Source organism: Phacochoerus africanus, chromosome 6 (genome assembly GCF_016906955.1).
Source record: "Phacochoerus africanus isolate WHEZ1 chromosome 6, ROS_Pafr_v1, whole genome shotgun sequence".
NCBI lineage: Eukaryota > Metazoa > Chordata > Mammalia > Artiodactyla > Suidae > Phacochoerus > Phacochoerus africanus.
In genome coordinates, this window is record NC_062549.1 from 110,281,091 (window position 1) to 110,564,481 (window position 283,391).

At 52.6% G+C, this 283,391-nt stretch overlaps 5 protein-coding genes and 1 pseudogene across 10 annotated transcripts; 1 reads left to right on the forward strand and 5 right to left on the reverse strand.

Annotated features, from left to right (window-relative positions):
* Nucleotides 1-26,616: 26,616 nt before the first annotated feature.
* KCNC4 (potassium voltage-gated channel subfamily C member 4) lies at nucleotides 26,617-51,018 on the reverse strand. 3 transcript variants are annotated; one of them, XM_047785073.1, is made up of 4 exons: nucleotides 49,241-51,018; nucleotides 36,597-37,533; nucleotides 33,875-34,078; nucleotides 26,617-27,747 (listed from the first exon to the last, which is right to left on the reverse strand). In XM_047785073.1, the coding sequence occupies exons 1-4, from the start codon at nucleotides 49,916-49,918 to the stop codon at nucleotides 27,686-27,688; spliced, it is 1,881 nt and encodes a 626-aa protein (XP_047641029.1). In that variant the 5' UTR covers nucleotides 49,919-51,018; the 3' UTR covers nucleotides 26,617-27,685. The 3 variants fall into 3 exon arrangements, with proteins under 3 accessions (XP_047641029.1, XP_047641030.1, XP_047641028.1); XM_047785074.1 differs by having other exon boundaries at nucleotides 27,682-27,809; XM_047785072.1 differs by lacking the exon at nucleotides 26,617-27,747 and adding an exon at nucleotides 29,514-31,256.
* Nucleotides 51,019-60,144: 9,126 nt separating this feature from the next.
* LOC125129875 (uncharacterized) lies at nucleotides 60,145-62,856 on the reverse strand (annotated as a pseudogene). Its single transcript, XR_007135587.1, has one exon. The product of XR_007135587.1 is annotated as an uncharacterized LOC125129875 (transcript).
* An 814-nt stretch (nucleotides 62,857-63,670) lies between these two features.
* SLC6A17 (solute carrier family 6 member 17) lies at nucleotides 63,671-177,495 on the reverse strand. 2 transcript variants are annotated; one of them, XM_047785076.1, is made up of 14 exons: nucleotides 177,294-177,495; nucleotides 166,803-166,942; nucleotides 149,038-149,168; nucleotides 98,093-98,464; nucleotides 93,278-93,435; nucleotides 91,492-91,618; nucleotides 90,567-90,748; nucleotides 87,930-88,040; nucleotides 70,484-70,725; nucleotides 69,982-70,174; nucleotides 67,860-68,052; nucleotides 67,121-67,280; nucleotides 64,569-64,731; nucleotides 63,671-64,049 (listed from the first exon to the last, which is right to left on the reverse strand). In XM_047785076.1, exons 4-14 carry the CDS (start codon nucleotides 98,376-98,378, stop codon nucleotides 63,681-63,683), a joined length of 2,184 nt encoding a protein of 727 aa, XP_047641032.1. In that variant the 5' UTR covers nucleotides 98,379-98,464; nucleotides 149,038-149,168; nucleotides 166,803-166,942; nucleotides 177,294-177,495; the 3' UTR covers nucleotides 63,671-63,680. The 2 variants fall into 2 exon arrangements, with proteins under 2 accessions (XP_047641032.1, XP_047641031.1); XM_047785075.1 differs by lacking the exons at nucleotides 149,038-149,168; nucleotides 166,803-166,942; nucleotides 177,294-177,495 and adding an exon at nucleotides 114,803-115,209.
* Nucleotides 177,496-187,606: 10,111 nt separating this feature from the next.
* On the forward strand, nucleotides 187,607-197,905 carry ALX3 (ALX homeobox 3). Of its 2 annotated transcripts, XM_047785078.1 has the most exons (4): nucleotides 187,607-187,965; nucleotides 193,128-193,444; nucleotides 196,196-196,324; nucleotides 196,730-197,905. In XM_047785078.1, the coding sequence occupies exons 1-4, from the start codon at nucleotides 187,689-187,691 to the stop codon at nucleotides 197,036-197,038; spliced, it is 1,032 nt and encodes a 343-aa protein (XP_047641034.1). In that variant the 5' UTR covers nucleotides 187,607-187,688; the 3' UTR covers nucleotides 197,039-197,905. The 2 variants fall into 2 exon arrangements, with proteins under 2 accessions (XP_047641034.1, XP_047641035.1); XM_047785079.1 differs by lacking the exon at nucleotides 187,607-187,965 and having other exon boundaries at nucleotides 193,207-193,444; nucleotides 196,196-196,573.
* A 3,823-nt stretch (nucleotides 197,906-201,728) lies between these two features.
* Nucleotides 201,729-221,229, reverse strand: STRIP1 (striatin interacting protein 1). The gene is made up of 21 exons (XM_047785080.1): nucleotides 221,008-221,229; nucleotides 218,209-218,278; nucleotides 217,403-217,477; nucleotides 216,842-216,976; nucleotides 216,637-216,757; nucleotides 215,780-215,848; nucleotides 215,061-215,167; nucleotides 214,830-214,957; nucleotides 213,441-213,623; nucleotides 212,857-213,074; nucleotides 211,466-211,531; nucleotides 211,310-211,373; nucleotides 209,807-209,878; nucleotides 209,253-209,327; nucleotides 208,964-209,061; nucleotides 207,554-207,680; nucleotides 207,256-207,356; nucleotides 206,403-206,469; nucleotides 205,071-205,175; nucleotides 204,321-204,525; nucleotides 201,729-202,684 (listed from the first exon to the last, which is right to left on the reverse strand). Exons 1-21 carry the CDS (start codon nucleotides 221,185-221,187, stop codon nucleotides 202,437-202,439), a joined length of 2,514 nt encoding a protein of 837 aa, XP_047641036.1. The 5' UTR covers nucleotides 221,188-221,229; the 3' UTR covers nucleotides 201,729-202,436.
* Nucleotides 221,230-235,714: 14,485 nt separating this feature from the next.
* Nucleotides 235,715-273,575, reverse strand: AHCYL1 (adenosylhomocysteinase like 1). The gene is given in 17 exon segments (XM_047785081.1): nucleotides 235,715-235,839; nucleotides 236,944-237,022; nucleotides 237,460-237,528; nucleotides 237,930-238,028; nucleotides 238,117-238,211; nucleotides 238,580-238,650; nucleotides 239,020-239,108; nucleotides 239,895-239,958; nucleotides 240,213-240,261; nucleotides 240,264-240,328; nucleotides 241,176-241,282; nucleotides 241,864-241,958; nucleotides 243,100-243,202; nucleotides 243,928-244,028; nucleotides 245,014-245,157; nucleotides 248,106-248,217; nucleotides 273,395-273,575. Coding segments are annotated over 17 exon segments (1,587 nt in total). The 5' UTR covers nucleotides 273,515-273,575.
* Nucleotides 273,576-283,391: the final 9,816 nt, after the last annotated feature.

Genomic DNA, 283,391 nt, shown 5'->3' on the forward strand with positions numbered 1-283,391 from the left:
AAGACAGCACTAGGCATCACATCATTGCTCTAACACCTAAAGTCTGTTCTTTTAGGCAAGTGGGAACATTTTTAAATTATATATTACACGTAATTCTTATATTTTTGTAATTTTAATAGCATGGAGTCAAAAACCTATGGAAACATCTCATTTAAGAGATTTAAAAACAAGTTAGAACAAGCTTCTGTTTCCAATTCTTTTTAAATGTACAGATATGAGATATTTACAGGTATTACAAGCAAAGTTTTGGTCAAAATGGTGTAACAATGGAACATCCAAAACACATTTTCAAGTGCTCTTTCCTTAGCATGAGTTTATTTTTTTGAGACAATAAAGCATCACCTTTATCTTTATGGGACAGATCAAGGGTGCTTATGAAAAAAAAAAATCTGATAGCCATTTGTCACCCCAGAGAAGGGCAATAAAAATGGAACATTTGTTTTCATAAGGAAAACATGGGATTCCTCGGCAAGGTTGGTAACTCTTTGAAGTGCTCTGGAAGATGCTGGGGATGCCTACATGATATGAAAGATCTTCCTGGTCCCTTCATATCCCGCGACAAAGTGAGGTCAAAACTCTATTATATTTTAAAGGCCTTATTTTAATAAAATTCACCTCCATGACCTCACTTAGCGTTTTGCTCATGTCTGGTTTTAACTTCATTGCTGTTGACTAATTGAATATCAAGTGTGTTTCTTCTCTCTTTGCAGCATCACCCCAAGTTCCTCCTTTTAGTGCAGTTAATAATTATTTTACTAACAATTCAATAATAAAATATTCTTAAGAAAGTCATTTGTTCTTCTCCCACATGTCTTTCCTTAGTGGTTCAAAAATCGTTTTTTTCCTGTATTTTTAGTATTTAAACAAAATCTAGTGAATTCCATTAACTGAGAAGATAAACCTCTCTCTCTCTCTCTTTTTTTTTTTTTTTGGCTGTGCCTGCATTATGCGGAATTCTCTAGCTAGGGATTCTGCCGAGCCACCAGGGAACTCCAGAAATCTTTGTAAGGCATACTCTGCCCTGATATTCATTTCTTAAATTTTTTGGCTATGTGTTCTGTGCATCTTCAATAAAGCCTGCTGACAAAAGTTTTGCATTTCTGGAAGTTCCCATTGTGGCTCAGTGGATTAAGAACCTGACATAGTGTCTGTGAGGATGCAGGTTCGAAACCTGGCCTTCCTCAGTGGGTTAAGGATCTTGCATTGCTGCAGGCTGAGGTGTAGGTCACAGATGCAGCTCAGATCTGGTGTTGCCGTGGCTGGGGTGTAGGCCGGCAGCTGCAGCTCCGATTCGACTCCCAGCCTGGGAACATCCCATGCCACAGATGTGGCCCTAAAGAGAAAAAAAAAGAACATTGCATTTTCTGTTGCCATGTTGGTTTGGGGGGGTGGGTAGCGTTTCATTCATTTTTCATGGTAGAAAAAGCCAGAGTTTCCCTAAGGGCATGTGGATGTTTGTGTTTTGCAATCAGTAAGAAAGGCCAAAAGAATCATATGTTTATCATTACATTTAATGAAATTTTGCTAAGTACTGGGGTAAGTATTGTAATAACTTTGAGCATCAATGAAATAATTAAGGAAGTTTATGTTCATGGTCTAGATGCTTAATTTTTAAATATCTCACTAATTGGAAAGCTTTTTGCTATCATTAGTTCATATCTCAAGGCAAAAATTCTTAGGTCAATAACCTTCATTAACAATGATAAATGTCAACCGTATCTCGGGGGTGTATTGCTTCAGATCCAATTAGGTCATCGTTTCTTTTGCCTTGTAATAAGCTAATACAGAGCTTCATCAGGAGGAGAAAGACCATTCAGATATTTTCTTGTTCTTTCTTGATTTGCATTATTGATGCTATCTCTAATCCGGGTTTCTTTGGAGGTATCTTTTAAAGTATTTGCCCATTTTGTGACGATTGCAGGAGGCACTCAAAAGATGATACACTGGAGGCACTCAAATAGGTGGTGACTGAACTGAGAAAAATCTGACCATGATGCAGTCGTTGTTTCCTCCTTACAAACCCTAAGACCTTTCGGATCCCAGAGGGTGGAGACTGGGGCCATTAGTGGGGACAGTGTCCTGCCCTCAGTGGTTTGAAAAGGGGAGGGGGAAGAGTCTCTCCCTGGGTTTGGGAGGATCAAGGGTTTTTTTCCTTTCTTTTTTTCCTTTTAGGGCTGCACCCGTGGCACATGGAGGTTCCCAGGCCAGGGGTCGAATCGGAGCTACAACTGCTAACCTGCACCACAGCCACAGCAACGCAGGATCCCAGTTGTGTCTGCGACCTACACCACAGCTCACAGCAACGCCGCATCCCCAACCCACTGAGAGAGGCCAGGGTTTGAACCTCATGGGTACTAACTAGGTGGATTCGTTTCTGCTGTGCCACAAAGGAACTCCCAAGATCAAGTGTTCGATTCTCAGGGATTATCATCCAAGAAGCCTTTTCCCGGATGCCATCTTCCCTCTTGGGAGGGGCACAAAAAGTCATCGGAACTCAGTTCTTCACTTTCCCACCCAGTGACAGGTACAGATGAGCAAGAGAGGAAGAGCTTGGAGGAGCTGAGGCGCACTCCCAGGGCTGCTGGAAGTTCTGCTGGGAGAATTCAGCCGCAGTTTCCTCCTCTGATAAATGGGGTGATCTGATCCAAGCTGGCTGGGTTTGAACCCCAGAGGAAGTGAGCCTGGGGACAGAACCAAGACAGGAACTGCATTTCGGCTGGCAAGGCTGCGAACGCACAAAAGGGCACAACCCCTGGCAAACTTTAGGAGTGTCAGGGTTACATTTGCCTTCCCGGAACAGAAACCCACGGCTTACCCAGATGGGGCTTTTATTTTTGTCTTATAACAAGAAGTCCGGAGGTAGCTGGTCCAGGAATGTTGCCAGAAAAGTCCTGAAGGACCTCAGAGCACTCCAGCTTTCTTCTCAGGGTCGAGGGGAGCTGCCCCAACCCCAGGCCCCTCCTCCTTCCAGGCAGGGAGAAGGGAGGGTGAGGCCCACGTGCAGCCGTCTCCTCTCGGGCCTTTGCCTTTTATTAAGGGATGGACAGCCTTCCCAGAGACATCTACCTATGTTTTATTATCTGTCCCTGTGTAAATCTGCAAGTGAGCCTGGAGGGCAGGTACTTCAACTGAGCATGGTACCACCTGAGTTCCCCTTGTGGCTCAGCAGTATGACTAACATCCATGAGGATGCAGGTTCGATCCCTGGCCTCGCTCAGTGGGTTAAGGATCCAGTGATGCTGGGACCCCTAGCCTGGGAACCTCCATATGCCACTGATGCAGCCCTAAAAAGAACAATAACGACAACAAAAAACCTGTTACTGGGAGTTCCTGTCAAGGCTCAGTAGTTAACGAACCGGACTAGTGTCTATGAGAATGCCAGTTCAATCCCTGGACCCACTCAGTGGGTTAAGGATTCAGCGTTGCCGGGAGCTATGGTTTAAGTCACAGATGTGGCTCGGATCCCACGTTGCTGTGGCTCTGGTGTAGGTCGGCGGCTGCAGCTCCAATTCGACCCCTGGCCTGGGAACCTCCATATGCCTCGAGTGCAGCCCTAAAAAGACAAAAGACAAAACAAACAAACAAAAAAACCCATTACTGCCCCCAAATAAAATTGGTGTTCATTTAGCAAAGATTGCGGGGAAAATGGAGTTTAGATATGTGAGGAGGGGCTGGGCTGTGTCCTGAGTGAACCACCTGTGCTTCAGCTCCACACAGAATAGAGTGGCTCTTGCTTTTACAGGCCCCTCTTTTCATCATGCCTTGGACAACATATTGCTTTAAAATATTGTTGAGAAGCACCTCCTGGCAAGACAGTCTTGCGGTGGGCTCCCTGTGCGCCCAGTCATGGCCCTGTGCTGGCCAGTGAATCACTCCTGAACTATTTCTGTGGGGGTGGCTGGAGTCAGGATGCCTGCGCTCAGGCTTCAGTTGACTGTGGGGCTCCTCCGTGTCCTTGACCTTCCTTACAAGGTCTGGAAGGGGACAGCTCCAACTCATAAATAACCGGAGCCAACTGCGAGAGGTTGGGCAAAGGCTGCGCCTGGCTGGCGGACTCGCAGTGTCCACCCCTGCTGTTCAGCGGGCTCCAGGGGGGCGTGCAGCCCAGCAGCCCTGGAGGGCATTCGATTTCAGCGTCCAGGAGACTGTGTGTGGGAGGCATCCCTGGACAAGATAGACTGGGGCTGGCAGCGGGGGCGGCTCAGGGCTGGGGGACTCACTTTGCATAAAGCTCTGATTTTCTCCAGCAACTTGGGGGACTTGCCACTTCTACTCCAAGCCCCTTCCAAGGGTCACATCCATAAGGTCTGCAGGCTTTGCTCCAAGGGAATGGAAGTGATATTTTGTTCAAACGCTGTTTTCAGAATTTTTGCTCCAGCCTCCTGAAAGTAGCAAAATAGGTAGTTCTGAGCAGGACTCTGTGTGGGATGATTAGAAGGGGTAGTATTTTTTTTTTCATTGTCAAATAAATATATACACACCACTGAAAATTTAGGAAGTACAGAAAAGTTTTATGAAGCAGGAAACAAAAACCCTTTATAAATCTTAGAACCCATAAGTGGCATGTATACACACACAGATACATGTATATCCATGTATGTATGCATACACACACACACACACACGTACATATACTCTGTGTGTGTGTATAGTAGCCCCATACGGTGCATAGCAAAATTCAGCCTATGGCAGAAATTACAGGTTGCTCCCAATATAATTCTTCCATTCTTCATTCCTACCATAACACCAATGTTATTTGGGATAGCAATGTACCCAGGTAAAATATGACATTTCTTAACCTTCCTTGTAACTAGCAAGTGCTAATGGGTTATAAGTGGAGTTTAGATAGACTTTCAGAAAGACTTCTAAAGGAGAGAGCATGCCCTTTTGTTCCTTTGTTGTCCCCCTTTCCTGCCTGGAATGTGGATGTGATGGCCAGCACTGCAGCAGCCATCTTGGGTGTTTTAGGATTAAATTGTGTGCTAATAGTAGTGATAGAGAAAGGTAGAAGGAACCTGCATGCCTGATGACCTTGTTAAGCTGTCATAGAGTCCTGGAATACCTGCCTCTGGACTTCTTTTATGAAAGAGGATAGACCCTGAGTTTGTTTAAGTCACAGTGATCATACTTCAGTTAATAACAATGAAAGGAAATTCTTTTTTTTTTTTTTTTTTTGTCTATTTGTTATTTCTTGGGCCGCTCCCACGGCATATGGAGGTTCCCAGGCTAGGGGTCTAATCGGACCTGTAGCCACCGGCCTACGCCAGAGCCACAGCAACTCGGGATCCGAGCCGCGTCTGCAACCTACACCACAGCTCACGGCAACGCCGGATCGTTAACCCACTGAGCAAGGGCAGGGACCGGACCCACAACCTCATGGTTCCTAGTCGGATTCGTTAACCACTGCGCCACGACAGGAACTCCAAAAGGAAATTCTTAGCTGACCCAGTGCCTGACACAGAGCATGTGTCCTGTAAACGTTTGAGTCAGCACTGTTTCTCTGGAAAAACTTTCAGCGATGAGAAGAAAAGTGGGCAAAAGAACCCTGGCCCTGCCCTACCACCAACTCCCTGAGTGACCAAGTTTCACACGCTCCCTGGGCCTCAGTTGATCTTCTTTGAAGTTCAAGGGTCAGGCTAAATGCTCTCTAAGAATTTCTTTGGGCTCTTATCCTTCTGAATCTGTGGACTGGGCAGAATTGGGTGCTCTTCTGCTTCTACCTCTTACCAGCTTTGTAACTGTCGGTGGGCCACCCAGCCTATTGGAGCCTTAGATTTTTCATCTCGATTACCCAGCATATCAGGTACATAAGAAATGTTTAGTGAACGAATTAGGAAAGTGAGGACCAGGCTACTTGTCTTGGTTGCCACTCTGTATGATAGAAAGTATAAAATAAGCTAATCCTACACAGTGCCAACAGGAAGAGTGGGTTACTATGATTCATCTGGCTCCAGGACTGGGTTGGCCTGGCCTCCCCCAGCCCCCCACAGAGCTTGGGTTCCATGTATATGGCAGGACTGGCATCTGCTAAAAAATGGTCCTGCCACCTTCCTTCTAAAGCAGCTTCCAGGCTGCTTTTTGGCTGGCCCAAGTCCTTGGGCAAAGGAACAGAGAGAGAGCTAAATCAGTCCTATGGCAGGTGTGAGAAGAAATAGAATCAATATCAATCCCTCCCCGAATAAAGCTCCAGACACAGCATCCTCCATCCCCCGGCTGACCTCTTCTGAGGATACCAGGGACTCTGCCATCATCTGCCTTCAGGAGAGGAAGCTGTGGCCATCCAAGGAGCTCCTTGATTCCCATTGGCCCAGAGAGCTACCTGTGCCGCTATTTCCTGACAGGAAGTTCAGTTGCCCTGGCACTCAATCTCCATGGCAACCCTTGCTTTTGAGACACTGAGTGGAAACTGCTAGTATGAGGAGGCCAGTAGCAGAATACTGATTCGCCAGGGTGTCTGTAACAACGACTGCATCTCAAATACCTTTCCAGATACCCAAAGAGCTAAAAATACATCCAGCCTGGTCTAGGGTTCTCTAGCCAGGCTAAGCATCTTCAAGTGCATCTGTGTTGACCCTGACCTGCTAATATTAGTTTATCTTTGGGGAACTCGGGCTTGGGGGACATGGAGTGGAGCATTGAATGCAGAACTGCAGAGCTCAGGTCTGGGGGTTGGGATACATCAGAGAGAAGAAGGGGGAGAACTGAGGAGGACGTCCTGTGAGGAAAAAGGCAAAGGATTGTGGGGGGTCCACCAGCAGAGCACACTGAAGCCTGTCTTCCTGCAGAACACCAGTGAACTTGCTGGCTCAACTCAGATGATCTGGGCATTTGTTCACTGATTCATTCAACAAACATACCTTAAGTCATATTGTGCCAGGCATGGGGCTTTTAAGTGTGAGTAGGCATGCACAGGTTTCCTGCTTGAAGCAGAGTTTACAGAATGTTTGAAATTGTGATTATCTTGGAAAGTGCAGACACGTTACATGTATACCTGGATGTCTTTCCTGCTCCGCAGTGAGCTTCTTCAGCTGAAGATGATTTTACATATGACCTTGGCAGTGTTCCCAGCATATAGTAGGTGCTGAGCTAATACTGGATCGAATGGGATGGGATGGGACATAATGGCATCGCTGTGGCCTTTGTGGCCTGTTCCACCTCAGGGAGACAGTTCTCTTCCTGGGCCTCCCTGAGGCTCTGGCCTGCACTGCAAGGTGTGCTCAGGCTGTGAGACCCCGTACTGGGGCTGGAGGAGGTGACCGCACTGCTGCCACCTGCTAAGGGAGCTCCGTATGCGTGACAGGCTGAATTAACTCCTGGTCTCCTTGGCAGGCTCTACAGACAGCCGTCCCCTCACCCCAGTTCTTTCCTGTAATGGCTGCACACATCATTCAATTAATTCTGCATTTCCCAGAGCAGGAAGCTGTGCAGAGTTTAGAGCAAGCAGTCTTGCCAGGGCTGCTCTCAAAAGGCAGGTGTCACACCCTCAGCCCCAGTCGCAGCTCCAACAGCAGCCTCTTCCAACAGGCAGAGAAGCCTCAGGTAGAGAAATGGAAAGTGGCCACAACTTGGAGTTCCCTTCATGGTTCAGTGGTTAATGAATCTGACTAGGAACCATGAAGTTGCAGGTTTGATCTCTGGCCTCACTCAGTGGGTTAAGGATCCAGCCTTCTGTGAGCTGTGGGGTAGGTTGCTGACAAGGCTCGGATCCCAAGTTGCTGTGGCTGTGGTGTAGGCCAGCAGCTATAGCTCTGATTAGACCCCTAGCCTGGGAACCTCCAGATGCCGCGGGTGCGGCCCTAAAAAGACAAAAAAAAAAAAAAAAAAAGACAATGGGTCTCCAGATGCTTTAAACAGTAACATACACTCATGTGGAATTTCTTCAGCCCTCACTTTGTCGTTGGCACTGTGCCGGATGACGGGGGCAGAACTTGTAATATTAGAATTGAGAGCTCAGGGCTGTAAGCAAGGGGACAGCTCAGACGATTGGCTGCTGCTCTTTAGGGAAGGCAAGAGGGGACAGGAACAAGGCCTACACCTGGGAAGTAAGCCTTCAGGCCATAAGCAAGTGCCCTTGGGTTTAATAAAAGCGTTGGGAGGTCGGGAAGGAGAGAAAGGGGCAGGCGGGCCTGGCCCAGCGTGTCAGGGAAGGCCTTGCAGAGAAGCCCGGTGAAGCTGGACTGCGAAGCCACTCAGTGCTGGCCTCAGAGGGTTGGCTGAGAGGCTGTGGTGGGAGAGGGCTGCTGGGGGCAGAGAGGGCTGGAGAGCGGAGGAGAGGGCACTGCCCAGCAGGGAGACCAGACGACCAAGGCCGGGCTTGGGCTCTGGTTGCGGGTCAGCAGTTGTTTTCCGTGGACAAGCTTAACTAGCCGGAGTCTCCGTTTCTTTCTTTCTTTTTTTTTTTTTTGCTTTCTAGGGCTGCACTTGCAGCACATAGAGGTTCTCAGGCCAGGGGTCAAATCAGAGCTATAGCTGCCCGCCTACACCACAGCCACAGCAATGCCAGATTTGAGCTGCATCTGGGACCTACCCACAGCTTACAGCAACACCAGATCCTTAAACCACTGAGCAATGCCAGGGATCGAACCCAGAACCTCATGGATACTAGTCGGGCTTGTCAGCCCCTGAGCCACAACGGGAACTCCCTCAGGTCCTTCACTTATGCAGAGTCGATAACAATCTTGCCTGAAACCACCAGTGTGAAGCATCTAAAAGATCCAGGCCGTGGTTCTGCAGTTCAGCAGCTGCCTGGCCCACGCATGCTCACTTCTCTGAACCCCAGACTTCTCATCTTTAGAGAGGAGATTCCACCTCCTCCAAAGGGTGGTATTAGGGCCACAGGAGCCAAGGATGCAAAATATTTGGCACAGAGTAAATGCCCTGAGAACATGAAAATAGGCCAGATCCTCTCCAGGAGGTGGGCCCTGAGAAAGGTTTTAGAGCAGAGAGGAGGGGTTTGAGCTGAGCCCTCTGACCTTTCCCCTGTGACCTGGGAAGAGCACTTGTGAGCACTGCACACACATGCAGGGAGAGCCCAGTGGGGAGCGAAGCCTCTCTCCATCCCCTGCCAGGCTCCAGCCAGTGAGTTAACCAGGCCAGTCACAGCCCCACGGGGCAGACTTTTATCCCCTGAACCAAAATGACCAATTTAATGGCTGTAACCCAGGCAGGGAAGGGATTCAGGGAGGGCTGGCCTCTGGCAGTCACTGTGGGATTGCGGGCTTCATTTCATTTTTGGAAGAAACAAAAATTATTTTGGTGGATTGATTTTCTTGCAGGCACACTGAATCACAGAACCTGCACAGCATTTCCCCGTCACGAAGCCTGAGTCCGCCAAGCACCCCTGCAGAGGCCCAGGAAAGGCAATGGACTCAAGCTGCCTGGGCTACTGGGCCCTGGGCCCCTGGACCAAGAGTGGGGGGCAGTGCAGGGGGCTGCACAACCCCCAGGTGAGGCAGAGCCTGTCCCTACACCCCATCCTTCCTGTGGCCAGTCCTCAGAGAGCTACTGGGATAGCCAGACAGCTCACATCATGGGCTTTCTCTCAAAGTCCCCCTGAAGGGGATGTCCTTTTACCTATGGGGTCAGGAGAGGCAGCCCAGGATGGACAAGCACCCTGGACTCAGGGCAGAAACACCAGTGTCAAATCTCCTTTACTGGAGTTCCCGTTGTGGCTTAGTGGGTTAAGAACCCAACCAGTATCCATGAGGATGGAGGTTTGATCCCTGACCTTGCTCCGTGGGTTAAGCATCTGGCATTGCTATGAGCTGTGGTATAGGTCGCAGACACAGCTTGGATCCTGCGTTGCTGTGGCTGTGGTGTAGGCGGGCAGCTATAGCTCTGATTCGTCCCCTAGCCTGGGAACCTCCATATGCTGGTGGTATGGCCCTAAAAAGAAAAAAAAAAAAAAATCCCCTTTACTGATGAACTAGGGAGTGGCCCACGAGGGCCTTCATCTTTTGCTGTCCTGTTTTCTTTGCCTGCACAATGAGAGGGTGTCCTGCCCTGCTCATCTCATGGGTTGATATGAACACCTTTGGGTTAATGCTGCCTATTATCCTAACACCTGACCAGTAATCATGAATAACCGAGTCATGTAAATGCTTCCTTTCCTCTTGGGCAAATAAGCCCAAATCCTTGCCTCCCAATCAAATTCAAATCCTGTCTCTGTCTTTCTCTCTCTCTCTCTATGACACATTTTCATGTTCCTGGCATGTGGAGCTTGAAGCCCTCTAAACAGACCATCCTCTAAGCCAAGCTGGACTAGTGCACAGTAGGGGGAGTGGGGGGGCTGGAGGTCCTGCAGGGACTCTGCCCTGGGCTTTCCTATCTGCTGGCACTTCCCCTAACCCTCTGGGTGCGGGTAGTTGCCACCCCAGGCACCCGGCTCTTCCTCCCTGAGTGCCCAACGGTTCTCATCCACCTGTCCTGACATCGTCCAGGCCTTGTGTGTGGTCCGATCCTACAAGCGAGGCCAGTGTGTCCTCACCATCCAGGAACTTGGCCTCAGAAGCAGCCATTGGCTCTCCCTGCCGATGGGCTGAGCCTCCCCCACCTCCTCCCAGAGACGCCCCAGGCCCCTCCAAGAGGCCGCAGCTTCTCCTGGCCCCAGGCTGAGTCTGAGCTCACAGCACCTTGGGAGAGGGCCCTACTTTCCTCTTTTCCCTCAGGCTGGAGCAGGGTGCCCAGCTGGGTGCCTCACTCAGAGGAAATGAGTGTCCGCGGGATGCTTGGGTGAATGAAGGAAGGAAGGAATAATTCCGGGAAGGCCTCACAAAGAATTCTCAGCCCTCTGGGAGCTGGTTTTCCTCAGGACCTGAAATCCCTGCCAGCACGGAAAGCCCCTCCTCCCCAACTTGGGCCAACCACGTGGGCACACTTCTCCAAGAGGCTCATTCTATATCGCTTTTCCTGGGAGTTTCCAACCCCAAAACGGCTCAGGCTTGCGCAGTGGTGCCAAATGCGGCACAGAAATTATTCTGAGCAATTCACAGCCTGGTCTTACACAAGTAGTGAAGAAGAGGAGGAGGAGGCTGGCTTTTTCTTTCTTTGTTCCTGTCTTCCCTCCTGTCATTGATTGAGTCACTCATGGAATCATTGATGCAAAAGGCACAGAGCTCCAGGCGCTGGCAGGTGCAGGTGATACAAAGGGACCCTGGGAGCTGTGCCTGGGAGTTTGCGGCCAGGAGGGAGCTTGCTGGCGGCCTGGAGGGAGTGTGTCTGCAAACCAACAGAGCAAAGCACTGGCCGCCTACACCAGGGAGGCCCAGAAGCCCCAGGAAGCCAGGAGGAGGGACCCCTCCTGGGGGTGTGGCTGAGAAGACTTCTGGGTGGAAAAGAGGCTGGAGGAGGGGGTGGGGGCTTAGCCAGTGAATGAGGGCGGTCTGGGGGTGAGGGAGGGGGGAGGGAAGAGAGCAGGGAAAGAGGAGCTGTGTCTGGGAAACTTCTGGATGACTGTTTCATCTGACAGGAGAAAGGGGGGAGTGATGACCCATTCTTCTGTCTGCAACTGATTCCTGCTCCGGCGTTAAAGACACATTAAGGAAAGTGTTAAATGTTAATTAAAGGTGTGACTGAATTAAGGTTTAAGGTGCGGCCTCTCCCTTTGAGGACTGTTTGTTTTCATCACCCGCTGCCTGGGAAGAGTGTGGCTTTGGAATCAATCCGACCTGGGTTCAAAATTTGACCGCAATCACTAGCTATAACCTTGAGCAAGTCATTTAGTTTCTGGAACCTTCACTTTCTATTGAGTGGAGACAAGAATCTCCACGCCATAGGGTTGTTTGGTGGGTTAAATGAGATGTCATATGGGAAGTTCCCATCGTGGCTCAGTGGTTAACGACTAGCACCCATGAGGACGCAGGTTCGATACCTGGCTCACTCAGGGTTAAGGAACCGGCGTTGCTGGGAGCTGTAGTGTAGGTTGCAGACGTGGCTCAGATCCCGTGTGGCTGTGGCTGTGGCCTAGGCTGGCAGCTATGGCTCCGATTTGACTGCGGGTGCTGGCAAAGGGCCTCACTCAGAGCCAGGACAACACAGGTGCTCAGAAATTTTATTTTACCTCAAAAAATTAAATACAGAATTACCACATGACCCAGCAATTCTGCTTCTAGGCGTATATCCAGAAGAACTGAAAGACTCTCAAAGAGATAGTTGTACATTTATTATTCACAAGAGCCAAAAGGTGGAAGCAACCAAGTGTTCATCAACGGATGAACAGAGAAACAAACTGAAGCAAAATGTGAGATACCTCTGAGAGGCGAGAACGGGGTGGAAATATTGAGAGGAAAAAAACCATGCAGCATCATAGCCCCACCCTAAGTACAAGGGAACACGAGGGGTTCCTCGTGGCTCAGCAGTAACGAACCCGACTAGCATCCATGAGGATGCGGATTCAATCCCTTGTCTCTCTCTCAGTGGGTTAAGGATCCGACATTGCCGTGAGCTGTGGTGTAGGTCACGGACGCCGCTCGGATCCCATGTGGCTGTGGTGTAGGCCAGCAGCTGTAGCTCCAATTCAACCCTTAGCCTGGGAACCTGGGAACTTTCACACGCCATGGGTATGGTCCTAAAAAGACAAAGGACAAACAAACAGCCAAACACACATCAAGGTAACACAAAAGGCACTTGGAGCTGCTGGTGGTGCACTGAAGCTTATCCCAACACGACAAAACCCAAACCTAGCTCAACTCCTGACTTAAATGAATGGCCATCAGAAGGAGAGACATGCCCCTTGTGAGTCATAAATACCCTCAATATCTACTGGTTCTATACATATTGTCCAGCATTCAACCAACAAGATGATGGATCCATTCATATCAAAGATAATGTTAATTGCATATGGTGGCAACACACCAATAAAAATAGAGAAATTACATATATACATATATAAATATACACATACACCCATACCCACACATACACATACACCACACACACAAAATGGAATTTTTTTTCAGCCTTAAAAAAGAAGGAAATTATGACACATGCCGTAAGATGGATTGAGGACATTCTGTTAAGATAATCACACAAGGACAAATATTGCATGATTCCACTTACATAAGTTACCTAAAATAGTCAAAATCATGGAGACAGAAAGGAGAATGGTGGTTGCCAGGGCTGTAAGGAGACGGGCACGGGAAGCTGTTGTTTGATGGGCACAGAGTTTCAGTTCGGGATGATGGAAAGTTCTGGCGATGGATACTGGTGATGGTTGTCCAACAACATGCATGTATTCAAAGCCACTGAACTATACTCTTAAAAATAATGGATTGTGGCATTCCACTGTGATGTGGCGGAAACGAGTCTGACTAGTATCCATGAGAACACGGGTTCGATCCCTGGCCTCGCTTTGTAGATTGGGAATCTGGCATTGCTATAAGCTGTGGTGTAGGCCGGCAGCTATAGCTCTGATTTGACCCCCAGCCTGGGAACTTCCATATGCTGCGGGTGCGGCCCTTAAATACATACATACATACATTTTGTTAGGTATATTTTCTTACAATTTAAGAAAGAGAAATGTTGCTTTTATTCCCCTTCTCCAGAGCAGCAGAACCTCTACCAACTTCTTTTTTCTTTGTAAGGGAAGTGGACCAGAGGAGGCTTGGCGTGACATTTGTAACAGGTCACCAACCTGAGCTTGATGCCTAAGTATCGGAGGGATCCAGAGAGCAGGACAGACGAGTCCATATTCTGTGCAGGCAGAGGAGTCCACAGCTCAGGCTGCCTGGAAGGAAGCTGGCTGCAGGCTGGCGCTGGGCAGAGGGCGAGAAGGTGGCTCACGTTCATGGAGTGTCTACTGTGCGCTGGGCAGCATGCTTGGCAGGTGCCAGGCATGCAGACAGGCTTCTGCCCTCATGGAATTCGCCATCCACTTCCACCTCTACCAGCCAGCTGCCTTCCCCACCGTGGAGACAACAGGAGGGTGAAGGGGAAGAGACACAGTTTTGCAACAGTTCGCGTGGACTCCGGGCCCAGAGATTGTTCCAGGGGCCCCTGAAGACCTGGCTCCTGAGGCTAGAAGGGTTATTTGGGGGCGGGGGGTCTTCAGAGGGCTGAGGTTGGCAAGAGTCCAGGCCACGGGGCAGAGAGGGAGGGGAAACCAACCTGGGCACCCTGCTTCCCGCAGCCCCCTGGGTGGCTGGGGCTGGGAGGAGTTCCCCTGGAGCTGATTGGAGGGACTTGCCTTGGCCAGCATCCCCTTGGGAATCACAGGCCCCGAGAATCGAGAATCTTCATGCGGGTCACCCACACAGCTCGAGGTCCTGAAAAGAGGGCTCCTCCTCCCCGCGTGTGGCAGATGGAGACTCACGGCAGAGTGCAGTCAGTCGTTTAAACATAAGGTCCCAATTCCAAGCAGTTGCTTTTTATTAAATCAACATTTATTGAGCCCCTACTTAATACCAGGCATGTTAATAATTCAGTCTCTGCACTTAAACTGCACAGGAGATAAGAGACCTAAGTACAATCTCCAAAAAGTTAAAAGCAAGAGTGTCGTACAGATAGAGTCTGAACATGGGGCAAAGACTTTACTGAACTCATTAGTTAATGAGGGAGACAATAAGATGACAAAGCTGGTTCAGAGAGCACTTAAGGACCTGGGATTTAAAGGAAAGGCACACCAAAAAATATATATTTTTAAGTTAGACACAAACCTGGTAAATATCCTACAGGGCAATAAAAGGAGAATTATCTTTCCTACTGGACAGAAATCATTTGAATCTCTACAGTAAATATCTACAAGTTAACATGTACTTTCACCATTTGAGCCCTTCACTGATAATTGCAGATGACAAGGAGTTCCCTGGTGGTCTAGGGGTTAGGACTCAGCACTTTCACCTCTGCAGTCTGGGTTTGGTTCCTGGTCTGGGAACTAAGATCCCACAACAAGCTGCTGCAGCCAAAAAAAAAAAAAAAAAAAAAAAGCAACGAGAAAGTCAAATGATGAACCTGAACCTATCTTGCAGAGCAGCGCTATTTGATAGTATGTACCATGAGCCATGGGTATAATATAAGTTTTTCTAGCAGCCACATTAGAAATGAAAAACAGCTAGGTAAAATTAATTTTAAGAAAATCCGTTATTTAACCTACCGTGTCCAAGATATTGTCAGTTTGACCTGTCTTTGGCCACCTTTCAAGGGCTCGATAGCTCTGTGTCAATAGCACAGTTCCAGAGAATCAAATAATCTCCCTGCAGGTCTGTTAAACAAAGCTTTAGCATGACACTGATGGAATATATGTAGTCATCCTCTTGTCCTTATCTAAATTTCAGATCATTGTTCCTAACAAACCTACTTAGGTCCCCGTGACCTAGTTGGCACGGGTACAGGAAGGGTGAGTCCAAGCAGTGGCCTTTAAAAGGCAGCCATATAACCATCCAGGCGACAGATGCTCTTGGACAGGTGTATGGGAGCCGTGAGGGCCCAGAGTTCTGCTGGCGGGAGGCGGTGGACCAGAAAAGACTTCACGAAAGATGAGGAGGTTTCCCTCCAAGCGAAAGGAAGAGTATAACCACAAGCAGAACAGCGCCCAAGGTCAAGAACACCTCTGCTTGGCTGTGTGGGTAAGGAGGGCAGGGACAGAGACTCCAAGCTTGTCTGGGACCAGCTGGCCCAAGGTCGTGAGCTCTCATCTCTATCCAACCGGGGACTAGAGAACTTATGTTTACACTGCTAACTACACTGTGCAGTGAGTCTCCACCTGTCCTTTGTGGGGAGGATGCAAACTCTTTCCAGGACCTGGAACATAAGGGTTTTCAGAAAAGAAGGGACATGACCAGACTCGTCTTTTAGGAAGAGCCGTCAAGGAGCTGTTGGCCCCGTGGCTGGTGGAATCTCCTCTAATTCCCTGAGTTCTCGTCACCCCACTTGTGAACGAGGAAGGCATCTGCGTCATGGTTGGTAGCTAAAACTATTTTCTAGGCATCAGGCTCCAGGTGTGATGTCCAAATCCAGAGTGAAGAAAGTATGAGGGAAGCGGGCAAGGATGGAGTAAAGTCTCCCTGGGTCTGAAGAGGGCTGCAAGATGACTTTTATGGGCAGGTGATTTAGTCGCTGATACCCTGGCACAGTCTTCGGAGTCAAGTTAGTACAAGGTAAGAGAAACCTCAGCCTGGAATCAGTTCAGCCACTGGACAAATGAGGCAAGAGAGGGCACGGGCTTGGGCTGTTTTGATTCCCATCATCTGGCAGGAGATAAGAGCCGGCTTTGATTTCTCTTGCCCTTCACAGCTAAGAAGCTCAGAGCACTTGACGGGCATGCTCGAAGATGCTGTCTCTTGCTCCTGCAAGAGGCAGGTCAGACAAGGGCAGGGGATGCTGCCCCAGGCAGAGATGGCACACAGAGCCAAGAACTCGTGAATCTGCTGAAACGTCCTCCTTGGGCCCCCACCTCATCAAGGTCAGAGAAGAGGGACCTCACTTCCTTGACTTATCATTCTACCTGAAGTGCCCAGAACAAGCTACTTTAGGTCAAGAACCTGTGGCTTATAGGAAGGGGCGAGGCAGTGTGGGGAAGGAGAGATTTTAGGATGGGTCTGCAATTGACCTGTCTCTCTCGGGTGGTGTGTATGGGGGTGGGGGTGGGGGCAAGGGGTCTTAAATCAGCTCTTTTTTTTAATGGCTGATGGGCTTCCAAGTGGCCCCTCCAGGAAAGCAGACAGCTCTAGGGCACTGTTTCCACTGGGAGTTATATAATCACCCATGTACAGAACTAACCACCCAGTGGAAACAGGAAAATTCTAATCTAATCTCCTTGGAGATAAGACTTCCTTTGGCTTTTTGCCATGAATCGATCACTAGCTGGGGCTTCGGGTGAATGTCTCCTGATGAAAACTGAAGCCTGGAGCAGCAGAGGGAACTGAATTGGAACTGGGGAAAAGGACCCGGCCCCCAGCCTCGGGTTTAGAAATGAGCTCTACAAAATGTCAAATATTTGGTGAAAGCCAAACCCCAGTCCCATAACCAGCTGTGTTCCAGAATATCAGCTATGGGTTCGGTCCTCTCTGCCACAGTGGGGACCTTCGGCCACTCAGCCCTGCCTCTCCCATCCCCCACCGGGCCTAACCCTCCAGCACCAGCCCCTCGTGGAGATGCCAAGTAAGAGCCTGTGTTCTCTCTCTCCCTGTTTAAGTCTCCTCGAAGGTCCTATAGTGGAGTCTCTGTATTAAATTCAGAAAGAGCCTTAGCATCCAGCCGGGAAAGAAGGGAGCGAGGAAGCAAGGACATTAAGCTTTATGAAATGTTAGTTACTAAGCCAAGCCGTAGAGACGGGAGTTCACTGAACCCTGGGAGAACGGTTAAGGGGGGCAGTATCAGCCCCAAGTTTACAACTGGAGAACCACCCCTCAGCCAAGTCAGGCAATTCGCCAAAGACGGCACAGCCTGTGGAGGATGTGAGCCTGCAGCTCTAGGCCCCAAATTCTGGTCCCTGTTCAGCCTCAAGCAGAGTTGCTCTGAACTCTAGAGAAAACGGCGATGGCGCAAAAGCCCAGAATAAGAAGGACTCCTCGGTCCAGGCAGGGGCTGGGCCAGAGGCCACCTGGCTCCAGCGAGCTTCACAGCCTGTGTTGGCCCAACTTCTAACTTCACAGTTCCTCAAATTGGCAGGGATGGGGTGGGAGGTGGGTGCGAACTCCTCTGAGAATCTGATGAATGAACGCGCTGGATCCCCTCTCTAGAAGATGTCCATTCATAGTCCCCCGATACATACAACCTTGGCTGCAGTTTCAGGGGGGTTCATGAGCCCCGGAAGTTAGCAATTCCTTCTGAAACCCAGAAGTCCCCTGGGGGTTTGGAAGAGCAGAGAGAGAGAAAGCTGGAAACGTGTGCGCTGTGGGGGAGGGGAAGCAGTGAGAGGGGGTGCAGAGGGTGCTCAGGGCAGGACCCGCCCAGGGCAGAGCCTCAGGGAGCCTGGCCGCCTCCCAGGGTGAAATTTATTGGCATCAAGTGAACTCATCAAAAAGGCACGGTGGGGCCCTGGGAGGCCTGAAGGAGGGCAGCCCGCCCTCGCCCACCGGGCCAGCCCTAACCCAACGTGGGTTTTGTTCTAAAAAAGGAAACAGGTTTCTATGACACAGCTCAGATTCCTAAATCTCCACCTGGAAAGTGGATTCCGATCCCTTTCCCTGAAGCCAGCTGTGTCCACAGGGAGAATAAAAAACCCAGAGTGGTCCTGGTCTCAAAGGAACAAAATCTTCCACCTGCCAAGAATAGGGTGGCGTCAGGCTAACGCAGCCGCCACGCCAAACTGTTAAAAATAATAATTACGTCAAGACAACATCCTCAGAAAAGAGCCCCGACTAATCTGGGCCGGGCTAGAATAAACACCTCCTGTTCTGACCTACCTCTGAGGTGAAAGGATCTATTTCTTCCCTGAATTGCGCCCCCAGTTCTGCGCATTCACGTGCTTGCTCAGCAGACACCCAAACAGAGCGTTTGGGGTTTGCCCAGCTGTTCTATTTCCAGGCCGTTCAGCTCTCGGCAGGTGCCGCCGCCCTCCCGGCTCCGTCCCTCCTCCTCCCCCTCCTCCCCGCTCCCTCGACTTCCCTTCCCGCTCTTTCTCCCGCTCCTCCTTCCTGCCCTTCCTCCGCCCCTGTGATCCGCACCCCCTCGCTTCCTCTCCCCTCACCGCCTCCCTGGTGCGCATTCCCAGGGGCTCACAGGTGTGTGTGGAAAAGCCCGGGGCGCAGCTCCTGACCCCCAACTCTGCGGAAGAGAGGAGGAGTGGAAGAGGCACCGCCAGCCCCCCCGGGTGGCCTCGGAGGCGGCCCCCCTGTGCGCTTCTCCCGGCTTTGGGGAGCGAGCACGCAGGTAGCACTGCTTCTGGGTCACCAGGAGGGAAATGGCAGGGCCAGGGAGTCATCTCATGAACATCCATGTCCCCAGACCTGCCTGCATCAGGCAGGACACTGCCCCCATCCCGTCATCCTACAGTGAGTGGCCCTAGCAAGGCGTTTCTGGAAAAGGGTTTCTGGTGCTTTCTGTTGTGGAAGTCAAGTCTGCCACCTGCTTACTCCCCTGGGACCCTTCCCCTACTTATAAATGGGGAAGGACACACCTCGAGTACCATTCACTTACCTGAGGCTGGCGAGCCGTTTCACACCTTCCTCCTCCTGGCAAATGTGCGGGAAATGTATTATCCCCATTTCATGGATGAGAGACTGTGCTCAGAGAGGTTAGGTCATTTGTCCAAAGTTATACAGCTCATAAGCCGCAAGGCCAGAGGCAGCCAGGATTAGCATTCTGAACATGGGCAATAAATCCACGGCAGGGCTGGTGCTGGTGCCAAGGGGTCAGCTCCTACCTGTGGCTGGGCATGGCCCTAGAGCCCCTGGTCGGGTGCCTGGGGCCAGTACCTGGCTGAATGCGTTCAGGTCAAAATCAGGCTGTAAAATCTACTACGTGGGACCTGTGTGCCTCGATTTCTTCATCCATAAAATGGGAGTGATTAAAAGAGCCCTTCCCTCCTGGGTTCGTGCTGAGGATGAATCCACCTACAGGGCTTAGAGCAGTGTTTGGCCCACATAAGCACTCAGTGTTAGCTATTGCTGTGTCAGGAGGCACCAATTCTTTGATTCTGGAGAAACACCCCAGCCCCTGAGAGAAGGTTGGAGGAATGATAAGATAACTTCCATCTCAGGTAGTGCTTTAGAGGATCCACAGCAGTTGCCCACCCACTTTCTCATTTAATTTTCATAACTCCCTTGGATGAGGGCAGGGGAGGTTGAATTCCCATGTGCAGATGTGGCCCTGAAGCCCAGCAATATCCCAGGACTGGACGGGGTCCCCTGTGGAAATAAACCCTTTCCAGCCTCTCTCTCTATGGTCCACTTAGGCAGAAGGACTTGCACATACCTGAGCAACCAGAGAGGCCCTTGGAGAATTAGGGAGGGCCCGAGGCTCATGTGAGAACATGATGAAGGCTGAGGAGGAAGATGGAGAAGAAGCCAGGACATGATCCCCCGGCCCTTCCAAGGGGACTCCGGTGCTAATCCAAGCCATTAATGTCGGGAAGAAAAGGCTCCACTGGTCAGAACCTGGGAAGCTGAAGTGGCGGGGAGGCAGTGGGGAGACTTGGCTGGCACACGGTGCTGGTGGGGAGAGGGAGAGGCCCGACATCCCAGGGAACGGTTCTGGACAAGTTCTGAAATCAGACATGGCCTAGATCAACAGGCGTGAAGGGCAGGAGTCAGCAGTGAGCAGCTAATTCATTCGCTTTCTACTCATTCCTTCCTACCGTCATTCACCATCCAGCTCCTGAGAGCTGAGCAGGACTGGAGAGAAAAGCATTAATAAAGGTAAAGCATCCGTAATAAATGAGTAAACAAGCTACAGGCTGTTCCATGAGAAGGACTGTAACAGAGAGGTGAACAAAGTGCAGTGAGAGCACAAAGGAAGAATCCAAGAAGCAGTCTCAGAGGAGGTGACAGCTGAGTGGACCTTGAGGGATGAATAGGAGTTTGCCAGGAAGAGGAATCAAGTATTGGAATGTGGAAGGAGGGCAAAAAGGAAAGAGAAGCTCTTCTGTCTAGAGGCAACTCCTGTTGCTTAATCACGTTGGAGCTTCCTTTTGTGTTCCATTATGTCTTTTGTTAATCAGAGCCAAGCCAGAATTCCCTGCAGAACTCTGGGCTCTAATTTGACTAGCACAAGGAAGCTCCCGCTCTCTTTCTCCTCTGATCAAAAAAAAATTATCCACTCCACTTGGAGCTCTCCAGTGCTAGGATTTCTTAGAGAACAAGGCTCTCATTTCATAAGTTGAGATGAGGTCTAGTAATCATATATCCTGAGAAATAAAGTATACATGGACTCTAATTTATACTAGAGTATGGATGACTGACACAAGATACTTTCCCATGCATAGATAAGAACATGGAGAGAGGGTGAAGAGAACAGAAGGACCCTGGAAGGATGTGTGTTTGGGGGGGAGGGGAGAGTCTGTGTGTGTCTGTGTGGGTGTGTGTGTCTGTGTGGGTGTTTGAGGATGGGCAGTAAGAGGATAAATAGTGAGTGCCCCTGACAGGGGTAGAGAAGAACCTAGGGAGAGGGATGGAGAAGTCTAGATCAATTGTCCCAGTGGGGTACCCTGAGGCTTGAAGCCTTCTTCCTGCCCCCTGTCCTCACCATCCAGACTCCCTGGGGTCCTGAGAGAAAGGAGGTCCCTAATCTGCCAGGAGGACAGGGTTATCCCTCAGGGAAGGAGGCAGTCCTGAGACACAAGGCTGGATGCAGGCTGGGTATTGGGAAGGAGGCTGGTTCTGTCCTCTTCCTTGGTCCTGCGGCCACCTGGTGCACTGCGAGCTTAGCACAGGCTCACTCCCAGGCCGACCAGCCAGCCAACGGCCTAGGAAGGGTTAAGGATCCCAGGCAGCTCCTACATGTGCTGGCGGTGGCGGTGGCACAGCTCTGCTCTCCATAGCACCTTGGGAACCACCACACCTGGCGGCCCTCCCAGGGGCACCATGGCAACCACCAGTCTGGGAACAGGTCCTCTGGGCCTCCTGGCCTCCTGGGCTCCCCCCATGTCTTCCCGAGGGACAGCTGGCCTGGCCTGGGCCTGGATGGGGAGGTGGGCCACTGCCTCTCTGAGCCCCTCTGGGACCAGGGGCTGAGGGCATGGAAGCACATCTGGTTTTGCTTGTTTCGCTTTGTTTGTGCTGAACTTTTGATCACTGTAATGAGGTGAAAGCAATTGTCCTTGGACCCGGGGCCTAAAGATGGGGAAGTGGGCGGAATGTTTGGGGGACGCTCTGGGGACATCAGGAATGGCGTGTGCCAGCTTGAGGAATCCCAGCCTCTGGTCCCTGCAGAGGTCCCCGTGGGGGTGGGCACCCACAGGGACCCCAGAGTCTGTGAGCTGGACGCTCAGGATGCCCCTGGAGGGGCCCCACTGTCCTTCCCTGAGGCCTGAGCAGGATGAGAGGCTCAGGGCAGGAAAGAGTGGCCAGGAGGGGAGGCCACGCTGGCCAGCCGCCCCCCCCCCCCAAAGTTTCCTTAGCTCTTCTCCAACCTCACCTCCTCCATCCTCCTCGCTCCTCTCCAGCAGCGCCCCACGCCTGCCTCTTCCTCCTCTTCTCCTCCCTCTTCTTCCTTTTCCATCACTTTCCTCATCCCCCCTGCCCCCCGAACATTTCCCTGTGCGCCTACGGAGCAGGCAGTGCCCGGGGGCATCAGCTCCCTGGGGCGGCTCACGGTGGGGGAGGGGACGTCCATAAGCCTCGGATCAGTGGGTAGAAACGGTAAGTTCTGGAAGGAAGAGCTGTGGCAGCTCTCCCCTCAGTCCCTCTCTGCCAGCCTTCAGGATTCTGACAGTTTCTCAGGCAGGAAATGCATCCGGTGAAGAGAAAAGCTTTCCCACTCACACCCCAAGGACTCCCAGGGATGCCCTAGAGGGAAGGTGCCCAAGCCAGCCCCAGACAGCGGCGCGGGGTGGGGGAGGGGGGCACAGAGGACAGAGTTTGGCGCTTATTTACTTTGTGGCGCCAGGCCCACCTCTGCCTCTTCATTCATAAAACATTTATTTCACATGGTGCAGGGCCCCAGGTATATATAGGGAGGCCAGCAAAACACAGTTACCAGGAGTGGTGACAAAGCCAGGAGGAAAACGAGGGGCAGCAGTGACAGAAAACGCAGAGGCCAGGGCGGGGGGGGGGGAATCGGTCACCAAGGAAGTGACACTTAAAGCCAGACCCGGAAGTTCCTGTCGTGGCTCAGCGGGTTACAAAACCGACTTGGATTCATGAGGATGTGGGTTCGAGCCCTGGCCTTGCTCAGTGGGTTAAGGATCCGCTGTTGCCATGAGCTGTGGTGTAGGTTGCAGACATGGCTTGGATCCTGCATTGCTGTGGCTGTGGTGTAGGCCGGCAGCTACAGCTCTGATTAGACCCCTAGCCTGGGAACCTCCATATGCTGCAGGAGCGGCCCTAAAAAGCCAAGAAAAAAAAGAAAAAAAAAAAAAAACAAACCTGAACCCAAACAGGGAGAACTGGGTCAAGTGAAGGGGTAGGTGAGGGGGACACAGCATCCTCGGAGCGTGTATAAACCACTAAAGCCGCTCAAGGTGGAAGAGGCTTTGGGAAAAGTTTGGGGCAGGAATGATTTTCTGAGCTAGGAAGGGGCCTGAAAGGGCAGCAGGGCCTTGAGGGCCTGCCTTACGCTGTTAGGTTGTTTGGTTTTGTTGTCCTTTTAGGCCCAGAGTGATGGACTTCGAGGAAAATCCCGCTGGAATGGAGCTTCTCTGAGTCCTGTTCGAAGTCCTGGGTTCGGGACCTGCCCTGAGCACTGACGGCCCCATGGAAGTCTGAACATCCTCGCACTGGGGAAGCTCTTCCATTTCCACCGTCTCTGGGGGCAGAGCACAAACCCCACACCCCATCATCCAGAGTCTCCCCAAACTCCCAGGATGGGACCTCCACTGCCCACACGGCAGCTCCTTCGTGTTGGCCGTTTTGTTAGGAGGCGTCTCTTTTCCCAAAGGCCTGGAAGGCCCCAAGGCCAGCTGTTAACAGTGTCACCAGGGAGGGCAGTGGGGTTGAGGGAGGGCGACGGTGGTGTCCCTGCTGATTTGGTTCCAAATGCTTTCGATACCATGTGTTAAGCGTGTACCAGCAAAGAAAACAACCGCCAGGTCGGGTTCTTCTTGATCTGAACTCAATCTGCCTCCCTAACACTTCTACCCACTGGTCCCAGGTCTGCTCTCTGGGATCAGAGAATCATCTAAACCCACTTCCCCTCTGATGCCCTTCAAATACCAGAAGGTGGGTGTCGAGTTTCCATCCAGTCTTCTCCAGGCTGAGCTGCTCCTCCTGTAACTCAATTTCCAGACCAGGCCCCTCCCCAGTCCCTCCTCTTCAGAAAATAAAACTCAGGGGGTTGCAGAAGGAAGGAACCAATCTCGCCCCGAGCCGGCTGTTACGTCATGCTAATTAATTCACGAGGTGAGAAGACATCCTTTTCCCTTTTAGGTGATGGGGGGGAGGAGGCAGGAGCAAACCACTTACTTCCTCCAGCCTTGGTTTTCTTACCTAAAAAAGGGGAAAAGAGTACCTTTGCAACGAGGATCAATAGCGATTAAGGAAATGAAAAACGTTAAAAAGCACAAATCTATACCCTCGGTGTGAGGATCTAGAAGCCCTATTCCATTTAGGCAGCAGCTAAGTGTGAGGCGCCCAGAGCCAGATGGCTTGGGTTCAAATCCCAGCTTTACCGCTTAGTGGCTGTGTGACCTTGGAGAAATGACCTGACATTGCTGTGCTGGGGTCGTCTTCTCTGAAATGAAATGAGGACCACACCAAGCTCAGAATGGTGTTTAGGCGCATCAGAGGGGCTGCCTAACGCTGAATAAAGGTGTGCTGTTCGGTATTATCACCTGGACTCTGACTCTTATTCCTTCCCCAAGAGATAAGGGAATTCATAGCACCCACTTGGGTGAGGCCAACAAACCAGCCAGTCATCTGTCATTGGGGTGAGCTCCTCCCCTACCCCAGTATCTGTAGACGATGTTTAGTGTCAGGCACAGGGCTAAGGATGTCACAAGCCTCCCCTCACTGAATTCTCCCAACAACTCCAAGAGGGTGATACCATTATTGCTCCCATTTTACAGAAGAGAAAATAGAGGTTCACACAGGGTTTGTAACCTGTCTAAGGTCACACAGCCGGGAAACGATGGAACCTCAACTCCAGCTCCTCTGCCTGACTCCCAGCGCCCACCTCCACGCCTGCAGCATCCTGCCCTTTGAACCTGCTCCCTAGTTTGGGCTCCGCTCCAGCTTTGAGGACCAGAGGGAGCCGGAGCCTCTCTTCTTGACATCACTGCCTGCTGTTTGCCCGAGGAGGGTGGGGGGAGGGGGCAGGATCTCGCTTCTCTCACTGCACTCTGCCCTCCTGCTCCCTGCCCTCCTCTTTCCCAGGGCCTGAGTGTGTCACCGAGGACCCCAACTGCATCTCTTTGAGTGCCCTCAGGCCCATCCTGACACTGACTACCCCTGCGCTGCTTGCTGGGTTCTCAGCCCCTGACCACGAAATGGTTCCACGTTGATCTACCAAAAAACAACACTGTTTTGGACGTGGGCCCTGATGCATCATATCATTACGGAGCCAGCAGTGCGTCCCATTCCATTATCGCCCGGCCAAGCTTCTCCGAGGCGAGCCTGGCTGCAAATGGCTTTCTCCTGTCTGGGGTGGGGGGGGGCCACCACCCCAACTTGCCCTCCACTGCTGGAGGAGAGATTTTATCTTTAATTGACAACTGGCTGCCTGCCATCGCCTTGCCTCTGCTGGCCCAGGCTCCAAGCCTGATTTTCTGTTATGTTTCAGCAACAGGCTTCCCCTCAGCCCCCCATCTTCCTGCCCCTCGGCCCTGCCATCCTCACCCCCTGCTCCTTGGGGCGCTCCTGTCCTTTCCTGCTATGACTGGACAAGGCAACCTCAGAAATCCGTGCAGAAAAGCTGGCAGTACCAGGAGGCAGGGTGAGGAGGGGGCTACGCTTATTGTGTATCTACTGTGGATGGAAGACACCAAGCTGGGCCTTTACACGCTCTGTCTCTGAGACAGAGGCATCATCACCCCATCCTACAGGCAGGGAAACTGAGGTTCGGGGAAACCAAGTTACCTAGCTAGGAAGTGGCAGATCAAGACTGAGAGTTCCCATTGTGGCTCAGTGGGTTAAGAACCCGACTAGTATCCATAAGGATGCGGGTTCGATCCCTGGCCTCGCTCAGTGGGTTAAGGATCCAGCGTTGCCCTGAGCTGTGGTGCAGGACAGGAGCTGCAACTCTGATTTGACCCCTAGCCTGGGAACCTCAATATGGCACAGGTGAGGCCCTAAAAAGAAAAGAAATCAAAATTTTAAAAATTAAAAAATTAAAAATAAGACTCTGAACTGAGGCCCCTCTGACTCCAAGTTTACGCCTGAAATCAAGCGTAAGGAAAGCAAACATGCACCCAGGCCTGGTTCATCACCCAGAGCCCAGTGCAAAATGAAAACGCAGGGCCTTTCTCAGATAATTGTCAGTACAGCTGAGCATTAGGTCAGTTGTGGGCCCTTCTAAGCGATGGCATAGGTGGCACGGCCCTGAAACCAGCCCCACCCGTGTTCCTGTGTGACTGTGAGGGCAACCATGGCGATCCACCACCCCGATCCTACCTGGGCCCAGGATGTGCTCCCTCCCCAGCCCTAAGCAACCCCAGTTGCGCCTCCAGGCCCTCGTCAGCCTCAGTTTGTCATCCAGTCACCACGATGACTCTGGCATCCCCAGGGCCTTGGCCCACATAGAACTGGTGCGATGTGGGGGAGGAGGGGAGCCCCCCTGCAAAACAGGCAGGAATACAGCGGACGTCAATGAACAAGTCTCTTTTTCCATGTTACAGTGGGGAACAGGTGGCAGCAGTGGCAATCCCTGCCTGGGAGCCCAGGGTCCTGGCTGAGTCCTTTTTGCAGGACCTTGGCCAGATCCCTTTTCCTCTCTGAGCATTTGCCGTCTGGCTCTGAAATGCAGGGCTTGGGCTGCACTGCCCATTTCTGGTGGGGCAGAGTAAGGCTGGGAGTGGGGTGCATTTCTCCGGAGCTGGGGGCTGGGGAGGTCCCCACCGGCACAGAAAGGAGAGGCAGAGGCAGTCGCTCACACAGCAGGTGCATCAGGACGCTCCAGATGTCTTTATTGGGCTTGAGCACAGCATGACAGTCAAAGACGTGCGGACAGGGCGGAGGGGCCCAGCCTAGGCAAGCCTCAGACGCACGAGGGGTCAGCTTTAGAAAAGGACAACCAACACCACGGAGGGGCAGGGCGGGCTGGGAGTGGGGAAGGAGGGCCGAGGCAGGGGCAGAGGCCAAGGTCGAAGGGGGCACCTGGCCTCTGCTATTGCACGCATCCTCTGGCCACCAGCCAGGAAGTACAGTATTGCAACTGGTCTCCGCTTGCCTGCGGCTTCCCCTTCTCGGACCCCTGAGCCAGATGGGCAGACAGACCCCTTCCCTGCCCGTCTGCCCAGCAGCATCTTTGGAAACAAATGGACGAAGGAGACAGAACGGGGGAAAAAAAAAAAAAGAGAGACAAAACACCCCCTCAGTCAAGGACATGGAAGGTGGGGGGAGGAGGAGAAGCTGCAATGGAGCCCCGAAGTCCCCCAACAACTGGGGCAGGGGTGGGAGGTAGAGCCCCAATCTGCGGTGGGATGGGGCTGGTGAAGCAGTGACCCCGAGGGGAGGGTGCAATCCAGCCTTCTGCAGGCCTCTGGCCCACAGGGGAGCCGCTCCCCAAAGGGAGAGTCCAGCCTGGGGCCACCCAGCTGGACTGGCAGTTTGCAGGTGCATTTTACCTGGGACATTCCATAGGTAATGGAATCAGTGAGGGGAAGGGGCTGGGCATGGGGGCTGGGCAAGGGTCCGGGGAGACACAGCCTAACAAAGAAGACAGACCACCAAGAGCACGTGCACGCCACACAATAGTATAGTATGTATGCATATAGATACTATATGTGCATATATAGCTCTTCAATGTACAACAGAACAAGAACATCAGACCCGATGGCTCTGGGCCCTGAGGGTCACATGGGAGGTTTTTCCGTCAGTCCTGTGCAAACAAGGATATCTGAGGCTTTCCCAGCGAAAGAGTCTTGCCTGGATTCCAGAGTTGCCCTAAGCCTCTGGCTTTCTGTCTGTCTGCCTGTCTCTCTCCCGTTGGTGTCGCTTTAAGAGAGGGTGAGGACTTCAGCCTGGGCATAGTTGGACGAGAGGGCGTCTTGGCAGGTCTCTGTGTTTAAAGAGCACAGGTGTGAGACACCGGGACGCACGCTTTCGGCTCAACATTGCCTTCTCGGGGGGAAGGAGTTCAGCCAGAGAGAGGGAGAAACAATGAGACGTTAGAAGGAGGGCGGCTGCCAACCCACAGGCTGTGGGCTAGGAGGTGGGAGCGGAGCTGGAAGGCAGGGGGCCCAGGGGTAAGAGGCCAGAAGAGCAAGGATAGGGAGGAAAGGGGGTGAGCCTTCATCACCCCTCTGCCACCCAGCACTGGGCCCCATGCTGATGTTACGGCTCACCCCCATGCCTGCTCAGGTCAGGAACTCTGGGACCCAGGAGCCCTGGGGGCCTCAAAGCTGCAGTGCGGTGGGAAGAGGGACCACAGCTCTGCAGCTTGGCATGGAGGCCATGAGGGAGGGTCCTGGCAGGGCTCAGAGCCCACAGGCCATCGCGGGGCTGCTGCCTGGCCAGCCTGTGTGCCCTGTGACACAGCTCCATCTGCCGTCACCACCTAGGGCTAGTCCATCATCCCAGAGGGCTGGGGAGCAGAGCTCCTGGGTGTGCTGTCATGTCGGGCCCGGCCCCCTTCCTCAATCTGGCAGGGACAGAGTCCCAGGAGCTGGAGGGTGGCTGCTGCAGGGGAAGGGCAGGGAGGACGCATGCGCCCATCTCAGGAGGGACAGCCGGGAAACCCAGCCCCTCAGCCTCTCCTCCTCAGCCCGCGAGAGCAGTGGCCTGGGTGGGCTTCCCTCCTGCTCCCTTCCCAGCTGGGGCACAGGCCGGGCAGGCAGGAGGCTGCGGTGGGGGCAGAGATTGTGGAAGGTGATGCTCTCTGGCCAGGGCAAAGGAGGCCCTCCTTTCCAGAAAGCTCTGTGAGAGGGCAGCCCTGGGCCTTGGACTGTTGTGCAGCCTCCTCTCTGAGTCCCAGGCAGCCCGGGCTCTGGGCTGATCAGGCACCTTCCCCTCTGGCTCCAGTTCAGGGCCACGCCCCTCAGAAGCCGTTGGGGCTGAGAAGTGACCTCTAGGGGTGTCACCAGCCCTGGTACAAACTGCAGGGGTAACAACTCCTACCTGTGCCACTTCTCTGCTCTACAGGGAGGGGCTTGGCCCCTGCTGCAGGGGAAGGACAGGCTTTTAGAAGCCGCAGTAATGGGTACAGGCCCAAGTCCAGATCCAAGGTAAAGCGAACTGCGCTCTCAGGCTGTGGGTGGGAGGGGCAGCCTTCTCCTGATGGGGGAGGCCCGAGGCCTGGGCAAGCCTGAGGCCTGTGCGGGTAGCCGCCTCCCCGGAGGGGCCTGGTGTTCAGCGGGGCTCCGTAAACCCCAGGACTCGCTGAGCCCCTGCGCAGAGCCCTAAGAGCAGCCGGGGCAGGCAGCGGATCAGCTCTCCCGTTAGCTCGGGCCTGGGTCAACCCTACAGAAGCCAGGGGGGCTGGGGGTGGGGGGGTGAAGGCCCACCTCCCAAGACACCAGGGGCTCCAGCCTGGCACTCCTGCCTCACATCGCCCAGGGACATCTGTGCCCACCATGGGGGTGCCGTGCGCGTGCCCGTTCCTGTGGGAGGGGAGAGGGGAGGAGGCGGTGGTGCCGTGGAAACGGGCTCCTGACAACTTGAGGGCTGCCACAGAAATAGCCGCCTCGGTTCCCTGAACCAGAAAGGCAAATCCGAGGAGAGAACCGCTGTGGTGCCCATGCTAACCCGGCCCCCAGCTCACCGTATCCCCAGGACCCCAGCGCCAGGGAGCCCCGCGGGGGCAGGACCAAACGCATCCTCCCGGGGAAGCTGGGCTCTCAAATGGGGCTGGGGGTGGGGCAGGAGGTGCCCTGGTCTCCGTCCTGCTCCATAGGGCTTCCTTGTCCCTGTGTCCCCTTCTGAGGAGTGGTGACATGGATACCCTTGTATCTTCTCAGCCCTTAGGGACACTTCATTCTGAGAGCGAGCAGGAGGCAGGCCCCCCAGACCACAGCAGGGCTGGGGTAACCCAGTACCCACCTTGGACAGACTTCTCTGGAAAGGACCCTCCTGTGTCTGCCCAAGGCTGAAGGAGACACTGAAATGCCGATGCTCTTGGAACAGGCGTTTCACAGCTGCCCCTCAAGCCCATGACATGATCTGACCTTTCTGCCCAGTTCACCTTTTGGGGTGGCCTCCAGAGTCCCCAGCCTCCTGCTGTCTGGCCATTCCTATCTCTGCCCACCGTGGAAGGCGCAGACATGGGCCTTAGTCACTCCCTCCACAAAGTTGCATAATCTGCCTCTAAAAATTGCCAGGCGCACAGCTCCGCTGTCAGGTCTAATTCCCATCAGGTGAAGCAGGGAAGGTCTCGGTGGAGGTGATTCGGGTTCCTGGGCTGAGGAGGTCCTGGTGGGCCAGGGAGGGCCCCCCTGTGGCTCGGCCACCCCGGGTGTGGCGGGGCGCCCGTGCAGGAGCGGGCGGGGGCAGGATGGCTTCTGTCCCTACACGTCCCCTCAGCTGCCCCAGCCCAGGGTGCACTTCTGCTCACTCAGTGACTCACAAACCTGTTGTGCTCCCGGACTCGTTAGGTAAATGAATACACTTAATTATAGAAATTAGATGAGTCTCCGGTTCTGGCAGTGATAGGAGCGCAGAGGCTGGGTGGGAGCGGCAGGTGACTCAGAGGCAGGGCTGCGAGTTGGAGGGAGCGGGAGAGGAAGAACTGTCGGGAAGCAGAGGAAGCAGCGTGATGAGCGATGCTGCGGCTCGGGGTGCAGATGGGCTGCTGGGCTCTGCTGCCGGGGCCGCTCTGAGAGGAGGGCATCCCCGCGCCTAGGCAGACAATCGTGGGGCTCCGAGTCTAGGAACACCCCCCCGCCCTGTGCCCTGCACCAGGGCTGGAGACCGTCAGGTGGCTCTGCTCCCCGGAAGAGTCAAACCCCCACACACCAGCAGAGACGTCCCAGAGGACGGCCTCATTCCAGGCCGATCTCGGTGTGGGACGGACAGACAGACAGACAGATGTTCAGTGGCAGGCTGTTTGGCCCCTGATGGAAGGGCCCCGAGGAATGGAAATACATTGGCTGTGACGAAGGTGGGACCCTGATGGTGAGGCAGGGCCCAGAGACACAGTCCTCAGGGGTGACGGCACCTTCTGCTCAGGATGGGGGCCAGCGGGGGAGAAGCCCCGGAAGTAATCCCCCCCTTGCTCTCGGGCTCCAGAGATGAGTGTTTGGGGGAGCTGGGTGCTGGGTGCTGAGAGGCTCGGGGGCCTGAGTTCTGCATCCTGCCGGCTCCCGCAGGCCCGGGGAGGGGGGCAGGGGGTGAGGGCTGGAGGCACGCAAGTGTGCCTGTCTGTGCGTGTGCACCCAGGGGTGGGTGCAGAGCCAGGGAGAGGCTATGGGGCTGGGTGTCCAGGGGGTGGGCTGGTGAGGGGGTGGAAGGGGTGGGAGAGCAGGAGCTTTCTTGGAGGGTAGGGTGAGCTGTATCGCGATGCCAGTGGAGACAGCCCCAGACTGGTTCCAGCCGCTCCTGCTATGTTGTTTAGACTCCGGGACTTTTCACAGCCTTGGTGAAGAAAAGGCACATGGGTCAGAGGGGCGCAGCTCCGAGCCTGAGACGCTCCCTGGGATCCATGTTCCGGGGACCCCACAGGGCAGGCAGCCCTGGGGCGGGGTGGCAGGGTCTGATCCACCTGGGAGAGGCTCCCTGACGTTCTCTGATCTCTAGATGGACCCTAAGGGCCCCACACTCAGCAGACCTTTGCCCTGTCCTTGTTCCCAGGTAAATTTCCCTCCAGTTGCACAAAGACCCCACAGCCCTCAGCACCCTTCTCCTTGACCCTTCTTAAGAAGCTCTGAGTTCCCATTGTGGCTCAGTGGTAACGAACCCAGCTAGTGTCCATTAGGATGAGGGTTCAATCCCTGGCCTCGCTCAGTGGGTTAAGGATCCAGCGTTGCTGTAAACTGTATGTATGTTGAAGATGTAGCTTAGTTTCCACGTGGCTGTCACTGTGGCTGTGGTGTAGGCCGGTAGCTGTAGCTCCGATTCAACCCCTAGCCTGGGAACTTTCACATGCCATGGGTGCAGCCCTAAAAAGAAAAGAAAAAAAAAGGAGGAAGAAGTCCTACTTAGCACCCTCACTTGCCTCCCAGGGAGTTCACACTCTGTCACATGGGCACCTACAGGGTCACCTGGGGTCTGTGCTGGTGGCTGGAGGAGGCGTGGGCCCACTCACTCCTGAGCCGGAATGTCGCCTGATCGCAGAGAAGTGCGGCGTGGTCTGGCACGGGGCAGGTTGCCGAGTGCGCACTGGGAGTTTGGCGATGCTAATTGCCACGCTTGCTTAGCAGGGCCTGTTTCCCAGCAACCCACCTGTTCCCTCTCGAAGGTCACTCTAATTGGCTGAGCTACATGCTTGTTGCCAAGAAGCAGTGTGGAGGCATCTTGAAAATAGAGCAGCCGGGCCCCACAAGCACCCAGAGATGCCACGGTGGGACGCAGGCTCCCCTGCCCCACGCAGGCTGCCCCTTGAGCAGGTGCCACCTGCCCTGGTCCCTGCTCTGACTTGCACCTCACAGCCTCCTCTACACCTCACTTCCACTGAACCCTTCACCACCCCGGATGAAAACGTGGCTGCTCAGCACTCAGCCCTGTTTGCTCACATCTTTCATGGGCAGTGGGGATCCCCTCTACCCCACCTTCTATGCCTCCACTTAGTGTGCTCCAGCCCGAGCAGGGTTCCGGGTTTGCACCAGGACACAGCGAGAGCCACAGCGTGTCTGGGGGAGCAAGGGGCAAGAGGGATAGGCACGCCCAGAGCCAAGGACTGGGCTACCTGGGAGCAGGGGCTGACCAGAACACAGGGGAGGGTGTATGTGGCCTGAGCACCATCCATCTGCCACCCTTGAGCTGGGCCTCTGGGCCACCTCCAGGCTCCAGGCAGCTGCTCCTGCTCCTGCCACCCAATAGGACACATGCCCAGCAAAGCAGGACCCATGCCTCTCAAGGCTTGGTTAGGGTCAGGGGGCCCCGGGGAGCCCATGGGGACAGTGGTGCTGAGCAGACCGGGAAAGGGGCCTGGGAAAGTGCCCTAGAGGCTGCCTGGGCTGGGGCCGGCCAGGGGACATCCTTGGGGTGGGGGTGGGAGAGACAGAGGCATCACAGGCTATCCGCCAGCAGCCCCTGCCCCTCCTCCCTCTACCTGGTTTTGCTCTGGAAAGTGATGCGGGGGGCATGTCGGGCTGAAAGAAGGCTGGTTAGGAAGTGGCCTGTGAACCCAGGGAAGAGCTCTTAGGGGTAAAGAGCTGGGAGTTGTTCTGAAACCAGGCAGGCTGTTTAGCGAGCCGAGGTCACAGGGACAGGGCAAAAACAAGACAAAAACGTGATCAGGAGCTGGGCAGAAGGGACTCCTGGTCTTGAGAGTCCTGGTTCTCAGCCGCACTGGTCCCCAGCAGCCCTGCTCTTCCCGGCTAGGAATCCCAGGCTCCCCAGCTGGGCATCTCCGTGGGGCCTGCTGATGGAACTTCAGCCTGCCCTTGAACTCTCCAAGCCCTTCGGAACACACCTCAGTCGGGACCCACTCTCCCTGCCCACCCCCACCGGCTGGTCACCGTCTGGCTCTACCTGGAGAGGACAGTCACGTGCCAGGGGCTTGCGGAGCTGGGCTCCAGGCCCCCCAGGGCAGGAGGGAGGAGGTGGGGCCTGTGCCAGGCTCTCTGAAGACCTCACACCAGCACCCCATTCTCACCCCGACTCCTGAATGATTTTGGCCTCTCCTGGGACTATTTACTCCATCCAAGCTGTGTTTAAGGGAGGCTTAGGAGAGGGCTGCAATGACCTTGTGGAACCAAGCCTGAAGGTCAGGAACCAGAGGAAAAGAAGGCAATAAAATGGACATGGGGGGTGGCCAGAAGCCTGATCTGGGGTCCCCTCACCCTCCAGCACTTGTCTTCCCTGTGGGCACCCGGGCAGGGGGCTCTGTGCACCTCCTGGGCATGGCTCAGGCCTTTCTAACCCAGGGACTGGAAGATTAGGGGACCCATCCTAAAAGCGGGGGCACATCCAAGGCAGAGGAGATGGTGGCCACGGCCTCAGAGGAGAAGGAGACCTCAAGCTCCGTGGGGGACACTGGGGAGACTCAGCTCCGTGGGGGCTCCCCCCATGCCCAGCCTGGGGGGCCATACCTTTCCGGACACTGCCATCGGCGCAGGCATAGTCCCCAGCGCTGAGCAGGAAGCAGGCAGCTGCCTTCTTGTTTCTATCTCGGGTGCCAGAGCGTCGCAGGGCCCGGCGCTCCTCAGGGGTGGGGGCGGAGGCCAGGGGCTGGGTGAGGCCGGCTCCCTCCTCATCTGACAGCACCGCATTGGCATCGCCGTTCTGCTTGGAGTCTAAAGGGTGCAGACAGAGAGGTCCTGTTGTGGCTCAGCAGTAATGAACCTGACTAGTACCCGTGAGGATGTGGGTTCGATCCCTGGCCTTGACCTGTGGGTTAAGGATCTCCAGTGTTGCCGTGAACTGTGGTGTAGGTTGCAGACGAGGCTTGGATCTGGCGTTGCTGTGGCTGTGGTGTAGGCCAGCAGCTGCAGCTCCACTTTGACTCCTAGCCTGGGAACGTCCATATGCTGCGGGTACAGCCCTGAAAAGCAAAAATTAAAGTGGGCAGACAGAAAGGAGGCCACATGAGGGCTGATCTCACACCAAAAGCATCACTCCCCCAACCAAAGGGAGACCGTTGAGAGAGCTGGGGAGTGGGCCTGGTCCTGGGGGCAGGGGACAGGATGCTGGCTTTCCTTCCAGTCTTGGCCTAGAGTCTTGCCTGGAGATGGGGCCACAGATACCCTAGGCAGGGACGCTGCAAGTTAGCCCTGTGAGATTGGCTCAAGTCAGCCCACAGAGCCGGCTTCGTCCTTGGGCCTGGCTCAGGCTGCCTCTGGGATGAGTTTGCATTCCCTGGGACAATGCCTGGCTCGCTGGGGTGAGGGATGGTGCTGCCAGGGCTAAACTGACAGGCTGTGGCTTCCGCAGCTGTCTCCCTGGACCACCTGAAGGCATGTACCCTTGATCACCAGGCATCCAAGCCAGAGTGTCACCTGTGTCTGGGGAGGACCCAGAGAGGTCCTAAGAGGCTTGCCCTGCCAGGCAGGCAGCAGGACAGGTGAAGTTGAGCCCTTGGATCTGGAGAAGGGGGGCTGCTTTGGTTGGAAGGCAGTGACCAGGAAGGCCCTTATTGTGGCCACGCAGTTAGGGTCAGGGTGAGGCATGGCTGATGGGACCATAGGTAAATGTACTTTTCAGAGCCAGCCTGGGTGTATGTGTGTGTGTGCGCACGCGCGCGCGTGTGTGTGTGTGTGCGTGCGCGCACTCGCATATATTTGTCTTTTTAGGGCCGCACCCATGGCATATGGAGGTTCCCAGGCTAGGGGTCAAATCGGAGCTGTAGCTGCTGGCCTAGGCCACAGCCACAGCAATGCCAGATCCAAGCCACATCTGCGACCTACACCACAGCACACAGCAATGCCAGATCCTTAACCCACTGAGTGAGGCCAGGGATTGAACCCACGTCCTCATGGATGGTAGTCAGATTCATTTCCGCTGAGCCAGCATGGGAACTCCTGGGACTTGCACATTTTGATATGAAGTTACCCGCTGAGCCCCAAATGGACCTCAGGGTAGAGCTGAAATTCCCTGGGGCAATGGCTGGGAGATTTATGTTCAGGGATTGGGGAAGGGGGTACCACTTAGGTGGGGGAGAAGAGGGGAGCCTGATGGGTGATGTTCTAGCAAGGTCTCTGGAAGACCTGGGCCCCTGGATGACCCCAGGGAATGAGCGGCTCCGGCCTGAATGCCGGGCGTCCATCACTGCTTAGGACAGCACAGGGGAGTGTCCTAGATAGGGCATGAGAATGAGGATGAGTCCTACTTTGCTTTCAGAGCCGAGCCCAGGCCCACCCCCAGTTCCCCAGTGGCCTGGCATCCAGTGCTCCCCGCTTCCAGGAATCCCATACCTCCCTTAGGAGCCCACCCCGTGCCTAAGAGTTGGGTTCCCACTCTTCAACTTAACTTCACGTTGCTATGAATTAAGCCAATTTGCTTTCACCTCTGGACTCAGGCAGAAGGCAGCTTTCCTGGCGTGGCCTTTCCCATCCTTCAGCCCCTCGGGCCCTGCCGTTCCAGGATGCAGGTACCAGTTTCTTCCAACTGTCTCTTCCCTTCTCCCAACCCTGTCTGGCTACTCCCTCTTGGTTCCCTTCCATCCCATGTGAAATGCAATCCCGGACTAAATCCAGCTTGTGCCAAACAGAAGGCGGCCTCCCACTGCCATTACGTTATCACGTTTATTAGGCTGAGAGACACCAGACTCGAACGTTTGGAAAGAAATGATTCACGTATTGATGTGCCTCAGAAGAACAGCCGCCCAACTCTCTGGCTAATAATGACAGCGCCTGATATTTGTAAAGCATTTTTAACCTCTCGGAGTGCTTTCACATCTGCCACTTGTTGGGGTCTTGGCAAAGTCTTAGGGGTAAGATATGATAATTATTTCTGTTTTACAGGTGAGGGGTCTATGCCCAGAGAAGGTGAGTGACTGGTCTCAGGGCACACAGCACACTGGCCAAGATAAGCCTAGAAACCTGGGCTTCTGATTTACAGCCCCTTGTACTGCCCACAGCTACCTACGTTTGGGAGGATGCTCAATGCACAGAGCCTGACGTTCAGGAAGCTATCGGAGAGCCAGACACTTGAGATGCAGCCGTGATACTGTGCCCTCTGAAAGGCACGCCTTATATTTAGGGAAGCCCAGAGTGGTAGCAGCACAATCCCAAATTCCACGATCTGCTTCCCCTGAGAACCTCCCTGGAGGTCCCTGGAGGAGAGCTGGCTTGCTTTCCCAGCCCCCAAACTCACCTGCCCGCTTCCTCTCAACCAGACCCTCTTCTGGCGCAGGGGGGCTGGCATCACTGTAGGTGCTGTCCCTGGGCGAGGTCTCCTGCGACTTGCAGTAAACGGGCGACTCCAGCTGGGGCGGCCGAGGCACGTGCTTCTTGCGTTTCTTAGGCAGCTTCTGCTTGGCCATGGCCAGGGAGTAGTACATGCCGAAGTTGTTGACAATGACAGGCACAGGCATGGCAATGGTGAGCACGCCAGCCAGCGCACACAGCGCTCCCACCAGCATGCCGGACCACGTCTTGGGGTACATGTCCCCGTAGCCCAGCGTCGTCATGGTGACCACGGCCCACCAGAAGCCGATGGGGATGTTCTTGAAGTCGGTGTGGTCGTTGCCCCGCGGGTCGGAGGGCCGGGCGCCTATGCGCTCTGCGTAGTAGATCATGGTGGCGAAGATGAGCACGCCCAGGGCCAGGAAGATGATGAGCAGCAGGAACTCGTTGGTGCTGGCGCGCAGGGTGTGGCCCAGAACGCGCAGCCCCACAAAGTGGCGCGTGAGCTTGAAGATGCGCAGGATGCGCACGAAGCGCACGACGCGCAGGAAGCCCAGCACGTCACGGGCCGCCTTGGAGGACAGGCCGCTCAGCCCCACTTCCAGGTAGAAGGGGAGGATGGCCACGAAATCGATGATGTTCAGCAGGTTCTTGACAAAGTCCAGCGTGTCGGGGCAGCACACGATGCGCACCAGGAACTCCAGCGTGAACCACAGCACGCACACGCCCTCGATGTAGGTCAGGATGGGCTCCGTCTCCACCTCCCGTCGGAAGCGCACGCTGGTGGTGTTCCCCACTCGGTGGATCTCCGTCACGTTGCGGTCGATGTTGAAGGCCTCGTGGGTCTCCAGGCAGAAGGTGGTGATGGAGACCAGGATGAAGAAGAGAGAGGTGAAGGCCACCACCTATGGGTGGGGAGGAGAGCGAGGGCAGCGGTCAGGGACGGAGGCGCTCTCTACTTGTGGAGGGAGGGGGCACGGGGCACCAGGCCATCTGCCGGGGGTGGGGGGCGGAGGCGGGGGTTGGGAGGTGGGTTTAAGGTCTACAGGCCGGGGCTGGAAGGGCCTCCTTATCCATGTGCTTGCATGCGTTCAGGCAAGACTTCCCAATCCTTGCCGTGATGCACCAAAGTGAGAGGCTGCTCTTGGCTGGAAGGGCCGGAAGAAAGAACTACAGCTGCTTGGCCCTGCCTACTGCCTAGCTTGGCCCACCCCTAACCCAGTCCTGCTTTGAGGCTTCTCGAACTGTGATGGCTGAATACCTCCTCTGGGAACCTTGTTAAAATGCCATTCTGTGGCTGCGCCAGGAGGTCCTGCTGTACAGCACAGGGAACTGTGTTCACGCTCTTGGGATAGAACGTGATGGGGGATGAAATGAGCAAAAGAAAATGTGTGTATATGTATGACTGGGTTGTTTTCCTCTACAGCAGACATTGGCACAACACTGTGAATCAATGACGTGTTAGTTTTTAAAAAAATCCCATGCTGGTTCAGGTCCGGGGCAGGGCCTGTGATTCTGCATTTCTGACAAGCTCTCGGGTTGAGGCTGCTTGTTTACAGACCACACCGGAAGAAACTAGGCTTTTTTTTTTTTTTTTCCTTGACTTTGTAGGGTTGCACCTGCACATAGCGAAGTTCCCAGGCTATGGGTTGAATTGGAACTGTAGCTGCCAGCCGCAGCTACACCAGATCTGAGCCGTGTCTGTGACCTACACCACAGCTCATGGCAAAGCTGGATCCCTAACCCACTGAGAGAGGCCAGGGATCGAACCCACGTCCTCATGGATACTTTGTTTCCGCTGAGCCAGGACAGGAACTCCATGGAGGAACTAGGCTTTAAAGGGAGCTTCCTCAAAGTGAGGACCAGGACCAGCAGCGTCAGCATCACCTGGAAACTAGTCAGAAAGGCACATTCTTGGGCCCCACCCACACCCACTGAATGAGAAATACTGGGGGGAGGGCCCAGTAATATTTCAACAATCTTCTAGGTAATTCTGATACACACTTAATTGTGAGATCCACTGCACTGAGGAATACGTCTAGAGACACAGGGCTGGCTTTCTGCCTATTAAGCTCCTGCCATGACCCACCTCCTCAAGCCCCAAGTTCCTGCCTCTCACCCTAGGATGTCCCGGCCGACTGCCCAGAGAGTAAGCAGCATCTGAATGAAGACAGCGTGTCCCACAGCGGCAGACAGGGTGGTCTGCCCAGAAGAGCCACCCCTCCCCTTCCCAAGAACTGACATTTCCTGGGACGCTGAGCACCAACAAAAAATAAACTGCACCCACTGGGATCAGAGCGTGGCAGCAGCTGATCCAGACAGCTGCTGGGATCTCGGCTAGAATGATGACAGCGGCACTCAGCAGACGAACGGCTGGGTTTAAGTGTCCAATCGTTATGAATGGAGATGAAATGCATGTGTAATAACACCAATTACGGAGCCTTCGTCTGTCATTCGTGAGATGCCATTCACCACTGTCAGGTGGGGTCCACGCCCCCTGCGGCTGCCTGGCCTGCCTGTGGGTGGGGTCTGGCTTCCTCCCGGAGCAGAGGGCTGAGTTAAATAGGTAGATGAGGGAGTTCCCGCCGTGGCGCTGTGGTTAATGAATCCGACTGGGAACCATGAGGTTGCAGGTTCGGTCCCTGGCCTTGCTCAGTGGGTTAAGCATCCAGCGTTGCCGTGAGCTGTGGCGTAGGTCGAAGATGCAGCTTGGACCCCACATTGCTGTGCCTGTGGCATAGGCTGCTGGCTGCAGCTCCAATTCGACCCCTAGCCTGGGAACCTCATATGCTGCAAGAGCGGCCCCAGAAAAAGGCAAAAAAACAACAACAGCCACAAAAAAAATAGGTAGATAAGGGACCTGTGGCCCCATGACCACCTGGCAACCCCCACACCTGCCCCATTCAGACGTCCACCTGGCCATGGCATTGTCCCCTGTCTAACGATACCTCTCAGAGACGCTTCCCTTCCTGGGAATCCACACTGAGAGGGGTGGGGTGGGCACACCTTATTCTTCGTACTGCAGAACACAGTAGAGAATACAGAGGAATCTGGGGAAATGAAGCAGGAAACAGCCCCTTCATAGGGCTTCTGGAGCTGGAGCAACTCTGAGGAGGGAACGTAGGGATTGAGCATTCACCAGCTGTCTATCCTGTGCCTGGCATAAGCACTCCATAGGTGTTATCACCTCCTGTCCTCTCTGTGAGGGCAGGCCTCGCCATCCCATTTTCCAAAGGAGGAACTGAGGATCAGAGAGGTTATATACTTGCCTAAGGTCACACAGCCTGGAAGGGGTGGAAACCAGACCTGAACTCAGCACGGTTCAATTTCGGGGGGCTGGATCTTCTCTCTTCGCATCTCCAGGCAGGGTCAATTCATAGACCCAGGAAAGTCTTGTCTGAGTTGTCAACATTGCTCCAAGCCAGCTCCCTGATGACTGCTATTTCACCCTGAGGAATGTGTGCCTTTGGCTTGGGACCGACATTCAGCACACGCTAAGACTTATTTACACTTGAACTTGGACAGGCTGAGTAGATCCACAGTTGGGAGAAGGAGGGTAGCAGACCACAGACACACTGTCCCACTTGACAGCTTCACCTAGAGCTTCCCCTGCCTGCTTCTCCCCTGTGAAGGTGAATTTCAAGTTCCTTTTCTGGTTTCACTTTTCTTCCCCTGAGAAAAGGGCTGTCAAGACAAGAGAGGCTGATACGGGCATGAGGCAAAGAGCTGCAGCCTATGGGCTCCCCAGAGCCATCCAGAGACCAGCTGGTGGAGGCACCTGTCCAATGGCCATGGTGATGCTGGGAACCCCGAGTCCTAGCACCCCCCGCCCCAGCAGAGAGGGGTTGGGATAAGGAGTGGGGTCAGCATACCCCAGCTCTGCCGGGAAGCTTGGGAAGCAGACCTTGCTCTCTCGGAGGAAAAGTTAGCCAGGAGAGTTGGCCCACCTGGGAGCCCAGGGTGAAGTTAATTAGTGATTTGGAAAAACAAGTTCAGGAAGAGCTGCCAAGGGGCTGAGCAGAAGGTGCTGGGAGGACCAGGGGAGGGGGAGGGCCGGGGTGGGGGGGTGCAGCTGTGGCCCCAGGCCCCGTCTCACCTGCAGGGCCAAGGGGCCTTCCTCAATTCCGCCGCATGGGCTCCTTCTGCAGCAAGCCCAGTGGGTGCAAACCACCCCTCCTGCATTAAGGAACAACCCCCGGAATTCCTGCAGTTCACTCATTTGCTTTTTAAACAGCAACAACAACAACAACAACAAAACAAACATATAACCGGAGATCCCTGGCCAGAGCAGTGGGTTAAGGAGCCGGTGTCACAGCTGCATCTTGGATTTGATCCATGGCCCAGAAACTTCCATATGCCATGGGTGGGGCAAACAAACAAACAAACAAACCAACAAACCTAAAGCACAGAAGCATCCACCATCTCTTCACTTCTCCCCTCAGCTCTACCCTCTCAGAGCATGAGGAGAGGTAAAGGGAAGCCACATGCGCCCCTTCTCAGGGCCACAGAGGCACAAGACAGGGCAAATGACTCGCTCGGGATTAAACTGAAGCCAGGGCTCCTGACTCTCGGTTCAGTTCTTTCCTCTCGGCCCTTCTGATCAAAGAGGTGGGGACCATCCACTGCTCCCTGATGAAACCCTGACGGGGCCTCAGTCTCCCCGCCACCCGCCCACCCGCCCGGCAGGCCCTCAGTCCCCAGGGAGACAGGCCGAGCCATGACAGGGGCAGGGGTCTGTGTTGTGGCACGTTGCCCCAGCTGAGTCCCGAGGTTACAGGTCCCCCTTCAGGGCCCAAACCATCCACCTCTCCGCTACGATAGTCCCCAAACCAAATTACCTTGTAAGCGGTGCTCTTGCTTAGTGCCTTTCGCCAGGGCTTTTCCCTTGGGTGGTAGGGATACGGCTTGCTTTCTCACAACCCTTTTTTTGGGGGGTGGGGCTGCACCCGGGGCATATGGCGGTTCCCAGGCTAGGGGTCGAATCGGAGCTATAGCCACTGGCCTACACCACAGCCACAGCAACGCAGGATCTGAGCTGCGTCTTCGACCTACACCACAGCTCACGGCAACGCCAGATCCTTAACCCACTGAGCGAGGCCAGAGATAGAACCTGTGGCCTCGTGGATGCTAGTCAGATTCATTTCCACTGAGCCACAACGGGAACGCCTCACAACTCTCATTTGAGACACAAAAGCGACCAGGGAGGAGGCAGGAGCTGCAGCAACAGCACCCGGCTTGGAGGTCAAGGCTTCACACCTGAGCTTCCTATTCAGCCCCCACTGGGCCAGCCTGCCCAGCTGGCAGGGCTCCACAGAGCGCTTTCCATCGGCCCCGCCACTCACGGGGCTGCGTGGCCTTGGGGAGCTGAGGCCAAGGGCACAGGAGCGCCAGGGAGCCCTGGAATCAGAAGGCCTGGGTGCCTCTTCCTGGCCCGGCGGTCAACCAGGGAAATGGTGCGCCTTGTGCCTGCTTCCTCGCTACAAAATGGGACAGTACTGGTGCCCCGGGGAGCGGTAATTGTAGGATGAAATGAGCTTCGACACGGCCAGTGCCTGGCGCACAGTAAGCGCTCAATAAACGGTGACAGAGCTGAGGGGCCCTCCGGGAGCACCCGCATGCAGCTTCTGAGGGCGAGCTGGGGCTGGAGCCCAAAATATCACAAAGCCTTTGGTTTTTAGAAGTGAAAGGGAAGAAAGAGGGGGAAAAAAGGGGGGGGGGAGGGGACTTGAAAGGTTATTGAATCCAATTCCCCTTCTGCTGTTTTACAGATGATAAAACTGAGGCCTGGGGAGAAGGGGCTCTGCCTGGTGCCCGTGGCCGAAGCTGTCCGTTCTCTCCCCCGGGTGGGAACACAGGGCATAGATGCTGTGGAAACCCATGTGCACTGGCTGGGCCAGCAGAGCTCCTCGTCTGCCGGCTGGGAGGCCGCGGGAGGGGCTCGCCGCCCTGGACAGCAGCTTCCCAACCTCTTTGAGGCATAGCGCGCGGCGCCTTTGAGCTTCCTGCTCCCTCGGGCCCCTCACACTGTATCCTGCTGGGGACCCAACTGGCCCCAGAGGCTCAGGTGTTCCAGCTGGTGGGCCAGCCCGTGACCAGCCCCCTTCACGGAGCTCATCCTCTGCCCGACCGTGGCCGAAGTGGAGTCACACACTTCTGGGTGCAAGTCGGGCTCTGTTACTGCCCAGGAGACCCTGCGCGAGTTTCTTAACCTCTCTGAGCCCGAGGATCTTTGCTTGTAAAGTGGAAAGCTGAGCACCTACTGTATGCCAGACACTGTTCTGGGTGCTGCGGAACAGTGGGAAACAAAACACTCCTGTCCCTTTGACCTTCCATTCCAGCGGGACCTCTGGTATGGCCGATGGTAGAAAATGTTAGGAAGAAAAATAAAGAGAAAAGGGATTCAGGAGTGTGAGAGTCAGGGAGCCCTTTCAAATAGGGTGGTCAGGCAAGACCTCAATGCCAAGGTGATAGCTAAGAAGAGACCTGAAGGAGCGAGAGAGGGAGCTCTGCGACGATCCAAAGAAACTCCAGAGGGCCCAGGAACAGGCAGTGCAAAGGCCCTGAGGCTACAGCAAGCCTGATGCGCTGAAGGGGTGAGAGTAGTATCGACCTTATAGGGTTGTTTGAAGGATTCAAAGAAATGATATTTGTAAAACTCAGCACAGAGCCTAGAGTGTCTCCGAAAGCTGGCGCAGGCTGGGGTGGGGATTGGGGGTGGGGAGGAGGTGACAGACACCAGTCATTGGGAACTGAATACAATCAGCAGGAGCAGGGGAGGGGAGCCCAGGGAGGAAGGGCCAGGGAGACAGATGGACAGATAAACAGAAGAAGACTCATGCCCAAAAACCTATATTAAGGATGAAGTGTAGGAGAAGAGAAACTCGAGAGCACAGCCAAAGACACTTGCAGAGGAAGATCTGAAGGCTTGGGATGAGGGGCTCAGCCTTCCGGGGAAGTGAGATCCTAGTGCCCAGGCAGCGCTGGCGAGGGAGTGGGCAGCCCTGGGGGCTGAGCTGCAGGAAGGGAGAGGGAGTGTGGCAGGCACTGCATCTCTGCACTGTCCCCGGGCTCCCGGGTCAGGGCCTGTACTAAGAGGTCCAGGTCCCAGCCAAGGGACCCCACCCTAGCCCTGGGCCTTCCCATCCCCAGCCCAGACCCCCTGGCTCCAGTGTCAGAGCCAGCCTCTCCCCCCCCCACCCCCCCCACCCCCGCCCTGCCAAGCCAGCACCCGGGCTGCCTGGAGCCAATGAGTCCCAGCCCCAGGTCACCAAACCAAGAACTTATCCGGCCAAGTGCAATTCCTGGTTCGTGCCTGTCTATCAAAACACCCCTGCCCCTTAGACCTTCCATCCCACACTGGCCTGTCTGAGCTGGCTGGTCCCCTGGCCAGGAAATTCCCTTCTTCCCTACCTCAGCGGGGCTAAGCTAAGCCCTGCCCGCAACGAATATTTATTTATTTATAACCTGCCTCCTTCTAAAAATTACTTAAGGGAGCCAAGTCATTACCGTGCAGGGCCCACCCAGCTTAACTTCTATTTCCTCCTTGACGCTTCCCTGCATACCAACCCCCTCCAAAAAAATAAAATAAAATAAAATAACCTTGTCCCACACAGAGGCGAGATTTATCCCTTCCCTCTCTCACCTCCTACTGAACTTTTTCCTTTTTTTTCTAAGGGCCACACCGCGGCACATAGAAGTTCCCGGGGCCAGGGATGGAAGCCGAGCCATAGCTGCAGCAACGCAAGATCCTTTTAGCCACCGCACAGGACCGGGGAGCGAACCCACACCTCCGCAGCAACCCAAGCCACTGCAGTCAGGTTCTTAACCTGCTGTGCCACAGCGGGAACTCCTGGCCTTCATTTTTTTTTTTTTTTTAAGGCTATTGTCTCACTTCTCACCATCTATTTTGTATTATTGTTACCATCTCTTGTCACCCAGTTGTCCCCGACGGCTACCTAGTCCACCTGACCTGGCTCTCCTTAGGAACAAGGACCATCTCTGAGCGTGTTGCTGTTTCTCGAGGCCAGCCTGGTGTCTGGCACGGAGCAAATGTTCAATACGTGGTTTCTGAATGACTGAAGACAAGGGGACTGCCTGCTCCCTCTCCTGGTCCTAGCGAGCCTGTCACCAGGGGAGGTCATCAGCCTCACCAACTGGGACCAGAGGTGACAAATGGCTCTGGGCTCTCAGGCACCTGGGCTCTCAGACCCAGCAGCTCTCCTGGGTGGGCCACGCCTGCTGCCTGACCGGGACCCCTGCCAGGGGCTGGTAACCTTCACCCAGCCTGAAGACAACCCCAGCAGGGAGCTGGGCCAGGATGGGGCAGGCTGGCTGCCCAACGAGGATGGCGTGAGTGCCCTGTGCCCACATCCCAGGTGGACACGGACCACAGGCGGAAGCCCTGTTCCCAAGGCCCAGCTCGCCTGACTCTTCCGGCCTGCCCGTCCCCCCACTCTCCAAAATAGCCCAAGTTTTTTCATCCCTTCCCCCACTTTGCACCCCACCCCAAACGGTGACAAACAGAAACACCTCATCATCCAGAGACAAGATGTTCAGAGACAAATGTTGGTCTGTTCAGAACCGGGGAGGAAAACAGACAACAAATTGAGGAGGAGGCTAGGAGGCTGCCTGGGGCCTGGGTTTCATCCCTCTGCCTGAGCCAGGGGACCCCTGTCTCTGCTCTTAATCAAGCCTCCTCTCCTTTTGTTCTAAGTCCCAAGGGAAGAAAAGAGGAAGCAAAACCTGGTATGAACAATTCTAGGGAGCAAAGAGACGGGGCTTTAGTCTGGAGGGAGCGTGAAGAAAGGGCTGGGTGGAGGAGAGAAGGGCCCCCCAGCGCCTGAAGTCAGAAGGCTTCTCCAGGTGGAAGCCACCCAGGGTGGCTGAAGCAGCGGGACAAGCACAGATGTAAGCGCATGAGATCCGGGTTTGGGCCCTAGTTCTCCCACCAGTGTTGTGACCTTGAGAAAGCCCCCTCTGCGCCTCAGTTTCCTTCTCTGCAAATGGAGGTTAAGAATCCCTGCCCCACTTGGGTTAGATATTAGGGAAAAAATCGCAGGTGCCAGCACCTGACACATAGCGGATGCCCCATCAATGTGAAAACCCAGCTCCAGCTGCCTTCCTGAGGCCATGGGATCCCGTGGGGTCACCTCCTCTCAGAAGGACCGCATCATGGGAAAACTCCGTCCAGGTACTGATGTCGCCGAAGGAGAAGGACTGTCATCCTTAATAGGGCTGATAACTGGGCTAAAGCCAGCTCAGCCCCTGGGACCTCTGGAGCCTGGGAGTGAGGGGGGTGAGGGTCCTGGGGTCCCAGGCATCAGGCCTCCTGTCTGCCCTCAGAATAGGAGGAAGGCCTGATTCTAGAACTCTGAATGCTGCCCAGACCCAAACCATTCCCCCTCAGTCTGGGAAGCCACCCTCACTGTTGCTAAGCCCTGGCTCTGCCCGGGCCCACGGGCAGAGGGCAGATGGGGACAAGACTGGCCTGGCCCTCGTGCTTGCTCCAAGTTCAGGCTACAGGAACAGAACCACAGCAGCAGCCACCCATGGGCCCCGTCGCAGTGAAGGGAGTGGGGTGAGCACCCAGGCCTGCCCGAAGGAGGATGGCTCTTCGGTCCAGGCTGGTAGCTGGGCAACAGGCTTCCATTGCCTAGTTCACGTTCCGTTCGTATCTGTTTTGCTCCTCGTATAACATGCCACGCAAATGACCAGCTGCTGAGAGTGAAGAGATGCCAGGGCAGCGCGCTGCTCCACTACCCTCACCGGCCCTCAGTGAGCGCCCCAAGCCCATCGCAGTGCTGCAGGCCCCGCTAGGGAGGCAGCGGGGGAGGCCCCGAGGGAGGGAAGGTATGAACACAGCCCCAGGGGACAGCACTGGGGGCGTGTGTATGATTGGGGTAAACAGGGGAGGGAGGGCAAACCCCGGGAACCCCTGCACCTCAGACTCTCAGGCCTGGAGGCATAACCCGAGTAAGCGTCCCTTCTGATGTCCCCAGCTGTCCCTGGGTTTTCTGATGTCATCCACAGGATGTCCAGAAGCTCAGAACACCTCCCAGACCAGAGTAACCAATGAGCTGCCTCAGACACAGCGTTGTTTAGTGGCAAGAACATGTCATGATCTGAGGAGCAAGGGCTGGGGCGTCAGGGAGCCCTGGCTTTGAGTCACAGCCTGCCACTCTCCAGCTGGGTGACCTCAGGCAAGGTGTCTGCCCTCTCACAGCCTCGGTCTATTACCTGGGGATGACACCTCTGCTGTAAGTGTCCTGCGAGGATTTGAGATGAATGCAGAGCATCTACATGGAGAGCTCAATAACAGCAGTCGTTATGCATGTTTTTAAACTTTTGTACTCTCACTCGTGTGTCCTCGGAACAGCTGGAGGCACGCCTTTGCCAGTGCTCCTGAGCAGGAGGCAAGACCCCTTCCGGCATGGGTGCCTCCAGAGCTCCAGCCAGCTGTGCACATCAGCATGAACAACCAGAGGTGGGAAATTCAGGGGCTTCGCGGGCTCTGTTATTAGTTAAGCATCTGTGACGAGACACTTAACACTTAACAGCTCTCACTCTCATTGTGCTTCAATGGGAAGAATTTACCCAGCCCGGCCCCCCAAAATCCTGGCCTCAGCTGAATGGCCCTGGCTGCTGTGATTCCACATCAAGAGGGCCAAGTACCTCGGGCTCTGGGAGGACTTTCGGGGGCTGACCAGGCTCTGAGCTGACCCGCAGAGCCCCCCTGCTGGACCACTCTGCACTGAGTGGAGAAGATACACTCATTGATGGTACAGCCCCTGGGAACCCAAGAGGGAGGAACCTGAGCAGGTGAAAGGTCCTCAGAGACCCCAGAATGCTCAGAAATCAGGCCCCTAACCACCTCCCTGGCTTGCCCCCTTCCCCCCCAGCTCCATCAAGTCAAATCTGTCTCTTCCTCCCTTCACCCCCAACTTCAAAAGAGCCCCAAGGATCTGCACCTTCTCTGCTCTCGTCCTCGCGGCCAAGTGTGGACACTAGCAGGGTTAAGAGAATTGCCTGAGAAGCCCGTGGAGCTCACAGCTGGCCCAGGCCTCCACTGTGCCCTCACCTTCTGAGTTGGTCTCAGGGCTGCAGGGGAAGAAACACAGGCAGCACCCTAGCTTTGCTGTCAGTCCTGAAAAGGGCCCCGGCCCTTCCAGTGGCTGCCCTTGGGAAGGGTACCCAGCGGAGCCCTCTCCTCCTCCCTCCTCTTCCACTCGAGAGATGCATGTGTCCTGGTAGAGCATGGATGCCAGCCTTCCCCCCGCCCCCCCCCCCAACAGCCCCATTTCCCAATCCCCTATCCTCCCCTGGGGGCCAGGCGGGGGGAGTGGAACTTTTCCTTCCATGACTGGGCTGAGGCCCCGCACAGGAGGTGCCAGGGAGGCCGGCAGGGCTCTGAGACTCATTAACATGACGACTTGGGATGTCACTGCTAACTACCTACCAGCGTCCACAGCAGGAGGCGGTCCCCGGACCCAGCACATCTGTCTCCCACACAGACCCCAGCCAGGCTTCAGGCTGCCGGTCATGGGATCAGGCACCCCCCCCCCAACCCCAGGGCCTCTTTTTTGAAGAAGCTAAAGCTGTGCATCAGCGTCTTTTTTCTAGATGCCCAAGCCTTTCTCTCCCACGACCCTCTTCCAGCTAAGGGGTTAGGGGAAGCTGGAGTGACTTGGGGAGGGGGTGGTGGAAAGGGACTAGATCTTGCCTAAGTCGACCTAAATCACTTCTTTCCTCCCCCTCCCCCATACCCCATACACCTATTTCAAGCAGTAACCTGAACCAGGGCTTTCTGGGAAGCCAATTTGTGCTGCAGCAGGAAGAAAGAAGCGGCAACAAATCTGGGCTCATCACCAGGCAGCCTGGGGCTGGCCACTGGCTATGGGAGCCGGAAGGGCCCGGCACATTAGGCTCTTCCTGTCTGACTCTCCCCTCATCCCAGCTGAGGCCAGGATGACCTGGGGATCCAGGAAGCCTCGGGGGCATGGAATGGGGGCAGGCATTTTTATTTATCTCCCTGGGAGAATGAAGGGCTCTCCCCAGCCTGGATGAGAGGCCTGGGTTCTGATTCTCGTTCTGTCTGTTACAGCTGAAGCGCTGAAGTCCCTTTTTCTAGAACTCATCTTTCCCAGCACACGGAGCTGCTGCGGGTGGTGGTGGTGGGGGGGATTTCGATGAGGTGGGACACAAGGAAGCAGCAAAGCCAATGGCCAGCTAGAGCAGGCACTTACACTCTACAGCTTTTCCCCCTAAACCCTGCCTGACCACAGCACAAGGCCTAGTTCCAGCTCTCCGGGCCTTGGGAGGAACAGGGGGTAGGTGTAGAGAAGGTGCAGGTGCAGAAAGAAGGGGGGGGGGGGCGGATGAGCTCGGCTAAGGGCACCGCTCTTGCTGGGATGCTGGGAGGGGATGCCTTAGAGCAAGAGCTGGGATTCGGTCCAAGTAGTAAGTCAAGTGTGTGCTGGCTCCCGATGAAGCTGCAGGGGGTGGGGATGGACGATTCCCCTGGGGTCCCACGGAAGGCAGGGGGAATTGGGAGGGAGGTGGTGGGAAAGTCAGTCAGTCTCGGTCTGAGAGGAGACGCAGGCTCCTGCCACTTACCCTGGCCGCCCGGGAGGAGTAGGGATCCTCGAAGAGCGCCCACATGCGGGGCTGCCAGCCGCGGCAGCCCCCGGACCCGGCGCCGGGGCCCGCGCCTCCCTCGTGGGGCCCTAGGCGCTGCAGGGCCAGCTCCCGCTCCTCGTCGCCGGCCTCGTCGCCGGGCCCCGCGGCCCCGCCGCCTCCGTCCGGGCTCTCGAAGATGTCCAGCGCCTCTTCGGCGTCGCGGTGCTGCCGGTAGGTCATCCAGCAGCAGGGCTCCACGTCGGTCTCGTCGATGCCCCAGAAGGTGAGCTCCTCCTCGAAGAGAGGCCCGCACACGTCGGCGGGGCAGTGCAGCTTGCCGGTGCGGTAGTAGTTGAGCACGTAAGCGAAGACGCCCGGGTGCCGGTCGAAGAAGAACTCGCAGCCCCCGCCGCCGCTGCTGCCGCTGCTGCCTGCGCCGCCGCCATCGGACTCAGGCCGGCCCCCGCCGTCGGGATCGGCCAGCCAGGCGAGGCGGGTGCCCGGTAGGGTGCGCAGGGTGCTGCGGTAGGTCTCATGTCGCGTGCCGCCCACGTTGATGATGATCTTCTCCGACGCCTCGCCCTTGGCCATCTCCTCCTTCAGACATGTTTTGGACGGAGGCTTGTTCCCCGACTTGCGCCCGCGGTAGGAGGAGACACACACCGAGCTGATCATAAGAAGCGCTGCGGGGCTTCGGCTTGGGGCGGCCGCTGCCCTCCAAACACCCTTCCCGAGGAGGCAGCGTCAGACGGGGGAGGGGGAGGAGACGAGGAGGAGGCAGGAGGTGGCGGCGGCCCCCTCTGCGGCTTGGCCCTGCCCCTGCCTCCCCCCCGGGGCGCCGAGCGGGAGGAGTTAGATTTCTCGGGTGCACAGGTGGTTGGGGTTGGGGCAGGCAGAGCTGGGGAGGGAGGCAGAAGGGGGGAAGGAGAGCCGAGGACCCAAACGAGGCGTCCGGGGAGGCAGGGGCAAGCACACACACGCTCCGGGGTTAGGACTGGACACTGGAACGCTCGGGCCCCGGGACACGCCCCCTTCCCCCTCCCCCAGTAGATGGGGAAGCGCACAGTCCCGGCGCACTGGGAGGGTCCAGGGCGCGCGCGCGCTCACACTCACACGGGCCACCCTCCGGCTCCCAGTCCGCGCCGAGCCCCGGGAGAGGCCGGCTTCCCCACGGCGGCGGTGGCGGCGGCAGCGCAGCAGCAACAAGTCCTCCGAGCGGCTGCCGGGGCCGGGCCGACGCTCTCACGGCAGCCGGAGCTCCGCGGGCCCGGGCTGCGCGCGGTCAACACGAGGCGGCGGCGGCGGCATGTGGCCTCTTCCCCCCATTCATAAATCCAGCGCAGGGCACAGATGGCAGGCGGGGCGGAGCGGAGAGCGGCGTTCGGGCGGGCGGGTGCTGCGCAGGGCGAGGCGGCAGAAGGAAAACAAGCGCGCCCGCCAGAGCGAGCCTCGGGTCCTGCGTCCGCGGCTCGGCAGCGGCGGGGAGCTGCGCTGGGCTGGGCGCTGCGCTGCGGGGGCCGCGCCGGGGCGGGGGGGGGCCTCAGACGGGGCGTCCTGCTCGGTGCCAACCCTCGGGGGCGGGGTAGCTCCCGGGAGCAGGGCTCTGGACACTGGCGAAGGAGTCTCCCGCGCGGCGGCCGAGAGGCCAAGGACACCTGCAGGCTTCCTGGGCTGCGCCGAGCGGGAGCCTCAGCGCAGCGCCCCGGCGCCTGGCTCCTGCGATCTGGCGGCGGCGCTGGGAGCCACGCCATCCACGCGTCTGCCCATCTCCGGGCGGGGCGCTGGCCTTGGCCTGCAGCCGGGGGCGGGCGAGAGGTGCCTAGAGGAGGGAGTTGCCTCCACGCCAGCGGGCTGCGGCTCGGGGGCTCTCAGTTTCCCTCCGGCCTTCGCAGCAAACGCCACTCTCCGCTGGCGCCTTTTCCTCCTGGCTCCGCCTCACCCGGGCGCGCCCTTCGCGGGGCGGGGTGGGCGGGGCGCGGCGCTGGGCCGAACAGCTCGATGCAGGGCCCCGGCGGCCGAGCTCTGCCTTTCTCTGCGGAGCCGAGCCAGGCCAGGCGCGTTACCCACCCGCGGCCCGCGCGCCGCTGTCGCGCGCCTCCGCCGCCATCCCCTCCCGCCCCCTTCGGCCCTGCTCCCCGCCTCCCCCACGCCCGCAGCTCCTCCCACTGCAGTCCTTATGACACCGGAGCGCTCACGACCCCTAACCTCTAACCTCCGCCTGCCCTTTCTGGCCGCTCGCCTTGCCCCCTTCCCATCAAGCTGATCACTTTGTTGCGGTTTTCTTGTCGCTGACTGGGGAAGAAAGAGTGGAGAGATGGCTTTGCTAGAAGGAGGCGGCCCCAAACACTGTTAGGGCCTCCTAACCACTCCGTCTCCAGCCTGGCCCCGGATCCCCACGGTCTGGGTGCTTTCGGGCCCTGTCACAGTCACTGAAGCCCTCGCGGTGGAATAAGGGACCCAGCGGCCTTGGCCAGAGAAGGAGCGCCTGGCAAGGGCAGAAGGAAACCCTTGTCCTAGTGCTGTCATGGGTGTGGGTCAGAAGGCCCTGAAAGATCATTAGGTTAAAGGCGTGGTCCTGGGGCACGTAGGTAGTGACCGAGTCCCATCTTGTGGCCCTCTCCAGGCTCTACTTTGTGTCACTCGTTGCAAGTTGACTCTGCCCTTCTTCTGTCTCATCTCCCTTCTCTGACCCTGAGCTCCTCCCGACTGCACCGCTTTTTCATCTTGATAGCTCCCACAGTGCCTGCCTCTGAGAACCTGTTTGCTAAGTGATTGAGAAGCTGCCATACCCCAATCATTAGGCAGCAGCCAGCCTTGACTGGCCTCATCCCAAGAGCAATGTCCAGATTCATTTGTTTTTAAGTCCAGACCTCTTCTACATCTTTAAATTAATCCATTTTTTTCTTTAAAGTTTTAGGCAGCCTCCACATCTGTCCAGATGCCGTGAGAAGGATTATAAAGCAGAAATGCAAGGTGCTTGACACGGCTTTCCCGGACATCAGAACATCATCTGATTTCCAGATCAGTCAATACCTGGCTATACTGGGAGAAAGGAGACGGGGGCCCAGTGCCAGTGTGAGGGATTCTTAGAAGCAAAAGGCTCATCATTGATGAGGTCAGAAAACCAAAGTGACAAGATGATGGTCTGTGATCTGTACGTACATGCAGAAGAGGTGGACAGCATCCTGGACCGGTGTCAGAAACATGTTTGCAGGCCCCCATGTTGTGTCTAGTCGCCTTATCCCTTGGACCTGATGTCTGCATTTCAGAGTTTAGCTGGCTTTGCGTTTGCTGCAGCAAAAAAAAGAATCTCCCAAATGGGATTGGGAAGAGAAGACCCAGGATGGGTCAGAAGCTGGAACGAGGAAGGAAGAACCACCGCAAGGAGAGTTACAAATTGACTGTAATGAATGGCGTTAAAGCGATACCTGCTTTTGTCCTGGCACACTCCCCTGGGGAGCTCTCCCCCACTTTCCAGCCTTTGGTCTGGCTGCACGCGGTCCTTCCGAGGAGAGGGCCAGGTTGATGGGGGAGGGGTGGGAGAGGTGAAAAAACCACCCCAGCATCCCACTCTTAAGTCATTTGTTCCTTCCATAAATATTTCTTGCGTGCCTAAGATGTGCCAGAAGCTGTTCCAGGCTTCGCTGGAAATCAATGACCAAAACTGCCCCTCCAGCCTCACCCTGGTAAATCGCTCCCTGCGTGGTGCTTCCCCGCCGCACGGTTTGTAGAGGATGAGGAGCATGTGGGGAGATGGGTGGAGGAAGAAAGCTGCCTGGGGGGAGGGGGGGGGAAGGCCTGGAGGGGAGGTCAGAAAGCTGGGGTCAGGGGTAGGGGAACCCAGGAAGTCATGGAAAACAGAGGGCCCGCCTGAAAGAGGCAGTGGGGTGAAGGATCACGGGGTGGGAGGGCCCCTGACTCAGGTCACCCACCTACCAGCTTCTGGAGAGGGGAAGTCAACTTTAGGCCAGGGGCCTCCATAGAAGGCCTTACTCCCCGCGGAAGGTTGTATTCTAGAGCTCTGGGCTAACCTGTTCCCCGGGCCTCTCTGGAATTTTCTGGTGGATTCAGTATGCTGCAGTTGGCCTCATAGGGCCTTTTTGCCTCAATTGGTGTGTGTGAGGTCCAGCTATTTCCTCAAAGCTCAGAAACGGGGAGAGAGCCCCCTGGCCAACCTGCCTTGTGACCGCGTACTGCGGATGGGTGGGTGCTGCCCCCTGGTGGTGCTAGGAGACCCTGCTTCCAACCTTACCTTCTGGCTTGTGGTGATGAGAGAGAAAGGGGCTGATGGATTTCCCCCCAGTTCCAGGACCTCGAATCCCTCTCCCATGTGGCCTTGGCCTTTTCCGGTCCTCCGAGACCGTGATAACCGACAGGCTTAAGCACAACCACGAAAACAGTCACAGGTGGAAATTCCCAATGCCATGAGCTTCTCTCCCTTCAGTCTCACCTTTTCTCTACCTTCCTCCCTGGATGCCCAGGTTTCTTCTGGCTGTTGGGAAAGAACGTCTGTCTGGGAGCCAGTTCCTGCTAAAGTGGATTTTCCTCACCAGGAATAAAACTATGGCTAAAGAAAAGGAAAAGAGCAAAGCTTGATCCCAGAGGGGCCCTGCTGGGAGGCTGTCAAGCACCTGTGGCGTTTCCAGAGCCCCTCAAATAAGACCCTTGCTCTCTGAGCACTGAGGCTGATCTGCCCAGTGGGAGGCTTGAGAGCCTGACATCAAAGCCTGTGTCCCCACTGGGCTTGGTGTGGGGCTCGGCCACTTTGGGGTGACAGGGGCCATCCAGTCTCCTCTCCATCTCTTTTCTTTGGACCCTGCTGGTTTTGAGGGGCTCCAAGCCTAGGAGTAGCCCCCCTGGCTGCCAAAGCAAGGCCCTGGCCATTGATATTCACGCTTCTCCCTTTTGATATTCCAGCTCCTGCCAAGGACCAGCCCCTCTTTCCTCAGGTCCAGGTCAAGGAGCCAGCATCCTTCCCCAGCCTTCCCTGCTGCCCAGACTGCTTAATTGAATTGCTTTATCAACCATCACCACGAGGCGGAGGGGAATAGAGCCTTTCCCCTCCTGGAGGGAGGATGGGAGCACAGAAGCTGAAACCTCTGCTTATCACTTCACTTTATCCTGCCTCCCACCCCCACCCCCAGGCACCCTGCGGAGACTTGCAGGCTCCAAATCTAATGCTGAGAGCCTTCCCAGGAGGGATCTGGGAAGAACCCGGACGTAGAGGGCAGCCCTTGGGCCTCGCGGAGGTCAGCTTGAAGGGCTTTTCGTGAGGGCTGAAGGCAGGGCTGGGTTGCTGTGGAAATCCTAGCGAAGGCACATTTGGAGCTCTGGGGGACCTCAAAAGGTGGCCTTTGATGACCCTGCTCTTAAAGGGAAAGGATCAGAAGGGAGTTCCCGTTGTGGCTCTGTGGGTTAGTATCCATGAGGATGCGGCTTTGATCTCTGATCCTGCTCGGTTGGGTTAAGGATCTGGCGTTGCTGTGGCTGTGGTGCAGGCCAGCAGCTGTAGCTCCGATTTGACCCCTAGCCTGTGAACCTCCATATGCCAGGGGTGTGGCCCTAAAAAAGACAAAAAAGAAAAAAGAAAGGACCCGAAGGGTGCAGGCTACAGGCTACAAGCTCAGGCCTCGCCAGGACACAGCCTCATAAACCATGGACCTGAGTGTCAGCTCACAGGCACTTCTCCTCCAGACAGTCCAGGCCTAAGGAGCAGCTGGGAGACTGAGCTGGGCTTGGGGGTGGACCAAGCGTCGAGCATGACATGGGGCCCGTGGAGCCCGTGTAGAACAGTGGTCAAGGGAGTGGCAGGATCGTGGACCCCCAGAGCCCTCTTGCCTCAGGGCTGCTGAGGCGGAGACCCAGCCCAGGGCGGGGAACAAGAACACGTGTGCGCACATGGTTGCTCAGGGCCCAGCTGGCAAGACACCTTGGCACGTGGTGCTTCTCCATCTAGAAAAGTACACATTCCTCCTGCTTGGGCTAAATTCTAGCAAAACTGGTTTATTCCATTAGAGTAGTTAATTAGTCCTGATGGGCCCCGTCCCCTCCAGTGGTGTCCTGGGGGAAGGAACGCAATTGTCTGGAGGGGCAAATTCTAGCTCCTCTTGGATACTCCTGAAGCCCAGCACTCCTTCCCTGCTTGGGTCAGCCCCGGGAAGCCAGGCTGCTGGGACCCAGGGGGCCACAGGGTGCGGCTCCACGGAGTCTTTCTGCCCTGCAGCTGGCACCATGGCTCACCGGGTGTAAGCCTAATAATGCAGCCAGTGGTGGCAACCCTATAACCAAGAATGCAACCCTAATAATGCAAATCATGACTGCTGAGTGACAGACATGGCCCCCTCCCCATTTCCAGGGGTTTCTTACCATGCACGACCGTGTGAGTGAATGCAGCAATGTGCCTGCCAGGGTGAGCACGACAGTGACAGGACGCGCCACGTCAGATTATGACGGCCTCCGCCAGGCTGGGCTTCCCGGCTGGTCCTGCTCTGTGTACTCCCAGTGCTTAGCACAGTTCCAGGCACTCAGAACCCTTGGTTGGAGCTTGACGGATGGGATTAACGAGGCAGCAGGATGAGGGTGGGAGAGGATGGAGCCTTCCCTGTCAGCATCTTGCTGGGCTGGAGGGTGCATTGGATTGGGAGTCAAGAAATCGAGTCTTTGGCCCCAATTTTGCCCCCTGCTTGGTTGACATTCAGGTCCCTTCTAGCCCTTTGACTCCAAGTCCATCATGTATTGTATTTTTTAAAAACGCAGTATGCTTTTCATCTTATTTTTTAGTTTTAATTTTTTTCTTTTAAGGGCCACATCTTTGGCACATAGAAGTTTCTGGAGCTAGGGGTCGAATCGGAGTTGCAGCTGACGAACTATGCCACAGCTACAGCAACACCAGATCCGAGCTGCATCTACGACCTACACCACAGCTCACAGAAACACCGGATCTTTAATGCACTGAGCGAGGCCAGGGATGGAACCTGCACTCACGTTCTTAACCCATTGAGCCACAACGGGAACTCGAAACCATAATACACGAGGCTCTGAGTTTCCCCAACTGTTCTCTGAGGAGTTTGGGCCAGATACTCACTAAAGTTCATATTCTGGCTACCACTGCTGTGCAAACGACTCCAATTAAGTGGTGTAAATCTAGCAAGCATTGTATCGCGCTCAGGATCTTACAGGTCAGGAGGTTAGAAGGGCCTGGTAGACAGGCCTTGTTAGCATGCCTCATGCACCTGCAGGCAGGTGTCGGGTGGGGCTGCGGGCATCAGAAGATCAGCTGGGCTGGATGTTCGCCAGGGTGTGTTTGTGGGGCCGGCAGAGGGTACCAGCTCTTGGCTGGGACCACGGCTGAAGCTGTCAACCGAACACCTGCAGACACACGGCCCCTCTGGCCCAGGCTGGTCTCAGGGTAGTTACACTTCTAATATGTTGGCTGAGTTTCCTCAGAACCGCTCTCCCTAGAACTCCCAGTGGAAGTGGCGTGACCTCTTCTAATCTCGCCTCAGAGGTCACAGAGCATCACGGCCGCCATATTCTGTTGGTCGGGGAGGCCCTTCCTCACCCAGATTCTGGGAAAGGAGCTTAGACTCCACTCCCTTGATGTGTTAAAGAATTGGGGGCCTTAAAAAAAAAAAAAAACCCGACCACATCCCGATGGTCTGTAGAATCCTACTCTGGCCCCAGGCCCTGTGGCTAGAGCTGGCTGTGGCTCGGGGGCTGGTTGTGGGATCGGAGAGACCCCCACACTTTGGCCTTCCCTCTCCTTAAAACGGGGCCTCTTTCTCCTCCTTCCTGGGCTTTTTAATGTTTTAGGCTGAGACCGTCCCTTCTGAATAGCTCTGGGAGAATGACTCTCTGCGAGGGTGAGGGGGCCCCCAGAAGGCAGCAGGCCCCCTGGACTTACTCCCGTTCTAAGAAGGAAGGAAGCTGATATTTAATGAGCAAGTATTAGATGCCAGGATGGAAAGAATTCTCTACTGGCTTCCAGTCGGTTCTCCAGTTCATTTTTCCCTCACAACGTCTCTGTGAGAAGGGACATTCTCCTTCTAGAAAGTAGAGGTGAAACGGGTTCCGGGACTTGCCCCGGGTCATAGGGCTGTGACACAGCCATGACTCAGACCTACCTCATGCCATCTGCTCTGGGCAAACATGCAACAGAAGTCGGCTCCCACGTCCTCCCAGGCGCCCTCCTCCTCCCGTCTGCTCCCTCCGCCCTGGGGCCCCAGCTCAGCCATTCGCCTTCCCAGCACAACTTCCCTGTTTGTGCCCCACTTGGGCGCCGATGCCTGAGGATCCCTGGCCCCCTGGAATAAGCCAGTTACATGGGCAGCCACACATTTTTTTGGTGCCCTTCCCATCACCAAGGGGGGGCCTGTAAGCCCTCGCATTCACTCTGGGCAGATGCTGTGATCCACAGGATATGGCAGAAGTGACGCTGTGTCATTTTCCAGGGCCAGGCCCCTTAAGAAATGGGCCGCGTCCCCCTCCTGTCTCTTGAAACGGTCTCTCTGGGCATCTGGAGCCACCGTGGACCCAGAGGTGAACTGTGCGGGGGCAGTCCAGCTGCGGATGCTCCCCTGGGAACAGTCTAAGGCCAGCCTGCCAGCCGTTCTCACTGATGTGCCTGCCGTTTGAATGTGAGTGTGGCTGCTGTGGACCCTCCAAACCAGCTTATCTGCCAGTTTCATTCCACTGGGTGACCTCAGCACCATTAAAAGAGCCACTCAGACCAGTCCTGCCTGAATTCCTCATCCCTAAAACATAAGCGTTTTTTGTTTTTTTGCCTTTTTTTTTTAAGGGCTGTACCCGAGGCATATGGAGGTTCCCAGGCTAGGGGTCGAACTGGAGCTACAGCTGCCATCCTACACCACAGCCACAGCAATGCAGGATCCAAACCCATCTACACCACAGCTCACACAGCTCAGGGCAAAGCTGGATCCCCAACCTACTGAGCAAGGCCAGGGATCAAACCTGTGTCCTTGTGGATACTAGTCTGATTTCTTTCCGCTGTGCCACAATGGGAACTCCCAAAACATGAGTTTTAATCCTTTAAGCGTAAGTGTAACTTGTTATGTAGGCATTATGTCATTCTATCCACTTTATACCTATCCTACAGATTAAAAAGTTTAAGCTCAGAGGGGTTGCATAACTTGCCCTAGGTCTTTCAGGAAGCAGGAGCCCTAGCTGGCATTTGAACTTGAACTCGAGAAGTCTGACTCCTAAATTCCCTCAAACCCAAGCCTTTGTTATGCTGCTTCTTAGTGGATCTATGTGTCCCTCCTGGCAAGAGGGTTGGCATTTCAACCAAAAACACTGACTTTCAAACAAAGAACTGAATGAATTTTCAAAGAGTGGTATTTTCAGCACCAAGGCATTCCCCTGTTTGAGAGATAATGTGGGGAGCTTTGGAGAGGGAGGGGTTGGGGAGGAGGGGTTCCCTTTTCCAAACTCAAGACAGTAGGCACTGATTATTTATCTTTGTGTAGCCACAGCTGGAACAGAGCCTGTTCATGGTGGATGCTTAATAAATGTTCAAGTGTAAATTAACCCGGAGTTCCCACTGTGGAGCAGCTCGGGTCGCTGCAGATGTGTGGGTTCAATCCCCGGCTTGGTGCAGTAGGTTAAAGGATCCTGTCTTGCTGCAGTTGTGGCATAGGCTGCAGCTGTAGCTTGGATTCAGCCCCTGTCCTGGGAACTTCCATATGTCATAGGTACTGCCATATTAAAAAAAAAAAAAAAAAAAAAGGAAATTAACCCACAGAGGAAGAAATGATAGCGTGGGAGACGCTAGGTGGACCAAGACATGGGTTTTCCTGCCATCTGGTGGCTATTTCTGGAACAGCACTTTCTTCTCTGCTGCCAGAGAAGGAAATGCAAGGTTTCTTGGGGGTCTTTGGCTGGGATTAGGCAGCCTCATTCCAGCATGGAGTGGGTGCTGAGGTCTGTGATTCTTGAGACGTGAGGCAAGAAGGCACGCGTCCCCCACCCACAGCGCATTCCACTGCTCAGAGCCCAGCATTCAGTAGATGCTCAGTTGAAATTTGAGAGAACAGCTCCTGTCAAACCTCATGGTTCATCGTTACCGTCTACTGAAGCTGGCAGGAGCGATCGCTGCCTGGAAGACAGGGCCATGCCCTCAGAACGCACAACGCGGCCGGCTCCCGGTGAACCCGCCTGTCCTCTGCCCTCTCCCACCTCCCTCGCAGGCCTCTGGGCACTGGCACTGCCTCTCCCTGAAGGGTGGTTTCCACCGTCGCGCAGCTGACAGGTCTACATGGCTGTCTTCCCGGCAGAAAGTCAGGGCAGGAATTTCCCCTTCCAGCCTTGTGCATGGACAACAACCTCCATCTCCCATTCCTCTTCCTCGCCCAGAAACCCTCAGGCACCAGTGAACGTCTCACCCGCACAGAGCTGCTGCAACTACCACACGGCTTCGAGGTGGGAAGCCCCGGACTCTGTAAGGCGGGCGGCCGGCATGTGTGCACCGTTAACTCTGCTGGACGATTCCTGGGAACATAAGCCCATGTCCCTCCTTATCCTCAAACGCCACAGCCAGACAGCAGGGCAGCCCCCAGACCCCGACAGCCGTCCTCCCCGGCCCCTCCCATGCAGGCTTTCACCCCAAAGCTGCACTGGGGATCCCCTCTCCCTGATCCAGGGCAGGTCTGAAAGGCAAGAGAGGAAGTTCCCTTTGTGGCTCAGTGATAATGAACCTGACTAGCACCCATGAGGGCTCAGGTTTGATCCCTGGCCTTGCTCAGTGGGTTAAGGATCTGGTGTTGCCGTGACCTGTGGGGTAGGCCGGCAGCTGCAGCTCTGATTCAATTCCTCGCCTGGGAGCCTCCATAGGCTGCGGGTGCGGCCCTAAAAAGACCAAAAAAAGACAAGACAGGCAAGATGGGTTTGGTAAGAACAGACGCTTTATTGTACACCATGGGAGGAAAGAGAGGAAAGAGGGTCTCCAGGGGTGACAATGCCTTGTTCCCTCCCCTGGGCTGAGTGGTCGTGACCCAGGACTCTTGTCTAGTGTGGGGCACGTGGACTGGAATTGTTCTGAGCTGGTGCCAGAACCTAAAGTGACGTCTGCCAGGTGCGCTTGGGTCTGTACAAAGCAGGGCTGGGATGAGCGGGGACCCCGGACCCTCCCCCCTCCCCTCCAGTCACTAGGCTCCAGTGAAGGGGTAGTGGGTCCCCAGGTTCAGGGCTCAGGGAGTCGCGTGCATTCCAACCTGTGCTCTGGCGGGGAGGGGGAGGTGCAGTGAGGATGGGCAGAGGCCCACCCCCTGCCCATCATAACGCGGCAGCCCGCTCAGGCCTGGGCCCATGCGGCTTCCGCCCCCTGCCAGCCACATGGCCCGTGGCAGACTGACTCGGGAGGGCTTCTCCGGGCACTAGAAGAGCAGCAGCCCCCACAGACTTATACTGCTTGAGGGCAAAAGCCAACCTGGCTGGCACCAGCCTGTGTGCCCACCCCATCTGGGCCTCGGCTGCAAGCTGCCTCAGCAGAAAGGGCTCCCTGAGCAAGAAGCTGGTGACGGGCTGGAGGGCAAGCAGAGGCAGGACCAGGGACTCTTTCCGGTACAGCCCTGCCCTGCTCTGCCCTAGGTCCGCTCTGTCCCCTGTGGGCACTGCAAGGACAGCACCAAAGTCATTGGGGTGGAGACCCTGTGCAGGAGCATAGGGGCCTGCCCCTCTGGCCACCTCCTGCTCCTGTGGGGGCTCTGGGTCTGGTCTGACCTGGTCAGATGCCCCACCTGCTCTCGGCCCTGCCCCACTCCCAGGTGGCGTGTGTCAGAGGCACAGGGGAGGGTCAGCTGTTCCCTCTGAACACTGCCAGTGATGTGTCAAGGACACACACAGGACAGGGGCCCTGTGAGCCAATGCCCTCTTGGGGTCTCGTCCTCTTGAGAAACCCAGAGCTTACCCTGGGAGGGAAGAGCTTGTGCCTCCAATGGGCACAGCAAGAGGCTGGCTGGAAAAGAAATTTAAGGACCTCCCCCATGCCCCCAAGACCCCCCTTCCCCGTTTCGGGCAAGCCCGCTGGTGTGAAGGCAATGTGTCACCCGTCAGAAGCGTGTGCCTTTCCCACAGAGGGCACTTCCCACGGGACCCTGCCCTGCGACCTCGCCTGATGGAGCTGAGAGGAGGGGCAGGAGGCGGCGGCGGCGTGGTCTTCAGGGTTGTGGTGAACGCTGGGAAACACAAATTAGCAGCCTACACACACCCACGCCCACGTATGTGCACACACACACACACACGCACGCACACACGCATGCCAAGCTCCAGGCCCTACAGCTAACAGCAGACACAGCAGGACAGGGCCCCGCTCACAGCAGTGGCTACAAGCACTACCCAGCCCGTGAGGACAGAGAAGATGCCCGGCTCAGTCACCCTGTCTCAGGCTGGCAGGCTGGGGCCTGGGCCAGCGACACGCTACAAAATTAAAAATATCTCAAATATACAATGAAAATAGATCTGTACAGCACTGAGGATGAAAATAGTCCACCAGCCACAGTATAATATTGGGTTTGTCATTTACCAGCATTTACACCCACATGTACAGATTGAATATACAATAGAAAGAATACACAGAAGAGTATATTTAGTCCAGTGTCTCTCCCGGCGCCCTGTGCTTCCTGCTGCTATTTCTGCTTGGGATCAGGCACGGGGCCAGGGAGCAGGTGGTGTCAGGTGAGGAGGCCTAAGGGGGGATGTGGTGCCCCCAAAGCTCACATTTTTGGGGAGATGTGGGTCTCCCTCTCCCCTCACACACGCGGGAAGGATGGCTGTGGCTGAGAGGGCTGCAAATGGGAGCACGGGGTGGGGGGACGGGTAAGGGAGGTGCTGGGTGGACTCCAAGGAGGGGGAGGAACCAAGAGACTAAGGGGTGAAGGACGGCGCCCTGGGCCTAGTCTGACTCTCCCAGGCTGAGAGCAGTCAGAGGCACAGAGTGAGTCAGGACCCTCTGTGAAGGGAGCCAGGCCAAGCACTGTGGCCCGCCCTGCCCTGCCCACCACAGCTCTCAGAGATGGAGATTTGCTGTCCCAGCCAGAATTCCTTCCTCCCTCCCATTCATTCATCCATCCTTCCCTCCCTCCATCCATCCTTCCCTCCCTCCATCTATCCATCCATCCACCCATCCATCCATCCATCCTTCCATCTATTGCTCTGCAGACTTCTGATCCCTGGTCAGGTTCTGCTCCTCTGAGTCTATACTCCAAGGGAAGCCCCCTTCTGGGGAAGGGGAAGGTAAGTTGGGTCAGCACGTGTGGGACTGAGCCCCAGGACAGAGGGCTGGCCCGTCCCCTGGCAGCTTGCAGTGTCCACAGCACTGCCCGTGGCCCTCCCTGCCACAGGCCAGGCAGCTTGGGAAAGGCTTCCGAGGTGTCCCCACATGATGTGCACACAGGGGGGCTGTGCTTATACAAGGAGGGGGTGGTGGCCCAAAGGGGCAGTGAAATCATTTCTTTCCCCGGGTGTGAGCCCCTGATGTCCAGGGACCGCTGTTCTGGGGGAGAAGCTGCCACTAGCGAGAAAGTCGGGCCCCAGGCAAGAGGGGAAGGGGTGTGCTTCACAGCTGTGCTCCGAACCATCTGAACTGTGCTGGGAACCATCAGGTGTGCCCTCCGTGTGCTGTGCACCACCCCCCACTCTTGAGGAGGGAGGCAGGGCCGCCACCCAGGGCTCCAGGAGGCAGGTGGAGGGAGAGGGCAGGAGAAGCCCTAAGGGAGGTGGGAGGGGTTCCAGGGCCAGTCATCAACCCCCCAGGCAGGATTTGAGAGCACGCCCCACCCACCCAAGGCAGGGCCAAGGACTTGGGGGTTTCCCCCAGAGCTGGGGCCAGAGGAGCCCCCTCAGCCCCCCCCACCCCTGCGGCCCAGGCTGCTGCTCAAACCAGAGGGCCCCACCTGCCTCACCAAACAGAACTTGGGGACTTGTACAGACGCCGCCCCAAGTCTGAGCCCTGAGTCCTGGCACATCTGACCCACCTCTAAGTCAGGATGAGACACGGCTATCCAACCCACCCCTGTACCTCCCAGCACCACCCCTGCCTGGCAGCACAGACCTAAAGGGCCCTGAGACCGCAGAACTGCAGGTGCCAGGTGCCAGGGAGAAAGGGAGAGCGGAGTGACCCCTAGAGTGGCCCTGTGTTGTGCTGGGAATCGGGATTTCTGGATGGTTCCAGCTACTCAGCTGCAATTTGGTACGAGGCTCTCAGAAGGTTAGCTGCGTTGGGGGCCTAGACTGGGGGCCAGAGCTTCTCCCAGCACCCACTCAGATTGAGGGGGCAGAAATGGGCCGGGACCGGGGTGGGGGATGAGGCAGGGCAGCCCCCTCCCCTTGGGCGGAGGGCCTGGCCCGGAAGGAGAGGCCAGGCTGGGACAGGCGGGCCGGCTGGCGGGGAGCGGGGGACGAGGCAGGCAGGGTGGGGCGGTGGTCACAGCTCTGACTCGGGGGTGCTGGCCAGGAGGTAGCCGCTCCCGTAGCGTCCGTTGGGGTTGCCGCTGGTCTCCAGGGGCGACGTGCTGCCAGGCCCCAGGTAGGAGCGGTGGGTGGGCATGGGGGAGGGCGCCTCGCTGGGCACCTTGCTGAGGATGAAGCGGGTCTCGTCGTTCTCCTCCAGGTTGGAGATATCCTTCATCATACGGCCCTTCTTGTAGGACACGGAGAGGGTGTTGGAGCCGTCGGAGAGCAGGTGGAAGTGCCGCAGGACGAAGCCCACGGGGATGGGCAGCACGGCCAGGACGATGAGCGTGATCAGGAGCGCCATGGCCCAGTTAGGGAAGTACAGGTAGCGCTCAGCAGCCTACGGGGGACAGGGGTGAGGCCCGCTGCCCCGCCTACAGCAGCCTCACCCTCTCAGACGCCAGGGCCACCCCCTCCTGCCCTGCCCACCCACCCCCCAGCCTCTCCCATCCTACCCCTGCCAGCCTGCCTGGCCTCCCCCACCCAGGCACTGGCCCAGGTGGGGGTATCAGGGGCTGCTCCTGAGTTGGCTGGTTTGGTTAAAGGCCTGAACCTCCCGGGATCTCCGTATCTACCCTTGTCAAAAGTTGGACTGGTTCCATCCCACAGACATGGAGAGAAAACGTGGCGTAGGAACACTGGACAAGGACGTTCACCTTTGTGCCACGCGGTGGCCCCATCTGTGTGATCCTAGGAATCCCGCCCCTCTCTCTGGGTTGTGGCAAAGGTTACAGAGCAGGTGTAACCTGTTCGGTGGCAGGGACTGGCACCGAGTAAATGCCCTATAACGTTTCTGTCTATCCCCTAAAGACCTGGGAAGATGCCAGCATCCTGGGGGTTTTGGGCCCCCACCTCTCACCTCCTCCTTGATCCAGGCGCTGTAGCCCGGGGGCGTAACCCCCAGCTGGATGATGCTGGCCGTGGTGAGCACAGCCATGCACAGTGGAGACACGAACTTCCACATGTAGAAATAGAAGCGGTAGGGCCGGAAGCCCAGCATCTCTGTCAGCTCTTGCATGAACCTGCCAGGCACAGGGGAGGGCCCAGAAGTTGTCCCTCCCACTGCTCCTGCATAATAACCCCCAGCCGCTTCCTCCAGGAAGCCTCCACCCACCAGTCCCTCCCTCCCAGGCTCTTCCGTGCTTCATATTCAATACATTATTCTGTGGCCCGGCTCATCTCTGAAAAGGCTCTGCTGTGCTCCCCTAACTTCCTCTTATTATGTCACATCACACTCATCCGGGGATATGATACAGGACGTGCCCTGGGCAGGTGGACAGACTCCGGAGGGCTTCACTGGGCACAGAGCTCTACTCACACTGGCCTGGCTCTAGACTCCCCCTGCTGGAAGAGAAGTAGAAGTGTAGGTGCCTAGCGTCCAAAGGCAGAAAGGCCACCTGACTTGGGATTCTAAGCCCTGGGCATGTGAGTGGAATTCCAGGAGCTTGCAGGCTGTGTACACAAATGGCACTTTTAAAAATCATCTTTGGAGTTCCTGCTGTGGCACAACGGGATCAGTGGCGTCTCTGAAGTGCCAGGACTGGGTGTTGGCTCCCTGGCCAGGCACAGCGCGTTGGGGATACAGAAGTGCTGCCGCTGTGGCAGGGGCTGCAACTGTGGCTCCAGTCTGATTCCTGGCCTATGCACACCATAGGCCAGGAGGAGGCCAAAAAAGAAAAAGCAAAAAAGAAAGAAATCCATAGGGGGAATAAATCATCTTCGGCTCAGTCACACCTAACTGAAATCTTGCATTTCTTTCTATTATAAATGCAAGCAACCGCAGCGGTATAAACAGTATAAACCCCTGACTCTGTAAGGAAGTGATTAAATCACAGACATTCTTCTATCACATCACAAGTGAAATAGCCACAAACGTCATTTATGCTCATCACTCCTTCCAAATTACTGTTATTAGATCTTATAACTTAATGCAGTAAAACTAAAGTACACATATATTAATATATCACAGGTTTGAAACATGATTTTGCTAATTTCCAATATAACTCATTTCCTATATAGTCTTATATATTTTATCGTAGCTTTTTTTTTCTTTTTGGCTTTTTAGGGCCGCATGTGTGGCATATGGAAGTTCCTAGGCTAGGGGTTGAATTGGAGCTGTAGCTGCCAGCCTATGCCACAGCCACAGCCACAGCCACAGCGACGCCAGATCCAAGCTGCGTTTGCAACCTACACCACAGCTCATGGCAACGCTGGATCCTCAACCCACTGAGCAAGGCCAGGGGTTGAACCTGCATCCTCATGGATACTAGTCAGGTTTGTTACTGCTGAGCCACAATGAGAACTCTTACTTTTTTTCTTTTTTGCTTTATGCATTTAAAAATACCATTCTGAGAAGGGGTAGGGGGCTTCACCAGACTGCAGAACCGTAGGAGCCCTTCCAGCAGCATGTTCCAACCCTGGCCGGAGGGCCTGCTTCTTCTCTTCCTGCCCACCCTCTGCATTCTCCTAGGATGGATACAGCCAGGCCCAGCAGAGAGCTTCATTTAAGACATGGTCCAGACCTTGGGGAGGGTCAGGCTGAGCAGGTTAGAGCCCTTGGCCTTGCTGAGTGCATGGGGGGGCTTCCTGGGGACACAGACTTGTCCCTGAATGAGGAATGAGGCCAGGGGTTGACAGTGCCTAGGTCTGCCCAAGACTCAGGCCGTGAGACCCGATCCTTCCATGGTGCTGAAATCTCACCCCGCCCAACTTTTTTTTTTTTTTTTTCCTGTCTTTTAGGGCTGCACCTGCGGCACATGAAGGTTCCCAGGCTAGGGGTCAAATTGGGGCCACAGCAACGCAGGATCCGAGCCCGTCTGTGATCTACACCACAACTCAGGGCAACGTCGGATCCTTAATCCACCGAGCCAGGCCAGGGATCGAACCTGTGTCCTCATGGATACTAGACAGATTTGTTTCCGCTGAGCCACGACAGGAACTCTGTCCCCACCTAACCTTAAACCGAGGCCCCTACCGCACCTGGTCTCACCCTCCCTGTAGCTCACCCTCAAACCGAGAGGCAGGCTACCGAAGTCAAGGAGTTCCCCAAGGGCAGGGGCCACCCACGAAGTGCTTAACAAGCTTCAGAGAATTCTGAAGCGCTGGTAACCAGGAAAGGTGCTATGGACATTTAAGGCTGTTTAGGATGATGCCAGGACCTGAGCCCAGGAGACGTGTGTCCTCAGCCCGGCTCTGTCTCTCACCAGCCCAGTGGCCCCCAGGCAGCTGTGCCCTCTCTCTGAGACTCAGTTTCCCTGAATGATCTGTAAGGGCGCTGGCAGGCTGACCTTCTGGCTGCAGGATCTCCCGCCCCACTCACGAGCAGCCCTGGGCACACGGCGCTCTCCAGAGAGTCGGGATGGGAGGGACCCTTCCTCCTGTCCCCCCCTCTCCCCCACACATCCCCCTTACTTCTTGGTTCCATAGATCCAGGCCACCGCGATGTTCTCAAGGATGACAATGAGGGTGAGCGGCAGGGTGGCCGAGTAGTCATCAAACATGGTGACAAAGTAGTTTCCGGAGCGCTGGACGAACAACAGCCCCACGAAGAATGCAAAGACACAGCAGCCCACTACAGAGAGCCAGGAGGCCGGTGTGGGGGCACAGATGCAGGGTGGGTGGGGCCCAGGGGGGCAGGGGCACCCAGGCCCCTCCCACCCCCACCCCTCCCCACCGCAGGCCTGTAGCCCACCCTCCCGAAGACCCAGCCCTGCACGGGGCGGGGGGTGGGGGCACAGGTGGGGTCCAGATGCTGAGGTTCTGAGCTCCCACTCTACTAGGCAGAGAGCACCCCGGGGCTGGGAGTGACAGGGATGAACAGGATGCCAGGCCAGCCTGGAGGCAGGCCACCCCTGCCAAGACACCTCAGCAGGCCCTCGAGGAGAGAAGCCAATGAACCAAGGCGGCCTAGCTCCCAGGCCAGGTTTGGCACGGACCTGCCAATGGCCTTCTCCCTTTCGGCTCTTGGGTGTCCCTCTCTGGAGCCGGGCTCCAGCTGTGCCCCAGGTTGGGCGGGGGCAGGGGAGCTTTCTAAGTATGGAGTCGTGAAAGACACCGTCGGAACCCCATCTTCCTGAGGTCAAGGCCACCACCTGACCACGGTCCCCCAGGGCAGCCCGCAAGCTCAGAGGGGGCCGCGGGGAGGAGTTACCTGTGAACATCTCCTTGGGCACCTTGAAGGTGTCGATGATGGGCGTGGTGATGCCCGCCATGGTCCCGATCATGCTGCCCAGGCCCAGGTTGATGAGCATCAGGAAGAACATGACCGACCAGAACGGGGAGGCGGGGAAGTGCGTCATGGCCTCGGTGAAGGCAATGAAGGCCAGGCCTGTGCCCTGCACGGACTGAGGGTGGGGGCAGAGGGAGGGGCTCAGCGGCGGCGCCTGGGAGCCCCCCACTTCCTTATCTCTGTCCTCGGCGCTTGAGGAAGAGTGGTTCCCTCTCTCCCGGGGATCCCCGTCCTCACCTAAATCCTCTTGCTGTTGGCCAGTGGGCCTCAAACTTAAGTGGGCATCAGAATACCCCCCAGGGAGCAAAACACTAATTCAGGAGCTCACCTGTAGGGCCTGGAGGCTATGAGCTGTCCAAAGACCCCAGGTGTTCAGAGGAAGAGGCTCGCTTTTAGAAACACACCCGGCTCAAGCCTCTGTCCCTCTACGCAGCGGGGCCACTCCCAGCTCTGAACTCCAGGTTTCCGTGGAGTGGTCTTAGCCTCAGCTGCCCAATGCACTCACATTGCCGACTTTAAAAAAATGTTAGCAGTTTCCACATGGCTCAACGGTAACAAACCCGACTAGTATCCATGAGGATACAGGTTCGATCCCTGGCCTCACTCAGTGGGTCAGGGATCCAGCATTGCCCTGAGCTGTGGTGCAGGCCGGCAGCTGTAGCTCTGATTTGACCCCAACCTGGGAACCTCCATGTGCCATGGGTGCGGTCCTCACAAAAAAGAAAGAAGGAAAGAAAAAAAAAAAAAGCCAATGCCTGGGTCTCTCCCCAGGGACAAGGATTGGCTTGGCCTGGGGGTAAACTGGGTGTCAGGTTTTATCAAGCGCCCCCAGGTGACTGATGGACAGCCAAGGGAGAGAGCCATTGCTTCAATACTCTGACCCCTGCTCATGGGGAACTGACCACTCAATACCGCCGACAGCACTTGTACGCTGCCCTGTGATGTCTGGTGACCGCGAGGGAGCACCTCCCCCAGCCGTGTCAATCTGGATTGTTATCAGGGTTGGATTCTATCAACGCTGCTACCATCCTACTTCTCTCCAGAGGACCAGGCCACGCCTGAGAGAGTGGGGCAGACTCTCAAGGAAGGGGACAGTCCTTTCTGACTGCCAGTCACCTGGAAAAGAAACCTTTCGTGCTTGATCATCTGGGGCAGAGGTCACGGGGTAGGACACGGTCCCTCGGTGTTAGGACAATGCCAGCAGAATGAAGCTGACGTTTAATGAGGCAGGGAAAGCGCCCCCTCCCTGGGGGTCACAAAGAAGGGCAGGCCCTGGCTCCCCTCAGGAGCCCTGGCACCAGCTGGAGCCCAGGACCCAATAGGCGCATCTCTCTGCTACCCCTCCGAACAGACCGGTCACTTTGAAAGTTGCCAGCTGTGCAAACGGGCATAGAAGCAGGGCGTCTGAACTGGGGCCTGCGGGTTCAGGGGCGCCAGGATCACCCTGCCCTACCTGGGGGCTAAGGGGCAATGGGGCAGAGGGAGCGGGGAGGGGCAGAAGCATCCAGGTTTGAACCCCGGCTCCCCGATTTCCTGGCTGTGAGACCTCGAGCAGGCACCCAACGTACAGGCTGCTCGCCCGTACAACAGGAGATAGGATTAATTCTCAGCTCCCGGCGCCATCACGAGAGCCCCAGGGACAGACAGCAGAGGGCAGATGCTAATGGGAACTTTACTTCCTGCGAGCCGTGTCCGGGGCACTGTTCCGAGCGCATTACACGTAGCAGTATGGGTGCTCAGGAAACCCACTGGAGAAATGTGAGAGCTGGCTGTGCTTCCTGGGGTTTCTGGGACATGAGCATGGGCCTCGCTCGTCTTCCCGGAGAAACTCAACCTGTCTTGGAGGCAGGGGTTTGGGCAGCACGTTCCCTCTCGCCCTCTCTGGGCGCCTAGGAGGTCTTGGCTTAACAAGGAACGAAGGCGTCCCTGGCGACTTCTGAGGCCCGCGCCCGAGCTCCGATCCGCCCCCCACCAGCCTGGCTCCGGGCACCGCGCTCCCGCATCTGCCTTCCTGCTCCTTCTGGCAGGACAGGCCGGCCCGCACCTTGTCCAGCTCGTCCTCCAGGAGGCAGGGGTCGAGGCCCAGGGCGGGGAAACGGTCCTCCTTCACGGTCCTGATGACTTTGTACATCTCGGCGTAGTCCCTGGCGCTCAGGTGGGAGAAGTTGACGTGCGGAGGGATGAGGGCTCGGCTCAGGACGTCGGCGTTGAGGTACCCCAGGATCTTCTCGGCGTTCCTGCAGCACGAGGGGGCGGTTAGGGTGAAAAGAGAACACGATTTAAAAAAAAGGAAAACAACAGCAATGACAACAAAAAACCGGAAAGGTCACAAGGCAGGGGTGGGCACCAGGCCGGGAGCTCCTCCCAGGCACCCAGGCCGGACGCCACGGGCCATCGGCAGAGACCTCTCTGAAGCGGTCCCCGTGGTCGGGGGCTGGGGACAGAGCGCTCCTCTGGTCTCCATCCCCCAGCCCGCGTGGAGGGGGCCTCTCCCTGGGGGAAGAGGGTTCGGGAGAAGGACGGACAGGAGGAGAGGGGCCACCTACTCGACCACACACTTCTCGTTCATGATGTTGGCCTTGAAGCCCAGCACGGCGAACACCACGAGGGTGGCCAGCACCGAGGTGAAGAAGTTGATGAAGGACACCAGGGCGGCGTCGAAGTGGCAGTTGTTGTCCTGCTTGTTGTAGCTGGAGAAGGCGATGACGCCCCCGAAGCCCAGCCCCAGGGCGAAGAAGACCTGGGTGGCCGCCTCCCGCCACACCTGGGGGTCCAGCATCTTGTCCAGCTAGGGTGGGGGAGGGGCCGCGGCGGGGGAGACACACAGACAAAGGCTTTACTCACGTGCAGTGACAGTCCCTCCACACCCCCCTGGCGCACCCTCGTGGGCTCCAGAGGCAGTGTGGCTTTGGGGCAGAGGGCTGTGGCTGAGTGACCTGGGCAATTCCCCTAAACCCCTGAGTCTCACATCCCCCGAGCGTACAACGCAGATAATAAGAATATCAGGAATCTGGAGTTCCCGTCGTGGCTGACTAGCATCCATGAGGATGCAGGTTCGATCCCTGGCCTCGCTCAGTGGGTTAAGGATTCGGTGTTGCCGTGAGCTGTGGTGTAGGTCACAGATGGGGCTCGGATCTGGAGTGGCTGTGGTGGCGGTGTAGGTCGGCAGCTACAGCTCCGATTGGACCCCTAGCCTGGGAACCTCCATATGCCACGGGAGCGGCACTAAAAAAAAAAAAGACAAGAGTATCAGGAATCTAAACAATACAGCAAACTAGGGAATATAACAAAAGAGCAGACTCACAGATATAGAGAACAAATTAGTGGTTACCAGTGGGGAGACGGAAGGGGGCAGGGGCCACATAGGGATGACGATTAAGAGGTATAAACCACTACGTATAAAACAAGCTACAAAGGGAGTTCCCACTGTGGCATAGCAAGTTAAGAATCTCACATGGGCGTTCCCATTGCGGCGCAGTGGAAACAAATATGACTAGTATCCATGAGGATGTGGGTTCAATCCCTGGCCTCCCTCAGTGGGTCGGGGATCCAGTGTTGCTGTGAGCTGTGGTATAGGTCACAGATGCGGCTTGGATCCGGTGCAGCTGTGGCAGTTGGCTATGGTGTAAGCTGGTAGCTACAGCTCCAATTCGACCCCTAGTCTGGGAACTTCCAAATCCCATGGGTGTGGCCCTAAAAGCAAAAAAAAAAAAAAAAAAAAAGAATCTGACATTGTCTCTGTGGTGGCATGGGTTTAATCCCTGGCCTGGCATAGCGGGTTAAGGATCCAGAGCTGCTATAGTGGCATACGTCACAGCTGAGGCTCAGATTCAATCCCTGGCCCAGGAACTGCCACACGTCACAGGTGCAGCCAATACATAAATTAATTAATTAGTTAAATAACTTATAAGAATATATTGCACAACACATGGAATAATTTTATAATAACTATAAATGGAGTATAATCTTTAAAAATTGTAAATTACTATAGTGTACACCTGTAACTTACATGATATTACACATCAATTATACTTCTCTTTAAAAAAAAAAGAGTATCGACTTGAGACAACTGTCATGAGGCCTAGGTAAGATAAAATAAATGCCATGTGCTTATGTAATAAGGTCTCTGTCAATTTTAACTGCTTTCATTGCTTACCCTGGAGCTCAGGCCAAGGAACATCTTCAAGGCCATCATGTATGATGTGTGGTGCAAACTCTAGGGAGTGCCATTCACTTAGACTAGAGTGTGAATGGTGCCTTCTGGAGGGGTGCAGTGTAGAGCCTGCACAACAGCACATGACAACCAAGAGCACCAGTGTCTCCCAAATACCTCATCCACCTCAAACCATGAAAAAAGACACCAACTTCTCCCTTCCATCCACCCAAACATCCTCTTCCAAAAAAGAAAGAGACCCAAAGTTCATTCATAGACATCTACATGCTGTAGGTCACAAAAGAATCACCTCTGACCCACTGGACTTGAAGCACAGAATCCAGGCATTTGGACTTCCCATTGTGGCACAGTGGGTTAGGAATCTGACTGCAGTGGCTTGATCCCTGGCCCGGCAGAGTGGGTTAAAGGATCTGGTGTTGCCACAGTTGCAGCGTGGGCAGCAGCTGCGGGTCAGATTCTGTCCCTGGCTCAGGAATTTCCATATGCAAGGGGTATGGCCATAAAATAAAAAATAAAAAACAAAAAAGAACCCAGACACTTCCTGGGGGGGAACCCCTGCCTGACCCTCCATCTGTCCTCAGACCTGACAGGAGCCCGGACCGCCATAGCATCTGGATGGTGTGGGGCAATTTCCAAACGATTTTCATGTCTATTTTCCTTTTACTGTTTGTTCTCAAGGCAAGGACTGTGGCTTGGGCCCAGTGCAGGGTTTGAGAATCAGACAGATCTAGGTCTAAGTCTGATCCGCTCTTTAAACAGCTGAGAAGGCTTAGGCAAGTGATAGTGTCTGCTCAATGAGCCTCAGTTTTCTCACCTGAAAAATGGGAATAATAGTCTGTCCCCCGAAGTGATTGTGAGGATCAAAGGCACCATCACAAGTAATGCCAGGCACGTAGTAGTGCTGAAGCCTGACAAAATGCCTCTGACCTGGTTGGCTTTTTTTCTTTTTCTTTGTCTTTTTTCTTTTCTTTTCTTTTCTGTTTCTTTTTTTTTCTTTTTTTTTCTTTTTTTTTTTTTTGGTGGGAAGGGATTGTCATTTGCATTTTGAAAAAGTAAACGGAGACCCAAAGGTGAAATGACCCCTTCAAAGTAATGGAGCTGGCCGGCTGGGGCCGAGGAGTTACTAAAATGCAGATGGTCTGACACGGGCCGTGGTGCCCTTCTGGCCCCACCTCCCACCTCAGCTGGCCTGTAGCTAAACTCCTCGGACCATTCTCCCCTGGACCTTCTCTGCTGGGGTGGACCCAAGGGACCGCCCTCTGGACAGATGGGGGAGGCAAGGAGCTAACTAGGGAATCCACCCCCTGTGGGCACAAACCCTGCCCTGGCCCGGCCGGCCCTCACTGCCTGCGGGTGGGTAAGTCTCTCCCTTGCATGTACAGTGAAGGGACAGACCTGGGCGTCCATCCGGCTCCAGCTCAGAGGCCCGCCATCCTAACAGCTTCCTGGGCTGTCTGAGCCCCGGAGTCACGTCCCCAGCTGCACAGGCACTGGCGGGCTTGGAGGCTGCAGAGTAAACTTGGGGGGAGGGAGAGGGGGGAGATGGCAGTAGAGCTGTCAGGCTTCAGGTCCTGTACCCGAATGGAGGCCCAGGAGGACGGCCTGCTGGCCAGTCCGTGCGCTCCAGGGGAGAGGAAGGTCCCTCACCCCACATGAAACAGCTAAAGGCATCTGTGGCTCACCAAGAAAGCCCAGAGCCCAGGCCTTAAGGAGCCCAGAGCCCGTCGACATCCAGGAGGAGGTCACACCCTCCCCACCCCCTCCCTCTCGCCATACACTCAATGCGCTGTGACATCGCTGTGGATGTGACATGCAGCCACTCAACCATCAAATCCTGAGCACCTGCTGTGGGGGATGGGGAACCAGGGGGATCAGTAGCGGCCACGGTCCCAGCTCTCATGGAATCCACATTCCAGTTGGAGAGATGGATACTGGTCAAATGACCCCACGAACAGATGCTAAGTTGCACAAACGACAAGGGCTGGGAAGGCCAGGTACCCAGTGCTGGGAGAGCCTGTGCCGGGGATCTGAGTGAGTCAGGAGGCCAGGAGAGGTGTCCCAGAGGAAGGGCTCTTGGAGCTGCCTTCACTAAGGGAAGGGAAGGGCATTCAGGCAGAGGGAACGATGTGTGCAGAGGCCCTGAGGTGGTCCGGAGGTGGACCTCACGTGGGGAGCGATGTGTGAAAAGAAACGATGGAGACTGGGCGGGCTGGAGCGGCGAGGACACGTGGGAGCCACACAGGCGAGGCTGGGAGAGTCAGAGGAATCGGAGCAACAGGCCCACAAAGATGCTGGTCTTGATCTCAAGAAAGCATTTAACCGGGGAAACAACTAAGGCGTGTGAAGATCAGATGTGCATTTCTTTTTTCTCTTCTTTCTTTTATGGCCCGCGGCATATGGAAGTTCTCAGGTTAAGGGTGGAATCGGAGCTATAGCTGCCGGCCTACATCACAGCCACCGATCCGAGCCACATCTGTGAACTACGCCGCAGCTTGCAGCAACGCCAGATCCTTAAGCCACTGATCTGGGCCTGGGATAGAACCACCATCCTCATGGACACTATGTCGGGTTCTTAACCCGCTGAGCCACAACAGGAGCTCCAGGGATGTACATTTCCAGAAGAAACCAGCAGACGCAGCAGACTTTGGAGGAAGCACCTCCTGGGGTCCAGGTGGGAGGTAACGAGGTGCTGCCTAGGGTCAGGGTGGTACAGATGGAGAGACTATAGCAGGAAAGACGGAGATGAGCCTAGTGACAGACCAGAGGTGGCAGCACTAGAGGGGAGACACCAAGGTGATGGCCACATCTCTGGCCAGCAGACCTGAGTGGGTGGAGGTGGAAACAGCAGACAAGGAGCAGGTCTTAATGGGCTGAAACAGGGAAGATCAAAACATCCCTTCTAAAAATGTTGAGTTTAATGTGTCCTAAAAAAGATACAAGCAGATGTTGAGGTGGCAATGAGACAAAGGAGTTCGGAGTTTAGAGGAGAGCGCCGCGCTGCAGGTACGACCTGTGAGCTGCAGGTGTATGGGCCGGGGCTGCAGCTGTGGCTGTGGGTAGAGTGACGAGAAGCAAGAGCCTGGGACCAAGGCAAGATCTGCAAGTTCAAAGCAGGACAGAGGCTATTCCAGGGAGGGAGAGGAGCAGCAGTAGAGGCAGGAGGAAGGGCAGGAGATGGCTGGACCCCGGGGGCCATGGGAAGAAAGCCCGCCAGGGCGGAAGGGGACCCGCGCTACAGAGTAAAAGTTGCTACAGCCACAAGGTCCTGGGTGGGATTAGTCAGGCTGTGAGGGAGCCAAGGGGCCAGCAGATGAGCATGGATGAGGAAAGCTGATCAGCAGAGGGGAAGAAGCGGTGGGCACCCTTGGAGATGAGAGGCTGGGAGCCAAAGGGCAATTATCCGGCCAAGGCTATGAAGTCAATGGACAGGTGCCTTTTGATTTGTGGTCTCATTTTTGTTTTTAATGCAGTGACTTGACAATTGATAAAAGCTTATGAAGGACCTCCCGTCATGGCTCAGAGGTAACAACCTGTCTAGTATCCATGGGGACTCGGGTTCAATCCCTGGCCTCCCTCAGTGGGTTAAGGATCCAGCATTGCTGTGAGCTGCGGTATAGGTTGCAGACGCGGCTCGGATCCTGTGTTGCTGTGGCTGTGGTTAGGCTGGTGGCTGTAGCTCTGATTCAACCCCTAGCCTAGGAACTTTCAAATGCCGTTAAGTGCGGTCTTAAAAAAAAGAAAAAAGAAAAAAGAAGCTGATGGAGGGCAAAGGATCCCGAGGAGGAAAGGAGAGCTGTCTTCCTTAGGGGAGACCCCTGAGCTGTTCATCTGGGAAGGAGGACAGGATGGGGCAGCTGCAGGCAGGGCTGTGTATCCTGTTTCTGTCTCTGTCATCTAAGGCAATTTCCCTCTGGGTGGCTACTGTTTTTCCCTTGAAGCAGGAGATAAAATCGTCAGCTGGGCTGCGGTGCTGAGAGGGGAGGTCAGAGGGTCAGCGAGTGGAAGCGGCTTAAAACGTTCACTGTGGAACATGGGACCAAAACGTGGCCAGAGAAATGGCACAGGGTCCTCCCCCACTGTTGAGGGCCCGCTGGGCTTGCGGTGTCATCTTTACAAAAGTAATACAGACCCACGTCTCCTCAGCTAAAGGCCTCGGGGCCAAACTGGTTTTGGAAATCAGGCTTTGTTCCTAATTTTATTTTAGGAAGGTAATACGGCCCATGTGCCACCTAATTACATAACACCCTGGCGAGGTCTGGGGCAGTACCCTGTAATCAAACGCCTTAGTATTTCTGCAGCAGACCACGAATAGTCCCACCAAACGAATCAATCAAGACTATTTCAATAGCTTCACATCTGTTCAGGTCATTTTGCCGCAAGTGAGTTCCAAGAGAAAGAAAATTTTTGTTGTTATTGTTTTCCAGGGCTATTTGGATTTCGACATTGTGGATAAAGACATAGGGCCTAAACAGGCTCCTCAGAGAAGACTGGAGGTTCTTTTGGAAAGAAAAAAAAAGAGAGAGAGAGAGAGCAAAATAATCATAGTTCCACTGGGAAAGGACTTCTGTACCTCCCTTCTCCTGGGTGGGTTTGGGGTATTTTTAAAAACGATTCTCCCAGACGTTCCAGAAACGGGCGGGTTACTGATGCCTGGAAGGCCGGCTGGCATGCACGGAGGTTCATGGATGCCAATCATCTTTGACGGTCCCTCACTGTCTGCTGGAAAACCTTTCCCCATTCTAGGTTCTGAACAGCCCGCCTACTCTTCAGAAGCCCCAGGGTCTTATACCTCTGGCTTTTGCCCAGGCTGTTGCTCCCTCCGCCTGGAATTCCCTTCCTCCTACTCACTTTCTGGCGAACTCCTATTGATTCCTCAGAGGCCAGCACAAACATCACCTGCCCTTTGAAGCTTTCCCTGACTGCCTCTGGCAGAGCTAGTCACGGTCCTTGGGCTCTCACAGCTCTTGTCAATACAATGCAGGTTTCTGTGCCTGTCTTCCTTTTGACACTGGGTGCTCGTTAGGAGGGGAGCCCATCTCCTGTTCATCTTTGCATGAGCTGTGCCTGCCATTGGGTGAGAAGGGAAGAATCGAGGGCAAGAGTGAGCCGGTCAGACCAAAGCCAGCCTGTATCCTCGAGGTGAGCTCGAGGTGAGCTGAGCAGGGTGGTGAGCTGAGCAGGGTGAGCTGAGCAGGAGCTGTGAAGTCGAAGCAGCCTTTGTTATGCTAAGATGCAATCTTCTAAGACAAGCACATCCTTAGGACTGTAAACTGTGCTTTCTAAACAAGGCTATTTGCACGCTGGCTTCCTTTCCTTCTCTTCTCTTTCTCTTTTAAATGTACTAAGTTCCTTTTTTTTTGTCTTTTGTCTTTTTTGTTGTTGCTGTTGTTGTTGTTGTTGCTATTTCTTGGGCCGCTCCCGCGGCATATGGAGGTTCCCAGGATAGGGGTCGAATCGGAGCTGTAGCCACCGGCCTACGCCAGAGCCACAGCAACGCAGGATCCAAGCCGAGTCTGCAACCTACGCCACAGCTCATGGCAACGCCGGATCGTTAACCCACTGAGCAAGGGCAGGGACTGAGCCCTCAACCTCATGGTTCCTAGTCGGATTCGTTAACCACTGCGCCAAGACGGGAACTCCCTAAGTTCCTTTTTTATCTTCATCAGTCATTACTACAGTTTTTACAAAAGGCTCTGAGCCATCTGTGAGATTATTTTGAAGCAAAATGATGAATCCAAATCTGCCATTAATAAGGCCCCAGGGAAGAGGGCCAAAGCTTGGACTTCGTATGAGTGGTCCTGGAGTGTCCCCCTTCCAGCCTGCAGCAGGGAGGGGCACCCTCGCTGGTGATGCCTTGCTGCCAGGGCTCCTCTGGGGGTAAACAAGGTCAGGCACCTTCAGGACTGAGTGCCCGCAGTCCCTGAATTTATTTGATTGATTGATTGTCTTTTTTAGGGCCACACTTGCAGCATGTGGAAGTTCACAGGCTAGGGGTCGAATCAGAGCTGTAGCCACTGGCCTACACCACAGCCAAAGCAATACAGGATCCAGGCTGTGTCTGCGACCTACACCACAGCTCACCCCAACATGGGATCCTTAACCCACTGAGCAAGGCCAGGAATGGAACCTGAGTCCTAAAGGATGCTAGTCAGGTTCATTACTGCTGTGCCACAACAGGATTTTTTTTTTTTTTCTTGCAGTCCTTGAATTTAAAAGGGGGTCTTTGAGGATTTCAGGGATAATGGTGCGTGATTTCAACAAGGTCCTGATCAGAGTGTCAACAGAGCATGAACCCACGGCCAACCTCAGGAAACCCAGTGTCCTTTCCAGATGTCAGGATGTGACAATGCGACTGCAAGAGAAGAGGTGGGAAACGGGCTTTCCCCACCATTTCAGAGGGGAAACAGGCTTTCCCCTCTGAAAAAGAGCAACGGCTGCCTGACTTTTCCTCGGCACACGGCTGCATCCCTTCCTCGTGCAGGGGGCAAGGTGGTCCACGGTATCTGACTCAGCGCATGAAGATGCATTCTGAGTGGCCAAGGAATGCGCGCCCCTGCTTCTCAGCGCAGACGGGTCGGCAGACACCAGATGGCACTTGACTGCCGGGTTCCCGCTGCCCTAGAACAGTGTCACCTTCATGAGGGACAAGAAGAATAACAGCTAAGGCTCACCACATGCTCTCTGCACCCCGCAACTGGGCTACCACTGCCCCGAATGCCACGATGGAGCTGCGGCCGTTCACCCCGGCTCGAAGCCAAGGACGCTGAGGCTCTGAGAGTCCAAGCGACCTGCCCTCCCACAGCTGAGTGATGAGCCGGGATCTGAACCACACTGTCCAGCTCCAGAGCCCACCGCTGGTGATGAGGCTGGGCTGCCTTGGCGCCGTGTTCAGAAGCCTTCCTCTAACGGGGGGTCATGGAGCCCCACTAACTGCTATACCTGGGCCTTTGGGACTTGCACAGACCCCACTTCTCCTCCCTAAGGGTTAACACACACTCCGGACCCTGCAGCCAGTCTGGCTCACTGGACAGGACCTCTCGCTTGTCTCGACCCCAGAGGCTGTAAAGTGCATGCCCGAAGCCCCCCATAGACCTCAGGCTGTGCCAGGCCCCATTCATGACAAAGACTGGCATGGCTTCCACCTTGACCGATTATAGGGAATGCGGTTATATGGTTTAGAACTCAAAAGGCACGGGGGGGGGGGTGTCCTCCTTTTTCTCACCCCTGTATCCCAGACCCTCAGCGCTTCCCTATGTGTAAACATGGTACCACTGTCTACCCTTCTAGTGTTATCGTATGTGTATACCAGCAATATGGATACACATGCATACATGTAACACACACACACACACACACACACACACACACGCATATCTACGTGTACGTGTGTGTGTGTGTATTCCTTCTTCTTTTTTCCCTACTGTTCACCAGAGATATTGCCCCCAGCAGTGTCACTTCCTCATGCTGAGCTGGGAACCCACTGGGTTCCAAGGCTCCTGGCCAGCTGCCCCCTCTGTCCCTGCTCACTTGCAGCCTCGTCCCCGCAGTCTGCCTAAGGGACCCCCAGGTCAGGGCCAATTTAGCTTGGCTGCTTCAAGATGTCCATGACCCCTGGGGACGCTTCATCTGGACTTCATCCCAGGATGGCTGGGTCTGTCCCCTGCTCTGACTCAAGCCTCTGAACCCCCCCACCCCCCAACCTCGAGCACCCTGCCACCGGGCCATGTCATCAGCCCAATCCCCCACTGCCACCACCCATCTCTGGATGTTCTCTTCACCTTCTTGCTGTGACACAGCGGCTCTCCAGCCCAGGTCCACATTCGAATAGCAGAACTGCTACCACATGGATGCCACACCCAGCGACCTTGATCAATGAGTCGTCCTGGGGCGTGAGCCCTGGTGGTTATTCCTGGTCGTTACAGCTCCGGGGGAGGGGCCTGTTGTGCAGGGAAGGGCTACCCAAAGGGTCCCTGCAGCCAGTCGGGTGAAGGCTATTTTCTCGCACTCTTGGGAGCCCTGGGCCTGGGGGACCGGGTGCTGCCCGCTCTCCGGCCGCTCGCTGCATTCCACTGTGCACCGTCTCTGGCCAACACTACCGCTGCCGTCCTCTGAGTGATTTGAGTACCTCCATCAGGGTCCCCTCCAACAAGCCAGCTCTTGTTCCTCTTCCTCCTCTACTGCTCTTTCTTCCCCCGCCCCCATGGACACGCCATGGCCTTGGGCACAACTGGCAGCTGGGCTCCAACCCCACCTCAATTTTAAGGATCTCATACTCCCAAGCACCTTGCATTTCCAACTCACCTCTTGTTCCTCGACTCCAAAAACTTCTCCTCCCTGCTGAGACCTCCAGTCCTCTGGCCGACCTCCATGTCCCCTTCCCCTCCTTCCCTGCCTGTCCTAATTCCCTGCGTCACTGGCTTAGGCGATGTCCATCCTTTTCATCACACCTTGCTTAAACTCACAGCTCCCCTGCCATCTCTCCTCTGGCATCGATCGATAAATTCCTGACCATGGTTGGACCAACAATGCATCTACTCGGCACCTGCCCCCAAGCAGCATGCAGAACTGGGCACAAAGCACACCTTGGGCCCTGGACACATGGGCCCTCGGACTAGTTAATTACCCTCTCTGTGCTTCGGTTTCCCCATGTGGAAAAGGGCAATGAGAATAATACCTCTATGGTCCTTATGGGCTTGAATGAGTTAATGTACGTAAGGAATGTACAGTGCCTGGTACATAGTAAGCATGGGTCGTTGGAAAACATATGATCGTTTCTTTTTCTTTTTCTTTTTTGCTTTTTAGGGCCTCAGTCGCAGCATGTGGAAATTGCCAGGCTAGGGGTCGACTCGGAGCTGTAGCTGCTGGCCTACACCAACCACAGCCACAGCAACGCGGGATCTGAGCTGCATCTGCGACCTACACCACAGCTCACGGCAATGCCAGATCCTTAACCCACTGAGTGAGGCCAGGGATCGAACCCGCATCCCCATGGATACTAGTCGGACTCATCTCCGCTGAGCCACAGTGGGAACTCCACATGATTGTTTTAAGAGCCTCACCGATTGTGGGGAAGAGCCTGCCTCCAGAGACAGTAAACAGGAAAGACTCCACCGAACGGTGAAGCGTTCGCTGTCACCGCACTGGCAGCCTCCCTTGCACATCCCCCACCCCTCACCTCCAGCTTCCTTTCCGTGGACACGCAGTCCCCCCTCATGCCACACTCACCCCTCCTTAGGCCCCCAACCCCTCCCCCACCACCCGATGACCTATGGCTCATGGCACAGCACAAAACACCCCCATCAGAAGAGAACCCCCACAGAGCGAAGCTCCTTGCCTCTGCTTCTCAACACCCGGCATCTGTGCCGCAGACTGGCCCTGCCCTCCTGCTCCTATGGGGCCAGGGTGTGCTCAGACCAACTCCTCCACCTGGGTGCTGGGTCCCAGCTCCCCTGCTTGTTCAAGGACTTCAGTTCCCTCCTCTCCTACAGCCTCAACTTCCCTCTCTTTTTTGGAATTTTTTCTTTCATGACCACACCCATGGCATATGGAAGTTCCCAGGCCAGGGACTGAATCTGAGCCACAGCTGTAGCCACGCCAGATCCTTTAACCCACTGTGCCAGGTCGGGGATCCAACCTGCACCTGTGCAGTGACTAGAGCCGCTAGAGTCATGTTCTTAACCCACTGTGCCACCGTGGGAACTCCTCTCTTCGGGATTTTTTTTTTTTAAGGGTTCAATTCAATGGCTTTTTGTGTATCATGGTGTTGCACAACTTTCACCACAATTTCAGAACATCTTCATCCCCCCATCACCTATGAACAGTCACTCCCCATTTCTCTCCAACCTCTCTAAGCAACCACTAAATCTGCTACCTGTCTCTACAGATGCGCCTATTCTGAATATTTTATAAAAACAGAGTCACACAACATGTGGTCTTTTGTGACCGGCTTCTTTCCCTCGGCAGAATGCCTTCAAGGTTCATCCGTGATGTAGTATTTCATTCCTTTGTATGGCCAGCTAATAATTCTGCCCTCGTAGGAATACACTGTCTCCCATTTTTCCATTCGTCAGCTGATACTGTCTGAGTTGTGTCCACTTTTGGCTATGAGGAATACTGCCGCCCTGAACACTTGTGCACACGTTTCTGAACATATGTTTTCAGTTCTCTTGGCTGTGCGCCTAGGAGTGGAATTGCTGGGTTATACACTAATGCTGTCTAACCTTTTGAGGAACTGCCAGACTGTTTTCCAAGGTGGCTGCACCCTTTCACATTTGCACAAGCCATGCATGATGGATTATTTCTACCATCATATAAAGCTCTGAAAGAGCACCTCTGATCCCACGACCCTGTCCCATGACCACCCCATTTCCCACTCCTCAACTCCCGCAACGCCAAACTCCTGAAAATCAGTGGTCTCCGTTACTTGTCCCCAGTTCCTTGCCTCTCATTTTCCCTTGACCCTGTTGCTATTAGACTCTATCCCCGGCAGACCACAGAAACGGCTCTTGCTGAAGTACCAGCGACACCCTTGTTGCCAAGCGCATTGGCCATGTCTCAGTCCTTATCACCTGACCTTTGGGCAGCTTTGGACGTGGCTGACCAGCCCCTTCCTTCTTAAAGCACCGACTCCTCGTGGCCTCTGAGAAGGACTTCTCTCCCTGTCTCTGTCTGTCTGTCGCGCTTCTCCTCCGCCCTCATTGGCTGTCTCTCCCCCCACCGCTAAACGCCCAGACCCCAGGGCTCAGTGTTCAGTCCTCTTCTCTGTTTATGTTCACTCTCCAGATGACCGTAACCCGCCCACCACTTCAAATTCTCTGACTCCCAAATTTATACTCGCACCCGACCTCCAGACTCATCTCCCACCCACCTGCTCAGCATCTCCACTGGATCTCTCTCCAACATCTCTGAGCCACCCATGCTGGAAACGGTACTCCCGCTACTCCCCAGCAACCCTCCTCCCTCACCCATCCTCTCCCTCTCCAGAAATGTCCATTTCGCCCTTCTCGTTGCCCAGGCAGAGACGGTCATCCTTGATAGCCCTCTCCCCCTCACACCCCCCGTCCAATCCAGCAGCAAATCCTGCAGACTCTACCTTCTACACAGGACCCCAGTCTGACCACTTCTCATCCCTTCTGCTGACATCACCTGGGCTCCACACAGCCCCCTCTCACCCGGATGAGTTCCAGCACCTGGATGGAGCTTTCCAGCAGGTCTCCTATCTACCCTTGACCCCTCAGATTCTCCATGGCAGCCAGAGCCATCCTCCAAAGACAGAAGGCAGATCAGGTCCCTCCTCTACTCAGAAGTCTCCAATGGCTCCCATTTCACCCCGAGTAAACACCAGAGGCCTTTCCTGGCCTCCAGGACCCTCCTGGTCTGGCTCCCCCGACGGTCCCCTTTCTCCCTTCCCACTCCAGCCACATCAGCCTCCTTGTGGATGCCAGGCAAGTCCGGCCCCAAGGGCTTTTCATTTTTCGTTCCCTCTGTTGGGATGGAACATGCTTCTTCCAAACACGTGCTCCCTCACCTCCTCGGGTGCCACTCAAACGTCCTTTTCTTGGGGAGGTCTTCCTTGGGCACCCTAGCTAAGCAACCCTCTTCCCGGTGTCCTGAATCCTTTCTCTGCTTTATTTTTTCTCTTGGCCAACACCATCCAACAACTCCTTTATCTTATATTTTCTGTCTCCCTTCACCAAAACATAAGCTCCAACACGGCTGGGAAGTTTATCTGCTTTGTTCACTGTTGGGGCCACAGCCGTGCCCAGAACATAACAGGAATTCAGTGAACCTTTGTTGAAAGAAGGAATAAATGAATGATGGTCATTCAGGGGGTTTTAACTCTTTTGCTACTAAGACAAATGCTGTTATGACCCACATTGTGTGCAGATTAAGTTGGTGGTGGGTAAATGCATCTGTAAGAAAAATACCTAGAAGTGGAATTACTGGGCCGAGGAATGATAACAGTTGTAATTTTGATAAACATTCCCTGGAAGTTTGGGTGGTTAGAAAATCTGCTGTAATTTATATTACATGGAGTAAATCACATGATTAATTACATGGTACTCATGCTGACTCTGGTGTTTAGCTGGATGGAAAGAATTATCTGGTGAGAAGTAACCCAAGGAATTCAAGAGGTTCATTAGCTATCAACCTGAGTTCCTGTCCCATCAGAGATGCTAGTGGGTTATCACAGTATCCTGGTGACACTGCATTCATCACGTCCAGTAATTGCTGGAAGGTATGGACGGAAAAGCCAGGTCCTCTAGCTTGGATTATTTCTGATGTTAGAAGATGTGTAGGAGGAGGCATCTTCCAGGTTATTCAATGTATCCATGGAGACGCTATGCTTCTTTCAGGTGGACTCTGAGATGCCCTGGCCAAAAATCTTGGATGCTTCGCCGGCTGCCAAATGGCATGACCTCTGGGAATATCATCTGCATTGTGGTTGATATGAATGGAGCAGTGCACAGGCTGGGCAGCTGTGTGCAGTGACCCTGGCACTCTAAAGCATTACGCTAGAGCACGGACTTGAAATAGCTCCAGGGTTTCCCACATCTCAGCAGTCCTGTGCGGAAACAGTCACAGATCTGCAGCAGCAGTGCTGTGGAGGGACAGGCAGAAGTTTGTGTCTGAACATGGGTCCACGCTTTTTGCAGAGGACTTGAAAGGATATGTAAATAGAAACTTCACCCCGGCCAGCATCCCTGGGCCTCACCTGCCTAAAACAAACCGTGGCACAGGCTGTGAAGGAGATCCCTGATAGAGGGGTTTGTCCTCTGAGGGCCTCAAGCCTCCCCTTCCCTACTCAACACATCTCTCCAGGGTCAAGGGCAGGAGCGGCCCCATGGCACTGCTCAGTGGACAAGGTCTCAAGATGGGTCCCGTAGGCTCTGTCTGAACCTGAACATCACAAGAGCTGCATGGGCCAGGGGCCACATCTGCTGGCTCTCGGTGACCTGGCTCCTCTAGGGCCTTCTGGATTTGAATTCTTTTTTTTCTTTTTTCCTTTTTTTTTTTTTTTTTTTTTGTCTTTTTAGGGCCACACCAAGGGCATATGGCATATTTGACCCCAGGCTAGGGGTCGAATCAGAGCTGTAGCCGCTGGCCTACACCACAGCCACAGCAAGGCCAGATCCTTAACCCACTGAGCAAGGCCAGGGATCAAACCTGTGTCCTCATGGATGTTGGTCAGATTCGTCTCTGCTGAGCCACAATGGGAACTCCGGGATTTGATCTTTTTAAGCTTCACCTCAACAATACTCTGGTCCCCTGCCAGTGCTAAGGTGAAGCACACTGTTTCCTGAACATCCAGGAAAAAGGTCTGGGAAAGGAGCTCCCCTGTCATTCAAAGGGTATACCAACCTTTCTGCATCCATCTGATTGGCAAAAATGGCAGTGTAACAAGTGTGGAGCAACCAGGACTTTCATATGCAACTAGTGGGAATATTAACAGACGCAACCACTTTGGAGAGCAATCCAGCCAACATCCAGTAAAAGCGAGATATCCGTACCCTTCAAGACAACAATTCTACTCGGAAACATACGCGCCTACGGAAACGTGCACATGCAGACCTGGGTCATAATGTTTACTGCAGCATCATTAGTTGTGGCGAGAACTGGAAACAACCAGATGACCATCAACTAGAGAATGAATAAACAAATGTGAGGGTGGTGCTACAGTGGAATACAATACAGCAGTGAAAATGGATGCACCAGTGCGACATATAACAGCAGAGCTAAGTCTCAAAAAAGAATGTTGAGCAAAAATCAAAGCACGTCACAGAAGCTTGCACATAGTGCAATTTATATAACTATCCAAAGTATGCACAGATGCCCTATGTTATTTATGGATACGCATACATGTATTACAAATTTTAAATAAAGCATTAGCAGGCTAAACCCCAATTCAAGATAGTGGTTATTTTAGGGAAGGGAAGGGAATGGGATGAGAGCTGGCTCCATAGGTACTTTTATGGCCTCTGTAATATTTTATTTCCTTAAAAATGTTTATTATATTATTATACATGTGTTTATATGTCTGAGTGGTTTCACTTAAAAAAAATGTCTTAAAGAGTGTCTGAAGCAGGGGGTTCCTGTCGTGGCTCAGCAGTTAACGAACCCGACTAGGATCCATGAGGATGTGGGTTTGATCCCTGGCCTTTCTCAGTGGGTTAAGGATCCAGCATTGCCGTGAGCTGTGGTGTAGGCTGCAGACGTGGCTCGGATCCCACATTGCTGTGGCCGTGGCGTAGGCCAACGGCTGCAGCTCTGATTAGACCTCTAGCCTGGGAACCTCCATATACTGGGGGCGTGGCCCTAAAAAGGGGGGAGAAAAAAGGAGTGCCTGAATCAGAAGGGGAGCAGCTCTGCATGTGCTGGGACTGGCAGCCCCTCTCCTGAATTGGTTCCAGGCTCTGTTAAAACCACCCAGGGGCGCATCCGGAGACCTGTGCGAAGCTCCGCATTTATGAACATCTCCAGAGGATACGATTTCCTCATAAAGTTCAACAAAGCATAACGGAAAGACTCCAGGGAACACACTAGGCTGACCACGATTCTAGAAATACAGTCGAATTCATTCATAAAAACCCTCGGCTTTCTTCTCGTGACGGTTTCCCGCCCACCCCAAAGAAATCGGATTTGCATGTTTCTCTTCTTTGTCAGACATCACATGGTCACCACAACCCTTCTCCAGCCAAGCGGCTCTCGAGTCACACTCACGCCTCCGGGAAATTCACTAAGTCCTTCATAAAACGGGCCTCTCTGATTATTCACCTAGAAACCTCAGATGTCACATCTAAGAACACCGAGGGCCAGCTATGTCCCGCCTGGAGAACACAGATGGTGAGTCCTGCCTGCCGCCACCGCCAGACACCAGGAGCTGTGTGCAGCTGCAGAGCAGGGGGACTGGGAGGGAAAAGGATTCCCAACCCCACAAGATCTGGATTCTTCTCCCTGTATCATTTGTATAAACTTTCCGTGTAAGCGCGTGTGTGTGTGTGTGTGTGTGTGTGTGTGTGTGTGTGTGTGTTCGAGCATGCATATGCATGAGATGGCAGTATTGAGAGCTGAACTTTCCAGCTCACCCACCAGGGTGACCATGGCACTTTGCTCGGGGTTGCCCTGAAGCGCATGCCAACCTGCACCCGAGATTCTCCTATTCCTCAGTGGGCTGGCTCCTGCCAGCTGTGCCCAGTGGTCTGAAGGGCAATAGACAGGCAGGGCCACCGTTAGGAAACTAGGTGTCCATCTTCAGGATGCCTGCGCCCCTGAGGCCACCCTGCGAGCCGAGCACTGCAGTGCTGCTGGACCCTCACTGGGCTACTGAGGGATTACATGAGAGGAGATGCAGGCGGCTTCACGCATGTGGCTTTTATCTTTAATAAGATACTAACCTCATGCCCCTGGTTTGGATACAAGCTGGGATTCCCAGGGATTTTTCTTCTCTTTAGCATCTTCTTGGTGCAATGAATGCCCCTCCCTGCCCCCACACCCCAGCCAAACTTGACTTCTAAGCAGGCCCAGTGCTTTTCCACACCTGCTCATACGATTCCTTTGCATCATCCTACCACTGCCCCTGAAATCCTATCTGCTCCCTAAGGCTCGTTTCAGATGTCATCTGCTCCCCGAAGCTTCTTCAGATTTCACCCACACTGATGTGGGACCGTGAGGGCAGGGCCATGCGCCTTTCCCTCGCCCCTCTCTCCAGTGCCCGACACGGCGCCTGCCACTCAGCAGGTCCTCAGTGGCTGTTGAAGCACGTGAAATGGACAAGGCCCAGGGAGCTGCTGTGCTCCCCAGGAGCCCGAGACCCTTACCTTGGGCGTGAACATGTGGAGGATGCCGTCAATGGCCCCTCGCAGCAGCAGCCCCCGGACCAGGAAGCAGGCCAGCACCACGTAGGGGAAGAGGGAGCTGAAATACATCACCTGCGGAAAGGACAGTGACCCACTGTGTGGCAGAGCCCCCCTGCAGCCGGCACTCCCTCTCTGCTCCCAGCTGGGGTGCACAAGCCTCCTCGGATGGCAGCGGAAAGCAGAGCCCTGGGACCCCTGGCATGGGGCCAAACCCACTGCGCATCTGGCATTGAGCCAAGGCAGAAGCAGGCGCACAGACAAGCTGGAGTCAGCATGGCTGTGCCTAATGCTTCTTTTCTCCTTTCAAGGGCTGGCAGGGCTGGGCCCGCAGCCTCCCCACCCCCAAAGGCCGCCAAGGGGGCCAGGAACCCTTTGCTGGCCCCTCTTCATTTTTTCATGTCACATGCCTGCTTTCCCGTCCCTGCCTCCAGTGGACCCCCAGGGGATCTCCTGTCCTAAGAGCTCCCTTGACAGGAGGCAGCCAGGAGGTTACGGGCATGGCTCCCAGGCAAAGGCATCAGACGAAGGTCCTGCCTCTTGTGATTATAAGTTAGATGCTATTTTCTAGCACATGTCTTTCTTGAACGTTTCTGTATCCCCAGTGTGCCTGGCCCACAGCCTTCCGCAAAGGAGATGCCTACAGAAAGGTGGCTGCAAACAAACCAGGGGGGCTGTTTGGGAAGGAGGCTGTGAAGACTGAAACCGCGTGTGTCCAGAGCCGGACCACCTGGGTTCTGATCCTGGCTTGACCACCTACAGCCATGTGACCTTGGGCTCTTTACTGAACCTCAGGCTGCCTCTGTTTCCTCATCTCTAAAGTGGGCATAATTAGGTATTTGTTTTCATTGCGAACATGATATATTGATTAAAGAAAATTTAGACAGTAGAGTGAAAACTACAAAAAGAAAAAGCTTTCTCTTATTTGTGAATATTTTGATATATTTCTTTTCATCTTTTCAAGGCACAGTTTTATTTGACTCAGATCTTAGGCCCTCCAGAGAAAAAAGTATGAATTGTCAGCCATGTGACTCTATATAAAGCAAACACCCTGTAACCCCTGCTTAAATCAGTTATGGAAAAATATGTAGGCCATAGATACCGCCTTCATTATCTTTCCAGAAAGAGTCTTAAACATTGTCTGCTATCCTCACATAAAGGACATATGCAGTGTGTTTACGGCTTATTTTGTACAACTTGATGTTTCATTTATCTCATATGTAATTGCGTTTTATTCATGTTGGTCACTCTCTTCCATTATGTGGAAATTAAAACAATCATTTTTCCATTTTAATTTGATTAAGGCTTACTACTATGAATGATGCTGAGATGAACATTCTTGTATATGTACATGCTATTCTACTGGATACGAACCTATGAGAAGATTCTCCAGATGAAGGCAGGCTATTTTCTCATTGAGTCCCACTTCATATAGCAGCATTGAATGAGGGTTCCCAGGGCTCCACATCTTTTCTGCACTTTCTATGATCAGACATTTTAAGTCTGTGTGACTCTGATGGGTGTATCATGGCCTTGGTTTGGGTTTGTTTGTTTGTTTATTCTCAATCATGGATCTTATCTGCCATGAATGTCATTTTCATTTTGCTAGCTATATTCTGCTGTTTTTTAACAATTGGGATTTAAAAAAATAATAACAAGATGCTTGTTCAAAAAAATAAAATAAAATAAAATAAAGTGGGCATAGTAATTTCTAACTGCAAATGCACTCACACATGTGGCAGTGCCTGATCAGGGCCCCGAAGTACCAGCGACTATTTTGGCCTTTGGAGGGAGAAGAGGCCGTGGCTGAGACCATGACACCTTTCCAGGGCTTAGCTTCCCTGCTCATCAAATCCAGAGAAGACCCTGGAGCCTAAGACCGACAGTGAGGGTTCTAGTCCCAGCCCTGAGGCTGAGCGGCTTCCTGATCTCAGGAGAGATTTTTTTCCCCCTCTCTGGGCCTCAGTTTCCTCATCTGCGAAATGGGCGGATTGCGCCATAGGATCACAAATGTGGTTTCCAGCCCTGGCAGTCCACAAATCCTGCTATGTGATGAAGAAGAAAGGGCCCTTATGTGAAGAGACTCTGACCTGCTGGGAGAAGGTGGAAGAGGCTCGGCTGGTCTGCACCTTCCAAGGCGGGTACACAGCCGTCCTCAGAGCCCCCAGCACCCGCTGCTCACAGAGCCCACTAACTGTAGAGACAGTGAGCTGTTGGTTTTCATCCAAAATTGTTAGGCCGGCTCTTTTAGGGCTTCTGCTGGGGAAGCAGGATCCAGCCAAATGTCCCAGCTCAGTTCTCCTGGTGTTCCTTCTCTTTCAAGTTTGTGGAACAAGCCTGAGTTATCTGAGCACGGAGGCAGCCGGGGTCAAAGCAATGGTTTTCTGCAAGCCCACCCCTGGCTAGCTGTCCACAGGGAACAGTACTGTGGCTGTGACACTCCCATCGCTTCCTGGGGGCCTGTGTCCTCATCCTGAGCCATCCAGAGGCCAAGGCCACCCAAAGAACCCTGCAGAGGCGACCCCAGAGTCCCCGCCCTCTGCCCACGCTTTTCTGCTGCATCTCCTCCCCCTGCAGGTGTGGGTGCCCCTCGCCACTCACCTTCCCTGAGGACTGGATGCCCTTGACCACGGCCATGCCCACGATGCTCCAGGCCACGAGGAGGCACAGGGTCATCTTCCAGTTGAGGCCCCCGCTCTCCGAGATGGAGTTGGAGATGTCCAAGGCCTCTCGGTACCAGAAGTAGGTAGTGGCTGAGCTCTTCTCACACTCTGGCTCCACCACTGAAACGGCAGCAGAGGCCACAGGGCCTCAGCGGCAGGGCCTATGGGACACCCACCACCATCACCCTCCCCACCCAGGGCAGCCGAGTGTCGGCAGCGGGGACAGAAGCTACTGTTCGGGGTTAGCCAGGAGTTGGCAGGCCCAAGGACTCCTGGGCTCCCAAGGGGCCTGGGAGGCTTCGGGACACTCTGAGCGGACTGAATTCCCACTCAGGTGATCCCTCTGCCCACGTCCATCACAGAGGGCAAGAGGATTAGGTGGCACTGGCCACAGGTTCCTTGAGGAATGTCCTGAGGTCGGAGCTGAAGACCTGGATTCCCATCCTAGACCCTTGGTTGAATCAGTGGCATGACCACGGGACAGTTGTTTCTGGGCCTCAGTTTATCCATCTGTGAAGTGGGATAAATCATCCATCTCTTTATAGACCAGCATGCAAATCAGGGTTGATTCCAGATAGGATGGTGCTAGAGTAACCCTGGATCCTTAACAGTGACTAAACCCAAGTCACAATTTCCAGAACTTCGCCTGCACTCACTATTTCATTCCGTCCCCCTAAGATCTCTGTGGGCTGGGCTGGTAAGAGAAAATGAGGATCAGAGAGGGTACGTGGCTTAGCCAAGGTGACACAGCAAGTCAATGAAACCCCAAATGCGTGCCTTAGCCACTTAGGCTCCTTCGACACCTTCCTGGGACAGAGCCAGCTGGAATCCCCAACTGGGTGCCCCGGAAGAGCCATACTTGCCTGCCACAGTCCCATTCCTGATGACAGGGCACTCACTCCAGGGCAGCGGGTACTGGAAGGACTTGAAGAAGTAGAAGATGCTCCACCCGATGATCACATTATAATACAGCCCGACAAAGAGGCAGACCTGCAGGGAAGGGTCCACGGGGTGGGGGTGGCGTCACGGAGGCTGTGGGCAACTCCACTCCCACCCCCACTCCCCCAACACAGCCTTGAAGGAGGAGGAGGGGTGGGTCGCTGCAGCCGAGGGCCTGCTCCTAATCCACCACTCATCTGCTATTCAGGGAACCCACAAAGGAATGTTTCAGATATTAATGTTCTCTCCTTTAAGCAATAAACTCTTAAAATGTTAATCCTTTCCAGTTTGAAATTCTTCTAAGATGCTTGAAGCACTTCCCCATCATTTCCTGATGACTCAGGATTACAATTCCAGAGCGGCCCTCCGGGACTGGGAGGCACGAACAGCTCTTGCTTCTACAGTAAATGGCCCCAGACTGCTGTGCTTTTTGAGGTTTTGTTGAGGTTTCTTATTGGTTCCCTATGTCCTCTCTCCTCTTGGATGCGACTTGCTCTTTGGTACGGTTAGCAGCCTGCCTCCAGAAAGATGTCACTTCTTATTCCTTGGAAACATGATAACTAACCTCAGTAGAATTGTGTTTAAAATAAGAGCACATGGATTCTGACTGTGGGTCCAAGGGGTTTCTTTGAAAGTAATGTTTTTACCCGCAGGGATCTGCTGCATCCACTGTGGATATCGAGAGATGCCTTCTATGTCCCAGGGCCCGGCTATATGATGCATCAGTGACACCGCTGGGCTATATGATGCATCAGTGACACTTCCTACATCATTTCACCTGAGCCTCGATATGCACGAGCAGACCCTCCTCCAGCACATCTTACGTGGAATATAGAGGGAGAGACAACCACTACCTTTACTTGGATGCTTTCAGCGCCAGGGGGAGACCCCAATTGCACTCATGCATGCACACATGGCCAGCCCCAGCAGAGGGCGCTGCATTCAGCCACGTGGACCTGTGCAGGGGGTGAACGCTCCCAGTCTCTGCTTGAGGCAGATCTGGGCTGGCTCTGCTGCCACACCTGACAGATCCTCAGTCCCTTCCAGAAGCAGACTCCAGTTTTTATCCCAGCCGGGAGCATGAGCAACTGTGAGCTTCGCCCTTAAGGGGGGCGGGGGGGGGGGGCGGTCTCATTTCCTCCCCTAGAGAGCTAAGTGGGGCCTTACCTGCTGCCCCATGGATCAGCCTGGAGCCCTCACAGAGTTCCACATCCAGGCCAGTGAGATCTCCCTGCCTCCCACTGTTTCACAGCCACTCCCTCCCAGGTCGGTCCTCGGCTCCTGTCTGAGTCCTTCTCCAGCGCTGCTCATGCCACAGCAAACTGGCCAGGAAATGCCCTGCCCCAGGGTTGCCTTTACCCAAATAAAATGTTCCTCGACCAAGGAAAAGAGAGACGGGCCTCCCTCACAGAGAACTGATGGGCCGGTAAGCAGAGAGGGCAGCTGGGAGGGTCCACACATCCCCAGGGAACTCTGGCCAAGATGTTCAACCTTGGTAACAGTCCCAAACACTACATCCTGCTTCAGGCAGTGCTGCCAAATTTCAGTTTAGGAAACATGAGGTCCCAAGGCACCAGCTGGATGCAGTTCTCACGATGAGGGTCTCCCTCCCTGCCCTCAACTCCGCCCAGGATTCCGGTCTGATAACCCTATGCCCTGAAGCAGCCCCTCTGCTTCCTGGCTGGTGCCCGCTGCCCGCTCCCGACTCACTATGCAGCTGGAGAAGCCGATGCCGCCCAGGCGGGGGCACACATAGTGCCACACGCCGATGCTGCCGCGGCGGATCCTCTGGCCCACAGCCAGCTCCAGGAAGAAGAGCGGGATCCCAATGATGATCAGCAGCACCAGGTAGGGCACCAGGTAGGCACCTGGGGAGGAGGGAGGGAGGGAGAGACGTCGGAGCGTGTCTGGAGCACAGCAGCCGGAAAAGGGAGGGGTGGCAGCCACGTCCTTCAGCCTCAGCCACACCTCTGATCATCCTCAAACCGTCTCCAGCCCCTGTGCTCCTCTGGAATGGCCTGGCTCACACGTGCGACCTGCCACACGCCAGCCTCCTTCTCCCCCTTGGCTCCCCGGACCTGAGACACTTCAGGAGCATCCGGATATATGTCAACACCTGCCACTTACAAGGCTGGACTCAGAGACACACAGACACCAGTCACATGCAGACAGACACACCCATCTCCCGACGTATCCTGTGCACGCCTGTTCACACCCCCTCCTGCCCAGAGAGGTGGCCCAGAAGGAGTGGCCACTGGCTGCTCACGGGTCCCCCAGAGGCACAAACCCCAGGCTCAGTCTTCCCTCCTCAGAACCAGACGCTGATGCAGCAGACTGGGCAGCTCCAGGGAAGAACAGCCTGGAAGCTCTCCAAGGACAGAGGGGCTGACCAGCATCGCCATTAATCTACAGCTAATTGGGAGGAACGGGAGAGAAATGGAGCAGTTCAGGAAAGCGTAGCCTCGAGGATCATAAAGGATAGAATGGATCTCACTAAAGATTCCAGATGATAAATTAACGTCGTTGTCCCGGGCCTCGCTGCAGACACAATCTCGATTCCAAGTGACAGGGCATTTAGCAGGAGAATTAAAACCATGTCTGGACACAGACGAGTGATCTCCGTGGAGAGCTGTGCCAACCACCTAGTCCTGTGAGCAGTGCTGTCAGCACAGCCCTGCCTGTCTGCTAAAGGTGTCAGAGCCACTCCATCACCAGCACGTTGACGGTCACCCAGCACCCCCAGAGCCAGCCCTGCAAGCTTGGGAGTCTCCGGAAGACCCCCAGCAACACAGCTCTGCCCCCGTAACGTGACATCTCACCAGCTCCCCAATATGTACCGAATCCACCAATGAACCTAGGGGGTTGGGCATCTCCGAGGCACACGACCCAGCACTTGGCAACCGTCAGCCATTACCTGCTCTGTACCAGGCGTGTGCGGAGGGGGATCAGGGCAACAGAAGGCACAGACGCTGTCCCAGGAGGACTGGCGGGACCCTCACGATCACAAGGACCACGTCAGCGCACACGCACACACACGTCACGCACGGCCAACGGAGCACATATGTGCAAAGGGAGGGGTAGGGGGTCCAAGGCGGCTAATCAGGAAAGGCTTCTGGGGAGCAACCCCCGCCCCTGCACCTTATATGACAGCACCTAATTCATTAAACACACAGGTTCACGTGGTCACATGCACAGATAAATTCAATTTTCACTAACGAGCCCAATGCATCATGATCCTAAAAGGAGGAGGGGGCTAAAGGACCCCTGGTCCTGTCTTTCAGCCTAGTTCTGTCTTCTGGCCTCCAGCTCGGGAAGAGGCAAAGGAGAGATGTGATCTGCCGGAAGGCACGGGGACACAGCCTCACTGGTTTCATATTTCACCCGCAAGTCCTCAGGTCGGTCCAGATATGCAGGGAGATGGGTTTCTGGGATAGGATCTTCTGTTAGGGGAAGCCTCTAGGTAAGTGCTGTGGCAAAGACCTGGCCCCACCAGCCACGACTCGGGCCCCAGGGTGCTGACCCGGCTGCAGCCTCTTAACACACCGAGGTCTAGTTAGCCTTGGTGCTCCGGGGGCTGCGCTCTGGGTGAGCAGAGTACTTTTTCACATCAACCTTTACAGAAATTCATTTGGAAATGTACCTTCTTCCACCCTAGAAAATACAACTTGGAACACATCTGGATTTCCTTTGATGTTTCAGCAGTGTTCAGGGGCTTCAGGTCATCAGTCTAAATAGCTCGTGTCAGGAAATTTAGCAGAACATGGCTACAGAAAGCTGGATTTGGGAATCTCACAAGTTCCCTGGATCTCTGATAGCCTGTGTCTTGGTCTGCACTTGGTCTCATTTCTAGCAAACCCCAAGGTTATTCCTGGGCTTTGAAGGACCACCTTGGTCTCAGCCTGTTCAGATGCACACTGAGTGAGGAGTTGAGATCCAGACCCTGGAGCCAGAACCCCTGGGCCTGAATCCTGGCTCTGCCACTTGCTAGCTGTGTGACTTTGGCCAGATTGCTTGATCTCTTTGTGCCACTGTTTTGTCATCTACATAAAGAGGATGAAAATATTAGGTATGGAGTTCCCGCTGTGGCTCAGCAATAACGAATCCAACTAATATCCATGAGGATGTGGGTTTGATCCCTGGCCTCGCTCAGTGGGTTAAGGATCCTGTGTTGCCATGAGCTATGGTGTAGGTCACACAGATGCATCTCAGATCTGGCATTGCTGGCGACTGTAGCTCCAATATGACCCCTAACCTGGGAACGTCCATGTGCCGGGGGGTGCGTCCTTTAAAAAAAAAAAGAATGAAAGAAAAAGAAAATATTAGGTAGACCCATATGAGATTGCTGCTCTCTGATCACTTTTGACTAATGCTAATGGCCATTTCCTATGCTTCACCTGTACACCTACGCACAGGACTGTCCTGACAATTCAATGAATGACCCACCCCGAGTAAGCCCTTGATGACCATGTGCCTTCTCCTCATAAAAATAAAGAGAAAATAAAGCAAACTCAGAAGATGCAGAACAAAGAATCTGTCAGCATCTGGTGGAGCCAGGCAGAATTCCAGAGTTTTCAGACTTAAGCAGTTTAGAGTGGATCACCCAGTGCTCGAAACCAGAGTTTTGACTCTCAGATCATCTCCCTCCTGTAAAGATGTGCCTCCTTCCAAAATAGCATTTCGGATGACTTATCACAAAACCAGGAAAATATAGGAGAGTTCGAGGTAGAGATAAAGCAGGATTCCAGGAATCAGAAAGGATGGAAAATGAAGGTGGGAACGTGGAATGAAGAGCTCAGAGCCCCAGGACCTGTCAGTGCTTCTCTTCTGGGGGTTGTTCGTGATGTCAGGTGACACTGGGAACCGACACACTTTGGCAAGAACGCTGCCCTCGGGGTGGGGGGTGCATGTGTGGTCGGAAGCGGGACTCCGTGATCCAGCACCCAGTGCTCCGGCAGACGGATGATCTCAGCCATAGAAGGAGGAGGTGGGGGTTGCCAGCCAGGGTCCCCAAACACAGTCGTTGTGGGTCCTCTGAGCTCCTGTCAACATCTCAGGGCACTTAAGGGAACCACACGCTTACATCTATCTGTACCTTTGCTCTGGGCTGGTCTTACATCCACTTAGTGACCTGGGCCTGGCCGTGCTATACAGACCGAAAGCTCTGATTGGTCGCTATTTATTGGACGAAGGGCTGGGGGGAGATCTTTCAAAGCTAGGAGAGCATGGAGGGAACAGGTTGCACCCTGGTGGAAAAGATGAAAGCCTCTGCCTTAACTCAGGTGGGCAGCTCACTCCCTGCCCTTCACAGGCAACTGTAAGGACGAGAAGCTTCCGTCCCGACTCTGCCTTCTGGACAGGGAGAGTGTCTGGAGAGAGGGAGGGCTCCTGAATGGGATTCTTCTCTGGGACAGGCTGCACGGAAGAGCCCCACAGAGCAGGGAGGGAAGCGGTGGGGTTAAAATGCCTACAAAGCTGTGGCCATCCCTTCAGGCTGGAGTGTGGCAGTCCCGGGGCACAGGGACTCAGGGACATGAAAGCTCTCTGCTAACTCAAAATCCCATTCCCAAGACCAGAGGTTGCCCAGGTTTGAATCCTGATTTTATCACCAGCTGTGTGATCTTGAGCAAGTGACCGAACCTCTCTGTGCCTCAATGTCACAGTCTCTAAAATGAGGATAATGGAGTTCCCGATGTGGCTCAGTAGATTAAGAACCCAACTAGTATCCATGAGGACACAGGTTCGATCCCTGGCCTTGCTGAGTGGGTTAAGGATTCAGCATTGCCATGAGCTCTGGTGTAGGTTGCAGATGTGGCTCGGACCCCAAGTTGCTGTGGCTGTGGTGTAGGCCGGCAGCTGCAGCTCCGATTCGCCTCCTAACCTGGGAACTTCCCTATGCTCCAGGTGCAGCCCTAAAAAGACAAAAAATAAAAATAAAAAATAAATAAAATAAGGATGATGATCAGTCCTCCTTACTTAAGCTTTGCGGAGGTTTCAATGGTCCAACCACATGAAATTGGTGCTTTGGCTGTTCCAAAACGCTCCCATATGAGCACTTTCATGTATTTCAGCCCAATATCCGGGGAGTGCTTCCCAGCAGTGCCTGCACCTACCTGCATTTAATAATAAGGCCAACAGTTGCTCTTTACTGTGCATCAGATACAGTGGCAAGCATTCTACGTGTAAAGCTCATTAAATTCTCCCAACTATCCTGTGAGGCAGGAATGCCTATTATTCCCATTTTACAGATGCAGAACAGTGAGGCACAGAGAAATCAAGCAAGATCCCAGAGCAGACTGGCAGCACTGAGATTTGAACCCAGGCTGTCCAGGGCCAGAGCCCATGTTCTCGCCATCATGCCTACAGCCCCTTGAGAGCTGTTAGCTAATCCTGGGGAGTCTCACTCTGGAGCCCTGAGCGCCAGCCTACAAGGGCTCCGGTTCTGTCCCACTAGGGGGTGATCCATCTCTCCCCCCAAGCCCGGTGCATTTGCAGGGCCCCGCCTGGGCAAGCAGAGCTCCTTCTTACCTCCTCCATTTTTCTGGCACAGGTAGGGGAACCTCCAGATGTTGCCGAGGCCCACGGAGAAGCCGATCTGGGCCAGAATGTACTGCAGCTTGCTGTTCCAGGCCGGCCTGTCCTCCGCATCCAGCTCCTCCTCCGCCGCCTTCTGCTTGCCACCTGCCTCGCCAGCCACGTTCAGGACACTCTGTTTATAGTCCACAGGCTCCTCAAGGGCCAGCAGGTCAGCCACCGACTCCGTGACATGCTCACTGCTGTGCTCGCGCTGAGTCACCTTGCTGTTCTTCGGCATTGGGCCACCGGGGCGGCGCAGCCCCGCTCCCCAGCACACAGAGAAGGTGGGGCTCGGCTGCTGTCAGCTCCTTCTCATCCAGGGACCTGTGAAGCCAGGCGAGCAGGAGAGGATTAGCTGACCACACCAGAGAGGTGGGGAGCCCAAGATGACACGACCCCGTCAGCTCCCCGCCACACACCGGCTGTGTCATCAGTGGCCTTGAACACGGGGTTTGCCCCCCCACCCCCGCCCATCGCGGTGCCCACTGAGGAGATCAAGGTCTGCAGACTCAGCTTCCCCACTGGCCTTCTTTCTTTCCTTCTTTCTTTTGCTTTTCGTGGCCAAGCCTGCAGCATAAGGAAGCTCCTGGGCCAGGGGTCGAATCGGAGCTGCAGCTGCGACGGCACAGCCATGGCAACTCTGGATCCGAGGTGCATCTGCGACCCACGCTGCAGCCTGCGGCAATGCCAAATCCTTAACCCACTGAGTGAGGCCAGGGATCCAACCCGCATCCTCACAGAGACAACGCTGGGCCTTTAACCCGCTGAGCCACAACGGGAACTCCCCCACTGGCCTTTTTACCTGAGCATCATCAGAAAGGAAAGCCTAATGGGACAGAAGAGGTGACAGCAGACACCAAGCCCAAATAAAGGGTCATCCACGACAACACTGCCCCCTTTCATAACCACGGATCCTAGAATGCTCAACACCATGTGAAGGGCCCCACAGCCTTCCCTGCCCAGGGCAGCGCCAGGTGGGGCCAAGTCCCAGCCCTCTTGTGTCCTCTTTGGTCAAAGCCCCTGGTGGGACCCCGACAAGCCATCATGGGCCTTCTCCTGGGCTTTCTATTCAAAATGCACTTCATGAGCCAGTGACATCATGGGGAGCCTGCTAGAAACACAGACTCTCAGGCCCCTCTCAAGCCACTGAATCATTCTCTGTATTTTTACAGATCTTGCAGTTGATTCAAACGTTTGCGGGAGAATAGAAAGGCCAGGGCGTTAACCATGAAGCCCCTGGGCAGCAGCAACCCCAGGGCCCCTGCATCCCCAGGCAGGAGCACTGGTCAGGCTCCGCTCAGGATTCTGGCACCAAAACCTCAGAAAGGTTTGCTCAGCGCCAACAAATCCTGGGTCATGGCTCAGCGCTGACATTATCTGAAGGCCACTGCAGCCAAGAGCCGGTTCTCTATCCTTCAGTGACAGTTTTACAGCAGATAATGTCTGCACGACGCAGGCGGGGGAGGCAAACCCTCCCCTGCTCCTGCCATTCCCCATCCGTCTTTCACGCTTTCCCTTAAACAAATAAAGCACCAAGAAATGAGTTCTTTGAAGGATCCTCACATTCTGCTATGTTTCAAAGCACCTCCTCATTAAGGGGAGGTTGGAGGATTTAAAATTAAACCACGTACATCCTGGCCTGCAATTGCCCTGCATCCTTCTAGGGATGTAAATTACCCAGCTCTGTAATTACTTTACGGAGGGAATGAGCCGTCTCTCTTCTCCTCGCACGTGCCACCTGAACGCACGGGCAAGGTCCTCGTGCAGCAGAAACGTGCATGGTTGCCCCTCCGGCTGCACTTGACCCAGACCTCCTGGCTGACTCCAGCCAACACTTGACCTTCAAGGGGACCTGGCCAGCCGGATCCTACTACACATGCAATGAAGGCAGGAGGCCTGGCAGATGGGGACAACTGTCCTCCCTGGTCTGCAGGGTTAGCCAGCCCTCCCCCTCCCCAGGCCAGGTCTTGGACCATACAAGCCGATGACACGTCCTTGCCTTCCTCGTCTAAGGGAGACCATGATTCTTTAGTGACTGTGCCCTTCCATCCCAGGCAGAGTGGGGGTCTTGGCCTTTGGAGTGCCTGGGACACAGCCAGCCTTCCTGCACGACCTCAGCTTTCCCTGGAAGACACACAGCTCTCTGTTGGGACTTGGCTTCACAGTGGGTAGGCTGAACGCGCCATTGTGTCCTGGAGGGGGCCCAAGGTGGGACAGTGAGTCTGTGTACCCTCCAGCCCTCAGCACCCACCCCACCCCCACCCCCGGCTGTGTGTGCCCATGCCACACAAGCGAATGGTGCCCCTAGGAGTTGTGCAAGGGAGAGGCCTTCGTTCTTGCCTGGGCTGCTGGCACGAGCTCCTGCCCCTGCCCCAGTGGGCAGGTCCCTGACCCCAGGCTCTCAAAAGAGAGCAAGACCTAAGGCACAGGCAGCGGCTGCCTGTCCAGCTACCCCATCGCTCCTCAGCGTACGGCAAGTGCTTTATTAAAAACGAGAGCTGGGGACAGGGGTCGGGGACTCTCTGACGACTGCAATCACCATCCGGGTACCTCACTCAGAGCCTCTCTGCAGGTACTTGGCCTGCAGCGGGCTTCGAACAGAACAATCTGCAGTGCATTAGGTATGATTTGCTGTTTATCTAGCTGCAACTGGAGAAAACCAAGGGGGATTCCCACAAGTCTGCAGACTTTATCCTGAGGCTGATCAATTAGAGAACACGTGTCCCCATAAACAGATTAGGGAGTGGCAGCTCTGGTCACCCGCATGAGGAAGGGGTGGGGTGGGGGTGAAGACGGCCTCGTTTTAAACCAGGAGGGCTCAAGGGCAAAATGGACACATTCTGGGAAAGCCAGAGAAGGATGCCCACAGCAGCATCACGGAAACCACAGGCATCAGCTCGACACGAGCTTCTTCCTTCTTCCCAAGATGTCACTGATGTGCAAGGACATCCCGCACTGCAGGATGGCTGCCCAGGGCCTCCTGTGCCATCAGGTTTGCAGGAAGCAAAGTGCTGATGCAAACTTGCCGCTGAGGCACTGGGCTGGGCTGCAATCCTGACTGGACCCTTCTGTGCCCATGAATATGCCCATGCAATGTCTAATATTCATATGGAATTAATGACTATGGGATATTAAAGTTCGAGGGATTCTAGGCACATGCTCACTTTATATGTGAGCAACCTGAGGCCCAGAGAGAGGAAGTGAATTGCCCGAAGCCACTGGGTCAGACCCAGCAGGGGGCAGGGACACAGAAAGAAGACAGTTGGCTGTGGTGGCAGAAGGCAGAGGCTTTGGAGTTAGGCAGGCTTGGGTTTGAGAGTTCCCATTCATTCATTCACCCACTCATATCTTCACTGACTCGACATGTATTTTCTGACGGCCTTCTCTGCAGCAGGCTCTGTTCTAGGTGTGAGGAATACAGCAACAAACAGAGTAAGTCCAGTGTTTCCCCTTGCCTGGGGGACTTAACATATTTTTTTTCTTTTTCGGCCGCCCCTAGGCATGTGGAGCTCCTGGGCCAGGGATCAGATCCAAGCCGAAGTTACAACCCACGCCGCAGCTGTGACAACACTGGATCCTTAACCCACTGTGCCAGGCTGGGGATCGAACCTGCATCCTAGTGCTTCAGGGATGCTGCCGATCCTGTTGGGCCACAGCAGGACCTCCCGTATTTTTAAATGAATAAAGGCAAACAACACCAGACTTCCAGGTAGCAGCCACTGTCATTTGGGTCCTTCCTGACTCTGGTCCCTGCACCGGGCACCTTGTACGCATCTGGAGGTTTATTTCTTATGCAAGGACCAGATACTAAAGAAAGAAATAAACATAAAATAGCCAGCGGTGATTTGTGCTATAAAGAGAAATACCATGGCGTGCAGAGCCGGGTGTTTGCAAGCTGCTATTTTATGGCCTGGAAAGGCATCCCGGAGGAGGGGACGTTGGAGCAGCGGCCTTCAGGAAACGTATGTCGACTGCATGAGTGATCGAATGAAGTGGGAGCCCTCGAACCCAGGCCCGACTAACTTCAAAGCCCCTGCCCTCCATCCCTACCACCAACTGTAAGGACGCTGGCTGATGCCCTGAGAAAGGCAGGCAGCCACCTGACTTAGATTATGTGAGCATCAGCCCTCTCGTGGGTGAAAAGTTCTCTGTGATGACAGTTTCTGCCTCCTGGGGAGGCTGCGGAAGGATACGGCGAGCAGGTGCAGGGTGCCAGCAAGGACCCAAATGGCAGTGGCTGCAACCGGACGCCCGGTGTTGTCTGCCTGTATTCATTTAAAGATATGCAAGTCCCCCTATTTATATTTTGTTACATAAATGCCCCGTTTCTCCTCAGGAAAAGCCAGAGTGAGTTTGTGGGATGGGGGCAGGGGCGGGGGATGCGGGGGAGGGCGGAGAGCATTTGGCAACACCACCACGTCAGAGATGCCCTTTTTTTGTTTGCAGGAAGGGGCACCACCCCGAGGCGGGTGGGGCAGCGCCCTGCGAAGTCTGGGCCCATTCACCTCGCCGCGGGCTCTCACAGGCACACTGTAAGGGCCATGCGGTGCCAGGTCCTGGGCCCGGAGAACAGCAATTACTAATAAAAACACGACCTCATAGTGCAGCCTAGCAATATTATGAATCAAACTACAGCTCATGTTTTTAATAATTTGAAACCACTTAAAATCCCGTTGTATACAGTCTCTGGGCACATTATGGGCTAGTGATTCTGCTCTGAAGCCAGACTCAGAACGGCCTGCGCTTGAATCCCAGCTTCCCTCCTTAGGAGCCCCGAAAGCTTCTTCAGCTCACTGTGCTGCTTCCCTCATCATCGGTGAGGAGAGCAGAGCCCACCCCCAGTATCGTGGGGAGGATGGATTGTTCAGGTCTTAGAGGGGGACCGGCTCCCAGCAAGTGTTCACAAATGTCACCTCTTGGCATTCATAGCCCAGCCGGGCAGGGAGGTGGACAGCTGTGCCCCAGGCTGGGACAGTGCACAGCTCACGTCACACAGCTGTCAGCACCCAGGGTTCCCACTCCTGTGCCCTCTGCGTGATTTTAAAGGGCAGGTCAGAGTTCCCGTTGTGGCTCAGCAGGTTAAGAGCCCGACTAGTGGGAGTTCCCCTTGTGGCTCAGCAATAACAAATCAGACTAGTGTCCATGAGGATGTGGGTTCGATCCCTGGCCTCGCTCAGTGGGTTAAGGATCCGGTGTTGTCATGAGCTGTGGCGTAGGTTGCAATACGCAGCTCGGATCTGGTGTTGCCGTGGCTGTGGTGTAGGCTTGCGGCTCCAGTTTGACCCCTAGCCTGGGAACCTCCATATGCTGCAAGTGGGGCTGTTTAAAAAAAAAAAAAAAAGACGCCACAACAGGCTCAATAAAATCACTTTCGAAAACAAAATAAAGGGGCGGTGATAGCAGCGAAGAATCCTCCCACCCAGCGCCCCCCCAGTCCCCTTAAGCCTGGAGTCCCTGTGTGGGGAAAGGTGAGTCTTTGGATGGAGACATGGGAACGCAGTGTGTACCCAGCCAGCAACCCTGAAGCACTGCCAGGACAAGCACTCGGGTGGGGCAGAGTCCTTTCTGGCCCTGCCTCTGCAGGCCCTGGAGCCTGCCGTGATCCAGGCATCTACAGGCTGGCTGGGTGCTGGTCCTGACTAACCACCACCCACCCATCACCCTGATCCCTCTGGACCTCGGCATCCCCATGTGTAATACGAGTTGGTCTAGGTGACGTCCAAGGCCCCCTTCAGGTCTGCATGTATCTATGGAGGGCTCCCCCCTGACGCCCAGACATGGGTGTGAGCAGGATGTGACCTGCCCCAGGCACTAGACACTGCAGGTTCTCAGGCCTGTCAGGCCACCCTCTGCCAGCTGAGAGCCCACAGAGGTGTCGTGATGATGCTGTGACAGCCAGTCCAGCAGGACTCAAATGACCCCCCCCCCCCCGTTGTAGCTGGGTTGTAAAGTTGCTTCCCCGAGCATCAGGTGATGAGTTCCATGGTACTCTCTGCAAGGAATGTCTCAATGACTTAGAGCACGATGCAGAGGGGCTCGAACTCGGAGAAAGATCTGTCACTTAGCAACAGATGCAGCTTACGGCTCAGAATAGCACATGTGAGAGCGCAGGACGGCACGAGTGAGCTGCGAATCTTCTTTAAAAGAGAATGAAAAAATAGTGCGACTAGGAGGCAGACAGGTAAAAATATCTCCCGCCAGAGGGCTGATGGGTCCACAACAAGTGTTCAAGCACAGCCGTCAGCAGTGACCCCAAGCAAATGGGGGTGGCTGCTCACCCTGCCACCGAGGCCAAGCCAGAGGCGGGGCGGGCCCCTCTGAGCACCTGCCTCCTGGGGTCGGTAAGGTTGTACCAAGCAACTCAAGGGACAAGCCCACAGGAGTCATTTATTTTCCAGGTACGATCCCCAGGGGAGTTGGGGGGACAAGCTGCCATCTTGGGGGAAGACCGCCAACGGGACCCTGGTGTGCTGGCTTCACCCGGCCCCACGGGGCGTGCCCAACCCTGTTGCCCTGGCTGGCAGGGCTCTACAGAGAGTGCTGTGTGTCTGCGAATGTGGATTTCCACACGGGGAAGCCAGGAGGGGCCCCAGAAGAGGAGAGCCGTGGGGAAGGCCCCGCTCCCCCGACCACGCGCCAAAGTCCAATGCATCGCTAAGCGGTGGGGAGAAGGACGCGAGGCCGGGCTCCTTCCTCTCAGAGACCTCGGCGGCTTCCTGATCTCCAGGTGACAATCAGTGGTGGCCCCCACCGTCCTGCTCATCACCTCAGAACCTCTGGGCTTCCACTGACCCCAAACGGGCCGGACTATTCTCAGAGACCCAAATTGTCCCATGAATTATTTTGAATTGTCTTCCTGGAAAACTGGCAAACTGCTCCTGGCCTGGACGTGGCGGCCACTCGCCCTGGGTCTCCTCGCCCAGGACACACGGGCAGGGACCCAGCCCCATTCTTGGCCTTTCCCTCCTCCGTCCTCCATCCCCACGTGGCACAGTCATGTCAGCGGGTTCAGATCTGTCCGCTCCCACCCCTCATGCTCCGGCTCAGCCTTCTCTCCATGAGAGGCAGGCAGCCGGCTCCCAGCGCACTTCTCCTCAGGCCATCGGAGGTGGCTTCTTGGATACTACGCACTGTCACTGTCCCACCCTGGCCAACACGTGCAGCTCCTCCTTGGGGCCCCTTCCTCCCCGGCCCAGCCATCACCCCACGTCCTCTGCCCCTGGAGCTTCTGGTCTTTGAAGGTCCAGCTCCAGGCTCACCATCTCACCCGTGACACCTTCTAGAATCCTCTCAGTGAGAATGAATGCCCCTTTCTCACCCTCCTCAGCACGCTCCTTATGAGACTATTTATTTTACACACTTAGCATTTGGCTTTCTGGCATCACTGGGTGCTTACAGGCCTGACTGCTTTTCTAACCACAAGGCTCCCTGAGGGCAGGACCTGGGGGTGCCCAGCACACGGGACGGAACGTGGAATTTACAGATGCTCCGGGGTCACTGCCTGCCTAGCTTCTGAGAACCACCTGCTTCCCAGGTTGAAATCTGAACCACTGCCTTGGCCTGTGAAACAAAGAGGCTGGGAGAAAAGCTAACAGCTCTGACCAGAGAGACGGTAAACCTACCAGAAGTTGCCTGCCCAACCGGGGGCTCTAATCCCGCACAGCCCTGCAGCACATGTGGGGGGACCCCAGGCCTCGGAAGGCAGCTCTCTATCCCTTGCGCATCTGGAAAACAGGGAACAGCGCTCACCTACCAACTGCATCTGGATACCACATGGACAGAAGGAGAGAGAGGAAGAAAAGCTGGCTGAGGAGTTGAACCAACACAACGGTCCCTTCTGACTCCACGTCACAGACTTGCTGGCTTTGTGTTGTGGTCTCCTGCCCTTATTCTAACCGACAGCGTCTTTGCTTCTGCAAGGCTAAATCCTGGGAGACTTTCTACTACATGGGCTCAATAAATAGGTTATAAATGACGAGTGAATCAATAAACTGATGTATCCTGAGCTCCTCAAATTTTCTAGAGCCGTGTCATTTCCCAGCTTCATATCTTCTCCATTTTCTGACAGGATATTCTGATCCCAAGAGCGTCTGATTTCCAAACTCCTAAGATAGGAGTTCCCATTGTGGCTCGGTGGTAACAAATCTGACTAGGCTCCATGAGGATGCGGGTTCAATCCCTGGCCTTGCTCAGTAGGTTGAGCATCCAGGGTGGCCATGAGCTGCAGTGTAGGTTGCAGACACAGCTTGGATCTAGCACTGCAGTGGCTATTGTGTAGGCCGGCAGCTACAGCTCCCATTTGACCCCTAGCCTGGAAACTTCCATAGGCGGCAGCGGTGGCCCTACAAAGACAATAAAACAAAACAAAACAAAACAAATCTAAGGCAAACTAAGAAGTCTAGCCATGTCTCATTGACTTTTTGCCTTTTACAGAGGAGCCATGATCTGGGCCTCCCTTTCTCCACTTGGCAGAGAGGATCCATCTTTATGCCAAGGAATAAACACTGGGTGGGCACAGTCTCTGTGTGGAACATTTCATCGGCTGGCGGACCATTCCAAGCAACAAAGAGGTGAAGGAGCCAGTGGAATCTTCTCAGTCCCTCTCATCTTCCTATTGCATCTGCTGAGCATGTTCTCTGCTGTCAGTATTTTGTTTTCTTAGTCAAGGAAGAAGGCAAGCAGGAAAAGGGGCAGATGGTCCACAGGGGGAGGAACTGGCCCTGGAAAGTGTGGGTGGGGCCCGTGCCAACAAAATCTCTGGGTTCAGTTCTACCAAATCACGTGAGAGTTGGAAACTCATGCCCGGTGGGTCTGAACGTAAGAACCGAACTGCCCCACAGATGCATTGTCTTAGCGCTAGAATTTAGGAGCTGAGGGCGGAGCGGGGTGTCGCATAATAATGACAACAGCAGCACAGGGGTGATGCTTCTTGAGAAACGACTCTGTAGCAGCCATTAGCTCCTTCAACCCCACCAGTGACTGCATGAGGCTGGGACCACTCTTGTCCGCATCATACAAATGAAGAAGTAGAGGCTCAGAGGAATTCATTAGCTATATGTCATTGAACTTAAGACCCTTTGCTGCTGGTACTTTCTTGAACTTAGTGGAAAGGGACAATGGAAGGTTTTCACCCAACTAGGTCACCCATCCACCTGACCACCAGCGCATCTGAGACATTGTTGACTGCACTTCCTGCTTTTAAGATGTGACACCGTGCAAAGTTATGCATCTTGGAATGAATGAAATAAGGCACACAGTCAAGAAGTGGAGGCCTTGAGTCCCAACCACTAATGCAGCCTGACTCCAGCATCCGACTCTCAACTACCACACGCTCCCAGAAAGATCCCGGGTTTGGGAGCCAGGGAACCTGGGTCTGAGGCCTGCGGCCACGTGTTACTCGTGAGTCTTTGGGGAAGTACACAACCTTTCTTGGCTTCTGGACCCGAAAAAAGGATGAGGCGCCAACCTCAAGGGGTTGTCACGAGAATGAAATAACGCAGGGGGCACACCATGAACCCACCCACACGAGCTTCCCCTCCACATGAGAATGCAGAGATATGGGCTCAAGCGGAACAGAGGGGCACCCACCCACGGTCCCACCCTGGGCTGGTATGGAAGAAGCACGTGGGTGCCTGAGGATGCAAGGGGCTGGTGGGGGAGTTTTAGGTTTTTGGCTTTTCTTTTTAGGGCTGCACCCACGGCATATGGAAGTTTCCAGGCCAGGAATTGAATTGGAGCTGCGGCTGCCAGCTTATGCCACAGCCACGGCAACGTGGGATCTGAGCTACTTCTGCGACCTACACCACAGCTCATGGCAACGCCGGATCTTTAACCCACTAAGTAAGGCCAGGGATCAAACCTGCATCCTCATGGATACTAGTCAGGTTCTTAACCCACTGAGCTGTAATGAGAACTCCAGTTTTAGGTTTTAAAGAGAGGGAAACAGAGAACCCCAGTGTGCTAACGTGTAGATGGGCTCCAGACAGAAGATCTATGACATCTGTCCTGATTTGAAAAAAAAATCTTTTAAAAATCAGTCTTGAAAATAAAAAGCCCAGGAGTGGACGAGTAAAGGCCTCACTCCCAGCTTTTCTTATTCACGAGAGGCCCATGGTGGTGACAGATGGGTCCTCGCGGCGTCTGCCCAAATCCTCTGACCTGGATTTTCTTAAACCTACTGTTTTCTCTTGTCTCAGACAGAGACACAAGGCATCAAGGGGGTCCAATTACCTGAGTTACCCACCAGCCCGCCGAAGAGCCCTCGAAAGAAAAGTGATCAGAAAAATTTAATTACAGTCCCAACAGGATGTCTCTTTCCTGAGAACCAGAAACGTGCCTCTTTGCTCACAGCCCTCAGCGCGGCCCTGTGGAGGGTGGGCAGAAAAGCACTCCCACCAGGAACAAGTGGCAGGACACCTGAGATCACAGCAGAGGGTGCGCACGTGTCTGAAGACACATGGTGCTTCCATATGTTATTTATCCCCCCGACAATGCACTCTCATGACACAGACAGAGAAGCCCAAGCTAAGGGAAGGTAACTACCACGTAGGAGATCAACGGGCCGAGAAGCGGAGGAGGGGGGAATGCAAGCTGTGATCTACCAGCCTCGGGAGTCCCTGCTCTATGGGCTTCTCGGTTTGCCCCCAGCGATGACACACGGAGAAGAGAACACGGGTAGGGCACACTGGGGTGACTGGAGGAGGCTTCAGCGCCCTGGGCCACTCGAAGGCTATTTCAGGGATAAAGGCATCATTATTTCTGGGCCCCATGCCACCCACCTGGGGCCCTGGTTAGGAGGTTATCCGATGCACGGCACGGAGTGCGACACGCGTGTATCTCATTCAGCAAGTCGCCAATGGAATGAGTCCTTCTAGCGCTACTCCCCGCCCCCCAGCGGGGTCAGGGGCTCCTTCAGTTGGCTAGGTCCTTTCCCAAAGCTGAAGACTTAATGCAGTTTGGGGAACCTGTCAAGGTGACTCCTTTCAGCTAAAGGAGTCCCCGAACTACCAGCAGGCAGGTTGTCTCAGAGGTGTGCCAGGACCGTGGACAGCAGCCACCAGGGCATTCTGGGAGCCAGCGCAGGGCTGCACAGCATGGGAGCGCACTCGCTCCCCTTCCTGCAGACCCCCAGGAAGAGGGCGTCCATGTCCTCACAGAGTACTCACCTGGAGGCACCTGCTGGAGCCATCCCGCCAGGGGACAGCTCACGTCTCCTGAAAGGCAGTTTGGCAAGCAACACTCCCGACCCGGAGTAGCATTCAAAACCACAGGAGCCCAGAAGCCTTATAATTAAAGAGACAAATACAACCAGCAGGAATTTGGGGTGTGGACCAGTGCATTCTACTGCAAGTGAAATAACAGGGGACAAATGAGTGGTACACAGAATCCAATGGAAATTCTAATTAACCTGGTAATTAGAAACGATGGAATACAGAGAGAGGCAACTTGTTATCTTCAAATGAACAGGGAGTGGGCTCTGGAAGACAGAGTGGCAGCTCTGTGAGACAAATGCAGCTGAAACGATGACCCCAGGGCCTGGGAGCCGAGGTGGTACCTCCTCTGCCCCACGCTCACCCCACCCTCACTCCACAAGAGGCCTCAGAGCAAAAAGTGCTTTTGGTCTCAATTCCTGAGTTGGGGACTCAGGCTACCCAGGCCTCACCTGACCAGAGCTACTCTCTAACAAAATATTCCTGATTTTTTTTTCTTTTTAGGGCTGTACCTGCAGCATATGGAAGTTCCCATACCAGGGGTCGAATCAGAGCTGTAGCCCCAAGCCTACACCACAGCCACAGAAATGCCAGATCCGAGCCGCGTCTGTGACCTACATCTTAGCTCACACCAACACTGGATCCTTAACCCACTGAGCGAGGCCAGGGATCGAACCCACATTCTCACGGATGCTAGGTGGGTTAGTTACCACTGAGCCACAACAGGAACTCCAAAATATTCCTGATTCTAAACATGAGACTAATTTGGCTCAGTAACTCATCCTGTATCTGAACTTATGTCCTTACACGTGAGTTTTCTGTACACAGTGACTATTATATTTTTTAAAATAACTGGATTTATCCAGAGAAGAACAATGTTTTAATTTTTAAAGTTCCTCATAGGGGTGGGGGCTGGGGGGGGGGGGAATTACCCAAAGACTGGATCTCTGCAAAATGACTCTCTGGGGAGCAAGCGTTTCTGGGAAGATTTCTTTATCCGCTGGGGGTGGGGCAGCAGTAACGCTTACATTCCAGTTATCCACCCTCGCTATCAAAAATTTCTCTACTGGGATCAAAGGTAGCTCAGAGATGCCAGGCAGCCTAGGACAGCAGGGCCCATTCCTCCAGGTGATTTCTCAGAGAAGAGAAGAGATGGAGAAGCAGGAGGAGTCAGATGCCAAGTTTCCCAGAACAGCCAAGGACGTAAGTGGCAGAGGCCCAAGACGAGCAGAGCGAGCCCTCCAGGAAGCCCAGGAAGCAAGCAGCAGCCCTCGAGCAGCCATGGGGCAGCTGCTGTAAGTAGCCTTGGGGTGTTGGCACTTTTGCTCTGAGGTCAGGACCTCACCAGAAGCTGCGGCAGGTGCCTGGCACACCCTCTTAGCAGAGAAACCTGACACATCAGAGCTCCCACCAGTGACTGGCTGTCCTTGATTCTGCAGAGGCAGAGATCCGCAGGGCAACCTCCAGTCTGCTCTGATGCCCCCTCCCTGCTCCGAGCACCAACCCCTGACTTGGACAAACTTAAGGAAGTGAAGGTGGGAGAAGTCAGGACGAGAAAGAGAGACCCAACAGTAAGGCACCACGGTGGAGCCTGGGATCTACTTCGGGATTCCAGCCACCCTGGAACCACTAGTATTTATTTCCCAAAGCTTAGAAGTGAAGGTTCATTCATCCTCTACCAATTCGCCATTGGCGAAAGCCCAGGACTCTAGCTTAAAGAGCTAGATAGGTTTAGATAGCATCATTTGGGTAAATGCCTAGGTTGTCAGCAATGTTTATTAAGAACTTATTATGGAAACGGGAGTTCCTGCTGTGGCACAAGGGGATTGGAGGTGTCTCTGCAGCACTAGGATGCACGTTCAATCCCCGGCCCAAAACAATGGGTTAAAAGGATCAGACGTTTCCGAGGAGGTCACTACGGCGGCTTGGATCTGATCCCTGGCCTAGCAATTCCATATGCGGTGGCGCGGCCACGAAAGAACAACAACAACACAAACTTATTATGGAGACACATCACATAGACAATAAGAGCATGAAGTCTGGAATCTACCAGACCTGAGTGCAAATCCTCAGATTACCACTCACTACTGGTGGGACCTTGAGCAAATTATTTAACCTCTCTGAACCCCAAGGTCCACATCTGTAAACTTCTGAGAGCAATATCTGCCTCCTGGGACCATAGCGAAGGTTAAACGAGATGGTGTATTAATAAAGCACTTAGCACAGCGCGGAAGCCTCAGTAAACCCTGGATGTAATCACCATGTGCCAAGCACGGCGTGAGCGGCTGGAACCCAGCACCCACCCCTCCTGAAAGCTGGCAAAGCAGGCATTTCTCCATAGATCCCTGTCCCGCCTGCATTCGGGAGGTGCACTAACACAGATGTACCCGTGCCACTGGGCTTCCGACCCCTGGAAGCCTGGGACACCAGTCAGAGAAAGACCAATGTCAGAGGACTTTGTAGGAGCAGAGTGACAGTGTGCCCCATCCTGGAGCTCCAGATATTTTGCTGTGAGCACCTCTTGCAGCCCAGCCTGAGGGCGAGCAATAACTCAGACCTGGTTTTAGGGAGGCAAAAAAACCCTGAAATCCATCTTCCCTTTAAACTGTGCTGCTGCTTATCTTAGCAGCTTTGAAGGGATTAATGACAAATTGTCCTGCTGCAGCCAACCTGGACAGGAAGGCGCACGAGGAAGGGGAGCTGCACAGGCAGAAGGAACTCGCTTCTCAGGAATCCTCTCATCTGTGCATTTATCATCCTTGGAATTAGCTCTCGGGTCCAATTGAAAGGGCCATGATTCCAGAGTGCATGTACACACACACACACACACACACACACTTCCAGGAGCAGTTCCAGTAGCAGGCTGGAGTCCCCTGGGTCAGTGTGACTTCTTTCTTGCTGCCCTGGGGATGCTCTTATTTCCTTTGCTCTTGAGATGCACACATCTTAGCTCAGCACCAGGCCTAGACACATTACGAGAGGGAGCCAGGGGCCAGCATCCATTAGTAAGCGCAGGAAACATGCTTGTTTCCTCTCCAGGACGGCCAGCCTAGCCTCCCCTGGATGGTTCTCTTGCAGCCCCCAACTCCATTACAAACAGGACAGGTGGGGGGACCTGATCAAAGGGCAGGGACCCTTCAGGTTCAGCAGGTGCTGCAACTAGGGCGCAGGCCATGGTCAGGAACAATCTGAAGGAGTCAAGGTCTGTGCTAGAGTCTCACCCTGGAGCCACTGCAGGCAGCCGAGGGCACCCAAGAGATCCAGCACAGTCCTGCCCACCCCTCACCCCTCCCCCGCCATAGCACGGCTCTTACTCAGGCTGCCCCATTCAGGGTCTCCTGGGGGAGACCTGAGGGTTGGAAGTAGGTCAGTTTGACGCTGAGTTATGGGTCCTGTGAAACCACATGGGCAGCCCTGCCCCCTTCATCTGTCTCCACACCTCCTCTCACACCAAGAAACAAGGACAGGAAGAGAAAGAATTCCTGCTGGCTGAGGCCCACAAGGAAAGGGGTGGGAAACTAACATTTCATGAGCATCTGCTATGTGCCTCACACTGGGCTCAAAAATAAGCCTGCAGAAAAGGTACCACCAGCATCTCTGCCTTACAACTGAGGAAACCCAGGCTCAAGAGGTAAAGTGACTTGCCCAAGGTCACTCCAGGCTGGCACGTGGCAGAGCACTGAATCCAGTTATCACCAAAACCACACGGCCTTCCCCCACTTCCGCCTCTCATCCAACCTCCCTCCTGACCCGGCTCAGCCCTCTGGCCTTCCCCATGAAATCAGAGCTTCAGGCCTCTCACCCAGCAGCCAAGCAGCCTGAGCTCTGCTTAGCTCACTCTGGGGGCTTGCTCACCTCCAGTCAGGGACTCTAAAACACCAGGAGCCCAGGTCATTGCCACTCACAGGTCCTGGTAGAGAACTCCATTCAACTCACAAACAGCAGACACACGACTCTGCATGTGACTCACGCCAAACATACTCACTCCCGTTGGAGCTGGTGGGCACCATTTCCCTTCTGCACTGAGTCACCCTCCAGGCTAAGCCGCAGGGATTTGCTGAAACTCACCACCTACTTAGCCACAGCTGCTCCATTCGGGGGGGAAAAAGCCAGCAGAGGAGCTGAGCCTCTGATGGTCCCCATGGATGGGCCACCGCCAAGGACACGCAGGCGTGACCTCAGAGCCCTTCCTGCCAGGTGATGGGTCCGCCTCACTGGACCGCGGGCTAGGCAAGCAGAGCACGAGGTAGAAGGAGCCCCATGTTAACCTCCTCACACTCTGACCTTGTTCTTCAGACATCAGTCGGTAGGTTCAGCACGGCCTGAGTGAAATTTTGATACTTTTTTTTTCTTTTTTGGAGCCATTATGGGTTTTTCTCAGTTCCTGGAAGTTCCTGTTAATAGAGGCAGTGCCCTCTACACCCCTGACCTATCTCCCCAACCCAACCCAACCTGCCTCATGTTCACAGCTGAACTGCCCCCAAAATAGCTCTGGTTAGAAATTTCCTAATCCATAGGGACCATTAAAAATGTATCAAAGAAAGAAAGAAAGGAGTAGGAACAAATTATTTTAAAAAACGAACAAAAGACAAACTCCCCTTGACAGCGACTGGGTCCTGTAAAGTGAGCGGCCTTGGGATTTCTGAACCCTTGGCGCCCTGACACGGCTGTTCCTATTCGGGCTTTAAAAGGAAAGTGCTGGAGGCCGCGCCCCTGCGGGAGCGGCCCTCCCCGCAGCACAGCGAGCAGCGCCTGAGAACCCGGAGCGCACAGGTATCGATGTGGCAGAGGCCTGTCTCCCGAGACGGCGCCCCCTCCAGACCTGCACCCCGCGCACGTCCCCCCATCTCCGCCATTCTGTTCCCAGATGCGCTTCCCTCGAGGGAGGATGGGCTCCCCGCTAGCTCCGAATTCAGCGAGGACCAGCCCCGAGACTGGGAATTAAATATTCATCTCGGGCGTGAGCGCTCTGCTTCTCTTGCCAATGTTACTGTCAAGGTCATGGGCCTGAAGCCCAGCGGCTGAGGCTGGGGTCTCCAGCCACGCAGGAACCTCGCCGCAGGAACTGCGCCCTGGGCGCGCAGCTCCTGGCGGCGATTCTGGCCGGGTCTCCTTCCCGGTCCTTCGCGGGCGCTTGCCTCTGCAGCTCTGCCCCACTACCACCGGAGTTCTTGGGCCCTCCTGAGCCCCGGAAGCTGGAGCCTGCTGTCCAACCCATGAGCTTGGCGCGGGGCAACCCCCCGAAGCGCCGGAGGAGCTAGGGCCCCGGGGCTCCGTCGCCAGGCAACGGCAGCTGGAGTGGCGGGAGGAGCCCCGGGCCCGCGCCGGGCCGGGCGGATCCCTGAGCAGCGCCGCCTCGCACCTCGGTCCTTAGGCCTGGGGCGGGGCCGGAACAGCTGAAGTTGCGTTGGCTGGTCCCGTAAAGCCAAGCGGGGTGCGGCCGGAGACTCACCTGTCCCGCGTGTGCCGTCGTGCGGTCTTGGCCCTTGCCCTCTTGCCGAGCAGCCGCGGTCCCGACAGGTCGCGGGCACACAGCCCCTCCCACGGGCACTGCGAGTGTGGCGGCGACGGGCCCCGGCCCGGGCTGGGAGGGCACCCGGAGCGGCGCGCCGGCGCACGCGACTCTGCTCGCTCCTCGCTCCCTCCCTCGCCGCCGGTCCCGGCCGGTCTCCCGCCCGCGGCGCGCTGGGGCCTCGGGGGAGCGGTCGGGGAGCCCAGGTGCCGCGGCCGAGGGAGCGCGTGAGGCTGCAGGCGTCGGGGCCGACTGCCGCCCTCCCCGCGCCCTGGCCGCGCCGGCTCTGCGGAGCGGAACCGAGTGGGGCGGAGCGCAGCGCGCACCGTTCCCTCGCTTTGCGAAAGGCCACCCTGGTGGCGGGGCGCCGTGACGCAGGCTTGACTCACGCGCGGGCCCGCGTCAATGCGAGGCTCTGGGGCCGCGAGCGAGGCTCTGATGGCCGACGGAAGCGGAGGGGGTGGGCACCGAGCGAGAGGCGGGGGGGGGGGGGCTGCCCGGGAGCAGCCTCCTGAAGCCCCTGACCAAGGGACTCAGATCCTGAAGCAGCATTACCAGGATCTGCCCTTAGAGAGGAATGGGGTCTCCATGGCCAAGGCCCTCCTGAGCGCTGGGCCTCCCTTCCTTCATCGTTTCAGGTCCGTATCTTGAACTCAGCCAAAGTGGTTATTCCTCCGCCCTGGCCACATCCACCTCCACTGCCTTTGTTCGCGCTCTTCTCACTGTCCCACTCCACTGTCGTTCCATCCTGTCATTCTGCAAGATCCTTACCAGCTGTTCGACTCCTAAATACATCACCCAACTATTGAGCTCCTACTGTTTGCCTGGGGCTGCAGGGGTTGAGAAGATCACCCCTCTGGGACATGAGGGCATGGAAGCCAGGGAGAGGCAGAGTGGGGTTTAGCCAGGAAGTCACAGTTCAAGACAGAGGGATGGAAGAACCTTACAGGAGGAGGAAAGTGAGAGAAAGGAGAAGGAAATTGACTGAGCTGCGAGCAGGCCTGATGAAGGAGGTGAGACGGGATCCTGGCCTCAAAGGGCAGACAGGATTTCAATGGAAAGGGGGAAGGATGACCTTTACAGAGGGGACAGCTGACAAAGATGCAAGAGAGTGGAGAAGGTGTGCAGGTGGGATGGTTGCCTGACCTGGAAAGAGCGGGCTGTTAGGAGGTGCAGTCAGACTGGGAGTAGAAGCCATCCCTTGGGCCTTGGAGGGCAGTGTGGGGTCTGGAATGAAGTATCTTAGCTCTAGAGGACACCTTGGACTTAGAGGCAGGGGTCTGGGAGGGATGGACATGGAGGCTGCATCAGTTGTCCTACTGAAAGGCAATAGGGAGTTCCCGTTGTGGCTCATTGGGTTAAGAACCTGACATAGTGTCCGTGAGGATACAGGTTCAATCAGTGGGCTAAGGATCTGGCATTGCCACAAGCTACAGTGTAGGTTGACGATGCAGCTCAGATCCCTTGTTACAGTGATGTAGGCTGGCAGCTGCAGCTCCATTTTTTTTTTTTTTTGTCTTTTTGCTATTTCTTTGGGCTGCTTCCGCGGCATATGGAGGTTCCCAGGCTAGGGGTCGAATTGGAGCTGTAGCCACTGGCCTACGCCAGAGCCACAGCAACGCGGGATCCGAGCCGCGTCTGCAACCTACACCACAGCTCACAGCAACGCCGGATCGTTAACCCATTGAGCAAGGGCAGTCGGATTCGTTAACCACTGCGCCACGACGGGAACTCCTGCAGCTCCAATTTGACCTTTAGCTCAGAAACTTCCATATGCTGCAGGTGTGGCCATAAAGAGAAAAGGAAAAAAAAAAAAAAAAGGAAGGAAGAAAGAAAGCAAGCCAGTAGGGTCATTGTCATGAATTCTGAAGGCTCTGAGATTTTACCCTTGCATCTGACATAAGACTCCTGAACCAGAGACAAAGGACTTTTTTTACTCATAGCACAGCAGGTAGCATGAGTTTAGCATTCAAATTAATTTCTCTAGCCTACAGGTCCGGGGGGGGGGGGGCGGGGCGGGGGGGGGCATTGCAACTGGACCCCAGGCGATACTGCTGAGGAACTCCAGGCTTAGAAACACCAGTCCTTTAGAGTGGGCCGCAAGCCAACCCGCCAAACTTTGCCCTGGAGGGAGATGTCATCTTTATTGCGCCAGACGCAAACATGCCTGCTCTTTACCGCCGGAGACACTGTATCTTTCAAGCCTTTTTGTCATGCAGACCTCCTCAAAAAGACAGTCTGGAACAAAAGCCATCAGTGCTTTTGGAATGATCTTTCCATAGACAGTTATCTCTTCACTCAACCACTACCTAGTATTTGCCTGACGCTGTTCTAAGCCCTGAGGATATGACAGAAAACAAGACAGACAGGAGTTCCTTTTGTGGCTCAGGGGGTTACGGACTTAATGTTGTCTCTGTGAGGATTCGGGTTCCATCCCTGGCCTCGCTCAGTGGGTTAAGGATCCAGCATTGCTGCAAGCCGAGGCATAGGTTGCAGGTGCAGCTCAGATCTGGCGTGGCTGTGGCTGTGGCTGTGGCATAGGCCAGCAGCTGCAGCTCAGATTTGACTCCTAGCTTGGGAACTCCCATATGCCACTGGTGTGGCCATTAAAAACAAACAAGACAAAAAAACAACAAAACAAACAAAAAACCTCAATCGGTTGGTTAAGGATCCAGCTCTACTGCAGAGCAACAGGACAGATAACGATCCCTGCCCTTGTGGACTCATCTGGTGATGCAGAGCAGAGAGGAGGGGGCATGGCAGGGAGTAAGATGTGATACAGGAGACTTGACAGAGGTGAACAAATGGAATTCGACAACTGATCTGATGTGGGAGGCGGGAAGAAAGAAAGAGTCTGAGATGGGCCATTGTAAGGCGGGGAAAAGGGAAGGATTTAGAGGCAAACATACCTAAGTTTTCATCTTGACTTCATTTACTGGAAACCTTGAGTGAGTTATGTAACCTCTCTGAGCCTCAGTTTCCACATCTGTAAAATGGGTCCTACATAACCCATAAGGTTGTTTTGATGATCAGAGGAGAGGATTGGTTTAAAATATCTGGTATCCTGAGTTCCCCTAGGGGCTCAAAGGTAACAAACCCAACTAGTATCCATGAGGACTAGGGTTTGATCCCTGGCTTCGCTCAGTGGGTTAAGGGTCTGGCGTTGCCTTGAGCTGTGGTGTAGGTTGCAGATGCAGCTCAGATTCAACTCCTTGCCTGGAAACTTCCATATGACTCGGGTGCGGCCCCCCAAAAATAAAACATAAAAAATAAATAAAACATCTGGTATCGCATCTGATATAACATGTGTTTAATAAATGACTGTTATTGGAGTTCCCCTCGTGGCTCTCCTCAAGGATGCAGGTTCGATCCCTGGTCCCGCTCAGTGGCTGTGGTGAGGGTGGCAGCTGTAGCTCCGATTCCCTAGCCAGGGAACTTCCATATGCCCTAAAAAAGACTTAAAAAAAAAAAAAGGAAAGAAAGAAAAAGACTGTTATTAATGATATTATTGAGTGATTGTATTGCAATTCATGAATATAAGGTATCTAGAAGGAGGAGCAGATTTGGGGAACTTTGGGGAGGAAAGTAATGAGATGATGGATTTGGAGCATATTGAGACTGAAGCAGCTGGGGATATCAAGACGTAACAAAGGCATCCTTGCTTCTCTGCTCTTGTATCACATCTATCCAGTTCTTGGTTTCTCCAGGCCACATTTTCTAGGGAAAGACACACTATGGGGCACATGGATCTCCCTCTGTCTTCAGGGTCTCCAGCCTCAGGAGGGCGGCTCTCCTGCTGCCTGACACCTTCCTCCCAGTCCCTGGCTGGCTGACTTCCCCATTCTAACGAAGGTCACGCCCCGTCTCCACGCCCCTCACACACCCACCCAGCTGGCCCCCACCCCCACCCCACAGGTCCCTGGCTCCGTCAGGAGCTGCCTTATTTCAATCAGAAGCTCGCTCTGCTTCCCACTGAGGACAAGCAAACCTGCTCCATCTGCATCTACACCTGCCCCCACCCTCTCCTCCTCCTGCTTCCTCTGATACAGCAGCGGACAGCCTCCTGCTGCCTGAGATCGACCCCCACCTGTCCACTGGCTCCCCGGGCCCCACACCTTGTTGAGAAACTCGAGCACGGTCAGGTATTCCTTCTCTCCTGTCTTGTCAACCTCTCCCTTTCTTCTGGTTCTTTTGGAGCTGCTTTTTTTAAAACATGTTCCAATGCCTTCCTTTGAAAGTCATTCAGGGAGCTCCCCCTGAGGCTCGGGCCACTGCAGAGTCCCTGCCCAGGAGCTTCCACATGCAGCGGGCACCGCCATAAAAAAATTAAAAATTAGGGGAGGTCCTGTTGTGGCACAGCAGAAATCCCTGACTAGGAACTATGAGGTTGAGGGGTCAAACCCCGGCCTCACGCAGTGGGTCAAGGATCCGGCGTGGCTGTGGCTGTGGCGTAGGCCGGCAGCTACAGTTCCGATTGGACCCCTAGCCTGGGAACCTCCATATGCCATGGGTGCGGCTCTAAAAAGGACAAAAGACAAAAAAAGTAAATAAAAAATAAATTGAGTCGCTCAGCTCTCATCTCCAGCTTTTTATTTTCTTCTCCATTCTCTCTCTCTCTCTTTTTTTTTGTCTTTTTGTTATTTCTTTGGGCCGCTCCTGCGGCATATGGATGTTCCCAGGCTAGGGGTCGAATCGGAGTTGTAGCTGCCAGCCTATGCCTGCGCCACAGCAACGCGGGATCCGAGCCGCATCTGCAACCTACACCACAGCTCACGGCAACGCCACGGCAACGCCACGGCAACGCCACGGCAACGCCACGGCAACGCCACGGCAACGCCACGGCAACGCCACGGCAACGCCACGGCAACGCCACGGCAACGCCACGGCAACGCCACGGCAACGCCGGATAGTTAACCCACTGAGCAAGGGCAGGGACCAAACCCGCAACCTCATGGTTCCTAGTTGGATTCGTTAACCACTGCGCCACGACGGGAACTCCTCTTCTCCATTCTCTTGCCTCTGTTTCCTCACTCCCTTCATTCCTTAACCCACTCCTGCCCCAGCCTGCTGCCAAGGCGATACGCTCGCTCGCTTGCTCTCTCTCTCTCTCTCTCTCTCTCCCGCCCCCTCTCTTTCTCTCAGGTCACAAATGACCTCTGCGGCACTAAACCCACAGGACGGTCTCCAGGCTTCGCTTCCTGTTCTGGCTGCAGTGCGGGGGCCTGGATGCCCCTGCATCCTTCTAGCACTCTCTTCCTGGGACTTCGCACTCCCTGATTTTCCTCCTACCCTTCCAGTTTCCCCTGCTGACCTTTCAGGGCTGGGCTCCTCAGAGCTCTATCCTTTAGTCTTTTCCTAGACTGTCGCTTGTACCAGCAGTCCCCACTTTTACCTCTTCTTCCCAGACATCCTTCTGAGCTTCACACGCTCAGTCTCCTCCAGCCTTCCCTCTGGCCCCCTATGAATCACCTCCAACGCACATTGCCAGAAAAAAATCAACATTCAAAGACCCCACCCTGTAAAACAGTCAACATTTTGCTTCTTGCTCCTCCTCTGGGCTCCCTGGCTCCACCGTTGGCTGAGCCAGCCAGACACCCAACAGTCAGCCTCGAGACCCCTCCCCTCCTGCTCACTCCTCCATGAAATCTGTCACTAAATCCTGGAGATTTTCTCTCCTAAAGACTTCTAGAGTCTCCCACTTCTCTTTAATTCTGCTGCCCAACCCTCATCCGGACAATAATCATTGCTCGGCTGACCTCTCATAATCATCTTGACTCCAACTCCAGGCCCGTCCCCTTTTCTCCACGTGGCAGCCAGTGTGATCTTTCAGACGTGTACATATGATCGCACCTTCCTCCAGCTTGCACAGTTGTGCCCACATCTTTAATGTGTCCTTCAAGGCCCCTCATCATCTCCAGCCTCATTTCACACCCCTTTTCCCACTGCCTTCCCTGCAGCCCACTACCCACATCCACCTGCGCAGCTCCCCTGCTCCCCCGCCCCGTCCTGATCAGCCCTCGATGCCTGAAGCCACTGTGACCCTCCTCCTCCCCTGCTTCCCACCCACTCCCCCATGGCATTCACCCCAAACTCTAGGTCTTTTTTATTTTATTTTTTAATTTTTTTGTCTTTTTAGGACCCTACCTGTGGTATATGCAGGTTCCCAGGCTAGGGGTCCAATCGGAGCTATAGCCTCAGGCCTACACCACAGCCTCAGCAACGCCAGATCTGAGCCTTGTCTGCGACCTACACCACAGCTCACGGCAATGCCAGATCCTTAACCCACTGAGCGAGGCCAGGGATCGAACCAGCGTCCTCATGGACACTAGTTAAATTCGCTTGTGTCGAGCCATGATGGGAACTCTTCTAGTTCTTTTTTTTAAAGTTTATTTTATTGAAGCATAGTTGACTTAACAATGCTCTGTTAATTTCTTCTGTACAGCAAAGTGGTTCAGTTATACGTGTATATATAGACACACATTCTTTTTCACATTCTTTTCCATATGGTTTATCTTGGGATATTGAATATAGTTCCTTCTGCTATATAGGAGGACCTTGTTAATCCATTCCACACGCAATAGCTGGCACCTGCTCATCCCAAACTCCCAACCCATCCCTCTGCCGCTGCTCCCCTGGCCACCGCACGTCTGTCAAACCCTGCTTCTTCATGCCTCCCCTGACCTGGAGAAGAGTTCAGTCACCCTCCCAGGTGGGCATGGCTTCTCCTTTGCAGCCCTCCTCGCAACGGTAACTAAGGACCCGATGGTATGACTGGGGGCTGAGGGATGGTCTCCACAGGGCAGACCCCATCTTCAGCACAGAGGGGACACTGCATAAAGACTGGCTGAAAGAATAGATAAAGCGTGGTTAGAAATACAGGTCTAGGAGTTCCCATCGTGGCTCAGTGGTTAACGAATCCGACTAGGAACCATGAGGTTGCAGGTTCGGTCCCTGCCCTTGCTCAGTGGGTTAACGACCCAGCATTGCCATGAGCTGTGGTGTAGGTCGCAGACGCGGCTCGGATCCCGCGTTGCTGTGGCTCTGGTGTAGGCCAGCGGCTACAGCTCTGATTCGACCCCTAGCCTGGGAACCTCCATGTGCCGCGGGAGCGGCCCAGAAATGGCAAAAAGACAAAAGAAAGAAAAGAAATACGGATCTAAAGTCCCGTCAGAGGGTGGACGAAGAGCTGGCTCTTCAGAGGAAGTGTGCAGAGGACAGTCAAGAGGCTAGAGTCCTGGGGACGGGGTGGGGGGGGGGAGGCCTTACTTCGGTGGGGCAGGAGGAGCAAGAAGGGTCAGGAGAGAAGCCAGAGAGGCGGGGTCAAGAGGAGGACCATGCATTTCACAGAAGAAAGAATTGGGGCCCCTGAAGTTCCCGCTGTGGTGCAGTGGGTTAAGAACCTGACTACAGTGGAGTTCCCGTTGTGGCTCAGTGGTTAACAAACCCGACTAACATCCATGAGGTTGCAGGTTCGATCCCTGGCCTCGCTCAGTGGGTTAAGGATCCAGCGTTGCTGTGAGCTGTGGTGGAGGCCAGCGGCTACAGCTCCAATTAGACCGCTAGCCTGGGAACTTCCAGATGCCGCAGGTGTGGCAAAAAAACAAAAAACAAACAAAAAAACTTGGATCCTGCAAGCAAGGTGCCAGCATTCATATTGCACCCCATTATGACTAGTTTGGGGACTCTCAGGACCAAGTGTCCTTGCTTCGGAAATGGGAGAATAATGGTCCCCCCGTGTAGGATATTAAGCATTAAATGAGATGTTTCCAAGAAACGTGTTTTAGCTGCTTCCTGGTGCGCAGTGAGGACTCACTCCATGTAAGCTGCTGCTGAGGTGTTAGCGCTGAAGATGCTGGCAGTGATGATGACGATTCGCAGTGAGGGGCTGGGCTGGGGGCTTAGAAGAGGGTGCCTCAGGCCAGAGCTCTTTGTCCTGGGGTCCTATGCAGATGGACCAGTGCCTGGAGCTCTGCCTTGCAAACCCAGCTGTCCATAGGGAGCCATGGACAGTTTTAGAGCATGACAGTGACACCGTGGGGCTGACTTCCCATCTGGACTTGAATGGGCGGTGGCAGCCCCAGAGCCCTTCAGAAGCATCCTGCTCCCTGAGAGCAGACAGCAATTTCTATTCCCAGGTTCCACCTCCCAGCGGCTCTGAGAGTCTCATCATTTCTGACCTAAACGCCCCAGGCTGTCACATGGGAGGTGGCTTCTGGGTCTGAGAGCACCCCAGGGGTGAGCAGGGTAGGGTGAATGTGAGGAGAGGGAGGCAGCGAGAGGTCGGAGGCCCGGGGGGACCAGGGAGGGGCCTCCAGGGTTTGTCCTGCACCTGCCTCCTCCTCTTCCCCAGGTGTGACTCAGGGGAGCCTTCGAACCCCCTGGTTCCCCCCATCCCCACCCGCCATCAGCATGAGAGGTGGTCAGACGCGATGACAGCTCTCCCCCTGGGGCAAGAGGCGCCACACAAAGGCAGGCCAGGCCCCCCTACTCCAAAGGCAGCCCGACCTTCTGCTATTGGGTCTCAGTGGCCTCGAATTCTGCCCCTCGGCATCCAGTGCCATAGGGTCCACATAAAGCAGGGTGGGTACCCCGACGAAACCCGCCCTGTGTGAACACCCAGAACACAAATCAAAAGCCACCTGTGGGATGAGTGATTCTAAGGGACCCTTTGTGTGACTAAGGGATTTGCCTCTTTCTCTGAGGCAGTGTGATGTATAAACGCAGCTTCCCCTCCAATACTGCCTCGCCCGGAGACCTTTGACAAATCACTGAATATCTCTGACCTTCAGATTCTTTATCTAGAAAATGGAAATTAGCTGTAGTCTAACTCAGGGGGTGGCTGTAAAGATTAAATGGGATAAAACCCTGTGTAAACTCAAGGCACCTTTCCCATCGTTGCTATTAACTCATAAGATGTGCCGACGCTACTCTAAGCTGTCTGATATCTATTAACTCATTGAATCCTGACATCATTATTTACCCTCGAAGTTTTAAACTATAATTTGCCTTCTTCCTTTAAAAGCTGAAAACTTCATTTAATAAATAATTCATGACTAAAAAACTTAATATAATTCAGTAATGTGATTGGATGCAAAATTAACATGTAAGGTGTCTACCACAGACTTATGACAACCAGTAAGAAGACCTGAGAAATGCTGCAGTTACAACAGCACCAACAAAAAAGAAAAATACATGGAAATAAACTTTATGGTGCTCCCTTCGTGGCTTAGCGGTTAATGCACCCGACTAGCATCCATGAGGATGCGGGTTCGATTCCTGCCCTCGCTCACTGGGTTAAGGATCTGGCCTTGCCATGAGCTGTGGTGTAGGTCACAGATCTGGCTTGGATCCATGTTGCTGTGGCTGTGGCGTAAGCGGCTGCTGTAGCTCCGATTCGACCTCTAGCCTGGGAACTTCCATATGCCTCGGGTGCGGCCCTAAAAAGCAAAAATAAATAAATAAATAAAAATTAAATTAAAATAAACCTTACAAGGTTTGTATAAAGCTCCTGAACGTCACGAGAGCTCCACAAGTATGTTTGAATAAAAGAAAGAAATAATGTGTCCTTAGATTGGAAGACAAAATGTAATAAACATGTTAATTCTCTCGACATTAATCTTATGTTTTAAAATGACCTCGGTGAAAATAACAAAGGGGTTTTATTTTTCTTTTTAACTAGGTGAGTTGATTCTAAAGTTCATATGGAAAAAGAAACAAGGAGAAATATCCAGGGGAATTATAAGGGAGAGTAATGGGTGTGGTGTGGGAATTTACCAGGGGGTAATGCCCTTTTTCCTAGTATAAAGCTGTGAATTTAAATGAATGTGGTCCTAGTTATGAGAAATACATGAGGCAGGATGTATGGTCCAGAATAAACCCAGATTCAGTCATTTAGAATATGATAAAGATTGCATTTCAAATGAGTAGGGAGAAGATGGATTTTTAATAGATGGTATTAGTTTGGCCATCTGAAAAAAAAAGTAAATTTGAATCCCTGCCCTACTCTTTATATCCCTGTACATTGCAGATGTATTGAGAGTAATGTAAAAAAACAAAAACAAAAACATAGAAACCATCAAAAGCAGTACCGAGAGGGGTATTTATAGCCTTCGGTAGATGTATGAGAAGAGAGAGTGAAAATCAATGAACCTAGTAACCTTTTCAAGAACTGAAGAAAACAGACTCAATGAAAACAGAGGAAAGGCAATGATAACGACAATGTAGAAACTGATGAACTAGCAGAACAAACATACAATGGACAGGAGCATCACGGTCCTTAGAAAAGTCCAATTATTTTTTTATTTTTTTTTAGGGCCGCACCTGCAGCTTATGGAGATTCCCAGGCTAGGGGCCTAATCAGAGCTGCAGCTGCCAGCCTACACCACAGCCACAGCAACAACAGATCTGAGCTGCATCTGTGACCTACCCCACAGCTCACAGCAATGCCAGATCCTTAACCCACTGAGCAAGGCCAGGGATCAAACCAGCAACCTCACGGTTCCTAGTCAGATTCATTTCCGCTGCGCCACAATGGGAACTCCTAACTTTTTTTTTTTAATTTTTTTTAAATGAAACCTAAAAGTACTGAAAGAAAGCCTGGAAAAAACTGTCACAATGTTGGGTGGGGAAGACCTTTCTAAGTATGATGTCATCACTGCCCCTCCCCTTACCTCCTGCTTTCTTGTTCTCCACATCACTTTTCCCATCTGGCACCCAATTCTCGTCCATGTTTATTTGGTATTTGTCTGCTCCCCAACTAGACAGATGAATGCTGTATCCCCGAGAACAGAGCCCAGCACAGTCCCGCCATATAGTGAGCGCTGAGGGATGTCTGCAGTGACGGTTTAAAAAGCGGAGGACGTATTTCTTTAAAATATAAAGCGTTCCTAAAACTCAGTAAGAAAAAGAGAGAGGATATCAATAGAAAGTTCGTAGAAAATAAAATACAAATGGCTCCCACACATATAAAAAGATGTTCATTCATAATAGAAAAAATGCATACTGAAAACTAATGAGACACCATATTTTACCTATTATATTGGCAAATAATTTCTTTCTTTAAAAAAAAAAGAAGGCTGATAATACACATGTTGCTAGTGTGAGAAGAGTTAAATTGTACAACCTCTGGAAGATAATTAGACTACATTTATCAAAATTACAAAAATGACAAAATGTCAAAAAGTGCATGCCGCTACCCATTAGGCCGTATCTATCAAAACTCTGAAGGCACACACTCATTCTGCAAGTGTTTGTTGAAAGATACTCCTTCAGCAGTGTTTGTGATTTTTGAAAAATGGAAACTATTTAGATAGCTATCAACAAAGAACTGCTTACATAATTCCAGGTGCCTGCACACAGTCAACTTTTTTGCAGCTATTAAAAGCAACAAGTGTGCTCTACATGTTGGTTTGGAAACGTCTGTGAAATGCATTGTTAAATGAAAAAAAGATGCAGGATAGTGTGGAGAGGGTGTGACCATTTGCATATGCTGCACATACTTGCAGAGGCATAAAATGTTTCTGGAAGGATACAGAAGAAACTGACAAGAGTGCTTGCCTTTAGAGTGGGAAACTGCATGGCTGGGGCAGGCATGGAAGGACGATTTACCTCTCATCACAGACCCTGTGAATGTTACAGCTTATGTCTGTATATTCAGTATATCCATAAATGCCTTCATAAGGTGTAGGAAATCTCTAGAAAGGGAGCAGCTGAAACTGGCCACAGCGACCTCCTCTGCAGAGGGAAACGGGGGCGCTGGAGGATCCTGGGAACGGAAAGTTGGCTTCGAACTTACTGAGTTTTGTTTTCATTTTTCTTGACCATGAGCTTGTATTACCTGCTCATTAAAAGAGCTCAAATGCATCTGTCCTTGCTCCTCTAGCCTGCCACTCTCCGGCATGCTCTTCCCGGCCCCTGCCTCTGCTCAGCAGGCACATGGGCAGGGAAGGGGCTGGGGCATCAGATAGGCTTTCTGACTTGGAGCTTCCTCATCCTCATCTATGGGATGGGACGATCAGCAGAATCTCTGTTCCAGGGCATGTGAGGAGGACTTGAGATAATGTGCAGAAAGCGAATGCTCGTTCTGGGAAACAGGAGTTCCCGCTAGCACTGACTTGCTTTTCTAGAACATGGCTATGAGATCCATGCAGGCCTGGGGGAAGAAAGCCTTCCTCCTGTTGGCAGCTCTCTCCCAATTTGAAGGAAGAAAGAAGCAGCAAAGGTTTTGAGCAATGACTGTGTCTCCTAATATTTATGAAGAGCAGCAAACGCATTCCTCTGATTTGCACTTGGGGCAGGTGGTGGAAAAGAGGGTGGCCCCAGTTGCCCAGGTACCCAGCATCCTGGGGCCCCAAACTCCCAGCCGGGCAGGAAGCTTTGTTCACTGTAAACAGAAGGGAGGGGTCTGCTCTAGTAGGAGCAGTGTCGGCTGGGAGTGGAAGAGGGAAGGCCATGTGCCAGGAGACAACAGGAAGGGAGGGGGCTATCTCCCCCCCAGACCTGGGGAGGGAGAACCAGGTGCCAAACCTGCCCCACCCCAGAGCCAGCAGGAAGCTTTCAGAACCAGAGTCAAATATAGACCCATTGCCATAAAAGCACCAGCCTGCTTCTATAAATACCTCAGCCAGTTTTCCGGGTTCTCATGTGACTTTGATGCCTACCTCAGTCTGCGGGGGATCCATCTCCATGGTGACCAGGTCATGTGACCAGCCACTCTTCATTCATGGCAGGTTGCCGCATCCTGGATTGGGGGTGGGGAGGTGAAGGGGGCTGCAGGGAGGGCTGAAGAGAGGGAGATTGGGGGTGGACAAGGAATAAAGATAAAGCGTCAGGCTTGGGGGAGATTGCAGAGCTCCAGCCTTACCGTGAGGATGCTCTGATGGAATTATTGATCTCCCCCAGGCTGGCTGTCAGGGCAGGAACATTTTTATTCAAGAAGCAATAGACATTTTTGCCTCTGAGTCAGAGAAGCAAAAGTTCAGAGCTGGGAGGCACCTTCACAGTCCTTTGGGACTGTTACAATCCCCTTGCTGCCAGGGGAAGGAAACCAGGCCCGCAAAGGTCAAGGGACTCGTCCAAGGTCATGCCGCAAGTTAGCTGAAAACTAGGGCAAAAATCAGGGTGCATGTCCTTAGCAGATTCCTCCCCATCTCATGGGGACTCCCTCTGGGCTGGAGGCTGCGGGGGTGGGGGAGGGGGAGCGAGGCACAGAGACACGTGACTCTGGTGAGTGGGGTTTCAGCATCTTGGCTCCCAGGTTATCCCACTTGGCTGGAGTCACAGGTCCTTCGAGGGAGGGGAAAACAGCTTATTTATTCGGTGCCGACTTGGCCCTGGCCCCTTGGCTGACAGATGTGGAAAGAGTGGCTAATAAATCAAGAGAAATCCTGCAGTGTCGAGCAAAGCCAGACGCCATGCACTGAAATCTATGGAAATCATTTTTGAGCAGAATGTCCTAGATCTGCCCCCATCCGGCTAAATCTCTCAAACATCACCAAGTCCTGTGCCCTTCCTTGCTCAGTGCTGGGGTGGGATGAAAAGGCAGGAAAGAACTCTTCCTGTCCTCACAGAGCTGCCCTGCATAGGTACACACGCATAGCGTACAGAAGAGAATTTTTTTCCACCAACAGCTGTGTCCAGGGTTGTCAGGGTCTGGAAGGACAGTGGGTCTCAGAAATCTGGGGAGGCTTCCTGGAGGACGTGGCGGGCAGATGGGGAGGGGCATTCTCAGGGGATACTGGGTGCCGGGACAGGATCTGGGGAGGGAGACAGTGCTCTGACCGAGGTGGGCTGAGGAAGAAACGCTGGCCAAGTCTGGGGATAGGGTGCTGCCAACCGCAGACCTGATTCACATGGTTCAATCACGTGGGCTTAAGCCGTCAGCCACGGAGCATCCAGGAGGAGGCGGATTCAGAGGAGACAAAGAAACTCTCGCACTGAAGTATTCCTGAAGGAGACAGACAACAAATAGAGGCACCATCCCAGGGCTGCATCTGTCATTGTCAGCCATGGGCGCTGTCACTACCCAGCCTTGGGACATGTGTCCAGCAGGCGCCACAGAGGTTTAAATCCACCAGGCTGGAGGCTGGTACCAGCCAGGATGACCTGGGACAAGTCTCCGTGTCCCTCGCTCTTCACCTGTGTAGTCTCTGAGGACAGAGTCCCCGCCTGTCCCCATCCTGCCAGCCTAACAGTGGTCTGACCATAACCCGCCCCCCAGCTCACAGGGTGAGAGCAGATACTCTGATAGGGGTGGCCGTGCCCTGCAGGCCCGGCTTCCTCTGTGCTTCCCTACCAGCTGAGCAGCTGTGCTTTGTGTGTTGACTTTACCAAGGCCACCAGCTGCTAGAGTCCAGACACAATGCCCAACCCTTTTCTAGAAAACTCTCCCCTGGCTGGCAGCAGCTGGTTCCGAGGCAGGTATTCCTTCGGTGCTGGTTGGAAGTGAGCACAGCGGGGCAGTCAGAGCATCCTGGGGAGACAGACTGGACTCTGGGTCCTGGCTCTGTCACTCACTTGGGACCCCCTGGGGGAGCTTGTTTAGACTCTCTGGGCCTCAGCTGCTTCTCTGTGAAAGGGGATAACATTACCTACTTTGAAGAACAGTTGTGAAAATTAAAGAGAGTATTATCAAGTGTCTAGCTCATAGAAAGTGATTTTATTTTATTTTTTCAATTTTTTTTTGTCTCTCTCTCTTTTTTTTTGTCTTTTTGTTATTTCTTTGGGCCGCTCCTGCGGCATATGGAGGTTCCCAGGCTAGGAGTCGAATCGGAGGTGTAGCCTCCGGCCTTCGCCAGAGCCACAGCAACGCAGGAGCTGAGCCGCATCTGCCACTTACACCACAGCTCACGGCAACGCCAGATCGTTAACCCACTGAGTAAGGGCAGGGACCGAACCCGCAACCTCATGGTTCCTAGTCGGATTCGTTAACCACTGCGCCACGATGGGAACTCCTGTCTCTTTTTTTTTTTTTAGGGTCGCACCCTCAACATATGGAGCTTCCCAGGCGAGGGATTGAATTGGAGCCGGAGCCGCTGGCCTATACCACAGCCACAGCCACGCCAGATCTGAGCCATGTCTGGGACCTACACCACAGCTCACGGCAATGCCGGATCCTCAACCCACTGAGCAAGACCAAGGATTGAACCCAAGTCCTCATGGATACCAGTCGGGTTCGTTACCACTGAGCCAAGACAGGAACTCCGCAAGGGACGTGAAAAGGAAGTTGCCTCTGTCATGGGTGGATGAATGGAAGTAGCCCCCTGTGGGTTCCCAGCTGCCATGCTCACGGGTCCCAGCATCCTCCTGAGTGTCACCCCCCCTCCCCCTTGCACCATCTCCTCTGCCTAGAAGGTCCTCCCTCTTGGCTCTGCTCGTCACAGCGTTTCTGTCCTTCAAAGCTGCACTTCAATGTCACCCTGCTGTCCTGCCTAATCACCTTCAGCCCACAGGATGCTCCTTGGATAGAGTCTGCCTGCACTGAGGACTGGCCATCGTACCATCCGTCAGCACACAGGCAGCCTGCCCTTAATGGCAGACAGTAAGAGCTATTGTGATGGAACACCAGTAACCACTCAGGGAAGCTAACACGCCTGAGGCTCAGAGAGGGCAAGTCACTTGTCCGTGGCCACACAGCTAATGCGTGGCGAAGGTGGGAGATTTCACAGCTTCTGCATCCTCACTGTTAATCGCGCTCTTATTTGACCATCTTTGCTCTCTCTGACTATATTCCAAGCCAGGGTGGTGTGGCAGAAAAAGCTAGAAATGGGTTTAATGGTCATCTTTGCCGCTGTCGGGTTGGGTGATCTTGTGGGAGTCCTTAATCTTTCCAAATCCGTTTGCTTACCCACAGTGGTGAGCGGCTCAATGAGATGATGTGACATGGGGGGATGGGTCTGTCTTATAAGGACCACCATGGCCCCTCATGCAGCCTGGTGCCCCAGGTGGCTGGGTTGAGATGAGAGCACCGGCTAGTCCTTGAGTGCACGCCTGGCACCCACACCATCCCGAGGGCTCCTGTGCGTTCTTTCTTTCTCCTCCTGACAACACAACCACGGAGTAGATACTTTTAGCATCCCCGCTTTACAAAACCAAAGCTTCAGGAGGTTGAGAAACTTACCCAATGTGACATAAGCCAGCATCAGAGCTGGGACCTGACCCAGATCCCAAAACCCAGGCTCTGAAACATGATTCCACACTGTCTCCCTGCAAAGCAGGCGATGGACAATTCTTCCATTACTGCTGTGTAATGGTTAAGCAGGAATCACAAATTCCATTTTCCAGATGGAGCAGTAAAAGCGTGAGGTGCTAAGTGACCTGCCCAAGGTCACAAGTCAAGCGGTGGCAGAGTCACTCCTAGAACTCAGGGCTCCTAAACCCAGGGTTCCACTTTCTTCCTTGTTCCTGCTGCCTATGGCTGAGATTCTTGAGCTGGAGACACTGGGACACTGGGACCTTGGCCAGGAAGTTGGCCACCGGCCTCAGCCTGGGCCCAGGAAGCCTCCAACCATGGAGAAATTTGCTTTGAAGACAAAGGATGATTCCTGGCAAGGAGAGTTGTTCCTATTTCTGCTCCAGACAAGTGAGAAGCTGCCGCAGATTCCATGATAAATCTCTTTGCTAAAGATGATGCATCGCTTTGAGCTGGTTATATGCACAGTCTTTGGACATTATACAAGTCAATTACTGAGATCAAGTTCTTAGCACTGAGCGGAGATATTTTCATCGAGAGGCTGTAACAGAGCCAGGGCCTCCAGGGATCTGGCTGGGAAGCCGGTCCACTTTAAGTCTGATGCCGGGCGGTGACAGCAGAGTGCTGAGACCTGCCCCTGGAGGCCTACGGGAAACGTGTCCCCCAGTCCCGTGCTGATGGCCTCTACTCTGTGGTCCCTGAGGCCACCACAGGCTTTTGGGCAGGAAGATTCGCAGCCAGGATCATTCTGCCCATTTTACAACCCCCAGCCCTCACTCTCAGCTGCCTGGACTTGGAGAGATAAGTTTCCATTCTGGCTGCAAATTGGGCCTTGCTCCCTCAGCCCTGGGTCTCAGACACACGTCTCCTATTCCCCGGGGACCCCCTTACCTGAGCCCAGAGCACTTCCAGGTAAGCTCTCTGCTGCACAGAACCTCTCAGGCACCACAGCTTGCTTAGGCTGGCCCCTGGGAACTGGTCCAGGCTGGAAGATCCAGGCTTCCTCACCCCTAAACCCTAGGAGAAGCACATGGCTGGTCCTCTGAGGCCAGGATTTTTAAACCAAATATGTTCGTTGTTTCAAAAGGGTCCTCCTCTGACCTGAGTGGATTTCAGTGTTTCCGAACCAATGATTTTTTTTTTCTTTTTTGCAGATGTACCTGCAGCATATGGAAGTTTCCGGGCTCGGGGTTGAATCAGAGCTGCAGCTGAGGCCTATACCACAGCCAAGCCAACACCGGATCGGAGCCACATCTGCAACCTACAATGTGGCTGCAAGCCACGCTGCATCCTTAACTGAGCAAGGCCACGGATCAAACCCACACCCTCACGGACACTATGTCGGTTTCTTAACCCACTGAGTCACAATGGGAACTCCAGAAGCAAGGTTTGAGGTCCTAGCAAAACCATGGGGGATGATGTGAGCCTCCCTTCGAGCTGTGTGACTTTCAGCAGGTCTTTAACCTCTCTGGGCCCTAACTTCCTCAACTAAAAATGTGACAAACAGCTCATCGTAGCTCCAAAATGCTAAGATCCATTCTCTGGGATTCCAAGAAAGCAGTTGGAGACAGCTGGAGCATAAGACGAGGGGGCTGGGGGTGGGAAGAAATAGGGAGATGAGATTAAATGCAGAGGGCAGGGGTCTGAATCACACAGAACGTGAATGTCATGCTAAAAAGCTTAGATCTTATGTAAGGTCATGGGGAAGCGGGAAAAATTTTAAGCATGGGAGCAGAGTGGCCAGATTTAGCAAATACCAGACATCTGTTCAAATTTAAACTGGGCATCTTGTATTTTACTTGGCAAGCCTGCATGGAGTGACAGAGAAAGCCCTTTGGTCACTGAGTGGAGAATGTATGGGAGGGAACAAAACTGGAAGCAGAGATTATCGAGGGGTTATTATATGCCAGGCAATAATTCGGAAAGTTAATATTGGTTGAGTGCTTGTTTTTGCCAGGCACCATTCTAAGTATTTTGTGTGTAGAAATTCACTTAACAATAACAAGGCTATTCCTTTAACAAGGTTTTAGTATCTCGCATCATTCCCATTTTACAGGTGAGGCAACAGCAGCACAGAGAGGTTAAGTAACTGGCCCAGGTCACACAGCTCATTGGTGGCAGAATTGAGGTTGGAGTCCAAAGCCCACCTTCTTAACCACTGCGACATACTGCCACCCCTGGGGCCCTGTTGTGGAAACTGGGTGACAGTCAGAAGCTGTTTTGAAGCCCTAGGCCCTGGGATGGGGGTGGGGTTCTGTGACTGGCAGAAAAGGGAGATAGAGTTGTATCACAGTGACACCCACATTTTCACATCGCGTGGTACTTTTCAAGGCAGGAAGAAAGGCTCTTAAGAAAAAGAACTAGTTGGAGTTTCCATTGTGGCCCAGCAGAAATGAATCCAACTAGCATCCATGAGGATGTGGGTTCCATCCCTGGCCTTGCTCAGTGCATCAGGGATTCAGCATTGCCGTGACCTGTGGGGTAGGTCACGGACACAGCACAGATCCTTTCTTGCTGTGGGTGTGGCCGGCAGCTGCAGCTCCGATTTGACCCCTAGCCTGGGAACTTCCATATGCCCTACAAAGCAAAAAAAAAAAAAAAAAAAAAAAAAAGGAGTTCCCATTGTGGCTCAGCAGTCATGAACCTGACTAGTATCCATGAGGACTTAGGTTCAATCCCTGGCCTTGCTCAGTAGGTAAAGGATGAGCTGTATGTCACAGACGAGGCTTGGATCTGGTGTAGCTGTGGCTGTGGCTGTGGCACAGGCTGGAGGCTGCAGCTCCAATTCAACCCCTAGCCTGGGAAACTTCCATATGCTTCGGGTACAGCCCTAAAAAAATTAAAAAGAGCTAGCATCACCAGGCGGGGAGCAGAGCAACCCTCGGGGTATTTAGAGGCAGTCAGCAGGCACAGTGATCGTGTGCACGTGGAGGGAAGGAGGGCCAGAGGTTCTGGTGTGGGTTGGCTGAGGGCCACGTCAACCAGAGAGCACTGGGGACAAGGAGCCGCAGGGGGTCTGGGCCCCAGGTGTGGGGGACTGGAGAGAAGAAGCATCCAGTCCAGGACATGCTAAACTTATTGGGTACAAGACCATGAGGCAATCTAGGCCCAGAGAGGTTAAGTGATTATCCTGAAATCACACAGGAAGGAGGTGTCAGGAAAGAAACTGAAACGGAAGTCTCTCGACTGTGTCTGGGGTGCCTGGCACAGAGAGAGCCCTAGTCTGGGTTCAAAGATAGGATGGAGATGGAGACACCCCAGAACACAAGTTGTGATCAGTATTTGGGGGCCACTGATGTGTGGTTCAGGCCTGCGGAGGCGCTCAGCCCTGAGGGCGGAGTGTGTGTGCCCCTTCAACTCTGAAAGGAAAGCCGAGGGCTGAGCTGGTCTGCATTTTGGGCACTGTGAGCCAGGAACAGTCTCTCTGCTGTGGTTTTTCCATCTGTGAAAAGGGAACAATAGCCACAGCAAAGTTATTTTGAGGATTAACTGAGGTCAAGAAACGGAAAAGCCATGCGTGGTGCCCTGTGACGTGTGATTGTGCTATTATTCCGGTTTTCTGCCTCTGCCACTACCCCCTCACCTGACCCTCCTCCTCCACCTTCCCCTCCGCCCACTCTCCCTTCTCTCATCTGCCCTCCCCTCTTTTTAGGCCCTGGGACAGAGCCTGTTCCAGGGAGCGTCTGCAGATAAGCAGCCTAGAAACAAACGTGCAGCCTCGCATCTCCGCCAGCCTGGCTGCCTCTGCCACCCCCCCCCCCACTCCCCACTGGACAGCCCATCACCTCGGGGACCAGCCCACCTAGCCTTCTCTCCAGACCAGCGCTCCATCAACTGCCCTCCCTGCTTCCACAGCCTCAGGCCTCCCAGAGGCCCCCGGGAGCCCCACCTGCCGTTGCCCAGGGAGCGCTGGCGGCCGGAGGTGGCAGCGGGGCCGGAGGTGGCAGCGGGGACGGCGATGGCGCGAGGGGCCCAAGGGGATGGGGAGCCTCCGGCCCTGACAGCCTGGAAATGTACAAAGCCGATCCTTAGAGACCTAGGGAGAGACTGACGTCAAACCCAGGCTGAAAATATAGTCTGGAAAGTCACGCGGCACCGTGAAAAATGAGCTGCTCTCCCCAGCCGGAGACATAGGCAGAGGCGGAGGGACATAGATCCGGCTCTTTAGAGGCTCCAAACAGCAGGGGCTGCTGGCCTCTAGGATATCTGTCCAGAGGTCCCCGGGAGTCCCCAGTGACTCATTCAGGGGCCAGAGCACCTGCAACCACCCCCATTCCTGAGAGCAGCCAGTGCCCCTGAGAACTGACAGCCACCAAGCAGGGACCAGGAGTGTGGGTCCCGGGCCCCCCTCCCCCACAGCCGCCCTGCCCCCGCGCCTCTGGCCAAGCCCTGATGTGGTCGGGGACACTTCCTTTCCACGGAACTGTCTTTGTTCCCACTGCCCCCAGCAAGTGCTTCCCTTGATGGTGGTCCTTGCAGGGTGGGGGTGGGGATGGTGGGGCACATAGTAGGCCCTCGAATAATATGTATTGAGTCGCTTAGGAAGAGGTCTGCGCAGATTAGAGGAAGTGGAAAGAAGCCAGTCTCTGATTTCTGTAGACAGCCAGAAGCGATAAGCCAACTATAGAAAGTCATACTCCGCTTGTGATGGAACATGATGGAAGATCTTATGAGAAAAAGAATGGATGTATGTGTATAACCGGGTCACTTTGCTGTGCAGCAAAAATTGTCAGAACACTGTAAATCAACTATAATAAAATTGTTTCAAAAAGTTACAGTCACAAGATAACTATGCAACTTAAACACCCAGAGGAGGGATTAGTCTATGAGGGGTTTTCATTTCCCAAGATGCCAGAACGGACAATCAGAGAGCTGCCACTCTAGCTGCCGGTGAGGACCTGCCCACCTCAGTTTCCCCACATGGGCAGAGGGCTCACTGCCGGCTGGGTAGGAGGGGCTTAGGTGCTGGAGGCTGCATGCAGAGGAAGGGAGTCAGCTCCTCGCTTGCCTGTGCCTCCTTACTCAGCACTTCCCTTGGGACGGCATCTTCCAGTGTCCTTAACGATGCCTCTAACAAGGCCCAGGGGACCCTGGGGGATGGCCACCAGGGTTTCCGCTGGTGCCCTGAGAGCCCTCTACTCTGCCTGCAGGCCCAGAGCACCGACCTCTGCAGTGGCTTCTCCTGAAGGCTGTCAGCCCGAGTATTGCTCAGGACAACCAGGTCCAGGTAGAAAAGCTGGGTCCAAATGACAGCTCTCTAAAGGTCCAGCATTAGCCTCACCTGGGCTTCGCAACCTCAGCCTCGGCCGCCCCAAACAAAAGATGGGCCAATGTCAATGTTAGCTCACTGTGCTGGGAGCTGGAGGATCAAGCAAGAAATTCTCTTAGAGATCAAGACAGAAAGACAGAGAGCTTGCTTTTCTCTGCTAAAGATGCTGGAAAGCAGAGAACTACACTTCCCAGACTCCTTTGCAGCTAGGGCCCACATATGACAGAGTGCCACCAAGAAAATTCCTACATGGGACTTGGTGGAGTGGAGGGAGGGAGGCATGGGGATAGAAAGAAGCGGGAGGGGAGTTTCCGTTGTGGCTCAGCAGATAACAAACCCGACTAGCATCCATGAGGATGTGGGTTCGATCCCTTGCCTCGCTCAGTGGGTTAAGGATCCAGCATTGCTGTAAGCTTGGTGTAGGTTGCAGACGCGGCTCAGATCCCCTGTGCTGTGGCTGTGGTGTAGGCCAGCGGCTTCAGGTCCAATTGGACCGATAGCCTGGGAACCTCCATATGCTGTGTGGGTGCGGTCCTAAAAAGACAAAAGACAAAAAAAAAAAAGAAAGAAAGAAAGAAAGAAGCATGAGGCAGCAGCTGGGAGCGGGGGAGATGAAGCCTCTTGGGTGAGCTGTGGCAAGTTTCCAGAACCTCCTCCCTGAGTTGAGGGCAGCAGAGCAGTGTCTCTGCCAGATCAGCCCCGTGGGATGCTGGGAAAGTCCTCCTGGCTCTGTGATGCCTTGCCCCTCTCCAAGGTTCTATAAACTACCCAATATCCTCTAATAAATTCCTTTCTGCTTACATCAGCCAGAGTGGAATCTGCGTTCCCAGACTGGTATTGGAAGAGATTCCAGGCAAGAAGCCCTCAAGGATATGAGAATCTGGGACTGGTTTCCAAACACAACAGAAAGCAGGTTAGCATCAGAACATGGGGCTTTAGGGGTGGACGGCAGATCACGATGAAACAGCTACTGCCCTCACTCTGAGGTCCCCACGATAAGGTGTCTGTGGGAGGCAAGACTACGGCAACTTAGCAGCTGCTGAAGTAGCCCTTCACAATGACCTGTATCACGAAAGATTTCAAACCAACACAAAAATAGAGCTGTTTGATCGACTCCCATGTACCTCGTGTCTACAGTCAGCTGCATCCTATCATTGTCACTGTTGGAACTTCCTCCCAATTCACTGGGGTCTTCTGAAGCAAATTTAATATAACATTTCATCCAGAAGGACTTCTGCATGCTTCTCTAAAAGGTGACTTTTAAAAATATAATCATAGAGTTCCTGTCGTGGCACAGTGGTTAACGAATCCGACGAGGAACCATAAGGTTTCGGGTTCGATCCCTGGCCTTGCTCAGTGGGTTAAGGATCCGGCGTTGCTGTGAGCTGTGGTGTAGGCTGGGGGCTACAGCTCTGATTGGACCCCTAGCCTGGGAAACTCCATATGCCATGGGAGCCTCCCTAGAAATGGCAAAAAGACAAAAATTTAAAAATAAAAAATAAATTAAAAAAATAAAAATATAATCACTATTATCTAAAAGGTGGTTTTTAAAAAATAACCACAATTATCTACCATTTTATTTTTTGAAGTGTAGTTGATTTATAACATGATAATTTCTGCTGTGCAACAAAGTGATTCAGTTGTACATGTACACCCATCCTTTTTTTTAATATTTTTGCTTTTTAGGGCCACACCAGCAGTATATGGAGGTTCCCAGGCTAGGAGCTATAGCTCGGAGCTACAGCTGCTGACCTACACCACAGCCACAGCAAGGCAGGATCCTTAATCCGCTGAGTGGAGGCCAGGGATCGAACCTGCAACCTCATGGTTCCTAGTTGGATTTGTTTCTGCTGCGCCATGATGGGAACTCCCACACAATCATTCTTTTTCAGATTCTTTTCCCATGTAGATTGTCACAGAATATTGGGTAGAGATCCCTGTGCTATGGCAGGTCCCTGGTGGCCAATCATTTCATACCTCTCAGTGTGCATATGCCAATCCCAAATCCCCAGTCCATCCCCCCACCCCCATATTATCTCACATTTAAAAAATTAACACTAATTCCTTAATACCATCAAATATCCAGTCGATATTTCCCCATTGTCTGGCCTTTTGGGTTTTTTGTTTGTTTTGGGTTTTGGGGTTTTTTTGGTTTTTTTGTTTGTTTATTTTTTGCTTTTTAGGTCTGCAACCAAGGCATATGGACGTTCCCAAGCTAGGGGTCAAATCAGAGCTAAGCTGCTGGGCTACACTACAGCCACAGCAGCATAGGATCCGAGCCTTGTGTTTGATCTACGCCACAGCTCACAGCAACACCGGATCCTGAACCCACTGAGCGAGGTCAGGGATCGTACCTGTGTCCTCATGGATACTAGTCAGGTTCGTTTCTGCTGCGCCAGAACAGGAACTCCTTGTTTTTTAGCAGTTGATTTAAATCTGAATCCAAATAACTCTATCTATTGCAATTAGTTGCTATATCTCTTAAGGTTTTTTTGGTCTATAAATTTCCCTGCCTCTTTGGTTTTCTTCCTTTTGAAGAAATTGGGTCATTGTTCTATAAAATTTTCCACAGACCGATCCCCAGCTAGCTTGTGGGAAAGTTAAAATCTCCATTTTAACTCTTTCAGCCAGGGTTTCATCACTACCTGGCCTCTCCCAGGCAGACCAGTTACATGGGACTTGTAGGTGGAGGTGAGCCAGGTAGGAGGCAGCTCTTCAGGGTGGGGCCGGAGGCATCAGAGTCCCCAGAGACAGTCATGATGGGGACTCTGGGTCCTCACCCGTGGAACCCTGGGAGCCCAGTTGCAGGCAGGGTGGCAGTCTGGGTGACTCTCTTGGCTGCAGTGCTCCCAGCTAAGTGTGAAGCCTGGTCCCTTGGCCCTCCCAGAAATCCTGTAAGCCACCCCGCTTCTTTGCCACAAATCCCTTTAGGTCTGAACTGGTCAGAGTGCATTCTGCTGACGGCAATAGAAACCAAGGGCGTTGGGGCTGGGGAGAATTAGCCTCGTTCTACACAGCACTTTAAAGTTTATAAAACACTTTCACACACACTGGCTGCTCCGAACTACCCCACGAGGAGGCACTCAACAGATGAGCCCGTGAGAGTCAGACCAAGCAGCCAGAGCCGCCCAGCCAAGGACCATCTCAAGACTCAGCCCCAAGTCCTCGGATCCCAGGTCTCGCTCGGCTCCCTCTCAGCATCCCACCTCCCTCTCCTCATGGCTGCCAGGCTCCCAGCACAGACCAGGGGGCATCTGGGGCTATGGAGGCCCCAGGAAACAAGGCAGAGGCCAGAGAGAGACACCTCACTTTCCTCAAGATGAATGTGCAACCTCCTCGAACGTCTCTGCCTGGTGGTGCCAGCGACCAACCCCCCTTGATGTCAGCCCTGGATCTGAGCGCCCACTGCTCCTCTCCTTTCAGCCAGGCTGCCCTGAGCAAGGGGCAGCAGCGGGCAGGAAAGGCAGCCATCCAGGCCAGAGCCTTCTCGGTCACCCCAACTGTGTCGCCCACCTCTTCGGAGTCCCTGTTCCAGTGCGTGTGTGTGTGGGGCAGGGGGGCATGTGGAGTTGACCAGGGAAATCAAGTGGAAGGGGACTCAGGGACCCCAAGGGGACTCAGGCTTTTTCCAACACTCGGTCATTTTCGAGTTTAGCTACGGTGGCCCGAGGTTGTCTGATGAGAGGAGGAGCGGGGGGGGGGGGGGGGGGCTCCAAGGGCCCCCCCCTTTGCCCTTTCTGATGGACAGCAGCTTTGATCCTGGGGTCTGAGGCTCAGGAAGAATGTCCCAGGCTGGGTGCCCCGGGTCCTCTCCAAGGGCAGCGCTGACAAGGTCGCCTCGGCCAGGCCTCACGGGCAGGCCTCGCCCCACTGCCGCGGGCATGACGGGTTTATGGCCAGCGACCGACAGTAGTTGCCCCAGATTTATCACCCTTCTCCAGGGGGCAGGGGGAACCGCTAAAGGCTGCCGGGGAGCCCTTAAATCACTGTGATGGGAAGCGTTGTCGGAGGTGGCTGAGGGCAGGGAGGGAGGAGCTGGGGGCTGGGGCTTTCTGCTGGCTCCTTGGGTTACAGTCCTTTCCAGAAGTGGGTTTATAGCCTTGGAGCCCAGGGGAGCCAGGGAGCCCCCCACCCAGGGGGGAGGCAGGAGGGCCCACAGGAGCTGAGCCAAGAGGATGAGGGTGCCCAGTGCCGCTGGGCCGGCCTGGCCAGAGCTGCGAGAGGAAGCGCAGACACCCAGCCCCAGCCTGCTGCTGCAGTGCCCATGCTTGGCCCATGCGGCCGGAGTGCCTGCCTGGGCGGTCCCACCTTCCTGGCAGCACGTCCACCTGTGAGCAAAGCTGTTCATGCCGAGACTGTGTGCACAGACACTTGTGCCCCTTCTCTGCGTGGGCATCTGTTTTGGGGGTTTATATCCACAAAAAAGATGCGTGCATGCAATGGGGTCATTTTCCATCACAGGCACATCTGCACCGGGCTGGGCAGATGTGCCTGGGAATCCGTATCATTGCCTGTGTGCACAGGTGGCACGGAGGGCGGGGACACTGTCAAAGGCAGTGGGTTCTGGGCCCCTGTCCCTGCCTGCCTACTGGGTGAGTTGGTAGATATAAGAATACAAGAGACACGGAGTTCCCGTCGTGGTGCAGTGGTTAACGAATCTGACTAGGAACCATGAGGTTGAAGGTTCGGTCCCTACCCTTTCTTAGTGGGTTAACGATCCGGCGTTGCTGTGAGCTGTGGTGTAGGTTGCAGATGTGGCTCGGATCCCGCATTGCTGTGGCTCTGGCGTAGGCCGGTGGCTACAGCTCCGATTGGACCCCTAGCCTGGGAACCTCCATATGCCGCGGGAGCGGCCCAAGAAATAGCAAAAAGACAAAAAAAAAAAAAAGAATACAAGAGACAGGATCCCAGGGGGACAGGGAGACGCGATGGTATGGTCACTCTAACAGAAGGGCAACTACAGATGAGATGACTGGGGGGAGAGAAGGTGATCGGGGCGGGTGGAGAGAGAAACATGAGGATTAGAGAGAGAACGGGCTCAAAGGAGGCGCCCAGATGTCTACACAAGACCCAAATCGCCCCCAAACGCGCTGGAGAGAACAGGAGGGAAAGGCTGGAGAAGAGGGCCAGGAAGAAAAGCAGGAAGGACAGGGAGAGGGGGGAGTGACCCGAGAGGGGAGGAGGGGGTAGCCAGCTGGCAGGAATGTCATCTGCTCTGGGGGTTCAGGACCTGGCTTTGCAGCTTTCTCGCCTCAGCCTTCCGCCTGAACAACCGGGCAGAAGGACCCAAACACAGGGCAGCTTGTCCTCCAGTCACTCCTCTGCCACAGGCTGGCAGCCACCCAGGCCCAGCTCAGAGCACAGGCAGGGTGATCCCCGGGGCTAAGATGAAGCCAGCTTGCCACCTAGGAGAGTGCATACAGAGAAGGGGCCCCTGTCCTCAGATGTGAGTTGATGCTCACGTACATGTATGGCCCCCTTGCAAAGCCCAACTGCCACCCAGCACAGCTGTGTGCACCACATGCCCAGCTTCATGTCCCTACGTGTCCTGTGACACCAGGGTCCTGACTACGAGGCATCACTTGAACAGAGCAGAGTTGGTCCAGGCCACCTCTTCCTGCAGCCCTGGTACTTCCTGGGCTCAGCTCCGCAAAGCCTTCCCTTTCAATCCTTGCATTTGCTGTGTGGGATCTTCTGGCTGGGCTGCCTGAGCTCCAGGAGCCTGAACCCCCAAAGGCCAGAGGTGGACCCAGACACCGCAAGTGGCACAGAGCCTGAAGCTTATTTCTGCAAACCTGGCTCTGCTGCTGTAGACCCCACCCCATGGGAGGGAGGTGTTGGGAGGAAGTCTGCGTGTTTGCAGGTGTGCACTGGCTGTCATGAGGTCCCCAGCCAGGTCAGATGAGGGGTGTACTGAGCCAAGCAACAGTTCTCCAAGTGTGACAAGTGGACCCCTGGGTGTCAGGAAAAGTCCCTCAGGCGCCCTTCAACTGCCCCCCTTTCCTATCCTTCACTGGTGCTCAGGCTTTTGCGAGATCCCCTCCTCTGAATGTGTGCAGGGGCTGTGACTTGCTTCTAACTATAGCCTCAGGCACCCGGGGTCTCCGAAGTCCTTGGAACAGTGTAGCCCCCTCCTTCTCCAACATCTACAAGAATTTTCACCCTGACAGGCCATTCCCCGCCCCATCATTCAGGGCTATGGGTAAAAACCATGTGGTGAGCTACCTACACACCCACACATCTCAAGCCTGGGCTGCGGCAGGACTTCCCGGAGCCCCTCTGCTGCACCATGCAATGAGGGACAGCAGGGGGCACACGTCTCTCCAAACCACCTTCTCAGGAGACAGGGCTCCTTGTTGACCAGCCTAAGTCCCTAACACAAAGCCTGACACATAGTAGGACCACCAGCAATCTTTACTCATGGAAGGTTAAAGGACTTTGGAAATAGCACACAAACCAGGGTGCTGTGGGTGTTTCCACCAGAAAGATGGATTTTACCAAGGAATGAGGGCCGGGGGGGTCGGCCTGCAGTGATGCAGGAAGGGGCCAGGAGGAAAAGCCAGATTTCTCTGTGGGTCAGAACACAAAGCAGGAAACCTAGATGCGGGGGCCGTCCTGAGATGCCTCCTATTTGAGCAAAGTAGCTACCTGTAGGGCCCTGTGTGTCCTTTCATGAGCCACACGCCCAAGGCTGAGGTTTAAAAAGAGTGCCCTCCTGTCCCCCCATCCCTCAAAGGGTGATGGCAGAGGAGGGGACAGGGAGCCTGCAGCTGGTTTGCCTGCACAGTTTAAACTCCCCCTTGGAAATAAGGGGAAGCTGGGACAGGAAAGGCGCTCCAGGCAGGCAGCCCAGGAGCTAGGCACAGGACAGGATTCTAACCCATCCCCGGAGTATGAGGGGATGCTCAGCCTCCAGGCTCCCCACACTCCCTAATACCTAAAAGTCTATCATCAGAGGACAAAGCCTGAGACCCCACCCCCACCCCCCGCCCCAGTGAGAAACGCAGCCCTGAGTAAAATGAGAGGTGACAACAGGAAGTGACTTCTTGTTTGGGTCCAAGGGGTAGTGTGTCCTGTCCCAGGCTCAGCTTTGTGGGGGAGAGGCTGGAGCAGGGGCCCCTCGGGAAGGGCAGGGACAGCAATCATGGGCTCAGAAGGGTGGGACAACTCTCCTTCCTCCCATTTTGGGCTTCGAGTTGCCCTCCCCTGCAGCCCTGGGGACAAGCAGTGGCGATGGCTGCTCCCAGCAGCGCTGACACTCCCACTAGCAAGGAGAAAACAAAGGCTTCTCTTCCCCGCCCTTGTGCCAGAGTTTCTCAGCAAAAGGAATATAACGGCCCACTTATTTTTATCACTCACAGATTTCCTGGGAACTGGGCTACTAGTTCCCCTAACGTAAACTATTCTCTTTGCATTTGGGGAGCCAGTACCCCCTTGATAAACGGCACAGCCCCAGCACAAACACACACAGAGCCATCAGGAGGTCTCTCCTCCAGAGGATGGGGGACCTGGGAGCAGGAGTGAGACCCGGACAGGAACCAGGGGGCAAGGACTCCCCTGTGGGTGCTGGCTGCCCACAGCCACCGATACTGAGGGTGCGGTGCCCCGGGAGAGGCCATTCATGTCCCCAGGCCCCGAATTTCCTCTCCATTAAGCTGGCAGGGGCCGGAGCTGGGGCACTGGTGAAGGAGAGGGCCATACAGAGTGGGGTGTCTCTTGCTCTGGGACGGGGGACAACCGCTATAAGACAACTGCCTCACAGAGGCAGAGACACGGTTTCAGGGGTCTCTCCCTGCCGCTGTCCTCGCCCCTAGAAGACACTGCCCTCAATTACACAATTGTCACTATCTTATCCTCACAAACAACTATACTGCTATACTGTGCCCCAATCAATAGGATGCTGGGCCCCATAAGGACGCTGGGCCCCATAAGGATGCTGGGCCCATAGGGAGGCTGGGCCCATAAGGATGCTGGGCCCCATAAGCTGAGGGCAGGATGCTTCCCGGGGAACTGGGCCCTGCTATGCCCTTCCAGACTATGCCTCCATCCCCTTCCCTCTCTCTCCATCACCTACAACTGCGGTTACAGCTCTTGTGGGATTTGGGGGAACCAGGCTCTCAGTGAGCTCCCTGCCCCTCTCACACACAGGGGGATCCTCAGGGGGATCCTCAGCCCTTGGCAAGGGACACACATCAAGAATAGAGGAGAGCAGAGTTCCTGCTGTGGTTCAGTGGGTTAAGGATCTGGCGTTGCTACAACTTTGGCTAGGATTCCACCCCAACCTGGGAACTTCCATATGCAGCCAATGTGGCCCCAAAAAAGAAAAACAAAGAAAGAAACTAGAGGAGGAGGCCTGGTTTTCCTGTAGTCTGTGGAGACTGGCCGTTCCACACTAAGCCCAGGGTCCCTCGAGCTGGTGACTGGCACCTGGGCACTTCAGTCATACGGGCTGTGCTCCGGTTTTGTGGTGCTGTTTTACTTGTCACATGTATGCCCACTCTCTCCATCTAGGCTGCACGATCTGTGAGGGCAAGGGTCCGGCTGGTACCATTTTTCCTCCCAGGGAGCCTGGGCCGTGCTGGGCAGGAAAGGGGGACTCAATGAGATCTGGTGATTGGTGAGACTTGGGGCAGGGAGTGGCGCAGGGGGAGTTCACATGTGATAATGCAAACCACCTTTTCTGCCTATCAGCTTCCTGCTCTTCCTGGTCTGTGTGTGTCTCCCTGAGAGCTCCCGGCCTGGCACACAGTAGGTGCTTACCCCCTCACTCCTACCTCCGCTGTCCCTGTCCCTTGAGCTGTGGAAGCACAAGCAGGCAGACAGCAGGGACAGCCTCACCCAGTGGGCGGAGGCCAGCGTCCCTCTCCCCTTGGATGTCGGGGGGCTGAGGGTGGGTGCCACGGGGACAGAAGTGCACTCACATGGTCTGCCTTTCTGTTCCCCAGGAGAAAGCGGGCCTGTCTAGAGCCATGGAGACTCAGAGTCTGGAGGTGGGCTGACAGCCTGAGCTGCTGGGGGCAAAGCTGCCCACCCCAGGAGGCAGTGCCCAGCCTATGATGGGAGGCAGCCATTGACGGCCCATTCAGGCTGCCCCTGGGGTGATCAGAACGCCTTCTAGGGGATGCAGATAGAAACATTCTGCTTTTCAGAGGGGAAACCACAGGCCCGAGAGAGGGCAGAGGGGACCAGAATCCATCCAGCTGCTTTGAAATTTCTTTTTCTATTGTTTTTGTTTTTGGGGGGGGACACTTTGGGGCTGCACCCACAGCATATGGAAGTTCCAGGCTAGGGGTCAAATCAGAGCTACATCTGCTCGCCACAGGTGCAACACCAAGATCTGAGCTGAAAGCTCACAGGCAATGCCCAGTCCTTAACCCACTGAGCGAGGGCAGGGATCGAACCCGGGTCCCCATGGATACTAGTCGGGTTTGTTACCCCTAAGTCATGACAGGAACGCCTGCTTTGAAATTTCAAAGAGGGGTGAAGATGCAGCTACATCAGCAGGATCTAGTGGGGAGTCACCAGGGAACACTTAAGGATGAGGCTGGGCGAATTCGAGTGTGCAAATGAGTAGGATGGTCGGTTTACTGATCAACCTCCTCCTCCTCTTCCTCCTCTACCACCTCCTCCTCCTTGTTTTGGGAGCTCTGAGCCTCAGGCTCCCTCTCCCCATTGGGCTCCACTAGCGGCTCCTTGGTCAGGAGATACTGTGCCAGCTGCTCCAGGTGCCCCAGGCTTATCCTCTGCAGGCGCTCCTCGTGCTCCTGTCTCAGCAGCTGCAGCACAGCCTGGGCATCCGGGGGCCTGAAGTGTTTGGCTAGGACCTGGCCCAGATGGTGCCACAGGGGCTGGGACTGGTGGGCCTCCTTTGGCTCTGTCTTCTCCAAGGGCCTCATGATGACATTGATGGAGGAATTGGGCCCGATGCAGTAGTCGGAGAGGCGCTTATCATCTGCCAAAAGCTGGCCGCGGAAGAGCAAGTGCTGCTGCTCCTCGGGCACCTGCAGCCGCTCTGACACCAGCTTCTTCAGCATGGCCACACTCTCTTGCCCTGACACCTTTAGGCTGCATCTCCGGCCCAGGAGCTGCTTGACCGTGAGGAACATCAGGCCGAGAGCGGAATCAGGAGGGATCCATGCTCTGACAGCTGCCCTGAGGGTTGGGGGCTCTGTAGGAGAAGGTGGCTTCTCCTTATCAATGGAGGGCGGTGGTCCCAGGAGGCCAAGGGCCCAGCCCTGGAGGGCAGCCATTGGCTGATGCGTGGTGATGTCACAATGCTGCCTGCTGATTGGCTCATTTCCAGAGTGAAACTTCCAGAGTGGACTTGAGGGAAGTTAGAGGGGCATTTTGGACACAGAGCATCCTTCCACCTTGAGAGCAGAAAGAAGGAGAGAACAGGAGGAAAGGGGGACCAGGAGAGACGACAGAGGACTGGGAGAAAGGAGAGCGGGAAGAGGAAGAGGAGGGCCCAAAGAACAGAGCTGCAGAAGGGAACATGTCCATGTCGACACTTCAGCACTGTGTCCTGGGTACCCTCTTTGCCAGGACCTGTCCCCAAGGAGAGATCACATCACAGAAGATACCTTCTGCTCCCATTTATCAAGTGTCTTCCTTCTGTCATGCACTCGACATGCTCTCCTGGATTGGGTTTCCCAGACACAGACCCGGAGATAGGGATCCCCGTGCATATATTTGGTTGGGAGGTGACCCCAGGAGGCACCAGCAGGCGGGCAAGGAAACTAGACGAGGGAGGGCAGCCCACACCGTGCCAATGAGCAGACTGCCTCTGTGCTCAGCTGGTAGCCCTCAGTCCCAGAGCTGGGAGCCACTCTGGGAGGCTGCAAGGAATATACCTGCCATGCCTCCAGGGAAGCAACGAAGCTGGATCCCTGTGCTTGAGGTCAGTGGGGTACTAACTCCACAGCACTTGTGGTCTGACTGCATGCTGAGCACATGCCGGTGACCAGAGAAGACCAGTGGCAGAGACCTGCAGGTGCTGGCAGCCACAGCTTTCCCTTCTTAAGGAAAGGGAGACCTGCGGGGCTGGGGCTGGGCCACCAGCAGCGTCTGCTGCACCAGCACAGCCTGAGTGAATGCTCCCAACCTCGGAGGCAGGTCCTGTCCTTCCCTTCATCTGCCAGAGGAGGCAATGGAGCTGGGCTTCATGGCACGGCCAGCAGGCCAGATAGCTCATGCCTTCACCGCTACTGGGTCCAGCCTCCTCAACATCTGCTCAGCGTCCTCTGCGTGCCAGGCATGATGCTGGCGCCTGGGGCTCCAAGGCCAATAAGAAAGGAATCTGATGGGGCCGCTGCCGTGCTAGCAACTTCTGTGGCCTCGGCAGTTTTCAGTTCACCTTGAAGGCCTCCTGGGCCAAGCCCTTTGTATGTGCTGGCACCTTTAAGCCCATGAGGAAGGTAATCATTTCATTTTGGAAACTAGCGAGCGTGAAGGCCTGGCAGACACCCCAGAGCTGGAGGGCGGATCCGGTCAGGGGTGCCCTCGCCTTGCCCAATTCTCCCCGCCCCATGGCTGCGCTCAGCAAGCACCAGGTCCTCTCCTCCCCTCCCCTCGCCCTCCTCCTTTCCTTCCTTTCCCTCCAGCCTTGATTGATACCACTGCCGACATCCCTGGACTTTTGCCTCTCACAGCACGCAAGCCCGATCCCCCCCCCGCCCCCGGCCCCCGGCACTCCGATCTTCATCCCTCTTCTGGCCCTGGCAGCCTCGGGCAGCAGAAGAAAACACCCAGGATGCCGCAAACTCAGCTGGCCCTCCACCCCGCTCCTCCTACCCTCATGTTCTCACCCTCAGCAGGTGACGCAGATTCTAACCCATAAAGAAACAAAATGCAGGAGTTCCCGTCGTGGTGCAGTGGAAATGAATCCGACTAGGAACCATGAGGTTGCGGGTTCGATGCCTGGCCTGCCTCAGTAGATTAAGGATCTGGTATTGCTGTGAGCCGTGGTGTAGGTCACAGATGCGGCTTGGATCCTGTGTTGCTGTGGCTGTGGTGTAGGCCAGCAGATGTAGCTCTGATTCAGCCCCTAGCCTGGGAACCTCCATATGCCGTGAGTACAGCCCTAAAAAGCAAAAAAAAAAAAGAAAAGAAACAAAGTGCAAATTCAGGAATCCTGTCTTTTCTCACCGCCCAGGGTGCTGCTGCCCAATCAGCTGCCCCTCCCCCGCTTCCCTCCTCCTCTCCCCTCCTGGACTAAATGAGCCCTCATATTATTTCTGTTCTTCCTTGAAAACGCCTCCAAAATCCACCCCTCCTCTGCATCTCCACTGACCCACAGCCCAGCTCAGACTCTCCCCTTCCTCCAGCCTGTGGCTCGGAACACTCAGTGCATTGCCTCATTCCAGCCCCGCCCCCTCAACTCCATTCCTGCCACGGCCAAAGAGCCACTCCTCCGAGTGACACCAGCAAGCTTCATCCATTTACTCTTGGACTCAGAAGCAGCTCCTCAGCCTGGCATCCAAGGGCATCTCAACCTGGCCCTGCTTCCACCCAGCAGTCCCCACTTTGCACCCTCCGTGCCCGCCACACCCACCTGTCATTCCCTCTTCCTGCCTATTTCATTTGAACTCTTCAACTCACCCTTCAAAATGCTAGTGAAAAACTTCCTCCTCCGTGAAGCCTTCCCTGCTTTCCCCAGTCCTGGGGGGAGGTAATCCCACCTCCCTCTGTGCAACCATTACTCCCCTTGAACGGTACCTGTGTTGAGGCACCTGCACGTGTCTGGGTCTCCATCACTGACTCCAAGAAGCAGGGAATGCGTCTCATCTGTCTTCGTATCCCCGCCTCCAGGGCACAGAGCCTGGTACATCAGGGGCCTCACATGACGTCTGTTGAAGGAAGAAGTTAAAATTTCAACACACTGAGCCATGCAGGAGGATTCAGGGTCCAGTGCGGCAGGCTGCGGAAGGCTGTGAACCTGCCTGCAGCCTCTCCTTTTCCCATGGAGAGATGAAAATCTGAAATTACATAAAAAATAAATCTCAAAGTGATTCCAGTCTTTACCAAAGGATCTTCTATAGTATGCTTTCAATAGCCAACTCCCTTGGCGGATTTGAAATAAGATAGAATTTGCAAATGTGCATACAGTGTGCGGGGGCCCTGTGGGCTGCATGATGGCAGGGCGCTGTCTGTGCTGAGGGAGCAGAGGATGGATGAGGTATCTCCGTGGCCATGTGGGAGTTTCCAGACTCTCCAGGGGAGGACCTTATTGTGGACAAACTGTGCGATGGACAGGATCCGGGGATGGGAGACGCTGGGAGCAGAACTACTCTAGGAAGGCTTCCTGGGGGCCAGGGTTGGCGTTCCCTTCTGCAGGAGATGAAGTCGTGGAATGGGGAGGGCGGTGGCTTGCAATCTCAGGCTCTGCAACAGCTGAGCAAAGGGGCAGGGGCCAGAGCCCTGAGCATGGAGGAAGATGAGAAGCAGCCACCTGCCTCCAGCCTGCCCTCCTCAGACTCATCTGCCCTGGACACTGGCAGCCTCTGGGAAACAGATGTTGGGCCTGGGCTGCTTAAGCAGGTGAGAGCCACAGCTCAGGCTCCATCTCCCCAAAGCTAGTGGCCACTTGCAGGCTGGCACCTCTGTGATAAAGGCTTTGAGGGCGAGAGCTGCTTGGTCGCTCTCCAATCAGGCTTCTTAGTCTAGAGAGTCCTGTGTCCTAGTGGGCCGTGAGGACAGACGCTTCGGAATTAGCAGTGTCCCAGGGCTCACGGCTGACCCCTGCCCCTGTGTTGGGGTCTCCATTGCTCTCCCTAGGGGGACCGTGGAGGCACCTTGCTGCACCCTCAAATCATATTTGCAGCTTGGAAATTTTTATAATTTTTCCTAGGCAATTGCTTTTCTTCATTATGTAATTAGCATGAGAAAATGGAGTTGTGTAATCAGCATGCAATCAGACAACAAGCGCCACAATTAGGGGGGAGATTAGCGGGAATGAGTGGGTTTTATGACTTGAGGGACAGGAAGAAACATGAACAGAGAGAATGCTGGTCAGTGGTGGGTCCCAACCCCCCTTGCAAACAACTATACGTGCGATCGTGTCCCTGGGAAACCAGCATGGAGTCTGCAGGAGGGGAAGAGGGGGGTGGGGTAGGGAACTCTGGGACAGGGCTACGAACATTTGGGTGCCTGGAGCCCTTGGCCTTGGACTCCTGGACCTTGATACACAGAAGGCATGAACTCCGTAGCATAAAAGCCAAATATCCAAGAGCTCCCGTTGTGGCACAATCAGTGGCATCTCTGCAGCACCAGGACACAGGTTCGATCCCTGACCCAGAAGAGCAGGTTAAAGGATCTGGCATTACTTTAGCTGTGGCATAGGTCGCAACTGCAGGTCAGATCTGATCCCTGGCCTGGGAACACCGTATGCCTCAGGGCGGCCAAAGAAAAAGAAAAAAAAAAAAAAGCGAAATGTCCAGCTGCTGGCTTGGGGCTGCCTTGAGCAGCCTGCTCCTCGAGCCTCAAGCATCCCCTGTCTAGTAGTGCCTCTCCTCTTTTGTAAGGCCACATGCGGCAGGCCATGCCCCCAGGACCTAGCAGTGTCTGACCCATAAAGACACTGAATTTATAAATTCAGTGTGTATTTATAAAAACTTGTAAATGTGGGCTCTGTCACCCCAACTGTCAGGAAAGACCCCACTGTACCAAGATTCGTGACCACACGTGACTCCCCACGGGTGGGCTGAACTCCCTGCTTGCACAAGTAGGCGGGCAGAGCTGCCTCTGCAGACCTAACAGGTCAAGGGGAGGAAGGGGCCAGGAGATGCTGGCTGATGTTGACAGCTGGCAAGGGAGGTGCTCTGGGCTTTGGCTAATCTGCAACCACTGCCTGGGGGCTGTGCCAAAGCCTCACGAAGAGGGTACCTTTTGCGTCTGCCCACATCACTCCCCGGGCAAGTTATTGAGTTATTATTGTACCTTCATAATGCCTGGCTGACCTTCCAGGGGAGGAAACACAGATGGAGACAAACCACAAAGCAAACAGAAGAAAGGCAGATGGAGCCACAGAAACAGCGGCGAGCAGAAGGGGTGGAGGACAAGAAGGCTGAGCCCAGGAGCTGCTTAGAAAGGGGAGACGCCCGCAGGGATTAGGGAGGGGGGGACAGGAGTGAGGGGCAGGGCTGAGGAACGGCCCAGGGGCAGCGGGGAGCAGGGACAAACGGACCCTTGTGCCAGGAAAGGAAAGAGGGGGAGGAGAAGAAGCAGGAAGGAATTGTTACTGCAGAAAAAGGACAATAAACACCTCTGCAGGCCACCCTGCGGAGGCCGGTGTCCCTTGTCCCCTCTCCTTATCTCTGGCAACGGTTCACGGTTCACGGGAAAACTTGGCAGAGAAAGTAGAGTCCAGGCAGCTGTTCATGGGCCCCGCGTGGAGCCTGAGGTCGTGGCTCCCCTGCCCCGCGGCAGCCCCTGCCTTCAGCACTTCCTGCGCGCAGGCTTTGCTCTGACCAGCAGGCAGGTGGGCTGCCTGTGCCATAGCTGGTACCTGTGACCAGGACCCCCTGCCCCTTTGAGGAGGGGTCTCTCAGAGACACTCTGTGCAGCCTGTGAGGCGGCCTTTAGGTGGTCCCTACCCTGGGCTGCCCTCCATGGGGCCGGCCACACAGTAGGGGTGTGGTAGGTCAATGAGGCCCATCATTCGCCCCCCATCCACTGGCTGGCACTTGTCGTCTCAGCAGCTGTACTAAAGTGGGTCTGTGACTGCTCCAGTGGGGACCCCAAGGCCACCCAACATGGACTTAAGGGGCTGAGGCTGAGGCAGCTGGGTCCGAGCCTGAGTAGGCACAGGGAGAGGGAGCTGGAGCAGGAGGAGGGCGGGAGATGGCAGGAGGCCTCGGGAGTCCCCTCTGCCCTCTCTGATCATGGGCTGCCCAGCCTCTCCAGGCCTCCATCTTGGCACCCAGCAACCTAGGTCCGCCTTGCACTGCTGTCCTGCAGCCCTGGAGAAGTCACATTGGCGGGAGGCCCAGCCCAGAGCACACCCACTCTGGACCTTCTGGAAAACCTTGTGGGGCTGCAGCCTGCTGTGACCACTAGATGTCACTGGTGACCTCCCTGGCCGGCTTCAGCACCGCCAGCCAAGCGGACGTAAGACTTCTGCCCCCTTGGGCCCTAGGCACACAGGACTGGGATGGGGTCCAGAGCCTGGTCTGGAGATGAGCCCCCTCCTCCCGCAGACTGTCAATCATCCCCCCACCCTCACAAGTCACACTCCGGGCAGCCATGCTCTGGGCACAGACATGAGTGCCCTCCTGGAGCTGGGTGCTGTGCCAGGTGCTGAGGCAGGAAGAGAGGCTAGTAAGACACATACACACAAACCTGTCATGTAGCATGGCGCATAAACTGGACCATGGCGGGGAGGGAACTCCCAATTCCCACAGGAGGTGGGGCCAGGTCAGAGAAGCTTCACCAGGGAGGGACCTTTGGTGGATCCGAAGGAGAAGTAGGAGCTTCCTCTGTGAAAAAGGCAAGGAGGGCGTCCTGGCTGAGGGCCCGGCATGCAGAGCCCATGTGGGAGAGTGTGGGACCCAGTGTAGCTGGAGGGGGGAGGGTGGTGGGGTGCGGGGGGTGTAACTGGAGCAGGGGGTGAGAGATGGAGCAGGACTGGCAGGCAGGGGCCAGTCACCTTCACACACTTCTCTGTATTATACATGTTGCACCCTAAATTCCTGCAGTGCATGTAGGAACCCCAAGTGAGCACCCCCAGTTGTTGCTCACTCTCTTGCACACACACACACACACACACTGCCAACCTAAGCTGAGATCTGCAAGGGGGCTTGCTTTCCCACACCACCATGGCAATCTACCAGGGCTGTAGGAATCCAGGCACTGCTGGATGCTGGGTATGGAGTTCCCGCCTCCCTTGGGGCCCTCCCTGGGGGGGAACCGGGTGGCAACACTGCCTGTGGTGTGGCTGATGGCCTGTCACCTCGGTTGGGGGTGCTTCAACTGAGATCCACACGGGGCCCATCTGCACCCTGGGCTGCGTGATTTCAGGCGATACAAAAGAGCCTGCTTCAGCCCGTGGCCATGGTATCGGACGTTCATTTAGCCATGGTATCTGAGCACTAAAAGTGCTGTGAACTTGAGAGAGTGGTATTATAAACGCTCAGAACTCAGCAAGATGACTCCCCGGAGCAGGAACCGTCAGCGAGCACAGGGAGCAGGGAGGCTCAGCTGCTCAAAACGGGGCTGGGATTCACGCTGCATCCACGCCCGCGTCTACAGACATTCCTCACACACCAGAAATGTGCTAGACGCTGGCGCTAGACTGTGGGGAGTAGTCTCTGCTCCACAAGTTCGCGGGCAGGTGGGGGATCAGAGAGGCAGGTGAGAAGGGAAGACTCAGTTTTCTTCCATCCTGGAGAAAGGGACAGGCGTGAGGCTCTGGGAAGAGAGCTTAGGCAGAACCAGTCGTGACCAGCTCCTCAAGGTCTGCCAGGGCAGCACGGAGGGGCTAAGGAGGAAAAGGCTTGTTCCAGGTCAACTTTAAATGGGCTGCAAGCCAATTAGCGCTGGGCGGGGGTGGGGGGGTGGGATGTGTGGGGCCAAATAGGAAACTGCCTCCCTCATCTGGGCCCAGGGAGCGGGCACAGCACAGGCCCTGGTGGCTGAGCCAGGCTGGATGGTGACGGGGCAGATTCTGATGCTCTGTAACCCGCCTCGTGTCCACCAGTTCCCAAGTCCTATTTCCCCCTCAGCTTCCTGAAAACCAAACCAAACACTATAAACTTGTCTTGGCTGCAACAATAAGAAGAAGAAGAAAAAAAAAAGATGGATTCACATCTAAGCCGGATTAAGTGGAGAAGCAAAGGGGCTCCTGGTTCAGGTGGGACCGTGGCAGCTACAGAGACCCAGCTGGGGGCCAGAGGGGTCCGGCAGGGCCCAGCATGGGCGGGTAGGCCCCTGGGAATGGCTTTGATGAATTTTCCCCTCCCTCCTTTGAAGGTCTATATCATCAGTCAGAGTGGCAGAAGCCCCTCCCCCATGCAGCAAAAATCCAACGGGATGCGTGAGCGAGGACATAGGACGTGTCCGCAAAGCCCTGTCCTGAGCAGCCCTGCTCGGGCAGGCCCTGCCAGTCCACCGCTGGGTCTGCAAGGAGAAGCCTGTGAACCTCTCTAAAGAGGCTGCCGCACTGATCCCGCAGGATCAAAGGGGCCCCTTGTCAGGCCGAGAGAGGCCAAGGCTGGTCCTCCAACCAGGCAGCTCGGGCCACCCTTTCAGTCTAGCTGTTGGCCGGCCCTGGGTGGAGATTCTTGTCCACCAGCCCCTTCTCTGAGCTGAGCTAAAGGCAGGCTCCTGCCAGGGAAGATGGCGTGTAACCAGCCACATGACTGCTGCTCTAAAGATGCTGGCACCCAAATGGAGGTCCAGAGGGCCAAGAGGGAAGAAAGCTGGGAAGAAACCAAGTGAGGCTGGTCTTGGGGGAACCAAGTTCCCTGGCAGGCAGGCCCCTGTCAGGAGAAGAGGGACTGAATTACAGCAGACAGAGCAGTGAACTTGGATTTGACGTGGGTGTGGACACCACAAGGAGGTCCAACTGGCAGGTGGGGCCTTGGACTGGGCAGACTGCGGACTGTGTAGTGGTTGACTTCCTGCTCTTCCAGCTGGCAGCACTAACCACATGCAGCCAGTCATTAGAAGAGGGACTAACGGGACCTAGAGAACGTCCAGGGAGCCACGAACCAGCTATCAGCTGGAGCCAAAAGCAAGAGGGAACAATTCTAATCCGACCAACAGCTGGTTGGATGTTCTGGAGAGCAGCCCTAGCTGTGTGAACCAGTGGAGTAACGGAGGCCCAGTCAGGGGCTGCCTCTCCTCCCTGGTGGATTATCAGAACTTCTTCATCTGACTCGAGCCCAGTCCTGAAACCCGAGTGGCCAGTTACTGGACCGGCAGCCTGAGAGCCCGGCTGATGGCTCTCCCAGCGTCACCAACATGGGTTCAACAGCTTCTCGGCTGTAAGAATGTCACACGGACATTTTAGATACTAAGCCCATTTCCCAACAAATGCCCTTGGGATTCCTAGACAAGTCAACCCATTATGCTCACTCACAGGGAGCTGATGAAGAGCTAAGTGTTGGGAGTGGCAGGGCTCAGGGTCGGGCAGGAAGTATAGAGCAGTGGGACCAGATCCAAGGGTGGCAGGGGGCTATCTGCCTTGGAAAGAACTAGAAAATGTCCAGGGAGCCACCGACCTGCGGTCAGTCCTGCTCCTCCCCTGGCTTCTCCAAAATACCGTGCCCCGTAGACACCCGTAACACAGCTGTGTCTTCCTCCCCAGCAGACCCCTGCACCTCAGATTCAGGGACTGCTGCCTTAAGTCTGTGCCTGGCAATTGTAGTTGGTGACACCAGGTGCTCAAAAGAGGCCTGGGAGGCATGGCCAGGTGAGCAAGGTGAGCCAGGTTAAGGGAGGGCCAGGCTGGATGGAGGCTGGGAGTCGGTCCTGCAGCCCCAGCTCTGGACACCAGCTTCCTGGCAGGATGGCAGACACCCTTCGGATGCAGTGTCTGTCGGGAGCGGTGTGTCTGCAGTGGCAGCCCTGGGATTCAGAAGTAGGGCATGGGAGCCAAAACGAGAAGAGGAAGCCTCCAGCCTGGATAGTTGTGGGGAAACGAGGCCCTGGCCTCCGGGTTCTGAGCAGGCTTCTGTCCTGGGCATCTGGTCTCCAGCCTGAGACCCTCTGGCCCCTTGGCTGAGCAGAGGCAGAAGTTGCCAGAATAGATTCTGTGCCAGACAGGAACAATGGCCCAGGAATGGGGTCTGGTGGGAGGCCCGTGGGTCGGCAGATGGGCTCTCCTCACCCAGCTGCCTCCGAGGTCAGTGCAGGAACTGCCTGAGCCGCCCAAGTCCAACGTGCACCCTCTCAAGTTCATGGATGGGGAGAAGGATAAAAGGGATCTGGGTGCAGAAGGATTTGGGATAATATTTAGGAAGAAATTTCTTTCTTTCTTTTTCTTTTCTTTTTTTTTTTTTGTCGTTTATCTTTTGTCTCTTTAGGGCCGCACCTGTGGCATATGGAGGTTCCCAGGCTAGGGGTCGAATCGGAGCTACAGCTGCCAGTCTACACCACAGCCACAGCAACGCCAGATCTGAGCTCTGTCTGCGACCCTCACCACAGCTCACGGCCACGCCGGATCCTTAAGCCACTGAGCGAGGCCAAGCGTTGAACCTACAACCTCATGGTTCCTAATCAGATTCGTTTCTGCTGCACCACAACGGGAACTCTGAGGGAGAAATTTCTAACATGAAGCTGGGATGCTGCTCTCTGGCCACTTTCAGCAGTCAAGAGAACAAGCCCGGTTTAACTGAACCAGTTAGCCAGACTCAGGGGCCGGGGCAAGGCCGGATGGTCTTGACAAGTGAGTGCCCTTGACAAGCCTTCGTGGGAAACTCAGGCAGGGGTGTCCGGACAGAAAGACCCCTGGACTCTGCTCTCCCGGCCTCCCACTAATGCAACACAAAAACATAATCTTCAGGTCCTGCTCAGCACAAGTGATGAGACGGTCCTGCTGAAGCCTGGCTGGGGGACCCCTGGGTTGTAGAATCGCAGACTGCCCGAGGGGAAGGGGGTGCTGAAAGAGCAAGGCTTACCGCTCCCACCCAGAAACTGGGACCAGAGAGGTACCTTGCTACCTTCAGCCCTGTTCCGGAGGGGCGGCTGAGCCCTCGGGCCCCTGGGGAGTATGGCTTCTGGGAAGGGAGCGGGTACCCAGCACCCGGCCCAAGGAAGTGAGGCTGGACGGCTGTGGGGAGCTGGGTGGGGAGTGGTCCCCAAGGTCCCCGTCAAGCTTCTGGGCCCCAGATGAAGAGTGAATCGTTGGTTCCCCCTGGAGGGGAGTAGTCAGTCACCCCGTAAAAGTTTATTTTTATACATGTCTGATCTATTTCACATCCGCTCAGATATTTTGACACATCTACAGGAAATGTAACTCTCCCCCATATGGCAGTGTTTGGTTGGGCCTGACCTGGGGAAACTCAATAGGGTCACAGAGGAGCGGAGGGGAGCTGCAGCGTCAGGGAAGAATGCCAGAGGCCTGAGGCTACGCCGGGCACCCGGGGCCAGCGGGCTGGGAATCGGGGTCACGGCAAGGTCAATGCAGACATCCCCCTGCCTAGGAGCCGCGTGTGCTCTGGCCTCTGCTCCCCAAGAGGGATGAAGGACCCAGGAGAGGGCAGCAAGGGCCAGGGGACGGGGCTGTTAGGAAGACAAAGACAAGTCGAGCCTGAGAGCCCAAAGCTGAGATGTTCAGACATGGGTGGAGGAGCAGGGCTTTTCTCCCCACCCCGGCACCCTGGCATCCTGGCCTGAGGAGAGACCTCCAGCTCCAGTGAAACAATGGACCCTCTGGACCTTCCCTGAGTCATCAAAGTTCCGTGGGCCTCAGTTTCCTTATATACAAATTGGGGTTTCTATTCCTCAGCAGGAGAGGATGAAAGAGGAGAGTGTGTCTACTGATTCTCAAAATGGTCCCTAGTGAAGGTAGAGAGCTTGGCAAATGCTAGTTCTCTCTCCTGAGCTCTAAGATGGGGAGGACGCGCAGGGCGGTGGGAGGTTGAACCAGATGTGACTGAATCACCCAGAACGGTGCCCGACTCCAGGGGTGCCCAGAGACCTTGGCTCTGCCCTCCAGGACACACTGGGGCTTTAGATGATGAGGGTGTGAGCGCAGGGTGCCTTGGAGGAACAGAGGCGGCACCTGCCCCTCCCCATGTGGCTCAGGGAGGGTCCTTCTCAGTGCTCCCCGACAGGAAAGTAAACTCACGCGGCTCATCATTCCACGAGGGCCGGTCCAGAGCAGCACACTAACTTCATAGGCTTTTTTTTTTTTTTTTTTTGCTTTTTAGGGGGTGTGGCATCTGGAGGTTCCCAGGCTAGGGATCCAATCAGAGCTACAGGTGCTGGCCTACACCCACAACCACAGCAATGCAGCATCCAAGCCATATCTGTGACCTACACCGCAGCTTACAACAATGCCAGATCCTTAACCCACTGAGTGAGGCCAGGGATCGAACCTGCATCCTCCTGGATACTAGTCGGGTTCGTTAGCACTGAGCCACAACGGGAAGTCTTGTTTTTTCAAGTTTAAGTTCATGGACGTGGCATTCCTACGTGGGTGCCTGGTGGAGATGGGTTGATGGCGGGCGTCCCTAACTCATGGGGTTGAGATGGAGGCAGATGCCCTGCTCTCCCCCATGATCCCTTGGTCTTGGCATCAGAGACCGGGGACGGGCAAGACTGACCGGAAAACAATCTCCCTGAATGAAGCCGTCAGAGCGTCCGACTCCAACGTGCTTGAAGGCCACACAGGTAGCCCCTGCCTCTGTTTCCAGGGCGTCCTTCCCCTGGCTGTGGGCACCGCTGGCCTAGACTATGGCCCTGCCTTGGCCACTGCCGCCCCAGCAAGCTGGTTCAGGACCTCAGGACCAAGGAGGAGCCTTGGTAAATGGAGCGTGACAGCTGAGAAGTCGCTAAGCCTTCCCCTTCCTCCCTTCTCCTCTGGGACCCGGAGGGTTGAAGCTCCGCAAAGCCCAGGGAGGGTCAGCAGGCGGAGGCTGCACTTGGGCTCACCTCACCCCATTCCCCCACCCACCTCCCTGTAAATCCTGGCGACACAACAGGAAGGCCCTTTAACTAGCACATAAAAGTGCTTTGGGCTTTCAAAGGCCTGCGCGGCGTTTACGGGGAGCCCGAGACTTTTATGGGCCATTTCGAGTCCCTCTCCCCCTGACTGACTGATGCATCATGGTTTGTAGCTGTGGTGTGGGGAATTGTCACAGCCCAACCCAAGTGACCACGGGGTGGGGGAGAAGGATGAGAGAGTCCTAAACAATGGAGGCCAGGATGCCTCAGCAACACCGAGTTGCCGCCCGCCCGCCCCCCGACCCTCGACAGGCCAGGCAAGCTGCTGGGCGGCCCCTCTGTCCTTCAGAGAGGGTTCAGCTCAAAATAAGGGCTCACCAAGTTGCTCTTGATCAAGTGACTGATTTGCAGCCACAGTAACTGTGACTCAGTCTTGGAAGGGGCCCAGCAAAAGTCTCTGAAGGGTAGGGAGGGCCTCATCTGAAGAGGAATTCAGCCCATTCTGGAGCTGGCCAGGCAGGCGAGCACTTCAGACTAGCATTCAAACAAGGGATCTTCAAGTTCTTATTTAGCCCTGAAAGACTGGGACGCTAGAGACGTCTAAGGATTGGTGCAGAGAGTGGGGGCTGCGCAGAATTACCAAGCAGCTCTGCACTGCATCAGACCGAGAGCCTCTCATCGGAAGCACCCAGGAGAGTTTTCCCCACCTGGACCCCTGACCCTACTTGGTAAGGAGGCCTGGATGGCTCCAAGTGCGTGGGCAGTGGGGGTACAGGGGTGGCCTCCCCGCCTGGTGGGAGGAAGAAGCAGGCAGGGTCTCCACCTGCCCCACCTGGATACCTCGGCCAGGAACGCCCCGGCCTACGGGCTCCCAAGGCCAACCCCCAGTGTCCCCTCTTTCGGGCCCCTCCCTGTCCTGCTCCCTCCCTTCTTTCCTTCTTTTTATCGTGTGCGTGTGTGCGTGTGCGTGTGCATGTGTGTGTGTGTGTGTGTGTGGCGGGGATGGGAGTGCGTGTCTGCTGCACCATTGGCACGTGCAAGTTCCTAGGCCAGGATCGAATCCACTTTCTATCATTTTTAAACCATCTCCTTCCCTCCTCTCCTGGACAAGAGCATCCCCGAAGGTCTCATTTAACAATAAAATCACATAATTCTTAAGAGTCAATTAACAGGCCACGCACAGTGTTAGGCGTTTTCATTGTTATTATTACATTTAAGTATTACCATCGTCCTCTGAGGGTGTTCACTCCCATGTTACAGACGCAAAACTGAGGCTCAGAGGACAGGCACGATTTGCTTAGAACTGCACAGCTCTTAGATGACGGCTCTAGGATACCTCCACCTGCCTTCGGTGGTAAGAATCGTCTAAATTTCCCATGGGAGTGGTACAGAGTACAGTACCAGAATACAGTATAGTGTAAACCAAACATAGATGTATGATGAGTATACTCTACAGTTCGGGGCCAGATTCGGCTCTGAGTGTTTCAGCACACACCCCTGTGAGGCAGGGACTGCTGTTACTACCCCTATTTTACGGGTGATGAAACCGAAGTGCAAAGAGGTGGAATAACTCGCCAGCAGTCACGTAACTGGTAAGCAGCAGAGGGAGATTCAAACCCAGGCACCTGGCCTCCAGACTTCTATGCACCACCCCTGGGCTCTCCAGCCCCTCCGTGGTCTATGGCACGTGGTCCCTTCATTGGGAAATGCCGGGGGATGGAGGCATCGCCTCTGGCTCAGACAGTAACGAGTCCTCGGGGGCCCATGGGCCTCGCCTACCAGGCAGGGGTATCCACAGCACGTGTCTGGGTCTGCGTGTCCTGCAGCCCTCCAAGGTCAAGTGCGGAAGAGGGATGTCACAGGAGGGGTCAGCTGAGACAAGAGGATCCTGTCCCGTGTGCAGACCAGAGAATAAAGGCCTCTGTTGGGAGCCCCTGCCCCCCGGTGGGCCCCTCCACTCCCAGCAGGGTCTCTTGGTCCCCTTCTGGGAAGGCCTGGAGCACTTGCCCTTCCTCCTGACCCGCCCGGACCTGCAGCCAAGTCCTGCTCAGGGAGGGGTTCATCCGCTATTGTTGGGCAGCACCCCACTCGGACCCATGGCCTCCCCAGCTGCTGGGACTTCTTGGCGGGTCCCCGGTGTGGCTCTCCCCCCTGGCATGGCGAGGAATGTGCCTCTGTCATCCTATCCTCCCTCCCCGACCCTCGCCCAGCACAGAATTGGATTAAGAACAAAAATATGAGCTGTGTTTGTTTTAATCAGCTTCAAGACATGGGGGCTTTTAAAGGGAAGGAGAGCGGGCCGGAGCTGGCCCCGGGGCAGGCAGGCCGGGGGGCGATGCCGTCCCAGGGTCAGGAGCAGCCGAGCAGCGAGTGCATCTGCAGGTCAGATCCCGGGGCAGATAAGGGCCGGAGGGAGAAGACCTGGGGGGCCAGGGGCCGGGAGCTGAGGGAGGATGAAAGGATGGGGAGGAGGGGGCCGGACGGCCATGGCCACAGTCCTCGAGCTGGTGCTGCTTGGGGCGGGAGGTGGGGGGGAGGGGGCCGTGACAGTGGTAGGGGCCCTGGAGCCCAGAAGAGCCCATGGGGCGGGGGGATCACCTTTTCCAGAGCAGGGGCTTCCTCCTGGCCTTTGGAATGAGGGATGATGGGAAGGAGGTGAGAGAGGGTCTCCGCCACCCGATGGCAGGAAGAGCCCTGCCCGGGGCTGCCTCGGAGGCTGAGCAATGGTGTCTAGACACAGCTTCATGGCCACGGGTGCCTGCACCAGAGGGGACGGGTGCTGACACTGAGTCAAACACGCAGAACCCGGTGGAAAATGCCAGGTTGCCAGGCTCAGGTTGAGGGAATCAAGGCCTGAGGAGCAAGAGGCTGGGAAAATAATGACATCCCTGGACAGATATCAGGTTGGAAGAAGTCCTGGAGGCTGCAGGGTGTGGAAGAAGGCTCTCAAGTGGGAGCCTGGAACCTGGGTACTCTGGGATCCTGGAGCAGCTGCTTTTTAAAAAGCCCCCGATATATTGAACATGTACGCAACCTTAACAAAAAAAAAAAAATAGAGTTCCTGTTGAGGCTCTGTGGGTTAAGAACCTGACTAATATCCATGAGGATGCAGGTTCCATCCCTGGTGCCACCCAGTGGATTAAGGATCTGGCCTTGCCATGAGCTGTGGTGTAAGTTGCAGATGTGGCTCAGATCCCGCGTTGCTATGGCTGTGGTGGAGGCTGGAGGCTGCAGCTCCAAATTCAACCCCTAGCCTGGGAACTTCCATATGCCACGGGTAGGGCCCTATAAATAAATAAATGCCCCTGTGTCCACACTACTGTATACCCACTATGTGAGTGGCTATCCTCACGCTAGCCCTGTGAGCCAAGGAAAGAGGCCCAGAGACCCAAGGTCACACAAGGAAAGAGGCCCAGAGACCCAAGGTCACACAGCCAAGGAGAGAAGATGCTGGTACAGTCCCCTACGGCTCAGGATACCTGGCAGTGCCACAACTCCCATGGATGCAACAGCCTTGGCTAGTTCTCAGGTCAGAGCACATGGACGGAAGCAGTAACCTCGGACAGTTGAGGGCAGAGCTCCCAGAGGCCCTTCCCAGAATCCTCCTGCTCCCCGGCCACTGGGCACCAGAAGGGCCTGTACTAGCTCTTCGCATGTGCCAATCATGCTCCAACACTTTGGGCCACCCTTTCCTGGAGGGGACTGTGAGGTGATTGCTGGACATCTGGGCCAGTCCCCACTCCCCCTTAAACCAGAGGGTGGGCTCCTTGGGACAAAACTGGGTCTTCTAATTCAGGTCCACAGAAGGGTTCTGGTTGATGACGATTCTCTCACCAGACAGAGATGAAGGAGAAAAAATCAACAGTGAATTCCTTATACGGTAACATTTGGTCAGCTTTGAAATTGAAATATCATCCCTTTTCTGATTAAAAATGCTCCTTTCTTGTTACAAAACATGATGAAGGTAGGACTTCTAGAAAACCTATTCTTGGCAAAATTAAAACTGTCAAACCTATGTCCATCCCCTTAATTTTTAATTGGCCCATAAAATCCACAAGCTTGGGATTAACTGTATTATTTGGAGACAGTCGTACCTTGCCTGAGGCACAGTTCAGAGCTTTGCATGCTACAAATACTTAACAAATGTGGATCACAGGACTTTGTGTGTGTGTGTGTGTGTGTGTGTGTGTGTGTGTGTGTCTTTTTTTCTTTTTTCTTTTAGGGCTGCTCCCTCGGCATGTGGAGGTTCCCAGGCTAGGGGTCGAATTGGAGCTGTAGCCGCTGGCCTGCGCCACAGCCACAGCAACGAGGGCTCTGAGCCGCATCTGCAACCTACACAACACTTCATGGCCACGCTGGATCCTTAACCCACTGAGCAAGGCCAGGGATCAAACCCACGTCCTCATAGATGCTAGTCACATTCATTCCTACGGAGCCATGACAGGAACTCCACAGATCCCAGGGCTTCTTAGAGTCTGGGTCACCAAGGACTTGGACTGGGAGGTCTGCGGTGCAGAGTCGCAAACGCCGGGCAGGCCTGAGCGAATTAGTGCCTTCTCAGCCTCAGTTTCCTCTTTTGGAGGAAGAGACAGAGGAGGAGCCAGGACTCTCAGGCAACCTCTAAGGTGAATCCCAGTGGCAGCATTCCTCGGCTCCAGGAAGGGCGACTGAGCTCCCGGAAAAAGAGATCGGCCACTCTCTAGCACTGAGCCTGCAGCTGTGCCCCAGACACAGGACAGAAGGGCGGGAGTAGGGGCGGGGTGGCTGCTGAAGGCACCTGTTCAGGTGGTCCCCACCGGAGAAGTTCTGAACAGTGACAACCACCACGGGTCTGCCAGCCGTGAGAAAAGCACCTAAATGGACAGTAGCCAGGAGTTAGACCCAAACCAAACAAAAGCCCACCATCTAGATGTGTCTCCTCGCATCACCAGGCTGGGACCAGGCTCCGAGCCTCCCTTCCACCACGAGCCCCGCCGCCCTCTGCAGGTCAAGTCCATCCAGACCAAAGCAGCAAACCTCGACTTAGTCCCTGCTCTGTGCCAAGGCGGGGGACACATGCATTATCCAGGAAAATGGTGCCGCACCAGTTGAATTTAGAATATGTGTGTTCATACGATCCAAGTGTGATAATAGGCAATGAGATTAAACAAAATACGAGCGGTCTCTGCCCTCAAGGACCGCTCCTTGATAAATAGCCCTCCTGACCTATACAGAGGGGGTACAGAGGAGGGAGGAGACCCAATTCTCCCTTAGCGAGCACGTAGCCAACAGAGGAGGTGGGTTCAGTGCACAGACCCAGCAATAGGATAAAAGCAGGGGCAGAAGGCGCTGGCTCTTGGCCATCAGTGGGGTCTGGATGAAACCATCTCTTTCGATGCTGGAGTGAGATTAGAGAGGGCGTGTGCCGTCTGGAGCAGGGCGGTCACCCAGGCACTGTCTTCCGCGTATGAGTGACTTTTTAGCCTGAATCTGACAGTGAAGCAGGAAAGAGGTAACTCGGCCTGGGTCCCCCGATGCAGGGGGAGTGGGCACAGCCTGCGCTGGGGGTGGAAGGAATGGGGAGCCGTTGGGGGTGGGGGTGGTGGCCGCCCTCCCACCCCCTCAGTGGCTCAGCCCTGCACAGTCTCAGCCCCATTCCCCAGACACTGAGGGACACCCGCTGCTGACACCATGGCATTGGGTTTCCCTGGGGCTGGCTCAGGCTACTGTCACCGGGCCTGCCAGGAAATTGCTGCTGACACTCAGGGAGGCGCCCCGGGAGCAGGGAGGCCAGGCAACGCCAAGTCGGTGAGTTCTGAGCAGGCACTAGACGGGGCTGGAGCAGGGGAGACACCGCCAGGGGGCTGAGGGGGCTTCCAGCCACGCAGGGCTCGGCTGGGAGTCTCTGTCCCACTCCTGCCCCTCCTGGGCTCCTCCACAAGGCCGGGGAACCTTGGAGCTTGTGGCCAGCATAGCTGCAGGGGAGATACAAGGAGAAGGGGTGGCCCTGTCCAAGGTCAGAGAACGCCCTCCTTGTCCCCACCCCCGAGCCTGTACAGATAAGGCCACTATGTGCTCTTATCTGGAGAGAGACTGCGTCCCCCTGCTCATGGGTTTCCTGTGTCCCGCTGTCCCACCAGGTCCCGGGCAGTTTGCTGTCAGCCTCGCCCTGTCCCGTCTGCTGCCAGCCCCTCCTCTCCCGCTCCTCTGCGGTGCTTACCCATGCAAAGACATAACTGGCTCCCAGGTGCCCCTAAGTATTTCAAACACTTGGGGAGACAATGGGGACAGGGCTGGGAGGGGCACATGGCAGGAATGGATGGGACCCTCAGACTGCAAATTGGGATCCTCCAACTCTGACTGCCCTTCCAGAGCTCTGCTGGGGGGGGGGTGGGTACACTGGGGATGGAATGACCAGGGCCACAGAGCACTCTGGGCTCTCAAAGGCAACCCTTACAGGAGGCTGGGCCAATCCACTTGCAAAGAAACGTCTGTGGGTTTCTCTCCCGTCTGAACCACACCACTCCCCCAGATGAAAGCCCTCAATCCTGGAAAGTGACCTCGCCACAGCTCTGATCCTGAACTGTCCCACCCTAGCCCAGCACAGGTGGGAGGAAGAGGCAGGCTAGAGGTAGAAGCAGGCCCAGGGGAAGTTCTGGAAGGGGCTGGGCCTTCTGGCAGAAGGCCACGGGGGGGTGCAGCTGGGAGGGCTGGCTGATGGGGCTGGGGGGCACAGCAGGAAGGGCTAGCTGAGGGGGCTGGGGCCGGGGAGGGTGATAAGCAGCTTGTGAGTGTGCAGTTGGCATGTGGGACTCCAGCCAGGGGCCCCCAGAAAGTGATGAACAATCCCTGGTACCAGCTGGCAGCTTGGAGCCCTCACCCCAGACAGACAGGCCTCTCTGCAGGCACTGGTCGGGGGGGCAGGCATAGAGCACCTGCACAGATGACCAATCCATGCATCCCCTCACCAGCAGGGGGTTTATTTTTTATTTTTTTAGGGCTGCACCTGCAGCATATGGAAGTTCCCAGGCTAGAGGTCAAATCGGAGCTACAGCTGCCGGCCACAGCCACAGCTACAGCGATGCCAGATCTGAGCCTCGTCTTCGATCTGTACCACGGCTCACAGCAATGCTGGATCCTTAACCCACTGAGAGAGGCCAAAGATTGAACCCGAGTCCTCATGGATACCTGTTGGGTTCATTACCACTGAGCCACAATGGGAAGTCCCCACCAGGAAGTGTTTTAAATACCTGTCATAGGCCTGACACGGTGACAAACAAGCAGAATTTTCTCAAAAAGGCCCACCTCTCCCACAATCTTGAAGACTCAGGAGGGCGCCTGAGGGCAGAGCCGGAGTGGGCTGGGGGGGAGCACAGAGGGGGGTTGTCCAAACTTCTGGCTTCCCAACGTGGTATTAACAGCCCATGAAATTATTATTTACTGTCCTTACTTTCATTGAATCAAGTAAGGACATTAAAGAAAGGTATTTTAACACTTTCTTAAAAATTAAAAAGGTTAAAATGAAAGACAGTTTTTCCTGATATCAACTAATGATAAGGTTAGACTGGGGGTTCCTCTGGGGGGGACTGACCCAAGGGACACCAGGAAGCCTGGGGACACGAGTCGAGTACTAGCTCCAGAGCTGGGCGTGCGCAGAACTCTGTTCATCTCTACTCAGGGCTTCGTGCCCTTTGCTCACGTAGTCACACCTCAACGAGAAAAGCGAACAGAGACAGAAGCGGGACCTCAGGCTCATGGAAGCTCATGGACTCAGGGCCACGCTTCATGAATTCACATTCGAGCGCCACCTCTTGGTATCTGTGTGACTTCGAACACATTACTCCTCAGCGCCTCAGCGACCTCATCTCTAAAATGAGGATAATAATTGTACTTACTGCAAAGAGTTCTTATGAGGAGTGAGTGAGTTAATACACGTGAGGCCCATCAAACAGTGTTTGCCACGTCGTCATCACGCCGTAAATTCTAGTCATTGTTATTAATATTATTCCAAGAAGCTGCAGCTGCCAACGTCACACTGAAATACAAAAAAGAGATTTGACAGCTCCAAATTCAGAAGAGAAAACATAAAATGACGCTTTAGAGCACGAACGGCATTATCCAATGTTGCTTTCTTACGCAAACTTCGTACTTAGAGGCCCTATATTTGATTACTCATTCATTATTCAATAAATATTTATCGACGGCCATTAGCTTCCAAAACTATTGCAGACAGTGGAATAAAGCAGTGAATCAGCCAAAGTCCTGTCCTCATGAATTCACATTCTCACGTGGGAGACAGTCAGGGCAGAAACAAGCAAATAAATACACGATACAGCAGCAACAGAGAACACCAAGCAGAATAAACACCCCAAAAAATCTACACAAAGCTGCCACCACACTGAAACTGCCGAAAATCAAGACAAAGAAGAAATCATGAAAGAAGTCAGAAGGGAAAAAATAAAATGCTTTACCCACAGAAGAACAAGGTAAGAATTACATCGGACTTCTCTTCAGATACCATATAAGTGAGATGAAAGTGGAGGACATATTGAGAGTGCTGAAAGGATGCTGTGTCCAGTGAAATTGCCCCTCAAAAGTGGAAGAGAAAAGTGGAAGAGAAATTGGAGTTCCCTTTGCGGCCCAGCAGGTTAAGAATCTGACGAGTATCCATGAGGATGCGGGTTTGATCCCTGGCCTCACTCAGTGGGTTAAGGATCTGGTGTTGCCATGAGCTGTGATGTAGGTCACACATGCGACTCAGATCTGGCGTGGCTGTGGCTGTGGCTGTGGCTGTGGCCGGCAGCCGCAGCTCAGATCCGACCCAGATATGGGACCCATAGATGGGAACTTCCATATACTGTGGGTGTGGCCATAAAAAAAAAAGTGGAAGAGCAATACTTTCTCAGGCAAGCAGTGTCAATGGTCGAAGATGCCTTTGAGGAAGAGGAAGCAGGGTAAAGGGTTAGAGAACAGCAGCGGGGAAGGTGTGTTCTCAGAGAAGTCGTCTCCCCAAGGAGGTGCCATTTCCGAGGCGACCTAAATAAAGGGAAGGAGCCAAGAGCCAAGGGAGGATCTGGGAGAGAGAGCCTGGCAGAGGGAGCAGCGGAGCAGTGAGGCAAAGGCCCTGAGGTCAGGGCGGGGCAGGGAGGGGGGCGTGAGGGTGAGAGGAACAGAAGGGAGCCAGGGTGGCCGCAGCATGACGAGCCCAGAGGGGAGGTTGCAGTGAAGAAGGAAAAGCCAGGGCACAGGGCACGGAAGGAGCTGGAATTCAGCTCTGAGTGCCAGGAAAGGCAGAGTCCCAGCTGACCGGCCATGCACTCAGGCTTCTCTCTTCCAAAGATTCCCTGGGAGGAGTTACCATCATGGCTCAGTGGTTAAGGAATACAACTAGGAACCAATGAGGTTGCAGGTTCAATCCCTGGCCTCGCTCAGTGGGTTAAGGATCTGGCGTTGCCGTGAGCTGTGGTGCAGGTTGCAGACGCGGCCCAGATCCCGCATTGCTGTGGCCGTGGTATAGGCCAGTGGCTACAGTTCCAATCCAACCTCTAGCCTGGGAACCTCCATATGCCGCAGGTGTGGCCCTAAAAAGCAAACAAACAAACAAACAAACAAAGATCCCTGGGAGAACGGGGAGGAGCCAGCAGATCAGCTACAGGGCACAGTCCAGACAAGAGGATGAGGGGTGGGGATGTGAGCAGCATGGGGTTGGGGAGCAGTCGGTGCTTCGGGATCCTTTTGGAAGGTGGAGCCAAGAGGATGAGGGGTGGATTGGATCTGGGGTGTGAGGAAAGGAAAGGGGTCAGGGGGGTCTTCGGCATAAGCACCTGGGGAGTGACAGTGGCAGTGGCTGGAGCTGAGGGGGGCGCTAGGAGGGAAGCCGGTTTGTGGGGGAGCTGAGAGTTCTGCTTTGTTCAGCTGCGGTGCCTCTTAGGCCTGCAAGTAGAGAGGACACATGGACAGCTGCACACGCGGGTCTAGAACCCAGGGGAGTGGGCAGAGCTGAAAATACCACTGGGGATCGGCAGCAGCAGGAAGCAGAGCGCACATGCCCTGCTTGTTCTCACGCTTGGGCTGTTCTCATCATCGTTATGGAAAATTCCCCGTAGCTCTGCTGAGAAAAGTGGAAACAGTCTTTTCTAGGGTTGTCTCATTACGATTGGAACATTCTGGACAACATCAGAGAAGGCGAGACCGGCACCCCTCGTCACCCGCAGTCCCATCAGTCCCTTCCTGGTGGGCAGGCGACAGAACATCTAAGTCGGGAGCTCCAGGGAAGGTGCTGGCCAGAAAGACAGCTGAGTGGAAGGCCTTAGGCCAGTGCCCGGAGAAAAATGCCCCCTGGGCAGAACCGCTCAGCGCTCCGGGCAGAGCTGGAGACAGGCTTAGATGGGACCCTGACGAGGGAGTGAGAAAATCATTCCGTTTGAATAATAGGTGCATCTGGTCACTCAAACTGTGACCGATGGGGCTTTAACAGCCTCTAACACTTGCTGACATTCCTGTTGGGAAAAGAAAGCAAACCTGAGACTCAAAACCTTCCAAAGGCAACTCTAGCTACAATGTAATCCCATGCTACGCCTCGATTTTATTTATTTTTCTGGCTATCCTCTGTTTAACACAAGTGCTACTGGTGTTTTATTCGTGGCAAGAATGTACCATGTCCTTGGAAAAGATATTTATGGAGTTTCCTGGTGGCTCAGCGGGTTAAGGATCCAGCGTTTTCACTGCAGTGGCTAGGGTTACAGGCCACTGCTGTGGCACAGGTTTGATCCCTGGCGTGGGAACTTCCACATGCTGCGAGTGTGGCCAATACACACACACACACACACACACACACTCACACATATATATGTGAGTGTGTGTGTGTGTGTGTGCAGTGAGTTAATTCCAAGAAAAATGTTAATAGTACAAGTGGCCACTCGCATGTGGCCAGAATCACGAAAGTGCTACTCACATGACCAGTGCCTGAAAAACCACGGCTGTAAATGATGCAGAAATGGAAATAAGAGCCCGAGCCTCATATTGATACATAAAGCTCATAATCACCCAAGGTCAAGGGCAGGAACATTTTCCTTTTTGTTTTCCAGCCCCGGCAGGCTGCAGGTGGATAACTTTTCCTCTTCCACGTCGCTTTTGGTATTTTCTGGGACTGGATTTCACCAAAGGCAAACATTCTCTGAACATACACTTCTCACCATCTCAAGGTCACAAATTTGATGTTACCAAGGATACTTCCCCAAATGCTACAGTCACGAAGTCCTTCTGAATCAGCGAAGATTACATGTGCCCTTTAAATAACAGCTGCATCTGATCACACTTCTAACTCATGGAGATGGAAGTTCTGGACTAACATGTCCCCAAATGGTGCAATTCTCAAAAATAAGGAGTGGGTCTGGGCACGACTCAGGGCCTTGAGTGGCACCCCGCCTAGTCCAGACCTCAGGGGTCTCTGCGTATCAGGGGGCCCCCATCTGGCAGTGCCTGCCCCAGTCAGGTGACAGTGACGAGGCAGGGTCGGCAGACCCAGGCAGAGAGAGAGCAGCTCAGGAAGAACAGGAACAGAAGATATTCAGAAGCAAGTTCGGCTGACCTCTTAGGACCCCGCCGAGGCCACCAGACCCCTCTCCCTGGAGACCTTTTGGCCCGGCGACGTTATCCCAAAAGTCGGTGTTGCAGGTCCTGGGTTCCCAGCAGCTCCAGCTGCGGCTGGGCTGAGGGAGGCACAGCTGCCTTGCCCCAGGCTGTGTCTCTTGTGAAGGAGAAACATCCGGCCAATTCCATGAAGAATGTCAGTCAAAACTCAGGGCAGGATTCGGGCAGCTCAGCTGCCCTGTCCTGGGAGCAGGCGCCTGGACTGTCCCGGCCGGGAGAAGGCCAGGCTCGTGTCCCAGGGGCTGTGGCCTTCGCAGCCCCCTCGTCCCCACAGTCCTCTCCCACCTAAAGCCTGCAGCCTAGGGGGAGATTCAGGGACTCAAAGGATGTGACCTAGGATGTGGGGACCCGGGGGCTCCATGAAGAGATATGCAGAGGTGAAAGGGCAAACCTGCTTTTAGTCTCCTTATCAGGAACGGCCGAGGGGAAGGGAAGTGGGCAGCCCCGGGGGTCGGGCTGGGGGTCATGGCTGGGGCAGGGCAAGGCCCAGGAGACCTAAGAAGAGACCCTGCTGGGTGGGGGAGAAAGGGAATGGGTGGGTGACTGGAGGGAGGGCCTAGCTGCTGGCCCTTTCCAAGTTGGTGGGGGGAGGCGGGCAGCAGCTAGGGTGGCCAGCCCTCCAGGTTTGCCCGGGACTGAAGGGCTTCCTGGGAGATAGGACTACAGGGTGGTAGGGGACCTGAGGAGCAGTCCTGGCTGGGGAACTACTGCCCAAAGTCCCAGGCTCCCCATGCCACCTTGAGGGAAGGCCTTCTTCTCCCCCAAGCTTATTCATTCAACAAAATGATGAAATGTCCACTCTGGTGGCAGGCCTGCTACCAGGCATGGGGGGGGGGCCTCAGCAGTGAAAGGACTGGCACGGTGAGGCCATCGGAGCCACAGTCACAGAGCTTGCATCCCTCCCAGCTCAGGCGGAACCCTCACCATCCACGCCCAGCCAGCCCACCGCATGGTGCCTCTAGGGCACATTTCTAGGGAGCTCTTTCTTGTCTATGCCACCAAAGCCCCAGGGCCAGACAGTGTCTAGTTCAAGGCTCTACCTCCCGCTGAGCCGGCACCAGGCCCTGAGCAGGACGGGTGCTTAGCACACATCTGAGGCTCGAGGGGCTCAGGCATGGAGGGCAAGATGCATGTGGGGACATGTGCCTGCAGCCCCTCACCCGCGCCAGCTCCCAGGCACACACACCCGCGCATGGGCACACTCAATCCTCCAGGGTCGTTCTTCCCCACACGGTCAGAGGGTGCCCTCACCCCTCAGCTGGAGAGCGGGAGGGGGCACGTGGCAGGCCTGTAGGCAGACCCCAGCCCAGGTGAGGGGAAGGTGGTCCCCTGGATGAGGGGGACCAGAGCCGGCTTGCTCTCCCCTAGCTGCAAGGTCTTGGCCTCAGATTCCTGCATCCTGTTCCCCCAGGGGTCCCACCTGCAAAGAGCCGCAATAGCTGTTCCCCGTGTGTGTCTGGGGTCATCCTGGGGAGGCGGAGCCAAACCGAGGTCCTCGCAGCTGGGGAAGGGACCCTGAGCGGAGGCTAGGCTCTGGGGCGCAGCAGGGACTGCCAGGGTGGAGTGGGGTGGGGGTTTGCTGTGAGAGGCTGGGGTTCCTTCCAGCTACTCTGACTGCCTCCTCTGCCCACTTAAGGAGTAGGAAACTGTACCGGTGAAGTCACCATGGGACTGTAAGCTTCCTGCAGGCAGGGGCTGTGTGTACTCGTCTTAGTCTACCCGAAGGGCAGTGCTCAGATGGGCTCTCCACACCCGCCGCGGACAACGCCAAAATCAAGCCTGGTCCTCAGAGAGCAGCGCCCCGCGTTTCTGCCCTGCCCCCTGGTGGCCTCTTCGTATATTGCAACTCACAAGATAAGCAAGAGGGGGTGATTTCTGATTGGCTGAGTTCAGCCCACTGTACACCCCATTTTAGAAGCCTGGACTTGGGGTACCATTAGGATAAGGCCCCTGAGTGTTCTAGGAATGTCTGGAACCTAACCAGTGCCAACCAACTGAAGAGTGGGAGAAAAGAGCAGGAGGTACCTGATGCACGCTCTATCCACGGGCCACAGACAGCAATAGCACAGAAGGCACATGGATCTGTTTAATCAAAACGTAGATTCCAGAATTGGATTATCCCAGTTCCTGACACATTCTCATGCTTTCATTTGTTAATTATTCACTGAGCAATTTTTCGCAATGTATAAGCACCTACAAACTAGGGATTGTCTCTCTTTTTAAGCAGTAGAGCCCCCTTTTCTTCTAAAGGAAAATTCAGAGGAACCCAGTATATAAAAGTAGAACCACTCTGGCTGCAGTGGGGCCCTGAGTAGCCCCTTAGCGTTCTGCGGTGCATGATCTATACCAGTGCGATCTGCAGCCAGGAGGGAAGGAAACTGCCCCCTTCCTTCCAAGGCTCTGGTGCCCAGCACATGCCCAGTTCAGTACCCTGTTCAAACAAATGGTTGCTGAAATGAATTGAATGAGAAAAATTTGCTCCAATAACTACCCAGGTCTGATGGGGGCGGGTGGCAAAAAAAAAGCCTCTACCTCCAAACAGCTCCCCCCATCAGCCGCAGTGCCAACTGCTCCCCATTAGCACGCGGTCTGACCCTGCACGTTCTCCAGGACCCAGAACAGACGCTACCTCCTCCGTGAAGCTTTCCCAGATGTCCCCAGGCACAGTCATCTTGCTGCCTTTGAACGGCTGTGGTCACTTTATTACACCTCTTTCCAGCATTCTTCACACCCACTCAGCCCTCGGCCCAAGGTATTTGCATGCATGTCTCATTTCCCTTCAGATGCTGCGCTCCTTGCTCCTTCAGCGTAAGACATGTTTGATTGACGTTTGCTTCCATCTCAGTGCCTTCGAACAGTAATATTCAGTACATTTGTTTGAGGAAGAAGGAAAGTCTCTTGATATTCCTAAGGACACTGCGTCCCCAGAAGGGCCCGTTAAATTCTCCAAGAGGGGCACCTGGAATCAATTTGACCTACTAAGATATTAGCGTGGAGCGCTTTCTCCACTTTCCAAACCGTCACCAAGCAGAGCGCGTGGGAGGCGATCCAAAATGGGGTGGAAAAGAGACAGCTAGGGCTGCGCTAGTGCCAGACCTGTGTGCCGAGGATGGGTTCCTGGCCGAGAGGGATCTGGGAAATGTGGCCAAGGAAGAGCTGGAGGGAGGGGCTGCCAGAGGAGAGATGCTGGGTGCTGGGGCCCTTGAGCTCTCCTCCTCATGCCTGGCTCCAGTGCCTGGCCGGCTGGGGCGAGGGTCCGGTTCCCTCTTTCTCCCCCAGAACATCTGGGGCTGCATCAGACATAACGATCTGGTAAAGAAAATTGTTATGGAAATATGTAACCGTGAGACGTTATCAAAGGCGTCTTTAAAGTCCTTTTTCAACCCCCAGCCGGGCGGAGGGGATTGGAAATTGGAAAACTGGGAGCCGATTACAGGACCATCAAAGTGGCAGAAATTCAATCCAATCTGCAGGTTTAAAGATGGCTCGCAGACCCCTGCCCCAGCCCAGAAGGCTGCAAACCCCACTGTTTAAAAACCAAATCAACGGCATCATCAGATCCGGGTCTGGAGCAAACAAACGGCGCCCACAAAGGCTTCCCTGGATTTCCCTTGCGTTGGGGAAATCTGAGAAGTGAGGCCCTGGGGAGGCGCCCAGCTTCCAAGGCTTCTGTCTTCTCCCCACTCTACCCCACCCCACCCCAGACAGGGCTCCAGCTCTTTGTCTCTCTATCCTTCTCGATGCTTTTCGTCTACGTGTTTTTGGTGCCTACTCTTTCTCCATCTGTCTCTCTTCTCCTTCCGTCTCCCTTTATATGTTCTGGTCCTAACAGTGATCCACCTCTTTCTCCTTTCCCTGTTTCCCGCTCATAATCTGTCTTTTTGTGACATTTCCATCCCTTTGTTGTGAATTTCCATCCCTTTTGTGTGTTTCAGCACCGCATCTGTCTCTCTACATTTTGTCTTTTTCTTTTTTTCTTCTCCCTCTCTCTGTCTCCCTCTCTTTCTTTCATAGCAACACCCTCTTTTCTTTGGCCCCTATTTAACTTTTCTGGCCTTTTTCTGCTTGCAAATTTCCTGTAACTTCAGACTATGTATGAGGTGAAATCCTCTTTGGCTGGTTTATTGACCATTATGAGACCTGGGTATTTCTCCCAGGTGTCCAAACACCAATGACCCTCCATGCATGTCCATCCAAGGACCCTCTTGTCCCAGTGTTCCTCAGCACGAACTTGTCCCTGGTGGCAGGTTACTGCCCCAAGGCACACAGGCACACAAAATGGACATGTGGTTTCACCTATGAGCAGGCTCTGCAGACACGCAAATTTATGTCCGGAGGGTGGAATGCCACAGCACATAAAACTGATACACACAGAGAACGTCGGTAATTTACAATTCTTTTTTATGTGGAGTGAGAGAAAGAGACTATAATTTTGCTACTAATAAAGTTCTGCATATTTATCCTCAAGATGTGAGGGTTTACCTTCATTCATATTTCTTGTGGTCGTGACCTCAAAGGCTCTGTTAGATGGCAGGTTATAATGAGAAAAGAGCTCCATTCGCACGTCTCACTGCAAACACCCGGGGAGTTTGCATTCCGCCCTACGAAAGTCGTGAATGACCACAAGCCGAAAGCTCCATGCAGCCATTCACCTTAGAAAAATCCGTTCGAGAACGCAAAGGGAAACACACCCCTAGGTTTACGGTTTACGGAAGCACCGAATGGAGAAACGGACGGAGAAAACGAAAGCAAACGCACGGCCCGCGCCCCGGGAGCCCGGGGAAGGCGCGGGAGCCGGCGCGGCGCGCGCAACCGACGGAAAGCGGCAGTTCGCCGCCGGGCTGCTCACCAGGGCCTGCGGCCGGGACCCCGCGGGCCGCGAGCCGCAGCGGCAGGCTCAGAGCAACCGGCACCCGGCCGCCTGTCCGCCGCCCGTCGGGCGATCTGCCCGTCGCGGGCCGCGCGAGCCGCGCTCCCGGATGGCGCGTTTCCTCCGCCCGCTGCCTCCAGCTCAGCTGCTGGAGAGCCGGGCAGCGCAGCGGACAACCTGCCGACTGCTGTCAAATCCACAGGCCCCAAGTTCACGAGCGCCGCGCGGGTTCCGCTCGATTGAGTCCCGCACCACTCAGGCCCCGGGCTGCGGTGCTGGACTCCTCGGCCCCGGCTGGAGAGTAGGACGCGCCGGGCGGCCGCGGGCTCGATCCCCCGGGGCCCCCTGAGCCCTGAGGCCGCCGGAGTTCCAGGGAAAAGACCAAGCGCCTGTTCCCTTTGATCTGGTTTTATAGAGATTTGATGTTGCATTAAACTTTGAATGCTTTTATCTGTTTCAGTCTCTCTTATTCCTATTTTGGGAAGGGACTCCTGTGCCAACGTGCCAATCTCTAAGGGCTGGCGAGGGCGCGCGGGGCGGAACTCGGGCACCCGGAGCAAGGCTCCCGGTGGCATGGCGGTGCGGGGGCGACGCTGGGTGCCGTCACCTACCCACACCCACACGCAGCTCTCGATCGCCCCGAGAATCCCTCCTTCCCCCAACTCACGCGCCAGGCCGCTCTCTCCGCAAGGCGGGCGCGATAGGCTGCGCAAAGTGGAGGCGCGGCGGAGAGACCAGGGCTCATCCCGAGGCTCTGGGCGCGGAGCTGGAGAGGAACTGGGAGTCGCCGCCGCCGTTGCAACTCCGCTCTCCTTCCGCACCCCTGTACCATGCCGAGAGATTCAATTACTTTCAGGTGTGGACCACTTAATAAAATAAATCTTTCGGAGAAGGAGGCAAGTTTTCAGGGGCCTAACTCAAATCAGCAGACTTCGCATTCATAAAGAGGGGCTTCCCTAAAATCCCCTGTGGCTGGGGGGCAGGAGTGGGAGTGGAGAACAGAGGTCTCTTCCTGGGATGGAGCCTCTCCGTCTCTTTCCATCTCTCCTTGGCTGTGTCTCTATCTCTGTTCCCGGTGCATCAGAATGGGAAACCATTTTTGGACTGACTCACTGTTAAACCTGCTAGAACTCTCCAGCCCAGCCCAGAGACCCAGTGGAAATAAGAGGTTCTGCCGGCCTCCCCACCCCCGCACGCGCACCCCCACCTCTTTCCCTCTTTTCTCCATCATCCGTTGCCCAATGTCCTCTTGATCTGCGATTTCCAAACCTGGTTTTGCAACACTCTCGGGAAACTCCAATTATCTCTAGGGCTTTGTGAAATGCTCAGAATGAAATAAACCTTAATTAACTTTAATTATTATTTAAGTGCAGGTTATGCACCCCCTGATTGGGCAGGAGAAGCGGGAGGAGAAAGTTGTGAAACAAACCAAACATCCCCGGGTGTCACAGCTCCCTGAAGATGAGAACTGCCAGCGTCAGAGATTCCAGGGCCCAGGAGAGAATCCCAGGCTCAAGAAAGGAAAATCAAATTCCCAGAAGGGCAGGGGCTTCGTTTACTAAGGTTTGGGGCCAGGAAAGGCTCTCCAAGGGGAGGGGTCCTGCCTGGGCTTCCTTCCCTACCCTCCCGCCAACCATCTCCATCTAGACTTTTGGAGCAGGAAGGAGTGGGTCTCTCCCTTCCCACCCCACCTCACTCCCATTTAAATTCCTTCAGCAAGGTCTGATTTACACTGGACAGTGCAAACTGATTTTGTCCTCTCTTGCTAAGAAATTCAACACAACAGAATTGGATCAATTCCCCGGGGATCTGGGCTGATGGAAACATGCTCCCATGGTTCTGCTCTTTTGGAAGAGCTACTCACCCCAAAGTCTTGGAGGGCCCCTCATCCTCCTCACACCACCGGATCTAGGAAACCGCCCTTCTGAGCTCGGGGACAGGAGCCCCAAGAGGTGACCAGATGGCTGTGGTGGAGGGCAACTCGCTCCCATGGCGGCGTCTGACAAGGGCCCACATGTTTCCCGTACAGAGAACAAATCTGCCCCATTAAAGCGTTACTCCGTTGGGGAAAATACTGATGCAATATTGGAAACATGCCGGGCCCACTGTGAGAGCCGGAAGGGGAGGCAGGTCTTCTCAGGAAGGCAGAGAAGGCCAGTGGGCGAAACTAATCCCGCCAAGTCCATTCTCACTTGGCCCGCAAATCGAGGGAGGGCTCACGGACCAAAACATCCACGTACAGAGGGGATGGTGGTGCAGATCCAGAGAGAACAATGGGGGACAGACAGGGCGACAAGGTGCTGGGGACCTGGGGGCAGCTGCAGGACCCCCGACCTGGCTGCCTGGACTTTGGGGCCAAACTGAAAGGAAGGTCCCCTTCCCCATGCCTACACATTACAACCCATGAACTCCTTGGTTTGGGCCCCAGCGACGCTGCTGATCTAAATAGCTTATTAACACATGGAAAATATATAAACACGTAACAATTGCCTCTAAGAAAAAGCTTATTAAAATCCCTCCTGTGTTATTTGCAAAATAAATAGCTGAGCCCATATGGGTGAGGGGGGGGAAGTGGCTGTGTCCTAATTGGCCCTCTGCTCTTGGCCAAAGTCCTCCCTCTAGGCCTCAGTTCCCTCATTTCTAGAAGAAGATGACAGCCTGGAGGGGCAGTTCTTGAGCTTTAGACTGCATTGGTATGACCCGGACCAAAAAAAAAAAAAAAAATTGTTCAAACAAAAACTGCTGGCCCCGCTCCAAGTGTATGTGACTTCAGAGGGCTAGGGTAGGGCCGAACCATCCGCCTTTTGCACAGGTTCCTAGACGTTGCTGGCCTGAGCCCAGACCTGAAGACCCTCTGGACCAGCTGGTGTTTAAAGCCCCGTCCAGATGGAACATTCTGTTCCAACTCCATGTCCCTGTATCTCCCCTCATCCCCCCGAGGTGTTTGCAGGCAACTTTGAGGAGGCTGAGGTTTTTCCACGCAAGCTTGTAAGCCCTGTCATCAGTGCAGCATAAATCTCCCGCTGGCTGATAGCGACAGGTCACCCTGCCCGCTGGGGGCTTCCTGCCCTCTCGGGACACATATTCCAGTTCTCACTGAGCCCAGCGGCTGACCGCAGGCCCCAGACTCCAGCCGTGGCGAACGCTGGGTTCCCTCTGTGCCAGGACAGGGCTGGGCCCAAGCCTTGCCGAACCCCAGGCAGGCCTGTGGTGTAGAGGGCTCTGCTGTCGGGGGGGTTGGCAGGAGCCCAGGGTACATCGTCAGGCCCCTCCATGTAGCCGAGTGTCTGCCAAACACTTGCCCCGACACACACGTGCACACGCACACACTTCGTCACACACAGAACCCCGGTCGTCAGGAGAACTAGCTTTGCTTTGATGTACCTCTCGCTGCACATTTGTTTCAGCTCCTCTCCTGGAGCCGTGGCCTTATTTATCTTCTTGGCATGGCTTCTTAGAATACTTCCATTCAGGCAGCAGCAAAATCACTCAGCTCCACTGTTTTACGAAGTTTATCAAACAGCCAAATATCCGGTCTCTTTGTCCAATGGATCTGGTGTGAATGTGCCTACAGAACTGCCTTTCCCCAGACGGCCTGGGGTCTGTGTGTGGTTCCAGATACCCTCCCCTGTGAGGACCTCACGAAATCCAGGGCTCGCCTTCTTCTTCTGCAAGGGGCCCTCAAAGCAGATGCACAGTTTAGGGGCATCTCCTGAACAGGGAGAGCCAGCCCCGCACCCTCCACACACACACACACACACACACACACACACACACACACACTCTCTGCTGACACGCCACCCACGGAGCCTCAGACGCCCAGAGCCTACCAACAACCCTCTGCATCCTGGCTTGGCAGAGCACCCCCACCTGGCAGAGTGCACCCCACCTGCAGATACAGGAGCTACTTTCCAAATCCTGTCGTCTCAACCCCAAAGGTGGGGAGCTCTGTGAAGGGAACTGCCCCCCTCCACCTGTTTAAAGGGACGAAGGCTTCATAATCTCCACAGGTCGAATCTCCACTGCTCTCCCCCTACCCCCAGCATCCTGCTTGCTTCCCAGGAATCGTGCCAGCTCAGGACGGGGCTCCCTACTTCCAGCCACCACTGAGCGTTGCCAGCCAGAGCTCTCTGAAGGGTAAGAGAGCCCAGGAGCCAGGCCCACTCTCACTCAGCAACTGGTGACAGCCCCGTGCCATCACCAGGGTGGCATTGATCACAGGATTCCAGAGCTCGGAAAGTCTACATGGCCCCCTCCTCCCTCTGCCCCATAAGGACATCCCCAAAGTCAGAGGGTAGCCTGTGGCTTTGCAGATGCCCTGGCTTTAGAGGTGACAATGAGTGCTAGGGGAAGGACCCCTGGAAGGAGGGAAATCTGACTCAGAGGTTCAGAATGTCCCCTGAAGTCATATCCCTGTGCCCTGCCTCTGCAGCCCGTTCTCTGGGCTGGGGCTCAGCCATACACCCCACCCTCCACATGGCAGTAAGTCTGGTCGCTCCTGCCCACGAAATCTCTCTTCCCTCCAGCCATCCGTCCACATTTCCTCAGCTGCTCCCCGGCCAGGCCGGGGTCACCTCGTGCCTGGACTCCTCTCTGTATGCTGTGTTCCCTTCCACACTCCTGGCTACCTTGGGCAAGTTACTGACTCTCTGTGTACCCTGCTTTTCTCATCTGGAGAAATAATGGTACCCCCCCACAGAAGGAATCGCCCAAGATAATGCACTTAAAAGAACAGGCCCATAGGAAGCGCTCGGTAAATGTTAGCTACGGTCATTACTATGAGCCATCTGCTCGGGTCACTGAAGTGAAATAGTCCCAAGCACAGCGCTCATTCTCCTGCTAAATGACAACGACGCTGATCATTCTAACACTTACTGAACACTTCTATGGGCCTGGCCCTCCTCTCAACACTTTGCAATGGCTCCCTGTCGCCCCAAAGAAAATAAGGCCCATTTTCCACACCTGCTCCCTTCTGGTCCCGCCCAGCCTTCCAGCCTACCTGTCGGCACGTCTGCTTCTCCTCCACAAAAGCCCCTGCCCTGACACATCCTGCCCGCTAGACCCAGGCTCAGCACTGCCCTCCTTTTGCCTGCCCTTCACACATTCTGGGGCTGCAGCTCAGAGATCTCCCAGGATTCCCTGCGAGGGGAATGGCCCTCCACCTTGGTCCTCAGGGGTTGGTGCCGACATGCTCCTGACCACCTAGAAGTGTCCGTCTACCCCCAGAAGGGACCTGGGAATGGCACCAGCCCCTCCCTGCTCATATCTGTTCCTCAGTGAGGGCTGCCTGTCTCACCCTCAGTGAGTGTTGTTCGTGTGCCCAAATCTTGCCTCCCTGGGAGAAAAAATCCTCATAAGAAGGATCGCCCCAGGCTTTGGGGAGACCCCCAGGCATGTCCCCAGCCTGCATTTGTGCCCACCGTGATCTCTGCTCCACCGAATGCTCAGACCCACTGAGTGCTGGAGGCAGGTGCAGCCCCGCCTGTCTGCCAAGACTCAGGGAGCACGCCTGCTGGAGATGGTGCCAGCTGACCAAGCCACCTGCCCGGGACCCCTCCAGTTTTAAAGTATGTGACACCTGGGGCAGCGTACTTCATTTCTGAGTTCTTTATTCTCGCCTGTAAAGTGGAAACAATGATAGCTCCTCCCAGAGCAGATGACATGACATTTTAAATTGCAGAGTGCCTTGTTCAGACCTCACTCACAGGGGGCCCTCCACAGCTTCTCCCGTGCCTGTCACTCAGTCCAAGGCCAAGGTTCCCTCTGCTAAACTGACAGCAATGCAAACAGGGAATTTCAGGACCTTTCTCAGATTAAAGGTGAGTCTGATTCCTTCGTTCACCCACATGAACCAAGAGCCCCCGTTGCTCCCGTGGAGCCCTGAGATTGGCTTATTGCACCGAGGGAGTACCCCAAGAGTTTGCCTGCCATGACAGCTGAACACGAGGGGTACAGAAAACAGCATGGTACATCTTGTCCTATTTGGGGACCTTGCCAGTCTCCCTCAGGACAGGCAGTGTGCTTTGTCACTTGCCTGCCAGGCACCCTGTCGTTCCCCTTCATGTCCCCTTCTTAACCCATCAATGTGGCCCCTCCTCCTAACAGCATCTGGCATTAGAGCCTTGCCCTTGGGGTCAGGCATTGGGCTTTGAATCCCAACAGCAACGGTGGGATACAGGCAGTTGTGCAAACCAGTCTGTGGTCACCAGCCCCCACACTGGTGTCCACAGAACCACACCTACACGAAGAATCCTCTCTTATATAAAATCAGGACCAACTGGTGTGGCCAGTAGCACATCACAGCAGTAATGGTGTGTGAGGGCCGAGGCTGGGCTACGAATGGCATCTCAGCTTCCACCTTGGTCTCTTGGCTCACCCTCTGTGGGACAAGCCAGCTGCCGGGTTATGGGGACATATAAGGAAAGGCCCCCATGGGGAGGAATTGAGGCCTCCCATTAACAACCAACGCCCACCTGCCAGTGATGTGAGTGGGTCACCTTGGAAGCAATTCCTCCGGCCCATGTCAGCCTTGTGAATGCCCTAGCCTGGTCAGCATCCGACTTGGGGTCCTGAGGAACCCCGTACAGACCACCCAGTCAAGCTCCCCGAACCCTGACCCATAGTCACTGACTGTATTGCTGTTTTAAGCCACTCGGTTTTGGGGTGATTTGTTATGCAGCACGAAATAGCTAATACACAGACCAATCTCAGCTTCTCCATTCTGTAAAATGGAAATACTAATACCGACTTTATAACACACTAAAGAGAACATGAGATGATGTTTGCCTGGCACGTTGCGGGTGTTCTGAATGGTGGATGCTATTATTATCATTACCGAACTCGCTCCCTCTCCCCCCGCCCCACCCGGAGGCTCCAGAGGAGGCTGGGCATCTTCATGTGCTCTCCTCCCAGCCCCTTGGAAAGCACAGGCTCCATCTTCACACGCTCTTCCTCCACCGCAGGAGCAGACCCTGGGCTGGCGTGGGTGTATGTGGGCCACGGCGGTGAGCTCCAACCAGAACTCTGCAGTGGGTTCCGCTCACATTTCTAAGGGTGTTCAGGGGTGTGTGTTTGCGTGGCCTTTGAAGGGCCCCAAATGTGATAATTACATACTTGTTAGCCCTGTAAAATAACAAATCTGGAATCTACACTCTGGAACCAATGGATTTCCTGCTGAAATGAGTTCAAGGGGTGCCCTGACCAGCATTCCCGGTAAGAGCCCTGCCCCACGAGGCCTCCCAGACCACCCGGCCCGCCCGCATCCAGCCTGCAGCTCCTCCGCCCCTCCGCTTGGCTCTCCACCTCCTGGCTCCAGAGAGCAGATGTGCTTCGTGTTGTTGCTGTTTTCATGTTTTCTTGCCATCCGCCCTCTGGGTGGGGGCCCTGGGTTTCCACTTAGTGTCGGGAGCTTCCTCCTCCCCCTCTCCCACCAGTGAACCCCAGGCTTGCAGCTGAGCTTGGCGGCTGCACGATGCTGGTGGGTGGAGCCATCGTGACCTCCCCCTGGAGCTTCCCATGATGCCTGTGGACTCTTCCATCTCCGTCTGTCTTCCTCCCACCCCATCCCGAACTCCTCCTGCCCAGGCTCAGCAACAGTCACCAAATCCAAGTTCTCCGGACTTGGCTTCCTCTTTCCCCCTTCTGGCTGTTCTCTCTGGAGCGCCCTCCCTCCCTGCCCCGCCCCACACCTTCCCCTAGGTGACCCCCCCTCACCTCTCAGGATTCAACCTGGAAGCACTCCACGGCCAGCTGCCCCCAGCCTGTCTCACGGCCCCACCACCCCCTGGCTCCTGCCTCAGCACAAGACACGCTGCCGTCTACATGCCTGGGGCTCTGTGTCTCTCTGGCTGGCGTGGAAAAGCCCTGAGAATACATGGTCCGCGTCTCTGCATCTCTCGCTACCACAACAGCCCCGCCATGGGCACATGGCAGGCCTTCACTGAAGGCTTGATGAATAAGCGAATGCATAAAATCAATTGATCAAAGGGTGAGAACTGCCAGGAAGTCTAAACCTGTCCCCTTCTGTTGCATACCAAGAAAGAGCTCATTGAAATCTCCCCCACAAAACAACTTCACCCTGATGTGCCAGCGCCTGCCAGGGGACCTATTTACCCTCACCAAAGGCTGGAAGGCAGAGGAGGCCCTGGGACACTGCCACCTCCCAGACAGAGCTCCGCCTCTCTGGCCTCTGCCCCATTCTAACCCAACCCTGGAGAGGTGGGTGGAGAGGATGAGCAGAGACATGCAGGTCCAGGGGGCCGCCAGGCCCCAGAAACGTCTCTCTGAACACCATCTCACTCCTTCCAGAAAAGGTGAACTCCAGAATCCTTCATCTCAATTTTCCAGGGGAGAAGCCGAGGTATAGACAGGGTAAGTGGCTCTCCCCATGAAACAGATCGAATAAACCAAAGAGAAAAAAATAGCTTCCTAATGTCCCAGAAATGTTACCCCAAAGCAGAGTTCAGCCTGGATCGTCAGAATGACAGCTAAGGATGCTGGGTAGCCCTCGCACAAAGCTGCTTTCGCCCCCTTCCTTTCTTGTAAATATCACGGGTGAGGAGGAAGCGCCGGATCTGAAGGTTTATTTACCATTCCTTGGCCTGACCTTCCAGGAAGAATGTCACTAATGAGAAACAACCTACTTGGGCTCCCCAACCCAGAATTTTCATCGGAATCAATTTAGGATTTCGGAGGCTACACAGGCCAAGAGTAATCCTGAGTGTCTTGCCGTCAAAGAAAAAAGCAACTCAGTTTTCCCTGTGTGGAAGGAAGTTCTGTATATGTCACACAAATGTCAGCTCTGAAGTTGCATCTTTCCCGTTGTTCTGCCCACTTCTGGACATCCAGGCGGGGAGACAGGAGCACACTGGCCCTCGCTCGTGTGGCCCAGGCGGAGGGAAGTCAAAAAGGAAAGGAACGCTCTAGTTGGGGCTGTTTTCCCTAATTTAAGAACTGACCTTACAGTTGAGGCTAGAAGCCAGGAAATCTGCTCTGGAGACCAGATTCCATTCTAGTCTCCAGACAATTCACAGCCCAACAATAATTTTTTTTTTCTTCATTGTGGAGGAGACATTCCCATCCCAGCAAAGCGTACATGCTCTGAAGGCAGGGGTCACGTTTGCCTCGCTTTCTGCTGTCCCCCACGGCCAGCAAATGCCTGTCACGTAGGAGGTCCTCTTATTAAATGAATGAAACAATCAGCCAGCATTTAGAAAGGTGCCTAGAAACAGCCAATAAGTATCATTTTCATTTTGGACACAGTTATTCTCAGCAGGTGGAGAATTTTTTTTTTTTTTCCTGGTAGGACATAGAATTATTTGGATGATTCTAACAGCTCATCTCCCTGGGTCTCTGGACACTACACCAGTGACTAAACGCTATTTTAATTCAACTGGTTATTAAACAGCACGAATGGTGAATGAACTCACAAGTTCTCTTAAAACTCTGCCCCACATCTGGCTGTGTCGGTGGGTCGTAAAACCTCTCAGGTGTTAGACCCTCTGTTTCATTTGGTCTCAGCTTAGCAGAAACCACCCTCCACCTACCGTCCCGGCCACCACAACTGGGTGTGGCGAGTCTCAATAAATTGTCCCTTGGTGATCAGAAGGGCAGCGGCGCCACTCACTCTGACCCCATCCACTCTGGCCTCAACATCTCTCTCAGGAACGAGTTCTGACATTCCTCTGGGAAAAGGGGGGGGGGGGGGGGTGAGCTATTGTTTTTACCTGTAAAATGAGGGCCCCTTGATCTTCCACCATCTCTCAGCCCTCCCTAGAAAGAAAACTTAGTAACTCCGAGGTTGCCGTTTTGTTTTCTCTATGCACCTGCCCCATCAAACTGCCCAGACCATACATGGATAAAGATAAGAGTGCACCAGAGGCTGAAAAAGAAGCAGGTGAGGTTCCTCTGAGTCCCCTGTTGTGCATGGTCCTGGAAGAAAACCTTCCCAGAAGGGCAACCCCATATAACCCAAATGTAATCTGGGGTTTCCTGCTGCTTCAGTTCAATTGGCAACACCATCTCATTGTGGAAGTTAGTTCTGTTCGAAGAGTGGGAGAAGGGCGAGAGGAAGTTCTGGGCTTGGGTGGGTCCCTGGGTCTCTTTGCTTGGCCCCAGATTCGGGTCCCTTTAGGCTGAGGTCAGGAGCCTTCCACCAGTTCAGCAATGTCACCCAGAAATCTAGGCTGAAGTGTCTGGAGCTCTTACTGATGATAATAAGCTCTGAAATGAACACAGGTCATCACATCTAGCAAAACAAGTGCTTCTCAAATATCCCTTGTCCATGTGTGTGGCCCATTTTTGTGATGAGTAAACTGAGGCTCAGAAAGGTTAGCACCTGAGGCAAAACACTTGACCTTTACACGAGACCGCCTTGTTTAGACTGCTGCTGATGTTTTTTTCAAATGTCATACTTCCATCTTCCACAGGAAGCAAGCTACTTGATTACTTTGTGGAACGCAGGAGATGTCCTGAATAGACATTAATATACTCCTAAAAAAGTCAACAATATCTACAGCCCTAACCCAATAACTGTGATTTTTTAAACGGAGGTACAGTTGATTTACTAACCCAATAACTACTGAAAAACCCTTATTAATGACAAAAGCGATCTACACAAGTTGGTTGGGATCCACTGGATCCTACAGAATGGATCCCCCTGGTGAGGCCAGAGAGGAAGCTGAATTCCAAGCGAAGCCTCCTTCTCGGCTGGAAATAGCAGCCCCAGGTGCTCCCATCTCACTGCCCTGGTCTGCAGTCTGTGATTAGGGGCCCTAATGGCCATAATGCCTCCGATGTGGTGTTTAAACCAATAAGGCTTCAGAGAAGTTACGGTATGTTTAATAATGGCTTAATGACTACTTGTGAGATGCAAGGCTTCTGGTTCCTGTTTGGCCTTGATTTACAGCCCAACTCTGGCTGAGGACAGCCAAGAAACCCCCTCTAAGCCTCCAGCGGAAGAGGGAGGTGTTCACACCAGGCCTCTTGGATTCCTTTAAAAATTGAGAATTCAAATGAAATACAAATGATGTCTGACTCCACACCCCTCTCTGGGAGCACTGAAAATAAAAACGCTGTAACCCAGACCTAGGGACTCATCAATTCACACAAGTGAGCCGGGGCCTAGGGCCCTTGGGTGTTTCTTCCCAGATCTTAGGTAGGGTGGAAGTTGTTTCACTTTTCAGAAATTCTAAGCCACTGCCCTAGTCCAATGCTTCCTTTTGGCTAGGAAGACTCACCTCTTGGGAGACATGGTCCTACCTTTGCCTCCCTCCAAAATGGCAGGCCGCGGGGGCAGCAGAGCCCTGAGCACACAATCCCTCTCCACCGGGTCCCCAGGCACTCCCAGCTCATCATCACCTGCAGTCATAAAAGGCATTCATTCCATGCCCCCTATCGAAAGGCAAAAGCCTCTAGGTACTCCTCCACCTGCTCCAAAGGTAACCTCTGCTGGACCCTGTTCAGTCCTGCGCTGCCCCTGAGAGCCCTGCTGTCTGCCTCTGCTTCTGAAACCCATCAGGAATACAGAGAAAGACTGTGAGAGTTGACTCGGTCCAACCTCCACAGTCACCCGAAGACACGAAGCGGCGCCTTCAAGGTCCCACCGCTAAGTAACGATAGTGCCCAGCTCCCCAGCTCCCATTGCCAGATTAGAGCTGTTTCCACGCAACACTCCCAACGACTCCTTCCCCCCAGAGAAACAGGAGCTTTCTAGTGGAGGCAACGCTTTTCCTACTCCCAGCCCCGACCTACCGCCTGGTCATTATCCCAGGCAATTGTCCGGAGGCAAGGCCCACAAGAATTTGTTGGAGGTGGTGGGGAGACTCTACCTCCGAATTGCCTCACCCCTCCAGGGCCAAGAGCCTCCAGGCTGGATATCAGGGCCAAGGGTGCAGCTCTAAAGAAGGGACTCATCAAGATGGGCAGACAAAAGGGACTCTGCCCTCGAGGGGGGGTGGCTCTCCCGCCCCCCGCCCCCCGCCTCTCCAAAGGCCTCTGATACTGGGACTGGAGTGAATCAGGGGGCTCCCGGGCTCCGAGGGGTTAACCCGCGCGGGGCCGCACGTGACGTGGATGGTTCTAGCATTAAGTCAGAACGCGGCCCCCTCCCCTGTCCCCCGCCCCCCGCCCCCCGCGGCGCGCGCCGCTCCCGGGGGCTCCGCGCCCCCGCGCCCAGGTCCCTCCCCCTTGGCGGGCGCTCACAGGCCGCGCGGGCAGCGCGAGCCCCCGAGCCCCGGCGGCCTGTGCGCCCCGAGCCGGCATGGACCCCGAGCGCTGCGCGCCTTTCGGCGTGGGGCCCGACTCCGGCCCCTACGCGGCCGCCGGAGACGAGCCTCCTGGCCCGCAGAGAACCCCGGCCGCCGCGCCTCACCTGCACCCCGCGCCACCCCGCGGCCCGCGGCTGACCCGCTTTCCGGCCTGCGGGCCCCTGGAGCCCTACCTTCCGGAGCCGGCCAAGCCGCCCGCCAAGTACCTGCAGGACCTCGGGCCCGGCCCGGCGCTCAACGGCGGCCACTTCTACGAGGGCCCCGCGGAAGGTAACGCGCGGCGCGGGGCGTAGCACGCAGCCCCGACTCGCTCCCCCTCTTCCCTCCCCGGGCCCGCCCGGGCCTCCCCGCTTCCCTCTCCCGCTCGCCTATTTCTTAACTTTTTACCCCTCTCGCCCCCGCCGCGGCTCCCTCTGCAGCCGGACCCGCGCGGGTCCAGGCCAGGCGAAAGCCAGCTCCGTGCGGGAGCCAGAGACACCCGTGCCTCTGGCGGCGGGAAAGGGGGTCGGGAGATCGAGACAGAGTGGAGCGGCGACGGCCCGGGGCCCACTCGGGCCCAAAAGCGGCCAGAACCGGGAAGAGAGATCGCGCTTGGCCGGAGTCGGGCTGGAACTGCCACCGACCCCGAAGCCCCGACCCGGCCCACGGCCCGGGCGCCACACAGAACTTGGCGGGGAGAGGAGCACGGATGCGGGGAGAGGAGCGCGGCTTTTGTGTCTGGTGCCCGCTAAGGGCTCTGAGGCGGGGCCCCGACCTGCAGTGGCCAAGCCTGACTCAACCGAGGGCTGCGGCCTGGCCTCCCCGGGAAGGGCGCTGCCTCCTGCGCCTTAGGCGCTCGGGGCAGTGGCCGCGGCTGCTCCCGCAGTGCCGGGGCCATTCTCAATACGGAATAACTGTGTTCTTATTTCCCAGACTAACCTGGCCTCCCCGTCGTTATGCACGGCGATGGCCGCCCTTCTCGCAGTCCTGGCTTCCTCGCGCCGGATTGTCACCGCGGGCCGCCGGGAGCGGGCCTAACCCCCTGAGCGCCGACGGCTCGCGTAGGCCAGTTGGACCGCGCCATCTCCCACGAACGCGCCTGGACGCCGGGGCCTGGCGCGCGGGTCCGCCACCCGGCCGCCGCCCACTGCTCTGGCCGAGCTGCGGCAGTGTGGGCGCCAGCCTCGTTTTTGCTGCCACATCCCGCAGCTTAGGCCCAGAGCTGGATCCTCCGAGAGCCGCCCCGCAGGCGCCTCGCGGGCCTCCGTGGAGTGGCCAGGCAGCTCCCGCCTCCGCGCAGCCGGGGCGGTGGGAATGTGTAGGAGAGGCCAGGGAGGTGTGTGGGGGTCAGCGGAGGAAATGAGCGAGTCTACGGAGCTTCGTGTCTGTGCCCTTTGAAAGAGGCTCTCCTGATAAAAACCACAGTTGGGACTTAATGAGAAGCAGTTGGCCTGGCTCCTCTGATCCCAGCCAGACGGCGGCGGCCGCGCAGCGCCGTGAGCACCGCCGGGGACAGGTACCCGGGCTGCCTCCGCGCGCGCGCGCCGCGTCAGACAGGACCCACCCCGCGGGTCCGCGTCCCTGCTGGACGCAAAGGACCCTGCACGGACCGCCAGGGCGCCGGGACCGCGACAGGCTCAGACGCCGAGCCAACCGCTCAGAGCGCTGGAGTCGAATGAGCGGTGCGGAGGAACCCGGCGACGGCGAGGGTGTCAACAACGAAATGTGTGGAAAGAAAAGCAAAACGTTTGTAAACAACAACCGAAAAGAAGGGAAAGGAAATTGGACAAAACCACAGAGGAGAGAGGCGAGAAGGAGAGGTAAAAGGCCGTCGGCGAGCCGGGCAGAACGGAAAGGAATGAAGAACGAATGGAAGGAAAAAAGGCAAGCGGAGGATCGAACGAAGCGGGTAAATGGAGAGGGGAGAAACGGACGAAGAGGGAAGCAGCAGCCGAAACGAAAGAAAAAAGGGACCTCCTGAACGAGCAGAAAATAGCCAAATGGGAACGAGTGGGAGAAGGCAATCCAACGATTGAGTTGAGCGGAGGAGAGACCGAACGAAAAGCAGGCGCGGCGGGTGCGAGCCGAGCCCGGGTAGAGACCCCGGCCGCGGCCGGCGTCCCCCGTGCCCTGGCCGGAACTCGGCGGGCGGGCGGGAGGCCTGCGTCCCCCCGGCGGAGCTGGGCTGCTAGGGAGGGACGGCCCTGGGGACTCTGGCCGCGCAGTCGGCTTCGTGGGGAATGTTGGTCAAAGGGGGAAGCCGCCGAATGCCCGGCTTTTAAAATAACGAGCTCCGAGCGTTTCCAGTTCAGACCAGTGAGCGCGCAGCTGCGCCCCATCTGCAGCACGATGCCTCCGAGGCCGGGCAGTTGCGCGCCCAGGAGCCTGGCGCACCGCGCTTCTCTCCAGCCCTGGGCCGCCCTTTGCCGAGAGCGCCTTTCCCCGGTCTGTACCCCGGTCGCTTCCTGGAGGTGTCAGCAACCCTCGCGCCCTCCGCGCTTGGCTCCCAGAGGGCCAGAGAAGTGCCTGGCCTTTCCTTCCGGCTCTGCCGTCAGTCTGTCCCCTAGCTTTGCAATTCGCTGGCCGCCTAAGAGGCACTGAGCCGGATAACCGGGAGGGCGGCGCTCCCTGGGCCGGCCCCAAACCTCGGGGAGTGTCCCAAGTCGTCGGTCCCGCTGAAGCTTCTAGGCCAAGGCTGGAGCTTTCAGGGAGAGAAGCAAGGCCCCGCTGATGGTTTACACAGGGCGTGTATTTCCACACCGGCTTCAGAGCTGCGCAAGCCCAGGCTGTAGGGTCGTTTGGCAAAGGCCGGAGCCTGCCTGCAGAGAAAGGTGAAAAGATGAATGGATGGTTCTGCGGTGTCAGTGAACGCCATCCGTGGGGGACACTGGGGATCTCCGTAGGCAGGCAGCCCAAACGGTGCCATTCCCGAGCTGCCTCTACTTCAAGGCGGTGGGAGTAGGGGCTGTGGCGGCCCCTGGGTGGGGGAGTGCAACCGGCATGGAAGCGGAGTCAGGAACTCCACTTGTCCTGACTCCTGGACAGACTGGTGCTGTGGTTCTGTGGTTGTGCAGGCCATGGACGCCCCGGTGCTGAGCTCCAGGCTTCCAGTCTCCAACATAATAAGCCCTACCTCCTCAGTCACCTGGTGTCCCCAGCAGGTGCAGGTAACTGCCATAGAGAGCCGGTGCACAGCTTCACCACGCTCTGGGCCTTACAGCGCATCCTTCCCCTGACAAGCTTAGGTTCCCACTGCTGGCTTCTGTTTCTGCCCTGCCTTTCCTTGATCGCTGCCCTCCATTTATCCCACCTCCATCTCTAGTCTCTTCTGGGCTTTGCTCCTGGGGAGGCTGCTTGGTTCTGTGAGGGGGATGCTGCCCTCACCCTGGAGTCCTCCAGGCAGAGGGAGAGGCTTCAGGGCAATGGCCAAAAAGAGGGGAGATGTTCTCTGGTCCCCTGAGAGGGCTGGAGAATGGGCAGGCATGGGTGGCCAGCAGATTTGGCCCACCCCACCCCCCTTTTTTGTGCCCAAGGCAAATGGAAATTCCTGAGCCAGTGATTAAATTCAAGCCAGACCCTGAATCCACTGCACCCGGCCAGGGATCAAACCTGTGCCTCGGCAGCACCCCAAGCTGCTGCAGAGATGATGTTAGATCCTTAACCGACTATGCCACAGTGGGAACTCTGTCTTGGCTTAGCCCTTTTTTGGATAGCTCTTCCGAGAAGGCCTGCTGCATCTTCACCCCTTACCCTGGTAGCTGTGTGGCTTTAGGTCAGAAAGGCAAGTTCCAGAACTGCAGATCTGGTCACTTCCTCTGGACGGACACTGAGGGCAGCTGAGTAGACCCTGGAGCTGTGACAAGCTGTCTACAGTGACGTCAGTGCCTCTCTGACTCCATTTCTGAGCCACCCATGCCCTTTTCTGCCTGAGGTCCAGCAGGACCTTCCTCTGAATCCAAGATACCAAGACCCCTCCCCCTCAGGCCTGCTCCATGTGCAGTGTCCCCTCCAGTCTTACTGATCATTTAAAATTGTCTGTGTCCACATCCATTGAGTCCTCCTTCCTAAGGTCCTACCCAGTGGAACTAAGCCTAGAACCCAAATGTCCTGGCCAGGCACAGAAGTCAGGGACTGACACCTTTTGACTCCTGTGCTCCCCCCGCCCCCCTGGGTTACGACAGAGGGCTGGCATCCAGGCTGTCACTGTTCACGGACCCAACCTCCAGGACACACTCCTGAAGCTGAGCTCATTTCACAGCCTAGGTGGTCCTGGGAGGTCACCAACCACCTTCCAGCTGAGGGGACCCTGCCCAGCCTGTTCTCCGTGGTGCAGAAGGGAATGCACCGGACCCAGAACCCCAGAGCCATCTCTCTGTCCCATCCTCCCTGCCCCCACCCCACACCAAGTCCTGGGAAAGAAACTGCCTCTTGGTGCCAGCCTCCTGGGCCTCCTGGGGGCCAGGCCCCTGCTGGGGATGGGCCTGGGGCCAGGGAAGGGGCTGTGTGAGTCAGTGGGGCGTCTTTGTGGCGTCGCTCCTGCCATCCCAGAGGACTGTTGAGAAGAGATTTCATGACGACGCTGCTGGGGGTCCCCGCCAGAGGGAGAGGGCGGGGTGATCAGGGTGACCTATTTTTCCCCATGTCCCCGTCCGTCGTGGCGGAGCTGTACCAAGCTTTGTGAGCGAGGGTGAGCAGGCTGCGTGGGGGAGCCGGCCGAAACTCCCAGGGAGGGAGGGGGCTGACAGCGACCAGGGTGATGGGCTGTGGGCTGTGCTGCATCCACACTGTCCCCCACCTCCTGTCTCTGAGCACAGCCTGTCTCATGCTTTCAACTGCTGGAGCTGCAGTCCTTGCCTTAGACATCAACATTTTGGAGGAATCGGACAACCCTCCTGAAGTTTCTTTGCCCCATCTTGCCCTTCAGACACCAGGGCAGGGGGATTTGACACCGTCCTGAGACTTGGGGTTCAGAGAATAAGGCACAGCCAGATCAGCCAAAGGTGGTTTGAGTGTCCTTGTCCCTGTCCGGCCCTGGGGGCAGGGGCATGGGCACCAAGGCCTGCAGCATTAGGGGCAAGGAGGCATTTCCTGGCAGGGGCAGGGCGATGCCAACCACCCCATTCCTGGCCCTATGCTGGGCCCTGCCATGGCACCAATGCTGGCACCTCCACACCCTGTGGGAAGCACCACCACAGAGCACTTCCCCGAAACGAACCCTCCAGCAGATCCGCCCAGACCACAGAGCGATGGTCCCCCAGGGCCCCCTCCCCAGTTGGAGGCTCGGCAGGCAGGCCTGCGAATGCCAGGCGTCCTTGGAGGGTGGCTGCTGGGAGGACGGAGGGAGAAGGAAGGGGGAGGCGGGGACTGAAGCATCAAGATTCTTCCCCCTCCCTTCAGTCCACCCACAAACCCCCGTTCGCTTTCCATCCTCCTTTCTGTGTTTTCCATTGCAGCTGAAGAGAAGGCCTCCAAAGCTGCCAGCTTCCCCCAGCTGCCCTTGGACTGCCGCGGGGGCCCCAGAGACGGGCCCTCTAACTTGCCGGGCTCCCCAGGGCCCTGCCTGGCCAGCCTGCGTGTCCCTCTGTCCCCGGGACTCCCTGACTCCATGGAGTTGGCCAAGAACAAGAGCAAGAAGCGCCGTAACCGCACGACGTTCAGCACGTTCCAGCTGGAGGAGCTGGAGAAAGTCTTCCAGAAGACCCACTACCCTGATGTGTATGCCCGGGAACAGCTGGCTCTGCGCACGGACCTAACCGAGGCCCGGGTACAGGTGAGGGCATTGCAGCCTCGACCATCCAGACCGTGAGCCAGGCCACGGAAGGGCTGGGAGAGGTGGACACCGGCCCTCCTGGGCTCCCTCCACACCTGGCTCTGCTGCAGCCACTGGCCTGTGGCCCGGGTGGAGGCTGCTGCACGGGATGGGGTGACAGCCTCCTGGAGACCTGTGTGGGAGTCCCACCTCTGCCACTTCCTAGCTGACCAGGCCATTTGGGGCCTGTCATTGAATCTCTTTGTCTTGGTTTCCCAGTTAGGAGAAGAGAATGATAGTACCACCTACTGTCTCTGACAGTCACAGATGTGACAGCATTTTGGGAGCAGTGGGATGCTAAAGACGCCTCAGAGCTGCTTCCAAGGAGCTGCCCAGAACGGAGAGGGTCCCTGCAGGGGGCTCAGGATCAGTGATGCTCAAATCCATCCTGAGCCAGTGACCTCGGGCCGGCCAACTCCCAGATTGTGGCTGGGAGAGCCTGGCCAGGAGCCCCTGCCCACAACAAACTCCCTCCCCACAAAGATCAGGCCCCCCGGGGCTTCCTGGATGGGGCTGCCGCCAGCGTCACTAGGGTGGAGCCCAGCCTGTGTGGATGGGGTGGGAGGATGCGGGGATGCTGGGAAAGGGAGAGAAGGGAATCCAGATCCAAGACGTGCTGGAAGTGAGAGAGAGCAGGACCCGGAGCAGGCGGCAGGCGGAGACGGCAAAGGAGGCTTCAGAGAGAGTCTGGCCCGGGAGGAAGCTGGGCCATTGCGTCCCTGCTCTGAACCAGCTTGATACGAAGCGGCTGCCTGATGCCAAGCAGGAAGCACGGGAGAGGGGCTGGGTTTGGGCTTCTCGGCAAAGGTGAGGAGGTGACCCCTAAGCAGAAAGGCATCCCTCTCTGGGCAGAGGAGACTCAGTAGAGGCCCCTCTGGAGGCTGTGAGGGCACTGGGGCAGGGCCCGCTTTGGCAGAATATGGGGACCAGCATCCCATCTATCAGGAGACCAGCTGCAGCCCGGCAGAGAAGGACCTATAGCTGGATTCAGCATAGGACCAGAGGGGCACGGGCGGTTTCCCCTTTCCTGCTGGCTCTTCTTGCTTCCATATTCCTACCAGCTGGCACCCGCAGCAGACCTCCAGGTCTGTGTGCCTGGGCTCTCAGGGCCTGGGGCCATTCAAGGCAACCCCAGTTCACCTAGGCCACAGAAGCCCAGGTGTTGCATCTCCAGACAGCCCAGCAAGCCTCTGGGGGAGGCGTCTGAGTAGCTGCCCCTATGGAACCGCTTTGGGGAAGCAGAGCACACTTCCCCCACTGCTCTTCTCGGCTTTTCAATCCTGAAGGGGTAGAGGAGTGGCCACAAGCACCCCCCACCCAACCCCAGTCTAGTCCAGAAGCTTCCCGGATGATTGAGGCCAAGTGTAGGGATGCTTGACAGGAATGTGACACCACCCATAGACCTTGTCCCCTCTGGGAGGGACAGTGCAGGGGGCAGGTTCAGGGCTCAGAGGGGAGAGAGGGTGGTGACAGGGACGAATTCCCAGGCAATGGTCAGCAGCTCTAGGCTCTTCCATCTGCCTGCAGCGGGTGGAGAGGAGAGAAAGGCGAGTCAGGTAGCCGCCCTTCCCCAGCCTTGCCTGGGTTAGGCGTTGGGACCAGCTCGGCTTAACTGTCAGGCCTGAGCTGTCTGCAGGAGAGGAGATGTGGGAGTGGGACTAGGATGAGGTTACACACACACACAGCCACACACACACACACACACACCCCTTCTTTGTTGTGGCTCCCAGCTGAAGAGAGCAGGAGGATTTGTTGTTTGGTTTGGTTTGGCTTTGGCCAGTGCCCGATGCATAAAAGTTTATTACATGACAGAAATACAAAACGTGGGCACCAGCCACATAGGGCACAGAGCAGACGACAGGACTCTCCCAGATATGGGCACAGCACACAGATATGCCACCGCTGCCTGCCCAGAGCTCACAAGGGAATGGGAAAGACAGATTCCAAAACAGATCACGGTAACAGGATGTGGGAAATGCAATGAGCATGATGCTGAGAAGCCCAGTGGAAGCTGCCCAGCTCAGCTGTGTGTGTGTGTGTGTAGTGGGGTGAAGTGGGGAGCAGAGGCAGGGAAAACCTGGGTAAAGGCAGAGAAGAGCGGGGCAGCAGTGTTTCCAGGGCAAGCTGGGGTGGGAGGCAGCTAGGAGGGCTTGTGTTGTTGCCTGGCAGGAGATGAGGCTGTGGAGAGGGCCAGGGATCAGTGCCAAGGGGCACTGTTAAGGAGCTGGACTCTAGGCTGAGGTCTCCAGGGAGCCACTGAGGATTTAAGCAGGACCAGGACCTCAACAGAAGTGTCTTTTTAAGATTTCTCGGATGCAGTGAGGTGGGTACGTTGGGAAAGGAGATGAGGCAGGGGGCTAGAAACCCAATGCATGCGCGCTGGTACACCCAGGAAGTGCCCAGGACCTCTGAGGCCACAGGCCTCAGTGACACCCTTACCAGGCACAGCCAGGCTGGAGAACCAGAGTGAGTCAGTCCAGGGAGTGGGGGAGGGCCCACAGGGCCAATAAACCTGCTCTGGGCTTGGGCCTCCCAGGCTCTCCTCCCTGGCCCTGAGAACGATGTGAATTTATAAGTTCCTGCAACGCAAGATCCTCCAGCCTGGAGCCAACTCCCTCCCCCCGCTGCCCCCCAGGAAGACACAACCATCAGTGGGTTCCATGCCTCGTGGTTGCTTTATCACACCCTCAACCTCTCCCAACCTGCCCCCAGGTCTGGTTTCAGAACCGCAGAGCCAAGTGGCGGAAGCGCGAGCGTTATGGGAAGATCCAGGAGGGACGGAACCCCTTCACGTCTGCCTATGACATCTCTGTGCTGCCTCGAACCGACAGCCATCCCCAGGTGAGAGCCCACGCTGCCCAGGGCCCGGGCCCGCCCAGTCCATGGGGAAGCCCGCAGAGTATGAGCTCTGGCCCCTGGGAGACCTGGAGCAGCGTCAGGACTCCGTGGGGTTGTGGAGAAATCACTTCTTCCTCTGCAAGACGGGCTCTGAGCAGTCTCAGGAGTGATGTGTGCAGAGCAGCTGGTACAGAGGAATCACTGAAGGAAATCTCATTTGAGAAGCAGTGGCAGGGGCCTTCTGAGATGCCTGTAAGTGCTGGGGGTAGGAGGGGACAGTTTCCAGACTCGGATCAAGTGATGTTTTCTTGCCAAGTTTCTGGAGCCCTAAGGGCAAGAGGGAGCCCCTAGGTAAGGGAGGTGGCCTCTGAGGCTCCTCATTCATGGGCTTTATTTTTCTCTTTTCAGCTGCAGAATGCGCTGTGGCCCAGTCCAGGGTCTGGGAGCCCCGGGGGCCCCTGCCTCGTGTCTCCAGAGGGCATCCCCTCCCCGTGCATGTCCCCATACCCCCACTCGCATGGGAACGTGGCTGGCTTCATGGGGGTGCCGGCCTCTCCCGGAGCCCCCCCGAGCATCTACTCCATCCACAGCTTTTCCCCTGCCTTAGGGGCCCACAGCTTTGAGCCCTCCCCAGATGGCGACTATAAGTCTCCAAGCCTCATCTCACTCAGGGTGAAGCCCAAGGAGCCGCCCAACCTGCTGAACTGGACCACGTGATCTGTCGCGTGGAACCGCACTTCGAGCTGCCCAACCCCATTTCCGTTCCCGGCTGCTCCCACCCCACCCCGGCCTGGATGCCAGAGAGGACACATCTCTGCTCCAAGTCCCAGATGGCTCCTGGAGGCCCTGCCAGAGCACTGGGACCCTCAGGCTTCCGGAGGGAAGAAGCTATGGAGTCTTTTAGAATAAGGTGGGGCTGCCCAGGTGAGAGGGGGCTTCAAAGCAGGTAGGACGCCTCCTACCACACACTGGGCCTTCTCACCCAGACTCTGGGCTGGAGGGAAGAAGATGCTGCCCTGCTTCCTTCAGACTGGGTCTGACTCTGTCATCCTTCCAGCTGACACCGCTTAACTGGCTCCTCATTCTGGGAGAGCAGGAAAATAGGAGGAAGGAGACACAGGCTGAACTAGGAGCTCCTTGCCACTTAGGGGAAAGCAGAGTCTAGACGGCCAAGGGCCGGCCTCACTTCCCCCTCCCACCACAAGGGGGCGCACACCCAGTGTCTGTGCGGACAAGCCCTGGAAACTGGAGGTCCAGGTGTGAGACCCCCTTCTCCCCTTCTCTGCCATTTCTACTCCTGGACTGTGCCCCTTCCCACAACATGTTCTGGAGTCCCCTTCCCCTCCAAGGGGCAGAAATACACCAGAAACCACCCAATGTTTGGATTCTCTTCCATAGGATCAGGCCAGAGCTATGCCATGGAAACCATAGGCTCCCTTGGTTCACTTATTGGATGTTGGAAAGAATAAAACAGATTTCCACGGACTCAGCCCCTGAGTTTCCAACCCCCACTTTTGTAAAGATACTTTTGTCAGAACTGTGCTGCCCAGCATAGAAATAAAAGTGGCAGTATTTTTTATACCAGGTGACTGTGTACTTAAGGTGGCTCTGGGGCTGCTCTTCCGCCCAGGGTCCCAGCAGGGATCCCAGAAGCTAAGGGAAGAGGGGCCTGTGGCCAGAACCGGAAGCCCATGTGTAACATGCCTGGCTGTGTCACCTGCCTGGAGGGTCCCTGTGGCTTCAGCTGGCACAGGGAGGGGGAGAGAAAGGCCTGGCTCTAGGGCTGCTGGGCCCATCTGGAAGGGAAAATTGGGGGTAGGAAGGGGAGTGAGAACGCTGAGATAGACTTGTGACTGAACTGACACTGGGCTGGGGGGGGGGAGACAGAATGGAAGTCTGGGGAGCCCACTGCGGGCTCTGAGCTCCCCTGGGCCGGGACCCCGGAGAAGTGGGGGTGGAGCCGTTCCCTGCTCGCAGACGCCCCAGGAACACGTCTGAGCTGTAGGGCAGAGACGAAAGCCAGGACTCTTTCTTGTGGTTTCAGAGTATTACCCATTCTATCCTTCATCCCCGCTTTCGGCCTTATCTTCCTGCAAGGCAGGAAAAAAGCAGGCCTGGCCCTCCCACCCTCCCAGTAAACACAACCACATTGCTCAGAGCGGCCCAGCCTCAGCTCGCAGCCCAGCTCCCCTACCCCGGGCCTCCTCCTCCAGGCACAGAGAAACCCAAGCCCACGGAGACACCAGGGCCGCGCTGGTTCCCAAGGAGGGCGCGAGTCCCCCATCAGATCAGATGTGCCGGCCACGACCGTCACCACAACAAGGCTCAGGCACACCCTGGAGGAAACCAGTGTCTTTGTCCTCTTCCCTCCCCTTCATCTGAGGGCCTGGCTCCTGGCGATTTCTCTCCTCTCTGTCCTGATGCTGGCTCTGAGTCCAGCCCCATGTCCATCGGGAAGGGAAGGGTCTGGGAGGTAGGGAGAGGTGGCCGCAGCCACCGCTGATCAGCAGAACCACCTTCACCCAGCTGGTTGATGACGGACCTGCGCTTCGAATTCCAGGGCTAAGACCACGGCGCTAAAAGTTCCTTCACCCAAGGAGTGGCCAGCGAAATTTTGGACTTTGTCTCACAACAGTTAGATAGATGGCAGAGAGAAAGATCCGTTTGTTCTACAGATTTTGAGCCCACCTGTGCCAGGCCTTGTGTTGGGTGCCAGAGACAGAGCAACGGTCAGGAAGCCACGATTCCCTCGGGCTCCCAGCTGAGAAAGAGGGAAGAGGAAAGGATCCGTGAAAGCGAAGGACGCAGAAGTAGGGAAGAGACAGACCAGAGAAGAAAAGGAGGCTGAGCCCGAGATCCAGCAGCAAGGCTGGGAGAGGGCGCAGAGGCCGGAGCGGGCCCTGTGCGGGTGGGGGAGGCCCTGGCGGGGAGGGCACGGGGAGGCCAGAGACCAGCTACTGGCTCCCATCCAGGGGCATCTGCCCACAGCTCATATTTTTCTTTCCAGTGACAGCTAAACGAAGAGAAAGCTAACTTTACAACCGCCACTTCACACATAATGAATATGAATGGGCATCCCGGAGCCCGTTCTGGGATTATCTGTGAGTTGATGGGTCCTCCCCCTGACGGGGCCATCCCAGCCAGCCTGTCCCCTGGCTGGGACTCGGCAGCCCTTCCACCTGCTTCCATTAGCCGTCCTCCATCCTCCCCTCCTCCTCCATACCCTAGGCGTCTCACCCCTAAGACCCAGTCCCCAGGTCTCCAGATGCCCCTGCCCCCAGCCTAGGCCCTGTGGAAAAGAAAGTGGCCGCACCTGGCATCTCGAGAGAGGTGCGAGGCTCGGTCTCCCCTTGCTAAGGCTCCTTTCTGCTCCGTGAGGCCCATCCAGAGAAGCCCTAAATCTTGGTCCTACCAGGGGCGCAGGCACCAGGGCCAGCGAGGCGGGCCCAAGTCAGTATGTGCTTCAGGCCAGGCTCCCAGCCTTAGTCCAGCACCAGGAAATGCTTCTCATTAGAGGCACTCAATCTTCATCCCCTCCTCCCGCAGCCATTTACACATCAACCTGAATTACAACCCCAAAGTGCAGACCCTCTGCAGCCCCAGACAGGAACAGAGCCCAGCATCACCAGGAACTGGGCGTTTCCTGTATCCAGCAGAGGGAGAACATACCTCCCCGCCACCCCCTTCCAGCCTCAGCCACGGGCTCGTCCTGGCCATGAACACAAGCCTGCGCTTGGAGCCCATGTTCTTGATGCTGGAGGCCCCTCCCCTCCCCCAGCAACTGCAGGCTCCCCCGGCCCAGTCCTTCTCCAGGACAAGGGCACTGGCTGGGGCCAGGGGACCTCTGTGGCCCTGCAGATGTGTGTCTTGGTACCTACCACATTAATGCCCTTACAAAGCTTTATGGCCAGCTCTCCATTGACTGAGAGCTTGTCAAATACTGTAAGTTTGGTGTCCTATTCACCTGGACACTAGGGCACCTAGAATGGAGCCAGGCCCAGAACAGACCTCCCAGTTATGATGCAAGGCTGATGCTCCAGAGATAAGTCTGTAAAAGACCTGGCTTCAAACAGCCAATCTGCCCTGAGCACATTCTGTGGCCGTGGTCAGGCACTTCCCCTCCCGGGCCAGCCCCGGAACCCACGGATGTGGGATGCACCTGCCCAAGCTTTACACCCCTTGCAGCTCTGCTACTGTGTTCTTTTTGCACAGATTTATTAGACATATCTATAGACCTTGCAAACCAAGAGGGACGATGCTCTTCTGGCTAAGGTGAAGTTTCAGAGGAGAGACTGGGGAAATAAAATAATGGGAAGAGGACAAAGCCTCAGCCAGATAGGCTGAGGGAGCCAGGCTGCCTGGCGGAGTAAGACTGTGAAGACCCACCCGACCGCAACTGCAACCCCAAGACACGTCCTTTCTATCGACCCTGGTGAGAACCCACCATACACACAGCGATGTGTCAAAGCCCCTGGTCCTGAGCAAGGTACCTTGTGGCAAAAGGCCAATCCCAGGGACCTCCACCCGCTTAGGCCATGTGACTTACATAGGAGCACACTGCTGTCTCCACCAGGGCTGCTGACTGCACGGAATCACGATGGCACATCAAGGCCTGTCCTGGAAGCCCAACTCGGGCCTGGACTGAGCCAACGAAGGGGAGTTTTCCCCCAGAATGTCTCCTTTATGAGTCAAGACCCCTTGGAGACTTAAAACTCCCTATACATGGCCTGCAGGTAAGATAAGGGAACCTTAAGCAATTCTGAAAAGGGAGCACTCCTTTTCCCAGCATCAGAATGCTATGACCTGCAGAAGTGGAGCCTCAAGAGGGAGCCAGCTGGGCGCAGACACGTCCAGGATCTCAGGGCTATGTGGGGGTCCCAGGAGGCCGCACACTGACAAGGACCACAAGTGTTCCTGGCTCCTCCCGCAGCCAGGCAGGCTCCTGGGCCTCAAGACACCCCTTCCCAGGATCAATGGTTTGCCTCTCCAGGCTCTGGGCACACAGCTCTCCTCTCAGTCCCAAACCCCTGTCCTAGGAAGAGCTCAGAGTTGACACCCTCCCTCCCAGGTACTGAAATTGGATTGGCTGAGGCCAGCTCAGGGCTGTGAGCCACAGAAACCTGGGGCTCCTCCTGCAACTACACTAAACGCAGAGGAGCAGACAATTTGATGCTCAGCCACCCTGAGCCCTCGGGCTAGGAGCCCTGGAGCAGCACCAGACCGACGTGGTGGGGGAAGAACCCTTGGGGTAAGTGCCAACTCCCCTCCCCTTCCCCTGAAGATGGGGAGGGAGGGCAGCATGGCAGGGGACAAGGGGGTGACCTATTAATGCCGGCAAGGACACCTCTTTTCTAGACCCGGAGGAGATATTCAGGGGCTAGGTTCCCTGCAGACAAGGCAATGGGCATTGTTTTTGCTTCCTTTTAATGTAAACGGAATACACAAACACATTAAAAACCCCAACATGACACAAGAGAATACACACCAATTTATATATAGGTATTTACAGACCCCTGCAAACCAAGAAAAAAAAAAAATGGCACCTCTGGTTAAGGGACACATCTCTTCCTACCCCAACTCTGTCCAGAAGCAAAGTGCTGAGGCAGCTGCAGGAGCCTCTGCAACCGCTTCTGGATGAAACTTAGCAGGAGGCTGGAATGACATCAGAAACCCCCAAAGCAAAACCACTGTCTGACCGGGCTCTAACCCTAAGCCCTCCTCCTTGGCAAACCCACATGCCAAGGATCTGCGTGTCTCAGGAAGAGTGAGCATGATCCCTGAAATTCAGATGCAGTGGGTTCCCAGCCCAACCTAACTTTCCCCAGCCTTGGGCCCACATGACAAATGAGCTGCAACCAACAACGTCCGAGAGAGGAGGGCGGGGAGGAACGAAGGAAGAGGATCCCAGGGAGAGAAATGACGGCTCCCAGCAGGACACTGGGAACCACAGAGAGGCCAGATCTGGACTCACTCACCAGTCCAGCACTGGCCTGGGAGGGCACAGTGGGGCTGTGCTGCCACCTGGAGGGGGATGGGAGCACTGCAGCAAGGAACGAGGACAGCCCCTGGGGTACCTGGGGATCAACCCCATCTTTCAGACTCCCACCCAGGAGCCTCACTGCAGCAGCTCTTCCCAGGAAATGGGCTTGGAGAAGACCTCCCTTTCTAACCAGAGGTCGTAGTTCATCTGGAAGTCCTCAGGGAGGTCCACCCGCTGGCCCAGGACACTCTGCAGGCAGTTGTCCACAGGCAGAAAGTCAGGGTTGCTATGGGCCCGGTCATAGCGCCGGGCATTGAAGCGTTCGATGTTGGCACGGAGGGCACACTCCTCTGCCTGGAAGTCCCACGGCCGGGCATCAAGATCTGGGACAAAGCAGGAAGGCATGGTTAGGAGCCGTGGTTGCGGCAGCTGCCCTCAAGTTCACTGAGATGCAGAGCCAGGCTGGACTGGGCTCGGAATGCTGACTGTCACCTGGGAGTGGGAAGCCTCCAGGCCCCATCCTCAGGAAGAAGGACGGGACTTCTCTCCTGGATACAAAGGGAAGTCAGATCACAGGTGAGGAGCCAGCTTACGGAGAAAGAGGCTTATGTGGCCCCAGTGAAGGAAAGCCACAGGTACGACATTCTTCTCTCAAAGTCACCTTCTCCCTGGCTCGCCAGGATCCCCTAGGTTGCAATTTCCTGACCAGGTGCTGACCACCTTGGCTACACGTGAACCCAGGGCACTGGGAATACAGACACAGGCACGTGGCCCTGGCGCTGTGGCCAGGAACTGTAAGGGTGGGCGGCACACTCGGGGGGACCCGGGGGACCCACTCAGCTGGGAGGCCAAGGTGGCTGCGGGGGAAGGGGAGGAACACATGAGATCCAGAACAGTTAGGGGTACAGGGGAGGCACCTCGCCAGGAGAAGGAACGGAAATGAGGGGTGGCATGGCCAGTGCACTGGCTGAGGGCTGTGTGCCCAGAGCCCTGGCTGTGATGGAAGCTGGGCCGTGACACAGCAGCTGGAACAGGTTATAGAGGAGAACAGGGAGGCACCACATCTGGGCCTTACACACTTTCAGAGTTTGGCTCTAGGAGTTTCCATCGTGGCTCAGTGGTAATGAACCCAGCTAGCATCCATGAGGACGCAGGTCTGATCCCTGGCCTCATTCAGTGGGTTACATCAGTGGGTTAAGCCGGTGTGTTGCCATGAGCTGTGGTGTAGGTCAAAGATATGGCTCAGATCCTGCATTGCTGTGGCTGTGGTGTAGGCCAGCAGCTATAGCTCCGATTTGACCCCTAGCCTGGGAACTTCCATATGCCTCAGGTTCGGCCCTAAAAGACAAAAAAAAAAAAAAATTTGTCTGGCTCTAATTCTAATTCTAAGGGAAATCAGAAGCTAACGAAGGATTTTACTCAGGGAGGGAGCACCACCGGATGTGTTCTGTTGTTGTTGTTTTTTTTTTTTTCCGCTACACCCACGACCTATGGAAGTTCCCAGGCCAGGCAACCTACACTGCAGTTGCAGCAATGCCAGATCCTTAACCCACTGCGCCAGGCCAGGGATGGAATTGGTGCCTCCACAGAGACAAGCTGGATTATTAGCCCACTGCACCACAGTGGGAACTCCCTGGATGTGCATTTTTAAAAGATCACTAGGGCCGCGTTTGAGGCACTGATGGAGGGAAAGGAACTGGAGGCAGCAAAGCCACTGGGAGCTGACAGAATTTCAGGAACCAGAACCCAGGCAGCTGCAGTGGGGAGAGAAAGGACGAGGGGATGGAGAAAGGCCTGGGACGCTTTCTGGAAAAGGCACGACTTCAGGGGAGGCACAGAGGAATGGGGGATGATGACGGAGGCCAAGCCCTGCAGCCTCTCCAAGGCCTTCCGAGACCTCCACCCTGATACTGCAAAAGCAGGAGCCAGGTTCTTCCCTGTGCCTCGGAGGGATGCTTAGCACAGAGAAGGAAAGTTGTCACCTCCTCCCCCACCCGCCTTGTGCAGAACCGCACCCACCGTTGCCGTAGGCCCAGTCGTCGTTCAGCCGGTGTCGCACCTTCTGGTAGATGGCAGACATGGTCTTCATGTTGCTCTTTCGCCACTGCCGCCCCAGGTACTTGGTCTGCACCTTGAGCAGCTTCAGCACATAGAGCTGCATCATGGCCTGTTTCACCTTCAGCGCCCGCTTCAAGATGGGGGCTGACTTGAACACCACCAGCATCTGGAGGGGGCACAAGAGAGGCCCACGTTAAGGGCAGAAGTAAATGCCTGCGCCGTCACCCCGCTGCTAGCCCTCTTGGGGACATGGTCACAGTGACCGAGTGCTGCAGGCTTCCCCAGACTGAGGGGTGTCCTGGGACATGGGGCTTCCACCGCAGACCAGGACAGCCCTAGCAAACCTGGATGGTTGGTCACCCTAATTACGGGTCGATCTGGAAGAAAGCTATGAATTCCTTCGCCAGCACTATCCCTACGTGCACATGTATACAACTGCAGTGAATTCATGGACCGCCCCACCCCAAGGCATCTGCAGACTCAAGGTTAAGGATGCTCAGAACCCTGGTATGTGGAGATTAAGAGGACACAGAAAATTCCTTCTATACACGTGGATTTATTTCAGTGCATGACTGAGCCTCTTCCAGCTTCCAGTTCAACTCATCAAGGAACCAGGGATCAGCCCTTAAGATGCAAGTGCACCATGTGAAGGGGACAGGACAGCATGTGGCACTTGGCTTTGAGCTCCACCTGCTGACTGTGCTGACTCACCATTGTCCTCGAATGCTTCCATTTTGTCAGCTTGTTCAAGATCCGAAGCAGATTGATACAAGAAAAGAGGTTCCTCCAGCAAAACTGGTTATTGTCACCTGCTTCCTGCAGGGAAAACCCAGGAACACTCATCACCTGCACAGCCCCAGGTGCTCAGCAGCTTCCAAGGCCCTCACTTATATGACCTCAGCACTGCAGGGTCTCTCCATGCCCGTACCAGGAACCCTCTCCTCCCCTCAGCACAGGGGGACCTCCACCCCAGAAGCTGCCAGATGGTACTTCTATACAGTGGGCTACTATGCAGCCGTAAAAAAGAACGAAGTAGCCATTCGCAGCAACGTGGACGCAACCAGAGCCTGTCATACTAAGTGAAGTAAGTCAGAGGAAGATGAACACCCTATGATATCACTCATGTGTGGAATCTAAAATACAGCACAAATGAACCTATCTCAAAACAGAAACAGACTCACACACAGAGAACAGACTTGTGGTTGCCAAGGGGGAGCGGGGAGGGGGCAGAGTGGTACAGATGGGAAGTTTGGGGTTAGTAGATGCAGACTATTGTATTTAGAAAGGAAAACAACAAGGTCCTACTGTACAGCACAGGGAACTATCTCCAATCTCCCGGGACAGACCACGATAGAAAAGAACATTAAAAATGTTGTGTGTGTATACATACATCTGAGTCACTTTGCTGTACAGCAGAAATTGGCACAACATTGTAAATCAACTAGACTTAATTTTTTTTTTTTTTTTTTGCTTTTTAGGGCCACAACTGCAGCATATGGAGGTTCCCAGGCTAGGGGTTGAACTGGAGCTGTAGCCGCCGGCCTACACCACAGCCACAGCAACACCAGATCCAAGTCGCGCCTGTGACCTACACCACAGCTCACGGAAATGTCGGATCCTTAACCCCCTGAGTGAGGCCAGGGATCGAACCCACGTCCTCATGGATACTAGTCAGGTTCGTTAACCGCTGAGCCACAATGGGAACGCCTACAAAAGTTTTTTTTAATTAAAAAAAAAAAAGAAGAAGTTGGCAGCAGCAGCTAGGGAGTGCTCCCTAAATTTTCTTGCAGGAAACATGGAGCGTGATAGTAGCGGCTGTGGCCTCGGCTTCCACTTCCCTCAGAGCTGTGGCCCCCAGAGTTCCAGTGTGGGGAGCGGGAAGCAAGTTGACCAGGCGAGCTCTGGGTCAGCAGCCCCTGGAGTCCACACTCCTGATGAAATAATCCCTCTGCAAGCTTCCTCCCCGGGTCCCTCTACGCAGTCACAGTGCTTCCACACCGACCCTCAGGCCACAGGGAGCACTGGGAAGAGCCCACCACTCACCAGACTCTCGGCAGTCAGCTCGGGCAGCTCGTGCACCACGCAGTGAGGGTAGTCCAGGACAGAAATGCTGCAGAGGGCAAGGGAAGCCAGGCCTCACCAGGAGCAAGGGTGGCGCCGGGCGAGCAGCCGTGACAGGGCTGGCTCCTGGCACTCCTCCCTCACTTACTGGAGCAGAGGCTGGAATCTATCTACTTTGCCTGCACCACCCGGTTTCCCCAGCCACAAGACAGGGAACACCTGCGCCAGGACAACCTGAGCGGTCCTTCTGCAGCCAGAGTCAGACGTCTACCTGTAAGGGGGGGAGACCCTGCCTCCCTCACAGCAATAAATCTGGGGCTGAGGGGCAGGGATTTCTCAAGGCAATTAATTTATGCCAAGCGCCTACTGGAGACTGTCTGGTTAACTGCCAGCCAGCCTGTGGTGTATCATACTGATGAGTGGTCCACATCAGGCACAGCTGGCACCAGGTGAGGGGGTGGGGGTAAGAGTCAGCAGAAAGGCATTAGAATGCACATGGCTAGGGTTCTCTGAGAAAGCAGGAGGCCTGCCCAGGAAGAGAAGAGAAGAGAAGGAAAGAAAAGAGAAAAGAACAGAACAGAAAGCACAGAAGGCCAGTGAGGGCTGAGCCCAGGATGGGAACTCTCCGACCCAGGCACAGACAGAGTCACCTGTCACTAAACTAGCTAGACTTGGGTTTGACAAACTGACGTTTTCTACAGGCAGGGACCCTGAACCCTTCATCTTTGTGCCGATGTCTGGCTTGTGGGTGCTGAAAGGGCTCAGTGGGAGAGGCCAGCTAGGAGGCCTGCCATCTGCCCAGACCCGCCCCTTCTTGATCCCTGGTTCTTATCACCTGTTCTTGGCAGTGATGTAGGACATGATGTTTTGATTGAAGAATTTTAGGATCAAAGGGATGCAGTTGGCAAACACCAGGTGCTGGGCCATGTATTCAAACTGAAACCAATGGGAAAAAAAACATAAGCATAGCCCTTGGGACCCCACCCTCCTTCCTCCGCCAGAGGCCTGTGTCTCAGAACACTCATGCAGAGCTCAAAGGGGTTGGAAGGCCAGGGCCTCTGTTCTTAGGGGCTGGAGGAGCAGCACCACCTGAGGCCCTGGCCCAGTGGACAGAAAGAAGGTGCTGCAAGTACCTGGTAGACGTGGTTCAACTTAAAGTGCTTGAGCAGCAGCAGTAGGACGGCAGAAATGGCCTTAACAATGACCTCTTTGTGGCGGTTCACATCCACCCCCAGCTTCATGCTCTGCAACACTGTGGTACTGGAAGCACAGTCGTGGGTGAGCCCCCAAGCGCAGCACTGCCTCTCCTCTCCGGGTGCTCCCAGAAGAGACAGGATTCCCAAGCCTTCTCTGGGCCAGGCACCCACCTCACTGCTCCCCCACTGCGGACATCTCAGAGGTCGGGCCCTGTTCCTCCCACCCACTACCCAATCTAGCTCAGCACAATTTTCTTCCTTCTGTGACGGCCCCCATACATTCGTAGTATATTTCTCTGCTTTTCCTCCAAAAATGAACTTCTCACTTCAAAACCTTCCCTAAGCTTCTGCCACCATAGGAACTTGTGTTCCTTGGAGTGTGTTCTGTGAATTGCCAGTATACTGAGATGTTTCATATCATGCGAAAAGGGGCTTTGGAATCAGAAAAGTTGTGGAAGCGTTGAGCTAAATCAGCTTCTTAATTTAGGAGTTGCCACTGAAAATCTTTCTAAGAGGAGCTATAGCATCTGGCTCTGGAATCCTTTTCCCAAGGCCCATCCTGATGACCTGGTGGTCTATGTAGTCCCTCTGGGGTTGGCCGATGCCTGCTCCCCGGCCCCCCCCCCATTATCTGGCTATCACCACCAGACCCAAGGGGCCCAGCCAGCAGGGAGCTGGGCTCAGAGCTAGGCGGTACTGGCAGGCAGGCGGATCAGGTCAAGGCCCAGGTCCTTCTCAAAGCAGAATGTGATCCCGGTTTGTACTCTCGTGTGAAAAAGATGGGGTCAATGCCCCAGGGAGGAAGAACCCCTAAGGATGTCACTATCACCCTGAGACATTCAAAAATATTCTGCATGCCAGGGCTTCCCTTGTGGTTCAGCAAGTTAGACCTAGTGTTACTGCAGTGGCCTGGGTCTCTGCTATGGCTTGGGTTCCATCCCTGGCCTGGGAACTTCCATGTGCTAAAACTATACATCCTGGATGTCCCACAATCACATACTTTTGAGGAACATTTGGGGAAATGTCAAACACAGCCCAGTTCATTTTACAGAGGAGGAAGTGACTTTGCCCAATTCACTCAGTGTTCGCTCAGGGGCAGAGTCTATACTAGAATCCAGGCCAACTGGATTAAGCCATTTTCCCAAGCAGTATAATTAAATATTTCACCTAGAACATTTTCTTTCTTCTGAGCCAGGAATATCCTAAACCCAACCTGCAGAGAAGCTGAACACTAACAACAGACAACCTAGCAAACAGTGGGGCCGAAAGGAAGCCGTTTCCCCTTCCCCTCTGCCCTTCTGCCCCTGACCTGCTCCATCCCCCAGATACTCAAGGCTTGACACTCACGGCATCTCCTCAGGCAGGACATCTGCTAGGATGTTGATGGAGTCTGTCTTGGCCTTTGAGGTGGGAGCTGCAGCCAGCAGGATCTTTAGCAGCGCAATCTGGGGAGGAGCAGACCATTCAGACAGCATGGGTGGGAGGGCCCAGGGGCAGGACTAGGCCCGGAGAGGTGGTCCTTCCCGAGGCACTCGGGTGGCCGAAGGAGGGGCCAAGGGCATGGCCGTCTGCTCTCAGGGCCAGTGCAGTGGGGAGGGCGGCCCGTGGCAGGTGCCTATGGAGGAGGAGCACTCACCATGTACTGCGGCAGGCTGGGGAGCAAGCCTTGGTAGAGAGTTTCCGCGGGAACTTGCTCCACCTCCTCTTCTCCCTTCCAACACAAGGGGTACAGTGGGGACAAACCCAGAGCCTGGTTCTGAGGATGCTCTCCCGGGCCAGTGTGCTAGCTGGCTGGAGGAGATTGTACATGTGGATGATGGAAGTAAATGATGCTGCTGCTAATGATGGTGAACCTTTAAGACAACGTGCCAGGCACCTGACTTGTAAGAGGACATTTCATCATGACAATTCTATGAAAAAGGTGCTACTGTCATTCTGTTTTAACAGGCAGGACAAGAAAGCAGAGAGAGATCTAGTACCTCGCTAGGTCGCCACCCATGGAGCCGGGATTCAGAAGGAGGGGGCTGGCCTGGAGTCCGTGCGCTAAGCCCTGTGCCTGACACACGGCACCCCTGCAGCGGGAGCTGGACAGGGAGCTTTCTGAGGGCAGGCCTGGTGCTCTGCGGTCTTGGCCCAGCACAGTGCTGGGAACGGCTGAACCCTGTGGGCTGAGGAGGGCCCCCAACTCACCCCTGAGAGAGGAGAGCGAAGGTACTCCTCCTCCATCTGTGCCTGGACCTCTGCAATCGACGTGTACTTGTGCTGGAGGGAGAGAGGGGAGGAGGAGCTGGGGAAACACCCCCATTCTCTGGCCAAACACCCACCCCTGGCAAAGACCCCACGCAACTTTCTTCAAACACCGTCTTTGAGAAGACGGTTAAGTCACCACACAGATCACAAACTAGGATCCCCAATCCAAAATATTTTTCCAGGAGTTCCCATCGTGGCTCAGTGGTTAACGAATCCGACTAGAAATGATGAGGTTGCGGGTTTGATTCCCGGCCTTGCTCAGTGGGTTAAGGATCCGGCGTTGCCGTGAGCTGTGGTGTAGGTTGCAGATGTGGCTCGGATCCCGAGTTGCTTTGTCTCTGGCGTAGGCCAGTGGCTATAGCTCCGATTCGACCCCTAGCCTGGGAACCTCCATATGCCGCAGGAAGCGGCCCTGGAAAAGGCAAAAAGACAAAAAACAAGCCACCAAACAAAAAAATATTTTTCCAAGTGGGCACCTACCTCTTAACACCAGTGCAAAAAAGCATACAATAGATTCGGGAAAAACGCAAATTCAAGGAGAGAAGGGGGCTTTCAGATAGCTATCATGAAGTTAAGGGGGAAAACTTACAAGCAGAATCAAGCACCCAAGTACTCAAGGATCAAGTACTCAAGTCCTCAAAAAAGCCTAGCTGCATGCGGCGCACTTACACTACAAATGTCAAAAGTACACTGCAAAAGCCTATCAGCATTCGCAGCCCAGACATGCTGTCAGAGGAGACAGCTCTTTCCCACCCGTGATGCTTCCGCATTCCTGGAGGGACCCGCACGTACAAAACCCTCAGGTCTCCCTGTCTGCACCCCCACCACACACGCACACACTCACTCCTCCCCTCGCTGCCCAGTGGGTGTGGGAGGAGGAACAAGACAGTCTCAGCACAACCTCTTTCTCTTCTTTCTTAAGAAAAGAAAAGCCTGTGCCCTCTTCTGCTCCTTGACCAGGCTTAGCAGGGTGCCAGCGCTGCGGGCCCCGTACAGGTGAGCTAATTCTAGGTGAGCCTAATTCTCGAAGGGAGGTATCGGACACCCACTGGGGTTGTGCTCTTAGGCCTCATTCGCCACTCACTCTATTGGCAACAGAGCTGGTGTTTCAATCCCCATCTGCCTACTCCTTGAACCCAATTGCCTTGGAACCTGGGCCAGGAAAGGGAGGCTATTTACTAGACCCCTTAAAATTCCAACTGTCAGGTACTATAATCTTTAATAAAACACCAGTAAGAGCCCAACAAAAGCTCAGTTAAAGTAAGGAAGATGTATGAAGAGCTGTTTGAAAGGACCTGGCCGGAGTCCACCTATTCCTCCACCCCTCCCCCGTCCTTCCGGCAGACAACAGGCCTCTCCTACAAAGCCTTCTCCCAAAGGGCTGGGCTCACCTTACTCACTTGGGACCAAACGAGGCCAAAAAGCTCAGCCAAAGCCACCTACCTGTTTCAGAGTCTTGATGCTTTCGTGGATTGGCCTGGGCAGCCCCACCACCGTGTTTGTGTCACTGGAGAATAACAGAGGCTCCGTGTTAAGCCGGAAGCCGGGAGAGTGACCTTCCCGTGACCTTTCTTCAAAAGGAACTCATATGCCACTCACCTGCCCAGAGTGTAACCTATGAACTTGCTGCGGCTGGACTCGAGGAACATCTCGATGTCCTTCTCTCTGCCAAAGGAAAAGACTGCCGCTTTCTTAAATGTTATCACAAGGCATCCTGCTTAATAAAGCACAGAATGTCCAGACACTGCGAAGCCAGAAGAAAAACTCTCCCACAATTGCTTTTCTTTTTGAAAAAAAAGAATAGAAAAAGAAAGAATAGACATCTTCAGACTAATTTAAGGTCCCTCATTTGTTGCTGGATTATGATGCATAACCAGTTTACTCATAAATTTAAGGTGATACATGAAACTTAAAAGCCTACTTTATTCAGACAGCAAAAACAAGTTTGTCAACAGAATTTCTCAAGTATTTACAATTTTTACAACTAGAGCCATAAGCTACTGAGTTTTTCATGAGTCATGTTGTCCTGTCTCCAACAACCAGCCTATCTTGCATTTTCTGATGACTTGCTTTCTATTCCCACTACAGATCACTCAACACCGGGGCTATACCTCCATCTAGAAATGGACTTCTAAGTGCTTTCACATTTCTTTTTTTTTCTTTTTTTAAATTACTCAATGAATTTTATTACATTTATAGTTGTACATGTTCATCCATTTCTTTTTTTTTTGTCTTTTTTTTTTTTGTTGTTGTTGTTGTTGCTATTTCTTGGGCCGCTCCCGCGGCATATGGGGGTTTCCAGGCTAGGGGTTGAATCGGAGCTGTAGCCACCGGCCTACGCCAGAGCCACAGCAACGCGGGATCCAAGCCGCGTCTGCAACCTACACCACAGCTCACGGCAACGCCGGATCGTTAACCCACTGAGCAAGGGCAGGGACCGAACCCGCAACCTCATCATTTCTAGTCGGATTCGTTAACCACTGTGCCACGACGGGAACTCCCTCATCCATTTCTTACACTGGCGCTTTTGCAAAGAGATACCATTCATATACATCCAGGAATCTCCATCTCCATTGATTTATGCACATATATTTCAAGTATCTTAATTATGGTTCTAAAGAAATTCTTCCTTAATCTGTAACATTCTGTCAAAACCCATTTACAGCGTCAAGGTGGGTGGAAATGGGTTCACTTAAATGCCCTTATTTTAATTTCTTCCTATTCCCTTTCACGAGTACCACGTCTGAGAGCTAACCCATGTTACGGACTCGGGAGTCATATGAGGGCCTCTTTGTGTACGGCCAGCAAGGCTAGCGCCCTGACACCCACTGGCCAGCACCGGGTACTTTAGGAGAGGCTCCTCCCAGAGCCAAGGTGGTCCTGGCCCTGCACGGGACCACTCATGTCACGACACAGGCCATGTGCTGGGCCCGGGAGTGCAAGGACTCTGGTTTCAGGAGCCAAGAGCATTTGGGAGGTCTGAGACTCACCTGACCTTGGGAGCCCATGGGAGCCCCTTTGGGCAGGTAAGCCTGTCTGTCTGGGGGTGCTGCAGCGGGGGAGGCATCACCTCATCCCGCTCGAGAGGGAACGTCTCCCCCTCCAGACTGTTGTCGTCGTCATTCTCCTCTTCCTCCTCACGAGAGTCGTCAGCCTTGTAAGGATCCCGCTCGTTGAAGGCATCCAAGTTATCCTGCTTTATCAGAGCCTGAAACGGAGGGAGAGGGGACCAGATAGCAAGAGCCGACCAACAAATTAGAAAGGCACACGGAGGCTAGAGAGGCGATCACACAGAAAGGCGGTAGGAAGTGAGCCAGGAGCAGTGCAAAAAGCCAGAGCTAGGCCGAAGTAACAAATCAGTTCTCGCCCCAGGCCCTCAAAAGTGCCATGTCCTGAGCACCCACTATAAACTGGGCCTTGGGCTGGAGACACAGTGTCCCTGCCCTAATGACATCCATTTTGACTGGTTGTTCAGAGGGGACTTCCAACAACCTGGGATTCGTCCTGGGACCATGTCCCTGGGCGTGTGCACCTTGAGAGCCCTGAACTGTCAGGGAGACCTTAGGGCCCTCACCTTGTGCTCTCGACGGCCCCGTTTCTGCTGCTGCTCAATCAGGTCGGAGGCAGAGGCTGGCGGAGAGGCGGCCCTCATGTTGCGGATCACTTTGATGCTGTCCTCAGGCAGCGGGGGGAGGCCCAGGATGGCGCGCTTCTCGGCCTTCATGCTCTGCAGCTCCTCGAAGCCGCCCAGCGTGCACTGCAGCGTAGACGGGTGCAGAGCAGGGGTCAACACGTCCGTAAGCCGGTCCCTGTCTGTCAGGCTTGAAATCGTCCATGACCCCATGACCCACATCAGCTCTAAACAAGGGACGAAGGCCACCCCCGGGGGCAGTGAGCGACATCAGCAAGGGAGAGGAGAAAAGGGAGTAAGGCGGGGAGAAAGGCAGGCTGACGGAGCCCCGTGCGAATGGAGGCCTGGGGAGCCCTGAGTGCGGCAGCCACCTCGAGTAAGACAGAGGCGCTGGGAGAGATTACCCCTTCAAGTGCCTAGAAACGGAGAGGAGACTCTAATGCTTCAAAAGCTGTACATGCCAGTCTTTCAAATTGGGAATATACTAGGTTGGTTGCTCAAATTAAAACAAAAAGAACACTGTCTTCATCTAAACATCCCCCTAGAAGCCAAACCCCAGTAGTGTTCAGCAATGTTAGCCTGCTTAGTTTCACAATTTCTGAGCAATTCAGCTTTCCTCTCTGGCTTCAGTAAGACTTCGTGGGGGACCAAGAGGCCACTGGCCAAGAGAAAAGGCGCAGGCCACTCCAGAGGCCTCATCTCCCTGAGCCCTGGCTCCGCGGAGCTGGCCTATTCAGAAGGAAGAGAAGGTGGGTCCCAGGGAAAGCAGGCGTCCAGACCCCAGCGCCACCTTCTTCCCAGGCTGCTCCCTTTAGCAGAAGCACTCCTGGTTTGGCCGGGGCCTGGCTGCTGACAATGGCCCCCAAGCCAAGGGTGCTGGCCGGCCGCTCTCCTGGACCCACCCCTTCCCTACCTAGAAGAAGAGTCAGCTCCTGCTCCAGGCCCCGAGGAACATGCAGGCGCAGGGCTCACTCTTGCTTCTTTCAGGTGACTTCTGACTGAGGAGCTCTACTTACACCAGCTCTAACTTTGCCTCAAATTACTTTACAAACTCCAAGTTCAAGAGCAGTTTGTCTGGGAAGAAGGTGTTCTATGACTGCAGAAAACAGCTTCCAGGGACCAGGGAGCCAACAATCTATTCTGATTCCAAGGCCAAGTCCCCTCTGGCTGCAATGAGCCAAAATGAACATCGCCTTTCAGGAGGCTTCTTTCAGAATTTTCTTTTTTAACCAAAGCATTCATATAACTCAATATTCAAGAGGACATACAGAGAAAAGTCTTGCTCCTGCCCTGTCCCCTGGCACACGAATTACCCCTCAAGGAAGCGCTTACCAACACTGTCTTCCAGAGCAGCAAGAGGACCTTCTTCATGGGGAAGTGGGGGGCATGGCCGCTGCAGAACTTGGTCACCATTCCAAACAGCATGATGGCAAACGGCTCATTGTTGTACAGTGGGGAACCTGGAGGCGACACAAAGGTATCAGGACCACAGGGGCCTCCGTTCAAAGCCCTCTAGCCTCAACTCCCAGGCAGGGCTTTGAGCCAGGATCCCCAGAGTCCTACCCAGCTCGGCCCTGAAGGTCTGTCGCATGGTCCTCCACTCGGCCTTATCACCCTCACACTCCTCGTGAACCGTCTCCACAATCAGGTACATGATGTTGAGCAAGACCCTGGGGACAAGAGCCGCTCATAACTGGGCAGGACTGGGGATGGAGGGAGCACTGCCGGCCTCCTCACACCCCAGCCGGCGCAAGACAAGCTGCGCATGAAGGCTGGCTGGTCAGGGAGGACTGTCATACGGAAACCAACTGACACCTGACAGTCCCACAGAGCACCCCATGCTGTTTCCTCCTCTGTCCCGTGGTGCCAAGACTGGGACCAGATCTTCTATTTTGTTTCTAGGGTCTAGCAAAGTGCTTACTCAAAGCAGGCGCTTAATAAACAGCTGTAGATTGAAAAGATGTGAAGAAAGGCCCCAAGCATTTACTACACTCATCTTCCTGGAATGAGAAAAACAGAGGCAGGAGCCCACACCTGACTGTGGCACTAAAAGTGGCTTCACCCTGGATTTCCTTTGGGAGCCTCGACCCAGGGCCCCATTCAGGGAGAGCCCTTAGCAGGGAATACTGATCACACACGGAGCCCCACACGCCTTTAGATTAGTGGAGGCAAAAAGACAGCACACAGAGCGAAGAGACCCAAAGGTGCCCGCCCACGCCTGCCCTGATCTTGTTCTTCCTTGGGCTCGAGCTCAGGGAGCCCGGGTGAGCGGCTCGCCTCACCTCAGGTCTGTGCTGTCAGCCAGGGAGATGGCCGGCTTCCTCACGGCGCTGCTGCAGGCGGCACTGTTGCTGCAGGAGAGATGGGAGAGTCAGGGCCTTCCCTCGGGAAGGAAGAGACGTGGTTCCCCTGACAAGTGCCGCCCAGCAGGGGAATGAGAGCCTATGCCACGCGCTTAGCCTGCACAGGAGTGCAAAGGACCCAGTGGTGAGAGCTCGGGCCCCGGCCAGACTGCCAATGCCTGAATCTTGGCTCCAGCGCTTATGAGCTATGTGCCTTTGGGCAAGATACCCAGCTTGTCTGTGCAGACTGGGGAGGGGAACAGCACCTGTGTCATTCCCATGAGCCACTACACGTAATGGCCTTAAAACAACGCGTGGGTCGTATATATAAGGACTCAATGAGTGCTTTTATTACCCATGGTGCATCCTCAGATGAGCGACTAGCAGCTGACTTGTCCACCAAACAAAGGACTAGCGGAGACACAGGCTTCAGCAGGCTTCGTTTGAGCCCTCTTGTGCCTGACTTGTGCCTGGCCTCCTGCTGAGGGGAACCTTGCAGAGCAGACACAAAGGAGTCCACAGGTTCAAAAGAGAGTTCAAAATCAAAGGCCTCTTTTGGGGGGGGGCACAGTGGGCAGGCCTGGGCAGGAGCCGCGCTGGCGAGCTCTCTGGTGTGAGCGAGCTGCCAGACCCTTCACCGGTCGTCAAGGTTTGGGTGAGGATCTCCTCTGTTATTCGATCTGGCTGGTCAGGACAGAGCCTTAGGTGCCCCTACAACCCTCTCAAAAGCAGCTCATTCTGCAAGCTGCTGGGCCCCTGCCTCCTTTTCCCTCCTCAAGCCCCTCAGAAGAACTCACTCTATTTCCATGTTCAAAAGCTCCACCAAAGCGTTGAACGTGCCCACCTCCAGGAGCAGAAAGACATTGTAGCGCATCCAGGACTGCACCTCTGCCTCTGAGCTACACTCCCCAAAGGTGCCTGCAAACACAGGCACAGCTCAGAGCCCCTGCCCGCATGTGACGGGGCCACATCACTGGAGGGACCCGGCACCTGCTTCAGTACCCTGGGCAACGTAGAGAATCGCTCGAGCCACCTTGAGTCTCTTCTCCCTGGCAGTGACCTCCAAGCCATCCAGGAGCCTCATGGCGTGGGTGCGGTGCTGGTTGGTGTCCAGTTCAGTCCACTTCTTATCCGTCACTGTCGGCAAGAGACCACTCACACTGGAGCCCAGAAAAATCCTCACAGTGGAACAGCCATTACGGTACCCATCAAATTCAGGACAGCCATGGGACCAGAACACTCAGAAAGACAAATTATTCTCTACATAAGGGATGAGGTCACACTGCTGCTCTATGAATCTGAATTTTCAGACTGAAATCTACTATTTTGGCTGCAATTTTAATCACATAAAGGGTCTCTCCCACCACAACTTACATTCTGAAAAGCTACTGCCAGAGTACTTGCAAGCCCGCCCTAAATGTCCTAGCTGGCCTTGAATAACCATGGTTCAGCAGGTTTCCTAGGCCACTCCAGGACGACTTAGGTTGTTCCGATGACTAAGAAAAGCCCTCGGCTCTCACAATGCAGGCTGAAAGGAGCCCAGAAGCGGGGGAATTGTCTCACCATGCATCCGGAAGTCCTCCTCAAAGCATTTCCGATTCATCAGGAATTCTGGCCCTTCCGTGTAGCTGTAAAGCTCTGTTAAGAACAAAGTCTCATCATCTCCATGTCCACGTCCCACAGCAAGCGACACACAGTAGAGAAGGTAAGGTGTTTGTTTCTAAAGCCAACTCTGTCCCCGGGTCACGACGACTCCTGGGCTACCCTACCTAATTACTAAGGGGTCTGATGTGCACAAAGGGGAGAATGCTGACTTCCCTGGCAGCCCATAACCAGAATGCCAGGTGGGCATAAAGCAGGCATTTCCAGCCCCGTGCGCACTGATCCCACCAGGCCATACCAGAAGCTGACTGCCACGTGAACATGTGTCTCTCAAGTGGCTTGAGAACAGGGCTTGTTCTATGGAGGCCTGAGAAGCAGCTCAAGCTGACTGTGCATTACATGGGAGCAGCAGCGGCAGCGACAGATGTACACAGATGCAGCCACACGTGCTGCCAATCCTCATGATCCCCCGTTCGAGAAGAGACCACTGCCAGAGGGGCTGCACACGGCCATCAATGTCCACAGTGGGGCTGGGCCATAGCCAAGTGAGCTGACTGCGCAGAGATGCTCCATAAAAGTAAAGGAAAAGCCAAAGTTGTGACATACACGGGGCCTGAATCCAACAATGGACATGCTCTAGGTATACACATCACTGCTAGGACCAAGTAGGGGGACAAAATGAATCCAAAACGATACTCACTCTTAATTCTATTAAAGACTGACAAGGCAAGAAAGCACCCCTAATAATAAGAAGGCCTGTGCTTTACCTGAGAGCTCTGCAGCCCACTTGTCTGTGTCAGCATACTCAAACTCGAGGTCTGGAGACTCGGAATAGCCCTGGTGAGGAAAGGAGAGTCATGCAAAAGATCACCGTGAGTGTTTTCCAAAGGAACGAACACATATGCTTCCAGAGACCCTGCTGTGTTACAGGATGTCACTGCCTTCACTTTGCTGATGCCTTATCACAATATTTTGTCCCCTGGGCTAGCTCAGGTCTCCCTCTCAGAACAACCTGTACTACTTCACAGCATTTATCCTAACTCATAATTATAAATGCACATGTGTATTCGTTTAGTGTTTGCTTCTCCATGAGACTGCAGATTCCTTAAGAGCAAGAACTTTGTCCATTTTGCTCACCAATGAGTCCACAATGCCCAGCATCCTACTGGGCATGAACAACAGACTGAATGAATAGTTCACACCCAAATAACTACTTGTTGGAGGAATGAACACTAAAGCTTCCACGTAGTCTGTGCGGTGAAATGACCATCCCACATGGTGCTCAGATTTTGGAAGCCTCATTCCTTCCAGCTAGTGACCTATCCATAGCTCAGGACTATATGAGTATACACACCCTCAGCCCTCCTGCCCTTCTCTCAAATTTCAGTGAGAACTGACGGAGAAGACAGCAGCTGAACAGAAATGGCTCCTTCCTCCCACACGCGGAAGAGGAGGTGACGAAGAGAATCTTTTTACTGCTGGGGATAGGTCACTAGCTGACAACACACCATCTTGGAAGCCATGTTCTGGGAAAAGAGAAGAGATGAAGGAAAAGGCAGTCCTCGGGCTTGATTATAATCGACCTGGGAAGATAAAGACCACTCGCAAGTGACGTAAAACACCCACAAACACCGACTAACACCAAGAACTCCTTATTGGGGCAACAGAGTGCATGTTCTTTCATAAGTTACTGAGCTTCAGTTTCTTCATTTATGGAATGAGGATGACAAAAAAATCTATCATGAAGGTTCTTTAAGGACTAATCAAAATTGTGTAGCACACAGTGGGCTCCCATCAAATGTCTCCCCCTGGGTCCTGCAGGCACCCCTCAGGTTCCCAGCCTACTGATTTCAGCTAAGACTCAACAAAGAGTGGCATTAATATCTGTAAGAAACAGATTTAGACAGGTCCCTCAGCTTAAATGTGTTCACTAACCTTGTATGTGTTGAGTCTACATGGAAATTAAAGGTTAGAAAGAAAAATTCGAATGCATCAAAGTGCATTTAATGGCCACTTAGGAAATTTTTTAACTATTTAGAAACTAGGGGGAGTGCTTGTTGTGGCTTGGTGGGTTAAGAACTCATAGTATTCATGAGGATGCAGGTTCGATCTCGATCCCCGGGCTCACTCACTGGGCTAAGGATGGGGCGTTGCTGCAAGCTGTGGCATAGGTCACAGATCTGGCTCAGATCCTGCATTGCTGTGGCTGTGATGGAGGCATGCATCTGCAGCTCGGATTCAACCCCTGGCCTGGGAACTTCCATAGGCCACAGGTGTGGCTATAACAAGGAAAAAACAAAAACAAACCCCACACTAGAACTCCTCTTCTGATGAAGGTGGATTATTCATCCTTACCACTTTCAAAATCCTCCAACCTTGAAAAATTATTAGGAAGTCCCCACTGATGTCCAATCAGCCCACCATGCCAGGGCTACTAAAAGGTCAGTTTCATTGCCTTTTCAAATAACTCACCTCAAGCTCAAAGTGTATCTGACTGGAACGTGCCAAATTTTGATGTTTTACCAGAAGATTGCTCATGCAACACCCAAGAGCTTGAGAGGAACTGATTTCACAGGCCCAAAGACAGCATCAGCACTCTGCAATGAACTGGTACCTTATGCCTGGACAATGCAGAATTCCCTCTCATTAATAATAATAATAAGCACCTGACTGCTAATCAGCCTCGGAGTCGTCTCAGGTGAAGGAGCCCTCACAGTAAGGGAGCTGGGAATGTGCTGATTAAGAAGCCTGAAACGCTGCGACGTGTGTGTCTTCATTCATGAATTCTGCGATGGGAGGCAATGGGAGTGTAATTCTTTAATGCGGGGTGAGCTCCAGACTACGGTGTCTCCGAAAGGGGGGGAACAACCCACTAGCAAGAGCGGAGGGAATGCGGCTTCCTAACGCGTGTTTAGATAAACATATTTCTCATCTTTAATAGGTCAGCATCGGGCGCACTGGGCACACCAACCACCAGGCATTGTCAAACCATGGCCCGAACCTGCAGTGGCTAAGGTCAGAGTGAACAGGACTTTTTCTCCCTCCTTCTCTCCCCACCTCGGCGCACAGTACATCGGTGCTAATTAGCTCAGTCCGTCTTCGAGGTGCCTTCCAAACCCTCGCCAGTCTCTTCCCTGCCCACACACACCCTTCGCCGCCTTGCGCTGCGGAACCCGCGGGACCAGAAGCCAGAGACGATTAGGGGGTTGGGGGTGTAGCCGCGCTGCCCTCTGGAGCGCACGCAGACCACTGACTCTTCACCCTTGAACTGGGGGCAGGGAATGAAATCCCCAGAGGCCTCGCCCACAGCCCCGGCCGCAGAGAAGCCTAAGAGCGGACATTAGGCTCCAGGAGGTTCTACCTGGCGGCGGAACTCAGGGAGGGGGACCCCGGTTTCAAGTCTCCCGCCCCTGGGATGCCAGCTTTGCGTCCTGCTCCTTTCGCTGTTAAACAAACAAACAAACAAAACCTCCTCTGCCGAACCCGCCCCAGCTTGAACCCGAGAGCGACCCCGGCCCCAGAGCCTCCGCCCGCCTGGTTCGAACCTCGCCCCCCGAAGCTCCTACCTCCGAGTCTTTGCGCTGGTTGCGGTTGAACTCTCTGGCTTTGCCCCCTGGCAGGAGGCCCCCGCCGGCCCGCGGTGCCCCAGGCGGAGGCTGCGCGACTGCGGGCGGCGGAGGTGGCGGCGGCTGGGGCTGCTTGTTGTTCATGATTAGAGGACCGGGACCGCCGAGTGCCGGCTCCATCTTGGCTGCTCCACACCCCCGGCTCGGCTCAGTTCGTTCAACGACAGTTGCTGCGATGAAACTCTCGCGTGATTTCCTCCCGGAACGCTCCCTGGTCGCCATATTAAGTGTGGCGGCAAGTGCCGGAAGCCATCTTGGCTGCCCAACAGTTCGCGATATTTCTTCTATTTGCCTTCTTATCCTCCTCCGCCCCTTTGGTTTTTACTCTGTGTGGGTCCCAGTTTAGAGGTCTTTTTATCTGCATATCCCATAAACCCCTTAAGTCAGTTTAGGCCCGCCCAACTCCTGCCTTCACCATCTCTTTGCGCTTGTCACTGTTACAGCCCTGTTCAAAGCTTTGGGGATATGAACAAAATGGACACAATTCCAGTCTTCATGGCGTTTCCATGGGGGGAGAGGTGCGAAAAAAATGAATAAATCAATAAAACAATTACAGTTATGGCACTCATTAATCACTTATTCATTAGACATTTAATGGATATCTGGTATGCTCCAAGCATGTGATAGAATGAGGAACGAAATCAAATGCCTGCACTAACGGTACATAACATGGTGTCTAGTGGGAGAGACATGTGCACACAAACAAACAGATTAGACAAATAAGCTCTGAGAAGAAACAAAAAGAAGTGTAAGGGGGAGTTCCCTGGTGGCCTAGCGGTTAAGGACTTGGCTTTGTCACTGCTGTGGCTCCCGTTCAATTTTTCCTGGCCTAGGAAATTCCGCATGCCGGTAGCTGTGGCCTACATAAACAAACAAATAAATAATTTTTTAATTAAGGGGAAAAAAGTATAAAGGATTCGAAGGTGGTAGCAATAGGGGCGGGGAAGTGTGGCAGGGCTATAATAGGTAGGCTGCTTAAGAAAGGCAGGCCTAAGGGTGAGATTTTGTTTTTGTTTTTTTGTCTTTTTGCCATTTCTTGGGCCGCTTCCGTGGCATATGGAGGTTCCCAGGCTAGGGGTCGAATCGGAGCTGTAGCCACCGGCCTACGCCAGAGCCACAGCAACGCAGGATCCGAGCCGCATCTGCAACCCACACCACAGCTCAGGCAACGCTGGATCGTTAACCCACTGAGCAAGGCCAGGGATCGAACCCGCAACCTCATGGTTCTTAGTCGGATTCATTAACCACTGCGCCACGACGGGAACTTCAAGGGTGATTTTGAATGAGTTCTGAAACAAGTGAGGGAGAGCCACCCAGATCCACGGAAGAAACACAGGCAGAGGGACCAGCTAACTGCAGAGGCTCTAAAGTGGTGTGGTACAAAATGAGAGAAACAGGGGAAGAATAGTAGGAGATGAGGGCCAGGTAAATGCAAGGGCCAGAGAATTAGAGGGCCTTGAAAAGCACTGACAAGACTTTGGATTTTATCCTACGGGAAATGGAAAACCATCAAAAAGTGTTTACCAGGCAGGTGTCATGGCCTGATGTTGAAAAGACCAGTCTGGCCGCTTTTGGAAAGGGATTGAGAAATTGCAAGAGTAGGTGAGGACACACAGGTTAGGAGACTATATAAATGGAAATGATGATGGCTTATATCAGGATGGAGCAGTGGTTTGACATGGTATTTCTACACTGTGTAGGTAAATTCAACAGGATTTGCTGAAAGGCTGGACTACTATCAGCCAGATAGAGAGGAATGACGGATGAGTCCTAGATTTCTGGCTTGACCAACTGGGTAGGTGCTTACATAGCTTACTTAAAAAAAAAAAAAAGGCTTAGTATTACTTATTAAAATAGAGAAGGCTGGGAGAAAGGAAAGCAGGTTTAGGGAGAAGATCAAGATGTCTGTTTTGGACATGTCATATATGAGACCCATTTGACATCTTAGAGGTGATATGTAAGGATCACCTGTTGCTATGTTGTGAGATCCTTAAAGGCATTTTATTCATCTTTGTCTCTCCCCAACTACATTTTGGCTGCTCCACACTCCCAGCTCAACTCATAGTAAATCACTGGGATTCAACTCTTTCAGGATTTCTGGAGTTCCCGTTGTGGCTCAGTGGTTAATGAATCCAACTAGGAACCATGAGGTTGGGGGTTTGATCCCTGGCCTTGCCTAGTGGGTTAAGGATCCAGTGTTGCCGTGAGCTGTGGTGTAGGTCACAGATGCAGCTTGGATCCCGCGTTGCTGTGGTGTAGGCTGGCGGCTACAGCTCTGATTAGACCCCTAGCCTGGGAACCTCCATATGCCATGAGTGCGGCCATGAAAAGACAAAAAAAAAAAAAAATCTGCCAAGAATCCACCTAGTAGCTGCTTTAAAAGTCTTATTACAAAATAAAGAATAAATCCGAATCTGCTGTGTTGCTACTTCCTCCTATCTTCCAGTCCTTTGCCTCTGTTTCTTCTCAAATTCAGTTAGCATTTCATCCAAGCTGGGCTGGGCCAAGCTAGTAGGAAAAACTAGGGAATTTGCAAGAAAAGGACCAATGCTGAGTCTTCTTAGACAGAATCATCAAACCCCACACCACCCAACACACACCTAATATGTAGCTTCAGGGACCACAGATTTGGTCAGGTTCTAAGACTTACCACAGCTCCATCACTTGAGGAAAAATTCAGATCTTTAGGCACAGTACACTGTTTCAGCTACATTTAGAAAAAGGAATGTTTTAGTTCCGTAATTTCACTTCTAGTGATATATTCTAAGGAAGTAATCGAAGATTTAGACAAAGATATATGCACAATAATATTCCAGGCAGTAATATTTTCAATAAAGTCGGGACCAACCTAATTTGAGAAACAGCTAATAAGAAAATGGCTAATAAGTAATGTGGCCTGCAAAAGAATGAATATAGAGATATTATTGATATTTGCATTTAATATTAAGAAGAATTTTTACTGGCATGGGAAAATGCTTATGCTATAATTGGATGTACAACTGGTTCTCAGTGTTCACGTGTGCATGTGTGTGTGTAGAAAAAAGACTGGACGGTAATACACAAAAATCTTAGAGGTTTTATTTCTGGATGGTGGAAACAGGTGATTTTTATTTCCTTTATTCTTTTCTGTGTTCTTGAAAAGTTTATAATTAATGTTCTATTTTTATTGAGGTATAATTTACGTACTATGAATTGCACGTTTAAAGTATAAAATTTGCTATGTTTTGACATACATATAAACACCATAAAATCATCACCACGATCAAGACAACAAGCAAATCCATCACCCCTCAAAGTTTTCTCTTGCCCCTTGTAGTCCCCTCTCCTACTCAATACTGTGCCCCTCCCATTCCCAGTTAACCACTGTTAAGCTTTCTATCACTGCAGACTAGTTTGCATTTCCTGCAATTTTACAATAACAGAGTCATACACTATGTACTCTTTTTTGTATGAATTTTTTCACTCAACATAATCTTTTTTCTTTAACAATATTTATCATACATATTTATTAATTTTTTATTGGAGTATAGTGCTGTGTTAGTTTCAGGTGTATGACAAAGCGAGTCAGTTGTACATATACATATATCTGTTCCTTTTTGGATGCTTTTCCCATATAGGTTATTAACAGTATTTAGTAGATTTCCTGGAGCTATATACAGTAGGTCCTTACTACTTATCTGTTCTATATATAGTAGTGCGTATATGTTAATCTTAACCTCCTAATTTATTCATTCCCCCATTTCCCCTTTGATAACCACAAATTTGATTTTTAAATCTGTTTGTTTTGTAAGTTCTTTTGTATCATTTTTTATTAGATTCCACATAGTCCTAATCTCATACAAGGTTTGTCTTTCTTTGACTTAACTTCACTTAGTATAATTTCCAGGTCCATCCATGTTGGTGCAAATGGCATTATTTTGTTCTTTTTTAATGGCTGAGTAATATTCCATTGTGTATATATACCACATCTTCTTTATCTATTCCTCTGTTGATGGACAATTAGGTTGCTTCCATGTTTTGGCCACTGTAAATAGTGCTGCAATGAACATTGGGTGCATGTATCTTTTTGTTTTTGTTTTTTGTCTTTTCTAGGGCCGCTCCCATGTCATACAGAGTTTCCCAGGCCAGGGGTCTAATCAGAGCTGTAGCTGCTGGCCTACGCCAGAACCACAGCAATGCGGGATCCAAGCTGCGTCTGTGACCCACACCACAGCTCACAGCAATGCCAGATCCTTAACCCACTGAGCAAGGCCAGGGATCGAACCCGAAACCTCATGGTTCCTGAGCAAGGCCAGGGATCGAACCCAAAACTTCATGGATTTATTAACCACTAAGCCACGACGGGAACACCACATTTATCTTTTTGAGTTATGGTTTTCTCCATGTATATGCCCAGGAGTGGGATCACTAGATCATATTTAGTTCTATATTTAGTTTTTTAAGGAACCCCCATTCTGTTCTCCATAGTATTTGCATCAATTTACATTCCCAACAGCAATGTAGAAATGTTCCTTTTTCTCCACACCCTTTCCAATATTTATTGTTTGTAGACTTTTTTTTTTTTTTTTCCCCTTTTAAGGGCCACACTTGTGGCACATGGAAATTCCCAGGATAGGGATTGAGTTTGAGCTGCAGCTACCAGCCGCCAGCTGCCAGCCTATTCCAGTCACAGCAACACTAGACCCAAGCCATATCTGCAATCCACACCACAGCTTGCAGCAATGCTGGATCCTTAACCCACTGAGTGAGACCAGGGGTCAAACTCACATCCTTATGGATACTAGGCTTAACCCACTGAGCCACAATAGGAAATCCCTGTTTGTAGACTTTTTGGTGATGGCTATTCTGACTGGTGTGAGGTGATACCTCATTGTAGTTTTGACTTGCATTTCTCTAATAGTGATGTTGAGCATCTTTTCGTGTGCTTTTTGGCCATCTGGATGTAATGCTTTTAAATTCATCCATCTTGTTGCATAATATCAACAGTACATAAAAAATATCCCATTGTTTATCCAATCACCTGTTGATAGATATGTGATTGTTTCCAGTTGTTCTTGCTTGTTCAAGCCTAATATTGAGAAGTAACAAGCCCTTCTTACAAGAATTGTCTCAACTTGAGTGGAAATCTTTCCTCAATGAATTCCAGTGTCTCCAAACTATGAGCAGGATAGCTACTTGGACTGGCACCATTTTTGAATCTTCACTCCACCCTAACAAAAACTCCTTGAACTGTACTCCAGTGGCATCTGGTAGGAAAAAGAATACCAGATATGAGGGAGTTGAAGTACAGCTGGAGAACACACTCCCCTGCCATTGGCTTTCAGAAAAGCACAACCCAGTAGAGAGTGGAAGTTGCAGAAGTGCCTTCATGCATACTCTCTTCTTTCCTCATGTGTAAAATGAGGATAATCTCACCTCTCTTTGAGGCTATGGATCAAATGAACTAATTTATGTGAAATCATTTAAAAAACCATAAATCATGGTTTTCAAAAAGGGAATTATTATTATTATTATTACCAAGAGGTTAGGCCTATGAGAAGGCCCTTCCTTTGCCAGGCACAACCATGGTTCAAGAAACTAGAGAAAATGAAACTTCGTATTTGAGCCATCATAGCATTGCAGAGGCTGTACCAAAAACATGGTAGTTGTTCCAGTGAGGCTCTGTAGAAGGAAACTGGCACATACTGTGTGCCTTTAAGATGAGAGATACTGGGTAAGATGCTTCACAGCCATACATCCCCAAGTGCATGCTGGGAGGCAAAATAAGCCTGTTTCTGGCAATTTCCATTTTAGCTCCAGCCAAGATATCGCTAGTCACTGAAGTGCTCAGTGCAAAAGTCATGACCCCTGGAGCATCTATGGGTCAGCTCTTAATTTCTACTTGTAGAGCCACGTGGAGTTCTCTTCATTAATTGCTACATGAAGAGGAAAAGATGAACAATGTTTTAGTTGGTAAATTAATAAATAAGGCAAATAGTGACCCTGCATTCCAAAGGAACAGTTAGCTTAATTGTCTCAGGTCAGGTTAATTTATGCTCTCCTAGCCCTTTTATATACAGTATGCCTCGGTCAGAAGAGGACCCAAACATACAGCCAAGGGCTAGTTTGACATCTCACTTGGATGTCCAACAGGCATTTCAACCTTAACATGTTATAAACAGAGCTTTAGAGTCTCCCCTTCTTGCCCCAAACCTGCTCTTGCTTTTCCTTGTCTAAATCCATGGTGTTACCAACCACCCATTTTTCTCAAGGACGCCAAGGGGATGTCTTTAATTCCTCTTTTTTGCCCTTCACATCTAGTCTGCCACTAACTCTCCTACCAAAACATCCCGAAGCTCCCCATTTGTAATTATCATCGCTCTAGCCTTCCTCACTTACCCTCCTGCTGCCCTGTAACTGGTTATCCCTGAAGCCAGAGCTTCTAGAACCACGGGCCAACTCACCTTACTCATTTGCTCTCAACCTGCTGCCATGGTTTCCCATCTCACTTCGATTTAAATCCCAACATACAAGCCCCACAGCGTCCAACAGGGATCTGCCGGCTTCTCTGACCTCATCTTCTATCACTCTCCTCCACCCTATTTCCCCAGCATGCCAAACTTGCTGCTACCTCAAGAACTTTGCACCAGTTGGTTTTCTGAGGCTGGGGGCAGGGATGGGGCAGAAGCCAAGGATGTTTTATAGATAGTAATAATCACAGAGCAAATATTTATGTGTGCTCACTGTGTGGCAGACACCATGCCAAGGATTTAAACTTGTTGAATCCTCACAACCACCTTACGGAATGGATACTGGTATTTTCTCCCATTTTGCAGATAAGGAGACCAAGACCCAGAGAAGTAAAGTATTTGCTCTAGATCACAAAGGGCCTCAGGTCAGGGTCTCCAGGAAGCAGGCTCTCAGGCAGAGATTTGCATTTCAGAGGTGTGTTGGGGACCATCCCTGGGTCAGAGGTTCCTGACTAAAGTTTGGTCAAGTAGTCTTTGTCAAGTTCTCTCAATGAAGTTACAGTCAGGCTATTGGCCAGGGCTATGGTTTCCTCTGGAGGCTTAACTTGGGGAAGCGGGAGATGGTGGGATATAATCAAATAATATTTAAGTGGTAAAATGCTAAGAACTGTGGGAGAGGATTCTGGGAGGACAGTGGAATAGGAAGCACTGGGAATCTGGCTCCCAACCTAGACAACAATTGCACTGGCAGAGTAGTCAAATTTTGGAACTCTGGAGTCTGTTGAAGGCTTACCACTTGCAGGGGAAGATATGGAAAGTAAACTGTGGTGTCTGCGCAAGCAAAATATGGTACATGCATACAGTGGGATAGTACTTAGCCTTAAAAAGAAAGGAAAATGGGCAATATGCTACAACATGGGTGAACCTTGAGGTCATCAGACTAAGTGAAAGAAGCCAATTACAAAAAGGCAAATACATAACATTCCGCTTAAAAGGGGTACTTAAAGAATTTTTTTTTTTTTTTTTTTTTGCTTTTTAGGGCCACACTTGTGGCACTTGTGGCTCCCAGGTTAGGGGTCAAATTGGAGCTACAGCCGCCAGCCTACGCCACAGCAACACCAGATCTGAGCCAAACTGGCGACCTACACCACATCTCATGGCAACGCTGGATCCCCAACCCACTGAGCAAGGCCAGGGATCAAACCCCCACCCTTGTAGGTACTAGTGGGATTCATTTCTCCTGAGAAGTCAAATTCATAGAGACATAAAGTGTAATGGTGGTCTTTGGTCTTTAGGGGCTGGGGGAGGAGGGAACGGGGAGTTATGAATAAGCAGAGTTTCAGTTTTACAAGATAAAAGGGTTATGGGGATGAATGGTGGTGATGGCTGCACAACAATGTAAATGTATCTATCACTGAACTGTGCACTTCAAAAAATGGTTAAGATGGTAAATTTTACGTTATGGATATTTTTCCACAATGGAAAAGAAAGAATTCAATTACAAAATCAGCTGAATGTAAATATTATAAAAATTTATTTCTGGAAAAAAATGGTAGGGATCGCAGCATCTTCACTTTCATAATATTTAGTGATATTTTCATATGATTCATTTGCTTTTGAGAGTTAAGTTAGAAAACAGAGCTTGTTTACTGGGCATTAGGAAACCCACAGCACGGATAGGAAAAAGCCGCGAGTGCTGGTTTGCTCCTTGTCGGATGTGTGAGCCAGTTTCCTCATCATATCTCACCATTAGACTTGAGATAAATCAGTCTGCCCTTAAAAAAAAAATTTTACACAAATCCACCCTCTCTGCTGACAAGTCTTGTGATTTAAAAACAACCTATTATGAGGTGATCTCAATACACTAATTGTGTAAAACATTTAGAATGAAGCCAGATACATAGCAAACATTACATGTGTTATTCTTATTCCAGAACTACAAAACTGTATCCACAAGTCCAAAACTCAAACAAACAAACAAACAAACAAACCCCCCAAAAACTAAAAATCAAAAATTTGCCCCCCAAATCTGGCACAAATTAATTTGGGAGCAAAACCTGATCTGAACTGATGGGAGGCTACTGATAGTCGATACTCATTCCTTATTCTGCATTAACAAACTTAACTGAAGAAATATTAACATATTTGAATGCTCCTCCACACCCCCATTAGAGGTATTATAATATACTGTAATATAGTATAGTACAATAAACTGTATTATCTCTGTATTTCCTAAAAATATGAAATACTCTTAATTTCAAAACATCCTAAAAAACAAACAAAAAAAGTCCCTGGTCCTGGCCTCAGAAAACAGGAGTTTCAAAGAAGGGACTGTGGACCTATATTTTATTATCCTTTGTTGGCCAGAGACCTGGTGTGACAACCAGACAATATAAGAAAACTCGCCATCTGGTGGTTGCAGTGGAGAACAAGCAAAACCAAAATGAAGTAAAATACACAAAATACTATATTAAAATTTCCAATAGCGTAGCATTTACAATAACTGTACGTACACAAAAAACTGACTGCAACTTAAAATTGATTACTAAGTTGATTACACTCTAAATTGGAATCACAAATTTTAAAATACTTTAAAATTGCTCTATCAGTTTGCTGAGATTTCCTTATCCCAGAGTGACTCTGAGCAGGTGGATGTAGCACTTGCTACCTAGACTAGAATACTCTTCGATACCCTGCACTTCTAATGCTCTCATTCTCTTGCTTTCTGCTCTCACAGACTTCCTCTTCTTACCTGATACAACGAAAATCAAAGGTCTTCCAACACATCTTTCACTTTACACGTAACACAACTTTTATGCCTGAGGTCAGCACAACTTTTCTGCTAAGGGCCATTTTGGACACTGTGGGCCATTTGGTTTCACCTACTCAACTCTGTCATTGTGGACTGAAAACAGTCATAGACATTACATATCTATGACACAGCTGCAGCAACACCAGATCCTTTAACCCACTGCGCCTGGGATGGAAGCCGTGCCTCAGAGGCAACCTGAGCTGTTGCAGTTGGATTAACCCACTGTATCGCAGCAGGAACTCCTAAAAACCATTTTAAGATGTAAAAACTATTCTTAGTTTGTGAGCTGTGCAGACACAGGCAGTGGGCCAGATTTGGCTCATGGGAGGGCTATAGTTTGCTGACACCTGGTTTAACCAAGTTTCGCAACCAATTAGCTGCGACGTCAATTCTTGTACATTCTTTTAAAACTCACAGACCTCTCTGGAATCTCCCACATTCAGAAGTTATTTGGCAGGTAAGATTTTGTTCAGGGAGTGACCTGGAGTAGGGCTGCACCCCTCCTCCCCACCTTCCTATGGAACAATCCAGGCTTAGGTATCACTTTCAGTGGGACTGTCAAGTGGAATGCTTTGAGTAGGCGTGTAAAATATCGTTTTGCTGTTGCTTTCTTTTCCTTTGCTAACCTGGAAGACTTCATACCTGTATCATTACTCTCTGGTCTAAGATGTTCCTAAACAGAGCTAATAGAGATTGAAAAAACTTTCCAAGCTGATAAAGCCAGCCATCTGATTGTTTTTTTGACCTTGGAGAGGTCATTAAAACAAAAAAAAAATAACAACTTTGCAATTGGGGGTTCTTTTGTGGCACAGTGGGTTAAGGATCTGGTGTTGTCACTGCCGTGGTTTGAGTCACAACCTAGAACTGCCACTTGCCCAGGGCACGGCCAGAACAAACAAAAAACACCCACAGACTTTGCAATAATCAAACTTACAAAAACATAGCAAACACATTATAAATAATCTCCTGACCCATCTGAGAATGAGTCCGTTGACCTGATGACCCATCAATCTCTAATACTTTCACCATTTTCCTATAAACAAACTTTTTTTTTTCTTCTTTAATGGCTGCATGTGCAGTGTATGTAAGTTTCTTGGCCAGGGCTTGAATCAGAGCCACAGTGGAGACCTATGCTACAGCCGTGCCAACGTCAGATCCTTAACCCACTGTTTGGGGCTGGGGATCGAAACTATGTCCCAGTGTTCCAGAGACACCACCAATCTCGTTAAGCCATAGCATTTGGATTCTTAACCCAATGCACCACAGTAGACTTTTTTTTAAAAAAGCACATCTTATATAACTGTGTTTAGCCATTAACATCAGAAAATTAACATTGAAGTTACCACCACCTAGTCCTCAGACCCACTTCACCAACTGTTCTAATTATGTTCTTGATAGCAAAATGATTCAGTTCTGTTCATTTAGTTACTGTATTAGTTTCTTCAGTTCTTTGGCCATTCTTTGACACTGGCAACCTTGGTACTTTTGAAGACTCTAGGCTGGTTATTTTGTAAAATGTCTTCGGATTTATCTTATGCCTTATAATCACATTCAGGTTTTGCATCTTTGGCAGAAACATCACAGAAGGGATGTTTTGTTCTTCTCAATACAGCCTATCAAGTGATGGGAGATTAGGATTTCTCCCATTTTATTTTTTATTTTTTTTTAGGGCCACACTTGAGGGAAATTTAAGTTCCCAGGCTAGGGGTCAAATAGGAGCTACGCCACAAGCCATAGCAATGCAGGATCCAAGCCGTGTCTGCGAATACACAGCTCATGGTGACGCCAGATCCCGATCCACGGAGGGAGCCCAGGGATCGAACCTGCATCCTCATGGACACTAGTCAGATTAAAGTCTGCTGTGCCACAATGAGAACTCCCCCTCCCATTACTGATGTTTATTTTGAAATCACTTGGTTAAGGTGAGCTCTGCCAGGCTTTTCCACTTCAAAATGACTTGTTTTCCCATTACTTAAGAAAAACCTCATGGAGAGGTACTCTGAAATTACTTTCATAGCCCATTCTTCATTAAACCATTCATCATTCATTATCAGTATAGACTCAAGAGATTCCTATTTAATTCAATGATTTATAAGCCATTATTTTGATGTTCAGATTATTCCAGATTTGCCCAGTGTAAATCTCTTAAATTTACCTTCTGTGTCCTTTGGACCGTAATCATTTTTTGAGTACTTCCTTGTTTTCTTGCTCACCTTGTGTTTTTCCTGCTGAGTCATGGAATCAGCCATTTCTCCAAAGAGTCCTGGCTCCTTTAAGTGACGAGTTTAGTGGATAAAACCTCACAGAATTCAAAACACTCATTTTACCAGTCTGCACTGAAAACATCAACATTGTTTTGGACCAATTTAATAGAACAGAAAAGGTCTTACTTTTGAACAATATTAACAGATACATTTTAAAATCTGAAAATGTGGAGACAACTTCAGAGATGGATACAGGTGTGGGAAGGGGCTGAAGCTTACATAACTTTGGAGGCATTTTTTAAGGAAAAAAATTAGGCAGAGGGTCTTATAAGGGGCCTGTGTAAGTGAGGAGCCCCGAATTTTAGGCAGCAAGTTTGCTCTTCAACTTGAAGGAAGTTAGAGTGAAACTGCCGAGGCCCAATGCTCGACACAGAGCAGGTCTGCAAAATTTAAGATAATACTGAAGAATGCTGCAGCCAGCCTGTCCCCCTCCATACCAGGTACTGAGCAAATCTCTGCTACGTACTGCTGAATGCCCCATGACTTGTCTGTCTTAGAAAACAGGTTCTAATGAAAGTTTTGCTGTTCAACCAAGAATGACACAGGCTTCCAGGAAGGTCTTATCATTTTAATTGACTTTAATGATTATTGCTCATCTGCAAGGATTAATATTGCATTCATTAAAAATCATTCAATACAAAATAAATTTGTTCCTCCCAAGTTGCTCTCCACACGCTCCCTCTGATGCCAGACATTTTCCCACAATGTCCTTCGTTACATGGCTGACAGAGACGGAGCCCTTACCTAGTATTCCTACGGACACAGTAATAGATATGGGAGCAGGGAGCAGGCCAAGGGCAGCAGGACCTGGGCCCCTTCCCTCCAGCAGAACTGACGTGATGGATACCACTCTCAGCCAGGTTACCTCTCCTAAAGGATGTGCTGTTGTGATTGGCTGGTTAAATGCCCTGGGAAAGGGGGGCTTGAACCGTTAGCATCTACAGAGAAGAAAAGCATGGTCACACTGGCAAGGAGTGGGAAGGGGCTGGGTGGAGAGAAACGGGAGAGGGAAGGGGAAAAAGTTTTGGCAAGATCACTGTCCCCAGTTAGGAAGTCACAGGGTGAAAGCTTTCCTTTCATATTTCTGGTTTTTAATTATTTGTCTCTGATCAATGGCAATAGGGAAATGAACATTTCTAGTACCTAGAACTAATGCCTGATCCAACTCTGAAGGATCACAAGCTAGAACAAGTTGAGGGTTTACAATCCTGGGTAATTATACAGTTAAAGCTCATGAGCATAAAGCTCGTCTGACCATGCAGAAATGCTGGTGAGCAGGGTGCATGGCTTGGGAACACACCTTTCTGATCTCTGAGAGAACCTCTCTGCGGATTCTTTCCGAACATGAGCCAGGACACTGATTACTTTTTCTATGTACAAACTGCCCTTAAGACTCAGTTCATAAACTCTCTGTGACATCTGTCAATTAAAAGTGGTACCGCTTCTGTAAAACTAATGTTGTATGGGGCCTGAAGTCCCAGACAAGTATACGGAATTAATTTCTCTCACCCTGGCCCAACTACCCATCCTCCTTCCATCCACATCTACCTCCCTTTAAATATTTTAAATTGCAGAAGCACAGCTAACCAGAAATTTGCTCTTAAAGGATAAATCCTAAAGAGAGAGCTCAGTGCCTTATACTGAGTAATGGCTCAAGAAATTTGCTTTCAGCACAAGCTGATGGGGCAGAGCTGATAAAATTTGCTGTTACGGCCCCAGTTCATTGATGCTATAAACTATGGGCTAAAACAGAGGGATTATCAGAGTTTGAGATCAGCATTTCTCTAGAGTCAACTCTGTACTTTTAGCTCCAAAGGTTCAAAAGATAAACTGATAACAACTAACCACTCAAGCAGCTCCTCTGTATTAAGACTAAACATTTTTCTTACTTATATATATATATAAAAAAAAACCCAAAACAAAAAACAAAAGAAATAAATGCTAGGGGACAAAACAGAGTAAAGTCTGGTTAAAAACCTGAAAAATGAGAGGGTCTGGTGGGAGTGGAGGAAGAGCTGTACTAAATCCAAGTGGGCCTAGTGGATCTTAACAAGCAACATTCACTAGTACGTATCTCTGAGCCAAACATACCACCTTTCCGTCGGAAACAGGGCTTGGAACACCTAGGGGAAATTAACATGCACCACCTACAACTCACCTACCTGCCTGGTAGGTACCATCCCTGCTCCTCTGAAGAAGTGAAAGAGCACTGATTTCAGCAGCTAAGAAATGGGCTCTTTTAAGGCAATTTAGACATTGCAGATTGTTCCACATAGAAGGTACCTTAGCATTTCCTGTTAATAAGGTACCCAATTAAGACTATAAAGTCCCCAGAAACGGTAAAGAAAGAATCACCTTTCTGGGCTGGGAGAGTAAAATCTTTCTTTAGTCACTAGGGTGAGAAACCTTGAATCTCAGTTTCATCTAAAGAGTCATGAAGCAAGTTCCTTGTGGTCTGCAAGAACTTGGACAATGAGATGAAAAAACAAGAAAGAAATTACAGAAAAAAAAAATCAAGAGGAAAAGATTAAGGAGAAAATAAAAAGTTATCTTAAAAATATTTCTTTTAGAGTCGTGTGGTTCAGGTGGACTGGTCCTTGGTAATCTGGTCCGTTAGTATCTGTAAAGAAGAGATTGGGTTAGCGCTTGTGGCTTCCACCCGAGAATTCCAAGAGAAGACTCAGAAGCAGAGAACACCCTCCAGGGTCCTCCCTGCCTGGGCTGGGATTCCTGCAGTCGTTCCCCAGGGAATACTCCTCCCTGTGCTTCCACAGTTGCCAACAATGGCATCTCTAGTGTTATCTCCTGCTCCCAAATAAGGTTATCAGGTCATGGTTTTCAACCCTGACAATACATTAGAATAATTTGGGGAAGTTTTACAAGATAAACCTGGGCCCCGTTCTAGACTATCTCTATCAGGATCTCTAGGAGTGAGGCTCAAGCTCCAAAATCTTAGAAAATGCTTACCTCTTTACGTCTATTACTAGATACACAACTTCTCTGTCTACCTCGTAGTTTGGGACAGACTTCTCTGCAAAACCAGCTACAACCCTATTTAAGAAAACTGGCTAGTCTGCTTGGCTTAACACTGGAGAAAAGAGTTTTCATTTGCTTTCCCCATGTTACCTGTAATAATTGGGTTTGAATGGCCCATTTTTGTTGAGTCCCAGATATTTTGCTTGGTCATCTGTCAGCTCGGTCAGGTGGGCATCAAATGATGGCAGGTGCAAGCTGGCCACATACTCATCTAGAACAAAGCAGCAGGGAAGCAGGCTCCATTTCAAATATGGCTCTCAGGGCATAACCCGCCCCTGTTTTCACTGGAAGCTTTTTGAGAGAGAGGACAAGGGCTGGGATAACTTTTAAAGAAGCTACAATTCAGACAACAGTGTAATTTAAAAGACCCTCAAAGCCGCCTTTGACGTACTTCTCTCAGTATAGCCAGAGTGCACTCAGAAAGCCATTTGCTGAGGTAACAAGATGGGGTGACTTATACCTCCCCATTCTTCTCTGGCAAGGCTTCTGGGTTCATCTCAATGGCCAACATACCATGTACTACTTCTCACCTTCCTGCAGCAACTTCCTTTGCTGGATCAGAGTCAATGATGAATCGAAGTGGACATCAGTTAGCTCAGAGAGCTGTCATCAACATTTACTTAGAACCTGTAACGGCCTCAAATCTTAGCATCATGGATTTCTAAGGCACCTGGCACAAATTATTACTTTTCTGTAGATAAGCTTTCTGGGTTTTTATCCTTATGATACAATTAACAAATAACCGCCACCCCCCCTCCCCCCAAACCAAAAAACAATCTGAGGTAAGCCGCTTGAGGGGACAAGAGCAAGACGTTTTTCAGCTTTAAGAGGCAGGGATTTGGGCTGAGGAGGTTGGCACTACTCAGAAAGGCAAATAACTAAAAATTATGCATTACGTTCACATAAACACAACACAGCTGACCCCGGAAAATGACAGGAACTGTGTATCTCACAGAAGATGGACAGTAAAACCTATAGTTTGTCCTGTTTCTCTCATTTTGGTCTCAGGCTGTATCAGTGGTTTACTAAACTTTATAAAGCTACTCAGATAAAGAGCATCTACCCTAAACCACTGTGCTAAACCACCTTTACTCATTAGCTGCACTTCTTACTATAATTCTGCAATGTACGTAGTATTATTCTCACTTTACTGAGAGAGGAACTGAGGCTCATGGAGATTAGAACTTGTCTTGAGGTCCAGAAAGTGCTAGAACAGGGGATTAGAACTCCGACTCTAAATTCCACTGCTTTTCATGATATTCATTTTACCAAACAATGTAACAGTCTGAGGATTATCAGACTGTTAGCCACTCACCCATTTTCTTAGGAAGCAAGTACACGTCTTGTTTGTATCGTCCCTCAGGCGCATTATAGAGCTCTATCAGTGCCAAAGCCTACGGTGGGGAAAGAGGGTCAGAAACCACAAAACACTTCTCAGGGCCATTTAAAATCAAACTAGATTTAACAGGGTCTTGGGGTAATCAGTGATCTGCCACAGCGACAGCACTCAGGACGTGGATTGTAATAAATGCCAGCACACATCCTAAGAGGGATTGTTGGTGCTGTTGATTGGCTGCTAATGAAAGGATAGACTAACTACAACTAAGCTGGAACACCTTATTTTCAGTTAAAACAGCCACCTTGAAGGGACACAAACACTGACTCTGCCTGGTGATTGTTCTATCCTTGAGGAGGCATTAACTCCTGACAGTCTGTGACCTGAAGAAAACAGGCTGCTAGGAACAGAGGAGGGCACACTCTCGCTGGAACTCTGATCTAGGCCCAGCTCCACTCAACTCAGGGCAGGCTGAGCCGGCATTTGGTCACATACCTGTGTCGTAGCTGTGATGGACAGAACAAAGGTGGGAACTGTGGAGCAGCTCAGATTGAGCAGACGACCCTGAGAAGTAGAAACAGAGCCCAGGGATGAGCTGTGTGATCCCTCTGTCACATCACGCGAATCAGGCAATGTAGGAAAGGCTTAACGCCCCTCTAGACTAAGTTGGTAGAAGAAGAATTAAGACTTTCAAACCAGGACTCTAGGTTTTATCGTATTTTCCACAAGTCCACCTGAGTCTCAACAAGCTGAAGAATCACTTGTGGTCAGGAAGTAGTATGTTACGTAGCAAAGAGATTTTCTGAGGGATTCTACTTTGGGAACCAGACTATGTGAGAAACATTCCTCTGTCCACAGACAAAATTCAGGGACGCACAGGTGGAGTATTCTTCCCCGCCGCCCCTCTCCCGACAGCGCTAACCACACTGTTTGGCTGCACTGCCCAAACCCTTCTGCGTCTGCACCTCTGCCAGAAGGACGACGCGCTTGCCGTCTGGCCAGATGACATGATCCACCTGAGAACGAACTCGCTCCCACGTCAGCTCCGGAGTTCGAAGGCTGGTCTGAAAGGAAGATCGCACAAAAAGGAAGAGGCTATGACAGAAGGAAGAGAAAAAAAGACCAGCAACAAAGCAATGAGAGAAGGCTCACCACATCAATTTCCGTGTTTGAGTGGCCCATATTGCATACGATACAACTGTTTTTCATGCGATCCAAATGCTCCCGTGTCACCACATTCTTATTTCCTGAAAATCAAAGAGAGTGACTGAGGAGGAAAGAGATCCCAGGGGTCAAAGGTACTGACTGGCTCTTAGTTAGAACAGGGGAGAGGTGGTCTGCTGGCACAAAAGAGCACGTACACACTGTGAGGGAAGACGTGTGAGCTCTTAGGTTCAGGTATTTGGTTTTAAGATCAAGCACAATAAAAAGTCAAGGAGGCAAAAGGCGCTTTGTTCTGGCAAATATGTTCAACTTCTGATAGCTCAGTGTAGTTCTCAGCCTGGGACCCAGAACACAGGTCTTACCTACTTTGTAGGACAGTCGATTAGACCACTTTCAAGATTTAACCCCAGAATTAACACTCCTCCATGTACACCAAAGCACTGACACTTACCCGTGCAAGTTATTACGACATCAACTTGCCGGATAACTTCATTTAGCTTTACCACTCTGAAACCATCCATGCTGGAAGAGAAGGAAGGAACGCTATAAGCAAAAGCAAGAAGGCAGTGGGATAGAAGCTGGTCACAAAATGAGGCAGGCAAAGTCCTTTGTAAAGTTAGATCCAGGGCTATCTCACTGGAATAATAAGTGACAAGCTGGGCTAAACTCTACACACTGGCCTCTTCAGGCTCCCCAAGAGTCTATCCAGGAAGGGAAAATACCAAGAAGCTGTAGGAGTGCCTGTCCTACGATTACGTGGAAGGAACAGTGCAATCCTAGGCTTCTCCGCTGAGAGATTTCTGCAAGGAATAGTTCATACAATCAATCACAAACTCTCAGAAACATAAAGTACCCGGAGTGAATCTAATGGTATTTCTGCTCTGTTCTTACCAGGCCTGCAGAGCACAGATGGGGTCAATTTCTGTGATATAGACAATTGCTCCAAGGGCCTTGAGAGCAGCACAGCAGCCCTTTCCCACCTGCAGGGAGTAAGAAATAAGTCAGGTCCGTTAAGGCATGGGTATTTGGGCAGGCAGGCTCTCTGGGAGACAGGAATTAGCCTTCCTGAAACCACCCATCATCTAGCAAGCGACTGGATGCTCCAATCCAAGCAAAAGAGAAACAGATCATAATTATGTCGTGATCCTTAGTCAGAGAAGTGATTTAGCAGACATTTCGTAGCAAGGGCTGGAGTTTGGGAAAGTAGAAGAGCTAAAGGAAATAAAAGTATCACATTAGGGAAACAAGACCAAGGAAGAACAACTGGAACCTCTAGTTTCTCATTTGAGGAAAACCTGCTGTCACTTGAGAAGCATCTAACTAACTCAAGGACAGCCTAGCAGCTTAGGGACTTCTGTGGGTCATTGTTTATGACAATAAATAAAATCCCTGTCACCTGTTTTAAAGATAATTGACTGTCCATTACTTCAGGTGCTACCCTTCACTCCACTCGAAGTCACCTGTGGGGCCAAAATGCTACATATTCACTTAAATTAAGTCTCATAAAAGGTTACTATTGTAACTGGAGGGAAATTATACCAACTTTCCATTCCATAAGAGAAAGTGGTAAAATCTGAAGACAATTCGTTCTGTACGTCTCTATTCAGAAATCTGAAGAAAGGACTTTTGCTATTATTTTGAGACACTTTATCTATGAGCATTTTTAAACTCTGCCGCAGGGACTCTACACTGACAGTACGAGTCTCCTTCACTCGACATTTGCACCAAGTCTGGGGAGAGGCAGACACCCAGGCCCAGCTACTTACCTCGCCGTAGCCACACACCACCACTTGTTTCCCACCAAACATCACATCTGTGGTCCTCTTCAGGCTGCGGAAACAGACAAGAGCTCAACTCAAACACCACGAGCTCAAACACAGTCCCTCTGAAAAGTAAGAGCGTGGGACAAGGCTCCAGAAGAACTCCAGTTGGAAGTTGGCTGGGCTCAGTATGAGACGGAACCCCTCAAACTTCTAAAGCCAAAGGAAGACCAGGGGACAAAACTGGACTGAGATCAGACCAACATTACGACCCAAACCTAATTTACTCCCTACAAATTTGAACAACTATATGTTGCAACCTACCCATCCAAAATGGATTCTCGGCAGCAGTACAAGTTATCAAACTTCTGTTGGTAACAGAATCGTTGACGTTCATGGCTGGAACACAGAGCTTCCCAGCTTTGGAGAGCTGATACAGCCTAAAAGGAGAAGAAGCCAAAAAAACAAACAAAAACCAAATTAGCTGGTAAGACAAAGGAGCTGGCAAAGGCTGCCTAATTCTCTTCAAGCTCCATGTTGCCCTCCCCAGTCTTACTTATTGTCCATGAGTATTAGTAAAAGATGCTTCTGCGTTATCCCTCCTCACTTCCTTTCATTTTCTCCTCCCCACCCCCCTTTTTATGGAAGGGAAAAAAAAAACAAAAAAAACAAACCCCTTTCAACTGAAGAAATTTACTTCTCTTCCATAAAGGGGGATACAGTTGATTAAACCAGCATTTTCTCAATTGTTAAAAAATACTCATGTCTATTTCTGATAAACAAATATTATCAATGTTTCCGATATGGTTTCATGTGGCATGTGCCGGGGTGTATGTGTTTTTGTTTGCTTAAGCATGTGCAAGGTGCCCCAAACGAGAAACACTCTCTCAGCTATCTTTTAGGTATTCCAACAATACTTTACCCAGTTTCACATTCTATAATGTGTATATAACATATGGTTTTACAATAGATTTTTTTCATATTCAAATATAAAATTAAAATACATAATTGAATACAGTTTTTCAAGATATACTCACTCCCTACCTCCCAACACTGATTGAGACTCACAGTGGAATAAATGGGAGAGAAAAATGGGTGAACGAGAATTTGAAATAATTTCCCTTTAGGGTTTCCTTGATTTTTGCAAAGGTAAAAACTCAAAAGTTTTATCTAATGACAACACTCCCATTTAGTTACAAATCTGAAACACAGCCCTACAGCCTAGGAGAGACCAGAGGAATCTGCTGCGGCAAGGACACGAGGGGCAGCTACTCCAGAATCTGTTACCTGTGAACACCAGTCACGCTCTCTTCCACAATGCCTCGGATCTTCTTAAACACGTTTGGATACTTCTTATAAACCCAGTGGGTTAAGTCTCCCCCATCATCCAGGATCTACAGAACAGCCAGAAGACTTCTATGGGCATTCAGGCTGCTAGAGCTGGGGGGAACTTTGAACCCACTTTCTGCACTAGTAAGAGAGCCCTGTTATGTTTTGGAAGAGCAATTCTCAGCGCTCCTTAGAGCAGGTTCGGACAGCGGAAACACAGTCAAATTTGTTGGTGTAAATGGTTAAAAGCGTTCCTAAGTTTGTTCTAGGCTAAAAGTGAAGAGTAGTAGGCTAATCACAGACTCATTTTTTAGTCTAGAGGACTGAAATACAGGCCCTTTGAATGCAAAAGGAGAGCTGGGGCAGGAAGGAAAGAAACCAGAATTTGATTCCAGAGAGGTACCATATCATTTTCTTCAACTGCATTCTGCTGTGTTTGAGCCACATGTGTTCAGTTGGTCTGACCCTTCCCCCGCCTCTCCATTCAGTACTCAGACCCATTCTGAAGAGCTATCAAGGTAAACATTACGGCAACAAAGTGAGTGCATAAGACCAAATATCCAAAACATATTTAGGGAACCATGCTTTGAGGGAAAAAAATGAAAGAAATCCATCGTCAAAGTGTAGGATGAATATGCATTATTACCATGTTGGCTTGCCACCCATCCATGTTCACACAGCGGTCAATACACCACCAGAAGTCATCTTCCGACTCGCCCTTCCAAGCAAACACGGCAACTCCTGTGGTACAGATGGAAAGAGATCAGCTGATTCCTCCTTTGAAGAGTGTCCTATACCAATATCACTGTCTGAGATCAGACGAAGAGAAAAAGGCTGTAGAAATTACCCTGGAAAGGAAACAACTGATGAAGGGCAAAAAGTTAAAAGAGCATCTTTAGTTCAGAAATTAGTTAAGAATTTTAGGGATTTTTGTTTTTTAAAGTAGTTTAGAACCTTAAAATGTAATTCTCTTTGGCCAATTTTATACCTGAAACTCTATCTTAAGGAGATAAAGTGGGAATCACCACAAAGTTGTTCATTACAACATTACTTATATTAGCAAGTACCCTACAGTTTCAACAGTAGGACAACAGTGAAGTGGAATCACACGGCCATAAATGATGTTGCCGAGGTCTGCAGTGACATGGAACTACTTCTGAAAATGTTCTATTAGGTTATACAACTACATATATTACTGAGATTTGTTTCATCTCTGTAAAAAGTAAATAGAAGAAAGGAAAAATATGTCAAATATTATCTCTGTGTAGCAGGATTACGGGGTTTTTTGGGGATCCTCTTACATTTTCTGCAATAAACATCAGAAAAGAGTAAATAAGAAAAACAAAAGTATTATAGAGTTGCTTTCTGAGGATCATAGGAAAACGGGAGAACCTTAAAGAAACTTCCTAGTGATTTTCCTTTGAACATTTGAATAATAAAAACTGTTTTATGTTTAATTGAACCCGTAAGTAGTTCATATATTTTTAATGCAGTACTGAATACCAAATTTTATAATGAATGAGCAAACAGAAGATACTTCTTGTGTTCTCTCAAAAGTGATGAGATTTTTGTGAAAAGACACCAACTGAGCGTACACTTACATAACTCACACAGCTTAAAGTTCTTTCTCATTCATTTAACATTAGAATTGGGCATTTTCCCATGTATCAGATTCTTTTCAAAGATCATTTTAAATGACTATATAATCTTCCATTATGGATATAGACCTTTATTATCCATTTCCTTCCTGTTGACATTTTTATCATCCTCCACATTTTATAGCCCCTAGACATATATGACACTGTGAAGATAATCTTGGTATGTAAAAATTATGTTTAGATAATAATTCTGAGGCAAAATTGGTGAAATAAACTGAACTTACCAGCCTCAGCCAGTGCTGCAGCCACTTCATTCTGAGTGGAGTAGATGTTGCAAGCAGACCAGCGGCACTGAGCCCCCAGGGCACAGAGTGTCTCAATCAACACCTATGTAGTGGTATAGGAGGACAGGGTGAGAAAGAGAAGGGCCAGAGAAGAGTTGTAATTGAGAGACTAATACCCAGCAACTCGGCAGCAACACAAGTTGCTACACTGGAAGTTACAAAAGGGTATAACCCACTAGTTAGCACAGTGGAATCTAACTTTACCCAAAAGATGTGACCCCCAAAGTCTTAATAACACTTTTTTTTTTGTCTTTTTGTTGTTGTTATTATTGTTGTTGTTGCTATTTCTTGGGCCGCTCCCTCGGCATATGGAGGTTCCCAGGCTAGGGGTCGAATCGGAGCTGTAGCCACTGGCCTACGCCAGAGCCACAGCAACGCGGGATCCGAGCCACGTCTGCAACCTACACCACAGCTCACGGCAACGCCGGATCGTTAACCCACTGAGCAAGGGCAGGGACCGAACCCACAACCTCATGGTTCCTAGTCGGATTCGTTAACCACTGCGCCACGACGGGAACTCCTTAATAACATTTTTATAACAATCATATTTTTGCAAATCTCCCTAAGGTTTGTTAAAAGGTTACACCTATACAAACAAAGTAGAAAACCTCAGTACTGTGTAATTGAGAGGTTCTCTCTAGTAGTTAGCATTTGGAGGTTAGGTAAATAGGGAAGCAAAAACAAGTTAGAAGAAAGAAAAAAGAAAAAAGAAAAGGTCCCTCTTCCTTGCCAATCAGAAGTCCATCACTTTTCTCCCAATAAACTCACCGCTGTCTGGGCTGTGATGTGTGTACAGCCCACTATTTTAGCACCAGCCAAGGGCTTCTCCCCCTGAGCACGTTTCCTGAGTGAAATCAGAGCAGACATGTCTGTGAAAGAACAGAGGATTTGAGCTAGGTCTGCACTAGCAATATCATTAATTCCTGCCCCAGCAACATCTAGGGCTGGTCTGGATCTGTTGAGATACGGTAGAAAAACTCTAAGCACATTTATTTGATGCCTGGTAGCTTCAACTGCCGAACAGTGGGGAGTTGTCATCTAAGCACCTGAAATTTCTCTCATCCTCACTATTCTAGCCTTATATGTAGAGGGCTTATATGGAGTCAAATTCTCAGGTGATCACAATGGAGGGTGAGAGTTACTCTTCATTTGGCTAATGGACTCCCACGTATTACAATCTTCAGAGCAGGAGCAGAGACTTTACTTCAGCAGAAACCACTTGCTTCTGTTTTTCCACGCTCTCTAATCCTATTCTGTCAGTCTGTCTGATTTCTATACGTCCTGCAGTAGAGAAGGTGCCTTCAGTGTGAAAGCGACAAAAGAGTAAAGAGACCTTATTGGGACGGGGGCTGGGTAAAGAAATCAAGATTTAACTGTCAATCATTTTCACTCTTGCTCCAGCAGAGGGTGCTCAGGATCAAAGACCAAATAAGACCCTAGGTCATCACTTCCTTAGCTGAAAACCCTCCCCAGTTTGCTGCTTCTGGGAAATCTGGGTCTCTACCATTGGCAGCTATGGCAAGATCCTGCAGAACTAACCACCATGTGGCATCTAGGACTTGCTGACTCCGCAAGTAGATCTGTGAATATGGAGTCGGGGGAAAGGAAAAGAGAAACTACTCTGTGTAATTATTATACGCCGAGAACGGGAAGCAGGGAGAACAAGAATAAGAACAGGAACAAGAACAAGAATCCTGAGGCTCAAGCTCCATACAGGGAGAGCTGTTTATATAAAAGCCCAGGATACTTTCAAACTCAAAAGTTCCCCAGGAGACTTTCAAGCCTTAAGTTTTCATGGATCCTGATGACCAGCAAGCGGGTTGCTTCTGGTCCCTACCCAGTCCCTTTCTTTACCTTGTTCTGCAATCTCAATCTCCCGGCGTCCAAATTCTGCCTGCTTGATGTTCTTCACACAGAAATTGCTGCTGCCCTTGGAGTTGGTTTGCTGCTTTTCTCGGGGGGAAACCTCATCATCAGAGCTATCTGTGTAGGATGCAGCTAGAGCCAGGAAAGAAAGAAATGAGGAAAGAAAAACTTGAATGGCCCCAACTCCACAGGGTGCAGTCCCTAAGGGACTGTCATTTAAGTTAGGTGACACTCAGTTGGAGCCACCTTTTTTTTTTTTTTTTTGTCTTTGCTATTTCTTTGGACCGCTCTTGCGGCATATGGAGGTTCCCAGGCTAGGGGTTGAATCGGAGCTGGAGCCACCGGCCTATGCCAGAGCCACAGCAACGCGGGATCCGAGCCGCGTCTGCAACCTACACCACAGCTCACGGCAACGCCGGATCGTTAACCCACTGAGCAAGGGCAGGGACCAAACCCGCAACCTCATGGTTCTTAGTCGGATTCGTTAACCACTGCGCCACGACGGGAACTCCCGGAGCCACCTTTTAAGTCACGCTCCACTCTACTCCTCCAGGGTCTTCTAAGAGATGGTATGAATGAAACTACTGTAGATCTTTCAGTGTTGTGGCCCTTTTATCCACCCTGATGACACCTTGCCATGAGTGCCTGTGATAGGGAGCTACTGATTCCAAACCTGCATCAGCTCAAGTGAATCCCTCAAAATAGGGACACTTAGTCTCAACCTGGGTTGGAACCAGACATGGCAAAAATGGAAGAGTAATTTAGGGCATATAAGGAATGCTATTTATATCAATGGTTCTCAAACTTAAAATTCTAAAGCATTCATGAGAATCACATGGAAGTTTTGTCGAGCCATAGATGGCTAGGCCGCACTGCCAGAAAGTCCCATTCAGCAGGGCTCAGGTTAGACCCAAGATTGAGCATTTCTTTTTTTTTTTTTTGTCTTTTTGTTGTTGTTGTTGCTATTTCTTTGGACCGCTCTTGCGGCATATGGAGGTTCCCAGGCTAGGGGTCGAATTGGAGCTGTAGCCACCGGCCTACGCCAGAGCCACAGCAACGCGGGATCCAAGCCACGTCTGCAACCTACACCACAGCTCACGGCAACGCCGGATCGTTAACCCACTGAGCAAGGGCAGGGACCGAACCCGCAACCTCATGGTTCCTAGTCGGATTCGTTAACCACTGCGCCATGACGGGAACTCCAAGATTGAGCATTTCTAACAAGTTCCTACGTGTTGCCGACGCTGCTGTTGAGAGGACCGTACTTTGAGAACATTAATAGAAAAGGATAAAAGCAATGAAATAATCTCATAAAATCTTATAAAGGGATTTTATACTGGTTGTGCTAAGAAACATAAAGAGAATGACACAAAAAGTGAGCAGTTCTGGTTATACTGCCGACTTTGAGAACACACAAGATATTCAACTTAAAAAAGCAGCTTCACAAAAAGTTAAAAATGTCCTTTCAGATGGATATACAGGAAAATACACAACAATCAGCCCTTACCTCTCAAATAACTTCTTTTCTAACAGAATATTTTTCTGATTGCCGTCTCTGCCAGTGTGTCAGATCTCTGGCTGACTTCTATGTACACGTCCTCTTTCTTTCCAACTACCACAAATACTCCTGAAGGTTATCGACCCCATGAGGACAATTTAACTTTATTGTCCTTTAACTTTTCAAGCTTTTAAAAATTCTCTGATAGGTCCCCATAAAACATGGTCATGAAAATCTCTGAAGACTTCCTTGGAATATTCTTGTGGTGCAGTGGGTTAAGAATCCAGTATTGTCATGGCAGTGGCTTGGGTCACTGCTGTGGGATGGGTTTGATCCCTGGCCCAGGAACTTCCACATGCCATGGATTCAGCCAAACAGAAAAACAAATAAACAAACAAACAAAACTGAGCAATTCCTTAAAGCTTTCTTCACTCATCCCAACTTTCTCTTATAACTCAATCTTTCAAAATTCTTTCTAATTAGCCTGTTTGTCACCTGTCTCACTCCAAGACACCTTTTCACTTATGATAGTGTTATATCTGGAACCTTTTCTTGCACACATGCCCACAGTGAGCCTGCATATTCATTTATTTCAGTACCTAACCCTGTATACCACCATCTGTACTTGTCTGCCTATCTTGTCTATACTGGGTTATCAGTGGCACAGGGCAGAGAATAAGTCTTTGGAAATGTTTATTTACTTTTTAAAAATACAGTCCTTGTACCTCAAAGCCCAGTCCTTAACATTAATAATACAATGCAAACAAGATTCTGGCAGAAGAAAATAAATAGCTTTTGGTACAAATCTCTTTCCTGACACTCACAGCCATCTATGACCTTGGCTAAGCCTTTTAATCTTTTAACAATGTTTCCTCAATTGAACAATGAGGGGGTTGGATTAGATGTCCAGTTTTTTCCAGTCCTCAAACTAGGATTTTATATCCTTTTACATGTTAATTTTCTAATACCCCCTTAAAGTTGAGAAGGGCACAATTCAAAGCAGAAAAAAAGGCTACTTATACAGGGTTAGGGTACGAGAGAAGAACCCAAAGCAAACAGCTGAGCCACACTACTTTGGCTTTTTCCCACTCCAGAGGAGGATATTTCAATGTAAAGTTAACCTAGTAAATAAAAAGAGCCCAAAGCAAGAAAGAAAAATAGGTGACAGGGTCTATCTTAAACAAACAGATCAGAAATTATGATTCCAAAGTACACCCCTTTTCCAAGGCCAGTTCTGTCAGCCAAAATACCACTGATTCTCTCTCTTGGCAATGTGGGTGGATAAACGTGGGAATGGGTCCTGGCCCAGCACTACCAACCAGGCACCAGCCACAGTCCGCCCACAGAGACCATCGGGGAGGGAAGTTCCAAGATGACAAAAGCTTCTCCAGCTACAAGCCCGACTGGGAACATTCCCATTGCCCAACCGCTAGTTAGGAGCTTTCAGCACAAATACTTGAGGTAGTCCTGACTTGAGGTATTTTCAGATGCTAGCTGAGTGAAGAGAACTGGGTAGAGAACTAGCTCAAGGCTCTGGAACAAGGAAGAGAGGCCAGAGAGAGAACATGAAGTTCACACCTACCTGAACTGTAGCTGTCAGTGGAGGACTGAGAGATAGAGCGAGACAAAGATCGTCGGCCAGTCTTCGTGGGGAATTTGGTAAACTCCTGCATGTCATCAGCAAACTGGATTTGCTATAAGAGGAAGACAAAAAGTCGAAACTTATAACAAGAATTCTGTGAAATGTTTCCTTTTTAAAGGCCATACATTGTCTCTCCTAAAAGCTAATGTTATCATGTGGCTCCCACTAAGCCAGCAATTCTTCCACCAGAAACGAGGGCAGCAGAGGCTGTTCTGACTCCTCCCCAAATGCCAATTACCATCTCTTCCCAACAGTTTCAGCAGCATTTTGGGGGGAAAGCAGGGAGGAGAGAGAGAGAAAGCTTAAGACCCAACTTCGTTTAGCATTTGTCTAGTTTCACAGGCCTTCTTTCCCACATTCCATCAAGTATTCTTTCCTCTCATAACCTTGACACATGAACGTAAACTCTCCATCCTTCCTCCCAACTCCATCAAAAAGAAGGCATAATCTCTGAGTGGTTCTGCTTGTTTCTTCCTTTATTTCGGAATATTCTCTTGTAGCACATTCTTATCCTGAAGTTAGCAATGGTCTTGTTTTTTGAAAGAATTATAAAGAGATGCCTTACATGGTGCTGGGCACTGGGGTGTCAACAGAGTGCAACCATATATCTATCCTTCACGAAGCCAATGGGATAGCGCCAGAATTTTCTATACCCAGTAAAACACCAGAATATTCTAATAAAAAATTTAAAAATACACATACCATAGTAAATTCCAACTAACTAGGACTAATTTGAAGGGAAGGAAAAAATAATGACTTGGCTAAACTCTGTATTAAAAATTTTCTTAAATGAAATAAAACAGAACTAGGTAACTGTTGAAAGATACTCAGAAGACTGGCTTTAATAAATAGCAAATAGCTTACAAGTAAAATTATTATTATTTCCTTTTTTGGCTGTCCCAAGGCATATGGAGTTCCTCGGCCAGAGGTCAGGTCTGAGCCGCAGTTTTCACCTATGCCACAGCTGCGGCAGCACCAGATTCTAACCCACTGTGCCAGGTGGGGATCAAACCTGCATCCCAGCGCTCCAGAGATGCTGCTGACCCGACTGTGCCACAGCAGGAGCTCCTAATTAACATTATGTATAGATAATTAGTGCTTCTTTCTAAAGTGGAGGAAAACATTTTTGTCTGTTGAGTGGTTTAAATCTTCTTCCTCAACTCCTGTTTAAACCTGAAAAATCCTTTCTTTGAAATATAAAATAAACCTCAACCTCCCCTGAAAAACAGAGTGGTTTGAGAATCTGAATCGAGCTTCTCCTCACAATCTGACTAAATCTGAAATGGAGAATCCGTTAAGTTTTTAGCAAAATTTCTCTAGAAATATAAGCTAAAACTGATGAAGATCCACTCACTGTGATGGTTATAGGCATTTTGACCCCAGAAACAGTAAACTTGCATTAGTTACAGCTATAAAGCACTCCTTGCCTCTGTTACGTGTACCCTCAAGCTAGGGCAGCATCTGCTGGCGGCACAAGCCTCAGGCTTAAATGTGCAGCCTAGGCACAGGTAGCTAATATGACCCAGGCAATTACTGAGTTAACAAGACTCTAAAGGCAGTGACGCAGTAAAGGGAACACACTTGGGGTTTTACACCAACAGTCAGAGCAGAGATACTACTCTTGGGCAGCAGGCCCAAAAGAAACATTTCAGTGTACTTCCTTTTTTATTTTTATTTATTTATTTTAACGGCTGCTTCTGCGGCATATGGAAGTTCTGGTCAAACTGGAGCTGCTGTGGCAGGCCTACGCTATAGCTACAGCCAGCACCAGATCTGAGCCACAGCAGGAGGCAAGGACCTATCCTTAACCTGCTGAGGGAGGCTAGGGATCGAACCTGCATCCTCACGGAGATTATGTCTGGTTCTTAACGCCTGTGCTTCCATTTTAAACCTACCCTGGCTCGATATTCAACTGGGCAGTTTTTCTTTAGTTTACTTTGTGAAACAGAGAGGAGGCAGAGCCCACAGCCAATTTTATTAAGACTAAGGACAAATCCTAAAGGCATGGAAGGGAAAGGGAGCGCCATATCCTGGCATCTAGACCAGGGCCTTGCACATATAAAGGGTTCAATAGTTACCTACAGAATGAATGAACCTTTCAAATGTTTTTCTTCAAGATCAAATTTCAAAAACAAGTAAGCAGATAATAAAGACTCAAGCTAAACCACATATTCAGCACCAGAACTTGATTAACAAGTATCTTCATATGTCCGAAGCAGCTTTTTTAGTTTAGGTGCTAAAACTCTAACTCTGAGTAGCTTAAATGTCAAAAATACAACTGCTTTTCAAACCAAAACCAAACCAAACCACTTACTGAGGTAGCCACAGGTCAGTATCTGCCCTTCTAGATAGGATTTCCCACTGTTCACATGACTTCTGCAGTCAGCAAAGCTAGTTTTACTGAAAGGATTAATCCAGGACCAAGGTAATGACTTTCAACCTAATATGCAGTTATTTTTGTGGCAGAAAAAATACGCAGTTGAGAGACCATCAACACCTTTTTACACTCTCCGGAGGCTGCCCTTCCTCCATCAGCCTCTTTGCTCCTGGCAGAGGCAGCTTATTCTGAAGCTGCTCTCCTTTAATGGCTTTTATGATTCCCTCCCCTGTTCCTCTTTTTCCAAACGGTTCTGAGTATATTCCCAGTCACCACCCACCTGGGGGTGGAAGGATCGGGGAGGGAACTGCAATAACATTTGCACTTTTTAAAATAAAAAATATAGACAGGCTGCTTCATCAAGACAGAAATGTATTTCATGCAACCTAAGAACAATAGTCATAATCCCACCTTGTATTAATACAGCTCATCAGTAGCCTAAAGCTTAGCAAAATCTTTCCCATCTAAAAATATGAGACTGTTGCCAGCAGCTTACTAACCACTGCAGTACCTAATCTCTCAAATAAGGAATATGGTCTATATTTGAAGTGGGCAGAAAGTTAACTCAGGCCGTGACACGAATGGGTTGCTGTCTATTCTTGCAGGATATTGATAATTTCAATGCTTATAAATAAGATGATCTAGTCTTACAAAGATGCATGATAACCTTGTCTTCTCTCCCACTCCAAACTACTGGAGGAGAACCTGTATCAATGACTGCTGCTGAGAAATGTGGCTTCTCTACCGGTCTCCACCAGGCCTGAAAGTTCCACTGGCTGTCCTCAGAGCTGGTAGCTCTCTGTCTTGTCCTTGAAGTACCTCCTGGACTGCTGTTCACCTTCACATTGTAAATAAAGGCAGTGTTGCCAAAAGCAATTTATAGATATCCACAAATGCTCTCTCTCCAGTGAAACCAGATCTCAGTAATAGCCTTCTAATTGGGTTGTACTCACTACACTTAAGCTAAACATGGTCATTCAGATGAAAACAAAATACAGAGAATGACTACAAAGTTGCTCTGTTTACATTACTTCCTATTTATCATGGTTTCTTCCAGTCATTATTAAGTGTTTTTAGAATTTTTGGGGGGTCTTTTTTTTTCATTATGAAATCTTAATTGGTATGCTTTCATGTTTCTTCAAGTCTAGATCTCTAAGGAATGGCAGGTCTAAATATGACGTAGGATGGGAATGAGGGGGACAGAAAAGACGCTAAGATAGCTGAGATCCTAAATGGATCAGAAGATCAAAAAGTCCTAGGTTAAAGAACTATTCTGTGTTTGGATACTCACCACTCCATAAACAGCCTTATCCACAACAAGTACACCAGTGTTCTATTCTTGAACAACTATCAATCACATCTGAGAAAGGCTAGAAGGTCAGATTGACCCATTCTCCAAATAGCACAACCAAATTGAGAAGTCAGTACTTGCTTTGCCTTAATAACTAAAAACATCAGGCCAACTTTACATGGTAACTATTTTAGAACACCGTTCTATTTTTTCTTTTATTTCTGGGGCCACCCTGCAGCATATGGAGTTCCCAGTCCAGGGATCAGATCCGAGCCACAGACCTGACCTAAGCCGCAGTTGCAGCAACAGTGGATCCTTAACCCACTGTGCCAAACTGGGGATCAAACCTGTGTCCCAGTGCTCCCAAGACACCACCGATCCTGTTATGCCACAGCAGGAACTCTTAGAACACCTTTTTAGGCAGCTTAGTGGGCACAAAGTTGACTCTTCTATGTGATACTGAAAATGGTAAAGAAAAGCCCTACTGAAGAAACAATCTGGGGTACAGTACATCCACCACCTAGTGGTAAGTCTAGTGACAACTGAAAGAACTGCTCTACAGAACTTTGCAAGAACAAGGAATCACAGGCACTCAAAAACAATTATGACTTCAGAGAAGAAAAACAGTTGTATACTACTTGATCCTAATTGATATTTTTACCATCAGAAGCTGAGAAGTTTACTTCCACAAACACGATCTATTTTCTCAGAAGTTAAATAACTGAGTTACACTTCCTTCTCAGGTCCCACCCACTTCTGCCTGCTAGCTCCTAAATCAGGGAATTAAAAGGCACCAGAACTCCACTATGACACTGTGGCTAATGGATGGTGATCAGGATATACTCAGAGTGTTTTATTCTTCTACTCAACATATCTGGTTGGCACCAACTAAGTACTCACTGCTACTCCAGGGAGGATCTATGAAAGGAAATACGGTCCCTTACTCTCTGTAGATGTGTTTTTGACTCGTGGTGTAATGGCAACACGCATGGCTTTGTCACAGAATTTTACTGCTTCTTTAGGAACATGCTAGATCACTGTAGCCTTCATAGCCTTATCTGGATTTAACTTAGGCCTCCAGAAATCAGAAGTTAGGCTAGACATCTAATTAAACCTGTTATTTCACATGCCTATCTAAAAGTTTTTAATTTCCTCAGAAAGGTTTTCTCCTAAGGGTGAAGAACTAGCTCAAAGGTAAACAGCAATTATTAGGGAAACAAATCATTAAGAAAGCGTAGCTTGGAAGTGCGTGGAGGGATCGGTGTCCCTTACTACTGAGGATTAGCTGAAGGGCCAATATCCCGGTTCTGGTACACTATTGATTTTCTGAGATAGTCTCGAATTTATATAATGCCCCACTGTCTACAGCACATTGTATGTGCAATCTTTTCTTTTTAGAAATTATGGTCAGTACATCTCTTAGATAACACTTAGCAATGGAACAAAAGAGTGACTATTGGAAGTTAGAAATTTTCACAAAGTCTATTATTATTGAGCAGTGTGCTAGAACACCTTCCAGATTCCTACCACATCTTTTCTAATCCCTCCTTCACACATCTTCTGGCTAGTCTTTCTTCTACAGATTCTACTCTCACCTGCTCCTTCTTCGGAGGAAAAGCAGAGAATATGGCTGTCAGTATAAAAAGGTCCAAGACCTTTTCTTGATACTTACCACTGATCAGTCTGATTCCCATTTCGGACGAGTCCAAAGAAAGTTATCAATAAACACCAGCTTCCTGGCACAAGAACTGTATTAGTCTGAACATCTTTCAGACTGTCAATTAGGCAAAAGAAACTTCCCAAAGATGAAGGGCATCCCCTGCCCAATGCGCTGCCCTCAGGTGTCTTCTGCCCACCAGAAAACAATGGATCTCAAAGGACTCAATCTCAGGCAACAAAGTTGAATCCCAAGCCACCCCCAGTCACTTCTCCCATTCCCTGGTGCAGAAACCAGGCTTCTGAGACTCAGGTTCTGGCTGCTCCCTGTCCTCCTTCCCTGTCTCAAGTTTCTAAAGTTCTCAGTTTCCCCAGATGGGGCCTGAGTTTCTGGAGGGAGGGGGTGGGCAAGCTGACTAATCACACAGCGCACATCTCCCTCCCCCACTCCACTCGGCTCTGTGTCTCAGGAGTAACAGGATATAACACACACACACACATGCTGCTAGAATCCAATTCCACAGTCGGAAGCAGCATTCCTTTCAAAATGGGACTCAACCTGACCTTTCTTCAATGCTGGTGGGAGCAGTGGGTGAGGCAACACCAGGGCCCACACTGCTGAGCCACTTAAATGATAAGGAAGGGTCAGAATGCTTGAAAAACTTCCGCCAAGTCCTCATCAGGTCCTCCCCCTCTTTTCACAGCAGACAGCACACTTCACTGGCTTTCTATCATCTCCTAATATGCTCTAGTGAAAATGAGTGATCTAGGCCTCCAACTGCCAACTAGAGGTAAAATCAAGAGGTTTAAAAAATGGCAACAAGTAGGAGGAAAGGCTTCCTAATCTTTCAAAAACCGCAAATTACAACAGAACATAACATGCATCCGGACCATGTTTCAATGCCTATTTAGCTATCTACCTGTCCAACTGCCTGGCCCATCCCTACTTTCCTCATCCTCACAGTCCTTCTACCAATATTATTCGAAAATGTGCCAGTTATTCTTTTTCTCCTGACACTGAATTTGTATTAACTCTAGGTTAATTTGTGGTTGTTGTTGCACAAGTGGCTGAAGAAATCTAGGTTCCTGGAACATACCCAGTATTTTACTGATATACTGATGTCCCCACCACTGCACCCCCACCCAGCACTGCGGTTGAATTTTCTGCTTATTTTTCCAATTTTGTTGGGATCATATTCAACATGCAAAAAATTTAAAAGAATGACATAGTGAACATGTGTATACCCTCCACCTAGACTGGCGCTTTCCATTTGCCATATTAGGCTTCTTTCTCTCTATACACAGGCATATGCTTTCAAATGGTCCTGTCTCCACCACTAAAAAGGTTGCAACTACAGATTCTTCAGAATGCATCTTTTATATCACCAAATAGCCAGTCTGTATTCAAATTTATTTAATTTTCTCAAGAATATCGTTCATAGTTTTAAACCCAACTCTTTCAACCCAGGATGGAATTAAGGTTCATTAAGTGCATTTGGCTGTTGGGATCCTTTGCTCTCTGCTAATTTAGAACAGTCCTCTTGCTGCTTCTTCCCCCTGTGATACAGACCTTCTCTCCCAGAGTTTGAGCCAGCTGCCTTATAAAATCTCCCATATTTCAAAATTTTCAGCTTGTTTCCTTCCTGTGAACTGGAAACTCAGTTTTGAAGTCTGATTAGAAAGAGGTTAAAATTTAGCAAGAATGTTTCATAGCTGATGCTATATACTTTACTCTGGATCATATCAGGAGGCACATAATTTTAGATTGTTCTACTATTAGGGACACTAAACTGAAGCCTTGGTTAAAGTGATAACACCAGTCTTTGAAAGGAATATTTCCTCCTTTGCAAGTAAAGGTTAATTTATGGGGTGATCCCTGTCAGCTGTGAATGTCCTGTCCCCTCGTGACTTTACCATCTGTTCATAATCCTTGCCTGAGCCAATTATATTGGGGAGGGAGGGTTTACAGAATCATGATTCCTGTCATTCCTCCACATACATGAGCTGGCATTCTTTTGTAAAGAAAAGCTTTTCTTCTTTCCCTGACTCTGTTTTCTTCTTCACTTGTCATTTCATATTTTAATTTATCCAATATGTTATTCAATTACATGAGTGCACTGAATACTCCAATTGCCCCAATCTAGGCCAGTGGGAACTTCCTTCAAGCTGACTGTTTTGTTCTTTTGACACGATTCCATTTAAATGCTTCCTTTCTTTCTGAAATAAGAAAACATACCAGGCTCATCTTGTTCTTTTTCTGCTTCAGACCTAGAATCAGTCATTTTTCAAGAAGTCCTGATTTCATTCAGTGGGGAAAGATATTTACAAACAAAAATCTGAGTATAAGGTCTGCCTGTTGCTATAAGAGGTGTCAGTACTTCTAGATTCTTTCAGTAGAGAGAGAAATCTTTTTACTTATGAGTTCATATTGATCTTTCTATTTTTTGTTTGTTTGTTTGTTTTTAGGGCTGCACCCATAGCCTGTGGAGGTTCCCAGGCTAGGGGTCAAATCAGAGCTGTAGCCACTGGCCTACACCACAGTCACAGCAACTTGGGATCCAAGCTGAATCTGTGACCTACACCACAGCTCCCAGCAAGGCTGGATCCTTAACCCACTGAGCAAGGCCAGGGATCGAACCTACGTGCTCAAGGATACGAGTCAGATTCGTTACCACTGAGCCATGACGGGAACCCTGATATTTCTATTTAACATTCCCATTTTTTTAACTTTTAATTTTCCTATTTGAATCTCTTTTCTCTTATGGTGACAATCTTGTTCTCTAATAGCAATAATATATTTACTTATTTGCTTTAGTCTATACAAAATAATTTCAAAATTTTAAGACTAATATTACAGGAATCCACACAGTGAAGTGTCACTATTTCATTGAAGTTCTTGTTGTCCTTAGAATATATTTGACAAAGAATGTAGAGTCAAGCTACTGTTTTATGGGGGGCTGTGTAATCTTCCCGATATGTTGTTAGGTTCATTTATTTCTGTTTACTGCAACTTTAAGGTTTCCCTCTTCTTAATTTCATTTTTTGCATATAAAATACCTCTCAAAAGTTTAAAAAGTATACTCAGAGAAGCCTCACTTCCCTTGCTATCCCCCCAACTCTGTTCCACTCTCCCCAGTTTTCACTGGTTTCTGGTTTATCCTTATGTTCATTTTTGGAGGTAGAAAGCAAGAATATACTATAGCCTTATTTTCCTTCTCTTTCTTCCTCAAAAAGGAGCACGCTAAAATATTCTGCACCTTGTTTTTTGTTCACTTGAAAATCACTTTGTATTGGTTCACAGAGTACAAGAATCAACAATTCTTCAATGCTGGGAAAGACCAAATTAGGTATTACTGCTCATTTATATGTTTGTAATAAAAAGTCATTAGCTTTAATTTGCAGTCCTCTTTAGAACCCACGTTGATTTTAAATGACGCTTATAAGATGCTGAACTGGCAAATCTCACTGCAACGTATGCTGGGATGTTAAAATGCAAACTTGTCAACTACTTACAAATTAGGCAAATCTGTATTCTTCAAACAAATTTCTATAAGAAAAGTTAGTCCTGGAAGCAAGCAATCAGTGGACAAGCTCTAGAATAAAGACGGAGTCTGAGCATTCTGGAAGGTGGCCACATAGACTGAGTGGCCATCTGTGTAATTCTTTTTTTGTCTTTTGTCTTTTTAGGGCTGTACCCATGGCATATGGGGGTTCCCAGGCTAGGGGTCCAATCGGAGCTATAGCTGCTGGCCTACACGAGAGCCACAGCAATGCCAGATCTGAGCCACGTCTGCAACCTATACCACAGTTCACAGCAACACCGGATCCTTAACCAAGTGAGTGAGGCCAGGGATCGAACCTGCAACCTCATGGTTACTAGTCGGGTTCATTAACCACTGAGCCACTACAGGAACTCCACCATCTGTGTAATTCTTTAGACAAGAATTACAGGTTAGAACAAGACTGGAGTTGTTATAACAACAATTCTTCCTTCCTTGATCAGGAAGTCTAGCTTAAGTAAAGTTGAAAGCCAATTACATCTTAAAAAATTCAAACCCTCTTCATATATTCACTTGAGTGAGTGAATCCCACCTGAAACATGGCAGAAGAAATACAAGTAGCCCCCAATAAGCAGCAGCCGAGTCTATGAGGGTCAGCTTTCAAAACCTGAGACTCAACAAGGTTAATGAGATATTTTTGAAGTCACCATACACTGTTTCTCATCAAGCCTAGGCTCAAGAAAAAAGCCATCAAAACTCAATATTAAATAACAGAATCTGACTTTAAAGACTTATTGTTAAATAGGAGTTATGTAATAACAGGTATTGTTTCCAAAGGTGAGTAGGTCAACAGGACATTTCAGGATCCATTCTGTAGTTAGACTGGATATTTTCAAGTTCAAAGGACAAGGTGAAATCACTTTAAAGATCAGCTGCAGCAAGCTTTAGTTTCCAAAGCTCTTAAACACAAAACACAAAATATTAAGCTTTTAGAAGGAGAGACTAGAGATATAATACAAGAATCTCACAAAGATAAACAGTCACATCAAAAAATACAATTGTATTTTTCATTCTAAAGAGGCAGTATTTATCATCCTTCTTGACTTTCTAACTTGAGATGTTTAATTTTTTTTTCTCTCATCTTTAGGGCCACAATCATGGTACATGGAGGTTGCCAGGCTAGGGGTTGAATCAGAGCTGCAGCTGCCGTCCTACACCACAGCCACAGCAACACACCGAGCCACTACTGCAACCTAAACCACAGTTCACAGCAATGCCAGATCCTTAACCCACTGAGCAAGGCCAGGGATTGAACCCACATCCTCATGTATCCTAGTGGGTTTGTTAACCACTGAGCCATGAAGGGAACTCCTATGTTTAGTTTTGAACAAAAGGCTCAGTATAAAAATCATGACCTTAGCCTATAAGAAACAAGCGGTTGACAGAAACTGTAGGCTGCAACTTTCCTAGAGCTACTGAAAAATAAGAAGCTCCCTGCTGCTCCAGAATGAATACAGCATAATCCCCCACTCTCTCTGCCTCCCAGACCAGAATACTAAAGTTTGGGTTTTCCTAACCATTGACTTTAAGATTAGCCATTTTCTAATGAGTAAAGTGGACAGATGCCTGCAGAAGGGTCAGGATCTCTGGCTTTTGGTTGTATAGTAAACCACAATCAGCTTTTGTGTAAGATAAATTAGCAAATTTTACCAATAACACTGCTAGGATATCACTGATCTAAATGTTTTTCAAACTGCTTTTGTTTAAACTTTGGCATACAAAGAATAAGTGAAACCACCCAAGAACGTTCAATCAGGATTTTACTAAAACTGATTAGAAGCTTGAAATAAACACTAGTATGGTGAAAACCAAGGTCCTGAATGCCTAGATGTCTACGACTTTCTACTTTAGGCACTCTGCTTCAGTATTAGTGGCTTGTAGCTAAGATTTTCTTAGAGAGGATTTATATTTTCAAAACATTTTGGAATCCTTTGACCACTGCATCTATCCTTCATAGATGAAAAAACAGAACAGGTGGGGGTCTGTGATGTGCTCAAGGCAATTTGCTCCAATGCTGAGATTTAAAAAGAAAAAAAAAAATCCCCTACAAGAACGGTACTATTATAACTTCTTTTGGAACAGGCTGGGAGAAAGAGCCGCTTCCTCTTTTATTTTCAAGGGTTAGTTTACAGAACAGTCCACTATTGAGCTAAAGCTTTCTGAACTTATAGACTGAACACTGGTAAGCTTTGGGGAGAGAAAAGAATTCTCAGTTCCCAAATCCAGATGCAAACCATAACTTCTCCCAAAATCAATTTGGGTTTTGAAACTGAGAATTCCACACACACACACACACACACACACACACACACACACTTTTTGGCCATGCCCACAGCATGTGGAAGTTCCCAGGCCAGAGACTGACCCTGTGCCACAGCAGTGACCACAATGAATCCTTTAACTGCTAGACTACCAGGTAACCCAGTAATATTTTAAAGTTGCTAATGAACTGCCATGGAGAGATACTGCTCCTTAGACTTAGAAAAGGGTGAAGAAAATTGGCAGAGCCCAAACACTGCAGAAGCAAAAAGCTGAACTCTGGCATACATTTCCCACTGTCTCTTGTGGATGGAGTGGGGAGGAGAAGAAGGTAGGGGCATCCTACACAGGCACCCTAATCCTGACACTTTATTAGGATGAAGGAAATGACCCCAGAGTTTCCTACTGGAATCAAAAGCAATTTTAAAATTCCACCTGTATTTATACAAGGAGGTTTTCAATTTGGTGTGGTTAAAACTGATCTGGGAAGCCTGCTGGCTATTTTCATAAAAAATGACCATGCTTTAAAACATGCAACAGAGAATATATTAAAAAAAAAAAAATTTTTTTTTTGGTCTCTTTTTTTAGGGCCTCACCCATGGCATATAGAGGGTCCCAGGCTAGGGGTTGAATCGGAGCCATAGCCACTGGCCTACACCACAGCCATAGCAACACCAGATCTGAGCTGCATCTTCGACCTACCCCACAGCTCAAGGCAACGTTGGATCCTTAACCCACTGAGCGAGGCCAGAGATTGAACCTGCATCCTTATGGATACTAGTCAGATTCATTTCCACTAAGCTATGATGGGAATTCCAAATGAGCTTTTTTATGAGAGTTTATTTTTTATCCTGTGCAGAATGGTGATGAGGGAACTTCTTTTCTGTCTGTACTAACACTTAGTATAATTAGAACATTCTACAAGGTTCCTCTCCAATGTGTGGTGTATTACCCAACCAAAACCCACTTCAAGTTACCTTGCATCTTATGTCTGAAAGATCTAGTGAGGTTGGATTTTCCCAATTCAAAACAAGTTGCAATAAATTTGGGGACCCCAAGTTACATTTTTAGATAAAGATACATTTTGTCATTGATGCCTTCCCACCTTCCGGCACTTCTCAGACTCTACTATGACTAAAAAAAGTTCTTGGAAGGTCATTAATTTTACTGAGGTATTCTTGGATTTAAGTGACGCGGTATGTGATTACTGAATCTTAGTTTCTTTCTTTCTTTCTTGTCTTTTTGCCATTTCTTGGGCCACTCCCGCGGCATATGGGAGGTTCCCAGGCTAGGGGTCTAATCGGAGCTGTAGCTGCCAGCCTACGCCAGAGCCACAGCAACGCAGGATCCGAGCCGCGTCTGCGACCTACACCACAGCTCACGGCAACGCCGGATCGTTAACCCACTGAGCAAGGGCAGGGACTGAACTCGAAACCTCATGGTTCCTAGTCGGACTCGTTAACCACTGCACCACGTCGGGAACTCCCTGAATCTTAGTTTCATATCCATGGCAGACATTATTTAAAGTACTCGTTTAATGAATAAAAAAAATTTTGGCTATACTGTTTTTAAAAAATAAAACTTCCCCAAAAACTGACTAGCAGGTTTTAACTATATAGCTTCAAAAGCGGAATAGAACCTCAAAACAAATCTAAACAGTCTCAGGAAGCATGGTCTGAAATTCCTTTGATCATTTTAAAGATAGGAAATAAAGATAATTGGTGGTATGATTCTATTCCCCTAGATTATGTAGCTTGGGCTTTAATGCATCACTGAGCAAACAATGAGATGTCTTTATATTAACAGCAGGTTGTAAGGTTTCACAGCAGAACAGTTTTTCCATTATGCTGAGGAGCAGTTACAACTGGAATCATCTAGAGCCTCCTGACTCCTCTGGAGAGGACTGTGAGCTCTGTTCTCTAATGGGCTTTGAATTTATAGAAGTTTGGCCCAGAAGGCCTTGAATACAACCTTGTTCAGCAATCCTTCAGTGTGGCTCTGGAAAGTTCCCCTTAGATCTCAGACAAAGAAACAAGAATAACCCCGTAAAGACCACCTGAAAGAGGTCTTGGCCTGTGGTTACACTCAAGATCAGATTCCAGGCCCCTGTCTTCCTGAGCTCTGTGCTCCTTTTTTTCCTATCATCTTTCTCCAATCTTTACTCTTTGGCTATTTCTTTAGCCCCTCAATTAACTCCTGCGATTTTCTGTTTTGAAGCCAGAATTTCACTAAAATGTCCTTTCATGATCTTTATAATTTTACTATCACTCTTAGTCCAGGAATTCACAATATAAAAATTATCATGTTAAGGAAATCCTCATATGACCTGATTTTTAATTTACTGAGTCCAAGAAGCTCAACCAACCAGAAACAAGACATGGGCATGGGGACAGAGAGTCAAAATCATTCTTAGCATCTCAAAGAGAACACAGGCTAGAGAAATGCTCTTGGTTTAGCGGAGGTCTAGCCATAGCCATTCTTTATATTTACTTTTTTTTAGAGACACCCTCCGAGTTCTTTGCAAATCGCCTTGGCATTAAAGACGAAGAAACTACAACTCAGTCTGGCTAGGAGATAATATCCTCAAACACTCAAATTCATGGCCTTGCTTTATTCTAATCACCACATTCTCAATTCCAGGCAAGTTTTCTAGATTTTTAGCCTGGAGTCCATGGATGAGCTTTAGGCTGCCAACTTCCCTGTACATGCAAAGTGGTATGTGTGTATGTGATTTTTCTGGAAGATAAGCGCAGCTCTAATAGGGCTCCAAACCCTAGATGGTTGGAACCACTAGACGAGACTTATATGACCCAAATACTAACTTTGCAAGAATGTAAACCTCACAGGATAGATATGGACCTTTGTTTTGTTCACTGATGTATCCTAAGTAGCCAGCACAGGTCTGGGGACCCAGTAGGTGCTCAATCCTGAGCTGATGGGCCTGCATGGTTCTGGTTATTTCTGCATTCCTTGGAAGAGACGAGCAAGCACAGACTATTTTCAGGACCTCTAACATGGGGCACAAGATTTCCCTCACGGCTAAAGTCATCCAAGATAGGTGGTAGCTGCACTTCCATCCCAATATCAGGTTTCACAACAATTTTGGCTAGCCTTGCTAGATAATCTAAAAGAGTGGTTCTAAATCTGGGATCTCTCAAGTTTAGCTGAAGAAGCTGTTCCGAAAGACACATACCATCTCATTCTCCACCTGCCCCTTACTCTTGACCCCTCCCCATTCTGCCACGGTAATATTCTGAAGAAGCTCCCTAGGTGACTTTCATTCCTTTTCCACTCCAGGAGAAGACTGATCTGAGACAATGTAAGCAGGATCTGAAAAAGCAAACACAAGCACATGGAGTTTACCAGGCTGTTAATAAAATGACTCAAGGAACACAGGGAACAAATGAGTTGGACAGTCTTGTTCAGAGATAAATAAGGCCAAGGAAGGAGAAAATCTGCCTTTAATACCAACTCCAGCTGTCAGCTACAAACAATCCATGAGATGGATCCACAAGGGTTCAGACCATGACAAAAAGCCTGCCTAAAGAAGAGAGCCTGGGAGTTCCTGTTGTGGCGCAGTGGTTAACGAATCCGACTAGGAACCATGAGGCTGCGGGTTCGATCCCTGGCCTTGCTCAGTGAGTCAAGGATCAGGCGTTGCCGTGAGCTGTGGTGTAGGTCGCAGATGTAGCTCAGATCTTGCATTGCTGTGGCCCTGGAGTAGGCTGGCAGCTACAGCTCCAATTAGACCCCTAGCCTGGGAACCTCCATATGCCACGGGAGCGGCCTAAGAAATGGCAAAGACAAAAAAAAAAAAAGGAAAAAAAAAGAGAGCCTGTATTTTTACAATGGGTTGGTCCAAATTCAGTAAAAATTGGCAAGGTGCTCTCATTCCAAACATGCCCAGTGCTCAGCTAATCCCCTCCCTGTGGAGTCAGAAAAGAATGTGTAGAATTCTGAACCCTCTACTCCCCAAATAGGAGGGGTTCCTTCTCCTGAAGGTAAGGGTTGACTAATCCCATCAACTCTCCACTCCTAATTACAAACCAGGCAGAGAAATGAGCTGCCTCCCAACACGGTGCTCTCCTTCGAGCCTTTAGGATCTTTGGACGTCCTTTACCTCACCACACTAAAAACCCAGCCTTTGCCAACCTCAGTTCATCCTCAGCTGGCAAATAAGAACAGAAACCGCCCCCGAGTAAGGTTTCCCTCTGAGACTCCTGGGGAAAGGGTGCCATAGGGTCAGTCCGCCTAAAGTACGCACTTGCCTTGGACTCACAATACAGTCTATTACAATTAGAACACCATGTTCCCAACCAGCTTGGTCTCTTTTCTGTTAGAAACCTGAAGTAAACAGATTCTAGAGCAGCTACAAGTCTGTTACCAAGGCCACTGTATTGATCAGTATAATTAACATTCACAATTCATCTAGTCCAGGATGACAAGCCAGCTGGGCTATTCTCCCCAGGAGCTGAACATGGAGAACCTTCATGTCTTGCTTGCAAAGAGGTCTGGTGCTTGGGACACTAAAAACTCAAGTACTGAATGAGAAGCTGGATGCCACCTGGCCATCCATAGGAAAATGAATTCATTACCAGAACAACTGAACACATCTGCCACCTCTACAAATCCCAGATTTCTACTTCTGAAGCTGCAAAATCCTGGAGGTTTCCCATTGTCCTGAATCCTGCCTTAGTTATAGACTTTAGGGAAACAACCCGCACAGAATTCTCAGTGGCAACTAAAGCCTGAGCTCCTGATTAGGGCAAGCACTGGCCCAGTTCCCAGAAGACGGTGACTCTGAAAAAGGTGTGTTTCAAAGACAAAGGGCACATACAGCTTTTGAGCACTGCATTGAGCTCAGCCTTTGGTGCGAAAGGGGCAGCCGGAAGAGGCAGAATGAGAAGAATCAGAAGTTTGCTCAGCATTGTGGGGCAGAGCTGTTGTTTATCACTCTTAGGATTCCAACATAGACTGCAAAATGAAGCTGTTCCACTCATTGCCGGCTATGAAACCTCTAACACCCTAAGAGTAGGCTTGTATCAAGAGTAAACCAGAATACCAGTTTCAACTTTGGGCAGTGTCCCTAATTGCTAAGAGTTTATTTTTTTAAATTTAATTAAAAAAATTTTTTTTTTCCTTTTTGCTTTTTAGGGCTGAACCTGAGGCATATGAACGGTCCCAGGCTAGGCATCCAATCAGAGCCTCAGCTGCCACAGCCAGAGCCACACTCAATCAGAGCTGCAGCTGTGACCCACACCACAGCTTACAGCAACGCTGGATCTTAACCCACTGAGCAAGGCCAGGGATTGAACTACCATCCTCACAGATACTAGTTGGGTTTGTTACTGCTGAGCCACAAGGGGAACTCCCCTAATGCTAAGGGTTTAAAACTTGGTGGGAAGTTCAAATTACCTTCCCCATCACGGCTAAGGACTCCTCTAAGCTTCTAGCCTACTGCCTTATGGTTCTCATGCTATTGCGCTAAGATGCTAGAGGCCATGTATTTTCAAGTCTTCTCTCTAACCTCCTAATTCTGGCATTATAAAGGGATCTACTAAGCTGTCAGAAATTCTCATCAATTTCTCACCTGCAGTTCTGGGTACTCCATCATCACCCACCAGGGAGCAGGCTAAGTTAAAAACACAACCCGGGCCAAATGAAGGGGAAAGTGAGCCAAAGCCACTGAGAGAGTCCAAGTTACTTTCTCCTAGGGATAATCATCTCACAATAGTTTACTCAATACATAATTATTGACAGTATTATGTGCTAGGTCCTATGTACTATACATATGTATGAGATATGGTCCTTGCCCTTAATATATTTGGTCTAGAGAAATCAAATGAAAAGATTCAGATATTATCAAGTCAATCCTGAAAAGTCTGAGAAGTACTACACTGAAGTCAAATCTATTTTTGAGAGACACAGGCAAATTATCTTGCTCAGTTTTGATACTCAGTCTAGTAGGTGAGCCCCTTATTTGAAACACTCCTATGGAATCAACTCTGGGGCTTTAGGGGCATCAACAGTTCAAATGAAGGGTAGTAGGTCAAGACGGTACAAAACCCCCCAAAAGTTGCTGAAATGCCTGTTTCAGAATGTGTAAGTTTCTGAGCTGAACCCTCAAGGCATTGATAATGAGTCTCTTGGGAAGCTGAAGAGCAGCCCAAAGAGGAGGGTGACAAAGAACACCAACAACCTCAGCTTTGTTCCAAGGACAGGCTGCAAGCTGGAAACTTAATCTCAGCTGATACTACGGCTTAGAGGCCTGTCCTTCTAAATCAGGGTTTTTAGAGGCCTGTCCTTCTAAATCAGCCAGGACCTATAGACGAGTTTCAGGGAGTTCCAAAAATCCTTTGGAAGTGTAGTAAGTTTTTGTGTTCCTAAATTTTGCTAATGCAAGAACTGTGATTTTTATAAGATTTTTAAAGGGATCTGTGACTCAAAAGATTAAGAACCATTGTTCTAGAGTCTCTAACCCAGTCTCTAATCTCAGGAGCACGCCCTCGAACTGGCAAAGGAGGACTCTATTTAAGTTCTTTACCTTCCACACAGATTTGTCTACTTACTCACCTCTTCTCTGAAGTTGGAAACAGACACAGGAGGGTGCACTTTGAGAATTCAAGGAGAACAGCTCTTTTCTAAATCTCCAAAATAAAGCTGTCACGAGAGCCCAAAAAGATTTTCCTCAAAGCCTTTGAAGGAGGAAACAAGGAAGGGGTGGCCAAAGAGGGCAGAGTAGAATCTTTCCCACTAACTTGCCTGATAGGTCTCTTTTTTGACTTCAGGAATCCTAAAACCATAATGGGAATAGGGCAGAGCCCAAATACTTTGATTTGAAGTCAAGCCAGTCTGGGGTAAAGGATAAAGTAATTCCCATTATGCTCAAGGAAACCTGTGCTCCAAGGTTCACCATAATACAATTAATAAGTGTCAGAAGAGTTGGAACCATTTATTAAAAACAGAACTTTCAAAATTCTGACATTGCTCAAAATACAGTGATATGAACAGCTTCATTAAGGAGCCAACACGAATGAAACATAGTTACACTCATTTGCTGCAGGCCTTTGGCTTCTCACCAATTCACCATCTAGCTCACAGGGCCACACACACTGTGGATCAGCACGTCAGCATTTTCCTTGGCACCTGAGCACAAAGGCGCAGTGGGAGTCCACTGGTAACACTGTACACACGCAGGTTTGAGAAGGAAGAGGAAAATATATAAACAACAGTCCTTGCTCTAGTTGGGCAATTCCTCCGACTGTAAAGAACTAAGCCCGAGGAAGGTCCAAGATGAACAGCACGGAACAGTGAGCAGTCCCCAACCCCTCCTGTTTAAACCTCACTGCTAGCACGCAATTAAGAACAGGGTGTTCATTTTAAAAGAACTGAACTGGTTTGGGCTGGTAAAGGAGAACACTTTAAGCCCATCAAGCTCTAGAAGTTAAGTACGGAGGCACAAGAGCTGAGGCATTGGGGCTTTCAAGACGAAAGCCCGAACATGCTTGGACAGTCCTAAATATATGGTTCTCTCAAAGTCCTTTCCTAATCTCTACGCAGCATTCCAAATACTACCTTTCACTACACTCTGTGCCCTGTTTGGGTAGTAAATGATTAAGCCCCACTGTCTACTGCTAAGCAGACTCATTCAAGATATATACATTCTGAGATTAAGGCACCTGACTGAAGCCTTTAGAAAAACTGAACAGAGATAGGGACAAAGACGAAACCACTGTGTCAACAGTGGCAAGGGGTGCTCCACCTTCGTTTTGTAATTACTGTGGAGCAAAGGCCACACATTTCTGCAGGAGAAAAATCAGTTACACATAATTAGGAACAAGCTGTTGAGAGCAGAAACAGTACCTGAGGGAGGGAGTTGGAGTGCACAGGGATGGGACCTGAAGGTGACTGTATACAAAGGCAAGGTCACAGCTCAGAAGAGCCTTTGGAATTGTTACATGTGATTCAAGGATTCTAGTTTGGGCAGACACCCAAACTACTGCACGTTGAGGAAATAAACTGGATTCAGCTAGGTGATAGACACGTGCATTCTATGGTACACTGTATGGTTTGGGGAATGAGGTAGGGGAGTGGTCAGGTGGAGCATACCTCATCTCCATCACAAGCTATAAGCCCTCCCATTGTCTGTGTACCTCCTGGAAATCAACAAATATTCTAGTGTTCAGTAGGTAGAAGCTCTACGTAAAATAATCTTTTTGTCTGGAGAAAATTTATTCCTGTTAAAAAGCTATTTCAATAGAAAAATCTTTGTTTTGAATCTTCAGGAATATTTTGAAATTCCAAATAAAGCAGGGTACTTTTCAGAGTATAAGGAGGCACTCACTGAATAGCATGCTGGGATAATAGGAATAAACCTGAACTTTATCAGCCAAACCAGGACATATGGTCACTCTTGTTCTAAAAGAATAAATACGCTAACCAGTATTTACTAAATGTGAATCCCATTAATGATTCTGTAGTACTATCATTACTCCTCATTTCACAGATGAAGAAAAATAGAGGCACGGACAGGTTAAGTCACACAGATTGTCCAAAGGTCACATAACTCTGAGATGCTAAAGACCGAAGGTAAAGCTCATTTCAAAATTGAAGCGAGGAGTTCCCGTCGTGGCGCAGTGGTTAACGAATCTGACTAGGAACCATGAGGTTGCGGGTTCGGTCCCTGCCCTTGCTCAGTGGGTTAACGATCCGGCGTTGCCGTGAGCTGTGGTGTAGGTTGCAGACGCGGCTCGGATCCCGCGCTGCTGTGGCTCTGGCGTAGGCTGGTGGCTCCAGCTCCGATTCAACCCCTAGCCTGGGAACCTCCATATGCTGCAGGAGCGGCCCAAGAAATGGCAAAAAGACAAAAAAAAAAAAAAAAAAAAGAAGCGCTTAATTTACATTGTATACAGGACTCAGTTTTAAGAATAAAAAGAAGGAAAGTAAAGAGGTCTTATGAACAGTCAATCCACAGTGGGACAGTAAGAGAGCTATCTGAAAGAGTCAAAGGGAAATACGGAATCAGAACAGAATTCACCATTCGATGTGAATTTTTCACTGCTTACCATATGCAACATATGCAAGTGTTGATAAGAGCTGGAAGGAAAATTTGTGTAAGAACCCGTCTTTAAATCTGGATTTTTGGATTTTAGGAAAAACCCCTGGTCTATGCACATGCACTTCTGTTTATGTATAATGGAGATGCTTCTGACCTCCCCCGCAATGTGATGTATTCTGAATTATTATCCTCAGTATAATAAGAATGGACCTTTACAAAATTTTAACATTCAAATTTCCAAACTTGAGAAACAGATAGGTATATATGATTCTCCTTTACTGGCTAGTTCATTTAAATAACAACCCCAAGAAGGCATTAAAGTGCTTGTTTACAGAGTATAACTACTTGAGGTAGCAGAGTTAAAACTTTTAGGAGTCATAGGCAACTAAAGATCTATATGCTTCATTTGAGCCTATGTATCAAAATATCTTTTATAAACAACTTTACAAGGATATTATATTTGGTAACACACTCACTGGATCCAAATGATACCCTCCTGATGAAATAAAAGGTACACATCTGTAATCTTGCCAGCAAGGGATCCAGACAACGAACAGAGCCAAAAATCTAAAGGAACTTAAAGTAATACAGAAACTAGAGTCTACCTAACTGAATCAAATAAGAAAAACAGAGGTAGTCAGTATCTGTAGAGAAATCTAAAAAAAAGATAGTATCTTCTTACACCTGTGACTCCTGATCAAAGACCGGCACTAAGACAGTAACTGCTCTAAAGAGAAGTAAAAGATACTAATGATGTGGAGAAGATAGGCAATGTCAACCCATCAATTCACTTCTCAATGAATCTAAGAGGTATAGGTATAAATTCTATAAAACTGCACCAAGAATCATCCGCTCTCCTGCTAAGAAGAGGACCACCCTGGATTCTATCCAGCAGGTTACATCCAAGTATTACTCATTGGGATTCTACTTGATATGCTTCCTAAGTCTCAGCTGACCCTTCTGATAAATTCATGCTCTATCTGCTTTATTCAGATACATGCTACAAAGAATACCCTACAAGCTCAAGTAGTTCCTTTGTGTTCTTCTCTCCTCTCCCCTATTGTGCTGGTGGTAAAGGCTGAGTGCTTAGATCCTGGGTCAAATGCCTAACGTATCACTCCCAAATGTTTGGTGCAGACACTCTGACAGGCCTTCCAGAGAAACACATCTGTGTTAGGAGAGTTCATCAAGTCGGAGATTTGGGTTTACTCTGTGAGAAAAAACAAAAAAAACAACTGGATACAGTGTCAATTGCCAAAGGCTCAAGGACAAATATCACCACTGCAACACAAAGTAGCAGAAAAAGACAGATAAATGCCCAGTGATGATGGGGAGCTAGTTGACCTATTTGGTTGGACTGATACCTGCCAAGATTACATAAAGACCTCTTCAGCTGTAGTACACTGTCCTTACAACTGAAATACTCCTTTCTCTCCCAGATTTTCCTGGTGACACCACCTGAAGTCACCAGTGGCAGTCTTGAACTAGTCTTAACACAAGAATCACACTATTCTATTATTTTTCTTTTTCCTTTTAGGGCTGCACCTTCAGTGCATGTAGGTTCCCAGGCTAGGGGATGAATCAGAGCTACAGCTGCAGGCCTACACATCACAGCCACAGCAACACAGGCTCAGAGCTTCATCTGTGACCTACACCACAGTTCACAGCAACACCAGATCCTTAACACACTGAGCGAGACTAGGGATTGAACCTGCATCCTCATGGATACTAGTCCATAATAGTAACTCCCCTTACTATAGCTCTTAATACTGTCCCATGAAAATTTAGAACTCAGTGTTAGTAAAAGTCCCAGTTCCCTGGGGAACTGGTATGTATTATTTCTCATATCTGCTAATGAGACTATAATTCTGTGATTCCTTTTAGCCTCTGGCTCCTAGGACGCTTAGAGCTGCATGTGACGATCAGCCTCATCAACTGTCTTAGCCTTCAGGATTAACAATATTTTTTCTCCCTTCCTTCTAGTTCCCAATACATGCCTATCTCCATCCGCTCCAAACAAAAAGCACTTGGCAGATGAGGAAATGGAGGCACAGAGGCTCACTTGCTAATGGGTGGTACCCATTTAGCTGCCTTTTGGACACCTGAATCAGGCCTTAAATCAAACCAACAAGCCCTATGATCCACACAGTACTATGGTAGACCCCCTGGGGCATACAAAAATGAGTAAGTTATGATTACAACTGAAGAATCCTGGTGCCTACACTTTTAATTGAAGGAGATCCACTCTTCCCCAAAGTGAATGAAACGTCACAAGTTACACTGGAATCTGATCTGACTGGGGACCATGTTCTGAGGTCACTCTGAAGTAACCTATAGCCTCTGGCTGGCACCAGAAATGTCCTCATTCCCTGAGGGGCTTCAGGGATTGGGATGATCCCAGGATTACTTGGCCTAGAGCCACGCTAGAGTCCTCACAGGCGACTGATGGCACCATTTGAAGAGGCCTTGTTCTCACATCATTCAATACGTGGCCAAGATAAATTTTTTTCTCTTACTTTGCTCATGTTTTCTCACATTATCAACACATGGCAGAGATACAAAAGTGACTTATGCCATAATGTCCGATTCAGCTAAAGTTATGAAAAAATGGATCAATCAGGACTTGCTATGTGACCTTGACTAGTCCTCGACCAACTCATTAACTAAATCAATGCCTCTTATCACTAAGGGAAGGGTAATTAGTCATCATAAAGCACTTTAATACAAAGTGCTGTATAAACACTAAACTAACAAAGCTCAGAAAGAACAAGGTTAATAAGAAACATGGGGGGGGGGGAATTACCAGCAAGTGGAAACTTACAACAGGGTCTTCCCATGTTCCTGCTCCTTTTAGCTAATGGAATAGGAATCTCTAAAATCATTAGCACTTGGCCTGACAATAATACACAGGAGCAGTATTCCAACTGGGAAGAAAAGGAACATTTATTCTTGACATGCAGCCATACAGATATCTCAGTTACTAGTTAGCCAGGTGGGCAATTACTATTTGAGTACCTACAATATGCTGGGTACAGAGCTAGCTAGGCACTATGAATACAATCATGACCATGAGTCCCTGACTTTACAGAGTTTGTAATCTACAACACAATTTTTTTTTTTTTGGTCTTTTTGCCTTTTCTAGGGCCATTCCCAAGGCATATGGAGGTTCTGAGGCTAGGGGTCTAATCGGAGCTGTAGCCGCCGGCCTACACCAGAGCCATAGCAACGCAGGATCCGACCCATGTCTGCAACCTACACCACAGCTCACGGCAACACCAGATCCTTAACCCACTGAGCAAGGCCAGGGATCAAACCCGCAACCTCATGGTTCCTAGTTGGATTCATTAACCACTGCGCCACGACGGGAATTCCTACAATACAAACTTTGTATTATTAATAGTGGCATTTGAAAGAATAGAGCCTTACCAAAATAAAGACAAGTGAGAATAAAGACATTTAATCCCTGAAGCAACTAAACAAAAGACAATGGACTAAAGGGGAGAGGCAGAGTTTAGGGAATCAGGGTACAAAAGCTTTCCCATTCTCTACCCTAACTCATCACAGGTATTATCCTTAAGCATTCTGCTTTTAAAGACTGTGACTTTGTCTCCAAATAGTGCAGATTACCAGAGGTACTGCCCCAACAAAGCAGTCAGCTGAACTGAGAGCACTACAAATCGGGTTAATCAGACTAGAATCAAGGGACCTTGCACAACACTTCTGAAGGCATTCTATTGGTAAAATCTAAATTTTATGGGGAGACAGAGCTAAACCACACAATGGTACCCTGTCTTTTCAATCTTGCATTTGATTTCTGGAGTAGTAGATTAGTTTCTTTAAAAAAAAATCATCTCTCCCACTTATGACAGCTTAACTCGTTCATCCTGAAGGACTGTAACTATTCCTGTGAACTCTGCTTTGTGCAGCTTATACAAACAGTGCTTCCCATCAGACAGTGCAGGCAGAGATAGCCTTGAAACTCTGTCTTTATACAGGAGAGAAATGTCTATTCAGGTTTTTACTGGTTTCAGAAAGGTCACCTCTCTGCAAAGGTTCTCTGGTCTAGGGTTAACTGCGTGCCAGGTATGCAGAAGGTCAAGGTGTATTCGGCAGCAATGCTCAGAAAGTACTAGGGATCCTAATTTAGCCGCTCAGAGAGTTGGTTAGATTCAAACCTCCAAAGGTTGCCATTTAATCTTCCATGAAAAGAGAATGCGAAAGACGTCCTTAGAGCTCAACCCACAGCACAACAAACTAAACTTGTTCTGCCTCCTAAGTGCAGTTAAGAATGAGCAATCGTTCCTTACCTCCCACCCCTCCAACCCACCCAGGCTCCTTTCTTTAGGGATGTCTCAGTGATCTATGGGCATGACTCTACGATCAACCTGTATCCATGACAGTGTCTGTCACCAACCTCCAAATGTTAATTTCTTACATATGTCGAAGCAACTCGATGACCACAGAAGATGAAGATCAAAGTTTTCAATTTCATGTTGCCCTCAAGGTTTTCACCTGCATACAAGAGCTAGCTCCACGCATTTTTTCATCTTGCCTCCAAGATCACACGTAGTTGTTGGATAAACCGACCACAGCTCCCAAAGATTTGCCCAAAGAAACACTATCAGATTTACCCACTCACTTGACGGGAGATTTCCCGTACACCCTCATCCCCTGGGGCTGGTCACCGGGGTCAACTGAATTGGTTCACCCCCTCCCAGTCCCGTCTCCGAGGCCCTTCAGCCAAGAAAAGTCAGCCGCAAATTTAAGGCCTGGCCCTGCCGGGTTTCGAAAAGATCCCGAAGGATTAGGGCCAAGGGACAAAGGAAAGTGAGGTCAGGGGCGGCCTTTCCAGCTGGGGATAGGCCTGGGGCCGCTCACCCGCCACCCCTTACACGACCTCCGCCGTCCCGGGTCCCTCAAACCTCGCCCTGAAGTCCCGAACTTGCTGGAGCCCGGACTCAGGGCTCGCTCGCGCCCCTTCCGCGAGGCCCCCGCCCGTACCCCCGCCGCCACCCAGAGCCCCCGCACCTTCTTGGGCGCCTTGGTGACGGTGGCCATGAAGGAGTACTTCTCGGCGTCCTCGATCTCCTTGGCCTGCTTCAGCTCCTCCCCGACACCGGGCAGCGGCATCGCGTCAGGCATCGACATCCCCCGGCCGGCCCGGCCCGCGGCTGCCCCACCACCCCCGCCTCTTTCCCTCACAGGCGCCCGCCCGCCCGCCCGCCCGCGCGGCGCCCTCGGACGCGCGCTCGCCCACCCTCCCGCCGGGCCCCGCGCCGAGCTGCGGCCGGTGCCGAGGTGCTGGAGCCGGCGCCTCGTCGGCTCGGCGGTCCAAGGCAGCGGGACTGCTACGGCGGCCACAGGAGCGCCAGAATCAGCAACCCGGAGCTCCGACCAGCCCGCGCCGCCACCTCCGCCGCACGCAACTACGCACGCAAAGTAAGGGTAGAGGGCGGTGACGCCACGTCGGGTACTGGCAGCTCCAGGCGGGCGGGGGAGAGGCGTGGAGAAACGGCGCTCTGTCATGACGTCACCACTTTGGACTGGGCCGCCTGAAGCCAGCCCTTTCCTCCTAGCTCGCGGGTGATGAAGCTTCTGCGGGGAGCTGGACCCTTCGCGTCGCCAGGTGGCGCCATCCGCCCTGTGAGTGGCGCGTGGTTCCTGCAAGGATGCCGAGGAAGTGGCGGCGGGGTGTGTGTGGCGGGGTCTTTGGAGGGCGCGGGATTCCAGGCAAGGCCTCAGAAGGGCTGAGGGATGCTTGGGAGCAAGGACCAGAGCCTTGCAGTACACAGCCTAGAGCCAGTCCTAGGAAACTTCTGGGGCCCGAGCTGTAGCCCACTCACTCTCTGCTCCCACCCAGGCCCTTTGAACCACAAGCCCCTTTCCAAGGGGCTGCTACTTTGAGACTTTAAGGGTGGCCAGAAGGGTCCTCAGAGCAGTGTGGTGTCTTCACCGCCCTTTGTAACCTCGCCTGCCCCGGTCTCTCCTGGGCCTTGCTTGTTTACAAGACCTTGTCGACTTAAAAAAAATGCTCAGCCTGAAAGTTGAGAGTTAAGTTTTATTTGGGGCAAAATTCAGATGTAAGCCCTGGGGACAGCATCTCAGGTAGCCCTGAGAAACCGCTCTAAGGAGGTGAGGGGGGAGCTAGGTGAGATATATAGGAGTTTTTGCTACAAAGAGCAGATTGCAGGAACAAAAGTGGTCTGGGCTCACTGAAATCATGCCCTTGATATGCACCTCAGCTTTAGGGGCCCAGTATCCTGAGTTTTCATAGCCCTTGGGGGCTCACCAGCTCACCCTTGGAGGTGACTACTAGAGGTGGCTGCATTCTTCACAGGTCACTGTGACATCTCTTCTGTCCACTGAAGTACAGCCTGGTGGGGCGTGGGGTGGGTGGTATTTCAGAAAGGGAAAGGGAGAATAGCAGGATATATGCAATTAAGGTGAAGGGGGAGGTGCATACGGCCATGCACACACATTTACACAAGTTTCTTGCTGGCCTCTTGAAGGTCACTACTAGTCCCAAGGAGCAGACACCACCCTGAAGGATTTTAGAGTTTTTTTTCCAGATACGAGGAGGTGCAAGAATTAAGCACATAAAATCTTCTCCTAAATATAATGTATCTGAAGACCTGTTCTTCCAGTTTTCCCAGAGTGCCTCACTCCTGATCTCCACCCTGAGCTCCGCTCAGAGGGTGCTTCGGGTCAGCAGCTGCAGTGGCCCTTGATTTAATCCATGTAGAGGATGACGGCCAGCGCCAAACTTCAGTTCACTACCTTCATACGGCAGAGCTGATGGGATAGGGCTATGGGTCAGGGGCTGGAGAGTAGGAGAGGTGGGGGTGGGAAAGAGACGTCATTGGCCACCCCGCCCCCCAGCCCCAAACATTACACTTCACCAGCTTCCAGTGCACCACCAGGGCATTCATGAACTATTCACATGCTTTTCCTGGGCTCAACTATGTGCCACCCCTGTGCTACGGCCCTGGACAGTACCGTTGTGTGTAATACGTTTTATGTTTTGTAAGACTTAGTTCAGCTGGTGAGGCAATGTCAGCTGAGGTAGCTTGTCCTTTGACATTCAGATGACATTGGCTCAAACTCCCACGTCCTGTGGAAAGTCCAGTGCGCCCCCTTTGCCCCCGGATTTCTGTGGATTATTGGGGGGACTTAGATTTTCAAGGCTACCTCTGGCTTTAGTTTCTGCCTCATCTGAAGTTTTAGTCACTCTTCTGGTCTTGTGGCTGTTTCTTTAGTTCCTGCCGTCAATTCAGATGTGGAACACAGTTCTTTCTCCTTTTCACACCCCGTCCCCGCCCCGTCTATTCCAAAACAACCACAAAAATAATGCTGTAACATGTAGCAGAACTTTTAATGAAGGTTTGTGGGCCACAGGGGAAAGATGACATCACACCACAAACAATTTGAAGTCACATTTCTGAAATGTTCTGAAAAGTTATTTTGGCTGTCTTGTCACCTGGGACTTCTCATTAGTCAACCCACCCCCACCCCCACCCCCACCCCGCTCCCTCGCCCGTGGCCATCTCTCTTGCTCCCTCCTGTTCCTCCCTTCCCATTCCGCCTTCCCCTCCTTAACTGACTCCGGGAAGCCAGCTTCCTCTCTGCCCAGCTGAATGAGTATTCAAATCTTCCCAGGGTGTTTTTCCTCTATTCTCCCATCCAACCTTCTTGTATCCAGAAACCTACCCACCAGGTCAACTCTTTCAAGGAAAAAGGTGTGATTTGTAGCAACGTTTTCCCCCACTGGTTTATATTCAAGCTTAGGAAGAGTGTGAAATCCTTGCTTCTGGGGCCCCAGAAGTCGTAGTCAGAGAAACCCATGTTCCAACCCCACAAGGCTGTCTGTTTGAAGTAGGCTGTGCAAGTGCCTGGAAGGATGCCTTTCTGTGGATCTTCATCTCAAACCGTTAGGGTCCTCTCATCTGCTCACTCTTTCAAGCCCCTCAACTTCCCTCTCAGAGGTATTCCTATAGCAGGAAGGATGAACAGATGGGGGGACAGAACACCAGATTTATCTGTAAGGGTGCCAGATTCCCATTTTTCTTCTTCTCTCCTGGCTGGGCCAAGAGCTACACCTGCCCACCCAGGACTCTTTGGACCCACGGCCTGAAGTAGCTTTCCTCCTGTGGGTTTGCCCAAACTGTTGTCAGAGCCCAGGGATCAGAGCTGTCTGCTTAGAGAACAGAGGCAGAGCCAGTGGGAACAGAGGTGAAAATTCCACATCCCCTGAATAGGAAAACATGTGACTTAGGTTAGCGTATTTGAAAAAAAGAGAGAGAAGGAGTTCCTGTTGTGGCACAGCGGGTTAAGAATCTGACTAGTGTCTGTGAGGATGTGGGTTTGATCCCTGACATGGCTCAGATCTGGTATGGCTGTGGCTGTGGCTGTGGCCAGCAGCTGCAGCTCCCATTCAACCCTTACCTAGCCTGGGAACTTCCATATGCTGCAGGTGTGGTCCAAATAAAAAAAAAAGGTGGGATGGGGTGTGTGTGGGGGAAGCACAGGTATTTCTGGCTTTGGCTTTGGCTTTGAATTTTAAAACTCCTGTTGTCTGAGAACTTTTTCTCATCCCCCTGGCTCTGCCGTGAGACTGCTGGGGACTGGAGTTCAGCCTCTCTTTTATTCCCCCCAAACCAGAGTGACAGGTTTTCCCTAACACTAGGCTCACGGAATTGCCTGCTGCTGCCGCCACCGAGGACAGTGACCACAGGGCCAGGCCTAGAAGAAGCAGAACCCCTGAGGACTGAGCCGAAAGGAGATCAGCAGGTATGACTTCACTTACCTGAGTAAGTAAGGTACTTACTTGGCCAGATTGGAGGCTGGGGAGCCTGACCTGGGGAGGGAGGCACTCCCCGTCCTGGTGGAAGGTGTCCTGGTGGCAGCAGGCCTAGACGGTTCAGGTCAGGCCGGAGCCCAGGGCATTCCTGGAATCCAGCCTGCTGCCCTGCCGAGGACATGGGTGACTGCCATCGTACCCGCCTTGTGTGGCTGGAGATCAAAGCGCTCAGCCAGTCAGAGAGGGGGAACGACATATCGTGGGTGAGAACCACTGCACGGTCCCCCGCCCCCACTCCTAGATGGCCCCACACGGCCCAGCTACAGGCGTGACCTCTCTTGGATGAAAGAAATGACCTTCCGACCCACGCCAGGTCTGGCTGGCCCAGGTCTGGCTCCCGCCCCCACCCCACCCCCACCTATCTGAGCTGAGCCTCTTCGCTGAGTCAGGTGGTGAGTCAGGACTCGCCCCCCTGCAGAGCGCCATACGTACGCAGATGGGAGACACAACCCAGAGCCCAGGTTAGAGACGAGTGGAGACCCAAGGACAGGTGAACCTCTTGTGTGTGCTGGGGGGAGGTCTCCAAATGGCTTCGAGACCAGAGGGGACCTCATTCTAGAGAGGAGTAGCCTGAGAAGGGAGAGGAGATGCTGTCAGCAGGAATGTAGTAGCACCAAGGTACCATATGTGGGCTGGGGCTGGTCAAATTCACCCTTCTGTCCACCCCAAACTTACCCTCCATGTGCATTCATTTTTTAAAAAATTCCTGAAGTGTACAGCAAATGATGATGATGTGCTTGGAACAGCACTAGGTGTTGGCACTACAGGGTCAAGTGAAGATCCTGGCCTGGGAGTGAAGCTGGGGCGGAGCTGGGGGTGCACAGGAAAGGCTTCCCCAGAGAAGATGCTGCTGCAGCTGACTCTCCACAGATAAGCAACTGGCCGAAGCAGGGAAGGGATCCCGGGCAGAAGGAATAGCCTGAGAAAAGGCAGGGCAGTGCAACAGCCTGGCACATTACGGGAACAGATTTCAGTGTGGGTGGGGCATGGGCGCAAAGCTGGGTGGAGTGAGAGCCGCAGCCGGAGCCAGATCCCGTGGAGCCTGGTGAGCCCTGGGTGAGGGGTAGTGATGTCCCTGGGGATGGTGAGCACGAGGAGGAGAAGCAGGTTGGGTGGAGGGTCTGCCGAGATAAGGAGTGAACTTGACACAGGTTGTGTTTGATATGTCGCTGTAGCGCACTGTCCCAGAGGTTCAGGGGAGCCTAGGATGGAGCCTTTCACACGCCCTATTCCCTGCCGGCCTGTCACCCTTCCAGAGCAAGGCTGTGCTCTCCCCGGAGCCCCTTCACCTCCATGGTCCAGGCTCCGCTTTCGCATCTTCTTTCCGTCCCAGAGCTACCATGTTGCACAACCTTGGGAGGCACCATTGACAAAGTAATTGATGCGAAAAAGGCTGCCCCGGAACAGGACACCAGGTGGCTAACCTGCTCTGCTGGCCCCGAGGGACTCCCAGCAGCACCTCTGTGGCTCTGGGCACTGTCTCCCCAGGCTCACGGCTCCTGCTTCCCACACCTCCCGACTCCCCACTCCCAGCCTCTTTCCCTCCCCTCTCTGTAGTCCCAGCCCGGTCTGGAAGAGTCTCCCAACGGCCAAGAGCCCAGAGAGACTCCTCTTTCTCTGCTTATTATGATCATGTTTATTTTGTTACTATTTATTATTACTTTGAACATAATCTTTAGAGGCAGGAAAAACTCGTGAAGGTAAAAATCTCTTTCCGTCTCTTTAAGTTCCCTTGCAGTTCTTCTCCGTGTGCAGAAGCTCACTTTTGCATACCTGTCATCGGTATGTACATGTCTTTTTGTGACATGCTTTGGTCCAATTGCTCATTTCAAAAACACATTACCACATACAGAGATGGTTTACATACTTGTCATTGTCAGCACTTCCCAAGGGTTCTCTTGTGTTGCCATAGGAGTTTGCTTAACTATTTCCCTATTGTTCTTTGAGCTGTTTCCAACTCAGTGCAGTGTAAACAGTGTGTGTCCGGGTAGGAATTAGAGTGGGAGTGGCTTTCAAGCAAAACGGACAAGCTTGGATCACAGCACCCAGTCCTGCTGGAAAGAAGGAGCAAAAATGTTAAGCCGTGGGGTCACTTGTCCTGGCTGGAAACAGAGCCCGGGGGAGGGCACATTTTGGCCGTAAGGGCATGTGAGGTCTGGTGCCTGGAACTCACTATGGCTGACTCATGGGGAGGCTGCATGGTGTGCGGGGGAGCTGGGCATCTGGACGGAGGGAAATGTGGCCTCACATCTAGGCTCTACTACCACCTTGGCCGCTGGGATCCTGGGTTTTGCTGGACCTCTGTTTCCTCATGCAAAACAGAGTGATAGCTCTCCATCTGGGGCTGTGACGATCCAGTCCAACAAAATAATAAATATAAAAGAGCTCTGGAGTTCCCGTCGTGGCACAGTGGTTAACGAATCCGACTAGGAACCATGAGGTTGCGGGTTCGGTCCCTGCCCTTGCTCAGTGGGTTAACGATCCGGCATTGCCGTGAGCTGTGGTGTAGGTCGCAGACGCGGCTCGGATCCCACGTTGCTGTGGCTCTGGCGTAGGCCGGTGGCTACAGCTCCGATTCAACCCCTAGCCTGGGAACCTGCATATGCCGCGGGAGCGGCCCAAGAAATAGCAACAACAACAACAACAAAAAGACAAAAAACAAATAAATAAATATAAAAGAGCTTTGAACAAGTTGCAAGTATTGTGCAAATGTGAATTGCTAAGATGCGGATCCAGGCTAAAAATCTGGAGGCGAAAGGAGTTGTCGAAAATTTGGAACTGGCCCCGTGCCCTGCTTCCCAGAAGGACAAGAATAAGCAGAAACCTGCTTGCTACAGAAAGGGATGGTCATTGCTGGTCCCGAGTACTTGTTTACCCCGGGACTGTACTTCCTTGCAAAGGGGGACTGGACCTGCCCCAGCCCTGAGCAGCTGCCACTTCCCCGGCCCTGCCTGGCCTGGGGTCTGGCTACTGTGTGTCTAGCAGCCCCTCAAAATGTCCTCAAATGCTTTTTTCTGAGTTGGACCAGAGAGCCTGATATATCTTTCTTCCATTTCCAAAGCTGCGGCCTGTAAAATTAAGGCCAAGGAGCCGTCCAGAAAGCGTAAACAATGTTCAAGGAATCTGTTCTGATGATTCTTGTGCTACTTTGTGTACTTTTCTGCATCTGTATTTGTGTGTATGTTTGTTGTGAAGAGTTTACCGAAAAAGCAGACCCCAGAAATTGTGAAACCAGCTTTGGCCTTCAGCCTGTGCCCATCCCTCTGCTAGTTAGTTATTTATTGAGCATTGGCTCTGCTAGGTGCCAGGGACCCAAAGGCAACGAGGCAGATACAGTTCCTGTCCTCATGGAGCTTACAGTCAATAGCAGGCCTTTGTCACAAAAGCTGGGCCTCCCAATACCTTCTCAGAGAGGGACCCTCCTTACTCTCTCCACGTACCCCACCATGGCAGAGTCCTTCCTAGAGGTAAAGTCTACCCGGAGACAGTGCTAGACCCCAGGGAGGGGACAAGGACAGCCATCCATCCCAGAGTTCAGACTGACTTACCAACCCTTGGAGTTGCTCTGAGTCTCTTAAAATTTTTTTTAAAAATTAAAGTAGAGTTGATTTACAGTGTTCCTTCAATTTCGCTGTACAGCAAAGTGACCCGGTCATGCAGATGTATATATATATTGTTTTCTTTTCATACTATCTTCCATCTATGTCCCGAGAGAATGGATACAGTTCCCTGTGCTGTACAGCAGGACCCCATTGCCCATCCATTCTAGATGTAATAGTTTGCATCCACCAACCCCAAACTCCCCGTCCACCCCACTCCCTCCCCGCTCCCTGCCCAAAGTCTTTTAGAAGCTTCTGGAATACAGTCTCCCTGGCAGATATCCTGTCCCAGGTATAATGGAGAGTGGGCTGGTGAGGTGGAGGTGCCAGTTTGCCGAGATCAGGCGCTGCATTGCCTATCTGTGCCTCTTACAGGTATAGCCTCTCCTCCCCCTGCCTGCCACCTGCACCTAGGACTAGAAACTGTCCTGGAATTGGCAAAGACAGGAGGTTGGTCAGGCCAGTTAGATACCCTAGTAGAGGCATTTGCCTTGATTGGAAAGGCACTCAGGCTGAATGGAGCGGGACAGGCGGAAGCTGCAATTTCCCAAACCTCAGGTGGCCAGGGTCTTGCCCCCTTCACCCCAAAGGCCCTGACCTGTGGCTGGTTTGTTAGCACTGGAGGAGAGAGTGGTTAGCTGTTGGTTGTGTGGAGGCTGCTGCTGGGTGGGAACCCGCCTTCCTCACCCTCTCTGGTGTGCAGGGCGGGCCCCATTGCATCACCCTTGGAGCCTCTGCTCCTGGCTTTGCAGCCAGCTGGGCCCCTGGAGGAGAGACTCTCCCTGTTTTTCAACAAACCATTAACCATTTCATCCTCCTAGGCCTCCCTACAGAAGACCTGGGTTCCTAAGGCCACCCCTCGTGCCCATCTGTCTGGACCTTAAAAACCTCCTTCTGTGTCACGACACATAGGTGTTCTGCCTGGGCAGCCTTCTGAGGGTTGCACCTTCCACCTTGGGCTGTGCAAGCCTGGCCTCTTTCCCAGGAAAAGAGTTAAGCTCCCTCCTCCCCACCCTCAGCATTTGTCCCATTCTGTAGCGGTGAGGAAAGACTTCTCAGCCTGTCATGAGCTCATGCCACCTCCACACTCCAAACAGAGTCAGACAAAGGGTCAACACAACATTTAGACCTCGACCAAGAGTGGGGTCCAAGCCAGGATCCAGGAGCTTGGACACTGGCCTCACTCCACAGGCCCTCTAACCATTTCCTACAGACGTGCTCAGGCCCCGCCCTCTTGACAGGGCCCAGGGAAGGTGTGGGGGGGAGCGGGGGGTCCTCAGCTACCCCTCGGGTCTGATGGAGGAGGGTCCCAAGTGCACAGTGTTTCCTTGCTCCTGTAGGGGCCGGGCTGGGCGAGGAGGCTGGGGTGGGGGCGGGGACAGGAGGAGCGAAGAAAGGCCCTTCCACGAAGGCCCAGGCTGCATTCCTGCTCAGGACTTTTATCTCCTGGCCCCAGCATTCCCTTCATTACCCCACCCATTCCAGGGCCTGAAATAGCCTGAAACTCCATCCAAGCCTAGGCCCAAATCCCAATTTTAGTCCCTTAAACATTTGGCTACACCATAACTTGCAGCCTCCTGGGCTGGGTCCTGTAGGGGATGTGGAGATGAATGAGGTCCAGCCTCTGCCTCTAAGAAGCTTGTAAAACACACCCCGTGGCTGTAGTTGAAGGCACAGGATGTCTGTGGAGGAAGAAAGCAAGATGGCTTCCTGTGGAAGGAGTGGGAACAGCCTTGCAGAGGAGAGGTAGTTGTTGTCATTAAATCTCAAAGGACGAGTAGGATTTCAGTGGGCAGAAACGAGGGGCACTCATTCTCGAGGGAAGGAGCAGTGAGAATGAAACTATGGAGGTGTGCACCTTAGAGTATGTTCGTGGACATAGCCTGACGTCTGGTTTGACTGGAGCACATGGGAGAATATTGAGTTGCTTATGGCTTCCATGTGTATGTCATTTAATTTGCCAGTGAGTGTGTCTAGCCTTCCCAAGAGGCAAAGACCTATTGGTTCATAGAACTGTATAGGCCAGAAAATGAAGAGTGAAGACATTTGCTCGGAGCTATACAGCGCATTAGTGGTGGAGAAAGGACTAGAACCAGTTTCCCCCATCCTCATCTGTCTTGGCTCAATTCAGGTCCCGTCCAAGGAGCTTAATCCATGAGCTGACTGACCCAGCAAGCTTGCCACTCGTTAGGGGCTCAAGAAGCCATTTGAAATGAACAGCCACCAATCAAGGGTGAACACAGAGATTTAGCTACATGTGTGTTCCTCGTGGTGTTGCATGTAAGTGAGGAATGAATAGCCCCTTGACACTTGATGGGAACGCAAAGCTAATTTTCTTTATTTTATTTTTTTAAGGGTTGATAATTTTATTGGCATCGATTTGCCACTAACAGTAACTTTAGCATGTTTGGAAGCATTTTCAACATCCATAGGGCATCTCATGAACATTTCTAGTTGTAATTCAAAACTCTGCATTCGCTCCCCAAATTCTCTTTTACATAGTACTTATCAAATAAGCAGGAGTTTCATTTGTTCAGGTTCTCTGTTTAGCACATGATATTAGGTATCC

Coding starts and splice junctions, on each gene's coding strand:
- STRIP1 (XM_047785080.1), bottom strand. CDS start 221,187: ATGGAGCCGGCACTCGGCGGTCCCGGTCCTCTAATCATGAACAACAAG. Junction 216,977..217,402: donor GGAGGACTTCCGGATGCATG/GTGAGACAATTC, acceptor TCTTGCCGACAG/TGACGGATAAGAAGTGGACT. Junction 213,624..214,829: donor TGCTCTGGAAGACAGTGTTG/GTAAGCGCTTCC, acceptor TCTACGCTGCAG/TGCACGCTGGGCGGCTTCGA.
- KCNC4 (XM_047785072.1), bottom strand. CDS start 49,918: ATGATCAGCTCGGTGTGTGTCTCCTCCTACCGCGGGCGCAAGTCGGGG. Junction 37,534..49,240: donor ACTCCTCCCGGGCGGCCAGG/GTAAGTGGCAGG, acceptor CCCCACCCATAG/GTGGTGGCCTTCACCTCTCT. Junction 34,079..36,596: donor GGTTGAGAGGAAGCGGGCAG/GTGAGTTTGGGG, acceptor TGCACCCTTTAG/ACTCCAAGCAGAACGGCGAT.
- ALX3 (XM_047785078.1), top strand. CDS start 187,689: ATGGACCCCGAGCGCTGCGCGCCTTTCGGCGTGGGGCCCGACTCCGGC. Junction 187,966..193,127: donor CTACGAGGGCCCCGCGGAAG/GTAACGCGCGGC, acceptor TTTCCATTGCAG/CTGAAGAGAAGGCCTCCAAA. Junction 193,445..196,195: donor TAACCGAGGCCCGGGTACAG/GTGAGGGCATTG, acceptor ACCTGCCCCCAG/GTCTGGTTTCAGAACCGCAG.
- SLC6A17 (XM_047785076.1), bottom strand. CDS start 98,378: ATGCCGAAGAACAGCAAGGTGACTCAGCGCGAGCACAGCAGTGAGCAT. Junction 90,749..91,491: donor CAGGAATGGGACTGTGGCAG/GCAAGTATGGCT, acceptor CTGCCGTTTCAG/TGGTGGAGCCAGAGTGTGAG. Junction 70,726..87,929: donor TCCACATGTTCACGCCCAAG/GTAAGGGTCTCG, acceptor CCCCCACCCTAG/CTGGACAAGATGCTGGACCC.